The 288358-nt window shown below is 41.7% G+C and overlaps 4 protein-coding genes and 2 long non-coding RNA genes across 7 annotated transcripts; 3 read left to right on the top strand and 3 right to left on the bottom strand.

Annotated features, from left to right (window-relative positions):
- Positions 1-4347: 4347 nt before the first annotated feature.
- On the bottom strand, positions 4348-8722 carry LOC146990385 (uncharacterized). Its single transcript, XR_015035665.1, has 5 exons — positions 8520-8722; positions 7209-7263; positions 6719-6803; positions 6361-6453; positions 4348-4482 (listed from the first exon to the last, which is right to left on the bottom strand). It is a non-coding gene; the product is annotated as an uncharacterized LOC146990385 (long non-coding RNA).
- Positions 8723-47118: 38396 nt separating this feature from the next.
- mthfs (5,10-methenyltetrahydrofolate synthetase (5-formyltetrahydrofolate cyclo-ligase)) lies at positions 47119-53796 on the bottom strand. Its single transcript, XM_085772554.1, has 3 exons — positions 53492-53796; positions 51026-51290; positions 47119-47572 (listed from the first exon to the last, which is right to left on the bottom strand). Exons 1-3 carry the CDS (start codon positions 53600-53602, stop codon positions 47346-47348), a joined length of 603 nt encoding a protein of 200 aa, XP_085628680.1. The 5' UTR covers positions 53603-53796; the 3' UTR covers positions 47119-47345.
- A 1036-nt stretch (positions 53797-54832) lies between these two features.
- On the top strand, positions 54833-77750 carry fah (fumarylacetoacetate hydrolase (fumarylacetoacetase)). The gene is made up of 14 exons (XM_085772548.1): positions 54833-54925; positions 55409-55519; positions 56139-56260; positions 56614-56663; positions 58414-58504; positions 60898-60995; positions 61375-61427; positions 61588-61687; positions 68610-68740; positions 70364-70439; positions 73026-73072; positions 74106-74207; positions 76429-76546; positions 77497-77750. Exons 1-14 carry the CDS (start codon positions 54845-54847, stop codon positions 77565-77567), a joined length of 1251 nt encoding a protein of 416 aa, XP_085628674.1. The 5' UTR covers positions 54833-54844; the 3' UTR covers positions 77568-77750.
- Positions 77751-110018: 32268 nt separating this feature from the next.
- On the bottom strand, positions 110019-144690 carry ctxnd1 (cortexin domain containing 1). Its single transcript, XM_085773167.1, has 2 exons — positions 144481-144690; positions 110019-110533 (listed from the first exon to the last, which is right to left on the bottom strand). The coding sequence occupies exon 2, from the start codon at positions 110465-110467 to the stop codon at positions 110285-110287; it is 183 nt and encodes a 60-aa protein (XP_085629293.1). The 5' UTR covers positions 110468-110533; positions 144481-144690; the 3' UTR covers positions 110019-110284.
- A 9458-nt stretch (positions 144691-154148) lies between these two features.
- arnt2 (aryl-hydrocarbon receptor nuclear translocator 2) lies at positions 154149-252641 on the top strand. Of its 2 annotated transcripts, XM_085772534.1 has the most exons (20): positions 154149-154504; positions 164395-164506; positions 173449-173496; positions 174898-174945; positions 176949-177162; positions 178094-178307; positions 186470-186572; positions 203892-203957; positions 204612-204697; positions 217535-217611; positions 219003-219137; positions 221082-221156; positions 223344-223495; positions 233000-233075; positions 233418-233544; positions 233673-233775; positions 233910-234048; positions 236406-236556; positions 252131-252276; positions 252399-252641. In XM_085772534.1, the coding sequence occupies exons 1-20, from the start codon at positions 154474-154476 to the stop codon at positions 252495-252497; spliced, it is 2202 nt and encodes a 733-aa protein (XP_085628660.1). In that variant the 5' UTR covers positions 154149-154473; the 3' UTR covers positions 252498-252641. The 2 variants fall into 2 exon arrangements, with proteins under 2 accessions (XP_085628660.1, XP_085628666.1); XM_085772540.1 differs by lacking the exon at positions 174898-174945.
- A 770-nt stretch (positions 252642-253411) lies between these two features.
- LOC146990380 (uncharacterized) lies at positions 253412-257247 on the top strand. The gene is made up of 2 exons (XR_015035495.1): positions 253412-256106; positions 256144-257247. It is a non-coding gene; the product is annotated as an uncharacterized LOC146990380 (long non-coding RNA).
- The last annotated feature ends 31111 nt before the right edge of the window (positions 257248-288358 follow it).

Here is a 288358-nt window from a genome sequence, read left to right as displayed (position 1 = left end):
TATAGTTTTTCGATGAGAAAAATATAACGAAACGGTCGTCAGGGCGATCCTCTTGTCAGCTCCAAACTCACCCTCAATCACAGACCACAGCTGGTTTTCCACACAGCATCATTTACAGTAACAAGTGACGCTACAGATCAGCGGGGGCCGCTGCCGGTGTGTTTTTAAAATTACAGAACTACTACAGTAGCGCCGCAGTTTCTTATTCCCCACCTTGTTTGATTGAGAGTTTTTCGGGATGATTTTCATGAATGAACAGACAATAGCCTATGTCACTGTCAGACCGGGTACGACGGGAGGGGGGGTGGGGGGGGGTCGCATCATGCAGTGATAAAAAGAGCCTATGCGGAGATGAGGAACGAGGAGACGTCCGCGGTCGATATAAAGTGGATATGTTTCATTCATCCATGTTTTGACAGACAACACAACAGCCAGTGATAATGAGTTGCGTCGCACCGACAGCTCAGCCAGCCAGGTGATGCACACAGCACAACAACACAGCGCAGCAACATGTGCAGGCTGCTGCAGCAGCACGCCGCCGAAAATAAAATAAATAGGCTACACGTAGTTTTGAAATTGTTTTTGCGCATGTTTCATCCATAAAATGACCAAAAATGAACACTATAAGCGGATTTCTTGATGACGAATTATTTAAACAGCATTTGTATAGAAATGATTCCGTCCCAAGCCTTTTGATCCATAAGCGGTTTCCACTGTATTTTGATTGGTTAAAACAGCCTTCCACACGTGCATTGCGTCACTTGGTAGCGGATTTCACGGTTGCGTGTGTACGGAGTGTTTTTATTACACCACTCGTGTGGACACGGAGCAAAACTCCGGTTTCAAAAATACCCGGGCTCGTGTGGACTAGGCCATAGAATCTAACAGAGGTCGGTCCTAAACTGTTAAAAACATAACTCACTCTGAAACTATAGCCCCGTATTAGCCAGGTTCAAGTTTTATGAGAAAATGCAGTGGTGAGATCATGTCAGTGTTTAGTCACAGAGCTCAATCAACTTCTTATGCAAATAGTCATGAAATGTGAGGGACCATGTTGTATTAACCAGCAACTCTCCTAAAGTCGGAGAAAAGCTGCTTAGCCATGGACCAGAGCTAATGCTGGAAAAGGAGGTTGATACAGCCAGGTCTGATTTCTTCCTGCACACACAGACTCTCATTTTCTGATTACTTATAATCACCATTTGTCCTATGTAATACAATATTTAGCCTATCATAAATATCAGTGGCATGGAGTCGCTTACTGTACACAAGGGCTCATTTTTTTGGTGCCACATGCTTCTAACATTCTAAACTAACCTCAAACATAATCTTTGACATTTACAGGACTGAAAACACTGACTTTCAACACCATAGTTGGCAAATAATTTGTATATTTTCTAAGGCTTTTGGCATCAAGACGCATCATGGACACATCATAATTGTCAAATTTGGCCATATGTGTAACTGAAATGAGCTTTTCAGACATAAGCTCACAGCCAATCGACTGAAATCAGACCTCCTCTGTGACATGCAGCCGTTTTATAACAAGACAGAGGTGGGGATGATTCTCTGCATGATGAATTACCTTGCTAGATTTGCCCCATATCTGGCAGACACCTTCTACAACGAGTCAGAGTTCAAACATGGGACAAAACACGGAAGGAGGAATTACAGCAGGTAAAGAGACTAACACAACTAAACCAGGTAGTGCTTATCTACTTTGACCCTAAAACACAGAAGTGACACTACAAGTGGAGGCATTGAAAAATGTCTTGGGGACAATGATCACATAGGAAGGCAGCCTGCTTTATGCAGCTCATATGAACACAACTGCTGTGTTTAGAAAAGAGACCAGAAGAGCCAAGTTCACTTTCATTTTGTCATTTTATCACTTTAACATTTTCATCCTATGGCAGCCTCTCAAAGCCAAAACACCCATGCCATATTAAATGTGCACAAACTGTGAAGTATAAGCTAACTAACTTAAAGGGATAGTTCAACATTTTGACAAATTGGCCCATTGCCATAATCCCTATAGTTTTAGGAGTAGGTTTGTTACCTTTAATTGTCGGTGCAAGCTATTTTTAGAACGGCCGAGCAGCGAGCTGCTTAGAGCTATGCTACAGAGGCTAATGGGATTTCTTGGTTTCCCTCATCAAACTCATCAAATACACAATCCAACAACTCCAAAACGCTCTGGTGGACAAGTTGTGACCTGCACATTCACCACGCTATGAGATAATAACAGAACGTTACGAGACAGAGTTGTTTTCGAGGCAAATGCAGAGACTGCTTGCCGAAAAACTGCCCCTGACAGGAACGCACATCAGCGGTTTTGCATGAATTTACCTCTAAAACAACTCTGTCTCGTAACGTTCTGTTATTATCTCATAGCGTGGTGAATGTGCAGGTCACAACTTGTCCACCAGAGCGTTTTGGAGTTGTTGGATTGTGTACTTGATGAGTTTGATGAGGGAAACCAAGAAATCCCATTAGCCTCCATAGCCTAGCTCTGAGCAGCTCGCAGCTCTGCTCCGCCATTCTAAAAATAGCTTGCACCGACAATTAAAGGTAACAAAACTACTGTTATGACTATAGCGATTATGGCAATGGCCCAATTTTCCAAAATGTTGAACTATCCCTTCAAGGCTTAAACACAAACACAACAAGCTCCTCAACAACGCAGAGAAGAGCTCTTGCCGAGTCAAGAAAGACTTGTATGCTGTCCTTTACAGGTTTAAGAGATTTCATAATACATACAGTATATGGGCAACACATCGATGTGGAACCGCACCACATGCCACGATAGACTTCACTCCTCAAGCCACCAGCCCCCACACCACCACAACGTCAGTGTGTGCTGCTCAGGCTCCAGAGATACGGCATAACTCTCAAGGAGACACAGAGATCCCAGTGGCTGACACATTGTCAAGAAAATCCATGGATGACGAGAATAGCTCACTAGCTGAGGCCATGGAGACCCAAGTACACAATATCACCAGGACAGCACTGGTGAGTGCAGACAGGCCAGATGACATCAAGACACACAGCTCAGCCTCATTCAAGAGACAAGCTTGACTGAATGACATACTTCATTTATATTATGTTTATATAAATCACACAAGAGAAAACATCACAAGAGTTTATTATTATGTGTGATCCCATACCATGTCCAAGCTGTCCAATCTGTTACAGTCCCAGGGCACCACAGGTAATATCACATAATTCATTTTCAACTCTTAATTAGAAATCCTCAAGCAAGTGAAAACAAAAAGTAAGCAAACTGGAGCAAGCTCCACCCACCACACATTGACTCTTCGTGTCCTGCGCAGGAGGCCGGTGGTTGGAGTGGCTCATCCACCCGCCTCCAAACCAGTGATGACAGCTAAAATGAACAGAGCAGCTCTGCCCTGTTATTATGTTGACAACCTCTGGAACCTTGGCTTAATGAGAAATTCAAAACCTGTGTTTATGATGCAGTAATCATATAACAGGCTAATGCTGAATAATGGGCCGTGTTTTACAAGGCAGACAGGGTTATTAAAGAATGACTGGATAACACAGTGTGTGTATGTATCATGTCAGAGGGAAATCCCACAAACTACATTTATTTTAGTATCATTACATAAAAATATGAACTGTTGATTTTTTTGATATTTGATGATGAGAACAGCAGAGACTGCAGGTGCCCACATAGCAAAAGGAGTCCGCCGCGGACCCGCCGCGGATGTAGCGCGGCTTCCGGAACGGACCCGCGAAACGGACCCGTATCGGAGTCCACTTGCACTCCGTGACGGATCCGCTACGAAGGCGGATCGCGGACCCGTCCTGGATCCGCGCTGCATCCGGTCCGCATCCGCGATTTAAATCATACCTCCGTGGCGGGTCCGTGCGGGGCCCGCAAATCCGCCGCGGATCCGCAACGGACTCATAATAACCCTCTGGCCCGGATCCGTTTGGGACCCGCAACGGATTTATAAAATACCTCTGGCCCGGGTCCGTTCGGGACCCGCAAATCCGCCGCGGATCCGCAACGGACGCAAAAAAAACCTCTGGCCCGGGTCCGTTTTGGACCCGTTCATCATTTTCAAAATCTCCATAAAATAGCTTAAACTAAAACTATAACTATGCCTAGCCTAGACTTCTACACCAAGCTTAAATCTGCATTGCCTTGCATTTTTAACCCAACACTATTGTCAATATACAGAAAAGGTTCAAGTCAAGACATCAATTTACTGTACAAAATGAGGCTACAACTTCAATGAAATGTGAAGCTAAAATATCAGAAAATGAATAACTGGTGAACGACAAGAAGTTCAATACAAATATTGTTTATTCTTTTGAAGTACATGCTACTGGGGTTCTCGCGTGGATGGAGGCGGGACACGTCTCCTCGCTGCACAATCTGCCGCAAGGTGGATGGCGTGTTTGGTCACCTCGTCATCTGTGGCTGACCTGTCACTATATTTTTTCTTACAGCACCTGTAATCAAACAGACAGATATATAGGGAGTCAAGGTCATACCATGTTTAATTTCGAGCAAAAAGAAAAAAAGACATCAAACGTTAAAAAAAAAACAAAAAAAAACAGCTGATCGCTTATGTGACAGGGTGAGGGTAAATAAACACAGCTGATGTGAGCACAGACCTGTCAAAATGCCCTGTCCTGCGTCAGGTGTGCTGCACAGCGTCAGGTGTAGCATATGAACGCAGCTAAAAGCGACCGGTGCCTCTCACGGTGACCAAGCTCAGATAAATACATTGGATCAGATGTAGTTTATCACGTGTCCTCCCGCATAAAGCCGCAATATACCGGAGCTCCTAAAAAAAACAAAAAAAAAAACCGCTACGTGCGGCGGAGCTGAAAACAGCTGAGTTCTCCTCTACTACAGCTGAACAACTGACATGTGGTCAAGACGTACAGAGACCCGTCACAGTGTCACCTAAACTTCAACCTCAGACTGTCTGCTTCTCAGATGATCACACAGGGAGAGCATGAATGTGTGATGAGTTGTGTTACAGAGTCCTGTATCAATGTTTAGGCTTATTCGTCAGTGCTTTATGTTGTCATGATAATTAATAGGCCTATATGCTGAGAAATAAGATTGTAAATAAAACAAATCCTACAGGGAAGACCAATTTATGTTTAACGAATCAAATATTGTTTTGGTCATAGTAACTGATAATAAATAGGCTATGTTTAATTCTCTCTCTCACACTTTGAGAGTTTGCGGTGCTGACGAATGTAGTCCGGTTAGTTGGCTGGGGTCACAAAAATAAAGCGTTTTACTTCTCAAAACAATATGCGTTCAAAAGAGTGATACATTTGCATCACAAAACCGTTGTCCACAAAAAAGTCTGACCTCACAATCGCTTGCTGCTATTTTCTCTCCCTCCGTATCACTGCGCGCTGCCGCCTGTAGACGGCTGTGCGCATTTCCATCAGCTGTTTCATGGAGTTTATTGCTCAGATAGTTCACGTAAACATATCTGATTATGACACAAGTGATGAAGCCATCCCTTGTTTTAGCACAGAGCCAAGGGGAGACCTTTATGAACCTAATGTGATGCTGAACCTCATCAGATGGAGTTAGAACGGGCAGACACAGAGAGGAGGGACAGGGAAGCAACAAGCTGAAGTTAGACCACAGCTGCAGCTGTGACAGACAGGGTGACCGGGTGATGATCAGTAATGCAGCGCAGTCTGTGATGGAAGATCAGCCCGACAAATGTACACACACTATCAGGACGATTATTTTTTCTTGCCGTTATCAAATAGCGAGCCTACACACCAGCCACGTCCACTCTGTTAGCTGGCTCAGCTGACCGGTGGTCAGATGGTGGTTAGATCTTCACATGTTGAACAAAGTGCATCCAAACGCCAGGTTAAAGAAAGAGCGAGGATCCTCTGACAGCTGCAGGTGAGCTACACGTCAGCTGGCTGCAGAGGAGTGCTGTTCTTTTTTTTTTTTTCCAGCAGCACCATCCTTGGAGGTGATGCACGCTGTCTGTCTGTATATTTGTTGGTCTGATCTTCCACCATGGACTGCGCTGCAACGATCACTCTTCTCTGCTCTAACCTCTTTCCTACAGTCTATGGAACTCCATCTGATGAGGTTCAGCATCACATCAGGTTCATAAAGCTCTCCCTTTAGCTCTGTGCTAAAACAAGTAGATAGATATCAAAAGACCCGAACTATCCCTTTAATGAAAAATAAACACACACTTTGATATTAAGATCACTACCATATTATCCTACAACTTAGCTGACTGTAAAGTAATTACAATGAGTAGATGTTTTAAAGTTTATATAAAATACGAAAGATAACATCTCAACATACTAAACCTAAGTAATACTTACCACATACTCTCTCAATAGATTCTCCGGGTCCTCATTCAGGTAAACGCAGAGGGTCTTTAGGACGCATTCTCTTCCCAGATCCACGTCGTCATCCTACGGCAGAAAAGCAGAGGCACAAGTTATGTTGTTTGAGTTCATGTCTGTGAAAATTCTCATTTGTCCTGGTAAAAGGCATTTTTGTCTTGAAGACAATCAGTTGTTACACCCCCAACCCAGAGAATATATTTACTTCATCCATTGGTGCAATGATGCCCCCTATTTCTTTTTCATTACTGAGTAATTGTTTAAAAATAATGTACATAAATGAAAAAAAACAATAAACTCAGAAAACAACAAATGATTTAGTACTAATACTCACCACTACTGCAGAGCCTTTGACACAGCACCCTGAGACATGTCAAATATTGCACAGCAACTGAACACCCTTTACACTGCCACATTCACTAGAGAAAGAAAGACAAATGGAAATTGGTTTAGTTTGTGGTGCCATATTATTTTGTGTTGTAATGAAGACTGATTATTAGACATATCTCTCCAAAATAGTTTCAACAAAAAAAATGAACATTAGAATCTTAAAGGCAATAGGACTTGCAGTAATAATCTTTACTCACAATATTAAAAAAGGAATAATATCATAAAAGAAGGTCAGACAACAAATGTAGCCTACAGGGACATCGATCTGCATCACCTGTTACAACAGAGCTGCGCAAAAGAGAAAAAGTGATCGCCCCCGAGAGCATTGTAATCATATCGGTTAACAAGCGTTGGTTATCATCAGTCAGGAAAAAAATTCAAAATGTGCATCCCTAAAACCAACAAAAGCAATTGAATAGTAGGCTAATACTCACCACTACACAGCAGCACCCAGAGACATGTCAAATATTGGCCTAGCTGGAGGATTATCTACACAGTAAAAATAGAAAAAATGTTGAAAAAAAGTCAAGTATGTGGGTGTGTAGACAACATAAACTCAAGGCAGGACATTAGAAGACACAAAATAGCTAACTTTAGTTGACTTAAGCTTAGCAAAAATGACAGCCCTCATTATTTAAAAAAAAAAGTAAAAAAAAAAAAAAAAAAAGAAAAGCTGTGTGCCCGCCCCTCCTCCCCAGCGAATTAAACATAGCCTATTTATGACCAAAACAATATCTGATTATATTTGATTCATTAAACACAAATTATTGGTCTTTCCTGCTTGATTTACAATCTTGTTTCTCAGCATATATTAATCATCATAAAGCACTGACAAGCTTAAACATTAATATTGCCAGTGTGCATGGCATGTGTGAGTGTGTTTGTACTACTGCTGTAACTTGTGAATTTCCCCGTCGTGGGATAAAGGCAGAGGGAGTGCTGTTGTAGCCTACTGTATATCAGCACGGGTGTGCGGCCTCGTACCTATGACCTTCTCACACCCGTGCTGATATACAGTACAACAGCGCCGTTAGCCGCTCGGCTAGCGAAAAGTCACGGAGAATTAAGACATGAGGAGCAAAGAGAGGCTTAAAAAAGTCATTCTAAACTCCGTACCGTTGGAGTTGGTTGCCTTCTTCATAAACATTACGGTGTTTTTTATTTTTTAAATAAAAGCCGAGCGGCTAACTAGCCGTTAGCGGCTAACTAGCCGGCTAACTAGCCGCTAACGGCTAGTTAGTTTTAAAGAAAAGAAAATAATTATTTAAAAAAAAAAAAAAAAACACCGTAATGTGTATGAAGAGGGCGACTCGTAATTATTGGGAGTCGGAACACCGGGCATAGCCTACTTAAATCGAGGAAATGGGAGGTCGAGGTCGGAGAAATAGCAGCTAAGTTACATAAGTTACCGCTAGCATAGGCTAACGTTACACAGCATAACAGCTGCGATACATTAAAACAGATAACCATAACGTTACCAAATAACAATGTGTGTTTTTTTAGTCACACAACCACAACATATTCTCCCGAAATTGCTATCCCATTTTAAAACAAAATAGCTACAGACGTGCATCATCACATCTCAGCTAGAAGCTAACCTAGCCTGTTGCACAAAACTACAAAAGTTCTAACAGTGCTAATATCAAACAACGTCATTACAAGCATTAATATACATGACGATTAAAAACACAAAGGCCAGTGTTTACTGTGAATGTCGCAATACATCAATAAATCAATAAACTTACTAGAGGCTTCAGCACAACCGTGTCCCAGCAAAGAAAGATGACTCCTCTAGTCTCGGCTCGGTGTGGACTACTGTGTTCGACCGTTACAGTAAAGGCGCGTCCGTGTCCACACGTCCGACACGGGTCCGTTCGGGATCCGCTGTTTGACGGTAGAATAACGGCTCTGCCTGGAGGCGGGGCTGATCCTCTAGGCGGCGGCCAAACGAGTGTGACAGTCACGCGGGTTTGGTGACTTGAATGCGGATCCGCGTCGGAGTCTCCTGCTGTGTGGGTGACGTCACCACATCTGAGCCACTGAGGTTCCTGATCCTATAACTGGTCCACTGCTCCAGTGAGGTTCTGACATATGTATCCCTTATCTGGCACTCATCTGTGTGCACTTTGTCTTGATTGACACTTATAGTGCTGTGATGTGGGGTCCCACAGGGATCCATTCTGGGACCCCCGGCAAAAGCATTCAAAAGCAACCTTGGCTGGATTCAGATTTAAATTTATGCAGACATATCAAACCAGTGACTTCTTCTGCCTCCTGTCATTAAAAAACACTGCAGTCAGAGGAATAATGTCAAAATAAGACCCTGAAAGTCTCACCCAGGGCTTTATATCCAGTAGATTATATTACTATGATGTCTGTATGAAGGCCTTTCAGAACACGCTGTTTCATAACTTCAACTGCTGATAAAAACTGTAACCATGTTACTCCACTGCACCATCTGACCTGGTTTGTCTCAGATGAAAGTTGTCAATTGTGAAATCAAAAGAATGGATTCAGCACATCAGTTTAATGCAGCCTGCGTCAGAGTTATGACAGGAATGCAATGAAGTGATGGCAAAAAACAAGAGAAAAGTCAACTTTGACTGAGAAAGTTAAAAGGTTACTTATTAAATGTGAACGCCTCAGATGGCCTGTATAATCACCTGAATAGAGATTGGCTCCACGAGTCAAAATGTGGGAAAGTGACCTCCTTGTCTGGTTCTAATCCTTGAAATCATGAATTACTTACAGCACAGCACAGAGCTGCTGTCACATAATGAACTGAAGCTCTGCTTTATCAGAGGAGCAGAAATATAGTGAAATCCTCAACAGCAGAGGAGATTATTTCCTCTCTTCTCCTCTGGTTCAAGGCGTCTAGTCCTCTTACAGTCTCTCCCTCGCTCTCTCTTTCCTCTTTTACCTTCACTTTACCCCCACCCTCTAGCCCCCGATGTCTCGATGCACGTCTATTCTTGACATGGTGGCATTAGATGAATATCTGGTCTTTCTTTGCTCCTGAACTTCATGGCTTTGCCTTCAACTCAGAAAAAAATGTAGCTTGTAACTTCAGATTTTAGTTTGAAGGTGAACAAAGGTCACAGAGAAGTTTTTGGAGAAAGCAGTGGATGTATTTCAGATTTCTGGACATTTCTCATGGGGAGGCAGTAGCTGTGTTGAGGCCAACTCTGCAGGAGGATGTGGCAGAACGTTTGAGGAGCAACAGAGATATGATGGCTGTTCACTACTGTTCTGGTTGTTCCTTCGGCCCCATGTCTTCTCACTCCTCTGTGATGTCACAGGGGCTATTATAACTGCCCCATGTCTCCTGCCTCTGTGAGTGATTCGAGATTTGTGGAACTTAAAGGAATAGTTCACCAAAAAATGAAATTCAGTCATGGGCAATTTTGTTTTCGAAGACAATGAGAAGGGAGCAGTAGCTCAAAAGCTCCCAGGTGTGTAGAACAGCAAAAAGGAATTATTAATAACACTATAGCAAGAGGCACACAGGAATAACTTTTCTACTTATTTATGCATAGGCTACCATTAGTGCAGTCTTTTAAATCCATCTGCATAATGTTTAGCATCTGTACTGAGAGACTGTGTGAGTCACACACACACACACACACACACACAGCAAGAGAGAGAGGGAGCGTCAGCTGTCACTTTGTCACTCTCAGTGTAAGCATGGCCCAGTAAAATAAAACAACTTCATCAGTCCAGTCAGTTTGCCACCTTTTGGTGCGGGTCATGTTATTAATTATCTGACTTATATTATCCTTTTTTTTTCTTTCTCCATCGCGCGGTACGTCTTCACGTTTACCTCCACAACCATAGACTTAGCCTACAGTGTGGGGTGAGATCGACGTAACGTAACATGTGGGCACCTTATCTCTCATGTTACTCACTTAGTTTCATATTAAGACAGGTGCCTCAGATCAGAGCCAATACCGCCGCGGTCTCGCGGGTCAGACAGTTGCCGCCTATGGCTGGTTTAACGTGTGTCTTTTACAATAAAAGCTCAATAAAAAACAAACAAAAAACATATTAAGTTTGCCGTGCTTAATTCCAATGTGCAATTTCCTAGTATCGATTTAATCGATTTTTTCCCATTTTAAAGGTGTACAGAAATGGCTGTTTGTCCTGTTTGTCGCGCCGAGTTGTCACGAACTGCAACACGAGTTTACCCAAGTAAGGAAAACGAATTTGATTGGTCGTTATCGAGCGGGCGGGATATTCAAAGTTTGGGGCGAGACCGAGCTCCGTGTGTGTGTGCGTGTCTCAGACGTTTGAATGACGGATTACGGATCCAATATCAGTGGCTGGTGAATCGTGTACAGGCTGACGTATAATCCATGCGCCTGCATTATCCAATGCGGAAAAAAAAATACACACTTTCATCCTGGATTTACTCAAAAATAGAATTTTGCACAAAGTTTGGCGTACATCGTCTGATAGATGAGTTATTACACTAATTTTATGACCCAGAGTGGGTTTAAATTCAATTTTCTTTTCTGTACACCTTTAAACGATTTTAGATCGATCCATGTCGCCAGGGTGGCCAACTTGCCGAGCACAGATCGATCCAGTTGGATCGTAGGAATATAAATCGATTCATCGATTTGTAGATGAATCGTTACACCCCTACTAAACAGTCCTGTATTGAATTTGCTTGGGCCACGCGTGTGAACGTCAGAGTGCAATACAGGACTGTTTAGGTTGTAAAAATGTCCTAAATGACGTTGTTTTGAGTAAACTCTGGACTTTATCCCTTCAGGACACTTGGATTGCAGCAGATGAGCAGTATGGATGAATATTACAAGGTTTTTGTGTAGTTTTATGGACTTTTTGTGTCAGGCGCTGTTGACTCTCACAGTATAAGGATTTTGTTGGACTACGAACTGGCCTGGTCTCCAGATGCACTTTGAGGAAGAAAAAACTACTCTTATGCCCTATTCGCACGGGATTAGTATTACCTGGGGACCTTTGGTAATTTTTAATAATTGTGGAGGACGTCTGTGATCTTAATCCCGTGCGAATGCGCCATGTCAGTAAAAAAGTAAGTAAAAATTCCCCCGCAAATTACCTACTATATTTCACCAAAGACCGACGTCCTGTGGTAAAACTAGTCCCGTGCGAATCTGCATCTCAGTAATTGAGGGGCATTTTTTGTTCTTCCCTGGTTGAAACCATACTGTACGGGTTGAAACATGGAGGCTGCGGTGGAAATTATGAGCGGCATTTTCAAAGGCGTTTTAGGTGCAAACACGGGCCATTTGAATAACAGCTCAGATCCATAAAAAGAGCAAAATTTAGGAGGATATTGAGATGGATGACGGCGGCTTTCAACAGGTTTAATACAAATGCCGTGATGGCCCATTATTGTCACGTTGCTGCTTTGACATTTTATTTACATTTGCTTCGCACATGGGTGTGACAGCAGCGGATGTTACGACATGCACAGCTTTGACGTCATATCGGAGCCTTAATGTCAGTAAATTCGAGTAAAAATACAGACTTCACTTATCCCGTGTGAATGCACTGCAAGAAACACAGACGTGGGGGGGTAATTTACAAATCACCAGACGTCCCCAGGTAATACTAATCCCGTGCGAATAGGGCTTTAGTATTCATCAGCTTGAGGGTGAATCACTAATGACTGAATTTCATTTTTTGGTGAACTATTCCTTTAATCTTGGCTCTGTTTTTTTTTTTTTTTTTCAAAACAGTTTTAGGGATGTTAGGATTACCTTATTCAGACAATTTAATTTAGTAGTCTCCAATGTGCAGACATTTGATAGAAAAGGTTTCCTGCTTACCCTTCGTTTAGCCGGCTTTGAATTGTCTGAAAAAAGTTTTCCTTCGATCCACTCTGGTGGTCCTCAGTCAGACACAGTCTCAGAGTCAACCAATCCGGGTCACGGCACCATTTGTTAGTCCCGATTCTTTGTATTGGAAGCCCAAGAACAAACCAGAGAAGTCTTTCGTACAAAAGTAGTAGAGTTTACTCAGGTCACAGATAAAGTACATCAGCACTGGACTCAGAGTGACAGAGCTCTCGCAGGATCTCGGTCAGGAGTGAGTCCAGATTTCAGGAAATGGGTCACATTTATCTTCTTGGGCTGGGCCTGCCCCGTACAGAGGTTGGATGTTCTCAGCATGTTCTCAGAATATGATAAGCAACATGATGTGTGTGTTGTTGTTCAGGCGTGTATCTAATGCAACAGACCTAACTGACAGACTAAGAGAGCTCAGCAGTTACATTATGTCCTTGTTTATCAGGCTAGAGTCACACTATCTGGCTTCATGTTCACACACATCAGGTTATGTGCGTTCAAGTACTAGAATAGAATACATGATATCTCAAAACATACATCACGTCATTGAAGTATAAAAACAAAGTACATAACGCCCCAGAACATATCCAATGGTAACAATTCTCAACAGTCCTTGATGGTATATTTCCCATCCAGACTTTGGGACTTTTTCTCCACACTCTGTCTGACTCTGCCTGTTGGGGTGTTTTGACACAGCGTTCACCTCTCCTTCTGTGGATGTACTGTGGTTGAACCCTGTATCTTTGGAGGTAGAGCGTCGGGCCTGTTCTTGTGTCTGCATGATGATCACTAGTGTTGCTATAATATGACACAGAGCTTCAAACAGGTGTGTTCATGTTTATTTTCTCCCTCCTTTGTGTCAGCACGTTACAACATGTGAATTGTTTCATTGAAGCCCACCATAAGTTCAGCTCAGGTTCAACCAAACTGTGCTTCAAGCTTACAATGTTGCTGATGAATGAATTCCTTTTTTTCTTAGAATAATGTGAATAACACTGTACATCATCAAAGTTTCCAACTTTCTTCCACTGACTAAATGCACTGTTTCAAAAGTTCAGGATATAAGCACTCCCACATGCTCTGCCATGGAGCCATTTATACAACTTGTTATGGTGCATCAATCATGACTTTGCATCAGAATCTTTACGTATTTAAATCCAGTCATCCAGCCTGTCATCTTAAACTGTGTATTTAAAGGACAATTCCAGGCGAATTCAACTCGGGGGTGTATTTTCCTATCATTTTAGATCTAAAAGAATGAATCTGAAGATTTTCAGTTTAATCGCTCCTGTTTTGCGGTAGCTGCGTCTGTCCCCGCATCGCCATGGCAGCAATGAATGGGAGTGGATGTAAGTTCCGCTGTTTAGGCTGTTTACAGCCCTCAAAGCCGCAATTTTTTTCCACAGACAGCATCAGATGGCTACTCAAACATGCACCGAGAAGTTTATTTACTTCAAGCAAGCCGACATGTTTGTAAACTAGATCTAATTCAAAGTCTCCCAGAGTCTCGCGCGAGCCCAAAGTTGCAGTGCTGGTGTATTCAGGCGCAGCGGGAGCTACCGCTTGTGTCATAAACACAGGAATATCAACTCTTTACTTACTTCAAGTGTACATTTTTTTCCACAGACAGCATCAGGTGGCTACTCAAACATGCGCCGAGAAGTTTTTTTTACTTGAAGCAAGTAAAGAGTTGATATTCCTGTGTTTATGACACAAACGGTAGCTTTTCCCATTGCATGTGAACACACCGCGCACGGCAACTGGGTCTCGCGCGAGACTCCGGGAGACTTTGAATTAGATCTAGTTTTACAAACATGTCGGCTTGTTGAAGTAAATAAACTTCTCGGTGCATGTTTGAGGAGCCATCTGACGCTGTCTGGAAAAAAAATGTGGCTTTGAGGGATGTAAACAGCCTAAACAGCGGAACTTACATCCACTCCCATTCATTGCTGCCGTGGCGATGCGGGGATAGACGCAACTACCGCAAAACAGGAGCGATTAAACTGAAAATCTTCAGATTCATTCTTTTAGACCTAAAATGATATGAAAATACACCCCCGAGTTGAATTCGCCTGGAATTGTCCTTTTAACAAGACCCACACTTGTTGCTCCAATGTAGCTATGTCTGGAGATGACACAGTTTCTGGTTTCATGCTACATCCTGCTAGAAATGCCAGTCAGTTAGTATCACTGTTCAAGGAAACACTGCAGGGAGGCCCAGATATTTTAAAGGGATATTTCAACATTTTGGCAATTTCGCCTATCCCTATATGTTTTTGGCTTTTCATACCTTTATTGATAGTACAGTTGAGAGAGACAGGAAATGGGGAGGCAGAGAGAGGGGGAATGACATGCAGGAAAGGGCCGTCCGATGCAAGATTTGAACTGGGGCCGCCTGCAGTGAGGACTGTAACCTCTAAACATGGGGCTGCTCAACCTACTGCAACCTACTCGGCGCCCCAATCCCTACAGTCTTAGGAGTAGGTTCGTTACCTTTAAATGTCGGTGCAAGCTGTTTTTAGATCAGCGGGGCAGAGACGCGAGCTGCTCAGCTAACACAACGGAGGCTCATGGTATTTCTATGTTTCCCTCATCAAACTAAATACACAATCCAACAACTCCAAAATGCTCTTGTGGACAAGTTGTGACCTGCACATTCGCCACACTATGAAATAATAACGTATATACATTACGACACATGAAGCAAATACTCAGAACTACTTGCATTTGAAATCACTTCGCCCAGCAGCCATGTCTGAAATGTAGTTCCGGTTACACATTTGCCTCGAAACAGGTCTGTCTTGTAATTCCATTCTTATTTTATAACGTGGTGAATGTGCAGGTTACAACTTGTCTACCAGAGTGTTTTGGAGTTGTTGGATTGTGTATTTAGTTTGATGAGGGAAACATGGAAATACCGTGCACCTCCGTCTCGGCCCCATCAATCTCAAATCAACATGCAATGACAATTATGGGTAATGAGCCTACTGCTATGATTATGGGGATTATGGCAATAGTCGAATTTGCCAAAATGTTGAAATATCACTTAAAACTTGGTGTAGTACGTAAACATCTAGTTATATGATTTACCAGGGACTATGTTGACTCATACATTATGCACACAGTTATGTTTTATTTACAGTGGTTAAGTAAAATAAAACAACACAATGTATCACACACAGAGATATGTCATAACAAAAGCAAAACATAATCTCCATACAACTAAAATTAGCCTGTGAAATTATTCCCAGGTGGCCACTTCCAGATCTTCTTCTGAGAGTTCTTTCTGACAGGAGATCATCACACTGCCTGGTCTGTTTCGGTCAGTGAATCTGGGAAGCACTGATTCACACTCTTACATGTCTCCCATCCCCACCACCAACCCCCCATTAAGAACACTGAGGAGGGAACACCCCTGAGAGCTGCTCCAGATGTACTCCTTTAATTGAAACCAGTACAGCTGACTGTGTCACATGTTGTCTTGGAGACACTTGTGTGGAATTTCATGAATTTCTTAACTCCAGGGAAATCAGTGATGTTCTAAAACTCCTCATCTTAAAAATAAAATAAGATAAAGAAAAGTCCCAGCTTTGCCCGGCGGACGCAGCTCCTCCACCGGCAGCACCACCTGCAGACATGATGAGGAGTCTTGTGCTTCTTTTCTCCCCTTAAGTTCATCCAGTGTTCAATTTAAATGCAACACACTGTGTAATATCTCTGCTCTGCTGGCATTTCTATTCGGCTCAATGCTACACCAGCCAGTGGATGGTGGTGCTCCATCTTTATTCATGCGTCTTGCCACCAATTTGGCTCTCCCACTGTGCCAACCCCCACCCACCCTCCTCTCCTCTCACTCCTCCTGCTACCGCCTGTTATGTGTCTGAATCAAAAGGTTGTGACCTTTTCCAAATGATTACGACTTCCTGCAAGCCCTTTTTATGGCTCATCAGACTGTGCAATACAGAGATCACTCTCTCCCACCGTACTTGATAGAATGGTTAAGTTCTCTTCTGTAATCAGCTCCAATGAGTAAATGCCAAGATACATTTTTTCCAGAAAGGCAGAGTTAATAAATGGAGTATGTGTGTGATAGGAGTGTCTAAGTTGTTTCATTAACCCTGAACACTGCACCACAGAGGAGAGCAGGCGACCTGCTGAAGGCTGGAGAGCTGAGCCAGAGGAGGAGACAGATGAGCTGAGTGACATGGCAACGAGGAGAAACTCCAACTCCACTCCTTTCATGTGAACCGCCAAAAGATTGTAGATGTAAGTCAGCTCTTAACTGACTCTGGTACAATGGTAACATGTATGTTTAATGTTGTACATGGCCCTCTTATAAAAAAAGATAAATAAATCAAGTAACCTCCAACACACAATGAGAAAGGAGAAAAAGACAAGACAGACACAAACTGAACTAAAGAGAGGTAAAGAGCAGGGGACAACACTGGGATCCTGATAACTATATACTTTTAAATACTACAGTAATATGCACTGAAAGTACGTGGGCCAATTATTATGGCATTATCATTTGTGGATAATGTGTAAACCCCAATTTTGTATAATTTTCCTTAAACGCCTCTTGAGAGCATTCTGTACAAAACAACAGACAGAAGTCTGGAGGAGAATCACATTCAATTTACTTAAAAACAACAAATAAAATAGTTTTAAGAGTCAGTCTCCTCCAGACTCTTTAAAATCATGAAAACCTGCAGGAAGTCCAAATAGCTGGGGAGGCAATCTTCTTTTTGATACACTTCAGACTGGACCCAGGAGAGGAGAGGAGCAAAGCCTCTGTGTAGAGACTCCACATTAAGAACAGGAACATGAGTCATTAATTAGAGTGTCCCATCATGTATGTTTAATACACAGAAAGTCTGCAGCCTGCATTAATCTGAGTTGTTAAATAATAACATCTAAACTAGACTGCTTTTCTCTTTCAGGGTCTTTCTCCTCTTTGAGGTCCAACAGAGGAACTTTTGGAATCTTGTGAATATTCCTATAGAACACCATTTTGTCCAAATTGTCTATTTTGACATCTGTATGTACAGTATGTGTCAATTTAGAACGTCTAAGCTTCCAGTCTATTGGTTGTTGTAATCATACCAATCCCAAAGTCATGCAGAGAAAGAGTTGTGACTCTGTAGGGTTTCCCCCCAGAAACTGATTTAGTCGTATCACTATGCCTGTAGATGTTCAAAAGTAATGTGTACTCAAAGCAAACATCTTCATCAAATCAAAATAGATATTTAAAGCAGAAGTAAGCGATCCGGTCGTTTTGGCTAATGCTGCGTTCAGGCCTGGAATTTCGTCATTTTAGGGGCAGGGCCACTATTCCCTTATTGCCACAAGTGATATTTGAAGTTATCAGGGGGTTATTTTGTGATTTTTTTTTTTCCTGTCAAAAACTGAACATGACAGATGTAATGATGAACATTATACAACAGTATCATATAAATAAAACTAAGATGTTAGTATAGTAGCTTGCCTGGATCTGGGCAGTGTTCAGGTCGGCACAGTTTAACTTTACGCCGGAGTGCGGTGCGTTTGTGTCGGTGTGAACAGTCGCTCTGGGCTGAGCAGCAGCAGCAGCAGAGCGGCCGCACCGTGACCGCGTCCGTTTGTTGTGTGAACGCGGCCGGACGTCGGTCCGCTCCAGCTGTCTGTCTGGCGTCTCCATTGTGAAAGTTTAGCGTTAGCCTACTTCAGAGTTTCAATCAGTTTCAATTGGATCATGTAAACATGACACACCACGCATCTTTTCACGGCCATCCGAGTTCTTTTTTTTTTTTTTTTTTTTACCGGCGGTGTCCCTTTGCTGACGTGCACAGCTGTAGCAACCCAAACACTAGCACGTGTTGACATGTTGTGGCTTGGCTCTTTTCCAGCCACATGATTGGTTCGGCGGGTGGGGTGTGTTTGATGAAGTCACCTGGTTGGCCGGTGATAGATTGGTCATCAAACTGTTGTTATAGCCCGCCCGAGCGGTTTATGCCAGGCTCGAATCAAAGCCACCCCTGGCGATGCTGCTGCCAGAATGTTATCAAAATACGCATTGTTTTTCTTCAAAGACGCAGGTGTCAAAGCCGTGTTGACAGGAAAGAGGCAAAGGAGACAACCGCAAAATCAACCGGGGCAGTGCGGGTGGGGCATCAAGGCCACTGTGGCCTTAGGGCAGATATTTTTTTCAAGGGCACAAGGCCAAATCGGACGGGCACGAGGGCCATGGCCCTCGTGAAATTCCTGCGCTGGCTGCGTTCCAGGCCGGCTTTTGAAACCGTAAATTACAGCTTCAAGTCACGACTTGCGACTTTGTAGCATTCCAGGCAACCCACTCGTGTTTTTCCGACCTGTTTTACCTGTGAAAGTGCACTATAACGGCCACTCGTAACTTCCGACCCGTGAACTCGTACCAGATCGAACTGGTACGACTTCACAGGTCGGAAATACAGCCGATGGAGTTAGCAGCCCCCGCCCTCGTCATGGATCTATTGGTCCTCGTCCCTACGTCGCCACATTCACGCGCATCCCTTGGCTGCACACACAGCCCTTCATGCCGTTCTCTCTCCTCATTGGATAAAACTTGTAGGATACGAGAAAAGTTTTCTCCTCGGCTCAGAGCAGAGCAGAGTGACTGAGAGACCCGTGTTTCAGTCCAAACACTCTATGTAAGTGATTTCTGTCGGAAGATATACCTATTTAAGACTTATATTAACACACAAATATCGCTTACTTCTGCTTTAAATAATGATTGTTATTTTGAGACTAACATCATCATTCCACTGGATTCACTCAAGTACCTAACCTGCTCTGGTTTCTCAGGGAAGAGGAGGAGTGCTTCCAGTACACTAAGCTTCACTTCCATTATAGCAAATAAACTCCTACTACCTTATAATTTGGCTTTGTGGCACAGATGGGTCTCAGCAGGGGTAGAAAGCCATGTAACCCCCCGACGTGTGACTTATACAATATTCTAGTGAGTTGACTGTTAGTGTTGGAAAATATAAGAAGCCAAATCTGTCTGTGTGGAACCTATGTTACATCCACACTACAGTTTAGTTTAGTTCAGTTCAGTGGACGCCAGATGTAATGGCATCTGTTGGGTTTTGTGCATGTATATTAAAGGGATATTTCAACATTTTGGCAAACTGGCCCATTGCCATGATCCCTATAGTCTCAGGAGTAGGTTTGTTACCTTTAATTGTCGGTGCAAGCTATTTTTAGAACGGCGGAGCAGAGCTGCGAGCTGCTCAGAGCCACGAGCTGCTCAGAGCTACGCTACGGAGGCTAATGGAATTTCTTGGTTTCCATAACCCTGTTTTCGAGGCAAATGCAGAGACTGCTTGCCGAAAAACTGTCCCCAAGGGTAACGCACATCAGTGGTTTTGTATGAATTTACCTCAAAAACAACTCTGTCTCATAACGTTCCATTATTATCTCATAGCGTGGTGAATGTGCAGGTCACAACTTGTCCACCAGAGCCTTTTGGAGTTGTTGGCTTGTGTATTTGATGAGTTTGATGAGGGAAACCAAGAAATCCCATGAGCTCTGAGCAGCGGCTCTGCTCTGCCGTTCTAAAAATAGCTTGCACCGAACTTACTCCTAAAACTATAGGGATTATGGCAATGGGCCAATTTGCCAAAATGTTGAACTATCATTTTAACATGTTAAATGTGAGTGTGATGGTGGTGGTGTTGGTGGGGATGGGGGGCACTTTGTAATGGCATCTCAATTCACTTTTTTTGGGAAGACATGGATCAAGCCAGGTGAGTGAAGTAACCACTACAACTTGAAAGACAAGGGTCACATAAAAGACAAGTGAATGCAATTTAGGCTATGGAAGCTTAGCTCATATGATAAAATCATAAGTGGGAGCAGTCATTAATTAGACTGTTGAGAGCCTCCTGAAACGATACTGTCTTTGTTTTTCTCTAAGCTCTTTGACGGGCGGCTTGAGACCACAGGGGAGGCTCAATGACATGACCTTTTAACTTGTTAGGATTTTAGAGTGTGAGGTGACCCCTATTCCCCCCACTCCCACTCCTACTCCCACTCCCATCCCACTTGACGTCATAGTCAGCAACAAAGTTTTCTTACATAAAACACCTGACACTATATGTGCCATGTGTGGGTTGTATCTGATACAGACACGAAAAACTAGAAATTTTGTTTGTAGACAGTGACACATCACTGATGAATTTATAACGAAGAGGAATCAACTGAGAAGCACCAGCATCCTGTATTTACCTCTTTCTACCACAGAGAGCACTGTTTCTGTCCAGAAAAAGTCTCAAAGCCTGTAGAGTTGAGGCAGAATTAAATGTGGGGATCTTGAGAGGAATCTTTCCTGTATCCACTCTTAATGAAGCAGCATGTTCTGTTATCAACTTATCCGGCCCCTCCCTTCTAACAAACAGTCATTAAACAGCTCTTGGTGCCTTCTCCAGAGACACCACATGCATCCCAACTAAATTATTCACAGTGCTGGATGTACAGCATATGGCCAGAGCAGGCAGAGTTTTTTTTTTCCCTTCGACCCTCTGTCCTATTTTTCCACTGCTGCTGTTCACATTTTTGTAAGTGTTGGAGCTGAGTCTGCAGCTAAACCAAATTCATCTACAGTTTTGAGGCTACAGGGTGGCTACACATATGGCAATCAAGGTGTGTGTGTGTGTGTTTGTGTTTGTGTGGATAAACGGGTCTGTAGTTGTTCAGCACCAAGACTGGAAAATCACACAGACATAAATCAACAACCTTTTCCCTGTGGTGATGTGACAGACACAGGTCTGTCAGCCAGACACTCTCACTCACTCACGACCTCACACTCAAGTTGTTGTTGTTGCAAACTCATTTAAAGAGAATAAAGGAGGTTTGAAGACACTGCAAAACCAGTGGCTTTGACCTCTGGCCTGAAGTATGTTACTGAAATGAGTTGGCCAACAAATCAGTTTCTCTATTCTCTCTTCTATCTATCCTCTATTATTATTCCCAGCAGATCCAACAACCCAATATGCCTGCTCAATACACAATATCACAATTATTTTTTTTATTATTTTGTTTGTGTGTTTGCCCTGTAATTGCCCCTTGTCCCATACTGTTCTGTACTTGTCCAACTGTCCTGTTATTTGTGCATACATGTTAAATAAAAAACAACAACAGTTTCTCTACTTTTGATTACATTTTGAAAAACAAACAAAGAAAGGAAAGTTGGAAAAGCTTAGGAGAAATCCATCCATCCATCCATCCATCCATCCATCCATCCATCCATCCATCTATCTATCTATCTATCTACCATACCTACCTAGTGAGGTGTACGTGTAATTAGTTCTTTTTTTATAACCCTTGTCTTGACAAGAATAAAACCTATCAAGATGTGACTGGAAGCCGCTCCACCCTGTGTCTGCCTGCCTGCCCACCTACCTGCTCCAGTAATTACACAGAGCCGGAGCAAACTCACAGGGAATCTTGGCTGAAAAAAGAAGCCGTTTGAGTTTTCCGTTTCAAGGTCAGCCAGGGAGGTTTGATTGAAAACCGAGGCAGCCTTGCAGAGACGGGGGCCGTGGAGGAAAAGGCAGCAGACAACCTTCTGAGTGCTGGGAGTACTCCATAATGAAACACTGTGCGCCTCTGAGGCCTATTTCAGCTGGGAGTCAGCCAAGCTTAGCAGCAGAGGTGTTACGTTGAAAGATTTTCTGCATAACTGTCTGTATTCTCATATGAAACAGAACTGCTGAAGGTGTGGGTTTAAATCTGCGCTGCGTTGTTCTCTGCCTCTCGGAGTGTGAGCGATGGGCGTATGACCACTGAGACACCCAGACTACCTCATACAGCAGATGCTTTATGGACCACTGTGTGTGTGTGTGTGTGTGTGTGTGTGTGTGTGTGTGTGTGTGTGTGTGTGTGTGTGTGTGTGTGTGTGTGTGTGTGTGTGTGTGTGTGTGTGTGTGTGTGTGTGTGTGTGTGTGAATGTCCTCAGCCATGCATGAAATGGAGACACCACTGACAGCTGCTGACAAAGCAAGAAGAGTGAAAGATGGCGGCTTTTGATATTTTCTGACTGAGAGAATGTTTTGAGGAGAGAGTGTGAGTTTGTTTGCTTGGAGAGAGGAGGATGCATCAGAGTGTTCAGCCGTGCACCAGCACAGAAGCCAGTCAGTCTGAACATTGTGTCTCAGGCTTTGTGCTGAGCAGCATTTCACTACTTAGTAGGCAGGAGCTCTTTTTGTCACCATATCCCACTATTGATTCCATGCTCACTGCTCTCTGTAGAATGTGCTGCTCTGTGCTTCAGATATGGAAATGTGTACAGCGTAAATGACTGAATTTCAAGTAGATGGGGGGGAAAAATGAGAAAGTCTGATATCTGAGAAAGTCTTTTACCTGCTTCAGATTACATGATGATTTGTTCTAAATCATTGCTGTCATAATTTAAATTGGCCATAAAAAGTCAATCACGTGAGAATACTATTAGATCACAGCATATTCAAGGTGTCCCGCACAGAATGTAATACGTATGTCCCTACATCAAGAGTGGTGTTGCCATACTGTTTATGTCACCTATAAGGAAGTATGTCACATTAGTAAGGTCATAATATACCCATTGTAAAATGTATTAAAAATATTCACAAGATGAGTTTTTCCATGGTTCAACAAGTTGCATCCTCGTTTTAATGTTTTCATATATTCAAATATGTTCATATATGTATATCTATCCATCAAATCATCAGACATATTAAAATTGGGTATGTTTATATGTTTTTCCTCTTATTTTCTTCTTCAAATTGTGTTTATTCCAGGTGGGAAAAGGTGGGAAAAGACACCTGACACCTTTAAAATAAAACAGGAATAGACACACAACACTGCAAAAAAACACAACACCAAGAAAGACACTTGACTAACCCTCTTATGTTCTATGTTTTGACCTGTTTTGGTATTAATAGGGTATTTAACTTTTCTTTACAAAACAGTGAAATAGATTAATTAGAAATTAGAAATACTTTATTTAATCCCAGAGGGGAAATTTAAAATGGCACAGAGCAGCAGCAAGACAATACAGACAGCAACACAGATCACAAATACTGAGTAAAAATACATGAAGACATAAAAACACATAGTGTATTAAAACACAGAATAAAAAAGAAATAAATATATGAATAAGAGATGCGTGTAGAAGGTTAAAGTTAAGAAGTTAAAGAAGTGCTGGGTCCAGGATGCTTATGGTGACTGCATTAATTAATCAGATTGAGGAGACTAAATACATATGTTTTTTAACATTTAATTTAAATGTTTTTTAACATTTAACTTATTGTTTCACCAATTATCTAAACTCTAGCTCCATAATGAAGAATTCTTTATTCCTAAATATGGATGGTTTAAAGAGACCCCGAGGAGTTTGCTTTTGGTTATAAAAGAGTCTCATATTGATGTGGATGAATCTACATTACCCACTTGTTAATGGGTCCATTTTCGATAAATATCTTGTTTTGTCTTTATAGGTATTTTGATATTATTATTTAGTGGTCGACTCATCCAGCATTTCCTAGTTTTGGTTTCCAGGACGCTGCCCGGCGGGCCATGGGAATAACGCTTTCCTCCTTCTTGTGTCGGTCCAAGAATTTCACAGTGCGCGTGGACGCTCATGGGAAATGTAGTATGAAAACACTTTGCTTTCCGAAACTCCCCGTAGTCCCTTTATGTTTTTATAATGATGTTTTTTTTTTTTTTGACATCTTATACTTGTGAGTAAGGGGGCAGATCTGTTCTGATGGTGCAGATGCAGTAGAAGACACAGTCACAGATGACCAGTGTCCATACTCCATGATGGGAGGAGGAAGCTCTACATGTACATGCACAGTGGCTTCTCTGTAATTCACATCTTGATTCTTTGTTCACAACCCTTGTTTTCCTGCAAAAGATGTAATGATACAAATCAAAAGGATATCTCATCAGCGACAGGGACAATGTGATGGGAGATGCATGCAAAACTTTATGTTTTATGGTTTGGGGTTTGTAGTTCTGATCCTGATAGTATAATCTGACCCTGTCTGTTTAAGGACATGTCAATGTTATGCATTACTTTAAAATGCACATCATTTCTCTGGTGGGCAGAACTCATGACAAGAGAGAGAGACGACCGTTTCAGAGAGATGAAATGCAGCAGAGAGCCGTCGACCTGAGGACAGGAACCATGACGAAACACCACTCTTTTTTTTTATTTTTCAGTGTACCCCTGAACAGGATATTAGTTGATTACATTAGAATTAATAGAGCTATGGTTTTCTTGCGGGCTCAGGTTAGGTTCTGCTTGGTTCCAATTGTGTGTTTTCTGTATTGGACCCTGGGGAAATGTTCCCTGTTGCTGATTTTGCAGATATTTTATCACATTCACTCAATAATTATTCTGTCCTCATCCTTGAATTGATGATCTCTGCTAGCACTTACAGTACTATTCGTTACTATAATAGCTTTCAGTGAGTTCGTGTTAGGAAATTACCATTCAAGAACACACATTTACATGCATGTAATCATCTGATGATTGCCAAGGGAAATTGAGAAACTACAGCAGCACACGGTCATCATTAGACACAGTAAAGATGAATGTAGCCAGAGTTTGAAGAGGGTTGGAACAACCAAGAACAGTGTTCAGCACCTTGGAAGGAAATCAATCTGTGTCTAAACAAATGACACACTTACATTTACATGTAAAGTGCAGGAGAGCACCCACCCCCCACCCCAACCCCCTCCAGGCTGATCATCACTACTTGGATACTCTGATAAATTGGTATAATAGTTTCTGGTTATACATTCAGACAGGAATCCAATGGCAAACTAACTTTATAGTGGACGAATGTGGGATTTGGGACAAAGTCATTCCGGTTGCCATTCAGATACTTCTTTTTATTTCACTCAGTTTGAACCTTCCCAAAAATGAAGGTCAGACAAATGACTAGTAGTTATAATAACTGTGGTGATGAGGAATGAGAGGTGGGGAGAGATCAGGTGGCTGCAGGGCTGAAGGGGGAGTGAGATCAGGTGTGTGTGGAAGGACGGAGACAACAGAGGAGGGTCTGGAGAGATGAGGGAGGGAAAAATAAGGACATGACAAATCCAAGCTTCATTGGTATGATTGTCAGGTGAACCATTATGGGGATTATAGAGAATATTTAAATTTTTTTAAAAAGGCTAAATGCAATAAATACATGTTTTGCCTCTGTGTGTGTGTGTGTGTGTGTGTGTGTGTGTGTTGCATATGCATGTAAGGCCATGTCAGGATAATCATTATTCACATTCAATGATGTTTTAATTATGTATCCCTCGGTTTTGTGACGAGTCCGCTGCATGTCCCTCTCCCAACAGAATCTGTTGTTGCTCACTGTCGCAGCTCTCTCAGCCGGATGAGGCAGATGGCCGCCCACCCACAGTCTGGTTCTGTTCAAGACTTCTTCCTGTTAAAAGGGAGTTTTCTGCCAGTGTTGCAAAGTGTTTGCACCCAAGAGGATGAAGGGTCTCAGTAAATAATCTTGTAAAAAGAGAGTGTGTATAGAAAATATGCTGAGATACTTTACTACTCAGTGTTGACCTGTAGGTCATCCATAGTGGCATCACTCAATAATTAATTTACAAACTGCAATTATATAGGTGGGTCATTGAGTGTTTATGTATATTTGGTCCTTCCCCTGCAGAACTGTATGTATCAATAGTGATGTTGCCATATCTGTTTCCTGTAAAGACTGGAGATACTATATAAATATATGTGTATATATGTGTATAACACAATACTCATAGAAAAATGTATATTGAGTTTTTTTTTAGTCTAACATATTAACAAATACTATATTCAATTATATATACTATATTAAAACAACAAACATAAAAGTTGTCCATGTTTATCAGGAAAAGTGGGCTCAGACAGACTTTTGGACTCTATAGTAACAGCTTATATTTTCAGGGTTCAGGATAGAACTACAATCATGTGACATATACTGTACTGTATGTACATAATTAACATACATACATAAAAATATACACATATGGGTTTGATGACATGGAATTATTCCAATTTCTAATACGTTTCTCATGCTTGACATAATACATTATAGTTTGTCACATACATACACATTACACGTTTTTTTTTTCGTATAAAAATGTTGACCTCAAAATTGTGCAGCAATTCCATGTTTTGATTCCACCAGTGCTAAAGCTGAGCATCATCTGGAGCCAGAAGTAGATCTTGAGGCCCACACAGGGCATTTGCTTCATTTGACAGAAAATTACACCTTATTTGCAGCTGCTTACTCAATTTTCTTGCTGTCTGCACAAATTTAATCGTTCAGACACAGCTTATTAACAAGCTATTTTTGTTTCAGCCTCCTCTTCTCTGCCACTTGAAATATATACTGATGTTTCTTCACAGTGGGTGGCACGGTGATATAGTGATTAGCACTCTCGCCTCTCAGAAAGAAGGTTCTGGACTTGATTCTTAGGCCTCAGGCCTTTCTGGGTGGAGTCTGCATGTGGATTATGTCCTCTCTGGGTTCTCTAGCTTCCTCACAGTCCAAACACATAAATTGACATAAGTGTAAATGTAAGTGTGTGCATTGTTTGTTTCTAGTATCTGGCCTATGATAGACTGGTGAGGGTGGGGGCAGGTCAGCAGACCTTGCAGAGACATGTAGAGATCCACATTTACACTTAGACATTCAATAATTACCCGTTAACCTATATTGTAATGAGAAAAATGCAAACTCCAGTTGCCCAGGGATCAGGGATCATAGCTAGGACCTTGTTTGTGTGGGTTGACACTGCTTACCACTGAACCACTGTGGCGCCACACAACTGTTTTACTGTAATAAGGTATAGCAGTACAAAATTAGTGAGGTTCTACTCACATCCTGGTAAATGGGTTCCAGCAGATGACTAAACCAATTCTGTCATCTGCTGGGCCATTAGTGGATGGTGTCAAACCTTCACGAAAAACCTTGGCATCTGGTTTGATAGCAATCTGAGCTTTGAACAGCACACAACAAAATGTGTACAGTCTTGCTTTTTATCATCTTAGAAACATTTCAAAGATTCAATCTTTTTTTTTTTTTTTTTTAAAGACAATGAAACGATTTCACATGCTTTTTTTTCATAATTTTTTACTTGCTGCTGCCAGGCTTTTAACTAGAACTAAGAAACGTGAGCATGTTATGTCCGTCTTAGCATCCCTACACTGGCTACCAGTGCATTTTAGGATTGATTTTAAGACCTTATTGATTACTTTTAAAGCCCTCGGCGGACTTGGTTCTGTATATATCACAGACCTTTTATCATCTTAAACTTCTGCTCACAGTCTGCGATCTGCAGGTAAAAGGTCTTTTAGCTGTCCCTGGGGCCTGACTGATGACAAAGGGGGACAAAGCATTCTCAGTTCGGGCCCCAAGGCTCTGGAATGACCTGCCGGAGGATGTTAGGTCAGCTACATCAGTGTCTTGTTTTAAATCTCTCCTTAAAACTCTTTTGTTGGAGAGGTCTTCCTGATTTCATTTGATTTGTATTGGTTGTCCCTTTTTTGTACAGCATTTTGTAACATTTGTTTTTAAAGGTGCTATATCAATACATTTTATCATTATTATTATTATTATTATTATTATTATTATTATTATTATTATTATTATTATTATTATTATTATTATTATCCTGCTGTGAACCTCAAACCAGACACACCTGGAAACAGTTTCCTGTTCTACCTCAGATGGCTGTTTACCTACAGTACGCGGGCATAGCTCCATGCTAACTTCTATTGTTGCAGGGGAAATAGACCTCCGGGCTTTGAAGCAGAGTGGGGACACATGAAAGCCTGCTGTGTCAGCAAAGTCCTCTGTGTGTAGAGGAGGAAGCAGAGGCAGGAGGACCAGTGAAACATAGAGCTGCAGTATCAAAGCACTGACTGATGTGCCGATAACATTATTAAACGTAGGGCAAACAGAGTCTGACACTCTGTGGTTGGTGTGTGAATGGTTGTGGTTCGATCCCCAGCTCCCTCAATGTTAGTGTGTCCTTGAGCAAGACACCGGAGCCAAACTCACAAAATACAGTATGAAGGTGGAAAAAATAATCAACTCGGACGAAAGTGTTCACAGCATTTAATCAGCAGCTGGCCTTTCCTGGTCCTTTTCATCCCCGGGGATGGATTAGAGCGTGGACGGTGAGTCAGGCCTCACCACCACCGATGTCCTCGTGTGGAATGACATGTTCAATTTACAGTCACACAGCAGTGTCCTCATATAGAACATTCCACCAGATCTGATACGTACAAGAGCTTATCATAGGCCTGACCCTGTAACACACAGCAGGATATTTGTCCTGTTAAACAGTTAAACAGAGTGTATGGGCATTCCTACAATGAGAAACAATGAAACACTGTTGGTAGAAATAGTAGAGATTTTCTCATTGTTGTTGTAGTTGGTAAATGGCCTATGATATGTGCAATGGCGTTGGTGCCATTACACTAGTGCCCCGGCACATCCAGGGGCCTGTGGAAACCCTCAAAGAAAAAAATACTGTCGCAGGGCTGTATTTTCCTAACATTTTAGGTCTAAAAGAAGGAATCTGAAGATTTTTAGTTTAACTGCTCCTGTTTTGCGGTAGTTGTGTCTGTCCCCGCATCGCCACGGCAGCGATGAATGGAGCGGATGGAAGCGGCGATTTTTTTCCACAGACAGCGTCAGATGGCTACTCAAACATGCACCGAGAAGTTTATTTACTTCAAGCAAGCCGACATGTTTGTAAAACTAGATCTAATTCAAAGTCTCCCGGAGTCTCGCGCGAGACCCAAGTTGGCGCGCTCTGTGTGTTCACGTGCAGTCGGAAGCTCCCGTTTGTGTCCTAAACACAGGAATATCAACTCTTCACTTGCTTGAAGTAAATAAACTTCTGGGTGCATGTTTGAGTAGCCATCTGACGCTGTCTGTGGAAAAAAAAAATTGCGGTTTTGATGGATGTAAACAGCCTAAGTAGCGGAACTTCCATCCGCTCCATTCATCGCTGCTGTGGTGATGCGGGGACAGACACAACTAGCGCAAAACAGGAGCAATTAAACTGAAACTCTTCAGATCCTTCTTTTAGACCTAAAACATTAGGAAAATACAGCCTCAAAGTGAATTTGCCTGTAAACAACTGTATTCTATACTTTCACTTTCTCAAATATAAATCGAGTTCAAATAAAGTGCAGCATGTAAAAATATCTGAGCTGGCGCATCTTGATTGACGGCCGCAATCACATGATGATGATGATAATGTGATTGCAGGGTCACCAGCGGACGGTGGTGTTCACACTGACCCAAATGCATCGCACACAGGTCCAACTGGGCTGACCTGAACACTGCCTGTGTGAATGGAAGACACTTTAATGGTAAGGTTTATATGAAGCAGGAATGCACTCATGAGTTTGCAAGAAAAATGATTTGTCTGTCATTTCAGCACCACCATGGACTCAACAGCTCCTACCCTGCTGTCTGATGCAATGTGGATTATTACACACATTAACCTGCAGACTGTTGTTCACATGAGAGTCATAGCTGTGATCTTGACTCTCAGTATTCTTGACTGCTTTACTTTTCCCATAGGGATATTTTAACATTTTTGGCAAATTGGCTCGGTGCGAGCTATTTTTAGAACAGCGGAGCAGAGCTGCGAGCTGCTCAGAGCTACAGTACACTACGGAGGGTAATAGGATTTCTTGGTTTCCCTCATCAAACTCATCAAATACACAATCCAACAACTCCAAAACGCTCTGGTGGACAAGTTGTGACCTGCACATTCACCACACTATAAGATAATAACAGAACGTTACATTATTACTGTGAGACAGAGTTGTTTTCGAAGTAAATTCATGTAAAGCCGCTGATGCGCGTGTTCCCGTTAGGGCAGTTTTTCGGCAAGCAGTCTCTTTACGGCTTTGCGCGCGCTCACGCATCGTAACGTGTGCGTAGGGGCCATCATCTGTCTCGCACTGGGGCCCGTGGTTCGGTTGCTATGTTGTTGTGTTGGTGAATGAATAGATTAGCTGTGAGGCCCACAATCACACTTTTCTGTGGTTTCCCAACTTTCTGCTTTTTTGTATGAAACTTGTAGATTTTCACCAAACCCTGTTTATGTCCATCATCAACACAGAATCAGCTAATAAGATCTCAATCAATAAGGATGAATACTGTACTATTTAGAGTGGCAGGATTAACTGTTATGATTGCTGTATTGAACTGTGGTGTTCAAAAGGGTTGGAAATTTAACATGTTCTTGTATTCGTTGTAGAATATGAATATGAAATTAAATTGTTTTTTGTTTTTTTTAAAGTCAGACAGCAACCTGTTTTGCAATAACATACTTGTCAGATGGAAGCAGGTAACATGTCCTCAGCAGGAGTCCATTTTTGTAGTGATTCCCATGTACACTGCCAGGACTGCTCCTTCTCCTTATCCACATGATCCCACAGTACACTCGCCTTAGCAGTGAGGAGCAGGGATATTTATTCTGGGGGTTGCTCACACATTTCTGACACACACACACACACACACACACACACACACACACACACACACACACACACACACACACACACACACACACACACACACTCATGCACACACATGCATGTCAACAAAGGAACAGACAACTCAGCACTTCGGAGACAGATGCAGAATGTGTGTGTGTGTGTGTGTGTGTGTGTGTGCGTGCGTGCGCATGAATGTGTGTGTGTGTCGGGGCGGAGGGTTAATCTTGTTGGCTGTGAATGCTCTGCAACCTGCTGCCACCCAGGAACAAACCACCAGACTAAGCTCATTTCTCTCTGTCACTCTGTGTCTTTCAGTGTCACATGTGCGTGTGTGTGTGTGGATGAACTCCATCACACTTATCCAATCCTCTTTTTTTTCTAGGAAGTCCTTCACTGAACATTTCACACACCTGTTCACCATGTTCACATCAAGCATAACATGACTCCCATGATGATTACTGGTGTCAGAGCAGCAGCAGCAGCAGCTCTGGTGGAGCAAACACCCTGTTTCAAGAGAGGTCCAGAGGGAGAGAGGACACCAGTCATCTTCTGGTTTGAAGATGACAGAAAGACTAACCACTCTTTAAAAGCTTCAGCATAACAATCTGTCTGAGGAGGATCATGGGCTACAGCAGCAGAGGACCACTCCCTGTCACCGAGAGAACAGAAACCTGAGGCTGCGGACCCACACTCACCAACACTGGTCTGATGGATGTGGATTAGTGCTGAGGCAGGGGGCGATAGGTTAGAGAGTCTGAACCCATGGATAATGATACCCAGTGTTAATCATTCAAATATCACAGTCTGTCACACTGTTGCTGCTGACCATGTTCATCAGAATCAGAATCAAACACATAACCAGTTACCTGGGGGAGATATTTGAGTTACAGTTGCTCCTTCAGCAAATAATAGAAAAAAGCGGTTAAAGATGAAAGATTTATACAAATGCAAATATTATTTACATTATTTTGTAATGCCTGCTTTCAGCAGGATAATCCTCCGAGTCACACAGCTGAAATCTTAGTGAATGTGCAGCTGACGGCGAACCTGCAGAAATGATGTAATGCAGTCAAGCCAACATAACAGTCTGCAAGGGAGAAGTGCAGTTGTCATACGTTCTCATACAGTTCTCATAAAGTGCTAAAGAGACATAATTCAGGCTAGGTTTACACGAAGACGGTGTGAACAGAAGACGCAAAAGTGGCGTCGCGTCTTCACTTTTTATTTCGCGTCTACACGAGCGTTCTCGGGAGGAAATCTGTGTGCATACGGAGACGCAAAAGTGTGTACAAATCCATTGCTAATGCACGCCAGACCACTAGGTGGTGCTGTCACAAACGCCGTGATGCGTACGCGCATGCGTAGAACCTTCCTTCTTTTCGTCACTGTGCCGGGAAATCAGAAAAGGAAAACATGGCTACAGCTACAACAGCACGACCTCGAGTGTGATATTGCTTTTACAACAGTGCTACGAGCGCATTTTAGAACAGTAATAAACTACAAGAGATTATGATTTGTTTGTTTATTTAATCATTTATTTGGCTCCGCCAACAGAAATAGTTCTGCAACTGGAAGGGAGACGAGGCTGTTGCCAGGCAACACATAAACATTTCATACTAGCTTGCTACTAGCTACAAGCTTTTCCACCGAGCTGCTTCCAGTGTTGGTTCTGGTTCTGAGCCCGTGTCTGATCAGCACCGGAGCAACAGGACCAGCGTGAAGACACAGAGACGTTATCGATACCGTATTACATTTGTTTACCCGCTGTGTAATCATTATAAACACAGTTGAAGCTAAGTAGCTGAGCTACGTGGCTAACAACAGCTAAAGCTAATATCAAAACACATCGCCGTCAAAACGTAGTTGCCCCGCGGCGATTTTTTTCCAGCCGGGTTTAGTAGAGATTTATCTCCAATTAGACGGACCAGGTCAGGTCCAAGTTTTAATGTTCAGGTCCGTTTCTAACTGTAGTAGCAGCAGAGAGATGGGGCAGCTCCTGTATGGGGAGCCTGGCTCTGACTTAGCTCCATTATAGCTTAGCTCCTGTCCACTGCTGAACAGCGGAGTGATAACGTCCGTAAACAGTCCCAGTGCTGTTATACTGTATATCAGCACTCATGGAACGTCTCTTGTCCAATCAAATTGCTCGGTTGGGACCTGTCGGAACTAACTGTTGTATAATTGTAGTTATTGCGGCCAAAGTAGCCTGCAGGTCTGAAGGGTGGATGTAATCCGACATGTTTGTTTGTATCGTGACGTCAACACGCCGACTTGACGTCAACACGCCGACTTGACGTGAGCAGAACAGCAGATCTGAGCCAGTTTTGCGTCTTGGCCTGTTTAGGCGGAGACGCTGCGCTGGAGCGTATTCAACTTTTCCACTTTCAGGGGTGGTTTGAGATTTTTGCGTCTTCAAGCCCCAAAAACGCCGTCACCATATAAACGAAAGGCACTTCCGATAAAATATTTTATCGTCTTTACTCGCAAGCGTCTTCGTGTAAACGGCCCCTCAGAGTGAACGTACAGGACTACAGCTAGAAAGTAGCTGCAGTCATAGACCCAGAAACATGTATAATCAAAAGCACAGAGCCTCCCTGTGGGAGTCATTAGTTGGTGTTCACAAACCTTTTTCAACCTATACTGGGACTGTTTGAATGATGGTTTCATTATAGGCAAGAACAATAAGAAAAAAAAAACTTGTGTTATCAGTTCAAATAGACTGTTTGATCAGAAGTGTAACTAAGATGAAGATCAGGTTTATACGATTCATTAACTTTCTCTCATTGCTGCAGACTCAGTGTCTAACATGGTGCAGTTGGAATATGACCAGTCGTGTGATTAATTTGGCATGTATTTATCTATTAATGAAACACTATCTGCACTGCTGTGTTCATTCTGTGACTTCAGCTAACTGACTGCTGCTGAACAACATGGACTCCACACACTGCCAAGACTAGGGAGGAGGACAGAGGAGGAGGTGGGGCAAATCTCAAGCAAAACAAGAGGCCAGAGGGCGGTGTCAGTGTCACTTATAATTAAATGATAAAATCATAATGGGGGATATTCATTCTCTAAGGTGATCATGAATGTATTTACTGAATTCATTTAGTATAGGAATAAAAAAAAGACTTCTACCTGTTGGTGCCGTTAAAGAAAGGGCAAGGCAAATATATAGCACAATTCATACACCAGGAATTCAAAGTACCTTACAGAGGCATAGAAATACATTAAAATCAAAAACAGAAAAATAAAGAGAAAGGAAGAAATAAGACAGAAAAAAAACAATAATAGCAATTGGAATGATAAAAAATATTAAAATATTAAAATCAAAAACTGAAAGATGCATTTAAAAGTAAAAGAAAGAAAGACAACAGTAAAAAGACAATATAATTAGAATGATTAAAATCATTAAAATGATATATTGAATTGACTTCTATGGTCTAACCACTTAAACATTCCATCCAATCAAATCCAGTTGAGAGATAGCTTGTTAGTCTGGCTGACCTCCACCAGCAGGAGGAGAGGAAACAAAACAACCTGGTTTCCTCCAAACACAAACACTGACTAATGGACAGAATATGAGGGAGGGCAAAACTGTGATGAAAAAAGGGGGGAAAAATGTGAGGGAAGAGATATGTGGGCAGAGAAAGGTGTAATAAAAGAGGGGGTGATGGATATGAGGGAGGGAGGGAGGGAAGCAGTAGTTGGCAGGAAGGACTGGTGAGGTGAAATTACCTACCAGCAGGAATTCATCCTTACAAGCCTACAAAACACCCCACACACACACATACAAGGTGTGTGCATGTGTGTGTTACAGTGCCTGCTCACTGTATTGTTCTGAATCAGTTTCATGAATTGGATGGAGTGGATGATGGTTGAGGATGACCTGGTGGGTGAGATGTCACTCCTCAGGGGTGGAGGAGGAGGACCATGGGTGATGGAAGAGCAAGTGTTAATGAAATCCCAGCATCCATCAGAGATGACTCCCCCCCACCCTCCTGCTCTTCTCCCCCCCAGCAGCTCACACTACCAGCAGATCCTGGCTGTGTTTTTATGTCTGCACTGTAAACGTCAAACTGTGGAAATGTATTCAAAGCCGTGTGTCTGTGACAGTGCCGAGTCACACAGAACGTAGCTGGCTTCCAGAGGGTATGTTCTTCATATTTCATCGCTAGGCCTACCTACTTTCCATGAGGAAGAAAATGAATATGAATGTGAGCACACTTTCCTCCCTGGCGCACTGACAGACAAGCTGGAAATTCAAAATTCATACAGTTGAGCTTCAAATCTCTTTTGAAAATCTCGTTTACGTACACAGAGAACTGATCATACATAATAACACAAGTTGCCCTCACACAACTGTTCTTATTGAGTCTTGTGATTGATATTAGTGTCATATATAAACTTTTTATTTGGCGATGACTATTATTTCTAGAAGTTCAGCGATATCCAACTGTGTTTATGATCCAATATTGAACTCATTAAGTGCACTAGTTTTTTTTGCTCTAAATCAGATTTCCTCCCGTATTAGAAGTTTTCCTTATTTTTATTTATATCCCTGAGTTTGAGGCATATTGTTTTAGGGTTGTTGTCATCAAAGGTCGAAGGTCACGGGCTTCATGAAAAAACTTCATTCACTCTGAAACTTGAAGCTCAAGTGAGCAGTACAGCCACTGAGGCAGGTAGCGCCACATTATGTAATAATAATTATAACTAGAAAATTTCCTCTCGGGAAATTTTGAAAGGCCCACGGGGCTACTGCCGGTTTTGCCATCTCTGTCAACATGGGAATCAAACCCACGATCTTAAGGTCAAGACAGAGCTGATCAGACAGACACATGATCATCTTTCTATAAGCACTGATATGGAGGAGCTGTAACCACATTAGGTTAACTGTGTGTGTGTGTGTGTGTGTGTGTGTGTGTGTGTAATCACATGAAGTTACCTGTGTGTGTTAGAGTGTGGGAGAGGAGCATTTGTATGCATTTGTATGTTACCAGTGTGTGTCTGTAACTGTAATCACATGAAGCTGGCTCTAGAGTCTGTGGCTGTGTCCGAAATCACCCCCTACTCACTATATAGTGCACTATATAGTGACCACGCCATTTTGTAGTGGTGTCCGAATGTTTAGTGATTATTAATGTTCACTATATAGTGCACTGAATCTATCCCACAATTCACCGCGAAATGTAGTGAGCATCCGATGGTCACTAACCGGAGCAAGATATCCCATCATGCATTGCGGTCACGGATCGACGCCGTTAACACACCGGCCCAGAACGACCGGTGTAGCTACCAAATAAATGCAGTAGTGCAGCAGCCTCAATAAATGTGTCCAGCTGCCAGAGTTGTCCGGTCACGGCTTCCACAGACTCCCACAACAAACGTCGGAGCAAATTTCCTAACAAGCTTTATAAACTGACCACAGACTCTGGATAGCGATGCTAATTTCTGTTAGCCCGTCTATGGTGTTTTACATTAACGTTAGCATTAAGCTAGCGGACATTATGCTTAGTTGTGACACTGGCTGTGTGTGTTTTGAATGTTGTTTCAAACTATGTGGGTTTGATTGAACATCTTTGATGCTTAAATATATATATATTCGCTTAATATATTGCTTTACTCCTCTACACCGGCCGTTGCCATGGTTGTATCCATGGTACCTGCACCAGCTGTTACAATCGCTGTCGGAACGTTTTAATTACGCGACGTAATACGTCATTAACTGTGCGGCGGAGTAGTGTCCGAAAGTGTTTTTTTATTTGACCAGTGAGTCCACTATATAGTCCACTATATTGAATTCACTATATAGGGAGTAGGGAGGAGGGAATGAGTGAATGATTTCGGACACAACCTGTGTGTGTGTGTGTGACTATGAGCTGCATCCTGTGTCAGTCTGATTTAGCTGTGTCTGTGTTTATAAACATTTAAACGAGCGCCAGGTGGATTGTTTATGCTCTGGCCTGAGAATCACAGAGGTTACCACGGCGATAGGGGCCACCCAGGCTGAGACAGACAGAAACGTGGAGAAAAAGAGCGATTTTCTGCCTCTGCACCGGTCTCACATTTAGGCTTACTGTGACAAAACGGTAACTCCTATCAGAACAAAACACAGATCACATTGCTCTAAGGACTTCCTGAAAAATTTGGTACGATTTGGTGTTTCTACAGTAAATATTTTGGAGAGGCTGGCAGTTTTAAAACATCGGGCCGTTCTGCTTCTCTCAGAAAATATTTGTATTGGAGTCAATGAGGAGCAGAGACAGACGTGGCCGCACTCAGAGGCTTTTTCTGTAAATTCTGTAAGTCTCTCTGATATTTTGAGCACATGATATGAGAGATAACAAGTTTGTCTTACAAATTCTGAAAAAATTATGTGTGTAGAGTGTAAATTGTGGCCGGGCCGAGTGTGGAAAGAGAAAAAATCTGGAGTTTTTCTGGCATCTCTCCCACTCTAACCGATGATGTCACGCGCTCTGACACGAACATTCCGTGCAATACACAACCATCGTCGCTGTCGGGCGCAAACCTCCTATGTCCAAAATTCTAATTTTTCAGGAAATGAAAAAAACCTTGTGGTTTTGTAATAATTGGACATAACATCATCAAACTTGGTATTGTGTCTTTACAAATAGTCAGATATTTGAATGTGTCATTATTTTATTCATATTTTACCCAAATCAGGCTCACGTGGAGTTAGGAGGTTTATGACGAACGAAAGAGTGGAGATAGAAGGTTTGTGCCGTCACTGATTATTGACGGACGCATCGGCTATAGCTTATTGCATTACGTTATCATCAACTTACAGGTTACATAGTTTATTGTATCCTATTTTTCTTGAAATACTATGTTTTTCCTGTTGTTTAATGCATGTGGCCAGATAAGTGCACTATTAACAGGTAAATGACGGACTAAACTGCACTTCAACCTACCGTTTTCCACCAGCACCTCCACTTCCGCATCTCAGGCCTCAAAATAAATAATTTTCCTTTACAGCGTATGTGTAAATTAAACATTGTAGCTATGTATTGAAAAGTTATTTAGTCTAACAATGGATGTATTAGGCTATACTGTAGATCGGGTCACTGACCAAGCTATGGTATAAATAATAATGCAATCACAATGTCAAGCAGTTTCAAGACCTTTATTTCAAGTACAGTTTCAAGCACTTTATTCAAAATCCAAACACCAAGGTTTCCAAGGATTTCCAACACTCTTACTGTTGCACTGCACTGTTGTCCTTATTAGCAGTTAATTGCCGAGTGGTCTATGGCTGTGAGTGGGCTCTGAAAGTAAAAAGAGACGGTGTATGAGTATATCTTTGTCATAGTCAGAAATCCACAATAGTCACAGAAATAGTCATTATGTACACCAAAACATGATATCACCAGCAGCATTACTGACACTTCTGAGTGAACTGTATTGTTCACGTAATTTTACGTTTCCTAATGGTCTGCACACAGCACAGGTAGTCTGCTTTAAAAAGAAAAAAAGTCCGCTGCATAACGTTAATAAACTCTTAACAGGTTGGTGTAAGTGTAAAACAGTTAAGGTATGATGTACGTCAGATTAATTCCCTTGTAAATAAAACCACAAGCCGCAAAATTGATCAACACAGCAGCTACATCGCTAGCCCGCTAGCTGCTTAACACACAAGTCAATGGAGCCGAGTTAGCTCCCGTTAGCATGGCCGTGGATCAATTACGCTCTCATTTCAAGTAGGTGACAAATCAAATAGTTGGCTTGCATGATGTGTTGGTTGGCGTTCGTATGGTCTTAAAACCGCTACACATTAGACAACAGTAAACTTACACTTTTGACGTGAAAGTCGTGCTCCCAGCTGCTCCTTTGGTGAAGTAGTCCGGGTCGATCTGGTGGGGGTGGAGTTAGGAGGTTTGGTCGACAGTTTCAGGATCCAATGGAGTTAGGAGGTTTAGTCACAGGCAGTTTTAAAAACTTTTCATTGGTTAAATATTTGTAAAACCACAGTCAGACGTAAAGGGTGACCAATAGTACTGATTTATGGAAAAAAATAAAAATCATGATTTTTGGACATAGGAGGTTTGTGCCCGACAGCGACGCATTATAATCTCATAATTTCTCCAAAAATGATCATGGTCATTGATCAGGGATTGATCAAAAACTATATGACCTATCAAAACGTGGAGTAATACACCAATACACAAGACTTGTGTCTAGCCTACTGTTTAAAGTTTAAATGAAGTCTCTAGGTGAAAGTATGCCTGAGCAGTAGACGTTTGTTAAACTCCAATGATTGGTCTTTTTTGCTCTTTTTTTTTCGCCCGTCCCATTGACTTCAATGCAAAATTTTGCGCAGTTCGTAAACTGTTGAGCACCCCGATCCCGATCAAGACGCACGTTTTGATATATAGTATATAGCGAATCGAAAATCGTCCGGAAGATGAAGGAGAACTAGAAAAAACATTTCCAAGAATGGAAATGGTGTGAATGCTGAATGCAGCTGAACGCTGTTGCAGAATTAGCAAATAGTGCAAGCAGTGACTGATACTGACACCATACAAATGTTTGACCGAGGTAGGAATCGAACCCACAACCTCATGGTCAGTAGACTTTCACTCTGCGCCACAGTGTACACACAGTTGCAATGACTGTTGTCTGTGCATGAGCTGCACTCTGTCTCACTCTGTTAACTCAAGTTAACGAGCCCAAAGCTGCACCTGTTGGAAACACACTGTGTCAACACCAAGAAAGCTTGAGAGTCAAGCTTGAATGACTTACAATGAAAATTTCTGTGAATTTCAGGCTGAGAGCAGCAGTTTCAACATGAAGCAAGTTATCAGAAGTCAACAGAGGACGACTGGGAAAATGGTGTGACTGCTGATAGCAACTGAACGCTGTTGCAGAATTAGCAAATAGTGCAAGCTGTGATCACCATACAAATGTTTGACCAAGGTCAGAATCGAACCCACATCCTAATGGTCATTAGACTTCCACTCTGCCTCTAGGCCACGGTGCACACACAGTTGCAGAGACTGTTGTCTGTTAATGATCTGCACACTGTCAACATCAAGAAAGCTTGAGAGTCAAGCTTGAATGACTTAGAATGAAAATGTCTGTGAATTTCAGGCTGAGCACTAACCATATGGCCACAGAGAACCTGAGTTACAATGAGCTTTATACTATGAGGAATCAAAGACTGTCCAATGACAGCTGAATAATTGGAATCAAAAGTCAAGCAATGAAGTGAAAAGACTGAGGCAGGAATCGAACCCATGACCATATGATCTCTAAACCTTTACTCTGCCACTCGGCTACAGAGAGCACACTGCTTTCAAAACTGTTGTCATTCATTGTAATGTGATGATGTGCTGCAAACTGGTACGAGTAATCAAGGAGATAACAAACACCTGTAACCAATTGAAGGCGGGGGAGGAGAGCAGAATTCAACATAACATAACAAGAGTTCTTCCCTTGGATTCGAACCAGTGACCTTAGGGTTGGCAGGCATCCACCCTAACCCCTACACTACAGTGGAGTTGTGAAGAAGAGAGGTTGAGACTTTGATGAATGTGAGATTTTTTGTGAAAAAGTTAAATATTTGAAAAAGTATAAATAGTTAAAAAGAGAAAAGTAATGCCGATAAAGTTCAAAAAAAGCTGCACGTTTTGATATATGAATTGTTGAAATAGCACAAAGTATGAAGGACTAGAAGAAGACCGTAAAAAGGCGGAAGAAAATGGCCAAACAGAAGAACAATAGTGTGACTGCTTCAGCAGTCACACTAATAATTCACTATAATTGTTGTTGAGGCAAGATTTGAACCAGCAACCTTCAGGTCTCCAACTCAGCAAGCTAACCACTAGGCTACAGACAGAGACTGTATGTGAGGGGCAAAGAAAACCTTTAATAAGAGGATCACTGGCTTCTGCTTAAAAAAAAAGTAAGTAAAGTGCAGAAATTAGCCACACCAAGTAAGAAGAGGACTTTTTTGTGACCTGTGACTATTTTTTGGTGAATTAAAATGAACTAGAAAAAGCATTTCCAAGAATGGAAATGGTGTGACTGCTGATAGCAACTGAACGCTGTTGCAGAATTAGCAAATAGTGCAAGCAGTGATCACCATACAAATGTTTGACCAAGGTTGGAATCGAACCCACAACCTCATGGTCATTAGACTTCCACTCTGCCTCTAGGCCACAGTGCACACACAGTTGCAGAGACTGTTGTCTGTTAATGATCTGCAAAAAAAATCAGAAAAAGTTAAATATTTTAAAAAGTATAAATAGTTAAAAAGAGAAAAGTAATGCCGATAAAGTTCAAAAAAAGCTGCACGTTTTGATATATGAATTGTTGAAATAGCACAAAGTATGAAGGACTAGAAGAAGACCGTAAAAAGGCGGAAGAAAATGGCCAAACAGAAGAACAATAGTGTGACTGCTTCAGTCTATTACTCATACCAGTTTGCAGCACATCATCACATTACAATGAATGACAACAGTTTTGAAAGCAGTGTGCTCTCTGTAGCCAAGTGGCAGAGTAAAGGTTTAGTGATCATATGGTCATGGGTTCGATTCCTGCCTCAGTCTTTTCACTTCATTGCTTGACTTTTGATTCCAATTATTCAGCTGTCATTGGACAGTCTTTGATTCCTCATAGTATAAAGCTCATTGTAACTCAGGTTCTCTGTGGCCATATGGTTAGTGCTCAGCCTGAAATTCACAGACATTTTCATTCTAAGTCATTCAAGCTTGACTCTCAAGCTTTCTTGATGTTGACAGTGTGCAGATCATTAACAGACAACAGTCTCTGCAACTGTGTGTGCACCGTGGCCTAGAGGCAGAGTGGAAGTCTAATAACCATGAGGATGTGGGTTCGATTCTGACCTTGGTCAAACATTTGTATGGTGATCACAGCTTGCACTATTTGCTAATTCTGCAACAGCGTTCAGTTGCTGTCAGCAGTCACACCATTTCCATTCTTGGAAATGCTTTTTCTAGTTTTAAATATTTTTTAAATGCAGCCAGGGAGCTCTCTGCTCTCATTAACCAGTTAACGCACGCTGTACCGCCCACGGTACGGCTCCAGAAGGTGGCGCTAGCATCAATTACTCCCGAACATTTTTAACAGCAGCCCTTAAGCATATATATTCATGTTATACATTGTTAGAAAGCTTAGATCGCCCCGATCAATTCAAGACCACACATGATTTTTTTGGTTGCTCACAGCCCTAACAGGATTAGCAGTTAGGTCGGCTAGCCGCTAAGCTAACATATGATGCGTACATACCTTAAGTCTTCCCTTTATCCACAGCTGATCTACAGCGACCATCTTATGACACAAGACCGTTTGTACAGCTTGCCAAGTACCCATGCTTGTGAAATATGAAATCCGTTTCCTTCTAACCGAAGTATTTTCCTCAATATGTCCATGTGTTTAGTCCAATGCGTAACGTAATACACGCGGATCAAAACAAAAACCGGCCCCGTTACCGCATTTTACGAGTTGCACGGCGATCTGTGACTACATGTGACTGAATGTTTACATCCGTGAGGTCTTCCTGCTTCAAACGACACCACTCAGTAGCCAATCGGTGGCGAGGATGGGCCGGGACATGTCTCGAAAGCCAATGAGGACACGTGACGATGAGACTGACAACGTGACTTTGATTGACAGCTGCTTGAGCCAATAGAAATTGTCCGTGAAATGAAGCAGATAACCTTTTAGCCAATAGTCTGAGGTTTTCAACGGTGTATGACACTACGCCATCACGTTTGGTTGCTGATAAACAAACCCCCGTGTATCCGACATGCGCGCCACCCGCTCCGCCGCATAGAAATACACAATGCAGATAGGCGTATAGTTCTATAATCCACTGCTTTTAGGGGTGCGCCCTCTACTGCGCGCCAGGAGTTTAGCGGTTGTATTTTTTTTGTTTCTTTTGGTCTTTTGACTTGAAATTTGGACTACAGGAAGCCAAGACCTGTGGCTGTGGCCTAATTGTGTCTATAGCCTGCTGAGAGGTTCCTGAATGTCTGTACCCATGTCATTCTATAGGCAAACCTATGGGCGGGGAAACAATTTAATCATTCTAACCTTTGCCATTTTTGTCAGTAAAGTCACAGAATCAAAAAAACACCTTAACAGTAATCCTGAGAGTGTTACCTTTACAATGATACCAGGCACATCTCTGAATCTTAAACTATGTGGGATCTGTGCTGCTCACAACTTGGGCATGGCGTTATGGCAAAAAACATGAAAAATAGGGGCGTGCATTAAGAGGTTAAGCTCAATGCATTTTTTTCACATCAGCAGGAGAAGGAGCTCAACTTTGTAACTTGCTGTTAAGTGCTTTTTAATTCATTTTAATTCACCAAAAAATAGTCACAGGTCACAAAAAAGTCCTCTTCTTACTTGGTGTGGCTAATTTATATTAATTTATTTTTGTTTTAAGCATCATTGAAAAATCTCACATTCATCAAAGTCTCAACCTCTCTTCTTGACAACTCCTCTGTAGTGTAGGGGTTAGGGTAACTGCCTGCCAACCCTAAGGTCACTGGTTCGAATTCAAGGGAAGAATTCTTGTTATGTTATGTTGAATTCTGCTCTCCTCCCCCGCCTTCAATTGGTTACAGGTGTTTGTTATCTCCTTGATTACTCGTACCAGTTTGCAGCACATCATCACATTACAATGAATGACAACAGTCTTGAAAGCAGTGTGCTCTCTGTAGCCGAGTGGCAGAGTAAAGGTTTAGTGACCATATGGTCACGGGTTTGCTTCCTGCCTCAGTCATTTCACATCATTGCTTGACTTTTGATTCCAATTATTCAGCTGTCATTGGACAGTCTTTGATTCCTCATAGTATAAAGCTCATTGTAACTCAGGTTCTCTGTGGCCATATGGTTAGTGTGTTAGGTGTTGTGCTATTTCAACAATTCATATATCAAAACGTGCAGCTTTTTTTGAACTTTATCGGCGTTACTTTTCTCTTTTTAACTATTTATACTTTTTAAAATATTTAACTTTTTCTGCAAATTAAACTCTAGACAAATTATTTTCTCCAGTTTTGTAGCCACACTTGTCTTCTGGCTAAAATTCTGGTCAAAAATGCAAAGAGACTTAGATAATAATTTTAAATATTTTTTAAATGCAGCCAGGGAGCTCTCTGCTCTCATTCAGCCCAATGCTGAGAATTCTCCACAACTCTGTCTGAAACATGCTTATGTCTGTGCTCTCTGTGGCGAAGTGGCAGAGTAAAGGTTTATTGATCATGAGGTCATGGGTTTGATTCCTTACTTTTTTTTTTAAGCAGAAGCCAGTGATCCTCTTATCAAAGGTTTTCTTTACCCCTCACATACTGTCTCTGTCTGTAGCCTAGTGGTTAGCTTGCTGGTCTGGAGACCTGAAGGTTGCTGGTTCAATTCTTGCCTCAACAACAATTATAGTGAATTATTTTCCCAGTTGTCCTCTGTTGACTTCTGATAACTTGCTTCATGTTGAAACTGCTGCTCTCAGCCTGAAATTCACAGAAATTTTCATTCTAAGTCATTCAAGCTTGACTCTCAAGCTTTCTTGATGTTGACAGTGTGCAGATCATTAACAGACAACAGTCTCTGCAACTGTGTGTGCACCGTGGCCTAGAGGCAGAGTGGAAGTCTAATGACCATGAGGTTGTGGGTTCAATTCCGACCTTGATCAAACATTTGTATGGTGATCACTGCTTGCACTATTTGCTAATTCTGCAACAGCGTTCAGTTGCTATCAGCAGTCACACCATTTCCATTCTTGGAAATGCTTTTTCTAGTTATTATCTAAGTCTCTTTGCATTTTTGACCAGAATTTTAGCCAGAAGACAAGTGTGGCTACAAAACTGGAGAAAATAATTTGTCTAGAGTTTAATTTGTGGCCGTGCTGACAGTTTAGCCAGAAAAACGCTAGAATGTTTTTTTGCCTCTCTCCACTCTGGCACCACTCTAGCTCTGCTCGTTAGACGCAACACACACACATTATAAAGCTGAAAAAAATCAGAAAAAGTTAAATATTTGAAAAAGTATAAAAAGTATGAAAAATTTGAATACATCCGATAAAGTCCAGAAGAAGCTGCACGTTTTGATATATGAATTGTTGAAATAGCACAAAGTATGAAGGACTAGAAGAAGACCGTAAAAAGGCGGAAGAAAATGGCCGAACAGAAGAACAAAAAGAAGAAAAAATCCACACAATAACAGTAGTGCCCGGTGCGATTGCCCGTGGCCCTAATAATAATCTGCCACATTTTGTAATAAAATTCTTGAATATGTAATAAACGTTCCTGCATTTTGCAATACGTTGTTACATTATGCACCAAATTATTACATTTTTTTCATAATAAAAGTGCATCACCTGCATTTTGTATTAATTTGGTGCAATATCTAACAACTTATTACAAAATGCGGCAAAGTTTATTACATATCGTGTCAAGAATTTTATGACAAAATGTGGCGGATTATTACAAAATGCGACATTATGAGGTGAAAATTTATTAGGCTACATTATTAAATAATTTATATCTCTTATAGCAGAGATGAGTAACATGAAATTAAACACATATCCTGTCAGAAAAAAAAACAAACATTCAACAGCATCTCTTGAAAAATAAGTGTGAGGAACCTTCATGAGTTCAAAGATCTGAAGAATTCATAAGGACTTAAAAAGACAGTGGAGGAAGGACCATGGTGTAGATTAGAATCTGACTCTTTTAAACCAACTTTATTTATAACACATGGACAACTCTTCATTCAAAAGAAAGAGGACTGAGATGTGGAAATAAGATGACATGGTAAAAAAGAACTAGACAGAGCCATTAAGATGACAATTAAATTAAGAAATTGAGCAAGTGATTGGAATAAATTAAATTCAGACATAACTTCATCCAGGCTCCTGGCAGAGGAACATCTGACATTTCTATACAATTGTTAAATAAAAGAAAGTTCTTGTTAGTGCATTTCACAGCGGGAGGGGATTTAGCGAAACAACATGGATGTACAGGCTTTGATATTTAGTTATGATGATGATGTTAACCAAAAATGAATCCATCTCCATGACGACTCCTACCTTGTCACATTTAAAGAGAAGAAATCTGTATTCATTGATTTCAGGCTAGGGTTTCCGTTCAGTTCTGGATCAGGTCGAGTGGCTCTGACCAGGTCAAACAATGCTGCATCACCTTTAATGATGCTGCAGCAAGGAATCGTTGGATATCACTTCTCCTTTCCTTTCCTAAAGGAAGGTCCAGTATTGTCTCTGCTAAAGAAGATCAGATAGGAAGCAGTGAAGCTCCTGGACCAGGTCTGATACTTCACCTCACTTTGTTCACTTTGAACCTTCCTCTGATTAACAACACTCTTTGGCTGCAGCCCTGGTCACTGTCTCATTATCGCTACAAGATTGGTAGTGGCAGTTGAGCTTCTCCTCACATACTCAACAGCGTGAATGTAAATTTAGTCACGAGCTGTTACGATGCACATTGAAACACTGTAAAACTTTATTTGCACTTGTTTTAATTGAACTAATATTTATTGTAAATCAATTCTTTGTGTGAAGTGTTGTAATGAACAATATGACTGACTGTTCATCGCTGTTTACTGTCAGCATGATATCAGGAGCAGAATACTGACAGAACACACCAGGTGTCAGGACATTAAACACACTGTAGCGCCACATTATGTAATAATGTAATACATTTTCACCTCTTTATGTAATAACACTGCATTTTATAACAAGCTGCCACATTTGGTAATAAAATTCTTAAACAGAATACGTAATAAACTTTATCGCATTTTGTAATAAACTCCAACATATCGCATCAGTTATTACAAAATGCAGGTGTTGCACTTTTTCTAATGAAGTTATTGTAATAATTTGGTGCATTATGTAACAACTTATTACAAATGTGGCAAAGTTTATTATATATTAATATATGTATTTATTACAAAATCCAGCGTTATTACATCATGAGGTGAAAATGTAGTACATTATTACACAATGTGGCGCTACACACACATATCAATACAGCTAGTGAATCAGTTTGTATCATAACTGTATGATCCCATGAGAGCTGACATTTAGAGCAGCAGCAGGGAGCCACGGGTGGAGGTAATGACCTTAATGATGGCTCCTCACTCTCATCACTTCCACCTGAGCTCTTCCTGCCACAGCAAATCACAACGTCTGAACGTGGAGACCGCTAGTGGTCCTCCTCGTACAGGACTTCGTCGATGAGCACGTCGTTGTCGTCGACGGGGATTTCCCCACACATCTGTTCTTTGAAGGCCAGTCCGATGGTGTAGGGCTTTCCTTTGGGGTGTCTGAGGCAGCGCTCCAAGTAGGTGTCATAGTAGCCCCTCCCTCGACCCAGACGCCTCCCCATCTTGTCAAAACCCAGGCCTGGCATCAAGATCAAATCCAGACCTCCTGGAAAATGAGAGCAGACACAAGGTGGGTTTACATGGACACTCTGAAAGAATCCCGTGACTGATATTAGCCATATGGCTATAATTTAATTAATATTTACATTATACATGTCCATTAATATGTACCTGTATTGTCCCATTTTTTAAAAGAAATAAAGAAAATACAATTCAAACTCAAATTGAATTCATTATGAATGAGTCTTTCGGGTTTACTGTGTTCTGAGTGTTTTTAATGAGTGTGTGTATGACTTGAACAACCCAGCGGGACGGGCTGATTTGTCTGATTGTCTGAACCAGACAATATTCAGTTTCACCATTTACATGACGCAATTTTCATTTCTTTGGGTTTAAGAAAGGTTTATTCCACCTCTTTGGCTTGTTTATTCTGACTGATCTGTTTATATGGAGCATTTTAATTCGGTTTTGATGTCTAAATGGAATATTTGGCTCCATGTAAACCCATCAGTCATCAGGAATGAAGGTGTAAGAAAATGTACACTTTTACTTGTAGATACAGACAGCAAACCACAAACACACAAGGTCTACAGGTACTCTGCAGTGGAGACACGGCGGCCTACAGTGTAGCTTACACTGAAAAGATCTGAACAGAAAACACAAAAGTGGTGTTGCGATCTCACTTTTTATTCTACGTTTAGACAAGCGTTTTTTGGGGGAAATCTGCTTTCAAGTGGTGAATTTGATGTTGTATATACGGCAGGCGGCTAGGTGGCAGTGTGAAACACACCAAAGTCCATGCGGCTGCGCGTAAATGCATACGGGATGTGTGCAGATCAGAGCATGCGTTTTTACTAGTGCTGTCAAACGATTCAAAATCGAAATGTCCCTTGAATTATACTCTTATCAACATGGAAAAGTGGACAGGCTTTCTTTGTGCAATTTTTTTTTATTGAAAACAACAACAACGAGTAGTGTTATATTTCACACTAACATTCTCACTTTGAGCAGTCATTCACATTTGAAGCAAAATCTCACACAACGTAACACTGTCTATCAATAAACGGAGGATGACGGTGCTTCAGAGGCTGAAAGTTTTGACTAATTTGACCTGTCAAACTGTAGGATGTGTTAGAGACTAATTCATCTGTCTAACCATCAGAACTATGACACCTGAAACTGTAAACACAGCTGATCGATCGAAAAAAAATACTGCTCCAGTGAATTTACTTTCTGTCATTGAAAACAGGTTTTTGAATGTAACTCAAGATTTTTGCAGCTCTGTTAGGTCATGCATGATGTATGCTGATACCAGACTTCAGAAGTCTGGCAGATATTCATGACTGGTCTGGCCGCGGTTGAACTACTTCAGCGTGACATCATACCATCCCAAGACTAGCAGTGGCCACAGTTTATGAAAAAACAAAGAATGTTAATCTCGCGATAAAAAGATTGACACTGTTAAAATTGATTTGTGTTAATGCATTAATAACGCAATTTTTTTGACAGCACTAGTTTTTACCCTTTAGATGGGAACGGTGGAGTGTTTTTAAGCCCAAAAACGCTGTCACCGTCTGAAAGAAAGGCACATCCGATGAAATATTTTGTTTCCGCAAGTGTTGTTGTGTAAACAGGCCCTAAAGCCTTCACAGACCCATCAGGAAGGAGTCTCAGTCTGTGAGTCAGTGAGGGTGGACATTAGTATCAGAACACATATTAACAGCTCTGGAGAGCAACATGGATTCCCCCATCTACCCACAACCAGTCAGCTGGGATTGGCTCCAGCCTCCGCTGCACAGATAAGTAATACAGCCCATGGACTGGATGTGCTGCACTAGGTTATGATGATATGAGAGCAGATCAGGGCCCATATTTATCTAGTGTCTTAAATTGGAAATCAGTCCAGGCTGGCTAAAACATCACAGAGTGACACAAATGTTGTCCTACTTTTAAGTTTAGGAATAGAAGCATTTTATCAGTTTTCTTCAGGAAACTTCCTGCCAAATTTGTGAGATTTTTTTCCACTAAACTTGTGCAGAAAGTAGAAAACACTGGTGGATGTTCTAATCTCTCCATATTAAACCTACATCAGGCATGGGAAAGCTATAATTCCACAAAGAGCCGGTGTGGCTGCAGGTTTTCTTTGTGGAATAGCTTGCCCATGCCCGACCTACATGATAGTGAGGAGGAAAATATTTTATTGGAAACAACCAACGGCTTGTGCAGCACCTAAGCCTCACACAGCGATAATGATGTGCAGCTGCAGTCATGCAGATTTCAAATTACCCACACAAAGCATGAGAATACAGTAGGTTTACATTCTAATTATTGTCTTCTAAACAATGTGGGTCAAAGGAGAAATAAATGATTTCCCCACCTGTACGGGCAGTAAATTGTATAATAAATTATATAATAACAAACATTAGATAACAGTTTTGAGGTGTAGCTCATGCACTAAAAGGGGGGAAAAAATCAACCATCCTCTTTTCCAAGTTTTTAAATATAAGAATATGATATATTTGAATTTCTTTCTCTATCTGTTGGTAACACAACAGTTCATTATGTTACTATGAGCTGGGGAAATATTTGGATTCTACTCAAGGAAATGTTAACATGAGGACACAGGTCAGAGAACCTGATGGTGCCTGGCCTGCATGACAGGATGATGCTGAGAAATGTTGACATTCACTCAACTGTAGTGACACAACGGTCAAACCTGATTCTGCAGGGGGCGCTCACACAGGAACACTGACGTCCTGCTAGATGCAGGTCAGATGAGCTGACTGCAGGCCAGTTACTGTACCTGTACAGTCACTTCTCTCATCTTCAGAGGAACAACGGCTCCATCTGCTGGTCATTCTGTGTCATTCCACTCCGGCTCCACAACAACTCCACGCACTGAGCACAGTTTTTTTTACAAGTAGATTAAATTATGGGATAAGCCACTTGCTACCAATTACACACATTTGCGATAAATGCTGCATGGGCAGGACAAACATGGACTTTTCACCCTCCTCTGCTCAGGCAGGGACCCTGCTGAACTCCACACCACCACTTCTTCAGCATCACTGCATTCATTACTGCTCTGTTAACTGCTCTGCTATGGTCATTTTATTTGCACAGGCAGAACCACCTACACCAGGGGTGTCAAACTCATTTTAGTTCAGGGGCCATGTACAGCACAATTTGATCTCAAGTGGGCTGGACCAGTAAAATATCAGCACAATAACTTAGAAATAATGAGAACACAAATTTTTCCTTTTGTTATGGTGCAAAGAGAAAAATTATGTGCAATTTAATTTTATGCCTGATCAATCCTATTATACTTACTTTTAACCTGCACTCATCTGTAAATCCTACCATTGTTGCACTTCTGGTTAGATAGTAACTACATTTCATTGGTGTTGTACTTGTACTCAGGACAATGACAGTAAAGCTGGATCTAATTGAATCTTCAGTGAAGTCTTCAGAATCGTCAGTGCCGTGTACAGTACGTTACCTCCAGCCAGTGCTTCCTCTCTGCTGTGGTCATCCTCAGCAGGCTGCTGGATGTTCCAGGAGGTCAGAGGCAGCATCTCCATGTCCTTCACACTGTGGAGCTGCAGCATGTCCATGTGATTGTTGCTGCTGTTGTATTTGGGGATGAAGCAGCTTTTACCCATTTTAAACACATCCTTGATGATTTCATTGGCGCGTACTTCATCGCTCATGCTGAGAAACACTGCGATCCGGTTACAGGACACGTACTTGGGATGTTTGAATAGCTGCAAGGAAATACAGGAAGGTCAGGGGACAGCGGGGCAGGGGTCAAAATGATGATGTAGGGCAGGCCCACAAGTCTTCAACCAGCCTGATCACAGCACATTCCCTTGATGCCTCTGATTTGTGATGTCGGCACTTTGCCAGATCTCACAAGTTAACTAGATGATTGACTTGATTAACTGAACCCTTGACTCCACCAACTTAATTATTTAGTATGGACTTTTCCTTGTCATCCATCCAAACTTTTTGAGTGATGCTTGGTTGAAGACGAAGATAAAAATTAAAATATGATAATAACCTTTAATCCTGACCATGTTCAGCATGAACATCTTTGAGACATCATTGAGATTCACACGTGACAGTCCACGTATGTCTACTGTAACTTCGACATCATGGTGGTTTACCTGGGTAATAAGAGAACCACTGTTCCAGAATTAAACCTGAATAGTCCAGTAATTTTAGGCCAAAAAAGGGGTCAACGTTAAACAAATTGCAACAGAAGCAAACTCAACTGATTTTGTATCCTCAGCATGTCCTGAGTGAGGGAAAAAAAGCCCCGAAGAATCCCATTAGGGGAAAGTTTAGAACAACACCCAAACATATCCCATTTATACGCATATTTAAAAAAAATTTCACGTGTATAGGGTAAAATTTTCAACCTTTAGATATCTTCATGAAAATTACTGAGTTGATTACTTACATTAAGACAAACAAAAAATGTATTACAAGTTTTTTGAAATTCTTTGTTAACATGAGCACATTTGCATAAATTTGTATAAATTTGCATAAATTCCACCGTTTTGACGGCACATGTGTATATGAAGTTTCTGTGGTGGTACCGGCATAAAAATTGGAATGAGTTGACTCCATCGGTCAACCGACAAGTTGACCACTTTAAATTTCAAGATGACTGTAATTTTTCAAGACAGCCACATCCTTAGTAGAGCAGGTATGACATGAGCCAACAGTGCATAATCCAATTATGTATGGCTAATTTGCATACATACAACACCTGATCTAAACATTGAGTAGAGCAGGTCTTGTTCAATTTTGTTAACATATATGTTAACAAGATTGAACAAGACATTTTTTAACTGTAATATGATATTACAGTTAAAAAAGGAATGGAACCAATTTAGGCCCATGAGCATTAATAGAGACGGAGCATGTCATACCTGCTCTACTAAGGATGTGGCTGTCTTGAAAAATTGCAGTCATCTTGAAATTTAAAGTGGTCAACTTGTCGGTTGACCGATGGAGTCAACTCATTCCAATTTTTATGCCGGTACCACCACAGAAACTTCATATACACACGTGCCGTCAAAACGGTGGAATTTATGCAAATTTATACAGATTTATGCAAATTTGCTCATGTTAACAAAGAATTTCAAAAAACTTGTAATACATTTTTTGTTTGTCTTAATGTAAGTAATCAACTCAGTAATTTTCGTGGAGATATCTAAAGGTTAAAAATTTTACCCTATTCACGTGAAAAAAATTTTTTATATGCGTATAAATGGGATATGTTTGGGTGTTTTTCGAAACTTTCCCCTAATGGGATTCTTCGGGGCTTTTTTTCCCTCACTCAGGACATGCTGAGGATACAAAATCAGATGAGTTTGCTTCTGTTGCAATTTGTTTAACCTTTTCTCATAAAATGACTGGACTAGAAAGCCTGTTGTTTCACGGCAGAGCTAAGATCAGCTGATCACTGAGCGTGTCTGTCTAACGTACAGTAACCAGTCCAGACTACGTTCAAAAACACAACAACATTAACAGTTAGTGAGACGACTAGTAGCAGAGAGGGGTTCTTTCTACCTGACTTTACACTGATGTGAGAGCAGCTCACTGACTGATTAATTCGGCTCTAATAGAAACATCAGTTCACTTTATCTCCGCATTAATCCTCCATTTTCAAGTCTGCCTGCCTGGCACAAATTGTTTACCTACTCATAGTCATTGGGAGAGAAACCAAAAAAGCTTCATTCTCTCTATATAAAAGCTTCATTTTACAGCACGTCCGCCGAAACGACATTTTAAGCCCATAGCAGGGAGTCTATCAGATGTTGCATTCAGGCTCTCCCCGTGAAGTGATGTACGCTACCAGAAGCAGAAGAGAGAAACGACGCTTCTATGGTAATAGTTTGTAATAACAGACGACGCCTCTCTTCTTCTCTTTATCACGACCTGAACTTTGTCTTACCTTTTGTGAAACGACCAGGGACTGTCGTTGTTTCTCCTCGTTACTCAGCGCTAAGACCCGTCGCTTTATTTCTTTCCGCAAAGTTTGTTTTGCAGCTCTCAGTGCAGCCATCTCGGCTCTGCTCACGGTGCAAGCTAAGCTAACCAAAAGAAATACAGTTTAACAGACAGCCACGTGAAGTGCGTTGTGTGTTACTGGTGTGAAAGAAGAGATTTCGACATAGCGCTTCGTGTAACTTTCTACAAGTTACACATTAACTATCACAACAACACATGGCTGTCATGTTTACTGGAGGTTCAGCACTTTACGACAACCGTGGGTATCTACGTGTGCCGTAAATCGTCCTGGCGCATGCGCGACTGTTCATCAATGGACAACCAAAGATAAACCGTCTTTGGGACTGTTCAGAGCGATCGCTCTGGGACTGTTCAGGGCGTTTTTAAAAAAAAAAAAAAACATTACTTTAATTCTCCCAAAAATTCCTCAGTAACAACGGGACAACAGACCGCAGGAATGGTTCAGTGGGTTTAGTTCTAGAAGGAGGTCTAAGTGCATAAGCACTTACAAGACACTTAACAGGAAAATTATAACAACATACAGAATAAGAATAAAGAACAATAAAACAAACAGTAAGAAAATTGCCTAAATATTTATTTTTAAAAAGGGGTAAAGAAAAACTACACTAATGAAAACATCAAAGTCAGGTTTTGTTTTAGCAAATTTACAATTGTGAATGACTGTAAAACTTGAAAATTTCAAATCTGGCTTTCACCTTGATGAGCTTTGTGATGTGATAGTCAATGTAAAGCCACAGCCATGGATTAATCTAAAAATATCATTTTCTTTTGGAAATGGTCTTCTACTATCACAGTGACATCACCAAAACCTAAAAATACTCTGTCTCACTCACTGTTGTCACACCTGGTGATAGCTTCAGTAATTCATATTTAGTCAGTGTCATTCTTACACTGACCATTATTTAAATCCTTAACTTTATGTAATTTTTTTTTTTTGGACTAAAAAAAGGTCCCCTCTAGCGTGTAGCAGTTCTTTTAAACTGTCAATCCTCATACATGTTTTAAAGCCTTTTGTCCTTTTATTTCAGCTAACTAACAACCAAGGAGACTGATCTGTGTCTGCATGGAGAACAATTTTGCTTAGTCATTTGCCAGGCTGGTTTGCATTAACTACCAGAGGGCTGGATTAGGGTGGATCCTACAGGCAACATGTGATTGGCTGTGTGTGGGGAGGCGGGCCTGTCCAAAGTTAAACATCTGGAAGCGCTTACAGCTGTTGTTCACTCATCCTGTAACTCTCAGCGAGGTGTAGTGGAATACCACTGGCAAAGAGAAGATGTCTTTTATAAAAGTAGATGCAACTTCCAACTTCTCCTACCACAACCTTCCTTATGGAATATTCTCCACAGATGATAATGTGAGTGCACTTTGTATTTTTCTCATTGATTCTAGCTCATTGATTCTACCGGACAAATTGAGGACTTGTAGTAATGATTTTCAAAATAAAGCATTATTATTATTATTATTATTATTATTATTATTATTAAAGATACATTTGGGTCAGTATTATTTACATAAAAGGACTTATTTTCATGACTTGGGATATAGCTGATGATTTGAGGGATGTGATAGGTGTGTGTGTGTGTGTGTGTGTGTGTGTGTGTGTGTGTGTGTGTGTGTGTGCGCGCGCGCGCCTTTTGCCTCTCATCATCATCACAACTGTGAAATATTAAAGTCACACAACCAATCATGCAAATGAGGATTATTCAAAGGGAAAATACAAAACTGCATAACTGCAAATACTCAAACTAATATTCTAAACTGTTTGGGGTTGAAGCAGTTGATAGATGCAGGGTAACAGAAATCATGTAGTCATATCAGTGTGTTGTATTTCCCCCAGCCCAAACATCGCATTGGTGTTGCCATTGGAGACCAGATACTGGACCTCAGCGTGATTAAGTCTTTGTTTCAAGGACCTGTGATGTCCAAACATCAGGACGTCTTTGACAAGGTGAGTTTAATGATTAAGACTATTCAGAAAAGTGGCGCCACAACTCACCTAACTTCTTGAGTCTGACATTAATCAGTCGTACTGGGCAGCACTGCAGTGAACTTCCAACTTCATCATACTACCGTACTTTAGAAAGGGCCTGGTGAAACAGCCACAGACGTGCACAGATGTACAATACATGAGTTAATATACTCCACCACCTACAAGATGTACAGTATAGGTCAAAAAATCAAGTCACAGAAAAATTCTCAGAAAGTGAGTAAAGTTTAAATTTATAGTCATGGAACTGAAGGTCACAGGATACAGATTTGACAAACACATTAAGCACAGAAACATCTGCCCACAATAGACTGATTTTCTGTATACAAGTATGTGCTGGATGAGCTTTCATTGGATTATGTGTTCATCTCAATCAGTGCTTGAGACATTCATGCTGAACATGGTCAGGATTACAGGTTATTATCATATTTTATCTTTAATCAGACTGAATGAAAAACAGCTTTCTTTTACGAGAGACAAGTGAGTTTTGTTGTATGTGAGCACATAGTGAAAATAAAGGTATTCATTAATTAATTCATTGTCATCATATTTTCATTTTTACCCTGTGTCTTACTATAAGCCCACACTGAATGCGTTCATGGCTCTGGGGTATGAGGCCTGGAGGGAGGTCAGGAGGACGTTGCAGATGTTGCTGTCCGCCAATGAGAGCACACTGAAAGATGACATCAGCCTCCGGAGCAGGTTGGTCCATCCCACAGAGAAATGAAATATATGATCTGATATGTTCATTTATCAAGAGTGATGCTAGCAATAGGTGTCACCTATAAGGAGATAATATGAAGATATATGTTTATAACATATATTAAAATATCTAGAAGATATGTTGGAACCATATATGTTGACAATATGTATTTCATTTATATACATTTATGTGACTTAGAGGCAGTTCTATTTTGTGCAGTTCCAGAAATTAATTCTTATATAGGGGGAACCCAGCCTTATAAACTGAATCTTAATAGCTGTGCTTATTTGCTGACAATGGGTTTTTTTTTTTTGGACCAATTCATTTCAGTTTTGTCTGTTTGTCTCTGCAGAGCATTTGTCCATCAGAGTGCAGCCACCATGCACCTTCCTGCAGACATCGGTGAGTGAGCCTCTCCTCCTTAGTCTCCTGTTATCATGTTACCTGTTATAGCAGTTTGTTTCATTCAGAGGCCATTTCCCTCAGCACAGCACAGTAATGCGATCTCCACCCCCTTGGCATCGTGTTTTTAAAAACCGACGTGCCATCACACTTGCTGAATAATGCATTTGCTCCAGTCAGTCTTTCATTTCAGGATGTATCTCACCTTCTGACATGGATTACTCAGTGTGGCTGTGTTACATGTTGCTCTATGCTAATGTCAGCAGCTGACAAGAGTGTGATTTCTCCACCCACATTGTTCCCCTCACTTTGATAGTTTTTCATCACAGTTTAACCCTGTAAACTCTATTGAAACAGACCAGAGATAAAGAACAGACATTGACACATCTGAGTGGCCTTGGACGGCTCATACAAGAGTCCCCACTTGAGGGTTTTGTTACTGTGGCTACAGGTTGCCCAAACCCTATGATTGATGGAGCTTTTACAAGTAATGAAATATATCACTTAAATGTCTTATGTCTGTAATGTTGCCATATATGTCACTTACTTTACTTTACTTTATTTGTTTATTTGAATGGGACAGTGCACATTAATTTGCCAGGTTGTATTGCATGATGCCCATTACACCTACACAAGCAGAAGTGTGTAGATATTGCACAAAATGTAATATATAATTGTATTTGTATTATATAAACATTTTGAACAATATATGAAGATATACCCACATGTGCACACAGTATATTTAACATATCTATATGGTGATTTTTCATGTGGTATGATATTTTATATATGATGCAAATTTGTAATATATACTGTATATATATATACATGACAATATATGACAATTCTATTTGCTTATGTGCTTTTTCTTGTCTTATGTCTTGTCTTGTGATGTCTTTTTACACATGATGAGAACATTGTCTCAGACTTTTGGATTTTGTAATATGCAAATATATTGATACACTTATATTGACAGTGTATAACTTGTGTCTAATTTGCTTCTTAAAGCAGATATCAGTGGAATGTTTTTGTTAATATAAGTCCTAAATAGTCCTATTTTCCGTCAGCAATCACTTACATGAAGTATTTCAGCCTAAACACGAGTCTCTCCGTCACTCTGCTCTGCTGTAACCCGAGGAGAAAATTTTCCTTGTGGGATACAAGTGTTATCCAATGAGGGGAGAGAACGGCATGAAGGGCTGTGTGTGCAGCCAAGGGATGCGCGTGAATGTGGTGACGTAGCACGAGGACCAATTGATGCCTGACAAGGGCGGGGGCTGCTAACTCATGGTGCGTTCAAGGAAACTCGTACTTTGTGTTTTTCCTTCCTGTGAAGTCATACCAGTTCGATCTGGTACGAGTTCACGGGTCGGAAGTTACGAGTGGCCGTTATAGGGAACTTTCACAGACAACAGGACGGTAAAAACACGAGCTACGGGTTACCTGGAACGCTACCAAGTCGTAGTTGTGACTTGAAGCTGTAACTTACGGTTTCAAAAGCCTGCCTTGAACACAGCATTAGCCGAAACGGCCGTGCCACTGATATCTGCTTTAACTAAGCAACATAAACAGGACATAGTGCTCATGTAGTGAAGAGGGTTTCCACCTCAAGGGGGCACTGTTAAGCCACATTACATTTCTCTTCCTTTTGACTTGGCACATTGAGCAGGGGTTGTCTTCAGTGACTTGAGTGAGATAGGGTGCAGGCAGTAGACGCTCCTCTTATGAACTCTCCCTTTCCTCTTCACAGGCGATTACACAGACTTCTACTCCTCCAGAGATCACGCCACCAACGTTGGCATTATGTTCCGCGGGAAGGAGAACGCTCTGATGCCAAACTGGTACGCTATCAGTCAAGCAAGCAAGAGTCACTAACAGCTGTTGATAGAGTAAACATAAAGCTTAGTGAGAGGCCTTGGTGCAAGTCCAGCGTTTGGGCCAGATATTGAGAGAAAGCCTGAAACAAATTGTTCAAGGCCCTCTGCAAACAGTGATATGTGGAGGGACATTACAAGGTTTCTCTAATTGATTTGGGCCTCAGCGCGCCAGTGTGCATTTAAACACTGCAGCGGGGCCCAGAGAGCGTCCCACAGCAGCACGCCTAAGTCACACAGCACCAGCAGCCTTCATTTATTCTAGGACCCATGTGGGAGGAATGCTAACAGGGAAGGGGCAGCTCTGTCTGACATGCTTCACTCTGGTTAAGCAGCTGATTGGCAGGCTCTTCTTCCTGGCTGTCAAATTCATGTGAAATTTCAAGGGGCAGGAGAGCAACACAGCATGTGCTTCTGAATCTGTGCATTACAGATAATGAAGTTCCAGACCCAAAATAAGCTTTTTGAAATTACCACTGGCGATGCAGAAGTCCCAAAGTACCCATGCACAAATGTAACATATATGTGCATGTATTGAATTTCATATATGCACATTTAGAATAAAAGAATGAAAATGAAGTTTTGTTTTAATGGTGTTTTCATAAACCTACACATGAAAATGATAGAAAAACACAGTATTTAGGTATACATTTTACAATGGGGATTTCATATACATATGTATCTTTATTTGTAGGTATGTGATAAATGTGATTACCAGTAATATATCTCCTTATAGGTGACATAGCAACATCATTACGGGGACATATATTCCATATATTTATTTTCTACAAATTTGGAAAGAAACTGATAAGATTGATATGATGTGATAATTTGATTCACATTTAAAACCAGCTATAATATTTATATTTATCAAAAGAATATATCATAATCCTGGGCGTCTGCAGCTCCCCTTGGTTTCTTGTAATGTTCAAAGAGTAGCTAAAAGAAAGATAAATAACAGACTTAGATTAAACTGGTTGCCAGAGACATCATCCCAAATGAATAGCTGGTTGTGTAATTTAGCTCCAGCTTTCAATATGAGCTCTGAGCCTCTCTTATGTTTGGGCTCGGGTTATGTATCCAGCCTGGGTGCATCTCTTTATCTCCATAGTTTAATATCTGATCAACCCAGAACAAAATCATATCAGTCCAATAATGTTTTCTTTCCAAAAACAGCTTAGTAATAATAACCTAACAGTGTTATTAAGCAGAGAAATAGCAGTTTTATTAAAATGTAAATGTTAATTCAATGGTTTCACTCATAAGTCCCTATACAAACATGTATGGAAAGCAGTAAAACCAAACAACAGAAATTAAGGGAGTGTCAAGGGTCCTCTTTTCTCTACCGTCTCTGATTAAGACATAAACAAAAACAATATTGGTCTGCTCCTTTAATTTGTGGCAAATGAAATAACATGCATCTCCTTTGTGGTATCACACTGTGTCACATTAAAGCAGCTGCTTTCACGCTGGGAGTGGGCCAGCTCAGCCAGTTCTCTGCTGGCAGCCACTGAGAAGCTCCTCAGGGTTCACTGCACTGATAGTGGTGTTTGAGGAGGAGAAGCTGTTCGTTGTTCTTTTTACCCATCTGTCGTTTCTCCTGCCAGCCACCAGATGATTCAGTCTTTCATTGTCAGACTTGTATCTGTAGCGGACGACTGCGCTGGAAGTGTTCAACACAACACAACTGTTTTCACAAGCCCCATAACTTGGCTGTGATAATACAGAAATATTATCAAAATGAAAGCCCCATCTCAACACAGGGCTAACACATTTCCATGAGTCGTACTCCTGAAACCAGCTGTGAATCTGCATTTGTTATGATTGCTCGCATTTATTTTCCTTTAATTAGTAATCTGAATTTGGAGATGCAGAATATTATTTGAATGTAACTGATTAAAAAACAAAAATACAGTAATTATTTATTCATGTTTCACGAAAATATTCCATGTTTCACTTAGCTCAGAGTGAAACTTCGTAGAGATGACCTGCCACACTGAGACATCCCATACACAACTGTTATATATCTGTACATACAAGTATTGAATTTGCTATACATATGGCATGTATAGGCTATATATATATATATGTTATATTGATGGGTTGATTTGATATGTGTATATGTCTATACAAATGCAATATGTATGTTTAATGAGTTAAATGTCTTTAAAGATCTCATGGTGTTCAGTTTTTGTCTGTGCTAATGGGCATTACATTTAACAGCATGATTTTAATGAATTACCCTTCAAACGTTCACATCTGTGTGCTTAACATAATTACTACTGCTGTAAAACATCATCACTGCTCTGTGGACTCTGTTGTGGTCACTGTTGTGTTAATCTGGGTGTTGTGCTGGGCAGGCTGAGGCTTCCAGTGGGATACCATGGCAGAGCATCGTCGGTGGTTGTTTCTGGGACCCCCATCCGCCGCCCCTCAGGCCAGATGAGACCTGACCAGAGTAAGATTCTTCTCACTGTTTGGTTTGTTACTTGTAACAGAGTTTCACTTGGGACATAAAACCTTTAACAAAAATCTAGCTTCAGACGACTTCATTGTCTTCATTAGTCCATATTCTATCTATTTAAGCTGCACCTGGAGCAGTGCTGAAGGCAGCAGGTGTATCTGGCCATGGTTTTAATATGTAATTGTTGTGTTTACTGCTTGAATGGAATTAGAGCAGCTGTAGCCCCTAAATTTAATATTTACCTTGTGTGAACCACATTTCTGTCCCTAAATGTGAAGTGGATTCCCCTGATGTGACTCTCTGAACAGATTTTGATTACGACACAGAGCCTGTGGCTGTTGATAACCAGTGTTTGCCTTTCCCTCTCTGTTAGCAAAACCCCCGGTGTTTGGCCCGTCGAAGCAGTTGGACATTGAGCTGGAAATGGTGATTACACTGTTTATTTAATCCAAGCACCTGTGTGTGTATGTAATGTTTGAACAGATACTGAGATAATGCCTGAGAGAAAGGACTGAATTTTGTATGATTCACAATAATGACCAACAACATACACAAGTGTGTCATGTCACTTCTTTTCCCTTCTCAGGCTTTCTTCGTTGGAGGAGGGAATAAGCTGGGAGAGCCTATTCCAATCAACAAAGCCCATGAACACATCTTTGGCGTGGTCGTCATGAATGACTGGAGTGGTAAGAGTCTCTGCACTATGTCACACCCACATCATCCTTTGTTTTGGGTGTTTGTGAACAGTTCGAGGGCTCCCTCTCACTTCATGGTGATCCAGGGATCATGCAATGCATTGCAATACATTATCAGCCACATACAGTTCTTCTAAAATGTCATAAAACTAATCTCCACCCACACACTGTAATGTATGTACTCTATATACTCAGTGTCTATATATGACATAAATCCACATACAGTATGAAATAAAACATATGTGTAAAAAAATATATATAAATCAAAACTATTGGAAATTTTAACATTTTCATATATTGACATATATTTCATGTATGTGTGGCTTTATTTTGGACATACAGCATGTTACATGAACATACATCCTACATACAGTGGGTTCCAACAGCCTCAGACCATGTTCCAGGAATGTGTAAATAGACATGTTTAAAATTAAGAAGAAAATGTATTTGCAGTTTTAATGAGCTTGCATTTATAAATTAAACATGTATCATATATTACAGACTGACATATATGTAGATACTTTTAATGAATGTAATTTTACTATTTTACTACTGTCATGTTGTAAACATATATCCAGAGGATGTGATAGTAATACAGGTGACATATTAGTCTTGATGTAGGGACATGTATTTGATATATTACTATATTTATATGTGGATAATGCCTCGTATGTCTGGTTTTAATGACAGTTTGATGGATTAAAGGTCCAATTGGCAAGGTTTATTGGCAAAATCTGCATATACTACCTATGAATATATTGTGTATAATCGCTATAAAATGAAATTCATTTGGTTTTCGTAGCCTTATAATTATTCTTTTATACATATAGCAAGCAGCCCAAACGGAAAATCACGCCAGCCAGAGAGCATGTTCTGTGAGTTTTGCATGCATAAATAAACCAAAGAAGAAGAAGGTAGAAGGAAAAAAGAAGGAGCAGGAAACAGCATACATATCATAAAATGGTTTAGATCTTCACCTCATTGCTCCATGCTCCTCAGATACTCCCAGTTGTGGTAAACAGGTTTTTTCGTCCTCAGAGGCCACCGCCACTTTACCAACGGGAGGGGTGAGTGCGAGCGATCGAGCACTGCAATCTAGAATCTGAACTCTAGATGTCACGGTTTTCCCCCCATTTTACACACTGGACCTTTAATACTTAACTAAATATTATAATACGGTATGTTCCAGGACTGAGAGTCATAAAAGTAAAGTTTGCGTGACGGGTCTGATGTATGGCCTGGCTCTGGTAATGAACCTGATGGGATGCTGCAGCATCACCAGTCAGCGGTGACGTTTCACTTAGGAGCACACTTGTTCCTTAATTTAGCTTTGCATTATAGATGTTGATGCAGTCACTTCAGATAGAGGCCGATGGAGATGGTTCCTGACTAAATGGCAGAGGCAGTCCTCATCAAAACATGAGTGGGGGATATGTATTATTGATTCAGCTGGGAATCTCTGGAGAGGACCTGCATGGTGTTGTTGCTCTCTGACTGTCATCCTCTCTAATATTACTCCTGGCACAGTTTGACTGCAGCCAGCCAAACAGTTTCCCCAGTCTCTGCCAGCTGAAGGAAATTGAATCCACAACAACACAACACAGCCACATACGTATTAATCATTATTGAAAAATGCTAAATTGGTTGTGACTCCACCATCTAATGTCTGCTGTCGTTTGATAACAAATGTCACGATGTCAAATATTTTCTAAGATTCAGTTAAATCCGAAAGGATGAAAACGCCTTCAACACAAAAGAGCAGATTTAAAACAGGGTTAAAGCTGTAGTCGTTTTAAACTTTGAGAAATAAAGAAAAAAAATAGCATGGCCTATAATAAACACTACCCCTATATCACTCTCCGTAACATAACAGAGTGCAGGGATTAAATCAACAATTAAAATTAAAAAACAATTGTGAATAAAAAACAACAAAATGGACAAATAAGATGCAACAACATTTCAAACATTAACAAAAAAAAAAAAGAGAAAGTAATATCTTTAGAGGACTAAAGATGAAGTCTTTCTCATCTCAGTTTTGGAGCCATAATAACAAACTCCCAGTAGCCTTTTTGTGACCAGCCGAGCCTTTGGAACCAGTAGAGTTGGTTAATGTACGTACTACATTAAGTGCATACATTTGGCAGTGTTAAGTTGAGTTATTCAGGTAGTTTATGTATCAGAGGATGTCGATCTTTGCTGCATATGTCAGAGGTTCTGGTGGGTTTTTAATGTTTCAGCCATTAACCTCACCAATCCTCAGTTAATTAGATCTAGCCCCCTGGACCCATAATGCAGGACATAAGTATTGATTTAGAGCTGTAGAGAAAACTGATGAATCATCACATTACAAAAGGCAGCTTTTACGTTCCCTCACTGGGTAAACAGCCTCTCATCTGGCCTTAGGCCACCACATGCACACAGACACACACTCTGAGCTCACCTGCAACAGTTTGAGAGGAACAGGGAGAGAGCAACACATACTCTATTTGATTTTCATCTGACATATGTTTAGTAGGTTAAATTAAGGTTATAAGGCATTCTGAGCAGTTTTGATAGAGCAAGCCGATAAAGATAAATGAAGTAAAAGTAGTCTTATAGATGTGTAATGAGTATCAGTGCTGTACAGTATACTGGAGTTTTTATAGCTATTGTGAATGTGAAAAATGTTTCAGTATGAGCGTGTGTTTTATGTGAATTATAATGTGTGTTTCCCTTTTTCCCAAAACACAAGTATGATAGGAATAATTTACATTTATACACATTACATCTGAATGTCCTGTGTCAACAGTGTGCAACCTCTTACTATTTGTCTGACAGCAGTGATGGTTTAAGGCCAGTTCACTGAGAGAGAGCAGTCAGATCTGGAACAACTGCAGGAGCTTCACTGAGGTTGAATAAAGATAGAAATAGGACTAGTCCAAAAAAACAACATATACACAGAAAAGGCTAATGATGCACACCTGTCATATCACTGAATAGGTTTAAATCTATAACTATACTGAGGTGAAGGCTGTGAGAGCACCAGAGGTGTCTAAAACATCTTAGATAATGCTGCACAGAATCATGGGAGAACATCGTTTAAGAGAATACATTAGAGAAGAGTAAATGAAGCAGATCACAATTAATTTTTTCAATTCCATTTAGTGAATACATTTACCTCCATCTTCACTGTCACATGTTCAATAATGGACTGTACTGAAGCCTCTGTGCCCACTGACTGCTTAGGATTTAGAAAGTCATTTAACCTAAGTACAGTAGTGAGTGTCATTTCAACACTCGTTATTAGTGACACGGGGCTAACGCACCGAGGCACTGACCTCCTCAGTTTTATAGTTTTTGATCAATCACTGTTCAATCACCATGACCATTTTTGAGATATTTTGAGATTATGATGGGTCATGGGTGTGTACTTTGTGGAATCCTCAGGCTAGAGTGTTGGAAGTGGCCTGCTGACATTTTTACACTCTACACACACGATTCTTTCCATAGATGTAGAAAGACTTGTTTTCTCTCCAACAATGTGCTCAAAAAAGCAGGGCCTCTGGCCCTCTGACTTTCTGAGAGAAGCAGAAGGGAACCCTGTTTTTAACTCGCATGAGTTTCCAAAATATTAACTCAAGAAACACTAACGACATATCAACATGTTCAGGAAGTCCTCTGGACGCTCTTGGTCTGCTTGTTTTTCTGATAGGAGCTATGGTTTTGTCACAATAAGCCCAAACGTGAGACAAGTGCCGAGGCAGAAAATGACACTATTTCTTGGCGTCTCCCTCGGCCCGGGGTGCATCTATCATCGTGACAACCCCCTCAAATTGGCAACATCTGAGCCTCAGGCCAGAACCACAGCTGAGTCCCATTTAACTGATTAGGGACTCCTCTGATAACTCTGCACTTTATCTATGTCTGACCCCTGTAGTGGCACATTATGTAATAATGTAATACATTTTCACCTCATAATGAAATAACGCTGCTTTTTGTAATAATCTGCCACATTTTAAATAAATAATACAATTACACAATACAATATAATATGAAATAAAGTTTGACATATTTTGTAAAAAAAAAAAGTTGTTACAAAATGCACCAAATTTTTACAACTTCTTTATAAAAATGTGCAACACCCACATTTTGTAATAACTGATGCAATATGTAACAACTTATTACAAAATGCTGCAAAGTTTATTACATATTGTGTTTAAGAATTTTATTACAAAATGTGGTGTTATTTCATAATGAGGTGAGAATGTATTACATTATTACATAATGCGGCATTATTATGTGGTGCTACACCCTCTATCTCCCACATGAAGTGTCTGTGAAACACAACCACACACACACATGCACGCACTCCTCTCCCACGCACAGACACACATACACACACACACACACACACACACACACACACACACACACACACACACACAGGTAACTTTATGTAATTATACTGTAGTCACATGTACACCACACAGACAGGTTGACAGCTCCTCAATGTCAGCGCTCTGTCTGATTAGCTTTTTCTTAACCCTAAGGTTGTGGGTTTGATTCCCCTGTTGACAGAGATCACACCCCCGGCAGCGGCCCCTGTGGCACTCTCAAAATCTCTGCAAGGAAATGTTCTACTTTTTCTTTTATTAGTCATTTGGCAGAGACCTCATTAGCCCTGTATGTGTAAAGCACAGCAGCTATTACAGCTTTATAGCCTGTGACAGAATGAAGTGTAAAAAGGAGCAGCAGCTTTTTCATTAAGGACTGAATCTACAGGCTCAGCTCCTTTGGCTAGCACAGTGTATACAGTACATGTACTGTATACAGTACAGACACTTAGAATATGTAGACTGCAGTATTCCCTCACTCAAAGGTGAAGGGGTGATTCTTGAACAATAAAATAGAGGTCTTAATATCAATTAATTCACTTTAGATAAGAGTCACACTGTAGTTGACTCAAGGGAGATTATATTAAAATCCATTATATGCATACATCAGACAGTAGTGCCACAGTTTTGGATGACATGCAACACTTTTCCCAGACTGAATATTTCAGGAACAGCCCGTCACACTGGTGCACAGATATGTCCAGACAGTCGGCTCGGCTTGTGTTTTGTTTTGGACTGTGCAGCAGCTACAGTGTTGGAGATTCAGTCTCAGGCTGTGACATTTCTGCTGAATGTGCAGCAGAAGTTAACTTTCTGTACTTGACTGCTGAAGCCCTCAAGAGATCAGTTTGAGCAGAGTTCACCACAGGCTCTCTGGAATATTTGCCATCCTAAAATTTCAACCATAGAACTCCATGCTATATTAAATGCACCACCACCACCACCCCCAAAAAAACCTCCCAACCTCAACACGCTCACCTTTTTATCCCCTTCCCTACTGTTGTCAGTGGTGCACAGTGGTTTAAGTGAAGAGTCTCTTCTTAAAGGTTCACAGTGGGTGAGGGGCTGACGACACTGAGAGCTGACGAGCAGTAAAGCTCTCACAGCTGAAGATTATCTCTCCGTTGCTTCATTAGCCCCACAGTGCAGGAGACTTATGGGTGCACACGGGTGTGGGACGATAATGGCATCATAGGACTGAGCTCATAAATCTGAGTATAAGCTGGAGTGTAACTAACTACATCTATTCAAGGACTGTACAATTTTTCCATTTCCTGCTGCTGGAGACTTTTTCTTTACAATATTTGAGGGGGAACTACCTTTTACACTACTGTATTTATTTCACTTTATCCAATACGAAACAGATGATTATTCAGACTTCATTTATATAGCATTTTCATACAAACAACGCAACACAAATTGCTTCACATGATAAAAGAAATAAAACATACCAAACTCCTCTCTCACCCACACAAGCACACACACAACAACACAAGTAGCAACAAGTAACAAATAAAAACAATAGAAAAATAAAACTTTTTGTTTTAGTCTATAAGCCCTTATCTTCTGCATATAGAAAAGATAATAATATATATAAATGTATATTTATGTATATTTGTTGTTTGTTTTATTACCATATTGAAGTATGTAAAGGGATATTTCAACATTTTGGAAAATTGGCCCATTGCCATAATCCCACGCTCTGGTGGACAAGTTGTGATCTGCACATTCACCACGCTATGAGATAATAAACTATGGGGATTTTGACAATGGGCCAGTTTGACAAACTGTTGAACTATCCCATTAAAATTAGCTGCCTCTCAAACAATAAGGTCCTATTGCTACACTGGATTGGAAGTTCTTTATCATCATTTTCTAAATCATTATATTATATTAGTATTGTTGCCATAACAGCAATTAGCTATGAGCTGGCTATTTAAGAGAAATGTATTCTTGAAAGATATATTCAAACAGATACATCCAAACCACTTTGAAAAATGTGTGCAAAGTGTGGCTACCAAGGTTTTAGTCTGTTTTATGTAAATAACCGGTTTCTGGTTGAGTCATTATTATGTTGATCATTACTAGGAGCAAATGAAGCACTTGCATATCAACTAAATGTATAAATTAAAGTGTTAATTTTACATGTGAGTGGGTTTACAGTACGCAGCAGCCAGAGTGAGGTAGCACAGATGGTGTTTGCGTGGCTCATAGAGCTGAGAAGACTCTCTGACTGACGAACTTTTCATTGTTTTGAGAGATGAATTTTTCACACAGTTACAACAGTGAGGTTGGGAGGGGGCAGGAGCAGCAGTGACTACAGAGCACAAGCTGTTTAGTCACAGTCCAGCTCCTCATCACACCTTTGGCTGGGGCTCTCTGGGACCCTGAATACCAATCAAATCAGTTTGAATCAAAGCTGGACATAGCAAACTTATCTATCCATGTTCTTCTGTTATTTATAGTTCTTTTTTCTGAGTCATGATCTGCCAACTAATGCTGTAACACTTGTTGTGTGTGTGCGTTGTGTTGCTTCTCAGCCAGGGACATCCAGTCGTGGGAATACGTTCCTCTGGGCCCGTTCCTGGGGAAGAACTTCGGGACAACGATCTCACCCTGGGTGGTCCCTATGGAGGCACTGCTACCATTTGCACAGCCCAACGCCATTCAGGTGAGTTCAAGGGTCACATGATCAGCATGTAGAACAAAATGTTTGTTTTTTTTAAATATATTTTTTAGGGGCTTTTTTGCCTTTTAATGGACAGGATAGTTCAGAGAGTGACAGGAAATGGGAGGCAGAGAGGGGGGAATGACAATGACACGCAGGATAGGGCCGCTCGGCGCGGGATTCGAACTGGGGTCGCCTGCAGTGAGGACTATAGCCTCAACACATGGGGCGGGTGCTCTACCAACTGAGCTAAACAATGCCCCAGAACAAAAATGTTTTTATCAGACCTTCAACTTCACCTCACTGGATCAAACCGAGGCAGGTGAACAGGACCTGTCATGGTCACTTGTGTCAAAACATACGTACAAAGTAAACTGAGGCTGTCCTACGGTAAAAAACAAAACAAAACAAAAAAAACAAGCCGATGTGCGGCAGATACAACAGTAACAGTTAGAATTTGTTGCTACACAATATTTAGCGGTCATGACAGCAGCAAGGCAATAACTGCTGTGATAGGTTAAGAAACTTTGAGGACAACATGTTCACTTGCTGCCTAATATATCCCACAGACTAACAGGTGCCATAATGAAGTGTTATTGACTTCACTTGTCAATCCTCATAACATTAGGCCTGATTGGTATAATTGAAATATTATAGAAATATCACTTTTTTGAAGGCTCTTTAACATATATTTGGGTGTTTGTCTTGCCTTCCAGCCCCCAAAATGTGAGAATTGACAAATAAATCTGTAATGTTTAGGCTCCTGAGGTTGAAATCCATGTGGTTTTACGAGCTGTTCCCTCAGTTGTCATTCCATGATGTCCGGTACCAGTAGAAGGGGCGGGGCAAGCAGTGGTTCATTTGCATTTAAAGGAATAGACACTGAAACCAGCCGTTCTGAACAGGGCTGTTTTGAAAGGATGAAAAGATCTGTGATGTTTGATCCTTGGGGGATTTTGACCAAAGCATGTCACAGACATGTCTTTAAGACACCTGGGGCAGAATATGTCTCCTTTAACCCTTGTGTCACACATTCAAACACATACACTCAATATTAAAAGAATACACAAAGAAAGACAGCTGATGGTGCTGAACCCTCTGAGCCAAACTCTTCCACTGAACTGAGAGTCTCAGACCTCCCTTCATTGTCTTCAAACCAGACTGATTACCAACCGCTGAGCTCCACCTCACAGGCGCAGCATATCTACTTGATGAGCAGAGTGAGCTGTGAAAAAAGACAAAAAATAACTTTTCATGTCAATCCATAACAGTAAGGTATATGGCACGACACAGCATGGTCTGGTTCGGAGCTGGAGTAGAGAGGAGAGAGGGGAGGGAGCTGGCATCAGCAAACGCCATAGGAGAATAACAATATAGCAGTTATTGACACTCAGCCTGAGGAAGGAAGTCTAACAGAGCTGTTTGAGCCTTGTGTGCTCAGTCTAACATGTGCACCTTTCTATAATGGACTAGTTTGATTGAGAAATCAGCATCCAAACCCTCTGGAGCCACCCTCAGGGTAAATGTTAGTAGCGTTGTGTAGTTAGTGGATGACTGACTCGTCTGTGTGGCGAGCAACAGACTCCATGTTCCTGCATCTGATTTCTGTTTCTCCTCCCTTTGCAGGATCCAGAGCCCCTCCCCTACCTGCAACACCACGATCCTTACACGTTCAACATTAACCTGTTTGTGTCAATTAAAGGTACTGTACACACTGTAATGCTTTCACTGTGATGAACACACACACGCACACACACACACACACACACACACACACACACACACACACACACACACACACACACACACACACACACACACACACACACACACACACACACACACACACACACAGCATTAAAGCCCTGAGGCGATCCATGGTAATGAGTACAGCCATTAAATTCCTCATGTCTCTCTCTCTCTTCTCTCTCCATACCTTTCTCATCCATGATGCTTAATATTTTACCACCTGTACTTTCCTCCAGTGTCTCTGAAGGTTTTCATTTCTTCCAAACATAAAAGTTTAATTTTAACGGTGAAAGTATTTTAGGTCGGGCTCCAATCTTAAAAATGAAATATTAAAAATTTATAATTTTCCCAGTATTAAGTCTAACTGTGTGTTACTGTATAATGCCACAGACTGTGTACTGATGCCTCTGAAGACGTGGTCTGGGACGACAAACACATACATTGCAGCACACCTTGCCATCATGTGTTTCATACACGCATGTGGCACAACAGCACAGCCCGCAGCCATGTTTTAGCTTTCCGCTAGTACTGTTTAGAAACTCCAGGAACCTGGCCTTAGCAGGCTGCTACTGTACCTGTCCTGGTGAGGTACAGTAAGTTCTCTCCACCTCTGAATATTGATATCAACATATTGATCTGAGGGGACGTTCAAACACATCTGCATCTGTGCTTTATCGCAAAACATGTGGGACAAAGTACTTCAATGACATCCATGTGTTCAGCAGTTCTAACTGATGCTGAACTAACCTGCTCTGGAGCAGGTTAACTTCAGAAGATCAGATCAGTATTACTGACCAATCAGATCATTGGAAAAATAGAGGCATTATTACTACAGGATCCTGACAAGGACAAAAGAGGTTACAATGAAGTGATCAATAATACTGATCAGCACATTTATAAAGAAGGTGGAGTTTGCATGTTCTCCCTGTGTCTGTGTGGGTTTTGTGCAGGTTCTTCAGCTTCCTCCCACAGTCCAGACACATGCACACTAGGTTGATATGGATGAATGGATGATGGATGATTAACATTTATATAAATCAGTGGAGTTGTTTTTCTGTTCCAGACCTTGCATGTGTAGCTATGTGAAGGCTTTTATCATTATACTACAATCTGTCCAAACCATTATAGCTTCACTTTAACTGAACAAAGATTCTTGAATGCAACAGTAATGATGATTTCAATCTTTTTGATCCACACACGGATCGATATTTTCATGTAGGTCAGACATGACAGTCTGACACTAACCTCAGTTTTTATTTTTTCACTGACATGTTCACAATTTGTTCAACATCAGAAAAATAGAATGAAAATACTCAATATGATTTAGATTTATTGGTAGGTAATAAAGGTAATAAATGTGAACATATTTTTTTGTACTTGTTTAATTAATTAATTATACTCCAGCTTTAACGGGATATTTCAACATTTTGGCAAATTTGGCTATTGCCATAATCTATATAGTCTTAGGGGTAGAATCATTACCTTTAATTGTCGGTGCAAGCTGTTTTTAGATCAGCAGGGCAGATGAGCTCTGCATGGTGTGCGGTATTTCTGGGCTTTCCCTCATCAAACTCATCAAATACACAATCCAACAACTCCAAACACTTTCATGGACAAGTTGTGACATTCACCATGCTACGAGATAATAACGTTACGAGACAGAGTTGTTTTTGAGGTAAATATGTAACAGGAACTACATTCCTGACACGGCTGCTGGGCAGAGTGACTTCAAAAGCAAAAGTAGTTCATTTGCTTAATGTGTCGTAATGTTACATAATTATATGCTATTATTTCATAACATGGTGTCTGTGCAGGTCACAACTTGTCCACGAGAGCGTTTTGGAGTTGTTGGATTGTGTTTTTAGTTTGATGAGGGAAATGTAGAAATACCATTAGCCTCTGTTGCATTAGCTGAGCAGCTCGCGTCTCTTCCCCGCCTATCTAAAAATAGCTTGCACTGACAAGGTAATGAACCTACTGCTATGACTGTAGGGATTATGGCAATGGGCCAATTTGCCAAAATGTTGAACTATCCCTTTAAATGCTATATGTTTGACATCTTGTAAAAAAAAATAAATAAAAAGGTTGTTACAAAATGCACCAAATTATTACATTTTCACACCCGCAACACCCGCATTTTGTAATAACTGATGCAATATGATGATGCAATATCCCTTTAATGGAAGTGAAAACAAATATTATGATGATGAATATGAATGAGTATTCCTTCATGGGTTTGAAGCAAACATCACTTTTTTTTTAACTCTAATTGTCGCCTTTAATGGAGATCACAGTAGAGAGAGGCAGAAAATGAGGAGAGAGAGTTGGGGATGAACATGTAGTAAATGGCCACTCTGGTCAGGTGCCAAGCAGCAGCCTCATGTTCATACAGTACACCCTCTGACCACTCATCCTCACAATGTTGACAGTGCTTCTTTTCACCACGCCAGGATGATTTAAATGTCACAGTTCACAGCTGCATCTTAACAGTAATATGAAATGTTTCACTTGAAGTAACCTTTGCTGTCTGGTCTTTAAGGGCAGGGCATGGCGGAGGCAGCAACCATCTGCAAGTCCAACTTTAAGGTGAGAATCTCGTCTAAGCCACGCCCACTGTGCTGCATGATGTGTTAAAGGAAAACTAATGCTAAAATACTACTAATAGATTACAGAGAGGTTGCAACTAATGATTATAATGTGTTCCTAATCAAATACCTGTTGATGTGTCAGAGTTAGTATCCATCTAATTTGACTGCCATGACCTAAAAGGTCTGAACCCACAGTAGCTGTTTGCAGTGATGAAGTTACTAGGAGGCAGGTTCACACTAACTGATGAGGCAAAATATCAAAAGTTAAAAAATAGCCTTTCTTATTTTATCTTATTTGTATTAGTTTTTCAGATTTTGAATTGCAACACATTGAAGTTGGAATTCATCAGCTTCATTGGCTCCTCTGTTAACAGCACCCATATGAGGAGATTCACTGTCATTTCAAAAGTGGAATACTTCCTATTCTTGCTTGATGTATTACTTCAACTGCTCAATGCTTCAAGGTCTCCTCAATGTCCTGCTTTACATTCCATAATGTGCCAAAACATTTCCAATGGGTCTCATGGGACAAGATGGTGATTGAACCATTAATCTCTCTAATTTTTGCTCAATCTCCAGAGCCACAACTTCCCAAATGTAGAACTGAATAAAACTTTACTTTGTTGCATTCACCCCACAAAACAAGTGACCCATGTAAGAAAAATGCCACCCCCTCCTATGTTCATCAAGTGATAATATGTAAATAGATAAATAACATTTTAAAGGCTTACTTTATTTTCATCTGTAAAATTTCTATTCTTTACTTTTCTTCATCTGCCCTGTCATTAACTATATAACCAATAACCTTTTCTACAGTATGAGTGTGCTCTAGTTTAATTTCTGGTTATATTATTGTAATAAGTTACAAGCCCTGTTGCCAGGGGCCATCACTATAAAACATACGCCTTAATGATAATAATGTTAAAGTTGGTACTGCAGACTAACCCAGGAGCACATCTGTCCTTGATCCAAACTGTTTTAACCTCTCTCTATCAACTCCTGATCTTCTGGTCTCCTCTCTGTGTCACTAGTACATGTACTGGACCATGAAGCAGCAGCTCGCCCATCATACAGTCAACGGCTGCAACGTCAGACCAGGAGACCTGCTGGCTTCTGGGACTATCAGTGGACCTGTGAGTGTCTGCATGTAGAGTATACACTTGTTTTTTTTGGGGGGGGGTTGAAGACAGTGTATAGCCTATGCTGTTTGACATGGTATATTACTGCTGTAAGACATCATGGTGAATTCAGGCCTGACATTCAATGGGAGAAACCTGCAGCAGGGTGGGGACCGCCTGTCTTAGAAACAGGGGATGAGAGAGACAGAGACTGTGACCATGACCAGTTGTACTCATAGGTAATGACGATACCATATGAATTGTTATGGTTATAACTCTAATAGACCAATAAAGTGCAAAATAGTAAAGCAATAAATTAACATAGTAATAATTATTATAGTGGCAGTGCTGAGAGGCAGAAAGAGAGAGAGAGCTCAGTGGATAACAGGAATCCCCCAGTCATCTGTGTCTACAGCAGCATAACTAAGCAATGGACTCGCTAGCTCTATCTATAAGTCTGACCAGAGGACAGTTTGAAGCCTGATCTTTAACACTCAGACTAAATAAGCTTTCTGTATAAACGCACAAACTTCACCATCCAACTATTAAATTCAGTTATTGGACGACTCCACAGGTTGGTGTGACAGTGCTGATACTGAAACTTATTTCTCTTCAATTATCTCATCACGTCACTCAAGCTAATATCTTGTCCCCATACCAATCTGGATTTCGACCTAACTTCTCCACATCTACAGCTCTTCTTAAATTCACAAATGATTTATTTTCTGCTTTTGACACTGGCTAACTTACTGGCGCAATATTCATTGATTTAACTAAAGCCTTTGATTTAGTTGATCATTATCTTCTTCTTGATAAACTTAATCATATTGGTCTGAATAAGAATGCTGTCCTCTGGTTCAACTCCTATCTTCATAATAGATATCAATATGTTTCTGTTAATGGTTGTCTATCTAGCCATATGTTAGTTGAAACGGGTGTTCCACAAGGTTCTATTTTGGGTCCACTGCTCTTTTCTATTTTCATTAATGATCTTCCCCAATTGTGTTCAACTTGTCATGCCCATCTTTATGCTGATGACACCGTCATCTATCACTCAAATCATGATATATCACAAATCCAGTACAATTTACAGCATGATTTTAATATGGTTCAACACTGGTTTAACAACAATAGACTTGTTCTTAATCTGAAAAAGACCTGTTTAATGGTGTTTGGCACAAAACATAGCTTATCACACTCACCTGAACTATCCATTAATTTCTGTGATGGAGCTTCAGTTGATAGATGTGATGAATTTAAATACCTCGGACTCTGGCTGGACCCCGAGCTCACCTTTAAACCACATATTGATTATGTTTGCAAAAGAATTTATGGTCACTTGGGTTCTCTTTATCGTAGCATTAACTGTTTTTCATTTCAAGTCAGGAAAAGGGTAGTTACACAACTGATACTTCCTATACTTGATTATGCAGATATTGTGTATCAAAACACCACTGACTCCATCCTCAAACCTCTCAATATTTTAACTAACTCTTTATGCAGATTTGTCTTGAGATGCCCATTTAAAACCCACCACTGCCTTATGTATGATGCCCTCACCTGGCTCCATCCTAAACCCAGGCGTCAGTTTCATTGGTTTTTGTTTCTTCATAAATGTATCTACTCAGAAGTCCCACCGTACTTAAAACAGTTGTTGGTCCCTTATACATCTCCCTACCCCCTTAGACACACAGCAAATTTATTTTTCACGGTGCCTATGATTCATAAAGAAATTGGCCGCCGATCTTTCAAATACAAAGCTCCATCTGATTGGAACAATCTTCCCCCTGTGTTAAAGTCCATCACCTCCTTCTATATCTTTCGAACAGATCTATTTTCCCAATTAAGAACAGGTTGCTCATGTTTTTGATGCAGTGGTTTACTGTTGCCTCCGATGTGTGTTGCTCTTGTTATTGGGGCAGACCCATTTGTGTATTTGTGTACTTGCTCATGTGTATACTTGCTCACATCTACATTTACACAGTATGTAGGTTTATGTGCATTTTCAGTGTAAGTCTATGATAAGTTGGGTGGGGTTTGGGGGTTGGTGAAGTGGGTGAGCAGTGTGCTGTGCTTTGTGTCTCTGTGTGTTTTGTATCATTGTAATAGTATGTCTTGTTTGTGTATTGTTTGCATTGTTTCTGTATAGGGACCCCCTCGAAAACGAGATGCTGCATCTCAAGGGGCTATCCTAAATAAACTTAAACCAGAATGCTTTATTGTGTCCTTCTAACAGGATCCAGAGAGTTTCGGCTCCATGCTGGAGCTGTCATGGAGAGGATCTAAGAGCATCGATTTGGGAGGAGGAGAAACCAGAACCTTCCTGAAGGATGGAGATGAAGTCACTCTCACAGGTTAGCAGCTGGACCATTCATCACTCAACTTACAGAGTGATGCTTCAATCATTATTATCAAGTCAAGTGGATGGGTGCACTCAAATGTTGGTCAGGAGAATTCTTGATGATATATGAATGAATGAATGTTTTATTTTCGTGTCATGCCACCACTGTGGCCCATCCCATATGAGATTACAAGACACAATAACAAATACAAAAAAACAAAAACTAGACAGTCCTTCCTGTTGGTGCTACCTGCCACACAGGTGTGACATAAATAAACAATTTAAGATTACTTTCAGTACTCAACTATATATCGCTCTTCATCTCATTGCCCAAGCCTTTTCAAGAAATAAAGAAAATGCAAAAATATTCAAATGAAAAAGAAGTTTTAGCTTCTCAGCATCGTCTAACCACACAAATTCGTTATTTGGATCTACTTTACTAAACAATTTTTGTCTTATATAGAGTCATAGAAAGGACAGTAGAACACAATGAATTTCATTCTCCACCTCTTGGATGTCACATAAATTACAAATTCTATCATCTTCTGCTGTGCCAATATCTGCCTGTCTCGATATGAAGACCAAGAATACCAGCTCTCAATTGAGCACACAGGGATCTTTTCTTTTTAGAAAAATTATACAAAACATAATTTTCTGGGCCAAATACCTGTTTTATTTCACAGTAAGTACGCAGTTTTGGTTTACCCCACGTATCTAATGCCCATCTATCTTTACTTTGTTGAAAAATAATTTATTTTAATACATTAATCTCAACTTTCTCTTTGTTTTAATAATGGTCTTCATATCCAGCTCTCAGCAAGATGTCATATATGTCCCTATCCCATGCCCCATTGGTCAGAGTGTCCCACTCAAAGATTTTTCTTGCAATCCACGATTTAATCCTAGTATCCTGTACTATACTGTACTATGTTATAATGTTGTCCCATCTCTTCTTCTGTCCAGGTTACTGTCAAGGAGATGGCTACAGGGTGGGCTTTGGACCCTGCATGGCCTCCATCCTACCTGCCCTGTAGCACTGAAACACACATACTGTTACTCATGGGCATTCAGCATACATACTGGAGGAAACACCTACAACCTCAACCTGCTTTGATGTTTACTGTCCATTAATGAAAATGACAAAGGGCTGGATAACAAAAAAATATTATCAAATGAATCCTTTTTTTCCATATCAATTGGTTTTTAAAATCCTCAGAATCTGCTCAAATAAGTTTTTAAAACACAATAAACCAGCGAAGAGAAGTGGCTTTATCTACGTACAACCACTAACTTCATTGGATAAGGGGATGAGACAGACTGAAAATGAATGGAGATATTACACGTGTATCTGTGATGGGAAGCTGTGGAGTTTCAACCCTGCAGCAGGCAGCTGACAGGAGAGAAAGTTCACTCATTCATCTGTTTGTGTGGACTTTAGCCTCAGATCAGTTGTCTGTGGTCGCTTTGATCCTGGCAGTGGATGTCTGCAGATAGCTGAAACATCCGTTACTGACGGTGCATGTGCAGTTGTATGCCAAAGCATTTTTGTGTGTTATGTCCTTGTGCTTTGACCATAAAATATGTTTATGTGTCAAGATTTTAGTTATTTTGCATTTGCTGACGTTAAAGGGATAGTTCACCCAAAATTGAAATTTCCATGGCCAGGATAAACTCTGAGATTATTTATCTGAGTCCAACTGGATTCAGTTTAATCAATTGAAATAAATCTACACTGGACTTGATACCCAGCCCCAAAGACATCAACCAACCCCTCTCTCACATCTCATACATATCTCTCTTAAAATGACATCTCTGTTTTGAAATGACATGTTTCCAGCTGTGTGTTAATAATTGAAGAGCTTTTCTCAAATGCAGTCTGTAGAGTTGTAGTGACCTTGTTATTGAAATCCTCTGCAATATTCATCCAGCTGAGGGATTCTCCCACTACATCACATCACAGTGTTACTGCAGAACCAGGATCAGTGTTATTGATGTTTTATGTACTTTGGTTCCTGATTTATAATGAAATCATTCATTGTTAATGTCACTGTGTTGGTGTCTTTTGTTCTTCTCTTCACTCACTGTGCCCATGCTCTTTAATCCCAGCTGCAGTCAGAGTTTGATTTGCTCTTTTAGTAAAACATATTTATTCTATAATGTAGTGCACTTATTCTATATCCATTTAAACTATGGGATATGTTTTTGTCACTGCTGACCTATTTTTATGACCTAGTATTATTACAAGTATCCTCCACAGCCTGATGGATCTTATTCCTTTCTCTTGGGACACACCAGGTGCCGACGTCTGAATGTGTTGAGTATTTTGAGTATTAAGTTTTAACCCATTCTATAATACTGAGTATTCAGCTGCATAAAGGTAATATGAAATCAATTTTACATATTTTGATGACACACAAATGATAATCTGGTAATAAAAGTGGATCAAATGTGTCAATAATGTGACATTTAGAGTCACAGTGGATTTTCAGGCTGATTTTGAAGTTGCTGGCTGATTCTAGGAGTCATTGACACAAGGCCCAGGACTAGAGTCAAATCCAAATGGTGGACACTGCAGTGGTTCTCAATATGGTCAATATTCCTGATATTTTCCGAAAATTCACGCCATTGGCAGAAATTTGAACAAATATTTGTGTATTTTTGGTGGGGGGGGGGTCCTTGGTCTAATTTGTGTCCCTTTAGGGGTCCGTGACGTAAAAAGGTTTGAGAACCACTGCTCTACTATATGTGTGAACTCCTTAAAGATTCATTTATAGAGGTTTGCTAATTGTCGCATACGCAAATATGCAGATATGGTGCATGCTAAATATCTGGCTGAGCTTCTGACTAACAGCCAATGAGAGTGCAGGACATAGGTCCTAGGATGATGAAGGGTGAAAGAATCTGAGGCGTGTGACTGTGCCACTCGGTCCCACACTGTGAAATCTTATTGACTGGAAGGCTCCTCCATCACAAGTCAGCAAGTTGTGTCATGACAACTCTGCCTTTGAAGTCATGTAGTCATATTTAGCTTTTCACACACTGTGTAAGCAAACTGCAGTAATCTTAAAAGGCCACAAACAGCAGGGATGAGAAGGGATACCCCGCAGGCAAACAGGCTCACATGCAATCTGCTTTCACACTGTGGTATATGAACTAATGTTGGTGCTGAGAGGGTCAGGTACATACAGTATGAATGTACAGCTGGGCTGCTGTGGACAACTTCAAGACCTGTGCTAGCAAAAGCAAAAGTATATTCTTCTTTCTTTCCACATGTATTTTCTAATTCTTATTCCACAGTTTTCTTCTTTTTTATGGAACTGTTAGGAAACCTCAGGCTCACCACTCACAATTTTACAGAGTTTACATGATTTTAAAGTCTCCAAGGCAGCATCTCACAGTAAGGCAAATCCTTCATCTATTGATGTGCAAAAAAACATAGTTGCTGAAACTTAAATGAAATTTAAAAATGCAAGGGAATGTTGCAGAGGTGAGGACAGTGTGCGAAATACCCATCAATATTCGGGGGGGTCCCTAACTCGCGATTGTTGCGCAATACCGTTTTTTTTTCTTTTTATAAAGTAGGACTATAACATTACAATAAGACAAGAAAATTAGCCTATAGCCTAAAAAGGAGAGGCAAAGTTGTGCATTACAATGCAGAAAGTAATTGATAATAAATAGACGATAATTCAAAGACAATAATTGGCACCACACTGGCGCACTTGAACAATGAATAAATGCCAGGTATAAGAGACTGGCGCGATCAGGGCAATGCAGAAACGAATAGACAATAAATAAAATACAATAATTAAAATGAATGAAAGACACCAAACTCGTGCACTCGAATAACAACCAACTGTATAAATCTGGAGATCAGAGACTGACGTGCAATTATGTGCACGAGATCCTCAGCCTGCAACTATGACCGATCATGTAACCTTATCTAACCATCCATCTAGCAAATACGTTTAAACACAGCATTGAACACATCCACAAATCACATTTGTGTAACGGGCCATCATGAAAATTGAAAAAGCACAGACAAATAGCTCACAACAGGCGCCTGGCCAAACAACACCACTGGGGGTTCAGGCCATAGTATGCTGAAGCAGGCTAGCCTCTTACCTTAAGTTATTTTCCTGCCTTAATGTCAAGCCAAGGGTTGCGGTATTTCCATTACCCCACCTGCTTAGGTGTAAAAAAAAAAAAAAAAAAAAGGCCAATCACCAGTGCTCGCAGCAGGGGCTGCGGCTACGTCTTCAGAGCACTCGGCCTCAACTTCACTTTCTTCGGCAGAGGGTGGGAGAGGAACGGGATCCTCTGTTCTGATAGCGAGTGGGCTCGACTCCTGCGCTGGGCTGGCGCACATGGCTAATTTGCATAATGCGCAGGTGACATGGTTCAGCTTAATGTTAAACTAATAAATGTTTTGAATTATGAATACTGGACATGGTGATCTTAAACACATTTAATTGACCACAATAAAATTATTATATTATATTATATTATTTATTTTTTGACAAGATTGAGACCCCCCTCAGATTTTGCTTTTGAGTCTTTCAAGGGGTCTCAAGGGGTTAATCGGGGGGGTCCGACCCCCTCAAACCCCCCCGTATTTCGCACTATGGGTGAGGAGCACTGAACACTTCCTCCATGTTCGCCCCCTTGCACAGAGGGTGGTGGCACTGATCCTCCTCAGCTGGCCCCATGGTGCCTGCAGCAGTCACACACGTTATCATGTGTTGCACACACACCGCAGACATTAGGAGTAAAGGTGTAATCCAGGGGTTCTCAACTAGTCTCACTCTGGGACCCACATTTTCCCATGGTCATTAAGTCGCGACCCACTTTTATAGAATTCAAATCAAGAATATTTTTTGAAAGCCTTTAAAAACTAATTTTGCTCTTTATTGAGCAAAGTGCATTTCAGGGCACATGAATTAAACTGAGGAGGACCATGACAACTGTATGTACGGAAGTGAATAAAAAAATATCAAACTGCACAAAATGGAGACCAACAAAATGATATATTTGACTTCTAATGCATCTCTGCATTCAGAGCATATTCACAAAAGTGAATAAATATCAAATTGCACAAAATAAAGACCCACAAAATGAGGTATTTTCACTGCATTAGGCCACATTAATAAGAAACTGATATATTTGCATTCAGAGCAAATGGAGCAAACCTAATAAGAAACTGAGGAGGACCATTACAACTGCATGTGTTCACATGTCTCGTGTGCCTTTCAAAATAAGTTATTTTTCAAAATAAAAGACATGTCCAACATCAGATGTACATTAAATATTATTTACTTTATTGACCAGCTGTCCGCTACCCATCCAGAACGGGTCCACGACCCACTAGTTGAGAACCACTGGTGTAATCCACATCCAGGACTTTAAAGTAGATCCCTAACTGCCATACACTGTACGTTCATTATGCTAAAGAACCTCTCTGGAGGGAGCTCACGGGTTCGGGGTAATGATGTTGACAGCAACAGTCAGACTTATATCCCCTGTTCCCAACAATGAAGTAACCAACCAGTGAGTCAATCAGGAGCCAGCTGAGGTGAATCATCCTGCTAAGGCTGCCTCCTTGGTGCCTGCTGCTGGAGGTCCTCCAGATACTGTATGTCTGGGTTAGACCGAGGCCTTGTGATCCCCCAGGAGGAGCTGGAGAGAGGGATCACCACTGCCGTCTGCCCACTTTTTTTTTCATGTAAAAACAAACAAACAGTAAAACCACTAAAGCTATGGAATCTGACAGAATATGTGACGACTTGGCTGAGATGCTAATTTAAGGTTGCCACCGTTCCCCTAAAATATGGGATTGTCCCATATTTGAGAATAAAGTGTGTCTTGTTTTGAGCCAATTTGGGACAAGCTTCTGTGTTTCTGACTTGTCTTGAATGCAGCAGCATCCTAATCGCGGTCTCTTTTTTGATGACGTCATAAACAGTCCCCCCCCCCCCCAACAAACAAACAAAAAATCCCCACTTCAACACTGTGTAGAGGCTAACTGATATATCAACAGACTAACAGAAATAAAAATGTTGTGGAACAAGCTCTATAAAGGTAGCTACGAGAGAATCAAGTCCTTAATTTCAGCTGATAGATAAACAGTCAGTTGTTATAAAGATCATCGAATCAGAGACAGCAGATCAAACGGTTGTTACCGTGGCAGCTGAAGCTGTTTGCGTCATCATCCCCTCTATGTTAATGACTGGCTGATGTGCAGTTATGTACTGAGAAACTTAGATGAACTCTACATTTGAATATTATTGCTGTGTTAGTGAGATGTCAGCTCATTCTCTCTTGCTTTATGTGCGTGTGTGTGTGTGTGTGTGTGTGTGTGTGTGTGTGTGTGTGTGTGTGTGTGTGAGTGAATGATCATATTGGTTTAATGAGCATCAAAATTACTTGCACAGCTGGGATTCATGGAGACTTCATTAAAATAGAACCAATACGAAGAAAACAGTGTTTCAGATCATTCTGATGGCCACTGTCTTCCGCTGCATCACACACAGGACCGGCTGAGAGAACAAGAGGAGAGACTCAACTAGCAGAGGTGCAGAAGTGATCGAGGCCAGAGCCACAACATATCAATCAATCAATCAATCAATGAATCCATCCATCCATCCATCCATCCATCCATCAATCTCAAAGGACTTTTCATACAAGCAATGCAAGACAGTGTTTTAGAATAGAATAGAAAAGAACTTTATTGTCATTGCACATGCACAATGAGACTTTGTCTGGCAACTCTCCAGAATCTCTCTAAAAAAAGACAAAGCAATAAAAAACAACATCAATAAATAATAACAATACAATATATAGTGAGCAGCAATATGTGTGCAATATACACATATTATTCGAACACACACACACACACACACACACACACACACACATACACACACACAAACACACCCATGCCTACAATGTGGTCGTTTGGAAAAAACGAGTGTGTCCTGAGCAGTGTTTTCAGTTTGTGAGGTACTGACTGGGTAGGTGGAAGGTTAGAATGGTGGGCAGTGGCGTGCACAGACTTTTTGAAGGGCAGGGGTGATTGGGAAAAAAAGGGCACATATAGCGCGTCCTCACCACTGAAGAGGGCACTTTAGCACACGTTTTTGCTCCAAGAGGGCACTTTAGCACGCGTTTTGGCTTTAAAGGGCACTTTAGCACACGTTTTGGCTCCTAGAGGGCACTTTAGCACACGTTTTGGCCCCCATGAGGTCACTTTAGCATGCATTTTGGCTTCCAAGAGGGCACTTTAGCACACGTTTTCGCCCCCATGAGGTCACTTTAGGACACGTTTTGGCTTCCAAGAGGGCACTTTAAGGCGTGTTTTGGCTCCCGGGGGCACTTTAGGGGGGGCCACTGCCCCCCTTGCCCCCCCCCCAGTGCACGCCACTGATGGTGGGCTTGTGGGGGGGTGATGGAGGCCACAGCTCTGGGGAAAAAAGCTGTCCCTTTAACATATTTATTTACATAATTGGAATAATTGGTCTACAGTAAAGCAAACATTAAGACATTATTGTGAAAATATAATAATATGATGGAGGAATGGTTGAAAGTAGGGCTGGGTGATAAAATGATAAAGATGGTGAAATAACTTAAAGGTGTTCAGAACCAGAAAGCGAAATTGATTTGGCGTTATCGAGCAGGTGGGATATTCAATGTTTGGGGCGGGACTAAATGGATGTATTATATTCCATGCGGGACTACTACTCGCTGTGAGGGCTTCCTGTTTTTTCTCAGACGTTTGATTGACGGATGACGGATCCTGATGAATCATGAGCAACGTGACTCATAATTCGCACGCCTGCATTACCCAATGCAGAAAAAAACCCAACCCGGATTTACTCATGAATATAATTTTGCACAAAGTTTGGGCTACATCATCTGATAGAGTGATTACTCACATTTTAAGACCCATAGTGGGATCAAATTAAATTTTCTTTCCTGAACACCTTTAGTGAGCGCAACACGCCGCATTTTATCTGACCGCAACACTGACCTGACCATCTGCCTTAGTTAAAAGTGAGTGAAACCAGAAATAAACAGGAATCAAACAACAAAAAGCATTAACACTTGCTGCTGTTCCACACATGTGGACCACTGTAATGAACACACCTGAAGGCTGGTTCACAAAATAGAAGTTTTTTTTATTTTTAATGCCTTTGAAAACCAATAATAGGGTCTTAAAATTGTTATATTGATCTGACTTCAAGGTTCAGTTTTTAGAGCTGATGTTGTGGAAACTTCAGAGAGGAGACTAAATGGACCTTCTGGGTTGAGCAGAGCTGGTTGGAGCAGCAGTGAGCAGACTGGGATGGGTGGAGTGTGATGGGGGAGGCTGGAGATAAAGCAGCTCATCATGATGATAAGTGCAGGCGCTATGGGCCAGCAATCATTCATACAGCACAACTCTGATTTATTAGGCACTAGAATGGTGGCAGTTGATTTAAAGCGTATGGAGGGGAACCACCAGGGCCAGAGAAATATTTAAGATATCTGTCAGGACGTTTCCCAGCTGTCCAGCAGAACCTGGGAGTCTGTCCTGGTCCTGATGTCTCCTCACACTCTCAGCAGTCTTGCACAGAAATTGGACGTCTGGGCTTCACATTATCGCCTGCACATTATTCAACCTGTCAAACTGTGTATAGAAATTGCTCAGTGGATTTGAAAATGATGTATCACTGTCACAAGTCAGTGGTGGAGCTCTGTAGCCTGTCATGGCCTGGATGCAGAGCAGCAGCTGATCCTTTAATGCCACCTCAAATTTGTTATTGCTGCTTTCAGACTCCACTGTGGAGCTTTTGCATGTGTTGCCTCCCTAGCTGGATAGCCAGGGAGTCGGTAGTCGTAGTCTGTGGTAAGAATAAAGGAGATACACGTTGTGCTGGTGTTAACTTCACGGCAGCAGGATTTATTCTTCCTGTTTACATGAAAATCCTAACTTCAGGTATCAACATCGCTACAGAATCATGAAAGCTTCAGTCCCGTTATTATATCAGATGGCCATTTTTATAGCATTGAATCACACAACAAATTATTCACATATTCATCTGTCTTACAACACTCTATTGTTTAACTCGGACACATTGAGTAAATACATTTTTAACTATTAATCAGAGACATTTTATCATGTTCTCTAATCCATATCTATTATCATCATGAAATAATAAATGAGTTTGTTTTCAACAAGTACTTCTTAACCAACACAGTTTCCTTGATGAATTTAATGAAATTACCTTTTTAACATATAGGCTATATAATCTACTTTTGTCCATGTTGTCCTGAACCAATCATGAATTAATATTACACTATCTTCATAAACATATGTTATCATAACAACTATATTCTTAATACATTCACACGAGCAATGGCGCTGCACTATGACTTCAGAATAGCATTTCCTGGTTTTGGCAATAACCCACACATATTCATTCGGCTACAGATAAAACCAGATAATCCCATATTGCATGAGAACAGATTCATTAATAAAGTGCAGAAGACACATAATGATTTCACAGGTTATTTTCCTGTTGTTCTGAGTCAACTCTCTTCACACACTACTATGCAGGTCCGCTTAGCATTAGCCAGTTAGCATACACAGCCGTCTCTCAATTCACAACAAACTCTCTCTATAACTCGTTACTTTGGCTCGTATGTACACAACTAAACCTCGAGTCGCATGTTTAACTCTTCACACATATCATGTACACCAGATTACATGTATATTTACTGACCTGTGGTAAGAATAAAGGAGATACACGTTGTGCTGGTGTTAACTTCACGGCAGCAGGATTTATTCTTCCTGTTTACATGACAATCCTATCCTACCACAAGCACGATGCGCCACCTACCGGCCTGAGTGTGTCATAGCAGTGTATTAGTGTGAGTGCAAGTGAATGCTGAAATGAATGAAAATAAATGAAAAATGATAATAAAAAATGATAGTAGGGGTGCCTGCTTTTCCTTTCTATTTTCTCCTACTGTTTCTACTTATACCTATTGTTTCTAACTGTTTCCAGCCCTCTACACTCTCCCCCACTTGAAAGAATGTCTCCTGACATTTGACATCTTTCTGTGTCTGTGTCTAGTGTGTTAAAGTACAGTAATTGTAGTAGTGCTGGTATGGCTGGATAGGATAGGGGAAAGGGACCAAGCTTGGGGTCACTGCAAGTGGTGGGTTGGACAAGAGTGTGTTCACATCCGCACTCCAAGACCAATACGATGGATGACCCAGAGTGTCATATGTGAACCGTTCAGTTGGTCTCCCTGTCCGCTGTGATCTTCTCAGTTCTTCTCTTTCTCCCATACTTCCATCATCCGTCTCTTCCACCGGATCAGGCCCTTCCATAGCAACTTCTGGCTCCTCCTGTGCCTCCTCCCTGTCCTGAGCTCTCTCAGCTTCCTGTCTGACAGGAGGACAGAATTCCCCGGCTGTTGCACGAAGCTTAGACTGATTTTGTGGGTCCTGCTGTGGCACTACAAATGCTTGCTGCTGGGGCCTTACAAGTCTATAGCATGGGATTCTGCTTCGGAGATCATGATGGTAAGTGTACTCCTCCTCATCAGAACTATCTGTCACCAGGCTATCACTGTTTTTCCTTGGTTGCGTCTGTTTTTTTTGTTTCTTCTTTTCCTCCACAGGAAGTTCTTCTTCAAGAGGTAGGTCATTTACTGGCAACAGCAGGTTTCTATGAAGTACACGCAGGGACTTGCTACCTCTTTCGGGCTGTACTTTATAGACTGGTCCATCTCCCACTTTTTCCACCACGCGATGTACTACTTTCTCCCAGTAGGCACGCAGTTTCCCTGGACCCCCTCTCTCTGAGAGATTTTTCACTAACACCCTGTCACCAGGCTGAAGTGTAACGCCTCTCACTCCTCTATCATACTGTTTCTTGCCTTTAGCTGAGGACTTCTGACTGTTATCAGCAGCAATTTGATAAGCTGCTCGCATCCGATCCGCCCACTGCTGTGCAAAGGTTTGATGGTTGCGCGCCTCAGTCTCTGTCTTGGACCCAAAAAGCAAATCAATCGGTAACCGCGGAGTCCTGCCATACAAGAGGAAGAACGGAGAGTAACCTGTCGCCTCATGCCTCGTGCAGTTGTAGGCGTGCACAATGTGTGGCAGATGCTCTTTCCACTCACTTTTTTGCTCCTCTTGTAGGGTGCGCAGCATTTGAAGAAGTGTGCGGTTTAGTCGTTCGACTGGGTTGCATTGTGGATGATAAGGCGTGGTTCGAGAATGAGCAATTCCTGACAGCTGTTGTAGCCTTTGAAACAAACTATTCTCGAACTCACGTCCTTGATCATGATGAAGTTTCTCTGGGTACCCGAAACGAGGGATAAAGTCCTGAAATATCTTTTCAGCCGCTGTCTTTCCAGATTTGTTTCTCGTCGGGTACGCCTGCGCAAAACGCGTGAAATGGTCTATGAGGACCAGAATATACTCATATCCTCCCTTGCTTGGCTCCAGATGTAAATAGTCAATTGAGACCAGCTCAAAGGGTGCACTAGTAGTGATGGAGCCCATCGGAGCTTTCTGTGGGACATTGGGCCTCTTTTGTTTGATGCAGACACATTTTTTTGTCACATAGTCCTCAATATCTTGCTGCATGTAGGGCCAGTAAAATCTTTCACGTGCGAGATGTGTCACCTTATCAGCACCTACATGTCCCATCTCGTTATGCAAGCTTCTCAACACCACAGATTTGAGCTTTTCCGGGAGGACCAGTTGTCTGTGTTGCTCAGTTTTCCTGTAGAGTAGTCCATTGTCCACTTCTAGCTTGTTCCACTCAAAAAGAAGCCTTCTTGTCTGTCTTCCCATGGCTCTTTTCTATTTTTCATTAGGAGTCCATGCGTTGAGTTTCAAGGAGACAACCTCTTTGATTGCTGGATCTTCTTGTTGTGCAGCTCTAATGTTTTCAGCTGTGACACTTGAAATGCTATCTGTCAGCACAACACTTTCATCTTCCTGGTTGAGTTGTAACACTGCCATCCAGGGCACATCATTTTCATGGACTGCTTTCGTTCCTTGCCACACTGCCGACACTACCTCCGGTGAAACTGACTCTGTATGCTCACCCATTTGATGTAGAAGGCCCACCGGGAATCTGGACAACATATCGGCATCTGCGTTCATTTTCCCCGGCCGGTACTTTATATCAAAGTGAAAATCTGCTAACTCCCCAACCCACCTATGTCCCACAGCGTTTAATCTTGCGGTGCTCAGAACATAAGTTAATGGGTTATTATCTGTATAAACCATGAAGGTTGGAGCGTAATACAGATAGTCACGGAATTTGTCGCAGATAGCCCATTTGAGTGCCAGGAACTCGAGTTTGCCGGAGTGTAGATGATAGTTTCTCTCAGCAGGTGTTAATGTTCTGGACCCATACCCAATGACACGCAGTTTGTTGTTCTGCTGTTGGTATAATACTGCTCCCAATCCGTCATTTGACGCATCTGTGTGCAATATAAACGGAAGATCGAAGTTTGGGTAGCCTAGTATTGGAGGGTTAGTGAGCATCTCTACAAACTTTGACACAACACTCTGGTGTTCGGTTGTCCAAGTAATGGGTGTGCGGGAGGCGAGCTGTCCCTTATCTCCCTTTTTCACTTGGTTTTTACCCCTGCTGGTCGGGGGTTTTGTGACATCACTCCCTTCAGCTGGGTTCTGAAGGAGTTCGAACAGGGGCCTTGCAAGTCGGGAGAAATCTTGGATAAAGGACCGATAATAACTTAGGAATCCAAGCAGTGTCCGCAGCTCTCCGACTGTGCGAGGTTTCCTCTCCTTCAGAGCAATCACCGCTTCCAAATCTTTTGGATCAATGTGGATCCCTTCCCCTGACACCATACGCCCAATGTAACGGATTTTCCTTTTAAAAAGTTCGCATTTTGTTGGACGGAGCTTTATGCCATGTTGTCTCATCCGGCAGAGCACTTGTTTGAGGTGGTTCACGTGTTCATCAAAGGTTTTAGAGTAGCAGAGGACATCGTCTAAATACGGCACACAACACTCATCTCTAATGCCCTCTAACACTCCCTCCATGCACCGCTGAAATGCAGCGGGTGCATTTGTCAGCCCAAATGGGATGCGGACCCATTCATACAGTCCCCAAGGGGTGCTAAACGCTGTCAAATGCCTCGATTCTTCGGTCACAAAACCCTGATGGTATGCGCTGCCCTGATCTAATATAGAAAACCACGTATTCCCTCCCAGGCTGTCTAACAGATCCTGTATCCGTGGCAACGGATGGCGGTCAGGTATGGTCTTACGGTTCAGTTCACGAAAGTCAACGCATAAGCGGAGGCTGTGGTCTTTCTTGCGCACGCAAACAACGGGAGAAGAGTTAGCAGACACAGATTTCCTAACCCAGCCTCTGTCTAGAAGATTTTGAACGTATTCTTTTACCTCTGTATAAAGGGGTTTTGGAATAGAGTTGTAACATTTCTGGACAGGATTGTCGTCTACTGTGCTGATTTTTAACTGTAAGTCAGGAATACAGCCAATGTCCCCGTCCTCTTTTGTGAACATGTCAGACTCTTCAAAAAGCATTTGGCGAACCACCCCTTGCTCACTCTCAGTAAGATGATCTAAATTTACTGGGGGGTGCCATTTGTTTTGGGGACAAGGTGCTCTGTGGGCTGCTTTGCTCCCATTTTGATGGTCAACATGATCGTGCACTTGGGTCGAGCACAGGAGAGTGTCTTTAGTCTGTTTGGTTGATGTCTGGGGGTTTGGGTCCGTACTCACCGACTGGAGGCCCATAATTTCTTCAGTGAAGCCCAGAACTGTTTTTGGAGGTAGGAATATGTCGTGCTGTGTAGGATTCTGGATGGGGATTCTCACGATTTTTGAAGCACCAGCAGGCACGTCAACCAGAGCGGGAAAAAGCTCCAACCCGTCAGGTAAACTGCTCTCCACAGCCGGCTCAAACATTGCAGCTCCTCCCTCTGGCAATGTTCTCAGGCGACACTTCACCTCACAGATCTGGCCCCTTTTAATGGTGAGTCCTTTCTTCCCAACTTTCACCACAGGTTTTACTGGTTCTTCCTGCAATGACATTTCATTTAGAACAGAGACAAGAGTTTCAACAGTGTGCCTCCGGACACTCATTGCCTCCGACAGTAAATCCAGTAACCCGAGACAATTTGGCTGTTGTTCATTTTCCATGATTATTTCCTCGATCACATTAAAACCCAGCAGTGGGCTAGTCACACAGCTTCTGCTTACTAGCATTGGTACCAGGATTGCTGCTTTCCCATGTTTTTGACTTATCACTTCCAACAGAACTTCAACCCACCCATCAAACGGTACAGCTGTCCCATTTGCGGCTGTTATGTCAAGCGTGGAGTCTGAAAGTAGGCTGTTAAGGGGTTGGATTGTGACATTTGGCAAAGTTTTTTCTAGCCAAGACTTCCCCACCATACTAACTTGGGCCCCGCTATCTAGTAACATCTGGACACTAACCCCATTTAAGTGACAGCTGAGCATACATCTTCCACCGATCAGTTTAGCTACACGCTTCCCCCTTGCTGTATTGGGTGGTTTGTGGGACTGGGTAGTTGGTGATTTTTCATCTGTAGGGAGTGAATTTACAGTCACCGGGGACCCTTCTCTTGCTACAGTCACTGGTGGTCCCTCCCCAGTGACCTCACTCGGTTTCCCAACGAGTTGTTTTTCAGAAGGCAACCGATAGCTCTATGTCCCTCTTTTCCACATCGAAAACAATGGGTGCAGCAGTCATTTCCTTGTGCTACACACTGCTGGCATTTACCTTTGACTTCTGGCTTGGTTGAGTGTTTTGGGTGTGGTGGAGTGGCACGGGTATTTTCTGGTGCCACATTCACTACAGGTGTGAGAACTTTCTCTAGACTCTTGGTTAACGATGAAACCTGTACTGTCAGCTCATGTATGGCAGTGCGATTAGCTTGGACCTCTGCATGCATCTGAACCGTACTCTGTCTGTCCTGCTGTGCTGCATTGACACTGAGTGATTTTTGTTTGTGTGTCTGACCTAAACGGTTCTGTCTCTCTGTGTCCTCGCTAACTGACCGTGTTATCAGCTCTAAATAAAAGTCATCAGTAATACTCATGTTTGAGAGGTGTGGTTTGATATCTCGTCTGATGTATGAGTATTTCTCATGCATTCCCTGGTAAAGTGAGTGTAGGAATACTCCCTGCACCAGTTTACTGTCATACTGGAACCCTGTACTTTGTTTGGAAGCAAAAAGTACACGTTGTTTCAACCCCATTAACCTGTACAAAAACTGTTGTGGGCTTTCTCTGTCATTTTGTTTTGCGTTACTCAGTTCCTGGAATAACTCCGTACTGCTTTTATCCCTAAGGTGAGCCCTGAGAAAACGCTTCAACTCATTTACCGTCAGGCTATCTTTGGTAATGAGCATGTCTTTGAATGTACCAGGTTTAATTACCTTGAGCACTGTCCTGATAACCTCATTCTCTGTAAAACCTTCAGCTAACCCTTCATCAATTTGTTTACACAGGTTACTGAAACTCAAATCAGAGTCAGAATCAGAGATTTGACCCCCATGGATTTTGTACTCTCTACGAGGCAGGAATGCTGCAACATCTGTTAGTTTTACCAACCCAGTTACCTGGTCAGCAACCACGGTTGTGGGTGCTTTCTTACTCATTGTTGCTACTACTACTGGTTCAGTCTCTGCCAGTGGATCAGTGTACTCTTCATCAGATGGAGGGTCATCTTCTGCAGCTGTCAGTGGCAATTGCAGTTCATCAATGAGGTCACGAAGAATGAGTAGGCGAGCCATCCCTTGGTCCTCGAGGTTCCTCAGTTGTTCACTTCTGATAAAGTCAACAATAAAGTCAAAGAGTTCCACGTTAGTTGCCTCCTCGCCTGGCCATTCTTCTGTCGTCTCATCTTTGCATGACGCTGCAAGCTTGCAGAGCAGGTCTGTATTGTCAGCGCTGGTCAGCTGATGAAGCTGTTGCTGAATCTCCCACCGCAGATCTCGTAGCGCAGTCATCTCTGGACACCTGAAGTCTGTTGCTCGATTGGTTCTCTCTCTCTCTCTCGGGAAACAGGAAATCAGGATCCCACAGTTCTTGGTTGATTAGCACCCGTCAGTCAAGAGCGCTAATCCCGGACGAGCCCCCAAATTTGTTGCCTCCCTAGCTGGATAGCCAGGGAGTCGGTAGTCGTAGTCTGTGGTAAGAATAAAGGAGATACACGTTGTGCTGGTGTTAACTTCACGGCAGCAGGATTTATTCTTCCTGTTTACATGAAAATCCTAACTTCAGGTATCAACATCGCTACAGAATCATGAAAGCTAATGGCCTGAGCTTCAGTCCCGTTATTATATCAGATGGCCATTTTTATAGCATTGAATCACACAACAAATTATTCACATATTCATCTGTCTTACAACACTCTATTGTTTAACTCGGACACATTGAGTAAATACATTTTTAACTATTAATCAGAGACATTTTATCATGTTCTCTAATCCATATCTATTATCATCATGAAATAATAAATGAGTTTGTTTTCAACAAGTAGCCTACTTCTTAACTCATTGAGTGCCAACCACGTAATTTCTCGTTTTTCGTTCCCATGCGTTGAGTGCCAAAAACGAAATTTTTCGTTTTTTGCTTTTTTTTTAAATTATGAAAATAGACACTTTAATACACATTATATGTAAATTTGGGGACTCTACGACGAGGAGAACTGAAATAGATGACGATCAAAGTCACATGACAGCTCATGATCTGGAAGTTTTTATCATAACTCAGCTTCTGCAAACGGAGGTCTGCATGTGGATGCAGCAGCTGCTCCGCTGCTGCTCCGCTCTCACCCGCGAGGCTGCAGCAGCTGGGAGCTGAACCAGGAAGCTCTCAGCCCACTGTCCCGCCCGGTCTTCATCTGGAGCAACACCGTGTCCTCCCCAAAGTCCTCCCGCGGTAAAATCTGATGGTCTCTGGACCAAAGCAGACCGGCACCACCGACCCGTACCACAGACGGACCGCGACCACCGGCGGGACCGGTGTTCGCGAGCCGCTGTGGCCGGCAGAGCCTCACGTTCCGCGGCGAGAGGCTGTGACACGGCACGGTGCGTCTGTGTTATTGCTGTTTAGTGGCGCCCCCCCGCCCCCGATGGTGGTTTTGTGAATAGAACAACAATTGTTGTGTATATTTATCTTATACGAGCCCTTTGATCCAGAAATGCGAGTGTCTGAAGAGCGACAGACACAAACAGCGCACCTTTCATAAAAGACGCTCTATCTCCTTTTCTAGAAAAAAAGGAGGGATTTTGGTGAAACCCAGCCATGTTTAGCTTGACTTTTCTCAGGAACGGAGGCACGTAGAAACAAACGGTTTGTGGCCATTTGAAGGATAAAGTTAAACCTTTCAAATGAGCTACAGTATGTGTTGGTGGCAATAATATAGAATACACTATGGCTCTAAAATAAAAAGTCAAATATGGTCTAATTTGCCGGTACACTTGACTAAAACTTTGGAAAGGAGCGCGGCACTCAATGAGTTAACCAACACAGTTTCCTTGATGAATTTAATGAAATTACCTTTTTAACATATAGGCTATATAATCTACTTTTGTCCATGTTGTCCTGAACCAATCATGAATTAATATTACACTATCTTCATAAACATATGTTATCATAACAACTATATTCTTAATACATTCACACGAGCAATGGCGCTGCACTATGACTTCAGAATAGCATTTCCTGGTTTTGGCAATAACCCACACATATTCATTCGGCTACAGATAAAACCAGATAATCCCATATTGCATGAGAACAGATTCATTAATAAAGTGCAGAAGACACATAATGATTTCACAGGTTATTTTCCTGTTGTTCTGAGTCAACTCTCTTCACACACTACTATGCAGGTCCGCTTAGCATTAGCCAGTTAGCATACACAGCCGTCTCTCAATTCACAACAAACTCTCTCTATAACTCGTTACTTTGGCTCGTATGTACACAACTAAACCTCGAGTCGCATGTTTAACTCTTCACACATATCATGTACACCAGATTACATGTATATTTACTGACCTGTGGTAAGAATAAAGTTGTGCTGGTGTTAACTTCACGGCAGCAGGATTTATTCTTCCTGTTTACATGAAAATCCTATCCTACCACAAGCGCGATGCGCCACCTACCGGCCTGAGTGTGTCATAGCAGTGTATTAGTGTGAGTGCAAGTGAATGCTGAAATGAATGAAAATAAATGAAAAATGATAATAAAAAATGATAGTAGGGGTGCCTGCTTTTCCTTTCTATTTTCTCCTACTGTTTCTACTTATACCTATTGTTTCTAACTGTTTCCAGCCCTCTACACATGTTTCCACAGCAGTATGATGTAATTTCATTCTTGGGGAGCAGGTTAACCCTCTACAATGCCAACAGCAGTCAACATCCTTTGCAGATTTTACAGCCAGTACCTCACCATCAAAAACTCCTCCATGCAGCGAAGAGCATTTGAATACAACCATAGGAACGCTAGCGCACATTGCATCGAAATGTTGCATCAGTTCATAGTTGTTCAAGTTCTTGTCCAACTTATTATCATAAATTAGCATAAAAGTATAAATGGGAGTGTTGTGTTAATAAAGTGAGGACACACCATTGAACGTTAGGCAAAAACTGTGCCGTGTTACTTTCACTTTTCAGTCGCTTCTCTACATCCGTATTACGGCAGCCTCTCAGCGCCAAAAGTCAAAACACCAAAACAGGGCGCATATCACAACACTTAAACTACTCAAACACAAACACAACAGGGAGAGCAGATACCTTGATGATGTCTGAGCTGCAGCATCAGGGCAGGACCATTTGGTAGTGTGTGTTCACTTAGTGAATAAAGAGGAGTTTAGCTTCAAAACAGATGCTCTACTCCACTCGCTACTGCTGCGACACCTCACAACGGTGCACTACGGCAGAGGTCAAATGAGAACATGTCCAGAAAGATGTTTAAATGCGTGAAGGAAAACTATTTGAGATATATTTTATCTAATTAACTGTATCCTGCATTTTAATTTGAGTCCTCCCGGTCTCAATTTGTTGTTGGGTTCTCGTCTTGCCTGTGTTGATGCTTGGGCCGTCCATCTCTAATGGTTTAAGGCACTTGTGACTTTTCTCTTATATGTTGTTTTGTCAAGCACTTTGTAAACTTGGGTTTTTAAAGATGCTATAAATAAAGTTATTATTTTTATTATTATTATTATTATTATTATTATTATTATTGTTGTTATTATTATTATTATTATTATTATTATTATTGTTGTTATTATTATTATTGTTGTTGTTGTTGTTGTTGTTGTTGTTGTTGTTGTTGTTGTTGTTGTTGTTGTTGTTGTTGTTGTTGTTGTTGTTGTTGTTGTTGTTGTTGTTATTATTATATTGAGGTCAGTTCAATTAGTCTTAATTTTCCTCTAGGCCAAGGGGGCAAATATCTGTGCAGCAGTGGCCTACACTTACACAACGCACATACAGACTAGACAGCGCAGCACACTATGTTCCAATGTTGCAATTAATAAATTAGTAAATAAATACTCGCAGTACAGTGGATACGTCAGGAAGAATTCAAAACAGCTATCGCCGCAGGGATAAAAGAGTTGTTGTGGCGATTTGTTTTGCACAGAGTCTACGACCTGAAGGAAGTAGTTGGAATTCTTTAAACAAGGGGTGGGACATCCAGACAGCCAGAGCTCTTCCCTTGTACAGGTCTGAGATGTTATCAAGAATGGTACCTGTGATCTTATGCAGACTTTAACAATGCCTTGAATTCTGTTTTTGTTCTGCAGGGAACCTGATAAGAGAAAAGGTTAAAACAGATATTAACAGGTGTTAATGATTCCCTATGAAGGTTGACCTAGCACTGTGATGCCAGCTCCCTGCAGCTTGGGAAGGCCTCCTGAGGTCAACAAAGCCTCCGGTGAAGGTTACAACAAAAATGGACTGCACATAAAGATGGTGAAAAAAATAAGTGGGTTTTATTGATAAATGAATGAAGTACCTGCTGGATAGAGCAGCTGGAAGAGAGAGCAGAAGCAGTGGAGTCCTAAGATCAGCTTAGTCTGATGGTTTTGTGCCTGCATTTAGTTCATCTCATTCAAACAGGGATAGAGGAACATCCATTGCTTACTGTTAGGTATCTTACCTAGTTCTCCAGTCACAGTAAAAGTTTGAGACAGCGGGTTTTCTCACAAAGTGGCCTGTGATCTGAGTTCTGACCCTGTACACAATGGCAGTAATTCCAGCCAAGGGCGTCCTCAAACTTCTACGATTCATCATGTGAAGGGAGGGGTGGATGGTGGAATCAGAGGTTGATGCATCATTGCAGGGAATGCAGTTGTGTTTCACCTTGATCCTCTTCACCACAAAGCCGTGAAACCTGTTTGTACTCATGTTCAGACTGGGGTTATTAGGATAGGATAGGGAAAACAAGGACAATGCACAAAAACATGAATCTTGTGAGACAAGAGAAGATGCCTTCAGCCAAATAAACTAGCAAAAACAGGGAATAAGAGCGTCAAATCATGAAATGCACAATAGAGCTTCGATGAACAGCGCATATTCTCTCTTACTCTCATCACACATTCAAAAACAAGCACAAAGACAACAGTCCAACTATCTCCATCCTCATCCTCACCCTCATCTAATAACCACACTCATACACATATTAATAACCAGACACATATGTAACGGAGGTCTGGGAGGACCGAACGTGGAGGGGGAGGCTATTCCAGAGCCTGGGGGCGGCTGCGGCGAAGGCTCTGTCTCCACGAGACTTAAGTTTAGTTTTTGGCACCACCAGAAGTAGCTGGTCAGACGACCTTAAAGCAGAAGTAAGCGATCCGGTCGTTTTCGCTAATGCTGCGTTCCAGGCAGGCTTTTGAAACCGTAAATTACAGCTTCAAGTCACAACTTACGACAAGGCAACCCACTCGTGTTTTTCCGACCTGTTTTACCGGTGAAAGTCACTATAACGGCCACTCGTAACTTCCGACCTGTGAACTCGTACCAGATCGAACTGGTGCGACTTCACAGATCGGAAAAACACGAGTTACGAGTTGCCTTGAACGCACCATAACAGTCCTCGTATACGAGCCAGAAATGTGGCGACTGGGTCCACACAGAGGTGCTTTATGAAGTTTGATGTCTAGTTGTTTGTTTGAGTAGTGTTTGGGCTGTGTTTGGGTCATATAAACATGGTTTTTTACACGTTGTAACCCAGCTTCTGCTGTTTAATTTGACATATAATATGACCATATTCTTTCATAATCAGTGCACTGGGGGCTCTGTTATTGTTATGCATGTCTTCAAGTCCCCCAAATGGGGGACTCTGGATTTTAACAACAAATATATCACTTACTTCTGCTTTAAGGTTCTGGTTGGGGTGTGGCGCACAAGGAGCTTGGAGAGATACAGTGGGGCCAGACTATTAAGGGCTTTAAAAACAATTAAAAGAAGTTTAAAATCAATGCGGAAACGGACCAGGAGCCAGTGGAGGGATGCTAGGACTGGCGTGATGTGGTCACGTTTTTTTTTTGCCAGTGAGAAAACGGGCGGCGATGTTCTGAACAAGCTGCAGACGGTTAAGGGAGGACTGATCCAGACCAACATACAGTGAATTACAGTAATCTATTCGAGTGGTTATGAAGGCATGGATCACCCTTTCGAAGTCTGCGGCAGAGAAATAAGACTTGGTCTTGGCTAAAAGACGTAGCTGGAAGAAGCTAGTTTTAACAACAGCACTGATCTGTTTAGCTAGTTTAAATTGGCTGTCGAAGACCACCCCAAGGTTCTTTACAGAGAATTGAATTTTAGGGTTCAAGGGACTCTGCAGTATTCTGCAGAGCTGTCCGGGGACGTGTTGCCTCCAAACAAGATAACCTCGGTCATGGTCTCATTGAGATTTTAAAAAATCTGAGCTGGTGAAACGCTTTGCATCGTCGCCCAATGCCTTCAGCTTGTTTACCCGTCTAGGTCCTTCTGCTTCTTGATATTCATTTAGCTCCATAATGTATTGAAATAAGAGAAAGAGATCCTGTCTGCTTGTAACATTGGACTGTAAAGTTCAATATAAAATTGATGTTAAACATAGAGATAATGCTGTCTATAGCTTAAAGGCTAATAATCTTACCAAGGTAAGTCCACATCGTCCAGAACTCCATCAAAACCCTTTCTTCAATATGTTGAGGGTTAAATCTATATATTCATATACGTATATGCTACACTCTAACACTACAGTATAATAATGATAATCATAAACACATCACTGTTCAATATGAATACCAAAGTCCTATGAATCAAATACAAATCAATACAAATCACATGCATAATTCATGTACATTACACCACCTCATCTCAGTTCCAACCTTCAGCAAAGCTACTTTCTGCATTTTGTTTTTCATGATCCCATGAAAATAGACAATATGAACTTTATCGTACTGAGTCAACCAACACAATTATATTCTGTCCCTGTATTGCACAACAAAAAAGATCAAGGAAAAATATAAGAGAGACTCTGAGAAAACTTTACGTAAATCAATGTCTCCTACAGAGCTAGAGGACAAGTGTTCACAGTGCGGTAAGCACGGTACACTGCTGTAAATGGTTCCTGTGCTGTAGCTGCTGGTCCAAGAGTAATTGATGGTGTGTGTGTGTGTGTGTGTGTGTGTGTGTGTGTGTGTGTGTGTGTGTGTGTGTGTGTGTGTGTGTGTGTGTGTGTGTGTGTGTGTGTGTGTGTGTGTGTGTTTGCTTATTGTGCAGATCTGTTGGTGTAGGAGCAATGTAAAAATGGCAACTAATTAGTAAGTATTGATTTCTATTAATACAACAGCAGAGGCCTGTAGTGGTCAGTGAGCTATGACGTCCTGAATTAGTCTCAGGCTCATCATACAGCACCGGGGTAGATGGATGGTAGCTTCACTGAACCAGAGGAGACTGAGATCACTGGTTTGTTTTTGCTTCATATTTGGTGGACTGAGAAAAACATGCCGCAGACTGAAAGCTGGCATTAGCTCAAAGCTGACCTTTATTTTGGGAATGAAATATGAGTGTAGTATTAATGAGTGCATTCACTACAGGGCAGAGTGTGTGTGAGTGTGTCTGTGTGAAAGTGTATTTTGTCAAGAGTGCCTCGTGTTTTCATTGAGAGAGAGAAAAAACAAGCATTCTAACATCATTCCTGGATGTAATTTACATTTTGACTAGACATTTTTAACTTGAGAGCCTGTTACCATGAATATGAGCCGCAGCTTGTAGATTAATCATCTCTGATTTTTTGACGAGGCTGGCAGTCTGTGGAAATTGCTTACACACACTGCACCAAGGCTGTTTCTACATCTAAGTGGTAACTTTCTGTTGTGTCATGTCTGATAGATCAGCCAGTGTTTGTCTGTCGCCACTGTGGTTGTTGTTCACACCAGACTGATGATATAATGCAGCACATTCACATGATTCTCTCTCATTGAGAAATGGGACACATGTGGACAAGGCTCATTTCCACTCCCATGGATTATCACAAATGGATGAAGAGACATTAATCAGAATGTTACATAAAACAAACTACAGTGAACAGACGCAGACGAAAGATGAGAAAGAATGAGAATTTAACTGTGGAAGAGACAAAAATGCTCATCAGTTTCCTTTAGTACAACCACTACACATGTTAAGTCCTGTTCTACTCTGACTTCATTCAGTGGGACTAGAGATGTGATAGATGGGCGTGGTTTCACGGTAGGGGTTTGCGCCAGATCTAAGAGTATACTTGACCCCATAGTCCAGTTAATTTGGTAAGTGTGAAAACGAATGTACTGTGCTCTGGCATGTTTCACAAAAGGTGGTCTCGTGCACAGATCACATGTACTCAGGCACGGTACGGGGAGATGTGAAGGCAATCGTGCCCAAACAAGGAAGGGGACTGCTATGATGTCATACTGTAATAGTTTGATTCTTTAAAGCCCATGCAAGGAACTTTCATTTTGTGTTGATTTTGACGGCCCCTGTGGACAAAAGCAGGGGTGTTTTGCCGGAATGAAGACTGTAATAATAACATAACATTACGAGACAGAGTTGTTTTCGAGGCAAATGCGTAGCCAGAACTACATTGCAAACATGGCTGCTGGGTGGAGTGATTTCAAATGTGCATGTAGTTCCGAGTATTTGCTTCATGTGTCGTAATGTTACATAGTTATACATGATTATTTCATAGCGTGGTGAATGTGCAGGTGTGTCCAGGAGAGCATTTTGGAGTCTCGCGCAATTTGCGCCGGCGTCAGTGCAAATCGCGCAAGATTTCGACTGGGAAGAGCAGTGCTGGGAGCTTCCCCTACAAACAAGCTTAAAATACAGATTTATTTAAGTTTTCGGGACAATTTCTCATGAAGGGGCTTCAATACAAGAGGGATATTACAGACGAGCACTATGGAGGTATTTGGATGTTTTTTGGTGTGTCTTTTTGGATGAAGAAAAGTGAGCTCCGTTCGCAACCGTCATATGGACATGCAGTGCTGCACGAAGCCCCGCTGTAACTCAGAGAAGGCATGGAGGACTCTGAAACTTCTCCCAGCCCTTAGTCGACATGAGGGTGAGTAGATAATGAGTGAAATTTGAATTTTGGGTGAACTATCACTTTAAAGGTAATTAACCTACCCTTATGACTATAGGGAGTTGTTGGATTGTGTATTTGATGAGTTTCATGAGGGAAACCAACAAGTCCCATGAGCCTCCGTAGCTCTGAGCAGCTCGCGGCTCTGCTCTGCCGTTCTAAAAATAGCTTGCACCGACAATTAAAGGTAACAAACCTATTCCTAAGACTATAGGAATTATGACAATGGGCCAATTTGCCAAAATGTTGAACTATCCCTTTAAACGTCAAAACAAAGTGACAAAGTAGGAACCTTTAGTTCTTACCTGCACACATTGATTTCTCTCAGTAGCCTATTCCTCAGAGTGTTCTGAAAAATGTCATTGTTCTTCAGAACAAATCTCTGGATCTCCAGGTGTGTTAGTCTGGATGGTTGTTTGTTTTAAAATGAACACAGTAGAGTAGATGTGGCCACAGTCTACCTGCCCAGACAGAAACAATATTATCATTATGCTGTTTGTTGTGTAGCTTAGAATCACTTTTTTTTTTACTGCCAAGCCTTTCACTGAATCACATTTCATAATTAGGTTTTTTTTCTCTCTCTCCCAAACAAACAGAATGTTACATAAAACAAACTAAAGTGAACAGACGCAGACGAAAGATGAGAAAGAATGAGAATTTAACTGTGGAAGAGACAAAAATGCTCATCAGTTTCCTTTAGTACAACCACAACACATGTTAAGTCCTGTTCTACTCTGACTTCATTCAGTGGGACTAGAGATGTGATAGATGGGCGTGGTTTCACGGTAGGGGTTTGCGCCAGATCTAAGAGTATACTTGACCCCATAGTCCAGTTAATTTGGTAAGTGTGAAAACGAATGTACTGTGCTCTGGCATGTTTCACAAAAGGTGGTCTCGTGCACAGATCACATGTACTCAGGCACGGTACGGGGAGATGTGAAGGCAATCGTGCCCAAACAAGGAAGGGGACTGCTATGATGTCATACTGTAATAGTTTGATTCTTTAAAGCCCATGCAAGGAACTTTCATTTTGTGTTGATTTTGACGGCCCCTGTGGACAAAAGCAGGGGTGTTTTGCCGGAATGAAGACTGTAATAATAACATAACATTACGAGACAGAGTTGTTTTCGAGGCAAATGCGTAGCCAGAACTACATTGCAAACATGGCTGCTGGGTGGAGTGATTTCAAATGTGCATGTAGTTCCGAGTATTTGCTTCATGTGTCGTAATGTTACATAGTTATACATGATTATTTCATAGCGTGGTGAATGTGCAGGTGTGTCCAGGAGAGCATTTTGGAGTCTCGCGCAATTTGCGCCGGCGTCAGTGCAAATCGCGCAAGATTTCGACTGGGAAGAGCAGTGCTGGGAGCTTCCCCTACAAACAAGCTTAAAATACAGATTTATTTAAGTTTTCGGGACAATTTCTCATGAAGGGGCTTTAATACAAGAGGGATATTACAGACGAGCACTATGGAGGTATTTGGATGTTTTTTGGTGTGTCTTTTTGGATGAAGAAAAGTGAGCTCCGTTCGCAACCGTCATATGGACATGCAGTGCTGCACGAAGCCCCGCTGTAACTCAGAGAAGGCATGGAGGACTCTGAAACTTCTCCCAGCCCTTAGTCGACATGAGGGTGAGTAGATAATGAGTGAAATTTGAATTTTGGGTGAACTATCACTTTAAAGGTAATTAACCTACCCTTATGACTATAGGGAGTTGTTGGATTGTGTATTTGATGAGTTTCATGAGGGAAACCAACAAGTCCCATGAGCCTCCGTAGCTCTGAGCAGCTCGCGGCTCTGCTCTGCCGTTCTAAAAATAGCTTGCACCGACAATTAAAGGTAACAAACCTATTCCTAAGACTATAGGAATTATGACAATGGGCCAATTTGCCAAAATGTTGAACTATCCCTTTAAACGTCAAAACAAAGTGACAAAGTAGGAACCTTTAGTTCTTACCTGCACACATTGATTTCTCTCAGTAGCCTATTCCTCAGAGTGTTCTGAAAAATGTCATTGTTCTTCAGAACAAATCTCTGGATCTCCATGAGTTCTCAGGTGTGTTAGTCTGGATGGTTGTTTGTTTTAAAATGAACACAGTAGAGTAGATGTGGCCACAGTCTACCTGCCCAGACAGAAACAATATTATCATTATGCTGTTTGTTGTGTAGCTTAGAATCACTTTTTTTTTTACTGCCAAGCCTTTCACTGAATCACATTTCATAATTAGGTTTTTTTTCTCTCTCTCCCAAACAAACTACCAATACACAGGAGAGGAACACTGCTAATGTGGTTGATCAGGTACTACAGCTTGTAATTGATCCACTCTTCAGATACAAATTAAGAATAGATTTTGATGTTCTGCAGTTTAAATGATGTGTTACAATCCCAAAATCAGACACTCATAAACAACAAGGTGAGGGTGAGGTGAAAGTCATCAAACATTTTTGTTTTTAGACTTTCTAACGTGTTGACACAGTAGTCTTTCTCCATGAACATGATTCTTTAATTTCTAAAATTTGCACTCAGGCAAAATGTAAATGTCAGAGCGACATTAGCAGGAAACACAGGAACAGCTCTGTGCATACTGAACTCAGTAAACGCGCCCTGCGCCCCCGTTAAGCGTGCTCAACATGAGAGGAAGGCCGACCTTTTCACAGAGTCTGGGCCAAAGCGAGAGGAGCACAGAGCCAAGGTTAACGGCAGCAGACACGGGACACAGTTTAACAGCCAAAGCAAATTAAATCACTGTTTTACATTCGCACAATATAATACTGGCCTCATTATAATAACTCACTGTATGTACCTTCACCTTGACCTTCAAAGCCCTGTGGATGGTTGAGTGTGCGGGATATACCCTCGACTCTGAGCTCGACGGGAGAGTTTCATCTCTGTGCTGTTTAGCCTATTATGTGAGACAGACGTTGATGAAATTGGCCTTGGGGCTGGCAGATGGTTCCCCTTGGATTAGCACTGAATGAAATTTCATCAGGCTTTCACTGTGACCCAATTACATGTCCAAACTACCGCGAGATTAGTTTCGTCTGTGTTCAATTAGAAAGCATACAAAAGACAAGCTACTTCCGCAGGTAGTTGAGTAATTCGCATTCGTCTTTATTGTGCTGCCAGTCCAGTCGATTTAAAATGTGAAGGAAAAACATGTGAATAAGTTGTGTGCTGCGTATGTAGACCTGATAGTTGACAGGAGGCCGGGGAAGGTCTGTGAATAGGCCGACCGTACTCACGTCACTGGGCCCAGCTGTGTCATGGTGACACTGCAGTTGCAGCTCAGTCACTGCTTCATTCTGCTTCAACAGAGTACTGTTTGTTCATGTAGATGTGCTGTGATAACATCTTTACTAAATTTGCTTTAATAACAGTTTTTTTCTTTCACTGTCAGTTTTTCACATCCACAGAGAGCTCCTGGAACATGTTTTTGCTTCATTGTTTACATTTGATCTGGTTGGTTCAGGTTGCACATCAAAGAACTGTTTATGACCAGTGTTGGGCAAGTTACTTCTAAAAAGTAATTAATTATAGTTACTAGTTACGTTCCCCAAAAAGTAACTGAGATACTAACAGAGTTACTAAATGGTAGTCGGTGTCCCAGCTCTCGTCGCTGCGGCATCGCGACACAAATGCGCTCCCTAACCGGCAATCTTTTTTTTATGACGGTTACGTCATCCACCGCTCCATAGATTGATGGTGGCCTTTTAGGTTCTATGGTTCTATACGTGACAGTGATTTGTGGATGTGGAAGGATGGTAGGGATTTTTTTTTTTTAAACAGATACAATAATTATTATTATTTATTTTGGGGGGGGGCTTTGAACTTCCAATTAACTCAGATTCAGAAATGTGAACTTTCATAGCACTGATGCAGGTGTTGTGTATCTTTATGGTCTAATAAACATGTCAGACCTTATTTTTGAAATGGAAAATATCCCGCGGTGCTAACATCCATTTCCTAGTCTTGGTCTCCACTTCCTGTGTTTACTGCATCTGACTGCAGTTGAGTGGGAATGCATGAGACCTCTGGCAGAGCAGAGTCACCTTGTCTGAGTGTTGACCTCTGTGGGGGGGGGGCTCCCTGCTCCCTGCTCCCTGTTGATGCACAGGAGATCCAAACACAACAGGGGCCCGCTCATAAAAACATTGCTCCATAGGGCGACTAGTCATCAAAAACTCTACAGGAGACCTTCAAAAACATTCTGTTACATGTTTTTCTCACCTGAGACTGTCCGTCATGGAGCTACATTTCCTGATATTTTGTCACACAATGTCAATAATCAGCAAATAATTGTGACGTTATGACATGACATCATACAAAAATGCTGAAAAGATCCTGAAAACATTTTGTTTTTAAATCCAAGTTTTTAGATGTTTTCTCATAGATTATCAAAGAAAAACAGAATTTGCAGCATTAAACATGTTTTGTGTTGAATAAATGACATATAGAAATATCTCCAGGTTGTACTGTTTTCATTGATTTTACATTGCAGTGAAAAAAAGAGCAGAAAGTAGGTGAAAAACATGGCAAGTAATAAAAATGCCCAGAAACTCCCTGTAAAGAACTATAAAACATCAGAAACAGAAAGATGTGTGGAAATAAAACAACTAAACAGTGAGTTGACCTGTGTATAAATTCAGTCAATGACACACAGTGAGCAGGAAGTGACTGAATACAGGTTTAATCAGCTGATACTCATCAGACAAGGACATCTCTCTCATTCTCCCTGTTTCTAAACATAAAAGTTGTCGTAGCAGTAGTAGTAGTAGCAGTAGTAGTAGTAGTACGCAGTTTTGGCTATACATCAACACAAAGTCAGCAAAAGGAACGCATCGTTAAATATTAATTGTAAGTCAAGCGCAGGCATTCATCTACTTTCACACTGAGTTCCAGGCCACAGAGATTCATGCTGCTCCAGCAAAAATAAATACAGCAGCATAACAACAGTGGGTGGACGACAGACCGTGCTCCTCAGTCTTATTCTGCTGAACAACTTTGTCTCATTGCTCCACAGCATATTAAACAGGAGTCAGTAAAATGCTGACTTCCACACTGACCCCCCCTGCCACCACCTATCTGAGGTCAGTGGATCACAGCTGCTCATCCCTGATGCCTTAAAAAGAAGCATTATATGACTTTTCCAGCCATTCAAGAAAAAAAAGAAGAAAGAAAGAAAGAAAGTCTCAGATAAAGGGAGCAGGGAGCTGATGTAGAACTTAGCATTGTGCTAGATGGCTCTTGTGTTCATGGAGTAGTTTTATTGTAAGCATAGGCACTTCATATCATGCAGCTAGACAGTCATTTCATAGATGATTAATGCTTTCTGTACAGATTCATAAGTCAAAGACAGATTCAATTAAAACACCTCAGTTTGTTCTGGACTAATGGCTGAGACAGGCCGAGCAAACAAGGTAGATTTATGAACACTATAGTGATGCTGTCTGGTTGCAATAGTTCATACTGCCCTAAGATGCCTGTGTATGTGTGTTTGTGTTTGTGTGTATGTGTGTGTGTGGCAACAGGAGAGGACGTGCAGCGATGACACATCAAGCATTGACTGCTACTGCTAAAGGCTGAATGGCTGTAGTTAGTCTGAGCCTTAATGCTCAGTAGATGTACTCATACATTTGAATCGCAAACAAATACAAGTCGATCAGTCCTGTAAGAAAGTAACAATTCTTTATAAAACATACAAAATCTGCTTGTGTGACTTACAGTAAAATCAATGGACAAAGGCCTCCCTACAGTTTATTGACATCTTGTGTGATTTTAAAGGGACATTCCAGTGATTTGATGCATGTGCAGAATATACGCAGATGCTTGTGTTGTGGCTTTCACACCCTTAAATATGGAAAGCTCCAAGATATTATTGAGGGCTGAAAATGCAACATTATCTGACTCAACATTATTAGGTGCAGTCCTTAAATTTTTCTACATAGGGAATGTTACATTGTTTAGGCTATGTCATGTTTTAGTATTCCACTGATAGGTACAATATGTAAACCCTGCTAAAGCTTAAAGCTAAAGGAGCTGTTATGCAATTTGTATTGAGCATTATAGCCTTCATGGATTATCATGGTGGACTTTAGCTAGATGGTCCTAATAAACTGAGTTGAATGTGAAAGTTTGGCCACCCCTGAGCATACCATTTTGTATTATACAGTAAAGTAAAGAATAAATCCAACCTCTTAGCATTTCTTCAAATGTTAATGCTTTGATTTTTTTTAATTTTATTTGATGAGTTAAATAAATTAAAAATTATATAGTAAGTGATTGTTGCATGTGCAAAAATGTTTGTCCCCTATGTAGTCAGTGTTTTATTGGCATAAAAACTGAAGCCAACAGCTACAGTATGAAGACAATTGAAAAATCCATGCACATGTACACAAAATCAAGTTCTGCAAACCTGGACTCACAATCTGTTTGAAGCGTCTGAGCTTTTCTTTATTTTGTTTTTTCACCCATAATGCTTTTTCTGTCTGAACTGTTGTGTTGTGTGTGAAGTGAGTCAGCAACAGTACAGCAGCAGCTGCCTCAAACACAGGGCTTTGAGTTTGAATGACCTTTGCATGGGCTCCCCGGGGGCCCGATGGTCATCTGTACCCCCCCACCCCCCCCTACTGACAGCAGACCTGGGTGGGAATGTGTTGATGAGGCTGGAGTGGAGTTTTATCCCAGAGCAAGCTAACGTCTAAATTCTCTGCTCCTGTTCACAGGAGCTTTTATTGTGTAAGATCACGTGTTCAACATGTTGATGATCTCAGGCTTTTCAGCTTTATACATCAACACAGTGATGGGAAGAATGGCGTTATACATAAACAATCTTACAACAGGCGCTACTTTTTTCACTAACGATTAATCAAAAAAAGTTACTGTTTCCCCCATTATAAAGCCGTTACTGTCAACTTACTTACTGACAATAAAATGTGCCGTTACTTGACTCAAGAAGTCCCGTTACAAAATAATTCACCCATTAAAGTGCACGTTATTGGTTTCCCACAGACAGGCTCCACAACGCCCAGATAAACAGGGGGTTAGGGTTATGGTTAGGGGGTTAGGAGGGCGAGCCCAAGTAATTTGACATATTTGAGCATTTTATAAAAAGTAACGCAATAGTTACTTTCCTTTGAATAAGTTACTTTTATAATGTAGTAACTCAGCTGCTAACTCAGGTACTTTTTGGAGAGACTAATGAGTAACTATAACTAATTACTTTTTAAAACAAACGCCACCAACACTGCTTGTACAACACTATATCTTTGGCCATGTGAAACTCCAACACATCTTTCTGTTGCACACTGTTGGAAAATGACTGTGCTAATGTTAGCTGCTTGTTAGCAGTGGTTTGAGGACTCCTCCTCCCACTCAGCTGCTGCATTGTCCTGAACCATTAGTCCAAAATAATCAATACAATTGTCTGTACTTATAGGAACAACTTTCGATTTTTCAGAAAAAAATAATTATAATCTAATCTAATCTTCAGATAGAGATTATTTGTAACAGAAAGTCATGGAATAGTATTGAACCAATTCATGCCCCCTATGACCAGTAAACTGACTTTGACATGAGAAACCAGTGGAGTGTCCCTTTAATTTTGTCACATCTCATGGAAATTATCAAGTTGTGTTAAATTACTTTTTCTCAATTTAACCATGATGTGATGATGATGATGATTGATGAATACCAAGAGGCTCAGGCTGACTCTTCATCAAACAATCAAACTGTACACTAGAGAACGAAACCCATGCAGTCAACCCCCAACAGGTTTCCTACTGTATAAATTACTGATGTACTCAGCATATTGTCATCACACTGCTTCATCAAACAGAAGCTTGTGTGTTGGTCCATCACAGGATGATTCTCTGCTTTATCAGGACTTGGGTCTTACTTTCAGTGTTTTGGCCACATTTTTGACTGGTGATGAAAACAGTAGTTCAGATCTGAGAACACAACACAACAGAGTCTAAATAGTAGTACAGTAATATGATGATAAATATCAGCCAGGGTTTAAATAAAATAAACACTTGTAGATGTTTAGCCAGATTATCTCAACCTGAAAGGTGAGCGAGTGGATAATGAGTTAATTATTCTTTGTTATGATTTTCTATGTTCTCATATCTCAGCAATTAATCTGGCATTTCCTTTAAGAACACCAAGTAGACTGACAAACTACAGAGATATCAACGGAATGAACTGGAATTATGCAACAATCTGAGACTATGGATAAAATACTTTTTTTTAATGTTCCTATTTTTCTCATGAAACGTCTCTTTGTGGGACATTGGTGCTTTTTGCTCAATTTTTTCAGTCTTGTGCAAAGTTACAAAGCAAATCCTGATTCTGCTGCCTCAGAGCTTCTCCATCACGTTCCTCATCTGCTAATTTGTATCTGCAGCTGTCTGCAGATGTAAAGGGAAAGTGCGGTCAGTCAAAGGCTGGCGTCCACTTGCCATGACTTGATTGTGTTTGTCAGTCCAACAGGAATGTAAGGCAGCCCCCTCCACCCTGGGCTCCTGAAGACATCTCTAGGTAGATACAAAAAAAAAAAGCAGAGTTTGTGTGCTTTACTCTTTAGCTGTGATAGTGTCACTCCATCGATGGCTTAGTCAGCAGAAAGCGTCCCAGCAGCTCCGTGCTCGGGCCTGAATTGTAATGTATTTCTCTAAAAATGAACCGGAGAAGGCTTTTCTACCTCCTCTGCCACAGAATGCTCTTCATTACAGATCAATACAGTGAAACACTGAAAATCAATTTCTGAGAGTTTCAGGAATGGTTCTTCAGACTTGTGCCGTAGCAGAGCCAGTTTATAATGTGAAAGAGTGCAGTAAGAGAAGACGTGCACTCTTCACTGCTTCTTTATCACTGTAAAATGAAAATTAAAGATAAATATTTCATTTCATTCTGATTTACCAGGTTATTCTCTTGCTTGTCTTTTTTCATTTTGGAAATGAAATGGCTTGTGGAGTCATTAAGGTTTCATACATCATCAGCGCCACACTACAGAACCCTTGAAGAACCATTCTCTGTCCGTGCGTATGGTTTGCCTGGTGGAACACATATTTGCGTGGTATGCATATGCATGCTTTTGGGTATGTCAGTCATCCAGGTGCTGCTCCTCCCATGTGGAGGTGGGGATGGCGCTGTAGGGGTCCATAATCACCTTGGCGCAGCGTATGATCATGGCCACCAGCAGCAGGCAGAGGAAGGCGATGCAGGCCAGAGTCAGGCCCTGGTCCACGTCCACGAAGGCCGGCTCCGCTGTGCCCTCCACCTCCATGACTGGTGTTGTCCGCTGCCGATGTCCTCAGACACGCCCACACGCGCTTTCATCCTGAAGATCCTGCTGGATGCGCAGGCAGAGGGAGAAGAATGTGTCAAGTCACATAGAGCTTTCTATCTTTTTCTGTCCCTCAAAAACAGTTGGTTTCCCATCAGAGCGGAACAGCAGCCTTCTGTAATCACTGCTTCCATCACTCTGCTCCCCACACCCCAAACAGCATAGAATAGAATAGAAGAAACTTTATACATCCCACCGGGGAAATGAGGCAAGTTTTGTGGTTATGTTGCAATATATTTCAGCTAGAAGCCTTATGAATAGCTCTGTAACTCCAGACTGGCTGATCAACACCCAAATGCCACAAGATGAGAGATCTGTCTGCACTGGGTGGCTCTAGCACAGCGGTTTGGCCCCAATGATTCAACACCATTCACCCCGTTTACACCTGGCATTAACATGCGTTTTCATTGATCTGATCGCAATCAGATAGTGCTTGACCACATGAAAGTATAGGTGTAAATGCACCCAAGACACATTGAGTGTGTCGAACCACCTCTGAAGGTGGTCAGGGATGCATTGTGACAACATTGAACACAAGTGTAAATGCATCCTGCATCTGCATACAACTGCACCTGCGGAAATACGTCATACAGCAATGCGAAATACGGTTTCCAAAACCAACTAACCTGGTGGATAGCTACGGTCAACGTTAGAAGCTATGGAAAACATTAGTCAGGTTTCCATCCAAATGTATCGAAATTTTCGAGTGAATTTTGTGAAAATGTGCAAAAAGGAAATGCGAATTTATGCCCGTTTCCATTCGTTATTATTTTGTGATTATTGGGAGAAGACCTGTGGGTAAGTTCATTAGCAATCGTTTTCTCCCCCCGGGATGACGACGCAGGTTGACCGGCTGAGCAGCAGGGCTGCTGCCTCTGATGACCAGTCGCTGCTCCACAGGTGGAGCTTCACTTCTCCAAAACACATTGTAGCAATCTTCTAAACAGCCGTCATTTGGATAAACTAACCACACATGGGGGATCTAAATAGTTACTTTCTTGCATGAAAAAATACGGAAGCTTAATAAAGTGACGGAATAACAGCGCTGCAGCGGGAAATAAAACAGCTTTTTGCCTGTTTTACAGCAAAATATGCCACTGCATTCTGGGAAACTGTGGTGTGAACGGCGTCGGCCATTGTTTATCCTCAAAACCTGTTTCCATTGAAAAAAGTTGCAATAAACAATACGCTGACAAATCCACCCCCTCCAAGCATAAAAACTTTTTTTGCAAAATTTCTGCCTTTTTTGAATTTGGGATTTGGGATTTGGGAACCAAGTGTTTTTTTGGGGGTTTTTTCTCGCAAATTTTGAAAATGCAAATAAGAATTATAGGTGGATGGAAACCCCACTATTGTGGATACTTGTGGATGGAGTGAGGAAGACCAAGTGTCTCCTTTTAATCTGGTGCGATGAGAGTGTTCGAGCAATTTTGTCTTCTTCTTTTACTATTTATTTTCTGTTTTCTTTTTTTAATTTACCCACGCAAATATGTAATCTGATCTCAACACTGGAGACACATATCAATGCCAGGTGTAAATGCTATCCAGTCAGATTGTATCCAGATACAATCTGGATACGAGATGCAGTGTTAATGCAAGGTGTAAACGTGGTGTTGGCTCTAGAACTGACTTCTCAGACTTAACAGATGTAACTACTTTTTGGAATAAATGTTATTATTTTCCATAGAAAGAAACTAGTACAGCTCTGTAACTGCAGGGTGTTGACAGCTTGTCTAACACTAATTACTACAGTATTTCATACTTCCTTTGTCTACATCCTCAGTTTTCCAGACATTTTTTCTTATCCAACTAATGCCACTTATCCAGCCTGCAGACATCAGCAACACACACAACACTTTTGCTGGGAATTTTGGCTGCATTGAAATAGTGTATATGCATGAGTAAAGAGAGGAGGAGAGAAGTAGTCAAAGGGCTGGGACTAGCTGATCCAGGCAGAATGCTGATAGCTCTATGAAGCAGTCCACCATAGACGTGATTGTCTTGCTGAACCAAGATCATGCATGTGCAGGTTGGTCAGTAAATCCTCATAGAGACCAGGTTGGCTGCTGTTTGTTTCACTAATCATTTCACTACTTTATCATTCACTTGTGTCACTGTCCCTAGACTCTGTACAACATCTCTCAAGCACCAGCTTCTCTGCTAATGGTGCCATCAGTGAAGCTATAAAATGTTACTTCCGGAATAAGGTGTGTGGAGGGTTTAATAATTACCAATTTAAGCAAGGCCAATGCGATAAGGCGATAATTAAGGCGAACAATTAATCATTATTTTGTCAGCAAAAGTGAGAATGTTTTGCTTTTTTTGATGAGATGCACTTAAAACATATATAAACAATATAATCTGTTTCTGCTGTAAAGGCAGAGAGAAGATGGGTGAGAGGAGTATAATGAAATGTTGCATTCATAATCCTGGGACACTTTTTAACAGTGTGCAGAGTATTTGTCAAATAAAAAAATGATGGCGGTTTTACTTCTTATTTCTCCTGTTATTCTGAGCCACAGTGACAGAAGATAAGTAGCAAAGCAAGGCAAGGATTAATCTCTGAATTCCAGTAAACTTCCACTTCAATCCATTACAAAATACATCTTCTGGACTGTAACTTCTCTGATTCCATTCGGTTGCTCCCCCTCAAGTCCATTTGAAATTACTGACAGAAATAAATAAAGCATGTACACTTCTATTTCATTAAGTGAGGACAGAGCTGATTAAATGTGCTTCACTTAAAGAGGAGAAACTGAAAGCCAGAGGGTGCATGTGCCTCAGTCTTCTTCACCAGGTTTCCCTCCCCTCATCTGTCTCCTCTGTTAACAGTGGTGGCCACAGAGGAGAAGTGTGGTTGGTTATGGTGGGTGGTACTGTAGGGGCCTCATTTATCAAAGCATACACAGAGAAAATTTGAAAATGTGTGTAGGAACAAGTGGATTGCTACTTCATTCAATGATTTATATACAGAGCTGCATCCATAATGTAAAAATATGGATGACTTTACACCTCTGAAAGTCTGAGGAGCCTTTCATGTGCAGTTACTTATGATGTTCAACGGCAGCAAACAGGTAAAAATTATGTTAAAGAAAACACCAAGAGGCTGTTAATAAGATACTGCAGTGTCCTCAGTTTGGGAGAGATTTCCCATCATGCACCATAGTTATAGGCTAAAGTGTACTTTGTCAGGTTTTCCTGCATTGTTACTGACAGCATTGTGTTTCATATTGTGTTCTACAGTGTTTCCACACTTCACTGGTCGCCACACAAGTGGTTACTGTGAGGTAATGTAGTGTGACAGCGAGGGATGTAGAGTGTGTAAATCCTGATGAGCTCCTGCTGTGATGATGTGACACTTCTCTGTGTTAATGAATACTTCTTCAGTACAGGAATAAATTGGAGCAATCTAAGTATTCCACCTTTTTTTTTTTTAACTTTTAAAGGGGACATATTATGAAAATATCACGTTTGAAGGCTCTTTATTTGGGTGTTTGTCTTGCCTTCTGGCCCCCAAATGTGAGAATTGACAATAAAATCTGTAATGTTCAGGCTCCCTAGGTAGAAATCCATGTGGTTCTATATGAGCTGTTCCCTCAGTTGTCTTCCAGTGATGTAACTAGCTTTTGGATTTGCATAATCCCACCCCTACCTGGTACCAGTAGAAGGGGTGGGGCGGGGCAAGCAGTGGCTCATTTGCATTTAAAGGGACAGGCACTGAAACCAGCCGTTCTGAACAGGGCTGTTTTGAGTGGATGAAAACAGAGTTGTGATGTTTGATCCTTGAGGTATTTTGACCAAAGCATGTCACAGACATGTCTTTAAGATACCTGGGAACTATTTCAATTTGTGGAAAAGGGGCACAATATGTCTCCTTTAAAGACACAGAGACCATTGTACACACTTAGATCTAATCACATCTGGACCACAGCAACAGTCTTTCTACTTGTCTCACTCTGCTTCGAGGATTAAAAGCAAGAGACGTGTTCACATCACTGCTGTTCAGCCTCTGGCTCCCAGTACGTTGTAGAATAGATTCCATTACATCTCTCAGACTCACCAGGATCTAACCTGAGATCCTGGAGCAAAGGCCCTCTGTCTGCCCCAGGGGCCCAGCTGAACACAGAAGAGGGATAGAGTTTGTAGTCAGGGTCCCTAAACTCAGCTGGAACAACCTGCCTGAGGAAATCTGTGATCTCCTTTACAGTCTTTCTGGTTTGCTTTGGTTTGATTCTCAAATTAAAAATAAAAAAAGAGCTCAAACCCCTGAACAAGTAGTTTATTATTCACAACAGATTTCTCATTTCTCATTTGTTTCAGCACTTGTGTGCAAAAGAGTAAGTACAATTCTCCACATTCACCCCCTTCCTGATTTCCCAAAGATTTAGAAACAGCCCATAGGTGAGGATGAAGCATTTCTTTTGTATAAGTCTTTGTTTTATTTTTTAGGAAAATCACATATACACTACCTTTAACTTTTTACTTAAATATGTTTCTATTGTTATGGGTTTTTTGCTTTTCTTCTTCACAAAGATTTAGTCATTTGTTGGCAGTCATAATCATAATGTATTTTATGGCTATCAAGATGAAAGTCTCTTTACATTTCCCCCAGCTTGGCTCAGATTATAACAGAATACAGTTTAGAGAATGTAAAGTTTTGAAAAATGAGTCAGAACGATTGAGGAAAAACTTAAGTCCCTGTGTAAAACACACTCTGAGCAGAGTGTGTCCTCACCCTGACCCTGATCACTTCCCCTGAAGTTTTCTTTCTCTGAAAATGACTCAGTGATATGTTCTGGTTGTTTTGATTATTCTGTTCATACTATTTGCTTTGAAATGGATTGGCTTCAAACTGTTTGTAAAAATGAGCTATACAAATAAAATTGCCTTGCCTTGCCTTGCCTTGCCTTGCCTTGTCTTCACTGATCTCATATTGCTGCAGTTGTAACATTACATCTAAATAGCAGTGATGGCAATTAAGGGTGAGTGAGTCATCTAGGAAGTTGCAGCCTGACTCTGGGTAAGATCTGAACATCTCTAGTTCAAGTTTAACAAATTCCATGTCATTAAAGCCCCAGTGTGTAACTTATTTGGCTTTTTATTAGCAAAAATCAAATATGTCTTTCATAAATACGTATTTCACTGAAGTCGAATCACACCCGCATACAAATGAAAGGTTTCTCATACCTTAGTATGAGTTGTTACAAGTCGTTACAAATACATACTGTTAAGTGGGCAACGCACCGAACCGAGGCTTCCATGTTGCATCGGCATTTTTTACATTCAGTGGCAGCGTGACCGTCCGTAGGTAACCATAGAAACTCACCGAAGCTGTTGGCTCGGGGAGAACGTTTTCCAGGTAGCGCCTGTTAAAACTGTCACCACTGTGTAGTGTGAGGAAGGACGGAGGCACTGATGTTGCATTCAGGTGCAGTCAGGCAGACGGCCGTCGGCAAACCAACCGGATGTCATTTTACTCGACGAGAGAAACGTGGGTCAGGTAAACAATACGACATCACCATGACAACATATTGTCATGCCTGTATTGTTCTGCCTCGTGCTGGCCAACCACTTGTTTACATAGACGCTTGTTTATCCTGTTACATGCAGCGTCTGTTGTCTGTCTGATGTCTGCCCGATTTCACATGAATGCAACATCAAGAATACGTTCCGATATGCAACCGAGATATGGAATGGGGAATTCCTACACATTATACCTTTAAGTTTCATACCTGCTTTTGCTTCTTCCTGTGTAATGTTTTTAGTGTTTGGATATACATTATAACTCAGAGTTAGATGCAGTGTAGAGCACCACTCGCTTCCAGGCTCAATTTGATTTTTGAAATTATAGTGGCTGCTGTTCTGAGACTACAACAGCAGAATGTAATTCAGGGCAAGCTTTAGATTGACAGACTTGTAAATTTGCTGATGCATGAATCCAAACGGAGCTGAGAAGTCAATTTGCTGGTTAAGGCAGGAGAAGAGAGAGAACTGGTGAAGCTGTGTGTGTGTGTGTTATCGCTTAAGCTGCAATACAGTAGGCTATATGATGACACCCAACCAGCAGCCATCCTATAATTGACTGGAGTGATTAACAAGCTGCAATCACAGTGAGAGACCTGCTGGCACACACACACACACACACACACACACACACACACACACACACACACACACACACACACACACACACACACACACACATGTTGAGTGATAAAGTCTCTTCCATGGGGAGGATGTGGAGTGTGTCAGTTAGACAGCGGGACACAGCTTGACATAAGTGTGACTTAGAGGACGTTCAGCTAGGAACTGTTCTGTCAGAGCAGGAGAACTGAAGAAACCCCCAAACCCAAGTCTGATTTAAGAATATGGATTGAATTTTCATACGAACTGTTGCCCATAAAATTAGAAATATTTTGTTTTCAGAAACATTCCTCTTATTACTTTTTATAAAGGTTAACCTCAGTTTAATTTTCACAGTGAAGTGTTTGGAAGACACTGATCGATAAAGTTTTGAGAAGATATACACTTTATCTATCAAGAATAAATCACATTGTCACAATCATTTCATGAGAAGAGGTAATATATATATATGTATATATATATATATATATATATATATATATATATATATACATATATTCCAACTACATGGGCAACAGTGTACATTATATGTCATATGCTTATCAAACATTTCATATTTTCACCAATATGTATAATATACCCACATGTTCTATCTATACAGTGCATGCTAATATTGATACAAGTCATGTAATATTATTATGAAATGAATATGTTCATGTACATAAGATGTACAGTAAGTCATGCTTAAAGAAATAAATGAGAACATGAACATGTGTAAATCTATATTGCTATCATAAACATACATATAAATATGACTTCACCTTTTATCACACTGACATTTGAATTTCTGTCATCACTCCATGAAAATCCATGTAGTGTTTATCTATGCAGATGTGATAAGCCAACAGACCGACTGTGCCGTCCCTGTAGCTGCATTCAGTTCTCATCTGATGTGACTCATCCAGACATCTTTGCTCATGACTGCCTCGGCAGCAAACCATCAGTTTCAAGACTCATTCTCTATGATCAGCTGCTCATTTAAATGTATTTTGAGCAACTAGAGCTGGGTGATAAATCAGTATTATGGACAAATTCACCAAAGATGTGGAGCCGTACAGTGGAAAAAGTCTGGCATCATCAACATGTCGAAGACGATCGAGCTATGAGCTACTGAGCCATAAACTTATTTGAATAATTCCTTTGTTTTTTTGTCATTTGTGTTGAGGGAAAATCAGATTAAATCATAAATCAGGTGTGGTATGGTGTGGTGTGATGTAATAATACCATTCATTCTATTTCTAAGTCATAAAGCCCAGAGAGAGACCAGATCAATGGTTAGAACAAAGATAAACTTAGAGGAGAATTCAACTAGTCACTCATTCACAACATCACCAGAAAGAAGTTTCAGTCACACTTTACAATAAGGGTCCCCTAATTAACGTTAGTAAGTACATTATTAAGCATTAATTAACTGTTTACAGATATTCTAACAATCATTATTATGTATTACTTATTAGGAAACACATTAATTAATGTAGCCTAGTAAGCAGTTAATTAATGTTTACTACTCAATGTTAGTTAATAAATTATTAAGTAATAATAAAAGTTAAATAATGCAATCAGTTATCATTATATACGCATTACTCAGCATTAATTAACACATTAGTTTATATATTAATGCTTAGTAATGTACTAACTAACGTTAATTAAGGAACCCTTATTGTAAAGTGTTACCGAAGTTTCTAGTTCAGTCAGTCAGTGTTTACTTGGACAGAAAAACACACACACAAAGACAAAGGTGTGTGTTATCGTACAGCACCTGAAGAAAAACTCATCGCTGCTTTCATTTGTGTGATCTATTACACATTCATCTCATCTCATTTAAATGTAATACAGATCATGAGCCAGCTGAGGCTACTGTATGGGACTGTTTTCAGGATGTAGTTTGATACATGTTTCTATTTTGTTCAATGCAAAACTAAAAACTGAGATTAGAACAAAGAAAAAGCTGGTCCTGCAACAACTGAGGGTTCGAGGAGGAATCATGCATGACGTGAATTTTTTGGGGGGGGAAATGCAAAGTGGGACTGAAGTCCACCACAGTCAGACTCCGGTGGGTGCTGCAGTAATCCCCCCTTCACCACCCCCCCCCCTCCCTGGTTCTCTCCAGATCCACGGGGGGTGAAAATTTGTGGTGAGCGCTCCCATTCATCACAGCCCATCTGCCAGACCAGGGGAGCGGTGGAGGAAATAAAGGGGAGGAAAAGAAATGAGGGAGGAAAGGGAGAGGCAGCGTTCAGGAAGGCTGAGAGGAGAGGAGATTAAAAAATAAAAGTGAAAGGCAACAAAACAAAAGGCCAATGTGGAAATATCTGCTGCAGGAGACTGACAGGAGCTGACCTCTGACTCTGCTGGGCTCACACTGAATCCAAGTAGAAAAATAAAACATAGATCTAAGGAAATGAAATGTTTTATTCATGTTCCTGTGTTTTCTCTATTTCTGAATCCAAGCAGCGGTTTATGAAAAACATAATCTTTATGCCTCATTCATTCTAAGTTCTCTTGCTCCCTCCCTGTAATAAAAGTGTCCCTGAGACTGTTAGAGTAAAGAGCCAGTAGACTGATGACCTAGGACTTTAACTCTCCACAATTTATTTACTTATTTGACTCTCTCTCTATATATAGGGAGAAGTTATTATTTTTTATATATTGTATGTTTGTATAAGGATATATTTATCTTCATATCCATTTATCTGAGTCACCAAGGTGCCCCTATTTCTTACTTTTATATTCATCTTTATCTAGTCTCTATCTTTTGCAGAGGGAGCGACTGTAACTCAAACTAATTTCCCCTCAGGATCAATAAAGTATCTGATTCTAAATCCATGCAGGTGTTCACCAGAACCAATCAGATTTCACCTCTATCTCTTGCTCTCTTGTTCTGCACATAGTAATAAAGGTTTATTGGTGAAGTCAAAGTGAAGTCCCTTCTGTTAAACTCTGTACTTGAACTCTGCAGCCCTCAGTGCTCAAAATCTGGATATGGGCATCAGTTCTTTCGTCATCACAGTATTCAAATTTAAAAGAAATTTGAAATCGTTTTTTAAATCTTGATGATTTTTGGAGTTTGTCAGCATTCACAGTCAGAGAAGGAATGTACTTGTCCATACAGAAATGTAACTATGACCTATACAGTATATCATTATTACGAAGGAGTATTAGGGCCACATTGAGAAAAAAAAAACAGACTTTGAGAATAAAGTCGTAAATTTACGAGAATAAAGTCGTACATTTCCTACGAGAAAAAAGTCATAACATTACAAGAATAAAGTCGTAAATGTACGACTTAATTCTTGAAGTTTGTGATTTTTTTATTTGTTAATGTGGCCCTAATACTCCGTTGTATATATGAGGGGCTACAATATATTTATACATTGAGGGAGCTCACAGCTGTAACTGAACATCCCCCTCCCCTCACAACAAAAGAACATGTTACATTACATTACATTAATCTAACACATTTCCCAGTCTAATCTCCATCCATCCATTGGCTATATGTGCAGGCTGGCAGGAGGAAGCCAGACAACCCAGAGAGAGCCCACGCAGGCACAGTCAGTACGTTTACATGCAGAGCTTAATCGAGCTATGCTCAAAATTTGATTTTGGCGTCAAGTCGGACTTCTGTCCTTGTCTCAATTTACATGCAACTGAGAAAACCGAATAACTTAATAATAAATTCTCAACTGCAGTTCCCGACCAGACGCGCCAGTCTGGGCCGGATTCGCGCTAAGAATAGGATTTTCTCTCTCTCTCTCTTTTTTAAAAATAAAATACTCTTGCTGGTCGCGCTGTGTGAAATGCATTGAATCGGCGCTGATGTTGGGTTTTTTTCTTTACTTTGCCGGGTTCAGGCGGCTTCTCTGCTCCACTTGGTGCCGTCTCTACTGTTGTGGAGCATGCGCACATGCATTGTCCAGTTATACTCCGACTAAGGCGTATACATAACGATGAGAAAATCGAATTCCAATCGCATTATCTGGGTGTCTTAATCGGAGTTGGAGAACTCCGATTTCAGTCGGACTAAGGTGTTTACATGCACTTCAGTTGTCCAGTTATAGTCGGATTAAGGCAAAAATTCGTTTTTTTCAAGTGTCATGTAAACGTACTGAGTGAGAACATGCAAACTCAAACAGCAGGATTGAACCCAGAAGCTTCTTGGTGTGAGGCGACAGTGCTAACTACTGCACCACAGTTTAATCCATCTGGCAAATGTCTGGAAGCATGTTGGACTTAAGTAGTAAGAAGAAGTAAGATGGGCCGTGAAGTATTTCCAGCCTGCAGCAGAAAGAATGATGTCTCCTCCTCTATCACTTGTTTTGTTAAAAAAAAAGAAAAGAAAAAGAAAAAAAAGATTTTACTCTGCCGCCTCTTGTCATGTAATGCTCTCATCTAAAAGCCTAAAACCACTTTTCAGTGGGAACGTCGTTATTGCATCAGTTAATTAGAGCATTTCTGTGACTGTGTATTTAAAGCAACAGTACTTTACTTTCTATTCTGAAATCAGTGTGTGTATATTCTAAATATAGCGGGACACGTGTGAATGAGAATAACAAAGTACAAGGCTACGGTGAGAGCACACATCTGCTGTATTTGCCACATTCATTGATTCCTCATTGTGCTCAGTGGAGGCAGATGGGAGGAGGGGAGAGGGGGGAGCTGGTGTCAGTCTCCTCAATGTGCCCCCCCCCCCCTTCTGCTAATGCTGTGTTTGCTCTGCACTCCGGGGATGGTCAGAGTCGCCCTTTAGCCCTCTCACTATTCTCCTCCTCGGGCTGCGCTCGGCTGAAGTGGGAGCTGGGGAAGAGAATGACAAAGCTGCCCCGATAATTCTCGCAAATGAGCCTTCATTGGAAAAGCTACAGTTCTTGAGTCCAGCGGCCAGAGGACGGAGCGGATAACAGACCTGCAGGAAGCTCTGCAGCACTGCAGCTTCCCAGTGCCTCAACATCCCATAACTATGAAGTCACAGGTACCAACCAGCCCCTACCTCTGCTGCCCCTCGCTATGAGGTGATCGGCTCATAGTTGACAGCATTTACTTGCAGTTCTGGCCATAAATATAGTTCATACACAGGTTACATTGAGTTACAGGCTTTGACTCAGCCTTAGATGTAGCAAATGATTACAACCAGTCAGATCAGACTGAGTCTAAGTTCATCCGGTGCACAAAGCAGTACAGCAGTACAGCTTTGTTCATCTCTTACGTAATGTATGTGTTACTGTGGTGGCTCTTCCCCTGTGACTGCATTCGGCTTTCTTGGATGTTTTTGTTCCGGGGTCTATATGCCAGCATGGAGGGTGTGGAGCATGCGCACATGCATTGTCTAGTTTAACTCTGATTGAAGGTCCCATATTAAGCTGTTTTTCAACCATTTCACATGGGTCTAAGTTGTGAAACCCTATTGTATTCGTAGTGTATTGTCCCCAAATCAATCTGCAGCTCTACATCTCAGCAATCTAAAAGTGTCTCTCCAGAGCTCTCCTGCGAATGGGCCATTTCTGTGTCTGCAGCTTGAAATGCAAATAAGATGTGTAGACCATGTCCACTCCACAGCCGTCACGGGGAGAGGGTGTGGTTTTCGCTACAGGTAGATGTGCCAATGTTGACGTTGGGAATAGGGATGAGGTCGGGCATTGATTTCCGAATGATCAAATAGGAGCCATCAGAAAGCTACTGGAGAATATTGACGTGGTTGCTGACAGTGCTGTTCCAGAAAAGTGTCAGTAGGCAGAGCTCACGTTTTTCTAGACTGGCCCAGGCAGAGTATAAGGAAGTACTGGGAGGTGGAGTCACTCCGACTTAGGTGCCTTGTGACATCAAGTAGGACAGACTTCCTATTTGCCCGTTTGGAGACACGATCTCAAAAAAGTGTAGCAATCAATTAAGGGAGTGAACAGACTTTTTTCACCTCCAGGTGTCATAGAAAGGCCACAGGAAAACAAAAGCAGTATAAAGTGAATTTTTCATAATATGGGCACTTTAAGGCTGGAGAAAATCAAAGTCTAATGGCATTATCTGGGTGTCTTAATCAGAGTTGGAGAACTCTGATATTAGTCGGACTAACGCATTTGCATGCACTTCAGTTTTCCAGTTATAGTCAGATTAAGGCAATAAAAAGTGTCATGTAAACGTTGACTGTGATGCAGTTAACTGTGGGTAAATTAAAGGAGACATATTCTGACCCTTTTACCACAAATTGAAATAGCTCTCAGGTGTCTTAAAGACATGTCTGTGACATGCTTTGGTCAAAATCCCCCAAGGATCAAACATCACAGCTCTTTTCTTCCTCTCAAAACAGCCCTGTTCAGAACGGCTGGTTTCAGTGCCTGTCCCTTTAAATGCAAATGAACCACTGCTTGCCCCATCCCCACAGGTACACAGATGTAGGGGTGGTATTGCAAATTTGAAAACTAATGACATCGTGGGACACAGCTCGCACAACCACATGGATTTCAACCTAGGGAGCCTGAAAATCACAGATGTTTTTGTCAATTCTCACATTTTGGGGCCAGAAGGCAAGACAAACACCCAGATATATGTTAAAGAGCCTTCAGAAAGTGATATTTCCATAATATGTCCCCTTTAAGGCTTGCTGTGATCTGAAAGAAATTACCAACTGAGGACCTACATTCAACTACTCAGCTGTTTACTGCATCAGAAAATGTGTGTGGTAGAAGTGACACTGATAAGAGTGTTAAAATGCATGTTTATTTGAGAAAAAAATAGGTTTGTGTTCCCTTCAGGTGACTGACTCTTTAAACACTAGCTGCATTAAATTGATTTTTCTTGGTATCTGAGGGAAGGTGTGACTGAACTGCTCTTACAGTAATCAAAGCAGAACAACATCTTTGCCTGGTAACAGGTTCATCTTGTCAGGGGCATGTTTACAAAGGCTGGTGTAAAAATAGTTTATGTTGTCTAGAGCTGAAAACAAATGACTAATGACTCCTAGGTTTAAATGTCTAACAAAACAGCAGAAATAAACATGTTTACAGTCTGATACAGTTTAGGTCTCTAGGGCTTATTTCCCTTTTCATGTGGACTGCACCGGGGGTGAACTGTCATTAAAGGCTTCAATCAGCCCCAAGGTTTATGTTAGAGTGTAACTGTGTCTGATATTATAGCCTGAGCTGAGCCACATGATCATTAGATTGGGAGTGACATCTCATGTAGAGTTGAAACCATATCCTATATCAAATGATTCAAATGGTGTCTCAACATCTGTGATGTGGTAAAGCAAAAAAGAATATGCTAACTTTTTGACCTGATGTAAGAAGTCTTTAGCCTCGTAAACCAGCCTCTCGCGGAAGTGCATTTCATTTCATTCCGAGGGAGAGTCTGGCCTCATCCCCATTCTAAGCGTTTGGACTGAAACCCTCAGAAGGCCGAGCCAATCAGCGTCGCCCGCTGTGATTGACACAGCACGTTGGCCAATCAGGGACCAACTGGTGCAACGCCCCGTCACTACACTAACTTGCTGATTGGCTGAATGGGGTTGTCTGTCAACGCTACTACCAAAGATATTAAACCGTCTTTGCTACTACTCCCGCCCAGCTCCCGCCCACCCCAAACGCTTAGAGGGGGGATGAGGCCAGACTCTCCCGAGAAATGAAATGAAATGCATTTCCGCGAGAGGCTGGTTTACGAGGCTAAGAAGTCTTATTTTGAAATTACTAGTAACTAACCTGGGTTTGTTTTAACCAAGAGAGAGGTACGTATGTTACAGTAATGTATACCCAGATTGAATCCACTGCTGTTACTGCACTACAAGTAAGTCTCAGCTCCATAAATAACCTCCCATAACCTCGGCTCCCGCTGAGCTTCAGAAATCTGTAAATCATTGATTTGTCATTGATTTCTTTACTCATCTTTATATTACTGTATGAATTTCAGTCTATCACATAGTTACTGTGGAGACCTGAAGCTAAATAACTGGACATAAACACTGAGGCCGAATGGATCTGAGTCCTGGTCTCGTCCTGGCTCAGTGACACCGATCCAAACAGAACATGAAGTTACAAGTTACAGATAAAAACATTTCGTCTCCAAAACTAATTTCACACCTGTTTGGTTTTGGCAAGAATCTGGGTCAAACAGCATCATTGGGAGGTAGTCGTGTGTGTGTGTGTGTGTGTGTGTGTGTGTGTGTGTGTGTGTGTGCGCGCGCATGTGCGTGTGTGAAAAAGTTCTACAGCATAGTTTAATCCTGATGTTGTGGTCTGTTGAGTTTGATCTGGGGGTTGTTCATCTGTAAAAGTCGTGTGTGTGTGTGTGTGTGTGTGTGTGTGTGTGTGTGTGTGTGTGTGTGTGTCTGTGTGTGTAGTGCAGCTCACTTTCTCTTTTTTTCAACTATGGTAACACATCACATTGATATTAAATTAAACTTCATATAAACCCTGCAAAATAAAACATTTTTAAAAATTAAGGAAGAGTCGGATCATGTAATGATAATATCAACATGGATAAAGTTCCCTACATGTCAAGTGCTCTGGTGCTCAGCAGACAGGCAGGGTGTTCCAGCACTGACCCCCTGTGCACATCAGAGTGGTCAACCTTGACAGCATTGGGTTAAAGGCCCCTCCCAACAGAAATCTCGCTGTTATCACCTTCAACATGACATGATTACCCCCTCTAACCTACCAGAGAGGGGCTTTAATAGTGTTAAAATAGGATGGCTGTTTATCATCTACAGCGGTTACATGCTGTCATTCCGACATCCCACCATAGACATACCGCTATTCCGACATGCGAACGTCCCACCATTCCGACAAGCCTTTCAATATAAGGAAATGTACGTTACTCAACAGGTGACTCCCTTCTTTAAGACATGCTGAAAGAGGAACACACACATGGTTGCAGAGCGGAGCGCAGACAGGGACTAGTCTGCCTGTCTAGCCTTACCTGGTCTTTTTACTCAACTTAACCAACTCCTTTCTTCATTGCCTAAACCCAACCAGTGCAAAATCTTTTGGGGAAGAAATACGCTATTAAAGGAATTGTTGGAAAGGCAGGATGTTTAAAAAAAGAAAGAAATACCATCATTCTGACCATAGGTGGCAAAAATTGTTGATGTTTGATAGAAAATTAAGTGTTGCCATTTAGACAATTGGCCTATGTCGGACTGGTGGGATGTCGGAATGGTGGTTGCCCTCCATCATCTACAGCATAGAGCAGGAAAAGTGATGCAGGGATATCGAACACATTACTGACAGAGGTGCTTTTATATTTAAAGCTCCATCTGATTGGAATATCATTCCCAGCTCAGTCAGAACCATTACCTCTCCCCACGTCTTCAAAGCATCCATTTTTACTTACCTGCAAACATCCTGCTCCTGCTTCTAGTTGCTCTTGTTATTTGTCTGGAATTAATCACTGTACCTCCTAACTGGAAACTAGTTCCAACTGGTTTATGCATGTTTGCCCCCCAATGCTCCTGTATTATATTATGATATTTCCTAGTATGGATTCTTCCTTTGTTCCTGTTCTTTTTAAGCTTGGACATTTCATTGCATGCCACTACATGGTATGTTGATATGTTTCATGCATACCTGCTTATATCTTGGCTGTTAGTGCACACTGACCCTTCTGCATGTATGCTTGCTTATGTTTACAATCTAATGCATGGTTAAACCACTGCTTATGCTAGTTATTTTACTGTACCTCACAATGGTTGGGTGGGGTGGCTGGTAGGGGGAGCTTCTTTTTGTGTCTGGGTTACATGCTGCCATTCCGACATGCTGCCACTCCGACATACTGCCATTCCGACATTCTACTATTTAGACATGTCACCATTCAGACATACCACCATTCCGACATGCAAACGTCCTGCCATTCCGACAGTTTCGTCCCGCCATTCCGACAAGGCTTTAATTTCCATAAGAAAATGTGCGTTACTCCGAGCGGTGGTTAGGGTGTGTGTATGTGTGTGTTTGTTTCCGTTTTTGTTTTGTTTTTTGTTTTTCATGTTTTAAGATGTGATACAGTCAGTGGAAGCTTAATAAATAAACAAACACAAAGTCTCGCCATTTACAATCACACACTCCGATGTCAGTTTGTAACAATTTCCCTTACAATAAGGATATAAGGGGAACTGGCACAACGCAGTCCTGCTGCAGGCGGACCTAGGCTCGCGCCACTGGTGCGTCCAGGGAAGCAATAAACAAAGTCGCTACTTAGTCTTAGTCTCTGTATTTCACTGAACTCAAAACGCGCCCATCACAGGCGGCATATAATAAACAATTACACACAGATCAACAGAACCCGAAAGCCCTCCCCCCTCCCGCGTGTATGTGTGTGTGCGGGGGTGCGCGAGCGCACAGTCAGTGTGGTCCCCAGAAGTGATGATTACAAACTTAGTCCCCATGAACCATGGAAACCAGTATGTGTGCAAGTGTGTGTGTGTGTGTGTGTGTGTGTGTGTGTGTGTGTGTGTGTGTGTGTGTGTGTGTGTGTGTGTGTGTGTGTGTGTGTGTGTGTGTGTGTGTGTGTGTGTGTGTGTGTGAAAACGGGCCGTGAGGTGTCCAAACGGGCCTTTATGATCCACAGGGTAATCCACCAGGAAAAATAATCCACTATGCCGCTTTGGAATTGCCGCCACGCCAGCCGTCCAAACGCCGACTGTGTCTCTCACTCTCTTCCCCTCTCACCACGTCACTTCCCCATTTAAACCCTCGGTCCCACTAATGCACTTTTACGCATTACGCACACAACTTACAGCAAAAAAGAAACATTAATTTATTCATTACAGGTCCGCACGTCCCCGTGCGCAAACCACAAGGATAATTGATCATTTCCCTGGCCTAATACACAATGAAAAAAACCTGGGGAGCAAACCTGCAAATCAACTACCCCAGCTCCAATAGATATGGCCAGGCAAAACCCAGTGTATCACTACAAGTTGTTGCAACTTTGGGGAATTTACTCCTGGTAAAAAGGCTTACAAACATGGACCAGGACAGCTTCATAATACGCACAAAAATCCAAAGGAAACGAAAGGTAACTTTAAAAAAAAAATAGCAACAGCATGAAGTAGTCAAAATATGTGTTTTACGCATCTGCCTGTTCAGCTCCGCTTGCATGACATTTCGGTCAGCGTACAGTAATCAACAGACAAGACGTCCGTTGTCCATGCTCACAATCATTACAACAAACGAAATTATTCACAGCAAATCATTTGGTGATTTGAAAGCCTATCAAATTGACATATTTTTGAATCGAAAATGGCAGTAAAAAATGATTGATTGTCTTTTGAGTTTTTTAGGCTTTAGAATAATGACTAATTGCCTAGTTTATGGGTCAGCTTGGAAAGGTTCGGCGAAGGAGACTCACGGCTTATGTGTTTGCCTCTTTCTTTCTTTTTTGCCTCCTGTTTGTGTCATTTTGTGGAGCAGTTAGGCTAAATATCCGCTGCTGTGCTCTGCTCTCTCCCTCTGCACCGAGCAAAACTTCACTTCCCTGCCTGACACTTCTTTCTGTAATTTTCATGCATGTTTGTTATTACCAGTTTCCATCGTATTTGTATAATTATTACAGCAGCAAAAGGAAATGCGCAATAGTAAATCATATGCATTAGGTTCTCAAATCAGCTGCCAATCTGCAGGGACTGCGCGTGTCATAAGATGAAAGACAAATGTGTACACAAGCAGGAAAGCTGGTCCATGGAAAAAAGAAAAGAAAGAGTCAGAGCCGTCGCGCATCTCTCTCTCTCTCCCTCTCTCTCTCTCTCTCTCTCTCTGGCGGTGACACGCTGTCATTCATTTCAGCACTGAGACAGCGGACAGCGGCTTGGTCATATTTCAGCACTACAAAATATAGGCTTTTAAAAGATTTGTCGGAAAGGCAACACGTTTAAAAAAGAAAAAAATACCGCCATTCCGACCTTAGGGGACGAAAATTGTCGGAATGGTGGGACGTTTATTAAAGAGTAAAGTGTTGCCATTCCGACAATTAGGGCCTAATGTCGGAATGGCGGCATGTCGGAATGGCGGTTGCCCCCCAACTGGGTTGGTTATTCTTCCCTCTAATAATAAAATACCAATAGGCCTACATGATATTACAGTTATTGTGTGTTATGACTGTTTGAGTCAGATACAAGTTACAGTATTAGACTTAAATGGTTTGATTTGGGCTGCAGCAGACTAAAATCAGTCTATCAGACTATCACTTTTTGGTATGAGTCAGCATCAGCACCTGCAGCTTCAAAATCTTTAGCTGGACTGGAAGATTGACAGGTTAGCATCTGTGGACTCCAGCAACAGTTAGCAGTTTGTCCTCTCACCTGTAGATGTTTCTCATAACTCAAATCCAGGCAGGTTTCGCATTTGTTGTGGTGTTGTGATGTGTTTCATTGTAAAGTGTAATAAAAGTGTCCCTCAGACTGTTAGACTAGAGAACCAATGGACCCATGACCTTGGACTTCAACTCACCAGACATTAGCTCAACAATTTATTTACTTATTTGACGGAGTATAAAAGCTCATATCCTTGCATATCTCTAATCTTAGAGTATTTTAATTCATATTTTTATCTATATTGTATGTTTGTATAAGGATATATTTATCTTTATATCCATTTATCTATGAGGTGAGTCACCAAGGTGCCCCAATTTCTAACTTTTATATTTATCTTTTGCAGAGGGAGCGACTGTAACTCAAACTAATTTCCCCTCAGGATCAATATAGTATCTGATTCTAACTGCAGGTGTTCACCAGAACCAATAAGATTTCACCTCTATCTCTTGTTCTCTTGTTCTGCACATAAATAAAGGTTTATTTGTTGAACTCACAGTGAAGTCTCTTCTGTTAAACTCTGAACTCTGCAGCCCTCAGTTCTTTTGTCATCACAGTATTCAAATTTTAAAAGACATTTAAAATTGTTTTTGTAATCTTGGTGATTTTTGGAGTTTATCAGCATGAGAGATGGAAAATACATGTCCATACAGAAATGAAAAATACAATATGTAATTCTGCTAAATTATCCCTGATAATTTTTTTCAGTACTGTAATATAGTTACTTTTATTTTTAATCCTAATTACGTGTGACAAGTGTTTTTACTGGAAGCACACAATCATTCGGTTGAGGATGCCTTTAAAAAAATGTAAATGAGTGAAAAGGCGGCCATCACACAGAGGGAGGAGGTAAAATTCTCAAATCCTGGGACAATAATACACATTTTCAGTCGGTGTCCCCAGGGAAACCCTCTCTGTTGCTCTCAGTGACAAGAGGCACAAACACAAGCGCTGTGTAACACGTGTAAAAAGGGGAGAAAAGATGTTTGGATCCAGCTCCTCTCTCACCTCCACACGGCTGCTCACACGTGAGATGGGTGTGAATGCTGAAGCTGTTAAGGAGGAAGTTGAACAGAAAGGCGTGGAGGGAGGATCTTCAAGACACTGATATCCAGCAGCAGCTCCCTCTGGGCAGGTAAAAAATAAACTGCTGCCACCGTGTGCTCCAGGAAATGTCCCAGTTTGAACAAAGATCTATGTGCTGCAACGGCACAACGGAGCTCCGCTGAGCTACTTATACTGGACCAGTGAGAAGCGCACCATAGACTACGGCCACTGAGTCCGAGTCCAGCAGCATCAAAATCATTTTTAAAGAAACATAAATGTAAATTAATTGTTTTTTTATTTATTTTCTTGAAGACAATTTTGATTATTATTATGTATACTATACATACTGATGCTGAACCATCTGCCAATCCCTGCCAACACTGGGTGTAGACTTATGAAGGCAAACAACAAAACACACTTACGTTGCACCTACAGGCAATTGTGAGTTGCCAGTTACACTGTGTGTGTGTGTGTGTGTGTGTGTGTGTGTGTGTGTGTGTGTGTGTGTGTGTGTGTGTGTGAGTGTTTGTGTGTGTGAGTGTTTGTGTGTGTGTGTGTGTGTGTGTGTGTGTGTGTGTGTGTGTGTGTGTGTGTGTGTGTGTGTGTGTGTGTGTGTGTGTGTGTGCGCTTGGACTGTGGGAGGAAGCAGAGTTTTAAAATGACATAGTGTGGACTAAGCTTCATCCCAGTGATCAGTCTACTGCATGGGTTTAGAACTGCACTTCCTTTAACACTTGAGATGTTTCAAATGGATTATTATATAGGTCATTACAGTCAGTTTACTTTAATTCAATTATCTTGTACACCCATATGGCAATGTAATATTATGACACATGTGTCCCTACTTTAAGGGTGATGATGCCATATAGTACACTATGTCAGTTATATTACTATCACATATAATGTGTTATATTATATATATATATTTGTGCATATGTCATATATAGAAATGTGATATATGTACGTGTATCACATTTATGTGTAGGCAGTGAAAATAACATTGCAAAGCAACATGTCTTCTGAAATGTCATTGCAGATCCTTCAGGGAATAACGCAGGGCCCCGTCTACAGTGGATTCCTACTGGGGTGTCATTACAAATCATCCATTAGTTGTTTAAGGAGAACAGCCCCTGCCCACGCCACCCCCTTAGGAGGCCCTCTAACAGCCTGGGGCCCCTGGCAGTTGCCTTACTGACCACTGAAGCACAACCCCCTAAAAAACACCAGGACAGTAGTGTTCCCTGGTGCCGTGATGAGTGTGTTCGATTTGTTGTTTTGGATGGTGCAGCACTTTAATAACTTTGTCCTGCCTTTTTACACATAAAACAAAATGTTGACAGTGGAGCAGACCAGAGCCATAACAGGTCCATCACCTGCCTGCACCACTACCAGTGCCACACTCACAGGAAGGAGGGTGTTGTGTGATACTGTCAAAGCCTCAATGACAATGATATTTATCAATCCATGTAACTTTATCGCAAACACAGAATGTTGCTATGTTCCTTTAAGGTCCACTGTATCAGCAACAGGTGTTCACCTAGAGGTCAAACTACAGTATGACTTGACTGTCTTTCAAAAAGCACACACTCACAAAATATACACACTCATACGCATAGAGGCGCATCGCGACGTGCAGTGAGAACAGTGGGTAGTGTCACTAAACTTTGATCTTGATGTGGGTCAGCATGACTCATCCAGTGACACACACACACACACACACACATTATTGCACTTCTGTTTTTGTGAGGGACACTCATTGTTCATTGACATAATGCATTTCACAACCACATGCACTGAAACAGCAGGGTGGAACGGTGAGTGGTGAGAGTGACACTGCAGCTTTTTAACCATTTACAGTCCAAACCTGATGATGTTTCTTTTGTGAATCAGTTTAAACAACATTTATCTGATGTTTCTGAGTTTTGGATGTTTGATGACCTGTCATATGATCTTGCACATCTGATTTCTATGTTTGATCGATTTGAGTGTTTTGATAGGATGTGTGAGTAAATATTAGCAGCTGTCAAAAAAAACAAATGGTTGTTTTAGACATAGCTACAGTGGATTCTGTCTGTTTAAAGAGATAGTTCAGTTCAGTTGAAGTGGGGTTGTATTAGCTACAAATGCCCATTAAAGGTACATTGTATAACTTCTCCTGTTATCTATTCACGAAAATCGATTATTTGGTTCAAAAGTATGTTTTTCATTAATCAGTAATCCCCCCCATCAACAAACTGAAGTGTTCCGGTAAGCTCTGAATTTGCCGTTCATATCATTCATATCTACATGGAGCGGGTAAGCTCGGTGCTGGCTGCCATGTGGTGTCGCCATGTTTTTACATTCAGTGTCAGCGTGACGGAAACCACGGAAACTCAGCGGAGACACCGGAGCTGTCGGCTCAGGTCGAGGTGGCGTCTGTGAAAAGTCACCGCGGTAACGCAGTGAGGAGGAATGGAGTGTTACACTGATGCTGCATTCACCTGCAGTCAGGCAGACGGCCGTCGGTAACAAACCAGATGTCATTTTAGTCACAGAAGTCGAGAGAAAGAAAACGTGGGTCAGGTAAACAATACGACATCGCCATGACAACATATTGTCACGTGTATTGTTTTGCCTTGTGCTGACGGACAACTTTACACTGAGGCTTGTTTATACCGTTAGCATAATGCAGCGGCTGTCGTCCGTCTGCCATATGCCCAATTTCACGTGAATGCAGCATAAAAAATATGATTGAGTTGCTTGCGATATACAACCGCAATGCTAGATGGGAGTAATTCCTACACAATGTACCTTTAAGTACACTAGATGCAGTAGAAAGGTCTCTGCCCCCTCTGTGCTCTGCTCTGCAGTACACTGTTGTCAATGAGGGACAATTAATCAGCGTATTTTCTCCGCCTACGAGAAGTCCTGTCTCAAAATAATACACCAGTTCAAGTATGATATACAGTAAAAATTTACAATGCATCTGCCGGTTGGAAAAAGGTTTTTTTTTTATCTGGAACTACTAACTCACTCAGTACTCCTCGGTACTCCTCCACACAGGCAGGCTCGCGGGCATTTGTAACTCATACAATCCCACTTCAAAAAAGCTGAACTATCCCTTTCATGTAACATTGCTGGTATTTTTGGTATTTTTTATGTGCCTCCCATGTGAAAAATGACTGCAGGTCTCCAGGTCACGTGTCGCAGCCCAGAGGCACAAGACGGGCGTGCACACTGACCCGTTACATTAACACAGGAGCAGAAATGAAATCCAAGACACAATGCAGTTAACCAAAGTCAGACCCCTGTGCAGGGAAGCGTGCTACACTTTGACAGACAAATGAAACCGTATGACTGAAATTCAGTAATAAATTTGGGGGTATGGCAATATTGTAGACATATTACACATGAATATATTTCCATACCAAACCCTGGGAGCTGATATTATAAAAAAGCACTTTCCCAGAATGAGTAGATGGCATTTAAAGTTAATGAAAAATGATTAGGCAGAACATTTAGAGAACTTTTATATCAACATATACACTACTCAGAAAAAGTTAGGGATATTTGGCTTCGGGGTTAAATTTCAGAATGCACCTAAAATGCACTATAAGCTTTACTTTACTTCTCTAAACTTTTGAATGCACATGTCCAACTGTTCAGTGTTTCAGTACTCTCTGTTCTCTAACAAGGTGATGAACCACAAAATCACAAAAACAGTCCACCACTGAATGTTCTGGTTCAATGACAGTTTGTGTTCATACAGTCCTCTTCAACCTGCTGTTCACATTCTGACATCATGAGACCAAGACCACACCTAACAATCCATCAACAGCACCTGGACATGTGGAGGCTTCAGACAGGATGTTGTCAGAGGGAAGTGTCCACTGAGCTCAGAGTGTCACAGAGTGTCATCAGCAGGTTGAACAGAGACACAGACAGACTAGAAGAGTGACAGGGCTCTAATGTCGTACCAGGCGCAGGGCAGCACAGGGGCTTTTTATGGTATCTGTTCATGTTGTGATCTGTGCACACTACACATCTTTGTTACACATGGTTTAAATATAAGTTACTAAATGTGAGTGTCACTATTTGTGGAAAAAGATGTTCTGCCTTACCTGTAACTGTGCGTTCACACCAAAAGCTTCCAAAGCGTCAAAACGCCGGAAGTCAGTTCATTTTCAATGAGAGCCCGGCGACCTGAGCGACCAAAGCGTCGCCAGACGAGAAATTGAGCCATGATTAACATTAGGGTAATTAGCTATGACGCGTTTCGGCGGCAACCTGTCAGAATAGAGACGTCCTTCAGCTCCCTTTTTTTTCTTTTTTTTGTCCTTCGGCTCCCCAATGACCAGCGTCATCGAACTTTGATGTCAGTCACGTGACGAGCAACCAAAGCAACTAAAAATATTTGCCGTTTTGGAAGCTTTTGGTATTGAACACACAATAAGCCCAACCTCAATCCCACCAAAGCCCTCCATGCTAACCTGATTAATGATATTAGTAACCTCCTTCTAGACTACTTCTGCTTCATCAGTCTGTGGAGGTCTGTTTGTGTCTCCATATATTTGGCCACTGCGAGCTTGGACCTCCTGGACCAAAACATTAGTTTCCTCCTGAGGGGAAGTTTGGCCGTCTGGTGTTGTTGTATCCTTATTCCATGTCGAAATGACAAAACTGCAGCGTGCCTCGCCCGCAGCGCATTTTAAGGTGAGGAGAGGAGCTAATTTGATTGGTGAAGATCTGACTTGTCTGTGTTAAAGCCACTCATGCCTTCTCCCTTCCCTTTTTCCCACTTGCGCCAGGAAGTGGGAAAAAGGTGGGAAAGAGGGGTACACAAAACTTTCAAAGTGCGTGTCTCGCTTGCACCTGGTCTGCAACATTAGAGGCCACAGAAAGGCAGAGAAGTGGACATCTTTTGGTCACATGACATCTTATTGACACACTGACATTTTTTGTTGTGGTATACCCAACTTGTTAGTTTTTGTTTAAATACATTGTTTGATAGATTGTTTACCATTCCATACTTATACTTATATGCCCTACTTTCATGATATAGATTAGATTAGATTAAATAAACTTTATTGTCCCCAAAAGGGGAAATTCGTCTTGGGCAAAAGTGCACCGTGTAGCAACAATTCAATAAGACATATAAGCAGCAATAAGCAGTGACAGACATACATGCAATGGACATAAGTACAACGACAGACATGCAGGCAATAGACATAAGTACCGAGACAGACTTACAAACAATAGACATGTGTACAGTGACAGACATACAGGCATAGACGTACAGACGAAGCAGCATTGCACAGCATCAAAACCATAGCAGTCGGCATTATCAGTTCTAAAAGAGAGGTGTAAAGTAAAAAGGACAGAAGCTTGGCTTAGTAAAAAAAATAAATAAGGAATTTAAAAGATCCTAAGATCAAAGAAATTTGCAAGAGTAAAAACTCGAGCTACGCTACGCTTCCTCCAATTAGGAGGCCACCAGCCTAGGGTTGATGCTGGCGTGAGCTGGCTGTTTGTTCAACAGAGCTATAGAATTAGGGAGGAAAGAGTTTTTAGAACGGTTGCTTTTGGGGCGACAAGCTCTTAAGCGTCTGCCCGACGGTAACATCTCATACTCTGAGAACAGAATGTGTGATGGATCTGACATCACTCCCTGAGCCATTCGTAGTACTTTCTTTTCAAAGATATTCTGCAGTGTTTGAGGGTCACTTTTACCAATTACTTTCATCGCAGTATTCACAATTTTTGCTATCCTAGTTTTGAGATGGACAGAGAGAGACCCAAACCCTGCTGCCATACAGTATCTGATCAGGCTTTCTAGCACTGCGTCGTAGAATGTTGACATGATTTTCCTGCTCACCCCAAAAAGTCTTAGTCTTCGGATAAAGTGCAAGTGTTGTGCCAATTTTGCACACAGATAGTCCACATGGACATTCCATTTTAACATGTTGTCCATTTGTATCCTCAGATACTTATGAGCACACCTGCTCAATTTGCATGTCCCCTATATTTACATGGTTATGGACTCTTACAGCCTTTGGGTCAAAGACCATTTCTTTAGTTTTTGTGGCATTTAGTAAGAGGTGATTGTTCTCACACCATGCTTTCTCTGAAATAGCCAGAGGGGCAGTCTGCGCCCCACAGCAGGCTTAGAATTACTGTGTCGTCAGAGAATTTTATTATGAAATTATTAGGTTGACTGTTCCTGCAGTCATTAGTATAGGCCGTGAAGAGAAAAGGCGAGTGGGGGTCCCCCGTGCAAATTGTAAAGGGTCTAGGAGGGGTGCCACCTCAGACTTGAGGAAATTCACAATGACTCTCTCAAAACATTTCATCACCCCACAAGTTAAAGCAACAGGTCTAAAATCTTTATTTCCAGAAGGACAAGATACTTTCGGTACAGGGATGCTATAGTATCACTGTAGAATGAATTTTTTTACATTTTCCATAAATTTCATCTGAAAGACGAATTTCCCTAACTTTGTGAGTAGTGTATTGTTGACATATTAATGGTTGCAACATATTACACTATAGGAATAACTGATCTTATATATACATTGGATACTTCATGTACTGTGTTAGAAACTTTTATATTTCTTTTTGAATAAATGTCACATATGGCATCTCTGTGGAACTCACGGGATTGGCTGAAAGATATCAAAGGTGATGAATTGTTCATACAATACTAATACAAAAATATAAGTTTAACTGCAGAGTGACCTGACCTGCATAAACTGCCAATGGCTCATAAATTCCGGAAGCTGATAAAAAAGTGTGATTTCATACTTCATTTGTTCCAAAGGGCACCTGTGACAGCCAAATCAATCAAAGTATAGTCTACTACATGAAACTCTGAAACCTGTAATATCACTGCACATCTGTACAGCAATTCCAAACCTCAGTGGTGTTTGTACGAACAACAGTCTGATCCCATTGTCAGCTCTGGGTCTTCTTCTCCTTTGCCCTCTGTGATAAAATATGTGCGTCGAGATGACTTTGCAGTTTGGAGTCAGTGTGCAGCCATTACTCTTATCATCAATGCTTTTTTTCCAATATAATAACCTTGTGATTGCTGGCCCAGCAGCCACACAGTGAGGCCAGTACCTCTTCTCATGAGTTCTATTTACTTTAGGATTCTGTATTTCTTAGCGGGACACTCAAAAGCACATGAATAATCATACAAAGTATTTTTTGTCTGATATAACCTACAGCTTAATTCTCAGTATTTGTGATCCCTTAAAGAAAACATGAACTTCACATGTGATTTTTCACATGTGAAAAATTTTGCACATGAAAATCATGTTACTGTATTTGCAGATGGGAAACATGTGGTTTTGACCCAATTTTATGTGAAACCCATTTTCCACATGTGGTAAGATGTTTTACACATGTGCTCTACATGGTATATGACTGTAATTTGGGCCAAAACCGCATCTTTCCCATGTGCAAATAACATGATTAACATCTGCAAAATTTGTCACATGTGAAAAATCAAATGTGAATCACATGTGAAGTTCGTGTGGTTTTTCTGTAAGGTCTGTTTGAGGTGAGCACATTTAGTTTACTTTCTCTGTCAGTTTTTTTTTATATTAGTCTGTCTCTTCCTAAAGATTGCTTAGTGCTGGAGTTGTCATGTCAACCCATCAAAAGGACCCCGAGCTCCATCAGGACTGAAAATGATGCTGATTATGGACTGGATGTCATCATGCTCTGTGCTAACTTGTAATATCTAAAAGTGTTGTGCAGATGAATGTTGCCAACAGTTTAGCTTTCTGCTAACTGTATGAAGTGCTCTGACCCAGTCGTCCTTGTCAAACTGGCTCAGATCCTTACATGCCCATTATTCCTGCTTCTAACACACCAACTTTGAGGACAATGTTCACCCACTAACAGGTGCCATAATGAAGTGTTATTTGGTGTTGTTCACTTCACCTGTCAGTGCTCATAATGTTAGGCTTGATCGGTGTATGTCTACAAGGGAGGAGCTGCAACTGTGTTTTATAATCTGCTCCTTTTTCTCTAGACATCTTCCTGCCCTGGCATCAAACATCATCTCCAGTTCTGAGGCCAGCGTTGATGGTAGTAATCATTTCTAAATAGGCCACTGATCCCAATGGAGTGACAGTGAGTGTCTGCCAGGAGTCTTCAACTATCATTCTCATCACCGCTGACCCTGGCCATCCCTCCTCTTCACAGGCAAAGAAATCACCCAGACAAAGAGCAGAGCAGCCACACAGGGAGCTCTGAAACTCAGACCACATCTAATATAAAATATATAAAAACTATATCTGAAATCTATCTATCTATCTATCTATCTATACAGTATGTGTATATATATATATATATATATATATATATATATATATATATATATATATATATATATATATATATATATATATTGTTTATAATATCTGCTTATCTTAACTTTATCTCTTCAAACCATATGACTCTGGAACCTTTGCGAGTGGGTATTGAACAATAGGATTGAGGGCTTTGTTTAAATTTTTCAACCTACCAGAAACACATATTCAAAGGGAGTTCATGCATAAGAATGTCCAATATTACTCTTTCAAATGTCACTCAGTCACTAATATTGAGTATGGCCACCCCGACACGGATCAATGTGTTGTGACATTTTGCCATATGGCCACAAGCATGAATTGTTTTCACCTATAGGTAACTGGGACTCAGTATGTAATCACTGCATCTGGTCAAAGGTGATTACTGATGTGTACCAACAGGAATAAAAAGATGAATGTTTCTGAAAACAAAATGATTCCAAATCTATGGGTAACAACAGTGTAATACAAACAAAGATGATTGCAGCATCACTAAATGAAAGTTCATCATTAACATGTTCTTAATGTGGAGATTCTACTGTGGGAATTTCTGAGGTTATCTCTCCCCTCTCATAGGGTCTGAGAGAAGGTGTCATCATGCCGTGTTGATTCTGAAGCCCCTGGATACCATGTAGTCTTTTGTCATGTTTTGTTATATTTGTATGAAAACTGATTTGATTTGACTTTTATTTTTCAAAAGTGTTTCACAGTTTTGTAAAATTAAGACATATATCTCAGAGGGAAAACACCTCCATGTGTCTGTCAGACAGTTAGAGGGTAGATTAGGACGACATGCTGCTACTGAAACATGGCCTGCAACACCAGTGCTGCTCTTTCTAATTATATACACACTTAAGTGGGACGTACAAGAGACAGCACTCAATCATTAGATTTCAAATTAATCAATTCACATTCATTTCTATGCTAATGTAGGCTAATCTTTAAGTCAGTGCACGCCGGGTCAGCTTCACTTGGGTTTAGATTAATGGAACCCTTTTTTACCAAATTACACACACTTCTCTTCAGGAAACTGTCAAGGAATTATGTGGAAATAACAGAGCCATAAAACCAGAGGGACCTCAGAGAGAGCAGACCTGCACCGGGGCCGATGTCTAACGACACGGGCCTCCGGGGAAGAAAATTCAGAAATTCAGAAAGCTCATATTAAACAATCTGGATCCAGGTCAATATCAATCGGTTTCTGGCCTGGCCCACATAGCCCCATTCTTCCACCGAGTTTAGTTCAGATTGGTCCAGAACTTCTTTCATGATTCTGCTGACAAATAATCAGACGAGTGAAAAGATAACCTCCTTAGCTGAACACCCTCTGTCCACCTACTGGCTCCAACAGAAAACTCTTAGCTTTAACTTCCTTATAGTTTCTACTTCAACCAAACCACACTATGGGCTCGATAAAGTAAATTTATATATCTGTGAAGCTATGAAGTCAAATGCCATCGATGACACCCAAGAACTAAACCACTGCATTAAACATTAAAGAAGCCTTAGGTCAGTGACCACACTGTGTGCAGTGCTTATTGTGAAACCTGCAGGAGTGGGTAAGACAATCTACTTCCTGGGCCACAGCCACCCACACTTCAATCTTCGTCTTTCTTAAAGCAGAAGTAAGCAGAATGATTGTGTTAATATAAGTCTTAAATAGTTATATCTTTCGACGGCAATCACTTAGTGTTTGGTCTGAAACACGGGTCTGTCAGTCACTCTGCTCTGCTGTAAGCCGAGGAGAAAACTTTCCTTGTATCCTACAATCTTTATCCAATGAGGAGAGAGAACGGCATAAAGGGGCGGTCCTCTCTGTGTGTGCAGCCAAGGGATGCGCGTGAATGTGGTGACGTAGGGACGAGGGCGGGGACTGCTAACTCCATCGGCTGACAAGAAGTTAGCCAAAACGACCGGATCGCTTACTTCTGCTTTAACAGGTTAATTGGTTGTTGGGATATTGGGTTAATATATATTTTAATATACTTATGTTTTGTGTTTATTAAGATATTTTTGGCAACATGTTTTGGTATCATTAGAAATTATAAATAGCTTTAAAGGGTAAATTAATGGGAAGGATTAAGGGTAGGCATAAGCTTGTTAGCTTCAACTGTTTTTTTTTTTTTTTATCAACACAATAATATGAAATCCTATGTTATGTCTGATTGTATTATATATGATCAAACTAAACTAAACTAAACTTCAATCCACACCTATTTTTTGTCTGGCACTTAGCAGCAAGCCAATGAAACCTCCACCATTGTCTTCTTGGCGGCACCTGACAGGCCTCGACAAATCAGTGAGAAAGTTCCACTCCAACACTTCCACCCATTCTCATCCCCCTATGGGATGTATTGTGGGTGTAGGGTCATGGTTTAAACGTGTCTTCATAGACCAAAAGGTATTTCATTCTTTTCTCTTCTCCATTCTTTATAAATAATAATAACATAATGTCGAATCTAAACGTTTACATTTCAATATTAAATACAAATATAAATGGAGTTCTTGAACCATTAAACTTGAACTTGAACCAACATTCAATCTAAATCTGAATGTTTGAAGTATGTACATCATCATCATTGTTCCCATTAAGAATATAATATATGAAATTTCCTGATCAAAAAATAATTTCACTGTAGATTTAAGTTTAACACAAAACACAGGAAGAGTGCAAAGTAACTCCATGTGGTCAGCTTTAACGGGTTTCTATAATCACTTCATTATCTCACTCCATTTGTGTCTTCATTAGACACCAGAGCCCATCAACTAGTGATGAAAACTCTACAGCTGCTACAGGCGGTGCAGTCGCTTCAATTTACTGACCAATCCATCCACAGCCAGCCTGGTGTTTCAGATAAGTCACCACCGCGCTGTGGGAAAGTCAGCGCAGACAGAGCGCAAAAGACAAGGATCTACAGAAAATCACAAAGTACATTTGTCGGGCTGGTTCTTGGACTTCGAAACAACTTTAAAGAGGGTTCTGGATTACAACAGCACAGGTCTGTTTCCTTCTCATCACCTGGACAATTTCTGGAGATCTGATGGAATAATCACACTGCAGTCAGACAATCACTCAGGTTGTAAACAGACTCCCAGATCAGTCTAACTCAGACTGAGTAAAACAGAACTGACTCATTTCCTGCTGATTTTGTTTTCTTCCTCACCTCAGCACCTGACATCTGCATTTCTTTAACAACATTTATGCTCATCTTAAGATTTTCCACTTTGAGATCATCAAGTTTTCCTGCAGCACCACGGGCAAATCAAAATATCAACGTGGCTCATAGGACAATTAATTATTCAAGAGGAGGTATATGCAAGAATGAAATCATACAGCCACACTCCTGCAGCTCTCCGCTCATACGCACACGCAACACAAGCAACACAAGCAACTGCAGTTCATGAGTGTTTGGCTACAACAGAGGGGTAAACTGTTAGCAACATTCAGCACAGCCTTTGCAACACGATTAGATGACGCAGGAAAGTGAGCAGCCTGGTACCTCTAGAGAAGAACAGCAAGTTCTCTCCATCCTGGAGATTGGCCTGTATCTTTCCAAATAACTTTAAAGGTCCAGTGTGTAAAATGGGGGGAAAACCATGATATCAAGCGGTCAGATTCTAGTTTGCAGCTCTCGCTCGCTCGCTCCCACTCACTCATCGGATAAGTGACGGTGGCCTCTGAGGACAAAGAAACTTGTTTACCACGACTGGGACAACTGGGAGTATTTCAGGAGCATGGAGCGATGAGGTGAAGATCTAAACCATTTTACAATATGTCTTCTGTTTCCTCCTCCTTCTTCTTTCCTTCCGCCTTCTTCTTCTTCGTTGGTTTATTTATGAACGCAAAACTCTTGAAACGTGCTCTCTGGTTGGCTGGATTTTCTGTTTGGGCTGCTGTACAGGCGGCGCAAGATGGCGACGCTCTCCAAAGCAAGACCCTTGCTATATAAAAGAAGAATTATAAGGCTACGAAAACCAACCAAATTTTATTTTATAGCCATTATACACTTATACAAATAGTATATTCAGACTTTGAAACTTTTAGAATTATTACACACTGGACCTTTAAAATAAATTTTAAAAAAAGAATAAAAAGAAGCAAAGGCAGTGCTTGATGGCAGTGGTGATGCTAGTGTTCCCCTTGAAACCAGTCAGAAGTGGAGCTGGAGCGAGACAGAGGAGGATGACTGATTCCAGGAGTCCAGCCTGATGATAGCATCAATGACTCTCCCTACGTCAGTAAAGAGGAATGTTTTTATTAAGTGAGTGTTTGAGGCTGTAAGAGGCTGTTTTAAAATGTTATGTTTTACTCTTTACTGGCTCGTGTGGGGGACATTGGTTTTATATATTAATCTGAGTAGGAGCTCCTCTGATACTTCACATTGACTCTGTGATTCCAAGTTGTTGTTTTTTTTATGGATTTTACTTTGTTTGTACATTAGACAAGGAGGACTTATAAAACTTAAATAATACCTTTTCATGGTGATGGAGGAGGCTCTGATGATGGCATTGTTTAGTGCTGCCGCAGTCTGTACATCGATGTATGTCCCATTGAAGTGAAACAGAAAGAAACCAACATATTGATCTTAATTTTAACTATATTGTTAGTGATAATGAGTTGACATTCAATTCCCATTGTGTTCAATTTTGAGTCTGGGGCCCTTTTTCTAGAGGGAGATGCATGTTCTTCCTGCCTGCGTGGCTTCTCTGCAGGTTCTCCAACTTCCTCCACACAGTCCAAACACAAGCAGCTTGGGCTAACTGGTGTGTGAAAGTGAGTGTGTGAGGTTGTTTGTCTCTGTGTGTCGGCCCTACGATAGACTGATGACTTGGGATTGACTCCAGCCCCCCTTGCAACCCTAACAGGATACAGCAATATGGCTAATGAATGAATGTATGAATGAATGAATGAATGGCACTAAGCCTCTAGGAAAGCATGACATAACAGAAAACTATCAGTCCTGATTCCCAGCCTCCTTCCACCTATCTAACTGTCCTGCTTGATGATTTTGGAATTGCAAAATATATATATATATATATATTTAATGATGCTGCACAGAGAGGGGAAATTAAAGTGCAGACACTGCACTGATAAAACTGCTGGATTCTAACTCTCTTATTCAGACTGGGCTGTGCTTGTTGTTCCTTTCGCCACAGTCATCTTTTTCTCACGGCTGTCCCATGGAAGGTAAGTCAAGCAGCTCTGCTCAGCATCGCATGAGAGATCTGCTCTCTGTCCTCTGGATGTCTCAACTGCTTCCTTACCTGTGCACCAGGTGATGATATATCAATTCTGGGCGAATAAACAGATAATAAAGATTATTACTTATATAATCCATTTATAAGTTAGGGGGTGTCGGATTAGAAAACTATGAGTTGCTTTGGAAGACACTGAAAAATGTCTTCTCATTTGAATGTGCAGCTGGAATAAGTTTACAACAATAGATGAATAAAGTTGTCATACCAGAGAGATACCTAAACGTCAGTCAATTGATAACTAATGAACTGATAAATTCACTAGTTATTGAGTTTCTCTGACTGTGAATATTTTCTTCTTCGTCCTTTATCTCCTTGAAGCATGACAACTGAATTCATTGGAATGTGAAAATCTTATTATTTCTGACGCTAGACTCAATTATGAATCAAATAATCATTGGCTGCAGCTCTATAAGAATGAATAGCACCACTTTCCATTACTATATGAACTAATAACTCTAATCTGATATTTTTGTGACGTCCAGGTGAAGGTGTACAGCCAGTGGGAAGTTGCCACCTGTCACTGCTCTCCAGTCTTGGGGTGTTTGACAGATCCAGTCTAGGATGTTATGCCATGTCTCTGACACAACTAAACAACAGCCCAAGAAAAATTTACAGGACAATTACAACCACAGTCTGTATCTGTTTGCTGATGATTCCTCACTCCAGTGCAGAAAAACACATCTGAACATTACACACACTTGTCAAAGCTCTTAAATGCCTCCCTGAACATCCTCGCTCAGACACTTAAGAACATCTGAGCCTGTCATCACGACATTCACTAACACATGGAGAACTGTTGCCTGTGTAGTGCAGAGAAAGAGAAAAGAAAGAAAGAAAGAAAGAGAGGCAGCCGGAAAGAGGAAAATCAGAGGGCTTCTTACCTGCTTGCCTTACATCCTGCACGGCTGCTGAAGGTAGGACAGCTCCCGGTCTGCACTGAGGAACCGCTACGAAAGAGAGGGAGGAGAGGGAGAGGGAGAGGGAGGGAGGTGAGGAGTCGTGGGAGCGTGGCAAGTTAATGGAAAGCCCGGTGGAGGGGAGGCAGATGGGAGGAAGGGGGCAGATGGATGGAGAGCGGAGGGGAAAGAGTCAGTGCTGGCTGCTGCATCCCCTCTCTGCATACTGAGCCCCACAAACTAAGCAGAGCAGAGTGCTGCACTCATCCCTGCTGCTGCTCCACGTTCACTCACCGCCTGTGTGCTCCACGAGAAAGATGCAGCAAGTGTGTGTGTGTGGCATCATATCTGCTAAACTCTTTGATACCCCCTGATAAAGATGTGTTTGTGTGTGTGTGCACAGGGAGATAACCAAACCTGTTGTGCACCTTTCTAGCTTGACATATACTGTGTTTGTCATTAGATCTTCAGTTTAGGATTTAAACACCTTAAGATATTCAAAACTATTTTTAAAGGTTATAGCTACAACTTTTTCATCAAAACGATTAATTAAAAAAAAAAAACAGTTTTAAATCACAGAACATCTAGAGGAGTGCAGAATAAAAGTATTCATTTTACAGATTTTTTATAGTATAGAAATTATTGTTTTATGAATTTTGATGGGTCCAAAATATATAAATATTTACATCCGGTTACGTTGGCAACGTCGGCATGAAATAATCTCTGCGTCAACAGCATTGGTACGTTGGAGCTCAGGGGGAGATGGTTACATGCTGTCATTCAGACATCCCTCCATTCCGACAAGGCTTTCCATATAAGGAAATGTGCGTTACTCAACAGGTAGTCATCTGTTGAGTAACGCACTACGCCCTTTTTTAAGACATGCTGATAGAGGAATACCCACATGGTTGTGCGCAGACAGCCTCTACCTGGTCTTTTTACTAAACTTCACCAACTTTCTTCATTGCCTAAGCCCAACCAGTGCAAAATCTTTTGAAGAAAAAAATACAGTCATTCCGACCATAGGAGGCCAAAATTGTCGGAATGATGGGACATTTGATAGAAAATTAAGTGTTGCCATTTAGACAATTGGAGGCCAATGTCGGACTGGTGGGATGTCTGAATGGCGGTCTCCACCCGGGGGGGATCGTGATAGCTCTGTGGAGAAAATGCTAACTAACGGTACTGTAACGTTTGCAGGTGAGTTAGTGTGAAATGATTCAGATGTGTTTCCAGTCTGCTGTCAATACCAGATCTGCTGCTCGTTAAATATGGTTAGCGTTAGCTTAGCTTTAGCCAATCCCTATAGGCGTACCTGGCAACCAGTACAATTAAAGGTTGGAGCAAGAGCGGGCAAGTGTGAGTGCGACACCTACTAAATCATAACTATTAAATCATCACATCAGTCATCCAGGCTGATATTGCAGAGAGTCTTCTGTTTTGTCCTCTCCCTCTTCCTGTAGCTGAGCCCACGTCCGCACTGAACAAGATCCACCTGGCCTGGGAAGTACAGGTTAAAAAACGTCAGTTCCTTTGAGAGTACTGATTCACTAGAATCAGTTCATTAATAAGATTTGTTCAAAAAATACATTCACCGAATCGTTCAGTGCTTGGTGGGAGCCTTGACTGACTCCCTGCCGATTCAGTTCATGGCTCAGCCCTGAGGCTCACATTCACTAGTAGTACTGTACGTTCACTGAACGTACCAATACGTTCGCGGGAAAAAGATGTTCACAAATGACAAAACGACACGTTCGCGAATGTCACAACACTACTTTAAGTACTACGTCCAGTAAATAACACGTTTGCAAACGTATCGTGTCATTCGCAAATGTACCATAGTGTCGCTTGTGGTGCGTTCACTGATAAACAGCACGTTCACTGAATGTATTACACAAACGTTTGCGAGCGACACATCACTACATTGAGTGGTACGTTCAGTGAACATGAGCACTCAGTACGGTGGCCCCTGAAGGCCAAATCACAACGGCAAATCAGAAAACAAAACGGCATTTCACGAAACACAAGAAGATTTCACAAAACACAAAAACATTTCAGAAAAACACAAAAACATTTCATAAAACACAACAACAATTCACAAAACACAACGACATTTCACCAAAAAACAAATGCACATGCACTAAAGAACTATTCATAACTCTGTGAAATTGTGTCCGTATATAGCTATTACTTTAACTACTATTTGCATTTTGTTACTTTTGTGTTATTTTCATAGAAAAGTAGGTTACGGGATTAAAATTATTTGTGATTTCAATTACGTAGTATCATAATTGCATTTCTGACATTCATAACAAACCAAACAATTTGAAAATCGGTCAAAAGCTGAGCAAGTTCTGGTTATTTTAATTGAACATGCACCAGAGGCATAATGCTCGGAGGGAGCCAGCAGACCGATGCAAGGTGGCGGCTGTGTGGCGACGCCATGTCATTGGGCAGCATCGCCAGGTGAGTCATTCTAGTCTTCTTATCTATGGTCTCCGCCACCAGATTCGTGAGTGATTCAGTGATTCACAGACCACACAGCAGTTCCACTGACGACCTGCATGCTGCTGCTGAGCTCAACTGAACTGAGAAAAGAACGAATCAGGTCAGGAAGCGACTCAAAGGAAAAAGGTGTTAACATGGCTTGTTGCCTCTGAGCCTGGGGCTTTGATGTTTTCTGATTATTGTGTCTTCAATCTTTATTTAGTGTCCTTTGCATATTTATATTCACGGAGTGTTGTGTTCCCCTTACAGCCAACCAAACACACACAGTGGGTTCCTTCAGTATGTGCCTCTATCTGATGTGAGCAACTCTCTCCAACTGGGTAGACGTTTGGACTCATTTAGTGGACTTTACATGATGTTTAAGTTAAAGGGATAGTTCAACATTTGGGCAAATTGGCCCATTGCCACATTCGCTATAGTCATAGCAGTAGGTTCGTTACCTTTATTTGTTGGTGTAAGATATTTTTGGTACGACTGAGCGCAGCCGCGAGCTTCTCAGAGCTACACTACAGAGGCTCATGGGATTTCTTGGTTTCCCTCATCAAACTCATCAAATACACAATCCAAAAACTCCAAAACGCTCTCGTGGACAAGTTGTGACCTGCACATCTACCACGCTATGAGATAATAACGGAATACGAGACACAAGTTGTTGTTTAAACACAAGAAATTGTTCAAGAGGACAATTAGCAACTCACCCTGCAGAGTGTGTACTACTACTATGTACTGTATAGGCTGGGTTCATGGGTTCATGGGTTCCATGGCCCATGGATTCAAGTCAGACCTGTGGCCCTTTCCAAATCACCACGGATGTTAAATGTCAATAAAATCAATCAATGTCAGAAATATTAAAGGCCACCCACCTCCACATGGACTTTATCACATGCTACATCACCACACCTCTCCTTCTGTTCCTGTCATGACCACTGTGGCCGCCAGATGTAGCCTTCAAACAAAACGTAACTATTCGTGAAAATCAGCTGCTGAAGGACTGGAGGACGGTCTGCTATTAGCAGCAACTGTTTCCTTCAAATATCACTACAAGCTACTTATTTCTAACTTCTGCAGTCACTATTCAACTTTGTTCTCATCTACATTTTGGCCTTGGTTGACATTAGAGGTCTTCCTTTGCTGTGCAATGAGAACGCCTACCCATGTGAGCAGCTGCTGCTGCAGTGCTGCATGAAAATCCCTGCTAGGGGCAAGTTTTCAAAAGTAATTTCTTAACTTGTACTTGTTGTGCTGACTATCATGAAAAAAATAGGAAACTCTCATTTATGTGTACGTATCTGTGAGACTGGGTTGTTTAGTCCCACGATGTTAGGATTAGACCTCTCTCCCCTTTTGTCTTCCATTGTTTCCTTTTTTCACCTCACTTGTTCTGTTCGTCCCGTGTGTGTGTGTGTGTGTGTGTGTGTGTGTGTGTGTGTGGGGCCTCCTGGTTCCAGCTCACCCGTTCTTCCTCTGCCAACCAGCTCTTCATCCTGCACCAGGATTAAAGCAAAGCTCATCTCTTCGTTCTCTGGCAGGTGGTTTAGTCATGTTGTCTGGTGTAGGTGCGGTGGCCAACCACAGCTCTAAACCTGCTGCCTGCCACAGTAGTGCTGGATTTTCATCTGTCTGCCCTGCTCTGCCAGTCAGCTAGCAGCCCATCTCTCCTCTGACTGAGAAACAAACAGTCAGACTTTGGCAGACTGAGTTTAAATGTATCCATGTGGGCCTATGAAGCAGTTTTGCTCTTGACTATCTTAAAGGTGCCATATGTAAGAATGTGGCCAAAAACGGTTACCGCAGTCAAATTCAAAACACAGCGATCTCGTTTTTTCTCCCAGCCGTAGCGGCAGCTCAGTGGAAGCAGACCGGAGGCTGAAATGCCACTGACGCCGCCGTGACTGGGAGAGAGGGCCAGGTGGCGCAACATGCCAACACCTAAATTCAAAACATTTTTGCAGACTACAAAAAAAGAGATTTTTAATGCAAATACTCTGGCTGTACTATTGTTGTTGGTGAGTTCATCATGTTATATGAACATTATTCCTGAGTCTCTGTGACATATTAGGAGGATTTTACAGCCAGTTGCTTTAGATTTCTTACATATTGTACCTTTAAGCCTGGCTGTGGCACAAAGAATTCTGAGAAAATTAAGAAATATTTCAAAATGAAAAAAAAGGCCAACGGAAGAGTTGAAGCCGACCTCTCAGTTCTGTTTACTCTCAGCAGAAAATGTTTTGTGACTGGAAGCATTCAACAGTTACTGGATGTTTTACTTGGGAAGTAGAGCGATGAGTGAAACAATAACACAAAACTCATTCTCTTCTCTCAGCAAACCACAAAACAACCATGTTTCACTTTTTTTTGACTGGTTAACATAGTAATAATGGTCATAACATTATTTTCCCTGTACCTAATTGTGCTCTACTTTGTGGGTCCAGATCATACACAATTGCAATATGTACATGTAGGCCTGCTACTGAATTATATGTATGCTGCATTAACAACTTAGACATAAAAGTTATACATGAAACCAACGAGAAATTGGACAATTTCACTTGTAATCTCTACAATTATGTTAATATATTTACTATTAGTAATGTGTCGCATAAATATACAGTATGTCCACCCCAAACCCTGTTTATATGTGCTGATATTACAAAAGTCTGAGCCAGTCTGATCTAACTTTTACAAATTAGAAAACATGTTTACCACACAACCACTATTGTGTTTTGTTTATTTACTGATCTGTTTAACTTAGGTTTTCATTTCTTTTTTCTGATGTTTCTGATCACCATCGACATGCAGTGTTTTTGCCTTCTATGTGTGTTTGTTTGTATATTTATTTAGTATATTTGTTCCCCTTAGTTGTAACTTATTTTACTTTGTTTGTGTGTGTATATGTGTGTATATATTAGGGGTGTCAACAATAATCGATTCGGCGATGCATTGCAATGCGGGACATGCACGATTCAGCATCGATGCGGCAACGTGCCATAATCGATTATGTCACTGTTTATTTTCTGGCCTCAAATAAAGTTGTGAAGTTTCAATTACCTCCGGGGGCGTTTCCGGAGCAACGACATGCGCAGCCTGTAGCTACATGCAGCGGCAGCACCACGGGCAGCACCAGCAGTAGCAGTGTTGCAGCTGACTTTCTTTTTCCTTTTTTTTTTTTTCACCCGCGGTCGGGTTGAAAATTAATTAATTAACGCTCGTGAGTCCGGCCGTGTCGGGTCCGAGATTCAACAAGCCGGTCGGGTTTTACCGTTACTACAGGCAGTAGCTATGGCCGTTTATCACCAATAAACACAGTAGAGGAGGGGGAGTGACTGAGCTCAGGCTGTGTAAGACGGGGGTCTCTGATGCAGAGAGAGAGAGACCTCCGTGCAACAAAAAGTGTCACGACTTCCTGTATCTGGCCCTTCAAAATAAAAGCCCCGTAGTCTTTCATATAGTTCAGTCATATTGATTTTGAGTTAATGTTGACAAGACATGGCTCCAAAGGTTTGTTTGTTTTTTCCTGCGACCAATGAAATTTTGGTCGGCTAATTTTTGGGGGCAGCCCTTTTAAGTGATTTATGTTTTCTTTTTCAGGTTTGAAAATCCCATATCCAATACCTGTACCATTCAATTGTATTTTATTTAATGACATTTATGTCAAAGATACAGGAGAGTGATAATACATAGCAGCCGATAAAATCTGTTGTTCAATATCTCATGACTGATGAAAAATTTGCCGTGTTGTGTGCAGTAGAATTTTGATGCATCGCAATGCATCGGAGAATCGAATCGAATTGAATCGTTACCTGCTGAATCGTAATCGAATCGAATCGTGAGGGCAGTGCCAATGCACACCCCTAGTATATATATTTTTTATTTTCTTTTTGTGTGTTGTTTTAAAGGTCCAGTGTGTAAAATGGGGTGAAAACTGTGATATCCAGGGTTCAGATTCTAGATCGCAGTGCTCACTCGTTCACACTCACCCCTCCTGTCGGCAAAGTGACGGTGGCCTCATTAACTCTCAGTTATTTTCATTTCATTTATTAAATGACATTTGTTTTCTTAAACAAATAGTTTACAATTGGCTCTGAATTTGTAATCAATCAAAAATGTTCATCATATTGGGCAAGTCTGGAGTCCAAAAGTCTGAGGCAACTTCTCCAAATTAGAAAACATGTTTACAATTAATTAGAAATTTATTTAACAAACAACAACAACAACAACAACAACAACAACAACTTTTTGTATGTTGCTTTAAAGGGCCAGTGTGTAAAATAGGGTGAAAACCGTGATATCCAGGCCAGGGTTCAGATTCTAGATTGCAGCGCTCACTCGTTCACACCCCTCCCATCGACAAAAAAAGTTACCACGACTGGAACGACTGGGAGTATTTCAGTTTGTTTATTCATGAACGCGAAACTCTTGAAACGTGCTCTCTGGCTGGCCGGATTTTCCATTCATACAACAACATGGTGGCTCAAGATGGCGACACTCTCTAAAGCAAGCAGGACCCTTGCTATATAAGCCATGTTTCCACTGCAGGAGTTCCTGGTAAAGGGAGGGGGTAGGAACTTCTACAGGAACCGTCCTCTCACTCGGCCCTCTCAGTGGCCGTGTTTCCACTGCAGAGTCGGACCCCGCGGCGACGTCATGAGTTTCGATCGCCGCTTAATCGCTGTGCGACAGTTTCGACCGTGACGTCACCCAAGCAGGTCACAAGCACATGCACAAAAATCATAACAACAACAGAGAAGGATGGAAAGAGCTGAGGCGGTAGCCGCGTTTCTGGTTTGTGTGTTTGTGCACATGGCGGTTGATTGTAATCCTGCTTGAGTTTTTTCTTTTTTTTAAACTTTTGACGGCATTGTTTTGCGGCGTGATGGATCCCCAGTGTGTCGAGGTGCGCTGATATTTTAATTTCGCCGCGATGACTCAAACCCCCCCTGAATCTCCTCGGTGCCGTAGACTGCAATCAATGTCTGCACCTCACCGTCGGTCCATTTGTGTACATCTTCCTGCTGTTTTCTTGTTGTTTACAGCGGTGTCTGCTAGGCTAATGCTCCCCTTCTGCTCCCCCTTTTAAAAATGCCGGTTGTTTTGGTGCTTTCTGGTAGCGTCAGAGCCTGCTCTAGCTTTAGCCAATCAGTGCCGGGTTAACCTCGAGCCCCACCCAGGAGCTTTTCAGGGCCGAACGCCGGAGTACCTACCCTGGAGTAGGGACTCCGTTGGCCCCTGTAAAAGTTCCTGTAAATGGCCCTGTGGGGGAGGTTCCTGCAGTGGAAACACGCACCAACGGGGCTGGCCCCGTAAAATTACCCCGAAGTTCCTGCAGTGGAAACACGGCTATAAAGAAGAATTATGAGGCTACGAAAACCAAACAAATCTTATGTTATAGCTACACTCTTACAAATATATTCATGGGTAGCATATTCAGATTTTGCCAATAAACCTCGCCAATTTTTACACACTGGACCTTTAATAAACATATGTGATTGCATCTCCTTATAGGTGACATAGTATATGGCACTATCACTCTTGATATAGGGACATAGGGAGTATTTCTGTTTGAAAAAATCCTTCCACATGCCACCAATAGACATCTGTCATTTGGCAGCCAGTGGCGATGACGCTGTGCTCGAAGTTGGCTCCACAGGTAACAGCAAAATGACCTGAGTCTTGTCCTTGCATCAGGTGACAGCTGTGAAATATATCTGACATTTTCCTGAATCAGGAGCACTGGTGCACTCACTCTGCTTTATTACATTTGTAACATTAGCCTGTATGAAAATCCTGTTCTTTCCACAGAGTATACCAGACACTGGATCAGATGTACACATGAATACAGCAGGGAGAGCTTTACCCTAAAACCTCTGACAATAAAGTATTGTTGAACAGCCACACAGGATCATGTTTCTGCAAAATCATGATCATAACAATGTAACACATTGACCAATCAAAGCAGTCAGACCTGTTCCTCTATGTCTATACTCCTTAACTGAAACGCTAAAGGTCATACTGAGGCTCAGCAGTATTCATGGAGCAGCCTTAAACACACAGTGATGGTGTGAATTACCTGACCTTAAAACTGCTGTTTGTTTCAAGCATCCACTGTCTTCATGAAACGTCTCCCATACCTTTGAACACATCACTGAAACTAACAGCTAATTTGGCACTGAGCTGACAGGTGAAATAGAAAGTGTCCATTCATTACTTCAGTCAAACCACTTTTCCTGTTGTTTGTCTCCACATTAACTCTCAGTTATTTTCATTTCATTTATTAAATTACATTTGTTTTCTTAAAACAAATTTACAAAACAAATAGTTCACAATTGCCTCTGAATTTGTAATCAATCAAAAAAATGTTCATCATATTGGGCAATCAACAATTATGAATGTTTTTCCATATGAGATATGAAAAAGTCAAAATGTCTTCCTTGATTCAATTTATTCCATAATTAGTTGTTAAGTAGTTGTTGGTAATAACTGGGTGTTTGTTTTTGGCCATTTGCCAGTTTATTGGTGGCGATAAAATTGGATATGCTTTCATTCAACACAGTTTATTCAGCTGGTATTTCGTGTATTGTATTCAATGAGTTTAGGAGAATAGTCTCATGTTTAACTTAATCAGCTGATCTATCTATCTATCTATCTATCTATCTATCTATCTATCTATCTATCTATCTATCTATCTATCTATCTATCTATCTATCTATCTATCTATCTATCTATCTATCTATCTATCTATCTATCTATCTATCCATCCATCCATCCATCCATCCATCCATCCATCCATCTCAATAATTTGTAAGCTGATATCCCAGAAAACAGCGACATAAGAACATTAGGTCATGTGAGATGAACTGAGGACTGCTGCTGATGTTCTCCTGGGCAGAGAGAGTATCACTGCCCCAGAGTGGTCCTGGGCGGTTTGGAGGCACTGAGGGGTGTCTGTCTGTGTGCATGTGGTGAATTATATTGTAGCAGAGTAGCTATTTAAAAGTAGGCTACTTTAATCATAAAAATAGCAAAACACGCAAAGTCAACTTGATACAAACTCTTATGTTGCATCACATTCAAAACGCCACTTTGCATCCCTCACTCCACCATCTGGACTGTATAACATTAATTTATTCAAGCAACCCTAAAATCTCGCGGTGCTACCATTCAGACATCTTGCATTTTTATTAAGTCTGGTCTTGGGAGAAAATTTTCCTTTTACATACATTATATACATGTGTGTGCATACAGCACATCTCCATCCCGCCGCAGAGACCAGAGGCTTTTTACTGGGGCTGTTTGAATCCAGATTATTTTTAACTCCGTGTTAACGGACGTGAGGCGGTCGGACCGAGCCTTGCGTGCCAATCCCGCGGAGTTTAGACGCTCTCTCACGGGGGCTCTGTAGCCGTATTGTGCGTCATCTCCATCGCTGCCCCGCTCTGTTATTTTTTTTCCTCCTCCTCCGGTTGAGGCAACATGGCAACTCCCGCCGCGGTCAACCCGTCCGGTAAGTCAGTACCCGCTCTGCTGGTATGGGGGGGAGGGAAACCGAGCCGGTTAAGGAGACGCTGGCTCGGTTAACGGAGAACAGAACCAAAATAGGAGCAGGGTTTTGTTCAGACCGCCGACAGGCCGCCGGAGCCTGGCTCAAGCATCCATCCCCCTTCCCCCCACCGACAACACAGCCATTCTTCCCGGCTTATACCGCAGCACTTAGACGGCTGAATGTCATAAAACACCTCGGTTGTTGTTATCGTTTGATGCGTTTACGTTCCTTTGTGGTCGTGGGTTATTATTGTTCCTCAGTTGAGCTGCTAGGCTAACGTGTTGGGGTTTTTCTTTTTTAGCCGACCCCTTCGCTTTTTTCTCCCTCACTGTGATACAAAAGGTTATTTTGCATATCGTTGCTCCACCGCACTGCCCTTCGTGTGTTGCGTGTGTTGTGTTGCATCGCAGACATTTCACCGTTTGTTGTCATTTGAGGGGAAACAGCCTGACAGCCGTGGGTTTTATTTGTATTTGTCGGTCCATCGCCTGTTGATTCCTTACTGCATAGTAAAGGCTTTATAACGGTGTTCGCCCTGGGATGGAGCTGCACATAGGAGTCTATGGAGCTGCCGCTTTCACACCAAACCTCATTTAAAAATCCTGCTGTTTCTTAATGCCTCCTCATGTTGACTTCATGAACTTACCGCAGATCAGAAAAGTAAAATGTCACTATTCTAAGTCGAAGTCTGGCATGTACCCTCTGTGATATTTGAATAGGCTATTATCTAAACTTTAAGAATGTATAATATTGCTGTGAACTGCATGATCCCTTTTGCTCGGAGTTGAATGAGGGGATTATTAGGGAGTCAGCTTTAGAAGTTCAGGCTGAATTGAACTGCATGGTCCTTGGTGGTTCAAATTGCATAAGATGGATTTATCAGAGATCGATGTCAGTAGTTTAAAAAGTCATAGGCTATCTGATATGCATGTGTCAGAGTAGGAACAGAGCAAGTTGAATGGAGTGTATTGACAGTGGTCCTGATCAAGACTCAAGACACTTTATTGTCATTTCTCACAAATGTATGTATGTATGTATGTATGTATGTGCATAGCCTGCATAGGCTGAAACCAATGTAGGCCTACTGGTTCTTACCAGCTTCTTGCAGTGCAATAGGAATAATAATAAATAGATGAAATCAAGTTAAAAACATAGCTATCGGGTTTTGGGTTTATGCTCAGTTATCATTTATAGCTTGGTTGAGTCACATTTTTGCCTTGGAATTAGACAGTTCACCTAGGCTAAATTGTGTTTTGTGAACTGATTAGATTCAACTTCAAATAATAAAACAATGAAATGTAGGTAACCAGAACTGCTATGTAAACGCTGGTTAAAAACAAACAAACAAAAAAACTGAAAGTAAAGTAATGTTGACAAGATGGTTACAAACAAACAGAAACAGAAATTAAAACAAACAAACAGATAAATTAAGGCTTGTACAAAATGTACTCCACTTGCCTCTCTGTCAACATGCCTCAAAGTTACCATTAATCTGCATTGACATTATAAGCCGTCATGATCATGGCATGATAAGTATTCAGCTGAGAGAAAACAACACCCAAAGGAACGGTCCACGTTGGCAGAGAGTGGCAGAGTAATTATTCTGGTGTGGAGGACGGAGCCTGTGAGTTTGAGAGACCTCCATATGAAAACAGGTCAGCCGTACTCTACCTCACGCTCCGTGTCACTTCATTGGCAATGTAAATGAAAAGGGGAATATAAATAAAGAATCGGCTGGTTATTAGCGCCTCGGCTGCATACAGAGTGTCGGAGGGAGGTGTCGTCGGAATGAACAATGAACAGATGAGAAAATAACCCTGTCAGATAACACAAGAGGCACCTAATCCTGCTTCTTCCTCTTGTTTAAAGATAAAACCGGCTGTCAATCATTGCAAACCAGGGTTTTCATGGAAACAGCCCCAAACCCCTCCAGGCCGGGGGCAGATCTACTGCTTTAGTTATTACCCCCCTGTATGCTGTGGGCCTGTTGTACTGTGGTGACCCGCTCAGATGTTTGGGGCGGAAGCGTGCGGCGAGAGCTACGTGCAGCTCCTCCATCCAGCGATGACACCCACCCAGTTAGAATTAACTCATGCCTAATGCTGCTGCTGCTGGAGAGGAGGAGGAGGAGGAGGACAAAGTTAGCCTGATCTGTGATCAGCCTCGCCGCTCCCTCCGGAACGGTAATGCCGTCAGGTGCGTTGACCTCAGACCAGATAGCTGCAGGGTTTGTGGGAATGCTGTGTCATTGAAGGATTAAGTCAAGCTGGTCGTCACCCAGATCCAATTGGTGTAAGAGCATGTGAAACATGACAAGGGAAATGATCTAATGAGGGTTGCGTGTTTAGAGAGGAAAAAGATGATTTCTGGATCATGAAATATAGAAATCAAACCACAGCAAGTAGAGGAGACTGAAAACACTCAGCCACAGTCTCTGTCTGCTTCTCTTCAACACAATGATCCTCTAATGGAACTTAATACACGGTTATGTTAATCGTTTTAATTGGCTGTTTGTTTTCTGAATGCAGTTAAATGTTACACAGGCCCTGGGAAATGATCTTTGGTCATTTCCCATTCTTTGCAGACAGACTGATCATTGCATTAATGAGAGAAATAATCAACAGATGAGCTGACAAGAGAGATTACATCACGACTTGCATCTCTTTAAAAAAAACCAAAACAAAATAATGAATGTTAAGTGTTTTATTAAGGGCAAATTCAGGTATGTGCATTTTCACTTATCAAAGGTTCAAATAGGAAAAACAACAGGAAAAAAAGTTTGTGAAATGACTCTTTCATATGACAAACTAAAATTGGCAGATAGGATATATCTAGCCGTTAGGCCTGTTACAAATATTACATAATCGGCTGATCGCGATCATTTGAGCTGACCGCAGTCATTTTGCATAATCGTTAAAACTGTCTCCACTCATCTGTATAAAAACAGCTGGATGAAACCAACAGAAATGTCATATTTCTGTTAGCTTCATCCTCTGCTCTGACTGGTCCTCTTTTAATGACATCATCATGTTGTGCCGCCTTCTTCTATGGTTTAATGGCGCCTGAGTGGAGAATAATCTCCAGGGCTTAATTTCTAATATTTGATGACCGCATTTCAATGAGCATGTGTTGACATTAGCATCATGGATATAGCTGCAAAGCCAATAAATGGCTTTTCTTCTTCATAAGGTGTACAGTAGGTGTATGATACAACTATGTTTAGGCTTAAACTATAATAGTGGCATAAAATGATCAGAAAAAACAATTCCATTGTCAATTGTAATTATTTGTATGGCAAATAAAATGCCCTGATGTGACAGCTCTACCAGCAATGAAGAATTACCGACAATTTATATAAGATGGTCTGTATAATTAACAATGTGTATCATGATAATGTGAGCTCAGTTTTATGTAAATATGAAGAGATGATCTCTGAGCTCTGCTCCATTGTGATGCATCACATTACACAAAACTGTTGACATGTTAGAGAGATTATATTCTTGAGATTATTATATAATAATATAGTTACAACAATCCCACAGAAGTATTTTTTTAAAGATTAAAACAAAGAAAAAAAGGAAAAAAAACAACAACATTAATAACAAAAGTCTAAGTAGACTGCTTAGTAAGTGGAAAAATGTAAAAATGCAGTGACATTTTCTTTTTATAGTGTTTCCCTTTTGGAGTATCAATTGTCCTTTTTGAAAGATAAATGTCCTGAGGCTGTTTGATAGACCTGGTGTTTAGGGAAAACACATCTGGATGGAAGAGAGGAAAGAAAGAGAGGAGGAATGACAGGGAAGAGAGAGAAAAGAAATAACCTTGTGTGAGGGGGAGCAGTGATTGAAAAGGAGAAAGTAGTAAAGCAGTTCCCTCCTGGTCTCCTAACAGGCTTATTAATGCATTTGACCTCAGGGCTTTTTAGCTTTTGGCTGTCTGAATAATGTATGTGACTAAGTTAAAACCAGGCTTGTGATCAACTGGAGCAGTGTGTCTTTAAGACGCTGCCTGGAACACTTGCCATGCATTTTAAGAAATACAGGGACGGTGGACTTATGTAGATAGGTGAGTGGAAGGCTGTCGGCTCGGCTGCTTCATGCTAACGCCTCAGCGTTGCTGTGCTGAGTGACAGTGACACAAGGCAGCTTTGTTTGTACCCACAGCTGGCAATGTATGAGGATGGGGAAGTGTCAAGAGGTGTATAGCCTTCACACTGCACAGGAAACATTCTTCACTTATATTCATAATAAAACAGAGCTGGGAAATATGGCTTACACCTGCTTTAGATTTTCACTGATTGTTTTCCCCTTAAAACCAAACTACAGAAGACAAAGAGATTATTCACATGAGGTTCGTTTTTGTTGAAACAATGAAAATGATCAACATCTGGGGTCGACTGTCTTCTACATGTAGATGATCTCAGACCTTACAGCTGTACAGCTCCATATCTTTGTCTGTGTGAACATCAATTCAGTCCAGTTCAATTCAATTCAATTCAAATGACTTTATTGTCCTCAAGGCACAATTTAAAATGACATGAAAGTAGCTAAAAAAACACACACACAGTCAATTGACACAAAATCAACACACACAGTACAACAGATTAGTCCACTCCAGCATCATCTGTACTGTCGCTCCACCAGGACCCTTCTTCTTCTTCTCATACAGGACACTGTGGGATAGGGCTGTTTTAGAAAATTTAGGTTCGAACGAATATAAAATGACCCGTATTTCGTAATTCCAACCCCCCGCTGCACACACGTATCATATTTGTCAACTGCAGTGTTTTATTTTTAAAATTGTCTTAATTTTGAAAATTGACCAGATTGTCTCATTTCATGTTTGACTTCCTGCCCGGCGTGACGCGATCGCTTGCGGCTCACACACAATATAGACCAGACGCCGAAACGATCGCTGCAGGGCACGACCCAGCCATGGAGGTGTGCGCCACAGCGGCTCTGGTGTGAACGACACAATCAGTTTACATTTGGAGCAGGTCATTACTGCTCCAATATGAACTTTTTCTACCCCACATTCAAACAAATATTCGTATATCGAATAAAAAGTGCCAGCCCGTAACTGTGGGACAATGACTGTGCTAAGTAACAGAGGCAGAGGCTCAAATACACGTTGGTCTCCTGTACTGGACCGGGTCTGGCAACAGGTTTAAGCAGAAAAAAGCCAGTCTCAATTAGAAGCCGGGTCTGTTTATATTTTCTGCGAGTTCTTGTGATTGTGTTGCTGCATGTAACAGGATAAACGAGCGTCTATGTAAACTGAAGGTCCGCCAGCACGAGGCAAAACAATACAGGAGTCACAATATGTTGTCATGGTGATGTCGTATTGTTTACCTGACCCACGTGTAAACGAGTAAAATGACATCCGGTTGGTTTGCCGACGGCCGTCTGCCTGACTGCACCTGAATGCAACATCAGTGCCTCCGTCCTTCCTCACACTACACAGTGGTGACAGTTTTAACAGGCGCTACCTGGAAAACTTTCTCCCCGAGCCGACAGCAATGATTGATTTTTGCCAATAAAAAGCCAAATAAGTTACATACTATGGGGCTTTAACACAACATACCCCAATAATGTTAAAATTGTGGACTTTTTCTATCTGAAACCCTGGAACAGGCTCTTTGTGATGATAGCACGTTATTGGTTGCCTCGCTGAATGTCAGACTGAATTGCTTGATTTACTGTTTTTGTAATCGAACCTTAGCTGCTCTTTGTCAAACACAGTGGTTTTGTCCTACAACAACGAGGTGGACTTCCCCTCCAAGAACTTTTCTCTGCCTTTCATTTGATTGACTCATTATTTAGACTGTGTGTGTGTGTGTCCTGTTTCCGCCAGGCTGAATAGCCACATTTATTGTCTCCATCAAGTGATGCTAGTTTAGAGCCATGTGTTACTCATACCCACTTCATGAATGAATGATGGAACAGTGCTTCTTAGAAAGAAGGCTGTGCACTGCAGGGCGAGTGTGTGTTCCTCTGGAAGCAAGGGCGAAGGGGGGAATGCATACTGTATCAAATATTAACTAAGTTACGCGGTGCACTGGGGCATACTGTAGGGTTTGTTTGGCCTATCTATTGCATCTGGGTGAATGAGTGAGTGAGTGAGTGAATGGAGTGGGGAGATGGAGGGGAAACAGCAAGGCAAATAGAATGGATTTGTGGACGAGCGAGGACAGATATAATGCAGTGGCAGCTAGAGAGAGAGAGAGAGAAAGGGGAATATGAGGAGAAGATGGAGGCTGTGTAATTCCTTCTGGCTGTAATGACACTCAGCATAGTGGCTGCAGATTGAATGGAACACTGAGCACATATTTTACCACTATCATTACTGAGTAAAAGCAAATAAAAGGCCATGTGCAAGATACTGTGTGTGTGTGTGTGTGTGTGTGTGTGTGTCCTGATAGCATTGGCATTTGAACATAGAGCTGTTCATCACAGCAGCTGGAGGTGGCTGGTTTCCTGCTGCTCTAATGATTTAACTTGCTTCAAACTGCCAACTGTTATTGTCTGTCACGTTAACACCTCAACACCATAGGCCCAAGACAAGCTTAGGACTTCAAAATAAAAGCACCAGAGGTTCTGCTTGTTTCATTCAATCCTTGCAGTGTCTTATTTTACTGGAGCAGTGTTTTATTTATTTATTTGTTTGTGTATTACTTTCTAATCTGCTAATCTTAGACTGACTCATTGTTTGTGAGCATTACTGTAAAGGGAAAGTTCAACATTTTGGCAAATTTGCCTATTGCCATAATCCCTATAGTCATAGCAGTTGGTTCATTACCTTTAATTATCGGTACATGTTGTTTTGAGATCAGCGGGGCAGAGACGTGAGCTGCTCAGTGAACACAATAGAGGTGAACGGTCCTCTGTCCTTCATCAAACTCATTAAATACACAATCCAACAACAAAGTTGTGACCTGCACATTCACCACGCTATGAAATAATCATGTATAATTATGTAACATTACAACACATGAAGCAAATACTCAGAACTACTTGTGCTTTTGAAATCACTCCTCCAAAGGTGGTTCCGGCTACACATTTGCCTCGAAAAAAAACTCAGTCTCGTAATGTTACATGATTATCTCATAGTGTGGTAAATGTGCAGGACACAACTGGTCCATAAGTGTATTTTGGAGTTGTTGGATTGTGTATCTGATGAGTTTGATTAGGCATTGTACCATTCACCTCCATTGTGTTCACTGAGCAGCTCCTGTCTCTGCCCCGCTGATCTCAGAATAACATGCACCGATAATTAAAGGTAATGAACCTATTGCTATAACTATAGGGATTATGGTGATAGGCAAATTTGCCAGAATGTTGAACTGTGCCTTTAAGACAAAAAGTTTACAGTAATATTGATGCTGAGACAACATCCAGTCCACTGATCAATGTGGTCTACAGTGTTGAAATACGATTAATCCTTCATCCATTAACAGTGATGATGCTGGCTACACATCCTGAGTCTCTGAAGCATTCAAAGATGAACGGACACAAAACCTATACTGATGATTAGGAGTGCATATTGTCAAGAATGCTATATTGTGATACTAAGCAAGATGATATATAGCAATTTTTACAATTTCTTTACTGTGCTAAGTTAGCACGCAATGAGCCACAGACCTGTACTCTCTGAGATCTCATTGTTTCATTGGAGCAGAGGAGTCAGTGGCTGAATGCCTACTGCCAACCAGTCAGAGTTTTAAAAGAACCACCACCGTAAATGTTTGCATGTAAATTGTTCATAAAATATAGATTCAGTGCTTTTGAATATCGATACAGTATTGCGAAACGAAAAATCACGATATTTCATGTATTGATATTTCCTTACACCCGTGCTGCAGATCGGTGTGGGGCCTGGAGAACAGGGCTGATGGACAACATGCAAACTCCACACAGAAAGGTCCCAGGCCTCCTGGCTGTGAGACCCTCCATACAGAGTGTGCACTACTTTAGCGCTGCTCTACTGGTCACACAGTAGAGTCAAAATCCATACCATAGTGCTAACTCACACTGACCTACTGTCTATACGGTTTATACTGTCCAGCCTTTCCCACCCCTAGGAGTGTGTCATCTTGAGCAGCAGAGAGAGACCATGTCCTGTTTGGCTACTCAGAAAAAACTAAATAGACACAATCCTAGTTGTTTTGAAATCTATTTATATATGTCTTCTATTAAACTTTTCAGGTTTTGAATGGTTTGATGTCTGCATTTTGATCACACATAAATATATCTATTAATGAAAAACAGAAGTTTAACACTACAGTTATGCAAGTAAAACCCATTGAATTTCCCAGGGAACCTCTCAAGTCCCCACCAGTGGTCAGTGGGACTCACTGAAATAAAGCAATGCATTAAATCAAATTGACTTGGTACACAGGTATCGTATAGGAGAGAAGAGAGTTGGGAGACAAACATTCACTACATTTACATGCAGAGCTTAATCAAGCTATGCTCAAAATTCGATTTTGGCGTCAAGTTGGACTTCTGTCCTTGTCTCAATATACATGCAACTGAGAAAATCGAATAACTGACGGGATCCGCCCCCTCATGCGCCGTCACCCGTTGTTTCAGCGGGTTAATACGCCGCCTGTCCTGTTGACTTTTCTGTCATCTCGTAAAAAACTGAATAAACAACTTATAAGCTTACTAATAATAAATTCTCAACTGCAGTTCCCAACCAGACGCGTCAGTCTGGGCCGGATTCGCGCTGAGAATAGGATACGGGCTTCCTTTCTCTCTCTCTGTCTCTCTCTCTCTTTCTCTCTCTCTCTCTTTATTTTATTTTTTTAATAAAACACTCTCGCTGGTTGCGCTGTTTGAAATGCATTGAATCGGCGCTGACGTTGGGTTTTTTTTTCTTTACTTTGCCGGGTTTGGCCGGCTTCTCTGCTCCACTTGGTGCCGTCTCTACTGTTGTGGAGCATGCGCACATGCGTTGTCCAGTTATACTCCGACTAAGGTGTATACATGACGGAGAAAATCGAATTCCAATCGCATTATCTGGGTGTCTTAATCGGAGTTCTCAACTCCGATTTCAGTCGGACTAAGGTGTTTACATGCACTTCAGTTGTCCAGTTATAGTCGGATTAAGGCAATAATTCGTTTTTTTCAAGTGTCATGTAAACGTACTGATTGTCTTAATTCTCTAGATGGCTGTGTCACACTTCAGCAGATTGAGCTGCCTGTCTGATTTGTTGTTATAATCACAGAGCCACTGTGTTGAGTACAGTGATGACAACAGCATTCACTCCACCCACACTGGTGATCACACCAGGAAGTGGGTCCTCTTGGTGTTGTACAGTGTCTCTGAAGCTCATTATCATGCAGCTTCCTCATGAGTAATATAACCCAATGGAGGGAATATACAAGGTCATTCAATGGTATGTGACCACATGGATTTTACCATGTGTCAGTTTGTCTGTCTTGCTGTACTCCTTGATCCTTTGACTTTGTTTCTGTGTTGCACTGATTCAGTTTACCAGTTTTGTATTGCTTTGGTTTTTGATTTTATCTTATTTTTTTCACCAATTTCAATCCACAACCTTCCAGTCAGTTGTTCATGTGATTTGTTTGAACAAATCCTTGCAGCTGCTGATCAGTCTCTGACATCCCTCATTAATAAAGTACCACTTCATAATCGGATTACCCTTAGAAAGGATTTATAAACAGTTGATTCATTTTATTTTATAAATCATATAGAGGAAAATTCTTTAATAAAAAGCCCCTGAATACAAAATAGAAAAACAATGAAAAATGTAATACTGACATTTAGTCACACAGTCAAATGGAAGCTAACCCTCTGCTTTCCTGTGTTGCTGTGTCCTCCTCCAGAGATGGGCAGTGAGTTGCCAGGGACAGTGGGGATGCCGGGAGCAGTCGGTGCTGGCCAGGTGAGGATGGGCGGAGCTGTGCCGGGCCGCGGGGGCAAGAGGAGATCAGGAGGGTGAGTACTGTCTCTGCTGAGCTGCTGTGGAAACTAACTAACCCTCCACTAATGACTTTTTTTACAGCATGGTCTTAAACCAACACCATAGGCTGATGCAGGTTGGTGAGGGGTCACCAGTCACACATTCTTACAGTTTGTAATAACATGAATGACTGAACAAAAAGTCAGTCATTCATGTCTTGTGCAAAAAGCAACAATCTTTTATTGAGATGATTTAACAGATGCTTAATTTGTTAATGGAGATTGGAGAACAACAACCTGGCTGTTATGGCACCCAATTACTGGGCTCTTATACAGACACATGGGGGTCTAATACATTGGATTCATTTGCTTCAACCTGTCTTCTGACTCATCCTCACTGTGCTCGGTCTGTTCCAAAATCATCAGCCTCCAAATAACTTGTGCTTTTTGGAAATGACCTTGTAGGAGTTGTGTCGACACTAATGTTAGATCACATCGCGGTGCAGGTCAGGTATTCTGACAACATCATTTTTTTCTCTTTGTGCACTCTAATATGTCTTGTGCTGTCTCTTTCTACTGTTGTGTGTCTTTTCTCCATCACTCAACCTGCTGATGAATGAGTGTTTGGATTTACTGGAAACTTGCATTAGTTTGCAGAATGAAGACGTTTGACAAGTGCATGTTTGTGATTGTGATTAACAATGAACAGTCTTTCTTTGTAGTTTAACATCTTCCGGAGCTGAGCAGACAACAAAGACTGATAGAAGACACTTCAGACAGGGCTACAAAAAAAAAGTCATGATGGACATAAGAAAACAAAACACTACCAGTTTTCATAACTTTGCGGGGTTTTTTTTTTCTTGTTTAGAATTTCACCAAGTCCTCCACACATTCAGTATCAGCACAACCTAAGCTAATTATATGTCAATCAATAAAGACATCTAGTATAATATAGGTTACAGCCCATGAAAAGAACACACCTTGATTAGTTTCCCTTATTTTTATAGGTAAAGGCTCCAAAGAAGGAGCAGGAAACTGCTTTGATCTGTTTGGCTTGTTGTGGGAGTGATTAGAGCTTTCTGTGGTTGTGAGTTGCGGTCGTTCTCTGGGGAAGGATTTCTAAGCGATTTGTGTTTGTGTCTGCTCCTGGAGAAATCAGCCTGTCGCTTTCTGCTGCTGCCTTGTTTCTCACTGTCCTGGCTACTAAAGTAGCTGCTGCTTTTAATTTAGAAGAGGAGGGAGTTTGGGCCCTCATAACAGTTCTAAGATAACGTCGTCAGTAGCCTGGGAATATTAATGAGTGTGTGAAACCTTTTCAGTAGCCCCACTGCTGAATGAACGTAGGGGAAACACTGGGCCCGGCCCATCATTACATTACAGTGCAGAATATAGCAAATATTGCAAGTGGCTGTTGAACTGTTTTTAATTCCTAATTCAAAATTAGCAAATCAAATTATCTGTGTCTGCAACTGCAATTATAGATTTTTCTTGTACAATTATTGTCAGAGAAATAATCACAGTATAATCACGATTATTATGCATTAATTTCACAACACTATAAATGTGTAAAATCAAGTATCGTCAAAATATAATTACATTAGTAATTATTTACACAAAATAATTTAGTATCTATTAATATAGGACCAATTATTAATTCCCGAGGGCAAATGTTTGAAATATTCAAGTCATTATTGTCATCAAATGTTTTAGTTTATTTTAATAGTTTTTCATTACAAATGACACGCTAACATTTAAATTCCTACCAATTCAGTGTTACATGAGGTAAATTCACATTAACGTAATTTAACGCAGTATCTATTTACCTTTATTTTGGAACTTAGATGTATCTATATGGTTCCGGCATAATCTTTTTTGGAAAGTGACTGCATTTAGGAATCATGACATGATTAATTGTGAAAACAAGTAATGTTGACATCCCTAGCTGTGTCTGAATTCAGGGGCTGCATCCTTCTGAGGCGGCGTTTGAAGGCCGACTGCAAAGGCCGCGTCCTCCAAAGGGTCCAGCCTACTAACATTTTGGCCAGGGAGTTGCTAATGCTAAGTTACTTACTTACTTTTTGCCTCAAATTATGATCAGTTAATGGCTGGTGAGGCACGGTATAAATCTGTAGTCTCATTTCAGTCTGGCCTTCATGGTCATGGACCTCACCTCAGCTCAGAGGATGCAGCCTCTGAATCAGGACACAGGTTATAAATCAGTTCTGCATTTATGCTGTGTGGGTACACAGCCAGTACAGACTAAAGCCTCATAATCAGACCCTCTGATTGGTTCTGACAGCACCCACTAGAGACAACAGAAGACATGACTGCAGATGGTCGAGAATTGATCAGAAACGCACAATGTATTAATGCGTGGAGATGGAGGTGATGGAAAAAAAACTTTAATCAAACCAAATATAATTTTCTATCTACATGTTCTTTGTGTTTTTTATTCATGTTGTAATTTAAAGTTGTTTGTGAATACGACCGTCTAAAATTCCCTGTGAGTAATCAGCCGAACGAGCTGCAGCTGTTTAGGTTGCTGGGCAACAAAGGCCGCGCTTTGGGTAGGGCCTCAGGAAACGAACTGAACACTAGACCATCTCATTTACCAAAAGCTCTGTTCCCACATAGTGGACACAGGACAAAGACTTTGTAGACCACGTGGACTAGACAGTGTCCTCCACAGGAACTGGCACAGCTGAGACAGACACTGGTAAAAAATGTCTCCAAATTTCCTCCTAGAAGAAGTTAAGCTCTAGTGGTCACGGAGCAATTTATCTCCTTCATTTGGACACAGATGAGCTCCAACAGGCCTAAGAGGGCTGATTTAACGTTAATTTATCATTGCTAATTATAAATTTATTTTGTCAGTGCTTTTGTCTGCTACCGAGCAACCGGGGGAGGAGATCCTAACAATCTCTCTTCTGAATGATGAAATCAGTGGGGATGGTTTCAACTCCTTCATCTTATAAGAAGTGGGTAGATGAACTTTATCTCTGCTTGCCAGTGGAGAAAAGAAAGTAGAAAAGTAGAAGTGTTGCAGCTGCAGAGCTCAAAGAATCAAATCAGTGTCAATTCTGCACTCGTGTGGAAACGGCATTAAAGGAACGAGACAGAAAAGAGCTTGTTATGTGTATTTGTGTGTGTGAGGGGGGGTGGGGGGGTTGTTGAACATGAGCCTAAGTACCTTGTAAATCAGGGGCCAATGCAATGCACTTAACCCATGCACAGGCAATAGGCCTACATACATACACATAAATAAATAATCCAGGCGTGGATGTAGGCAGCATGGTAAATAAAGCTCAGGGAGACAACAGGGACCTCATGTACACATCTACACTGTTGTTGATTTATTCATTCAGCTGGCCCTGTGTATGTGTACAGTACATGTGAGTGTGCGGTTGTGAGGACAGAGCTGATGCTGACAGTCTGCTCTGCCTCAGCTCTCTGCACAAGACCTAGTGAAGTTAAAGGAATACTTCACCCAAAATCGATAATTCACCTTTTTTTTTACTCACCGCCATGTCAACGAAGGGATGAGAGAACTTTCAGAGTTATCAAAACGCTTTTGGAGTTCCAGGGGGGTCCGACTGGTTACGGATTTTCATATAATGGTGGCGGGTAGTGCTCATTTTTGAATCGTCCAAAACGCACACTATGGAACATCCAGATACCTCCATACTGCTCGTCTGTACTGACTCAAGTGTCCTGAAGCCACCACATGAAAAAGTTGTTCGTAAAAAATAATTTGACCTCTGTTTTTAGCCTTGTTGTAGCAGTAGCTGCCAGTGGCTCTGTTGATGTTTGTGCGCATGCACGAGATTTGCTGTGACATGTTCTTCCGTGTTCACATCCATGGTTTACCAAGATGAACAAACAGAAGAACTCCCGAGTAGCCTGCCCTACACCTTGCCATTTATAGAAGCAGAGACGGAAAGAAGAACTTTGTAGTTCCTCCAAGTGGATGGCACATCTCCGACAAATCTCGCGCATGCGCACAAACATCAACAGATCCACTGGGAGCTACTACTATAACAATGCTAAAAATGTAATGTAATTTTTTCTGAAACAACTTTTTCATGTGGCGGCTTCAGGACACTTGGGTCAGTACAGATGAGCAGTATGGAGGTATCTGGATGTTTCACAGTGTGTGTTTTGGAGAATTCCAAGTGAACTCCACCGCCACCATTATATGAAAATCTGTTTCCAGCCGGACCCCCCCTGGAACTCTAAATGAGTTTTGATAACTCTGAAAGTTCTCCAAACCCTTCCTTGGCATGATGGTGAGTAGAAAATTGGTGAATTATCGATTTTGGTTTCTTGGATTTTAGGGGTGTCAACAATAATCGATTCGGCGATGCATTGCAATGTGGGACATGCACGATTCAGCATCGATGCGGCAACGTGCCATAATCGATTATGTCACTGTTTATTTTCTGGCCTCAAATAAAGTTGTGAAGTTTCAATTACCTCCGGGGGCGTTTCCGGAGCAACGACATGCGCAGCCTGTAGCTACATGCAGCGGCAGCACCACGGGCAGCACCAGCAGTAGCAGTGTTGCAGCTGACTTTCTTTTTCCTTTTTTTTTTTTTCACCCGCGGTCGGGTTGAAAATTAATTAATTAACGCTCGTGAGTCCGGCCGTGTCGGGTCCGAGATTCAACAAGCCGGTCGGGTTTTACCGTTACTACAGGCAGTAGCTATGGCCGTTTATCACCAATAAACACAGTAGAGGAGGGGGAGTGACTGAGCTCAGGCTGTGTAAGACGGGGGTCTCTGATGCAGAGAGAGAGAGATCTCCGTGCAACAAAAAGTGTCACGACTTCCTGTATCTGGCCCTTCAAAATAAAAGCCCCGTAGTCTTTCATATAGTTCAGTCATATTGATTTTGAGTTAATGTTGACAAGACATGGCTCCAAAGGTTTGTTTGTTTTTTCCTGCGACCAATGAAATTTTGGTCGGCTAATTTTTGGGGGCAGCCCTAGAAGTGATTTATGTTTTCTTTTTCAGGTTTGAAAATCCCATATCCAATACCTGTACCATTCAATTGTATTTTATTTAATGACATTTATGTCAAAGATACAGGAGAGTGATAATACATAGCAGCCGATAAAATCTGTTGTTCAATATCTCATGACTGATGAAAAATTTGCCGTGTTGTGTGCAGTAGAATTTTGATGCATCGCAATGCATCGGAGAATCGAATCGAATCGAATCGTTACCTGCTGAATCGTAATCGAATCGAATCGTGAGGGCAGTGCCAATGCACACCCCTATTGGATTTGTTCATGTTGTGAAATCATGTGGGTGCAGTGATGAGCGTAACCGTCACAGGCTTTTTTTCTTTTTTTTCTCCAGTATATTTTTTGGGGCTTTTTTTTGCCTTTTATGACAGGAGAGTTGAGAGAGACAGGAAATGGGAGGCGGGGGGGATGACAGGCAGGATAGGACCGCTCAGCGTGGGATTCGAACCGGGGTCGCCTGCAGTGAGGACTAAAGCCTCAACACATGGGGAGGGTGCTCTACCAACTGAGCTAAACACCACCCCACCCTCTCAGGTTTACAGTTAACACCATGCAGTGTGTTTACATGCACTTGCTGTTGATGAACGTGTACAGTCTGTGTTCCTCAGGCAGCTGGATGTTAATTGACTGTTTTTCTTTTTGTGTACTTGTGTGTGCATGAAGAGCAGCGTATACGTGCTCTGAGTGACCTCGATATTATGGAAGATGAATTTCACTTTCTGTTTCAGTGCCCTCTGTGTAATGAACTGAGGAAATACATGTTTGAAAAAGTTCAGGTGCAGAACCCTGACTTCTCTTGGATGTCTAAGTGTGATATGTTGAGCTGGTTTTTCAAGGAGGAGAACCAGGTCCAAGCCAGATTTATCAAAAAAGCATAGACTCTGAGACAGAAAACATTCTATCCTACATAAGAGATTGCTTTGGAAAAACTACCTGTTAACGTGAAAATTGTTGTTGAATGAGTCTATAGTGAGTAGACTTGTTAGCCATCCTTGTATGCATTTATATAGTCTAGTGTCACTGTCTTGTAGACCCATGTGGGCTGGGCACAGTGCATGACACTTAAATCAATAAACCAATCAATCAAAAGCCTGAAAGAAGGCTGAGGATGGACACAGTAACAGCTGAGCTCAGGATAAAATCATCTAGAATGATGAGTGTTTAATAATAACTCTGTCTGAGGTGAAACCAGACGTGAAACTAACATCAAGTCCCCTGTAACGGTCTAAATAAGAGCTGAACATTGGACTGTTATTCAGACACAGTGGTGGTGAGTGAGGCCCTGTCTGTGCATGTGGTGCAGTCATTGCTCATGTGTAGCTGGAGCTGTGATGATGTTACTGTTGTGAGTCAAGGCAGAACTGCGTCTTCCTCTTTTTATGCAAAAGAGAAAAAAAAACTTCATATAAGTTATATTTAATCAACACTAAAACCTTAGACTGAGGGGAACAAAGCCCCTAACCACGACCCAAATCAAAACCACAGCCATAGCAACAGCAGTGAGAACATATAAGTAGAGCAAAACAAACTGTTGGCCATCTCTGTTTCCCCTTGTTCCCCTTCTTCTTTACATTGACAGTGTTCTGTGCAGCTCTTAAAGGGATAGTTAAACATTTTGGCGAATTCTCCTATCACCATAATCCCTATAGTCTTAGCAGTAGGTTCATTACCTTTAATTGTCGGTGCAAGCTGTTTTTAGATCGGTGGGGCAGAGACGCGAGCTGCTCAGGTAACGCAACGGAGACGCACGGTATTTTCGCCTTTCCCTTATCAAACTAAATACACAATTCAACAACTCCAAAACACTTTCACAGAGAAGTTGTGATCTGCACATTAGCCACGCCATGAAATAACAACGTATAATTTTGTAACATTACGAGACAGGCAGCAAATACTCAGAACTACTTGCGTTTTTTAAATCACTCCGCCCAGCAGCCGTGTCTGGAATGTAGTTCCGGCTACGCATTTGCCTCGAAAAACAACTCAGTCTCGTAATGTTCCGTTATTATCTCATAGCGTGGTGAATGTGCAGGTCACAACTTGTCCATGAGAGCGTTTTGGAGTTGTTGGATTGTGTATTTGATGAGTTTAATGAGGGTAAGGGAAAGAGCTTGTGTCTCTGCTCCGCCGTTCTAAAAATAGCTTGCATCTGCAATTAAAGGTAACAAACCTACTCCTAAAACTATAGGGATTATGGCAATAGGCGAATTTGCCAAAATGTTGAACTATCCCTTTAAGAGTCCTACAATGCTACTCATCTGATTTTGGTCATTACTGAATACTTTTGATTTTGTCTTTATATACCACATAAAAAAATTTTAGTTTACCATTTTAATTTACCATACCGTTCTCCTTTCAGCACAACTTTACCTCTAGGATCTGACGATTATTTTTTTCACTTTAACCTACTTTATGATTTGACCACTTTTTTTCCATTTTGTAAAAATGGTGAATATATCAAAAGCAATGCAACGCCCATCCTGTCCCACTTTTATGCTCAGATAAATATTCTTGTACTATCAAATTATCATATCATATCATATCATATCTCTGGTTTTACTGGTCTATCAAAAACATGGAGAGAGTTTCAAATCTTCACTCTGGAATGAAGTTGACAGCAGCTCTCCAGGTCACCCAGTTCTTTTTTTGTGACTGTGCTTTGAAAATGTCACGTTAGCTGATCACGACCCTGGAGGGTTAAGAATATTTGAAACGAGGAGGGGTTATGGAAACATGAATTAACATGAACAACATCTCAACAAATAGCTTTATGATGACTTCTCTGGAGAAAACACAACTACAACAAAACTGGTTTTAGAGGAAACAACAGAGGCAAAGACACTGAAACCTCCCTGCTCATTGCTATCATTCTCCTACAAACGGGTTCAGGAGCCTTTAAAGTCTTTTTTCCTGGAGCTGTAGGAACACCTTCATGTTATCTGCCCCTCTCCATCTCCATCACTCCTCTCTGTTATCATGACTATCAGGTTTGCACAGGTTTGGTTCCTGTACAAGCCAACAGTCCATTTAGACAGTACTGCAGCCCACTGACTCTGCTCTACCTACAGCGGTTACACTGTTCTGCTAAGCAACGACTGATTATTTCAAAATGCTATAAAGCCACATAATACCACCATGCTGTTCACTTTCATGCACGCCTGCTCCTGAATTGCTGCTCTCTGTTTTCATCTGTTTTCCTGTCACACACACAGACTCTTTTCATACTTTTTCTTTATTCCACTTTGGTTCACAAAATTTACTTATGTCAGTAGTGCACAGGTGTTTTTTTTCCCTTTTTCTCCCCACCCAATGTTACCCTTACAAACAAATTAATTGCTAACAAATTCATATGAAATGAAATGATTAACTAATATATGGATGGATATGGATATATGGATATATATGTATATGTGTATATACTGTATATAAATATTAAATAATACAATTAAAAAATAAAAAATAAAATAGACAACACACGGTAGGATTCAAACTTGGTTTTACAGTGATGTGATTTCAGTTGTGTGGCGGTGACATGGCCTATCACCTGTGTCTGTGGTCTATTGTTTAGTCTGTTTTGGTTATTTGTCAGCAGACACATGAACTAAATTACAATCTGGGTGAATATACATGCAGTAACATATATATATATATATATATATATATATATATATATATATATATATGTATAGTTTTTATGGTTAGTTTATTCTAACAGAGATAGACAGAATATCAACAAAACATCCGGAAACAATATAATCATAAAGGTTCTAAATTAATTTACATTTGATCAAGTGAAATAAGAGCAAAAATCAGCAGGGGATCAAATACTTATTTTCCTCACTGTATATGTACATGTTTCACTAGGAAACCCAGGGGCTGTGATCATGAGAGAGCACTGTCTGCTCTCAGTGTAAGAGAGGTAGTAACTGTGTTTCCTGTGCTTGTTCCTCAGAATGGACTTTGACGATGAAGACGGAGAGGGACCTAGCAAATTTTCAAGGTGAGAACAATGACAGCAGGTAGGAGTGACTGACCCTGTCTGAAATGTGTTAGAGGATCACACAGTTCCTGTCTCTGGGTATCAGCGGGTATGATCGATTAACAGAAATGTAAAAACTGAATTAATACTGTGCATGGCCCTGTCAAACAGAAACATGTTTATGTTACATTAAAAGGGTAAATTTAAAAAATTGAACCCTGCAGATGTCCTATGTTTGTAACATTGACCTCATGACTTTTGATTTGCCTCCATCAAAATTCAGCTCTGTTGTGTTTACTTCTTTCAAAAAGAGACTCAAGTCTGTCACTTCATCACAACTGTCCTCTCACCTTTAATTTATCTCAACTTGTTTTTTGCTTTTCTTCTCACATTGTGGAGTGTGTGCGCGTATGTAGGATGTACAGTAAGTGCTTTGTGTCTGAGGCTGGCGACATGGCAGTGGATTTTGTTTCTGCTAATTTGAAGTGGTGACTGGTTTGGAGGAGGAGGTGCCCTCTGCTGAACACAGGAGGAACTGCAAGCCTTAATAATGGACAGCAGCAGTACATGTACAGTACAGGACCGCTGGGTGTTTGCACTGGGGAAAGGGTTTAAGAAGGGTTACCTTGGTACACACACTCTGGAGATAAGGCATCCCTATGAATAGATTAGATGAGTCATTGCTGTTTCCCAGAATCATTTATTTGTTGTAAAGCACATTTCTTATAGAGAAGTAAAAACTATAATATAAACAACACACATTATTTGTGTTATTGTCTGTATTTATTTATACCCAGTCCATAATATTTTAGGGGTGTTTAGGGGAAGGACGACATGTAAATTGCTCAAATTCTTGTCTGATTCTGATTAAATCCAGACACCAAGATACACATAATCCCATTACAGACAACTGCACTACCAAGAAAAAGAAATCATGATTCTGTCTTATCACAGTTTTGGTGTCTGAACTGAAGCAACAACAATTAAAATATAGTTTTATGTTCATTTCACCTTTGAATTCACTGGTTGAAATGTCAAAGAACATGAACAAAATTTAAAATGTAAAATATTTTAAATATATGTTCAATCAAGGTTAGGTTTTATTCATTTGCTCCTAATATTTAAATACATACTGTATTTCTCCCCAGTTTGACAATGTGATGAAATTATCTGAGAAGAGCAATTCTGAAAAATAAAATGTGAGGAAAGTATAGTTAAATCATGTTCTCACTCTCTATCACTGACACTGACCACCTACCTGTTCAGTTTTTTTTCCTCATTTTGTTGTCATCAAACTTTAAACCATTGACCGTCATGCATTAATCAACACATGAAAACCACTGGATGTGCTGAGTGTGGAGGGTGAAGCTGCTCTGTAGGGATCTTCATGGCTTTACATGCTGTGTCCTCTCTTCTCCGCAGGTATGATGATGATCAGATTCCTGGTGGAGATAAGGAGAGATACGCCAGGTAGGCCTAGCCAGCTGGGGCCGCAGAGGATGTTCCATTGACTCAGGGACCAACAGGCTGTACAACCCGCACACCTCAAACCTGTTCAGAGACATAATAATAAAAATACAAACCCTAACAAGGCAGCAGTTTGGGCATCTTTAAAGGGATAGTTCAACATTTTGGCAAATTGGCCCCTTGCCATAATCCCTATAGGTGCAAGATATTTTTAGAACAGTGGAGCAGAGCCGCGAGCAGCTCAGAGCTACGCTATTGAAGCTAATGGGATTTCTTGGTTTCCCTCATCATAACTTATCAAATACACAATCCGACAACTCCAAAACGCTCTGGTCGACAAGTTGTGACCTGCGCATTCACCACGCTATGAGATAATAACCGAACGTTACGAGAGTTGTTTTCGAGGTAAATTCATGAAAACTGCTGATTTTCTGGCAAGCAGTCTCTGCATTTGTCTCGAAAACAACTCTGTCTCGTAACGTTCTGTTATTATCTCGTAGTGTGGTGAATGTGCAGGTCACAACTTGTCCACCAGAGCGTTTTGGAGTTGTTGGATTCTTTATTTGATGAGTTTGATGAGGGAAACCAAGAAATCCCATGAGCCTCCATAGCGTAGCTCTGAGCAACTCGTGGCTCTGCTCCGCCGATCTAAAAATAGCTTGCACCGACAATTAAAGGTAACGAACCTACTGCTAAAACTATCGGAATTATGGCAATGGGCCAGTTTGCCAAAATGTTGAACTATCCCTTTAAAAAAAACAATCAATATAAGTGTGAGCCTTTATTCAGAAAAGAGAATAATCCAGCCTCTTACAAGTTTGCTGCTGGTTTTAGCATGAACATGCAGGTAGTTCTACGTCCTAGGAGGCAAAGACAAAATAACTGTCCTGTTACAATAACACGACAAGTTACAAATACAATCAAAAAAAAGGTTTATATATATTGGTTAATTAGAACTGATTTATTTGCTAGTTAGCGCTTATGATTAATATGAACATTTCTATCAAACCAGCCTGTGATGAGGGAGTTTAGTCAACAGGTTAGTTGGTTATTAGTTGCAGTTTCCTTCAGGAGAAGTTTGTTTTGGGCACAAGAGAATATCACATATTCACATATAGCACACCACAAAACACAAAAATACAAAACACACACAAAGGAGAGAAGAAAAAAAAATATAATATATATATATAAATATAGCAAAATTTCCATCAACCATCGACCACCAAACTAGAAATGCAGCTATTCCCTCCCTCAGGAACAGCGGGGTTGTTTGAGTCTAAACACACCCAGTGATGCTGTCGTGATGTCACATGAGCGCAGGCCAGATCTGTGTCGACAGCCGTGAAACCTGCAGCTGAACCTGCTGCGTCCTGCCTGATGGAGCTGGGGACACGGCTAGAATATAGAGCGCTGTTTGATTCTTCCTCCTTGATAAAAAAAAATAACATTGGAGGAGAAACTCTCTACTCTTCTGGACTTCAAATTAATTTTTTTTTGGCACGAGAAAAGAGCATCACCCTAAAAGCTGCAGTATTGAGATAATTTAATAATTTGCAGCTTTAGACATCAGTGGAAATAGTCTGTTTTGATTATCAGCAGGTGCAGTAGAGAAGGCATCTCTAAAAGCCTTCTTCTCTTGCCATATGAGTGAACGTGCCTTCAGTCAGTAAGGTCAGATTTGACACGGCTGGCTGCCGTGTGTTGTAAACATGTAATTTTCCCTCAGAGAGAAAAAAACAACAACTACATGTCAGCGTGAAAGCGAGCAGTCAACGTGCAATTCCATTCACTTGTTTCTCCAGCGTTGATGACAGTTTATTACAGATGTTGTCAGACGTTGTGGTAAAACCCCTCCTGTTAGCATTTCACTGCAAGACTAAAACAAATCACACTCACACTCCAGGAACACTGACATAGCCTGCTATGACTTGTGGGGTGGTGATGGAGAGAAATGATGATCCGATGCATCGTAGCTGGATGCATCTAACTGCTCCTCTCTGTTTCAGAGAGAACCACAGTGAGATCGAGCGGCGCCGACGCAACAAAATGACACAGTACATCACCGAGCTTTCAGACATGGTCCCCACCTGCAGCGCCCTTGCCAGGAAACCCGACAAACTGACCATCCTGCGCATGGCCGTGTCCCATATGAAATCCATGAGAGGCACCGGCAACACGTCCACCGATGGAGCCTATAAGCCCTCCTTCCTCACGGAGCAGGTAGCGTTGCGTTTTGACACCAAGCACACACATGCACTACTGATATACAGGATACAGGATTGGAAAGGCAGGTGTAGAAAGAAATAAGTGTCTGTCTTGTTGTGGCAAACTAAGACCATGTCCACACGTAAACGCAAACGGCCGGAACCCAATACTTTCCTATGTGTTTGGGCCTGTCATCCACACCTAAACGCCGTTTTTGGTCCTTAAAAACAAATATTTTCTAAAAAAGGCCTTTTGGGCAGTAGACTTTTCAAAAGGCCGTTTTCGCGTTTACGTGTGGAGAAGGAAAACTGAGTTTTTGGTTGCACAGGGGGCTGGACCGGGGGAGTGGGCTGATGTTTGCCGAGACACCGGCAAGCTCTGGGCGCCGGGTAGCATGTTGCTGCTGGAGAAGCAGGTCAGCAGAGCTGATTGGTTAATTCTTATCACATGACATGCGGTGTGCTTGCTGCATGCGTGTCACACCAAACGTGCGCCGCCACGGCGTCACTTTGGGTTGTGACACTGTGAAAGTAATGGACATTGTGCGCGCAAAAGACGCTCCATTTGAACAGAAAAGTATGACGGTAGTCATGGAAACAGTAAACAGAGATCAGACCGGAAGTACGTTTTAGTACTCCGGGTTCACTGTGATTGGTCAATGCATTTTTTTAAAAGTCGAAATTCTACCGCCGCCTGCTGGTGTGGCATGCAATGCACAGCGTTTAATTGCGTTTTTTGTGTTTACATGTGGACAGATTTTTTTTCACAAGTGCTGGTGTGGATGTGAATTGTTTTGGAAACAGAGGAGGGACATACTCCGTTTTCATTAGAACCATAAAACAGTGAATGCCTTCATTGATGAATGTAGAACCACATACAGCTGATCATAAGCACAGTCCACCTACAGGTCCTGATGCACCTAATGTACCTTTTGTACTCCCCATAGGAACTCAAGCATCTGATTCTGGAGGCGGCCGACGGCTTCCTGTTTGTGGTTGCCGCGGAGACGGGCCGGGTGATCTACGTGTCGGACTCGGTGACGCCGGTGCTGAACCACCCCCAGTCAGAATGGTTTGGCAGCACTCTGTACGAACAGGTCCACCCCGACGACGTGGACAAGCTAAGGGAGCAACTCAGCACCTCAGAAAACTCCATGACAGGTAGAGAGAGAACTGGTACTGATACTTCTCCTCCAGCTCAGTGTTGGACTTTTTTTCTGCTGCTGCTGAAATCACCAAGGGGCTTGGTTTTAAAACAAATATACCTGTTAATGTAATACCTCCAGAGAGACAAAGGTCAGGTGCCATCAAGCGCAGCCTCGTCCTGTTTTATACTCAAACTCAGGCTGTTGTAGAAGAGCTCTGAGTGAAATCAATCTGCTTTAGTTATAGTTTAGTGGTGATGCCACTGAAGTTATGTGACTTCGGTGTAGTGAGCTTTTTATTTCTGCGTTTAGTATTTAGGATTGAAACATCATGATGTGCTTCATTAGTGCTCATTTTAGAGTTCAGTAGGGTTCATTCATTTTCTGTAATCCAAGACAAAGTAAAAATACGGTGGCCCCGTCCTGAGGGAACCAGAGAGATGCTAACCTCCTTTTCAGGTCAGACATTTTTAGTCATCACATCAGGTTCAATTCCATCAGACGTCCATGTAAAGTATGTTAATGTGCCAGGACCCTGGGAGTGGCTCAGTGGTAAGGAATGCACCCAGATTTAATGAAAAGTTTTCAACTGTGCTTTTTCCTGAAAAAGTCTAGAACTATGATCACAGAAAGAAAACTTATTCAGCTTCAAATATTGTATCATAAATCAATTCTCACTTTTCCAGTGATCTGAATAACTTCCTGCTGCTGCAGCTGTACTGTCTGGTCCTCTCATGCACTCTAGTGACCGTTCTTGTTATCAGTTCTGTGTATTTCTTATGTCTGCACAGTAAAGCAATGCGCAGCAATGTACATTTTGCATGATGATGAAAAGCAAAGTCATGTCATATCGAAAGAGACGGAGCGCAGGTCCAGTTTAACCCCTGAGGGTGCATCAAGACTCCTACACTGAAATGCAATATAAATTAAAACAATATATAACAATAACTTTATTTATATAGGACCTTTAAAAACACAAGTTTACAAAGTGCTTCACAAAACAACATATATGAGGCAAGTCACAAATGCCATTAAACCATAAGAGATACAGCAACACAGGCAATACTGTACAAGAACCCAACCACAAATTGAGACCTCTGTTGTTTCCTCAAATTAAAATACATGATGCAGTTTAAATAAAGGGGGGTATACATGATAAAAAAAAGATACAATGATATAAGAAAAGATGGGAGAAAAGAGTTAAAGGTGTGAAATCAAAGAACATCTGAGTAAAACTGTGAGAAAAAAATGGATGATGATGACATCATATAAAAACAAGTCTGTAAAAGTGGGTTTTAAGAAGAGATTTAAAAGTCGACACTGAGTCCGCACACCTTATCTCCTTCATAGCGGAAAGCCGGAAATACTGCATGCTGTGCAGAGCTTACGTCTCTGCCCCGCTGATCTTAAAAAAGCTTGCACCGGCAATTAAACCTACTCCAACTATAGGGATTATGGCAATGGGCGAATTTGCAAAAATGTTGAAATATCCCTTTAACCATTTGAAAGGCTGTATGAGATGTTTACAGTGAGGTGAGGCTGTTCTGAGAACAAATGTTGATGAGATGCATGGAAGTGGAGGATCCAGTGAGGTCTCAGCCTCTACTAGTTTTATATATAATTATACACTAAGGCCATTCCAGGTTTAGACGTGCTCTTTTATGTTTTTATGTTACATGATAATTGTAGCTTCACCACTGTGTTCAAAGGCTGAACTTATGAATATAAGATTGTGAGACATGCCCATTGTGCTCACTAGAGGGCAACCCTGCCTTGTTAATCCCTTCCTGCTCCACGCTGCTCCGGAGGCTCCGCAGCATCTCAGCGGAGCCTCTGCGTCTCTTATCTGTCTGTCCGTCCGTCCGTCTGACCCCGGAGGCCCCCTCTGAACCTCCCTGAATACCCAGCAGGCCAGTGAAATCCACATAACACAGTAATCTCCATGTAGAGCTGTGACAGATGAAAATACACTCATGAGCACGAACCCATACACAAGCCCCCCCTGATGAAGCCTTTGAAGTCCCGGCACTTCTCAGAGTTAAGTTTCATTCAGTGGAACCAAAGCAGTATGTTCTGGAGGCTCTGCTCTGCTCTGCTCTCCTCTGCTGCTCGCTACTCACTGTTTGAACTTTGTTGTGCGCCTGCTCAGGGACTGTGTGTTTTTCCAGCGACTCGGTGTGGAAGGACTGAACAACATAAACGAGCAAGAAGTGGAACAAGTGATTGTTTCCTTCGAACCAGTTGTTGCTGTCTGTAATTCGCTCTGGGAATAATAAGTGAGTTACAGTTTTGGAATCTTTTGAGGGCAGAGAGTTTGCGGTGGTCTGTGATTTTCCCAGTGTTTGATATTTGCTTCATTTTTCTGGAGCTCAAATAGGCCCTGTTCTCACTTCAGTGGCCTGCATTTACAGCTTTCATGACAATTATTTTTGTGGCTTGGCAGCTCTCTCTGTGAGGTTAGCTGAGATTAACTAAAAGAGAGTGTGAGAATGGACCTACCGACACCTCCACAGCCAGGAAAGTGAGCACCACTCTCAGTTGAAAGGCTGTTCATTCCCTGGTGTGAAGAAAAAAAACACACCACTGTCAGTAACGATTATAAAAACTTTATTACCCCTGGTTTCCAGCAGGGGCAGCGACACCGAGTCTTTTTTTGACGGAAGGCACGTCAAGCCGCACAGACGTGATCTAGCCAGACGGGAAGTCAGACGCAGGAACGGCATGGAGCTTTCAAAGTAAAGCATGCTGTGCAGTCTCCCGATCGTATGTCACATCACTACATCAATGCCACAGCGGATGACAGGTGATCAAATAACAAAACACAAAATATGATCGGCATGACGCTGCTGCTGCTGAAACACCGATGCTGGGGTGTGTGAAGCCGTGCAGAAGAGAGGGTTATGCAGCCGTGTTGTGTCATATGGAGTCGTGATTCAGTCATAAGTTATAGTGACACACTGACTGCAGAACTGTTGGCAATAGAGGAGATCAGTTTCCATGTTCCCAATCCCAAGAGAGCTGGAAAAAGGAAAACTGAAGTACTTTATTTGGTTCCTGTTTCATTGGGTTTATGTTAATTGCCCTGTAAATATACTGGTATTCAAAGGAGAGCAGAACAGTCAGCTCTTACAAGTACACATAATTTAGTGGTAGATCTCTAAGTCTCTTTGTCCATGCCACCAGGAAGCACCATCACTGTCCAAAAACTATGAAAGCATCAGTGAGCCACGGCGCTGCACTGATGCACAGACAGAGAGGTTGATGGGGTAACACCAGTGCCAGCTGTTACTCTCTTCCTCTCCTCTTCCTGTTGTATATTCACAAACACGTCACTCACTTTTTGGTGCATCAGATGTGCATTCATCATCATATTGATCAGACTCAGTATCGTAACGTTGCAGACTTCTCAAAAGAGCATCCGTCCAGTTTGAAGTTTGATATGCATGGGATAAATTGAGCTTTTTGACCGACCTGCCAGTGGCAGATAAGGTGTGGAATATTTACCGGCCTTAATATGTTTTTACCAGCCACTGAACTCACAACACGAGGTCATTAAAAACAGCAGTGTTTCCTCCAGTGCTTTATACTGTAGTTAAGTGGCCACTTTAACATCACACTAAACAAAAACCATAAAAATGCGGGGTAACACTTTATAATAAGTACACACTATTAAGCATTAGTTAAGCATTAAATACTGAATTCATCATTTATAACACATACATACTCACTACTATGTAGTTTATAAACACCATATGATAAGCACTAACTGTATTTATAAACTACATACTAATGAGTATCCATGCGTTATAATTGAAGAATTCAGTATTTATTAATGCTTAAGTAATGCTTAATAGTGTGTACTTATTATAAAGTGTTACCAAATGTGGTTTAGGCTTAAAATGAGGTTATGAAATGATAGGAATATGTATGACAATAGACACTTTATCAATAGTATTGCATTCAAAACAGCAGAAAGCTTAAACTAAACATTATACAAAAAACTGATCATTTTTTCAGCCGTAGCCCTCACCTTCCTGGACAATAACCATGGTAACTATTATTTACTCCTGCAATGTGTCACCACATACAACCAACCATGTTACTACAAATTAACGTTGTTAGCTTCTGACCACTTCTTCAGACTGACTGACTGAGTGAACACTAACGTTGTTGCAAATAACTTGATACATTTTTCATTTCCAATGACAGTGGACAGGAAGGGACAACTCAAAATGTGATCTAGATCTGCTGTAGCTTTAAACTATGTCCGTTTTTCTTGTTTGGCATTTGTAATGAAAGTTATATAGCCTAGTGAAGGAGGCATGTTCCAGCAGCCTGCCAATGGCAAGTGACCTAATTATTTTCCTCGCCAAAACACATTTTTACACGCATTTGGCGTGCAGCGGGTGCTAATTTTAAACCGTGGTGATATGAGTCCAACAGGCCAGCCAAGTAGTGCTGCCTGGGCCTCTGTCTGCTCAGAAGATGTGGAAGTCATGAGTCTCTGGAGCTGTTTCTATATTAACCACAGCACCCGTATCCCTCATAATGAGAAAATGTGTCACCCAGTGCAAAACTTTAATCTGCATTAGAATGCATTTACATGGCTGTTTTTGCTTTTACTACAGAGCTAGCAATGTTAGCATCAGCTGTTGTTTCATTGGCATAATTAAAGGGATAGTTCAACATTTTGGCAAATTGGTCTATTGCCATAATCGCTATAGTTTTAGGAGTAGGTTTGTTACCTTTAATTGTTGGTGCAAGCTGTTTTTAGAACGCTACGCTACAGAGGCTCATGGAATGTCTTGGTTTCCCTCATCAAACTCATCGAATACACAATCCAACAACTCAGCCGCTCAGTAGCAGCTCGCGGCTCTGGCCCACTGTTCTAAAAATAGCTTGCACCGACAATTAAAGGTACCGAACCTACTCCTAAAACTATAGGGATTATGGCTATGGGCCAATTTGACAATTTGCCAAAATGTTGAACTATCCCTTTAAGTTAAAATACATCCTGTGAGCAGCACAGCCTTTTCAGACTAGCCTGGATGCTACAGTGACTCAGTAACAAGATGCTCCTTTCAGACTGGAGCTAGCGTAGCATGCTAATGTCAGTAGGAATGATGGAGACACAAGCACTGAACTGCTGTTACATGTAATACTGAACACATGGTAAGTAAACAGCTATTAGTGCTAACATTAGCTACGCAATAGCAAAACCTATACATAATTTTTTGTGGTAATTTTTTTGTAAATAATATAGATTTGCAACCCAGAAAATGTACAGTAACATGAATTTCACAAGAAGAGAAAAGAAAATAGAGATAAAATGAAATTGTGACATCTCCAAACACACCCGACGCATCCAGTGTCTTATAGGTTACCATTGATAAATATAGTTAACCTACCAAATCAAAAACGACCACTAATAACAGTGACACTGGACTAAGAAGCTGTTTTCAGGTCAGCTAGTGGAGGTCGAAAATACACAATAGAGGTGACTCAGCTGTTTTGAACTCTTCTGTTTTATTAGAGCTAATGTTTTCTCACATCTGAATACTGAGCCAAATAAACTGAGCATCACTTCGGAATTTGTGAAATCTGGACTTTTCCAAAGTGCGTGCTGCGTGGGAGTAGCTGACAGAGACCGGAGAGCATCATCACATTAATCCTGCTTTACAAGACTTCTGCATAAACACGGACATTGCTGATGTTACTGAAGTGAGGCTGTGCCACCTGCTGCACCACTGTTGGTTGACCGACTTGCGTAGCGCTGGAGTTTCCCCACGGTGTTTACAGGCAGCGTTGCCAACTTAACACCCTGGTTGTTGGATTTACTGCATCTTCTCCTTGTTAAAAACACCTGCGGACTGTTTGGACAAACATGTGAATAATATAAACCTTCTAAGACCTTCTAATGCAGAGTCATGCTCCAGTGAGAAGACTTTGTTTCCTGCGTTCTTTTGACAAACTGCTGATGATGTCATCCTGTCTGTTACATGTTACCGTGGTCATTAGCCCCGTTTCCTCAATCTGCGTCCGCTTGATCACAGTTGTGTGTTTGCATGTGAAGTTCTCCTCAACTTCATATTTTCGAGATGCTGAGAATTCCTTTTCCATCTGGAACGGATCAGTCCGCTTTTACTGATGATGATGGAGACCGTGCAGTTTAGAGCACCGAGGCCGAGCCGCTCACCTTTTTTATTCTCCATCTTCCACAAACTCAACATAGGAGCTCTAAGCAATCTTCTGTTGGGAAATTACTACTAATTACTAATTTGTAATGCATTACTATTCCTCTGTTTAAGTATTTTGAATTGGGTTGAGTCTGGATGGGGCTGTGCAAATTTGTTTTGGAGTTAAGCTCTGATTGAATCCACGACAAGCGTGGTTAAGAAATGATTAAGGGTTATTATTAATTACGTTACACTGTCACCAACCCCATACAAAATATTGACAGTTTTAAAATGTGAGCACCAAATTCAGAGTCTGAACGGCCCGTCGCTATGACCTCAGTAGCTTTTCTCTGGCAGCTCCAGAATCAGCTGTTTCTCTGGGCCTTCACAGGAATTTCTCTTTTCATCTCGCTTTTCAATGCCAGCAAATATGAGGAAATTACTGTGCACTTAGATCACACAAAAGGCACACTGCTGTTAGTCACAGTCTGGTAAATGGTGCCCAGGGGCCTTTTATTGCAGTTCATCAAAACACCATATTATGCCTTTTGATAAAATATCATAGAATAACACTGATGTATGTGAATTCATGCTCAGAGGAGACACTGAGCAATAGTTTCTTTTTGTTTTTTCCAAGCACTGGACTCTGTTGCACAAACACACTAATACTGTGATATTGTGAAATAAGATTTTTGTGTGAATTGTTGTGCTTCCACTTTGGCTCGTCTTGCTGTTGAGCTATGCCATGACGTTGAGAAAATTATCTTTAGCCCTCTTAATCCTCATATGGTCGGCACTTCGAGAATGTGCTTAACCCTTAGGGTCCGTTCTAATATTAGTCACACTCACACTGCTAAGCACAAAAAAATGTGTTTTTTAAAAAGCAAGCTATAAAAACATTAAACATTATATTCTATTTTCATTGAGCTCATTTTTTTCACCTTCATTTGACCTAATTTGTTGATACTGAAATACTGATACATTTTTAAAGACTTTAACCCTTTGAATATCAGGTTTTTGCCATGAAGGTGCCATGTTTTCAGACGAAAAAAACAGACAAAATGAAACTGAAAATTAGATTTTTTTTTTTGTTTTGGATTATTACAGCCTAGGATACATCAATGATTAGTAGCAACACTGATTTTTTTTGCGCAGTGTCTAATACTCACATTCATAACGCAAAGCACAACGAATGCGCTTTTCATAAGGTAGCTTTGAAAAATATCACACATATTATTTCCAACGTTTTTAAGCTGGATCTTTAAACCAACATCAGTCCTAATCACACACATCAAATGTTACAGTAATCAGTTTGTTAAAGATTTTAACCCTTTGAATGCCAGGTTTTTCAGATGACCAAAACTTCTCAGCACCATCTATGGGAAATTGCATGTTATTTCCTCCAAATGCCGACCATGATGCCGTCTGGTGGAGAGTGGTAAAATAACAAGATCAAATGAAAATACAAAGAAAGCATGTAAAATGTGCACAAGTGCTTATGAGTTTCTCATATGAGGAATGAAGAGCGACTGTAAAATCTCAACAGTCTGAATAACTGATCATTTCCAGAAATATTTCAAGCAGCCAATCAAAGAGGTGAAAGCACAGCCAGTGCTGTTTGACATTAGAATCAGCACAGTGTCTTCACTTCATGATGATGATGATGATGATGATGTGATGCAGATGAGTGAGAAGATAACACTCCACGTTCCTGGTTTGAAAGTTTTCTCCTCTTTCCTCCCTCCTTTGTTCCTGACTCCGTGGCAAAAAAATAATTGTTGAGCTTTGATCACAGACCGGATGAATGAGTCTGTTTATCCTCCCGGCTTATTGAGCACACGCAGCACCATTTTCTTCCATCTTCACTTTTTTAGTTTGAGAAGACAGATTTTTAAAACCAACAGGCTGTTTGATGTGAATGAGTCTTCTCTGACTGACATCATGATTCTGTCTGCTGCAGTTTGCCTAGTGTTGACCTGAGCTGCTGTTTGTGTGTCGACAGGACGGATCCTGGACCTGAAGACGGGAACAGTGAAGAAGGAAGGACAGCAGTCCTCCATGAGGATGTGCATGGGCTCCCGGCGCTCCTTCATCTGTCGCATGAGGTGTGTGTGACCTTTTAAAACCAGTGTGTGTTTGTTTGTTGTTATCGCATGTGACCTGAGCTGAGCTGTTGAGCTGTCTGTCCTTTACTGAACTTGTCTCCAGTCATATGACATGTCATGTTTCTGAGCCCTTGAAAACGTCAACATTTAATATTTTATATTAGCGTATTCCAGTAATTAAATCTCAAAGTATTCTCCTCACATTCGACAGTTCACATTAGGCCCCTGTATTGCTGCAGTCACACATTAAATTGTAATAGTGTTTTTAATTTCAGACAGATGTTGTTTGTAAAACCACTTTAAATTCATCTTTGTGAGCATCACAATTCTTCAAATCCTCGTGTCTTTGTAAATCTTGCAGAAATTACACGAATACTCCAGAGATGTAATATTTCAGTGTAATTATGAATCATTGTGTCAGTAATCGATTTAGATAATGACTCAGTAAAATTAATTAGGTCGGGGTAAACCGAAGCTTGTCGAAAACAAATGGAGCCTCTCACATAAGGTCACCTCTGCTCCGCAACCGCACATGGTAATTAATTGGCATGCGAGCGAGTGGATGGAGTACACAATGGTAAACAGCGGGGGCTCATGTAATGTGACAGGCAGTCAGCAGTATGCAGCTCACTAAGTGACGGCCATTAGACTCCGACAAAGACGGCGGCGACACTTTCCCTTTCTTTCGGCCGCTGCCTACACAGAACAGTGAGGAGCTCCCGCCGAGCAGCTCCTCATTAGCCTCACAGACGCTTTTACAACAGCGTTTCACATGTGATTGATTGTGGTGTTCAGGCTATTAGTCCCACAATTAATCATAATATGCAGGGTGAGTCACAGGCAGAGGAGGAAGCTAGATGGAAGTCACCAACAGTGGGAAGATAGGATTGAAGTCAAAATGACAAAATGAACAAGGATTTTTTTTTTCTTTTAAAGATGGGCGACGTGCAGATCGAGTTCTTTTGGTTCCATTTCTTTTCTTTTTTTTTTTAACTTTATTTTGCAGGTTTTCATTAAAGGTCCAGTGTGTAAAATGGCGGTAAAACCGTGATATCCAGCGTTCAGATTCTAGTTTGCAGCGCTCACTCGCTCACACTCACCCCTCCCGCTGGCAAAGTGACGGTGGCCTCCGAGGATAAAAAAAACTGTACTGTAATACAGTAAAAAATACTGTACCACAACTGGGAGTATTTCAGGAGCATGGAGCGATGAGGTGAAGATCTAAAACATTTTACCATATGTCTGCTGTTTCCTCCTCCTTTCTTCTTTCCTTCCATCTTCTTCTTCATTGGTTTATTTATGAACAAGAAAAATGATTTTCCATTCAGGCTACCGTACAAATATGGCGGCGCAATATGGCGACACTCTCTAAGCAAGACTCTTGTTATATGTAGACATAAAAGAATAATTATAAGGCTACGAAAACCAAACAAATTTTATTTTATAACAAATATATTCATGGGTAGTATCTTCAGATTTTGCCAATAAACCTCGCCAATTATTACACACTGGACCTTTAACAAACATACAACTTACAAACATAGACACGGAAGGAAATGTACCCCACTCCACCCCACCCCAAGGTTCTTAAACAAAAATAAAATTAAATAGACTGAAAAATACAAGCACAAAAATGTTTTGAGCATGTTGTAAAGTAGTTGTAACTAGAATACAACTAGTGTTGAAGTGTGTCATTGAAAAGGAAAACCTTCTACAAATTCTAAAGGGACTCCAGGTCAGGGTGAAGTTTTTGCAGGCTCAGTTTCTCTAAAGATAGAAAACGTAGTACATCCCTCAACCTCTGCAGAAATGATGGGGTTGAATTTGATTTCCAGTTAAAAAGTATGAGTCTGCGTGCAAGCAGGGACGCAAATGTAAGAACATTTGTTTGTAAATTTGAGACTTTCAAATATCTGTCTCCAATAGTTGTTTAGGGAGGTGCATGACCAGAACATATGTAGCTGCACCTTGGACAACCAGGATCTGCAGTGGAGAAGAGTTTGAATTGGTTCCATTTCTGATTAAATCCCTTTAATACTGGATATCTGCTAATACTTAAGCTCATTTCAATTTTGATTAAAACATTTAAAAAATACCAGATGTAGCAACCAAATCTGACACAAGAGTGCCAAATGCAGAAAAGATGGTGCACAGGTGGAGGGAGAGGTAGAAACAGGTGGTGAGCTCCATGTAAATGAGGCAGCACAAACTGGACTGTTGGAACCTGCCTGGATCTCCCATCATGTCACGAGCGCCGTGTCAGAACTGAACCACCGACTCCTGTGTCCCGTTCGTAGTTGGATATTCAAAACAGAATAACATGCATTTGAAGGGTAATACATCAGATAGATGGATGGGTGTGAGATGAAAATGTCTGGAAACACATCTGAAACTCTCTCTGTGAAGACGTGCCAGAGGACTTTATGCCGAGAGCACAAAGTCCTCCTGCTCCCGCTCCTGGTTCCGTTCCATTCCGCTGCCAGTCCGGCCATTTTTTTTTTATCAACAAGAGCAAAGTAACTCAGCACTTGAAGATGCACGGCGACAAAGGAGCGACGCTCAAGGTGTAAACAGACCACTTTAATTAATCACTCTCCAACCGGTCGTGTGAATGTTTAACGTGGTTGAAAGAGGAATGCTGGGGAAAAAAAGTAATCTACATTTATCAATAAATTAATACGGGCCGATCGCGATGGTGTGTGTTGACCTCAGCTGCCGTGCAGTGTATAGAAATTCATTAAATCCCTGAAGGCGTCAGAAGGCAGCGGCACAGATGTGTTGATAAATGCGCAGCCTCTCATCTGAAGCATCTTTTCATTTATTGAGCTGCTGTTCTGTTTCCCTCTTTCTGCTCTAGGTTTTTATGAGCTACAGTATAAAAACCAGCGGCTCGCCCAGTGTCTCCGTTTATTACCACAGTGTCCGATCTATATTCGCCTCAAACCAAAACAACAGGTGCACAAAGGCACTTTCACATGTAACACTTTACATTTCTTGTCGTGTCGTAAGGTGTAATTAAAATCTGTCCCTCCGTTCTCTCGGAGCCGTACATCCGGCTCCTCTCTCTCCTCGATGATGTCTGGCTGAGCACAGACAACAGATGTTTTATTTTGGCTCGTCATCAACATATTCATTGAATTCATGTTAATTAGCGACAGCTGATCAGACCGTCCACTGGTGACATTTGTAATTAAGCCTCTGCGCCGGCAACGGCCAGAGCCATTTTCACACTGTCTGTCCCCCCCTCGAGTTCTCATGGACACAGTATCTCAGTGGGAACTGGGAGCGCCGCCGTCACGGTAGATGCCCAGCGGGGGAAAGGAAAAAATGAAGTGATGAGGTTTCACATCAAAAAAGGCCAAAGGTCATTGTAAAATTCTACAAAAACATTTCAGTGGCTGCATTTCCTGCAACTTCACTGGTTGATGGAGCCAAGCAATCACAGTTGGTTTCAGAGAAAGCAGTGGTCAGAGATCTCATCCACTAGACTGTTAATCCTCACAAAAGATTGGTTTATAATTAATTGTACTGAAGAGCATGGATCATAATTAATTATGTATTTGAAACAGTTCGGTTTTAAAAACATGTGTATATACATACAGTTGTGCTCAAAAGTTGACATACTCTGGCAGAAGTTGTGAAGTACTGGCTACATTTCAGAAAATATAATTGATAATGCAACAAAACTTTTTTTTATTCAGAGTTAGTGGCTGGGTGAAGCCATTTATTATCACACAACTGTGTTTGATCTTTTTAAATCCTAATGATAAGTGCAAACACCAAAATGTCCCTGATCAAAAGTTTGACTGACACAGACTGGTTTAAATGGCTACTCAGGGAAGCTGTCCACACCTGGAACTTGATGCTTGTAATTAGTGAGATTCTGGCCTCTTGACAAACACCTGCACATTTCATCCATTGCTACACTGACTTTGCTGGATTCTGAGCCAAAGAACTGTGAAAAGCCCTGAGGGAGGAGGTTGTTCAACTTTATAAAACAGAAAAAGGATTAAAAAGATTTCCAAAGACTTGAGAATGCCAATCAGCAGTGTTCAATCTCTCATAAAAGTGAAAATTGAGGGTTCTGTTGATACCAAGCCACGGTCTGGTACCATCAAAAATTTGTTGGTAATGATCTTTTTTTTTTAATGATTGTGTTATTTCTGGATGTCTCAACAGTTTAATTTGAATCCCATTAAAAATAAGATAAATCTGTTTTGCCTGATCACTCATATTTTTCTTAAAGAATGGTACACAGTTACAAAATCTTCCAGGGTATGTAAACCTATGAGCACAACTGTATATATTGCAGTCAGACAACTGATGGTTCAAATATTTATTTTTTATTTATTTATTATTATTCAGTATACATTCAGAGTACAGCTTCAGGATGCATTTGGAATTGGCTTCTAGGCTCAGAGCTCATCAGTCCCTGAATAGGATTTCATTAAATATTCACAGGAGAGATGAGGACATAACATAAACCCCTTACCTGCAGGTGGATGCTGGGGTGGAGGTGGGGTTGAAACAACAGGCATAAGGCAATGGTAAGCAAGGCAGCAGAGAGGAAGATGGGAAAAGTTTGCAGCTTTAATTTAGAGGGTCGAGTTTTCTGCTTGAACAAGCTCTGTACATATCTTTATCTATCTGCAGATAGATAGATAGATAGATAGATAGATAGATAGATAGATAGATAGATAGATAGATAGATAGATAGATAGATAGATAGATAGATAGATAGATAGATAGATAGATAGATAGATAGATCAAGGGGAATTAATTCATGGATTTAAACCGTAGAGAGAGAACCTGAGAGCAGTGAAGTGATGAATGGAGACAGTCTGACTCTTAGAATGCACCGTGTTAAACAGTGGAAAACTTTTGAAAACTTGTGAGACTCCGCATAGACATTGAATTAGATCTAGTTTTACAAACATGTCGGCTTGCTTGAAGTAAACAAACTTCTCGGTGCATATTTGTGTAGCCACCTGACGCTGTCTGTGGAAAAAAGTTGCGGCTTTGAGGGATGTAAACAGCCTAAAGCAGTGGAACTTCCATCCGCTCCCATTCATCGCTGCCGTGGCGATGCGGGGACAGACACAACTACCGCAAAACAGGAGCAATTAAACTGAAAATCTTCAGATTCCTTCTTTTAGACCTAAATGTTAGGAAAATACAGCCCGAGTTCAAATTGCCCGGATTTGTCCTTTAACACTAGAACCGCCAACATTCTAATCCCCCTTAAAACGCCACAGCGGTCTCCCAGACCGTCACGTGTAATTACATTGTTTCCAGTCGCAAACAGTTCTGTAAGTGGAAAAAATAAGATTTAATTTTTAGTAGTGTTAGTCCTTCTTCATATTATGTTGTGTTGGGGTCTTGATTGGATGTGGTTGGGGGGTTAGACTGAGTGATGTTACAGCACCGCTTGTTGCACCTACAGCACACACTTCTGCCTACAGCTGAAAGTGACGCATCTGGACACGTGTGCTGCTCTCATGTCAAGAGTCGATGTCGCTGTTCACTGGATTTTTATTTTTTCTAGGCCTGTTTGTTATCAACTCCAGTGTTTTACAGTTGTTCTACCTGGATATTACGTAGTTTAGACTCCACGCCCACAGAAACCCGTTATTACCTGACTGGACAGCAGCCGAGAGAATTATTATTACCTACGTTATATTGAATAATCATTATAAACAAGAGTGAGTAGGCTATATATATGGCGCTTTATATCTAACACAGACTAATCATGATCTAGTCCAGGGGTATTCAATTAAAATTCATTGAGGTCCAGTTACTAAACTTTCATCCAAGTGAAAGGTCCGAACCTTATAAAGTCCAAATGGTGACTTATAGCCTACCCCTATGTCAAATAAATAAAATCAATGAAGTGCATTTTCATATCTATTGTCAATGTTCAACACAGGAAACATTTAACATGTAGGCTATAGTAAACAAATAGCTTTACTTTTTTTTTTTTTTTTTTACCATGAATAAAAGTATCCCCCAGGCAAATTAATTTAAGGCCTGTATTTCAATTAAAGAGCACAAGACAGAATAAATAAGGGGGTTTCCCTGTTTGTTTGTTGTTTTTTTTGTTTGGTGCTTTTTTTTCTTTCTTTTTTTGAGGCCAAGGTGTCAAAAGCATCTTGATAGCTGCACTGTCATTGCATTGTCCCCCTCCATTAAATATGGAGGGAGGCTGAAAATCACAGGATGTGTCTGTTCTGTTCTGGTGATACAAGTCAGTAGTCCTGAAATAGGTGTTTCTCTTCTATAACACACATTCTACATCTCTGAAGCGACTCTTCCCGCATACGGCTTCCGTAAACGGGGCAGAGCTCCGCGTGAAAACGTTTACAGACCGAGGGAGAACCGGGGTCTGACACAACACCGGCGGAGAAGCAGGAAACAAGCACGTAGCACCGCTACGGCGTCGCTCTCGGTTGTGAGCGCACATAAAAGTAATGGGCTTGTGCGCGCAACAATAGACCCATCTGAACGGCCCCCAAGCACGCACGCGCACACACGCACACACACACACACACACGCACACACACACCAAGGCGGCGGCGGCGGCGGCCACAAACGCCCGGCGGCTCGCCTTTGACTTCAGCATCAACTTTTTTTTATTTTGGAGCAAGACATGCTGTCATCACTCCGTCTCCTTTCTCTTTCCCTCTCGGACGCACTGGCCGCGCAGGGTAAACAAACGATCTGATTGGCTCAATTGAGTGAAGCTGCCGCATTGACCTATAGCTGAGCCCACTGTACCGTCGGAAAAAAATGCTCCAGGAAAATGTTAACTTATTAGAGATTGGTCTCGGGTCCGGATCGAACCATCACTCGGTCCGGGTCCGGACCGAGGTCCGCCATTTGGTGATGCCTGATCTAGTCTGTCCTAAGCCCACAAAATAAAGTTTGTGAAGTGTCTGTGTAACGGAGCTCCGCGCACCCCCGTTACACAGACAGTCCGCGCACCTCCGTTACATCTGCACGGAGCACATGTCAGCTGACAGCTGACAGATGCATATATCTGACAGATGCAGTTTACAATTTCCTCATCACTACCTGAGCCACCAACCGATCCCCCCTCCCTCACGTCCCGATGAGTCTCCTGGACATATCCTGTATTCTCAGATTTTCCTTTTTCTTTTCTAACCGGCCTGTTTCAGTTATTGCCCGTATACACCTGAGGGGTATTGCACAAAACCTAGATAAGGGATTAAGCTGGGATATGTTGGTTATCCTGGCTTAATTTGGCCTCAAGTCGGTTGCATGAAAGCAGCTAGCCTGCTCCAGACCAGGCTAACAGCCAGGCTTAGTTGATTCTGTTGTCTTTATCTGTGAAGTCAGCAGTCACTCTGATCAGAAATCAATGTGTTTCAGACAGTTATTCCATGTTCTTATGTTCATATTGGCCTGATTTCTAAACAAACTAAATACATTTACAAATCTGTGTCCATCTATGATATTTTATGACCACTAGTAGCTATATATCACTGGCTTCTCATAAAAAGCAATGTAGCAAAAATGGCATATAGATTTATTTTTCTATTTTTTTTTTTTATAAAATGTTAATATATTGGCCTAAATGTTGGTTGAGGTAAGAAAATGAGAATACAATTGAGTGAATGTGAGCAACCACCTTCCAAATAATTTATAAACCTCAAGTGAACATTGTTATCAGCAATTTATTGAAGCAGCAGACTGCATAATGTTTTTATATTTACCGGTAATTCATTTTCACCTGTTGAACTTTTGGCCACTTTTGCTGTATGAACTTGTATTACTTGTTATGTACTTAAGATTATAAGGAATTTGGGCAATGAATCAACTTCCACTGCTCATCATTTAGGCAAAGTGCACAACTGTTGGTTTGTGAAAGGAACTTGAGCTGTGATTATAGTTTTGGATTATTCAATCAGTCCGCAGTTGTCCGCTGCGCTCTCTCTGAGCTTTAAAGCAGAAGTAAGTGGTCCGGTCGTTTTCGCTAATGCTGCGTTCCAGGCAGGCTTTTGAAATCGTAAATTTACAGCTTCAAGTCACAACTTACGACTTTGTAGCGTTTCAGGCAACCCACTCGTGTTTTTCCGACCTGTTTTACCGGTGAAAGTCACTATAACGGCCACTCGTAACTTCCGACCGGTGAACTCGTACCAGATCGAACTGGTACCACTTCACGGTCGGAAAAATACGAGTTTCCTTGAACGCACCATCCCTTGGCTGCACACACAGCCCTGCATGCCGTTCTCTCTCCTCATTGGATAAAAACTGTAGGATACGATAAATGTTTTCTCTTCGGCTCAGAGCAGAGCAGAGGGACTGAGAGACCCGTGTTTCAGTCCAAACACTCTATGTAAGTGATTGCTGTCGGAAGATATAACTATTTAAGACTTATATTAACACAAATATATCACTTACTTCTGCTTTAAGACAGTGGTGCTTTTTTTTTTTTTTTTAAGAGGTGAGTCACCTGACGTCAGCATTAAGTTCCTGTTGATTGGAGGAAAGTAGCCACACCTGTCCTCTCATCAGTGAATCTGTGATCAATGTCTGTGGTCTACTGACGAGAGAATAAGTTCCACCTGGCTTAACCAAGCCTCTGCTCCTCAGCCTGGCTCGGCGTTAGTGCAACCAACTAAGCCAAGATGCTCCGACCAGACTAGGTCAAGCTTGCGCTTGCTCAGTTATCCTGGATTTCTTTATTCTACTTTTGTGCAATAGCCCCCTGGTGTCTCGTTCGTGCTCTCTCTCTCTCTCTCTCTCTCTCTCTCTCTCTCTCCTCATATAAAAACAAATATAGCCACACAGGAAAACAATAAGTGAAAAAAAGAAGCGCGATAACTGCAAAATGGAAACATTGTCATAATTGCTGTGTGATCACAACTGGACATAGCGATCTATAACTGCCGTTTATATGCAGCGGTCTGTGGGACCGCTGCTGGCGGTCCGAGGTATAATTGCTCAGAAATCGAGTGTGTTTCATTTTAATAAGTTGTAAGCTTCAGAAACCATTAAACACATATATTTAGGAAAAGTCACGGACTGGAAGACCTGTAGGTTTAATGTAAACAAACCTAATTTACATAAGAAAAACACAAACGGTCTGTGAGACCGTCTTGGCGGTTCTAGTGTTAAAGTGCCTAAACCTTTGCACACTACTGTAAAAGTACACAACACAACACAACACAACACAACACAACACAACACAACACAACACAACACAACACAACACAACACAACACAACACAACACAACACAACACAACACAACACAACACAACACAACACAACACAACACAACACAACACAACACAACACAACACAACACAACACAACACAACACAACACAACACAACACAACACAACACAACACAACACAACACAACACAGACAGACAAACAAAAAAAGGAATTCTAAACTTCACATTGCAAATAATGATGTGCTCGTGTGGCTGCAAGATCTACAGATCCGAGCCAATGGGAATGCTCCAGAGGCGTCACCTGACTAAGCCTGCTCATATCTGAGTGGTGTGGTGTGTTTTGCATTAATGTCCAACAACAAACCCAATGTGCATGAGCCCTGCTGATGGGGCCAGATGAATAGATGTCACCGTGGCGCCCATCACCTCACCCAGCTGGGCGGCTGGAGCTGAGCGGTTGCTCATGTGTAATACAATACAATTTCACGACCTCTACCTCCACACTGTCTGACTGCTGCACACCGAGAGTGTTCACCTGTCACCTGTCACAGCTGGAGGGGCCAGAGAGAAGTTGACTTTTAATAGATGACATCTGTGACCTTTCCTGTTGTCTGCTCTGTGAGGCTCTCGAAATGGAAAAACCATGAAGTCCTTGCAAAACAATTAGCGTCTATCCTTTCATTACCTGCAGATGAAAATGATTGGAATGCACACGCTGTGCTGGAAGCTCCATCCTGCGGGTTTCTTGCCAGATTTTCACCACTCTGTCCTTCCAAACCTGACACTGTTAACTTCCTGTTGGGCAGTTTCAGCTATTCCTCAGTGAGACACCTTCTCTGCTATTGGTGGTTGTCATTTTGTCTGGAATCTCGCCCGTTGGCACAGAATAATAGCACAAGAAGTGACAAACAAACCTAATACAAAACAAACAGAAAGCAAGTATAACTGTTATAAATCAGAGGCACTGTGATGATTTTCCAGATCCTGTCTGTGAGGATTACAAACTGCTGTGCAGTGTTTTTAAATGTCTTTGTCTCTCAGCCCAGCTGGACGTCCTGGACAGTGTTTCAGTTTGCACCTCCCACCACTGCAGTCATCTGCATCTTCTTATTGGACGCTGGGTTGTTTTTGGCTTTTTTACACATTAAGCAGACCCACACCAACCTGATGATACATTAGGAGTCAAGAGGAGGGTGAATGTAGGATTCCCTCTCTTAGAGCTTCGTCTTTGGTCTCTACCAACTCCTGAGGGAAACATCTGGCTGGCAGATGTTGTGATTTGGAATGATTGTTCTTGTATTTAATTTTCATTGAAAACAAAATGTAAAAAAGGATCATGTATTATTTGTTAGGTGTAGCTTATAGGTCCCATCTAGTCCAGTATGATGTGTAGAGCATTCCTGTAGCACGAGGGGTGGGGGGGAAATCGATACAACATGCATGGCAACATTGTATCGATATACGGAGTATCGATATGAACTAAAGCTGCAACGACACAAAATTTTACCATTGCGTCGTATTTATAAAACCCTATATGATCACATAGCCTACTGTTAAATAAACGCCTTTCAAAGCAACAATATGTCGTTTTTCGGCCTTAAAATAATGTTTCCTAACTCATTTAAGTAAGGTACCGACGATTGCAACGGCCTCTACGCTACTAGCATGTGCACCACAGTGTGGCGTTGAAGCAGAAGCAGCCACCACAGAAGAAGAAAATAATACAATATATTTGTACATTATGTTTTTGTTAAATCAAAACTTGCACTTCAATATTGTATTATTTCATTGATTCATGTTTCATAACAATAACAATTTAAGAATTCTTATTACAAATACATGTTTCATTTTTAATTTGCTCAAAGAATATGAGGTAAAACCAAAGTCGAAACAGATTCTGCCAAAATAATCGTGACTAATCAACTAATTGAAACAATAAGAGATAGATTGGTCGACAACCAAAATAATCGTTTGTTGCAGCCCTAATCTGAACGGCTGAAATACACTGGGAACGGCCGCGACGCGAAATGTATGTCGCGCGACAGCCGCAGCAGCTCGCGGCCATTCAGTCAATGGAAGCTCCTCCACCGGCCATGTGAGCGACGCGCACTCCAGCGACCGTCGCGCTGCGTTTCTCTTCTTTTTCGCGCCGAGTCTATTTTATTTCCTCGTCGCGTACTACGCGGCCCTCAAACAGGTAGAAAACTGTAGAAAACTACAGAGAACTGTGTATAAAACGAACATATTATGTTTAAAAGTGATTAAAATAAATGTCTCATGGGGCGGTGCGTGGCGCAGTGGGTAGAGCGGCCGCCCCATGTAGAGGCTACAGTCCTCGCCGCAGGCGTCCCCGGTTCGAATCCCGCGTCGGGCAGACCTTTCCTGCGTGTCATTCCCCCTCTCTCTGCCTCCCCATTTCCTGTCTATCTCTACTGTCATCACTATCAAATAAAGGCAAAAACCCGAAAAATATACTTTAAAAAAATAAATAAATAAAAAATAAATAAATAAATGTCTCATGTACCAGAGGCAAAGCCAGTAGCAGTGCAACATTATGGGGTTTGTTTTTTTTACATTGTGGATCCATGATCGTGTAGTTAAACAGTTAATTGATACCATTTAATATAGTCTGCACTTGCAAACCCTGCATAGTCAGCAAATTACCTGTGAAAAAGGTACTGTCAATCCATTTTAACAGGAGGGATGTAAAAATGTTTTGAGATGCATAAAGTGCACTCATTTACTGCAGCTTGACAAGGTGAAGCTGACAGCTGCAACAACAAACAGTGAAGCCGTTTTGCATCGCGTCCGTGCCTGGTGTAGCAGTTAAAAAACTCCGCTCCGCCCCGCTTACATATCGCGTCGCGGCCGTTCCCAGTGTATTCCTGGCGTAAGAAGTTTATCTCATTAGAAAAAACAAAGTTTTCATTTGGAGACATCATTTGCAGTTGAAAAAAAGCTAATTAATGACAGCATACTGCAATATTATAGCAATAATATATCGTATCACAAGGCCTCTGGTGATTCCCCACCCCTGTGTAGCACCACAGTGCACTTCAACACTGTGATACCTATTTACCTTTATTTGAAAAAAATAAATGCAATTTGGATCTTGCACAAGCATGTATTGTGATTTTGATTATTTTGATTAAGAGTGCAGCCTGAGTGTGACAAGTATTAGAATTGATAGTTCAAATGTGCAAGCACACGATATAGTATGACTCGTACCTACTGTTTAAATCGAGGCCACAACCCATGTCACACCACATGACCCTCCAGCCACGTGTTGTTGTTAAACAACCGATGCCTCCACTCACTCATTAATTAAACTCAGCCGTCTATGTTCTCATAATTGTTGCCATCTGTTGGAAATGACTCCATCTCCATCCCACAGCGCCTCACCGTCCAGAAACCCAGTCTCTTGTTGAACTCTTTCTTTCTCTTTGTCATGATATCATCCAGTTGGTCCGACAGACTTCTTCACTTACTCGCTTACAAACTACATAAAAGCAGCTCTGACTGTTTCAGAGTGACACACCTTCCCCGTTCTCTGCCAGGCTCGGGGTGGTTGCACTAATGCCCGGCTGCTGCCGTAGCCTTGTTTTGTCTGGATTCGTCACAAAGGGCCTACAAGTCACGCGAGAGAGAGCCACTCTGTGTAACCTTGTTAAGAGCCTCTTGGACTGGCATGTCCTTTTTTGTTCTGTTGCTATTCCAGGCGCTGAATAATTCAAACAACATGCTGCTGGCTCCGTCTGAAAGAGACTGAAGGCGAGTGGTGAAAAACAACCACTTCTGTGACACGTACATAAACACTAGGCTGAGAGGAATGCAGCATGATCGGCGGACTAACGTTTCAGGGAAGCCATTATTAGATCCAGGCATCCAGGCTTATGTAATGTTCAGACACAGGACTGGCCTCAGCATAGAGCAACACCCGCTGGCTGCGTTAGCGCTGGCCTCAGAGAAACTCAACGGCCTCCTGTGTCATTATATGTCTATTTAGTTGTTGTAACAATCATTACTACTCGACAAACCCACGTCCAGGAGGCACACTACTTGGAACACCGCACTTGTTATACTGGGTAGTTCCTCCATTTGATCTCAGCTCTTAACCCTCAGAGGTCGCTGCCATTGTATACAATGTGGGTATTGCTTTACTCTTTCACGTCGAATGATAGCGACATAATTCTATTTTTTATTAAAAAATGCATTGATAGTTCACCTACAGTAGAAGCTCAAACATCCGTGTCCAATAGGAGACTCCTGCCCTATCACAGGATGGGTTAAAGTCCTATAGGAGGAGAGTGTTCATTTACATCAAGATGGTTACTCTGTTGCCTTATATGATTGCGATTATTGGAAAATCAGCCGTAAATGCAATAGATAATGTGTAGATTACCATTTATGCATTTTATTAAGCTAACACCAACCAATGGGCCTCATATGGAAGGAGGAAGTTTGTTCACTGCAGGAAACAAGACAAAAAAGTCAATACACCCAATGGAAATGTCAGGCCTGTGATGTGGTTCTCTGCCTCACTGCAGACGCACATTGTTTTCATGCCAGGCCAGTGGGGTTTTTTGTATCATAGTTAGAGCCCTTATTCTTTTCTCCCTTAATCCAGGACCTCAAAGAATAGTTATTTAGGGCCGGATCTACTAAGATCCCAGATAGCGGGCGCTAAATTGTTTGCGCCCGTTAAAATATTGCGTGTTTGGTTAGTGCACGCAAAACAGGTGATCTACTAAGAGTAACCCGCTAAATGAAAACACGTGCAAACCGCAGTATATAAATGAGGGTTTTGTGCGTGGTAATCGTTTCCGCCATGGAGAGAGTGGACAGAGAGCTGGACGGACGAAGGGACAGAATGACATTTGATCCGATGCATACAATGACAGCATGTGTGTTCATCTCTCACGCGCTCTGTTTAGATTAATAAACACAAATCGCTACAGGGCCCAACTCGTCATATAGTGACGAACAGGCAGCAGCTGCAGCGACAATCACACACCTGTAACATGTGTGTGTGTGCTGCCCATGATCCAGTGGATTAATAGAGAGCTCAGGTGGGACACACGGATCTAAACGCTCTGACCACTGACCAGAGGGATCAAAGACGGGTGAAGGCAGCGGTGACGTCTCTCAGTCCGGGACCGGGACTGAGGGACAGAGCTGAGCAGCCAGGTACTGGAGAGGAGAGGAGAGGAGAGGAGAGGAGCGCACTGCAGGACAGGCATGCGCCATGCGTAACAGTGCGTAAAAGACTTTTAACACGGCTGAAAAACTGTTACAGAATTACCCAGATGTGAGGAAATGCAGAGATGTAAGATCATGGGGCTCTAGTAGGCATCAAATCAATAAACGCATACGTTTTCACAAAGTTGTATCAGTTAGTACATGGTTTTCAGACGTGGTAAATAAAGACGCAAAAACAGCCACCGCAATCTCTTCCTGGTTTGGTAAATCACATTGTGTGTGCTAAATAAATCAATTTGCATCTACTCCTCCCAGTATTTTGCGCGTTCTGGCAGAAACGCCCATATTTACATATTCATCAAGGCAAACACGCTAAATGGATCGCAAGTGCTATTTTGCCCGTTTGAGAGACGCAATCCTCGATGCGCCCGGTTAGTAAATCAGGTTCCACATGTGTTTGCGCGTGCAATCACGTTTGCACACGTTTTAATACACGCAAACCTTTAGTAAATCTGGCCCCAAGTGTCTAAAAAGAAGTTAATAATATTTTTTGTGTGTTTCCAAAAGATATGTGACATTTATTTTCCTTTTTTCCCCCCTTCTTTTTCTGATCACATATCTTTTTCTGCATTCATGTGACACCACTACAGAATGAATATTCTGAAAGCCAAGGTTGTCATGAAAAAAAGTTACTTGGTTATGCATCACAGGGCCAAGGTTTTCCAGGCCTTAACACACAAGGAGACCAGGTGAGAGAAATACAGAAGAAAAAATGATAGACTGAAGGGTTAATTCCTTATGTCATGGCTTCCACAGGCTGAGGGAAAAAACTCCTCTGCTGATTTCTTTAGATTTGTCAGCTGCATCTTCATGCTGCCACATCCCAAAGGTGTCCTACTGCAGGGGTCTTCAACAGGTGGCTCCCAGAAGCTCACTTGTTATAGAGTAGGTCAGACAATACAGTCTGGACCAACCATAGATGTATATTTTAGACTTACAGCAGTAAATGTGCTCCAGCTGAACTAAATCAAATCCACAGACAGACCTCTTTAACACCAGATCATTAACTGTCAGCTGTCCATCAAGTTTTACATCTGATGGGCTGCAGGCGATATGCAGTGATTGCAGCTTGTCAACTGAACTGATGTTCACTTCATTTTGCTCTGATCCAGCTGGATGTAGCAATCAGACATGAAAGCAATAGGGTGAAGGGTGGCGTCAGCAGCAATGTGGACGTTGTACTGGACTGTCATGGTGGAGATTTACCAGTCGATCTTCATTCCAGTCCCCTCTGGGTCATTACTGAAAGAATGTGATCATGGATGGAAGCAGCTGAGTTAGATTTCCTCTGAAGGAGGTCTGGGCTCAGACTTATACCCCTTTCCCACTGGCCAAAAAACCCGTTTAAACCCGCTAACAATCGGCTTTTGGTGGCAGTGGGAAAGGCGCACCGAGCCGCGTCGACGCGGGTCAAACGACTCGGCAAGCGACGCGGGTTAAAATCGCCTTTAATCGGCTCGGCTCCGAACGGCTTGCAGTGGGAACGCCAGACCCGCGTCAACCCGCTAATTTACGTGATGACACTGAACGTTACGTGGCGCTACGTCATCGTGCCGGTCGCGTCTCATATCACGTACCAAAACAAAGCTCTGCTCCGCTCTGCTCTCATCCGAGACTGGGATCAAAAGATCAGAGAACACTGACCAAAAACGATAGAAAAAAAGAAAAGAAAAGAAGCGACAGTCTGTTTAACTGACGTGTTGTGCCGCGGACGTCCGTCATCCGGCCGCAGCAGACTCTCTGTCCTCCGCGGTCCTGGTGCTCCAGGTCAGCCAGCCAGAGAGTCTGCCTCGGCGGACGGACACTCCGCGGCGGGCGGCTGTGGCATGACTGTGTGTGTCTCTTGCACCGCGGATGAGAGCGGGGCGACTGGTTTATGCTCTGTCTGATCCCTCAGCGGGGGGTCAGACTCGGCTCATTTTGGTCAATGGGAAAGGGGCCAAATGCCGATTGTTAGCGGGTCGACCCGCGTTTAAAAAACCCGCGTCGACCCGCTAATTTTAGTGGGAAAACTTTTTACTTTTAAAACTCTTTAGAGACAGAGGAGCTCAGATATCTGAAGAGCTGCTGCACCTTCATGATGGATCATGGAACATCTTGGACCTCCCATTTGACGTGCTGCTACAACAGCCCAGAAGATTATGGATGGATGGGTGGATGGAAATAGAAAAAAAACAAAACTTTATTTTCCAGCCAAGGGAGGAAATTTTCCTTTGGTCTCACCCAATTACATACAAACACAGTCTTGTAAACAGGGTTTACATGAGAGATCAACATCAAACAAACATAGAAGCACGATCACATACACAGAGCATCTGCATGGGATACAACAGATACCTATCACGCCATGGTTCCTCATTATCTTGATGGCATTGGGGATGATGGAGCCCTTATAGATCATTTTCTTTGCCAAAGGTACTCTATAGCGCCACCCTGAGGGGAGCATCTCAAACTCACTATGGAGGATGTGTGTCTCATCATAGACTGGATGGATGGATGGATGGATGGATCAGTAGTTTTGCATCAGAAGCATCAGGGAACATTGGCCGAAGAGACGATGGTGTGCTCCTCTTGTGTTGGGTGGAAAAGTGTGTAAAGGGTATTGACAGTAAACACAGTTACACCACAATGAAAAAGGAACTGGGCTGGAAAATAAAGGAACCAAACAGACATAAGAACTGTCTTCAAGTTACAATGTTTTGAAAAACACTCAGTAAAGTGAGACATTAGAAGTGACAGTGTGCGGTGGATATTGTTGTTGAAGCAGTTGTACAAGATGTGAGCCGACGCTGAAGGAGATTATTTACCACTGAGTGTAATTCATGCTGTCTGCCCTTGTGTTGTGTTTGTGTGCAGGTGTGGCAGCGCTCCTCTGGATCACATCTCCCTAAACCGTCTGTCCAACATGAGGAAGAGATACAGGTACAGCAGCAAAACACCATGCACTTTCACTGAAAGCCCAGTTTAACATGGATGTATTGTACATGTATTGGAAGGCCTGTGTTATATTTGAAGCCCTTCCACTGTGCTGAATCTATATAGCTTTTTTTTTTCCTTTTCTTTATCAGGATCCCCATTAGCACCCGCGGTAGCATCGGCTAACATGCTGCTGTGTGTGTGTTAGATTTTTTTTAATTTATTAATTTTGTTTTTATTGTGCAATGTAAGTGAAAAACATAAAGCAAACATAAAGACATGACGCTGCACAAGGCAAGAAAGTAAATTAATTGAAAATTGTGAGAAGAGAGACAAAACAAAACAAGAGAAGAAGGGAAAAAATAGATAAATGAAAAATGTAAACATCAGCAGCCAATCGATCAATCAATCAATTTTTCCTGTTCCCTTCATTTCCCTTCAATATGAATAGCTGATAACAATGTATTATTTATTTATTTACTTTTATTTTATTTTATTAATTATAATAGATCATATTATATTATTCAGCATCATTTGGTAGCAGATTGCACTATAACTACATGGTTTTATGTATGCAGGCACACACTCTCTTCTCTCTCTCACACACGCACGCACGCACACATAGACACACAAAATGAAGTGTGCGTGTTTGATTGACAGGAACGGCCTGGGACCCTCAAAAGAAGGAGAAGCTCAGTACTCCGTGGTGCATTGCACTGGCTACATCAAAGCCTGGCCCCCCGCAGGTTGGTACACATCTTCAACTCCATGCTCTTGTCTCTATCCCCACTTAACCCAAACTTCACCTCTCCGCAAGAGTCCCACAGCGAGCGGCCCGCTCTAACCCGGAGCAGCTGTGTGTGGTGCTCTGCGCGGCTCTGGATCAGAACCACACAAGCTGTTCCATCACAAAATGCTCCGCTATCCGGTTCCTGAGTGGCTGTGGAAGTCTCTGTAAATGTATGTGGTTTTTCCTCCGTACACAAGCAACTGTGGTCAGACAGCAGAGACTTGCCGCAGTGCGTTCCGGTACTGACACGTGGGAGGTAGAGGCTTTGGAAGTGTGTGACAAGTGTATTGATGTGTGTGTGTCATTTTAGATGTATGATAAAGCTGATGACATGTGAAGCGTCACTTCTCATCTGTGTCATGTGACTGCTTTTGGTGGTGGCAGGCGTAATAGAAGACCCCGGGGTAGGTACTCCGAGCGGCCCTGGAGAACTCCCAGGTGGGGCTTGAGGTTTACTCCGTGCTGATGGGGATTTGCAAAGCGGGATGGGACGCCTCGAGAAATCCACAAAATAAGCAGTGTTTTAAAAAACCCAGCATTAGAAAGTGTGAACACTACCAGAAAAAAAACACAAACAACAAGAGCTGTACAAGAAAAAACACGCACAATGATTGCACAACGATTGAAACTGTTGCACAATGTTTACATAATGATCAAAACTTTTTTTTTTCTTTTAAATTAAAAAACACACATCACTAAATACAAAACGATTAAAGGGATACTTCACCCAAAATCGACAATTCAACAGTTTTCTACTCACCATCATGCCAAGGAAGGGTTTGGAGAACTTTTGGAGTCATTGAAATGCTTTAGGAGTTCCAGGGGGGGTCCAGCTGGCAACAGATTTTCATATAATGGCGGCGGATAGAGTTCACTTTTGAATCGTCCAAAACACACACGATGAAACATCCAGATACCTCCATGTACAGTTCCTGCCTCCTACATTTTCCCAGGAACTTATTTTAACTAGAAAGGAGCATGCCACAACAATGTGTGATTTAATATTCTAGAGGATAGAAGTGTTGAGGATGGATAGATGGAAGTGGAAGGTTGATGACTGCTCTGCTGGTCTGGGAGGACGTAGTGGAGGCCACTGGAGGGAGACTCAGAGTGGGGGTTCCTACCCGAGCTGGTTACATGCCCCCAGACAGTACCTGGAATGAGACGTGGAAGGGTATGCACTGGTTGAATGGAGAGGGATGAGGGAAGGGCCAGTGTGTTTATTGCGTTTGCACTAACTAACCCTAACCCACCACAAAAGCTATGCTTAAAAGAAGAATACGTTCACTGTTTCCATGGTCATACTGATATTTTGCAATATGCAAACTTTAGGATTTGCCTGTTTTAAGAACTCATCTAAAGTTTTTTGCAATATGCAAACTTTAGGATTTGCCTGTTTTAAGAACTAATTTAAACAAAATGATGTTTATTTTGTCACAGTTAGGGGGTTTAATTCATCTAAGTCAACAAATTCAGGTGATGTAGTTTGTGTGGAACCTGAAGATTTAAAGCAAAACTGTGAGTCTAACAGGAACAAAAGGAAACTTTTGAAAAGCTGCAGAGAAGTCAAACACACTCAGGAGGAAGGCAGCAGGGGTGATCGAACATAACAAATCCACTGAGAGGGACAAACACAACAGTGACAAAAAGCAAAAACACAGTGGACATACAAGGATAGAATATAAGAATAAAGCACAAGTCCAAACAAAGTGAAAAGTGTTGATATTATATCTTTATATTATTATATCCCATAAAAAGATTGAAACTGATCCCACTAGTAAAAGCTCCACTGTGTTCATTCACCCCTATGGATGCATACACATATACACACTATAGTTTATTCTCACTCAGTTTGATTGAGTTTACACACCCAGAATAAATGTGTAATCTGAATTCACTGAAATGAATCCCAGACAAACAATAGTAAAATCAATAACCTCTCTAAAACCATACATCTGAGTGTGGTTTAAAGTCTGTACGTACGTAGCTGCACTGGAAACCCCCGTCCACCACACCTTTCTGTTGTGTTGTGACACGTGTTGTCCATTTTCTGTAACTTCCCAGAACTAACATTCACATCCGCGTCATGCTGTGATTGGCCAGCTGTGTCGAGGTCCTACTTGTGTCTCCAACTCGCTTTTCGTTTGTTACTCATTTGTGAGTTCATGTGAACAACCCAGTGCTGCACCAAGAACGTCCTCCTGGACAAAGTGGTAACCTGCACCATTCACCCTGTTCCTCAACCTCACTGTTACAACTGGGGTTTCACTCCACCCTACGTTATCCATATGTGCAGGGACTGACAGCCATGAGGGCAGCTAGTGTGAATACTATTTAACTAACTTTTTGAGGTCAGTGCCATCGTACACGATGGCCAGGTGTTGTTTTATTCTTTCGCATCTATCCCCAGATCCCCAATGATAGCGATTTAATCCTTTTTTTTATTGAAAGCGGGACACTTTGGCTTTTACAAAGAGTCTACTGGTGTGTCTGTAGCTCAACTAGAAGCGGAGTAGTCCTGCCTCAAACATCTGACTCCTCTGTTGCCTCGTATGATCGTGATTATCGTACAATCAGTTGTAAATGCAATAAATAATGTGTAGATCTTCTGATCATATAGCTTTTTCTACATTCATGTGACACCACTACAGAACCTTCTGTAGGGGTGTACAAGCATTAAAACACAAGGAGACCAGGCGAGAGAAACACCGAAGAAAATGCGGTAAACCCTTTATAATAAGTACACACTATTAACTAATGCTTAATACTGTGTACTTATTATAAAGGATTACCGAAAACACCAAAGACTCTTAAGGGTTAAACATGCCTCCCAGGCAGTGTTGTGGGTAACGCGTTACAAAGTAACGCGTTAGAGTACTTTAATTACTTTTTTCGTGTAACGTGTAACGTAACGCGTTAGTTTCGTGAGTTGAGCAATCAGTAACTTAGTTATTTATAAAAAAAAAAGTAATCCGTTACTTTTCGCCGGATAAGGAAAGGAAAATCCCGACTGCAGCCTGCTTTTTGTCAGACAGTAGACTACTGTGCAACCTGCGGATGTGTCAGCCGAGGCGCAGCGCTGTGATGCGTCTGTGCCCTGCTGACCTACGTTACCTATGTGTGTGTGTGCGCGTGCGTTTCAATTCGCCGGCGAAAAGGACAAGAACATAACGGTAAAATGCACACTCTGCGTTGGTGATAAGCTTCTATCGACCGCAAAAAAATCCACATCCAATTTAAGGGCCCATTTACATGGATCAGCTCCACGTACGGACCTGCTTCTCCAGCAGCAACAGCTCAGCCCGGCTCTCAGTGCTCGCCCGCTTTCAGCAGCTCCCTCTCGGCAGCGGCAGCTCAGTTCTCCCCCGGTCCAGCCCCGATCTCTACTCCATAGCTGCCGTAGCAGCAGTGTCATACTGTACCAGTACATTCAACTGCATTTTTTAAAAACTTTTATTACACAACAATGCAGGGCGTTCACGTCTCGCCAGCCTCCCTCCTCTCCACACGTCGAGACGAGTCCTCCGTTCAAACCGACAGACAGATCGAGCAGTGAAGCCGCTGAGAGGGATTCACGGCAATTCCTGAATTTTGATCAGTTCTGCGATCAAAAAAAAACAAAACAAAAAACCGCTTTGTGGCATATTTCTGACTGTCTTTCCTGTTATTATTATCCTGTAGAGTTAATTTGGTTGGATGACTGATGTTATTCGTCAGGACTCAGTGCATTTAAAAGAGGCTGTGTGTCTGTCTGTTAAGTTGCAGCATGTGCGAGGCGCGCTGCAAAAGGCTTTTAATGTTTGGTAACGCATGAGTACTCTAACGCGTTACTTTTATTCATAGGTAACGCAGTAACGTAACTGATTACTTTTAATTGATGGTAACGTTGTAACTTAATTAACTACTTTCAAAAGTAACTATACCCAACACTGCTCCCAGGTGATCCAATCACAAGTGGTCAACTTAAAGTTAGCGTGTGAAGTGGAGGAGAGAAAACAGATTTCTGACAGAGCATCTGTAAAACTGTGTGTGTGTGTGTGTGTGTGTGTGTGTGTGTGAGTAAGAGAGAGAGAGACCATAAAGCAGAGCCTGAGCCCGATAACCTGATCTGTCTGAGGACACACTAATCCACAGATGCACTCTCTGACTCCATGACACACTCTCACACACACAGCATGTTTACAAAGACAGTGATTGGAATGCACCCCCCCCACACACCCCCACCCTGGTGTCAGACCAGGTGTGTACGTGGCCGATGTGGTGAGGCCTGTTGGTGGAAATGAACCACATGAAGTAAAACACAACTAAATCCCCTCTTAGAACTTTGAGGTCACGCTGGAATAGTTCCAGGAATAACACAAACACACACACACACACACACACACACACACACACCACATGTAGTTAGAAATCAATGACACATGGTTCACTTCCTCACACTAAAAATACTCCTGTGGAATATTTTGGACACAAAGCTGCTGGCAAACAATCACCAGACACACATGCACATGCGCTCATAAATTGCAGATGGAACAGCAGAGAGATGCGCTGCAGACACAAAATAATACGTCGCACGTTCGGGGGCCAGCACAATGGCCGCCAACTGAACTGTGTTACAGAGGAGGAATGTTGCCACAAGTGAGGATGGAGTCATGGTTTTGTTTTTATGCTAAGAGGAGCAGAGGGAATCTCATCTCTTTCAACTGCGTGATGAATAGCCATCACAGGCTGCAAAGGAATTTAAGAAAAAAAAAACTGTGATTACTTCACATTAAAAAAAGAACCAGGTCACAAAGGATGTGATCACATAACCTCAGTATCCTTTTATAGACTCGTCCCTGAGGACCGTGGATGCTCCTCAGTATCACTGAGATGATCCAGACCGGGATGTATTATAATCTGGGTGAATAAAAATCATCTGACAGGCTATCATTAGTAATTCCTCCACGAATCTACATGAATGGTTGAGGTGATGGGTGGTGTTAATTAGGTCCTCCGGTCGCAAATCAAAAATTCCACTCCGGCCTGTCTCTGGTGTCGGATACGGATTTAATTTTTATGTTCTTGGACCTTAATGGAAAACCACACTTATGTGGAGCTGCTCCTACTCTCTTGCTGCAGAGGATTCATATAATTACATAAGAAAGAAGCAGTATTCCAAAAAGGTTTGTTTTCTATATCCAGGTTGGTCCTTCCACCCGAGTGGTGGAAGAGCAGTATGTAAAAGAAAAGTGTTTGGAACAATTAACATGGAAAAGGACACGGCTTCAAAACCACCGGAGATTCAAACTACCCTGCTCTGACGAAGGAGTAACACTGATAATTTTTAACCCAATGTAGTCCGTTAGCCAAGACCCCAAAATTGGCCTACAGGTGGGACGGGTGGGCAATTTCTAGTTAGTTTTTTTGACTTGCTAGACTTCTCTAGTTCACAGTTTGGCATGATAACCATTGCAGACTGGTTGCTTTGTGGTAGTTTTCATGAGTTGAATATATGGACTCCTAGTAGTCCATGAGCCAGGCCACTGATCGCAATCAAAAGGGTGAGCAATTTCTTGTTGTTATTTTCTTCTTCCTATATTGGTCCACATTATTTATTGGTACGATAACATTTCCAGAGGATCAGCTTAAAGAGATAGTTCAGCATTTTGGCAAATTGGCCCTACAGTCTTATTAGTAGGTTCGTTACCTTTAATTGTCGGTGCAGGCTATTTTTAGAACGGCGGAGCAGAGCCGCAAGCTGCTCAGAGCTACGCTACGGAGGCTAATGGGATTTCTTGGTTTCCCTCATCAAACTCATCAAATACACAATCCAACAACTCCAAAAACTCTCTGGTGGACAAGTTGTGACCTGCACATTCACCACGATATAATAACGGAATGTTACGAGGTAAATTCATGAGTTACACAAATCTGCTTTAATACTGCTGTTAGCAGGAAGCAGCAGAGGATTTTTGTGAATCCATTCCTTTTCTTAAAGCCATACCAAAGTGTCATTCAACATATTGTTTAGGGAACTATGCTCTACCTCTTCATAATCTAATTATGGCATAATATCAAAAATCTAATTTTATGAACGATAAATTATGAATTATGATAAATAAGATCAACAATGTCAAGAGAGTTTTCAGATAAAACCTCCCGGGGGGGGGGGGGAGTTGTCTTTCGAACCTCGACATACACAACACTGTGTATATAATGTGACACAATGTGACACTTCTGAAGAAGACTGCAGACACTGCATTTGAAACTGTCAGATAGGAACACAACACTAGCTGTAAAAAGAAATACTGCATAAAGAAGTAGTGTTAATTATCATATTCTAATCATTGTCCTTTTTATAAAAACATATTACCAATACCGTCAAAAACAGTAGCAACGTATTCAAGGCGCTTGAATTATATCACATCCAGTCATTTGGTATTACATTCCAAAAGTGATGAGCATTTCTGTATTGTAAATGTTAGTAATACAAAGATTCTTGGACATTCTGATGTTGAGAGGTCGAGTATTTTTGAATTTCATGAGCTGTAATCTGTAAATTGTCCGAATGAGAATGTGTCACCAGAGTCTTGTACGGTGGCTGAAAACATTCTTACACTGTGGAGGCCTAGTGATGAAAACATGACATATAACAGGGGTGCAAACTTGTCACCTTTCGGCGAAATTCGCCGTTTTGGATCCCGAATTGGTCATTTGTGTGATTCGTGTAAATCCGCAATAAAAAAAATTTGAGGGGGGGGGCAGCGGTCCTCTTCTGTCCAGCAATACACACCTGAAGCTTCACTTTTAATACTAACTAACTAACGCGACTTTTTGAGCATGGCGAGTGAAAGAGTCGGAGCAAGAAGATGCGCCAGCAGCGTTGTATAGGTGCTGTATGGGACCGCGTGTGTGTGATGATCGCGATCGCGGCCAATTAGCGATTAGAGCGTTTAGCATAATTAGCTCCAGTGTCTCCTTCTCTGGAGGAGGGTCTGGCGAGCGAGACTAGCTCCAGTGCGACCTGTGCAGCAGCAGCAGCAGGAGGAGGTTGACTGACTGTGACAGGACACCTCTGCCTCTGTTTCACTTTATGTTGCTGGTAAATAATGTGGTTGTAAAAGTAGTAGGCTAAAGTTAAATTATTTTGTATGCACTAATTAAAGGGGCAGAGCTTTAAGAGACATTTTAGCTTTTATATTTTATAAGATAGGTTTTGTAAGAACCACAATTAATACCTATAGGTTATATATTTCAGCGAATATCTAATTGTTCTTAGCATTTGTTAGATAACTTTCTTTGCCCAATAAATTAAAACATGTTGGAACTATCAATGTCTCCTCCCTTGCAGCCAGAATCTCACCTACTTTTAACCTCAGACTGTCACAATGATGTATCAGATGTCAGACTGCCTCATTCTTTCAGTTTTAACCTGAATATACAAGACATGATTGATTTTCCCAACGATCAAAGTATACGGAACCCGAACCGAAAACCATGACCACAAAACCGTGAACCGAACCGTTGCTTGAACATCTTTTAAATACATATTGCCGCTTAATATGTTTTATGTAACCTATGGCATTTTTAAGCTTCATGTGTGTTATTGGACAGAAAGAGCAGCGCTGCCTCGGAGCATAGCCTACATACAGAAAACACATTTACATCAATAAATAAATGTTTCACAATGAACCAATCAGTCTGTATTAAATTTTATTTAGTTTGAAGGCAAGGTTTGCAAGGTTCATCTGATGGACATCAAGGGACAGATTCTCCAAGTTTTGCACAGCTTTTGCTCATGCTAAACCTGCATAGGCTGAAGACCCCCTTCACATATTTCAAAACCAAACACAGAGAGACAGATTGTGCAGGTTTAACAGGAGCAAAAGCTGTGCAAACCTGAGTAAATCTGGACCCTAGTCTCGTGCTAAAATTGACTGTAAATTCACCTTTAAAGTTTTTTTTTTTTTTTAATTCCCCGGGGGAGCATGCCCCCGGACCCCCCTAGGGGGTCGGTATCTTGTCACCTTTTTTACCCCTGATGAGTTTGCACCCCTGATATAAACATGATAAAGGAGCAGTGGCCGTGGCAGCCACTACATTACCACTCTCATGCTGCAAAGTTCAAGTAAAGCAAATGGAAAAACAAGTGTTCACTCTTAATGAGAAATGTCTATTAGATGGCACTTGTGGCCTCTCTTTGGTTCACACTTCGCTCTCTCTCAATTCAATTCAATAAGCTTTACTGGCATGAAGGTCAGGCCAAGTGTGTGCATATGTGTGTGTGTGTGTGTAGATGTGTACTAGGCTATGCAGGATGATTATTTGTCACATTCAGTGATGTTTTAATTATTTGTCGCTCTCATACAGAGCAGCTGAGTGTGTTACGTGTCTGTTTCCTAATAGACCTGTTGCTTTTCCTTGTCCTCCACTCTGATGTTATTATAGTTGTCACATTTGAAGAGGACCCTGTCTCCACCTCAGCTGTTGTGCAGTGACAGCAGCGTCTTTTCCTCTGTTTGCAGCCAGGCCCCGTGCTGTCCTTTCTCTAGAATTAGAGCAGTCTGTATTTGGTCAGGATGTGTCTCTGCTTTCTATCTCCCGAATACAATCTGCCAGTTTAGATTCATTCCATGGGTCAGGGCCAGATAGCAATAAAGTTTGTTTTCAGTTTTGGTCCGATTCATCCATTGTTCCGGATAGGCATGTTTTGTTAATCTAATAACTTGGTTTATTCTGATTACTGGCTGGAACACAGACCTGGACCGAGGTTGGCTGTTATCAGATCGCTGAGGGTCATGACCTGCTGACAGCTGAGACAATTACCATGAAGGGCAATTGGTTGCATCACATCGTCACATATTTTAGTCCAAATTGTGACTATGTTATGTCTATTAGCCAGACTCGAGGGGCTATTGGAAGAACTGCAGTTTTAGCTTCTACGTTGATGTTTGGTCATCAGGAGAGAGCAGGACTTTAACTCCCTTACTTTTAAACATCCAGTGTGTAATAATTGTCAAGGTTTATTGGCAAAATCTGGATATACTACCCATGAATATATTGTGTAGTGTGTATAATCGTTTGGTTTGCGTAGCCTTATAATTCTTCTTTTATAGCGAGGATCTTGCTTTAAAGAGTGTCGCCATTTTACGCCGCCATGTTTGTACGGCAGCCCGAATGGAAAATCCAGCCAGCATGTTTCAAGAGTTTCGTGTCCAGTTTCGTGTCCATCGCTCCATACTCCTGAAATACTCCCAGTCAACCCAGTCGTGGTAAACAAGTTTTTTGTCCTCTGAGGCCACCGTCACTTTGCCGACGGGAGGGGTGAGTCCCCACAGAACTGTGGCTGACTGGCCAATCGGCACGGCCCATTGGTTAATTGTCCTTCAGTTAGGGGCTTTCAATCACCCAGTTAGTGGATGGGCTGGGCTCATGACAGTGTCATGGCGATGCTAATTAGCAAGCTAGGTCTCAAGTGATGACATGGATATTCAACTGCCAAAACAACACCCTGGTGGCACCAAAAACCGATAGCATCGTGGGTCGGTCTGGGCCGGTCTGGGCCAAAAATGCCAGAGCTGATTTTTCTTCCCCCAGTCCACCCCTGGTTATACCATGGAAGAGTCTGGAGCCAATACCAGCTGACCCAGGGTGAGGCTGGGGTACACCCTGGACAGGACACCAGTCTGTCAAAGTCTGAGACAAACAATCACATTCACACCTAGTGGCAATTTAGAGTCACCATTAAACATAACATGCCTGGAGAACCTGCAGAACCCACACAGAAAGACCCCAAGCTTGGGATTCAAACCCATAACCCCTCTTGCTAGGTGATAGGAATGACCTCATTACAAAAAAAGGTTAGACTGGTTAGACTCTCAACTGGTTCCTCAGCCTCGTCTGAAGGCCACCAGGAGAACTGGATGGATGTTCTGTGCACTATGACAGTGTTTATCCAAATGAGCTTTTCTGATGGCAGGTTTATGAGGTCGTTCCTCGCTCCAGCCCGTGTGAAAACAAGTGGTGCACTGTGAATGCTGCGTTGCAGTAAATAAACGTCAGAACCAGTAACAGTTTTAGTTAGTGAAAATCCTTTACTCGTAAGCCTCAGACGAGGGTTACTGGAATCGGGAGCAGAACACAGTCCCGGTTCCAGGACCCTGATCCTCAATACGCTGTTGGTCTGGGGGAGAAAAAAAAATTCATTATCTTTGAAGAATGAAGCCAGGAAGAGGCAGAGAGTCTGTGGGCTGTCTCATGCTCAACAGGAATCTACATCCAGCATCACTTAAAAACAGGCTGCAGGAATCCTTATCCTGGATTTATGCGGGCCGGTTCTGGGCCTGAGGTTTAATATGAAAGTCTACAGTATATTGAGAGAATGTAAAAGGTGTTTGTCCCAGGATGTGCACACCATCAGAAGTCATGTTCATGTTTGCTAATTCCCTGCCCCCCCACCTCCTCCCTGCCTGTGGCCAACATGACTGTGTCCTCTGTGTGTTGTTTCACGGATTACAGCATTAGAGTCCATGATAATATTCTGTACTGCCCAATTTCCGAAGAGCTTCTTCTCCTTGTTTGTCTTCGTCCATTACCACCACTGCTCCTCCTTAGCTCAGTGGGTTTATTGCACCACAGTCATGACAGTGCTTTAGGGAATTTGACCATATAATCCCCTGTGACTAATGCAATTAAAGCCTTGTTTGTGCAAAGTGTGAACATGACCAGTTGTGGGCTGATTTGCTAAAAAGCCATTCTCTAGATATTATGTTCTCTGAGGAATTCTCCTGATTACTGCTCACACATTGGCTTAGTCATTAGCTGTGTTGTCAATGGAACTGTCGGAAGATTGCTAAAAATATTAAAGGGATACTTCACCCAAAACCCATAATTCACCAATATTCTACTCACCGTCATGCCTTGGAGAACTTTCAGTGTTATCAAAACATTTTAGGAGTTCCAGGGGGGGTCCGGCTGGCAACGGATTTTCATATAATGGCGGCGGATAGAGTTCACTTTTGAATCGTCCAAAAACACACACTATGAAACATCCAGATACCTCCATACTGCTCGTCTGTACTGACCCAAGTGTCCTGAAGCCCCTACATGAAAAATTACTTTGATCTCTGTTTTTAGCCTTGTTATAGCAGTAGCTCCCAGTGGCTCTGTTGATGTTTGTGCGCATATACAAGATTTGCTGTGAGATGTTCATTCGTCATTGTAAACCATTGGATGCATGATGCAAACACGGAAGAAAATCTTGCAGCAAATCTTGCAGAAAAGCTTGCGCATCTCACGCAGCCACTGGGAGCTACTACTACAACAAGGCTTCAGGACACTTGGGTCAGTACAGACGAGCAGTATGGAGGTATTTGGATGTTTCATAGTGTGTGTTTTGGGTGATTCAAAAGTGAACTCTATCCGCCGACCTTATGAAAATCCATTGCCAGCCGGACCCCCCCTGGAACTCCTAAAGTGTTTTGATGACTCTGAAAGTTCTCCAAACCCTTCCTTGGCATGACGGTGAGTAGAAAATTAGTGAATTATCCATTTTGGGTGAAGTATCCCTTTTAATATGAATAAAGCCAGTGAAAGTCTGTTACTATCTAAGAGCTTTAAGAAGGATATAAAAGAAAGCCTGTGCACTATGACGTCACATGCTGTTTTGCGATCAAATTGGTGTATCGAACACCTCATGTAAGGTGTTTCAATTCATTTTTACACTGAATCGCAAAACCAAATGCACACAAGCCATGTGTGACGAGCTGCTGGAGTTGTTGCCTGGAAACCACTGAGCGATACGAACAACAGCCATGGATCACATCTACCAACAAATATTGCACTAGTTATAATAGTGCTTATGCGCCAACTAATGGCATGTCAACAACGTTCTGATGAAGATGCAGATGCACCCAGTGTTAGCTTTTTTTTTTTCTTTTTTTCTTCTCTTTTTTCTTTCAAGGGCTGACTTTCAATAAATCAGCGAGGGAGCTGCTCTGCTACGTACGAAACACTGACCCAGAATCATAGTAGTAATAGTAGTTAATAGTGTTAGCTATTTGATACACGACAGTGGAGGCGACCTGTGGTTTGGGAACGGCAGCACTCCAAACTGCTCTGGAAGATTGTGGTTAAAAGGGCACTTCACACAAAGCCTGTCTGTCCGTCTTTGAAAATTTGGAAAAACATGGCGGAATAGATGTAAAACTTGATCGCAACTCACATTCATACAGCAAAGAACTGTATCCATAAGCTTTTTATCTCTCTTTTTGTGGATATTCATGACATTTAATCAAATTTTACTGTTTCCATAAGGCATTTTTAATTCGATAAAACTTAATGCGCATTAAAACATGAGGATGGAAATATAGCCATTGTTGGGGTCAGTTTTCTCTACACATACAGTATGTGTCAGGAAAATAAGTCTCTAGATCTCCATATAGCAGCCTGACTGCAGAATGACTGAACAGCTGAGGCAGGCCAGGGCTGTGTCTAAGCATCTCTGTCCACTTCCATCAGGTCCACATGCAAGTCTTTTATTTCTGACTGTTGGTTCTCAGATTTTCCGTTCTCTTTCCTCCTGATGACTGTCTCCTTCTTGCCCACTGGTGTTTGTTTGCTGGTATTTGTTCCTTTAGTTTTCAGAATCATATTTCTAAGTGTTTCTGCTTATTGTTCCATTTCTCCCAGAAGCTTCTCACTTTCTCTCAGTGCCTCACTGTGATGATGTTTTTCTTATGCTGTTTGTTTTCCCTGTTTCAATATGATTGTGTCACAGCAGGTGTATCATGCGTGTGTCTCTTGTCCCCAGGTATGACTATACCAGAGGAAGACACAGAGGCAGGTCAGACTGGAAAATACTGCCTAGTGGCCATCGGCAGACTGCAGGTGTGTATGTTGTTGTGTGTGTAGGTCGGTGTGTGTACAGGTGCATCTCAATAAATTCTCATATTCTGACAAACTGAATTTTGGGTTTTCATTAAATATAATCCATAAGACAATACAGGTGAATGGGGTAAAAATCTTAACTAACAGATATGACCATGAACCTTCCCAAGTTTTATCACTTACATTAAGACAATTTTTTTTTTGTATTACAAGTTTTGTGAAATTGTATATTTAAATATGTAAATGAGGCAATATCTAATTAAATATGCACACATTTGTATACATTTCCAGAACAAAAATGAATGAGAATGGATGAAGCCACTTTCAAAATTCTTGTTTTATTTTGTTGAATTTGGATATCTCTTTTTATCACTCTGTAAATGAGAAAATCTGATTCTGCCATGTTTTTAGGAATTAAATGTTGTATAAATCAGGCTTCAGAAATAAAACTGGAAGGTTTGGTGTCTGTAAGTGCTGCTGAAGTGGAGATTTCAGGCTCAGAGTCTGAGGAAAAACTCATTTTGAGAAAACAGCCTTTAAAGACTTGTACTGTAAAATTCCATAGATTGTTAATGTAAATTGTACTTTTACGATGTGCTGCTGATAAAAAGGAAATGACAATTTTTGGAGCCTACATTATTGTTCAGGAGAGACAGAACTTCAACAATACCTGACATGACATGAATCAGACAACTTTTGGTGAATTTAGGAGAAATCTACCGAAGAAAGAAGATTGAATGAAGTAAAATAACCACCTTAATGTTTCTTCCCACTTTTCTGAAAGAAGACATGATAAGGAGGTAAACTAGCCCAAAATCAAAATTGATCAGTGCATGAAAAGGGATGTTTTAGCCTTTAGTGTCTCACCCTAAAAGAAATACAGACATGAAATATTTCAGTCTGTGTGAAATGAATTTAACATATAATACATGAGTTTCACTATTTAATTGAACCACTGAAATAATTGAACTTTTCCATGATATTCTCATGTCAATCAGTGGTGGAGCTAATGTGAGGCCTTCAGATGGTTTCTCTGTATTCCCCCTCTTCATGTCTGATGGGTAAACATTATATATGAACGGAGTTAAAGTAATGGTCCATGGTTGTTGTGTTTTCCGCTGTTAATGAAACGTACATGCTTTGTCGTTGGTGTCGGTCTGACACGGTCTCTGTGAGCTGGCACTGTGCCATTGTTGACAGTCACTGCTCAAATACAGGGAACAGTTTCAGCCTTGTCTGTCACACAGTCTGGGGCTGAGTGCGATGCCAGCAGTAAACAGTGTGAACAGTAACTCAGTGTTCAAAACACTCATGTATTTATTCTCCGACTCTCATTTCCCTTCTTAAACATTTCCCCCTATGGCTGAATGATGCATCTGTGCCTCCCTCAGGTGACCAGCTCTCCCGTCTCCATGGATATGAACGGCCTGTCGGTGCCGACGGAGTTCCTGTCGCGTCACAACTCAGACGGTGTCATCACTTTTGTGGACCCGCGCTGCATCAACGTCATTGGTTATCAGCCTCAGGTTTGTTACTGTAAAGGGGATTTAAAGGGGTTTTGTGTTGCATTGCAAATTCTCAATGCAGGTAGGAATGATGCTTACGTTTCATGCAGATGAAATTGATTTTGTTCCTGCACCATATTCCTCACACATCCTGATTTTCCTTCATAGTATAATACATTATTTTGCATAACCAGGGTTTTTATAAATATGTTCGATCCTATATTAGTAATAATCCTCTGTTTACATCATTGTGCATCCTCATCAGGCTGCTGTGCTCCTTTCCTCATTCATCTCCTTATTTACAGTAAACAGAAACTTTTATTCACATTTCTCTGGACTGCTGCAGTAGCCAGATTCTACTGTGTTGCAATAAGCAACACAGTAGAATCAAGGGGAATTCATTCATGGATTGGAACCTGAGAGCAGTGAAGTGATGAATGGAGGCAGTCTAACTCTTAGAATGCACCGTGTTACTGTAAACAGTGGAAAACTTAACCAAAGTATAGTTTGAGGTACTAGTTTTTTTTTCTTCTAGTCTATACTTCTACTCCTACATTTCACTACATTTATCTGACAGCTCTGCTCATTAGATCTGTAAAACAAGCTGTGAAAACACAGTGGTGAAGATGGTGCTAACAGCAGTGTGTACTATTGGATTTTTATTACAACAGCTCCACCACAGTTTTTTTTTTATAATTCAGAATTTCTCATGTGGTTTCATTTCAATAAATGTTCCGATGTGCCACCAAAAATCAAAGACCAGAGAAAAACTGAAAACTACTTACACACTGATGATCCAGTGATAGGCAGATAGATAGATAGACAGACAGACAGACAGACAGACAGACAGACAGACAGACAGACAGACAGACAGACAGACAGACAGACAGACAGACAGATAGACAGATAGACAGACAGACAGACAGACAGACAGATAGATAGATAGATAGATAGATAGATAGATAGATAGATAGATAGATAGATAGATAGATACTGTAGATAGATAGATAGATAGATAGATAGATAGATAGATAGATAGATAGATAGATAGATAGATAGATAGATAGATAGATAGATAGATAGATAGATAGATAGTCCAGCTTTAGAATTAATTAACAATCTTTATAAAGAAATATGCAAGAGAAGAGCCACATGCACTTTTCTAAGTCTTCCTGTGTAAATCACAAACACTTGTTTTCAGTCAGTTTGACCTCTGATCTTAAAAGAACTCACTGCCTGTTCCATGATGGAGTCGTCATGGCGAGGCCGTGTTACACAGCTCTAGTCACGCTATGCTCTCAGATGAACTCCAGCCTGACAAACAGTCTCCATGACTTAGCACAACTCTGCGTTATCAGCCGTGCACAAGGTTTTTTTTTTTTTTTTTGTGCTGACAGTAGAAATAAGCAGACCAAGATGAAAACCACTTGTTTCCTACGCTGGTATGTTAAACACATTCCTGTGGCCAGTCAGCACGCGCCCGGGCTCGCAGCCTCCGCCACTACTCGACAACAAAACAAAGAGTTCCACATCTGTTGTCCTAGTATCATTCATAACTCATACATGTGCATCCTGTTTGGAGCTAAAAATATTCTGTTTCAGTTCCTGCAGACCTTGTTTTTCTTCTTCCCTGCAACACATTTATCTCTCTTCTCATATTAAATATCACTTACCTTTCACCTTTCCATAAAACATTTGCAGTCTGTGATTTGTCATTTTCTTACCTCGGCTAACTAACATTTAAACACTTGATGAATTATTCATTTCATTTCGAAATCAGAGGAAAATATAGAACTACTGAGTGTGAAGTCATGCTGGTTAATTTACCACAAAATGACATTCAGATCTAGAAAGTCAACAAAACACTCCAACTCATCCGTTAGCTTGCTGCTCCAGTCGCGTCTTCCTTTTTGTTTATGTATTGATTTGATTAAACAAACCCTTGACTGATTGTCTGTCCTTCAGGACCTGCTGGGAAAAGACATTCTGGAGTTCTGCCATCCTGAGGACCAGAGTCACCTCAGAGAAGGTTTCCAACAGGTAGGACCGGACTGTAGAGGAGTTTGTTGTTTCTTTAGCACATGTTAAAAAAAATTACCATATAAAAAAGACATAGTAAACATGCAAGGAAGTCCAAAAAAACCCCTCAAGGGGCTTGACAAGAGGACTTTTCTAAATAAGCATAAAGATGAACAAATGCAAGATGTTACACACAACACACACCCTCATGAATAACACACAAAGACACACACACATATCAAGCAGTCACAAACTTAAAACATATTTTTAAGATATTGATAGAGCAAAATATATTTCATATATTTCATTTTTTTAAGTGACACATGGGAAAGTTTAATCAAGTGGGGAGGAAGTGAATTCCATGTCTCGGAACCTCTGTAGGAGATCTGGAATTGAGATGAAACGGTTCAAGATTGGTCAGGGGGTGGGGGGCTGGGAAGCTGAAATGCTTTACGGGTTGGATAATAATGAAACTGAATGTTTGCAGAAAAGAAATTGTGGGTAAAAAAAGGTGGGAGGTGTTCCCATTTCCAAATTGAGCATTTTTGAGGTTATTCATCTGATAGATATCAGGATGCCAAGTTTAGGAAACAAAGGTAATGAGTGACTTCTTGGAGGAGAAGAGGCAACGATTCTAACTTCTCGTTTAACATCAAAGTGTCTTTAAATCCTGTAATTAAACAAGATAAGATACGACTAATCAGCATAAAAGCATCATTCCAAACATATGCTCACTGCCTCTCTCCTTCCCTGTGCGGACTGAAGTCCTTCATATTTGTGACGAGCTGCTCGAGCCTCCCTCAGCAGTTCATTTCAGAGTCATTTTAGATCCATTTCACACTTGGAAGAAGTGCAGCTCTTACATTACTCAGACTGACAGTGAGAGGAGAGATTGGCTCAGAGGGGGAGGATCGGGAGGATGGTAGTGACCAGCAGCCTGCTACAGAGAGAGCACATCAAACAGTAGAGACCAGGGCTGAAACAGCTCCATTCAGAACTCACAGGCTAGACATTTTCAAATAGTCTCTTCAAACAGCAAATCACTTGATGACCCCATTCAGGTTTATGTTGCAGTGTGGAGCGATGGGAGCTGGTAAATTAGTTCCAACAGGTGTCCATCAGGGCTAAGTCCATGGACCTCTTCTCTTCACTCTTTACATGAACAGCATTGGATGTGATATATACAGTATATACACACACTGTTGCCCATCAAGTTTTTTTCAGGATCATTCCTCTTTTTATTCCAATTCTAAAAGGTTTTTGTGGTTTAATTTCCACTGTGATATGTTTGTAAGAGATCATAAGAGTTTTAAGAAGTTATAGACTCTATCAAGAATAAATCACATTGTCACAATGATTTCATGGGAAGAGGTAAAAAAAAATTGCAGTGATATAACAGTGATATCAACTCCTGAAAAGAAGTTTGAAAATGTTATTTCAGTCAATCATTTCTCCCCTTTAATAATACCAATTGATGTTGTATAATATATCGTTGGAACACCTTGGAACATACTTGTGCTGTGCTATGTGGATACTGTATAGTGTACTACACTGATCTGCTTTACTGATGTAGAATTTGCTCTTAAACACATAGTAATTCCAGACAAATGTTTTGCTCCATCATAATAATCTAATCAGCTCTAAAAGTGGCAGAAATAATAAAAGGGTTGTGCTCTAACTGGATTGATGGAGGGTTATCCTTCAGAAATCATGTCTCAATTCTGAGAAATAATTAGAACAGACCAATAAAGATTTTAATTTAGGAATAAATTAAGAGTAAATCCAGTTTTCTTTTCCATTGTTCTGACCTTTTAACTTCAGTTTATAATTGATTCCTATTTGTTTTAATTGGATGTCCTCTGTTTACCAGGTATATTTATCTGTCTACTTGACGCCATTGTAAACAGCGGCTTCACTCTCAAGAATCTCCCAGAGTAAATAAATAAATATACAGTTGTTTTATTGACAAGCTGTGAAATGAGTTTCCTCCCCTGTGCTGCTGTGCTGAAACGGTTTAATGTGGACTTGATAACCTCACAGCTAATCAAATGTTTCACTCTCAGATGAACACGCTGGAAAGTCTCAACTACAAACCTGGAGGAAATGTTATTTTGATGAAGCACGGAGCTGTTGTTTCAATCTCACCTTCGTAATTAAGACCTGATGGTTAATCCTGCTAATGGGTGACCCCCCCCCCCCTCTGTGCAGGTGGTGAAGTTGAAGGGTCAGGTTCTGTCTGTGATGTACCGCTTCCGGATGAAGAACAGGGAGTGGATGTTGATCCGAACGAGCAGCTTCACCTTCCAAAACCCGTACTCTGATGAGATCGAGTACATCATCTGCACCAACACCAACGTCAAGTAGGTGCCGCACACACAGACACACACACACACACAATCAACCCTGCGCCAAACGGCGGCCACAGCAGCATTACTGAGGTCTGTCCCTCGGGGTGATGGGCTCTCGCTCACAGTCAGTAGCACTAAAGTTTCCCTTCATTGAAAACATAAAACTATAAAAGATTTCACTCCACCGTTCCACTGATTCTATTTGAAAGCTGTTTTTATTTTTCAATTCAATTCAATACAACTTTATTTATCCCGGAGGGCACCTCAGTTTGCACCAGTCCATTAACACATTCATTCACTCAGTCCACAACACACTCACTCCAGCATGCACACCTCAGCTCCACAACTCCCAGACATGCTCTAGCCATGCATCAAGTTATAGTTAAATGTCAAGCTGCAGAACAGTATACATGATCATAAAAGAAGCAGCACTAGAATTAATAATAAAGAAATGTTTTCGTAAATTGATCGAACAATATATATATATACTGTATATATAGAAAATCAGACAACTCATTAAAAAAATGATTAAGGTGACTACTGTCCAGGTTTTACAACAAGGGATAGAAGACTTGACATGAGGTTTCTCCTTTGGCCTTGTTTCTTTGGACAGAAGATTGATCTATATGAGCTTTCATGTCAACTGTTGTCACTTCACCCATCTCCAACAAGCTCGCTGATGTGCAGTAGAAACTGTAAAATAATTAATCATAACAACATAATGGACATTTCAGCGATACTTTGCAACAGACTAATGTCATAGTTTTATATTAGTTACACTGATTTTTGCTTATGCTTATAAAAAGATTGTTTCTATGCTCATACTGATGCTTTGCAATATGCAGACATTTATAGACCTTTTTTTACATTGTGACCTGTTGATGTCGCGCTGTTTAAATGAAGCATCGAGAAACAAATCTTCCATTCAGGGGTGGTCACAAAATGTATGGCTGATTAAATAATTTTAAAATATTTTTTCATTCATATATAAAATAGAAACAATCCGTCAATCAAATTAATTTGAACAGTCTGCATGATTATCATGCAATTGAAAGACATTGTTTAAATTGGCATTGGTATCAGTTTCCAAAGTCTGTTTATAAATGGCATATGGAATATATGAACCTATTTGAAAAGCTTACTATTGAATGCACAATAACACGGTACATTTATACAAGGCACTGGGACCAGTTTAATATAAAAATAATATTTTTAAAAAAAACTATTTTATAATATATATATATATACTAGGGGGTCCTGATCTCATTATTCTTGCCATGATATTCTGTAGGTCTATATGTATGATTTTAGTCACCGAGTCACCAAGTTACCAAACTGGCGTGGTCAAGGAAACAGGCTCAGTGCCTCACGGGAAAATACCAGTCAATCATGCACTGGTGCTTTTTGCACCGTGAGTCGGTGTGAAGAACACATCCCTTCATGTGAATGTGCACTCAGCTGTCATCATCAGTTGAGGACGGCTGCGAGCCCAACCAATTACTAATGTAAACACACGGCTAATAGCTCTCAGTCACGTGGGGTGCGTGTGTGGATGTGTGTGTTACCAGCATGAATCACTGCCAGCAGCTCCCTCAGGCGCAGTATTAACAGAATATGTGTTAGATTTATGAGCTCGCTATAAAAAAAAAATGAATCTCGTTTATCAGAAAACTACAAAGTTCAGGAGCAGATGGCTTTTTCTGCAGGTTCTGCTCCACATCGGCAGTGTCTGAGCGCCGCCTCTTTGTACGGGTCTGCATGCGTGCACATGTTAAGTCGTGTATGTTTTGTCCAATGTGAAAGCACTGCAGGCCTTATCCTGTTGAAAGTGCACATTAATCTGTTGAATTGGTGCAGCAGCAGCAGCAGCTCAGTGTGCACAGTGAACATCTGTGTGTGCTCAGGTGCTGCATGTTTGGACGCCGCTTGTGTCACATTTGTGAGCATCCTCTGGTTATATGCAGTCTGCTCACTACAGAGGAAGCAGGTTGATGTATTGGCCCTGGAAGTATTCATGTGCTTCACAGGACATGCATTATAGGGTTGAGCGACTGGGTGATATATCAACTGTAAGCGATTGGCTGAGTCCATCACGGATGGTTGATTTTGGGTCCTTCAGAATTCAACTTGGTAAATAATTAACCTTTAAAGAGCAATTTAAACAGGGACAAACAGTTAGAGTTGGGTTGTAATTTCACTGTCTGTCCATACCCTCATCTTCTATCTGAACACACACTGCAGTACCAACTGACACAACAGTCTTTTATTGTACTTTATCTTCAGTTCAGTTTTACAATTTTTTTGTAGGCTAATTGATTAAGCTATTTCAGCACTGCTTAAACGATCTCTTCAGCTAATTCAGGGGAATTTTGAAACTTCTTCAACAATGTGTTTTTATTACATTTGAGTTTGTTCACATCATGAAGGCTTTTCCAACTTTTCTATTATTCAACAGTTTAGCTTTTGAACAGTTTTTGTTTCAACTGTTCAGCTCTTTTCTCAACTATTTCAGGAAATGCAGTCTTCACCTTACACATCATAAATGTAATTTAACCTCCTGCTTACAAGTTCTATTTAAAATCTCCTGCTATGTTCATCAACTGTTCAGCTTGGATTGCAGGATTTTTAACATTATTTTCTCCCATGTTAACATTTCTGCTACTTTTAGCTCTTCTAAAGCCATTCATCTCGCAGGTTGCAAGTTATACTTTTCAGCCATAGCATCAGCCTTTTCAACATTGCTTTAGCAATTTCCTCAGCTTTTTCAGCATTGTTTCAGCAATGGCATTCAACTGTCTTCAGCATTCACACGCATTTTCCTTTTGGAAATGCCTAAGTTTAAGTTTAAATTAATATTGTCTGTCCATAACTTCATCTTCCATCTGAACACACACTGCGGTGGCAACAACTTTGTCAATCAATCAAATTTGATATAAAAGTAGGCTACTTTATAGTTTGATTGAAAAGTAAAAACAGCATAAGAATTAAATCAAAAAGGACATGGAGACCAATCCATTCTGCACTGCAATTTTTAGCCAAGAAGGCTTTTTCTGGGGAATTTTTCTGTATACAGAAAAAACTGAAATAGCAGCACTCACAAAGTAAACTTGAAATATTTATTTAACGCACAGCAGTGCCTGACGGACGCGTTTCAGCCCTTGGCTTTCTTCAGCGTATGATTGCTGAATGGGTGTGACCCATATATATAACCTCTCGGACTTCCCTCGAAAACACCAGCTGATAATCAATCAATCAAAACACTTAGTCAACAAATAATCATCATCACATGACACAGAAGATTATGCTACAAGTGGCCAATAGGTATTTGAAAACCTACACCATACTTAATAAGATGGCCACACTACATAAAGTCACATATTGGATCAATATCACGTGGTGAACAATACAAGATCAAATATGTCAGATCTAATGCATCGCATAGTAAACACTAAGTGTCAAACACCTTGGAATAATACTTAGATAAGAATAATAGGTTAAAAACGGTATACAAATATTAAAAAGAAACGAAAAAAATCGAAAAAAACGGGAAATACATGTAAATCCACCAGAGTCCTCTAAACAGGGATCCTTAGTGGTGACCCATGAAAAACTATCTAACACTCAAAATCAGGCAGATGAAGCTGCATACTCACATTGTTCAACACCTGCATGCAGACAAACAAAACCACATACAAACAATGCTCAATGCGTGTACGCAGACCTGTTCGCTGGTCATAGAACATCCACATAATTAGTTACAATATTCACAAAATTCATAAATACCTAGAAAAATTTACACAACATTCATAAGAAACAGGACAAAGACAGCTCTTCATTTAAGCCTCTGGGAAATTCGGTCTGTAAGTGATGTATCCAGTAAGCTTCTCTCTGTAGAAGTTTCTTCTCTCTGTCCCCTCCTCTCGGGGATGGTCTAACTGTCTCTATCCCCATAAACCGTAGGCTGCAAACACCGTGGCCGGCCTGATTAAAATGTCTGGCAACCGGAGATTTTTCATCCCCATTTCTTATGTTGCTTTTATGTTCTGATATTCTAATCCTCAGTTCTCTTTTTGTTTTACCAACATAATATAGACCACAAGGGCATTTTAATAGGTAAACCACATGTGTGGACCGACATGTGACTCTGTCCCTGATTTTTAATTTTTTTTCCCGTGTGGGGATGCAAGAAATGGTCCCCTTTTATGATCGCATTGCAGCTTATACAATTCAAACAGGGAAAATTGCCCGGGGTGGGGGAACTCAAGAAATGACTAGGTTTAACATAAAGATCTGTTTTAACGAGTTTGTCACTTAAGTTGTGTGATCGTTTTGTGGCAAAAACCGGATGGTTAGTAAACTCTTGACGCACCACAGGATCACTGGATAAAATGTGCCAGTGTTTTTTAACTATCTGTTTTACTGGCAGAGAAATGGGAGAAAACGTAGTGGATAGAATCAGGGGCCGTTTTTTAGGAGGAGGGGGGTTGGACATCAGCAGACTGTCCCTATCTTTTGATCGGACCCTGGACAGACTTGCATTCAACAGGCTCCGATCATATCCCTTCTCTTGGAACCGGATGCACATCACTTCTGCCTGTTTTTCAAATTCTTCATCGGAGCTGCAAATCCTCTTTACTCTTAGCAGCTGACTATAAGGTAAACTCTTTTTCAGACTATGTGGATGGTAGCTCGAAAAGTGCAAGTAATTGTTCAGTCTTCTTTCTAAAAACAGAGGTCTGTAACATATCAAATTTGTTAACATTCACATCCAAAAACGATACAGTTTCTCTGTCAGCCTCCAGAGTGAAAGAGATGGTAGGAACACGAGAGTCAAGATATGTTTTGAACAGTTCAAGTTCTTCTCTTGTGCCAGTAAACACAAAAAAGATATCATCGATATATCTAAACCAGCATTTCACAAGATCAACAAATGGATTGTTATGATATACATGGTCTTCTTCAAACTTCCCCATAAATAAGTTTGCGTAATTAGGGCTGAACGGGCTGCCCATAGAGACCCCCTGCTGTTGTAAATAGAAAGTGTTGTCAAACCTGAAGTAATTCTTAGTGAGGACCACTCCAGACAATTCTAACAACAGCTCAGTGGCTGGTACTTGTCGTTCCCTTGAATTTAAATAATAGTGAAGAGCTTCCAGTCCCTCTTTGTGGGGCACATTCGTGTATAAGCTCGCAATGTCCATAGTACACAGCCAATCGGAGTCAATGATGCCACTCACAGATTTCAACTTCCTTAGAAAATCTGAGGTATCACGTACATAAGAAAGTAAATTCGTTACCAGAGGTTTAATATGAAAATCTACAAATTGGGAGATGGGAGATAGGCTCCGTTAAAGACCCAATCCCCGATACGATGGGGCGCCCCGGAACAGGTTCCTGGCAGCTTTTGTGTATTTTAGGTAACATATAAAAAATAGGACGTATGGGATGGTCCTGCATCATGAATTTGTGTTCATCTTGTGATATAAGTTGATTAGTGACTGACATGTCAAGAATATTTCTAATTTCACCAGAGAATTTCAATGTGGGATCATAGCTCAAGGGTGTGTAAAAGTCAGCATTACTTAATTGATTCATAATTTCAGTGCTATAGGAGTCTTTGTTTTGTAACACAATTGCGCCTCCTTTATCTGCCTTACGTATCACAATAGATTCATCCTTAGAAAGGACCTGAAGAGCCCGTCTCTCTTGTGGTGCTAAGTTAGAATGACATTTATTCACATCAGGCAATGAAAATAATACAGAGACATCATTTTCCACCAGCCGGCAAAATGTCTGTAAAGAAACATTCGTTGCTGGGGGAACGAATGAACTCTTAGGTTTAAATTTTCTGTCCATGCGTACCTCAGTCTCACTCACCCCGTCTGGCCGTGACACGTTCCTGGGGAGCACGCTGCGCTCCGGGCCATAATTGGGGGAATTGTGTGTAGAGTCTTTACAGAAAAAAGATTTCAATTTGAGTGTACGAAAAAACTTGAACAGTTCAATCTTTGTAGTGAAAGAGTCAGCCTCTTTCGAGGGCACAAAAGACAGTCCTCTAGACAACACAGAAGTTTCATATTTGTCAAGTTGCCTCTTTGACAAATTAATTATGTTGGAGGCCGTTGGTTTCGAGTATGCAGCTTCATCTGCCTGATTTTGAGTGTTAGATAGTTTTTCATGGGTCACCACTAAGGATCCCTGTTTAGAGGACTCTGGTGGATTTACATGTATTTCCCGTTTTTTTCGATTTTTTTCGTTTCTTTTTAATATTTGTATACCGTTTTTAACCTATTATTCTTATCTAAGTATTATTCCAAGATGTTTGACACTTAGTGTTTACTATGCGATGCATTAGATCTGACATATTTGATCTTGTATTGTTCACCACGTGATATTGATCCAATATGTGACTTTATGTAGTGTGGCCATCTTATTAAGTATGGTGTAGGTTTTCAAATACCTATTGGCCACTTGTAGCATAATCTTCTGTGTCATGTGATGATGATTATTTGTTGACTAAGTGTTTTGATTGATTGATTATCAGCTGGTGTTTTCGAGGGAGGTCCGAGAGGTTATATATATGGGTCACACCCATTCAGCAATCATACGCTGAAGAAAGCCAAGGGCTGAAACGAGTCCGTCAGGCACTGCTGTGCGTTAAATAAATATTTCAAGTTTACTTTGTGAGTGCTGCTATTTCAGTTTTTTCTGTATTTTGATTTTTGAGCCGGCACCCAGTTTTATTTTTACATTAGAGTCGAGCACGCCATTCCCTTTGTTCTCGGAATTTTTCTGTATGCCTTTTGTAGGTTGGTAGAGGTCCACAGATGGCAATCAGATTTTTGTTGCTTTAAGGGAGTTGAGAAGGGCTTTAAAATGTTCTTTTAAAGCTTCAGACTTAAGTTTTGTTGTGTCATTGCTGCCAACCACAGTACTTTAAAAACATCTCACAGAGTTTGCATTTTCGGGCCCTCTTACTCTTACTTTATCCTCCCCTCTTGTATGCAGAGGAGCAGCGACAGGTTGTCTTTTTGCCTGGTAGTCGGAGTCATGTCCGAAAGAAGCTCAATTTTGCTGTTTTGCTTGACTTTGAGCGGATATTAAAATGTCTTTAAAACAAGGGAAAATCACCAAACACTCATCAGTTTAGGAGTCAGACTTTTGGTCTCCTGGCTCCCGGTTTATTCAACTTCAAAACCAAAACAATTCCAGTGATTCCAAGTGAATCTGTATTTTGTCACAACCAGCTCTTCCATGATTGCACTCGTTGAAAACAGCATGTGGAAGAATTGGTCAGTCTGGATTTAATTTTAGTTCAGAGCGTCTGCTTGTGTGTTAAGTGAAAACAGAGGCAAGAAAAACGATTAGCCGGGAGTTTGGAGGAGTCAGCCGCTGCCAGGACGGTGACAGCAGAGCAGCCCACTCTGAGCCTCAGTGTCACTCTGCAGGAACCTGTGGGCAACATCACAGAAGCCGTGCCCAGATTTATGTTCAGAATGTGGCTAAGACCAGAACCAAAACTAGAGGAAGAGAACATATTGCACCCCCATCTGTCAGATACAAGGAAACAAGACTCCACATCAGAGTGCATCACTGTCACTGAATGGTACTTGTCATGTTCAGAGCTGATGTCTTTATCCATTGTATCCATGTTGTAACATGGGCCAGAGGAGCTGCTTTGCAATGATCACGATAACTGAGACAGTACAAACTAAATAGTGATAGAAATGTATTTGGTAAAGTCATGATAAGGGATGCTTGGCCCTGAAATTGTCATGATTGAATTATAACCAAAGACAATGCATAATATTTAGTGATTACTACTATATAATTTGATTCATAGGAGTTATATGTTGTCTGTAATTATAGTTGACATGATGAACTTATGGCATTGTGATCACTTATTTTAAATAAGCTGTGTCTCAGCTGTGTAACTGGCAATATGTGTCATATTTAGTTTCATTCCATTCTCTGTAGAAAATACAATTATAAAATCTTGTTGTGCAATATCATAAATTCCCCAAATCTTTCAGACCTCCCATCTGCTCTTCTCAGTTAAAATGTTGTCATTTATTAACAATGTTCTGCTTATTTTGATTGTTAAATTAATTTTACAATTCAAATGAATTCACTCCAGGCCCAGGGAGTACGTGTTGTAGTGCACGGCTGTTTGGCCCCTGCTGCTCTGATAAGGTCTCTGTTTGAGCCTGCTTATCTTCAAATGGAAAAGGTTTCCCCTTTCCCATCGCCCAAGTCAGAACTGATACGGTTTGGTCACCAAATGTAACACTTTCCACCTTCTACAGTCCGCTCAGTGACATGACAAGTTGTTAGGTGCTGAATTTGAAAGCTTTGAAAGTTTGAATTGTGGGTAACTGTTTTGCTGATGTGTCCGGTGGTTGCTCCAGTCCAGTCTATATCCGTGCCTGACAGACTTGTTGTGCCTAAACTTGTTGAGACTAAATAAAAAGAATGTCTTTCTCAGGCTCTGGTGATTTACCTGGTGGAGCTTGAGCCATTTGGAAACACAGCCAGGAACTAAACATCCACACACTCCATAAAACTGTTCAGGCTCAAGTAAAACCTACAGAAATATTGTTTTCCCCCTTATCTTTCAGGGCTTCTCTAAAAACCTGTTTCATATCTACTATAATATTTTTTGTCTCTGAGAAATAATTTGCATAACAATGTAAATGTAGCTGCTGCGAATATAAACGTGATGCAGGTGTTGTGGAATTAGAATTAGAAACTTGTGCTCACAAATTAATGTCTCACTCCACCAACATCTGCCCAGGTCTGTAAACGTTTTATCAAGGCCAGAGATTTACAAGCAGCACCAACAGCTGTTCACTACTGCACCGTCTCCTTCATCACGCTTGTCATCTCAGAGATGGACTCACAGTCGTTTGATACACTCCTTCATCCATGGAGTCCTGACTCTCTCTTCACTTTACTTGACATCTGATGAGATGTAGTTTTATTTCAGTCAGGATTCAGGAAGCTCTTTGGCTGCCATCACCAGAATCTGCGTCATCTCTGTTGTGTTCCTCATGTGGAGGCTCATATTTTATAAAAGCATCAGCCAAAGTCAGCTCTCCAAAAATTATCCCAAATTGATACTGAAATATCAGCGTCATGCTGAGTTGATGCATCAGTAACCTCTCGCACTGTGTGCACTCTCCATTCCCAGGGACCATGATTCAAACCAGGGCTTATTTTTCTGATGGAGACTATAATGGAAAACATTCACAGATGATGTTTTTTTCAAAAACAAAATTTAGACTATAGCAATCTTAGAAAAATGTGAAAAATGGGTGAATGTTGTTTTAATGCATTTCTTTTCCCTGAGTTCATTGGTTGATGTCAGTGTGTATTCCACTGTTTCTCAGAATTACTCATCATCTACTGGAGGGTTATTGTACAGTCATCAGATGACATTATATTTAAAATGAATGCAGATGGGAGTCAGTGATGTGGAGATGCTGACAGTAAACGTGGCGTGTTGTGTCGTTGCAGGCAGCTCCAGCAGCAGCAGCAGGCAGAGTTGGAGGTTCACCAGAGAGATGGACTGACTGCCTACGACCTCTCCCAGGTAACCCACTGCCTCCTTACAGCCTCCTCACAGCCTCCTCACAGCCTCCTCACAGCCTCCTTACAGCCCTCCTGAGCTGGAAGTTGCCTTCAGATTTCTATGATGTCTAGTTGAAATAAGTGGATGTAATGACTACATCATCTAATCTGAAAGCCGGAAAGCTTCAGAGAAAGCTGTGTGTGAAATGACCTTGTATTAACATCCTGCAAAACATGAAAAATGTTAAGTTTTTTTGCAGTCGGATGTGATTTTGTGCAATTTATTTGAAGCTCCACGAGCTGCGTGAATGACTGTAAGAGATTTATTGTGCTTGTGTGGATTCAATCCCCCACCCTCCTTTAGGTACCTGTGGCCAGTGTCAGCAGTGGAGGAGTCCATGAGGCAGGGAAGAACATCGACAAGACAGAAGCCCTGTTCTCCCAGGAGAGAGACCCACGCTTCGCTGAGATGTACACTGGCATCTCTGGCTGTACGACACACTCACTCACACACACACACACACACACACACAGAGTGAAAGTAAAGCTTCATATTTCTTTTTATTACCTGTCTCCGCTGTTATTTCTATTACGCTGACCCCATTGTGTTTATGTGCAGCGGGAGATAAGAAGATGATGGTTCCCTCCTCTACAGCTGGAGGCCAGCAGCTCTACTCCCAGAGCTCTCCCTTCCAGCAGGGACACTCCGGAAAAAGCTTCAGGTGCGTGACAGTGATGTGGACTCACCTGCTCTGATGTTTGTCATGATAGCAGTGTGTGTCTTTGGGGAGTAGTGTATCCTGACAAAGTATGCATGTGTGTGTCTGTGTGTTTGTGTGTTTGTTTGTGTACACAGTTCCTCTGTGATCCATGTTCCTGGTGTGAACGACATTCAGCCATCAGGCTCATCCAATCAGAATCTAGCTCAGATTTCCAGACAGCTCAACCCAGGCCAGGTGGCATGGTCAGGAAACCGACCCCCTTTCTCTGGACAGGTAACACACACACACATACACATACACACTTGCACAAATAGTGTTTATTACACAAGTGAAACCTTGTCTCAATGATAAAGTCACCAATCTCCACAGTTGCCATGTTTGCCAAACTCATTTCCTCTGCTCCTCCTGCGTCCTCCACTCCCGTCCCCGGTGTCTGTTAACAGATGGACTTGTCTTTTCGCCATATTTTGTGTGTGTCTGTATGTGTGTGCGTTTCACAATCTAGCTAAGGGAATGTGCTGAGGATAGGTCTCTTAACAGCCTCATCTGTCTTCCACACACACACACACACACACTAGTCAGGTCACTCCAGTCGACTGGCTCTAACTGCATCACAATCACTGGAGCCAGATGATATGAGAGAAAACTTCTACATGGTTTCCATGTGACCTGGAAACCTGGAAGTTCTCCAGTGCAGTTGCCTAATATTGGAAAAGCCCATTTGCTCCGAATGTTCTCAAAAACAATGAGTGGACCTGGAAGACTTCTTACTGTGCCACAAAAGCATCCGGTTGTTATGGCACCAGGACGGGTTTGTTTTGGTCGGACATGATGTTTGAAGTAAAAGACGCATCAGTCTGGAAAATGACGTCTTGAATACCAAAACACTCTGCACGCACATTAACCACTGAGCTGAGTTAATAGCCACAGGCCTGCAGCTCCTGCTGTGTGCTGCTCCTCCTCCACTGCAAGACCACACATGATTGTTTAACCAGTTTTTGCCACAAGTCAATGAAGTGTCATCCAGCAAGACAGCGTGTTGGCAAATCGAAAACAGGCAACCATTCACTCCAGGTAGATTATTCTGAAGTCTGGAAGACCACTGTAATGTTGTGGCCTTAAAACAAAACAAACATTTGGAGCCGTGCCTTGTCAAAATTAAGTCAAAATCAATATGACTGAACTGTATGAAAGGCTATAGGGCTTTTAATTTGAAGCGCCAGATACAGGAAGTCGTGACACTCACTCACTGTCAGTTTTGTTTTGTTTTTTACACGGCACGGTAGGTCGCTTTTTATCAAGCAACTTTTTCCGATGTTGTTCCAGACGTTTCTGGTTTGGAGACTCCGACATGAAAGCACGCATCGCTGCTGTTTTCAACGATTGGCGGGTGCTGCTGTGAGCCCCGTCCCCGTCCAAAGAGCTCACCGGCCGTCAGTCTCACAGTGGTGTCACGGAGCTGTGCCATAGATCCATGAACAGTCCCCGCTGCAGTCAGATTGTTGAATCTCGACTTTAGATTAGTCGACTAATTGCCATAAATGACGACTATTGGTCGACCAAGAGAATCTTTTGTCGGGGGCAGCCCTAGTACACACACATTAGAGTTCTTAGTTTCAGCCTGAGCCTGAACCCAGCCAGAAAAAGCTGGGTTCATATCAGGCTTTCGAGGAAAGAAAGTCTGTGTCACAGCGGTGTGTGGGCAGACAGTGATCGCCTGCACTCAGCCTCTTCAAGACTTTCTCCACTGTTAAAATGTATATTTGTGACCAATGGGAGATAGAGAGGTCTCCGCTCCATGCCAGAACCATGGATAGAGCTGCAGTGTTTTTACCTGGCAGTCACTGTGACTCCCCTCTCTCTGGCATGTTTATCTTGACCTCTTTTTTGTTTTGATTATCTATCTGGTACACAATACCACCCTTGTGGCGCTGGCGGCTCAGGTTCAATATTGTATCTGATGATCTTGGGCGAGTCAGGCTCAGCTTCAACTCACATGTACAACACGTGTATACACATTTAGTGCGTTTAGGGATGCAGTAACCACACTTAAACACATCAAGCAGAGGAGCTGGGATCAAAACACTGACCTTCTGACAACCTGAACATAGACAGATGCTTTATATTTCTGCAAACTGCAAACTGCTTCTAGAAACTGCTGATTAGAAACTGATACATAAACGCTGTACAACAGCTGGATCAGGCTCAAAAGCAACTCTCTTTCACTGTGTGAAAAAATGGATTTTAAAGGTCCAGTGTGTAATTTTTGTCAAGGTTAATTGGCAAAATCTGATATACTACCCATGAATATACTGTATTTGTATAAGTGTATAATTGCTATAGAATAAAATCTGTTTGGTTTTTGTAGCCTTATAAGAGAGAGAGCAGGTTTAAGAGTTTCACGTTCATAAATAAACAATAAAATGATTTAATAGATAAATACCATAATAAATCGGAATGCTAGATGTCACTGTTTTGCCTTTATTTTACACACTGGACCTTTAACTGTTAATTACAACGAATGTTCAAATTTCAAACTTGAGTTTTTCTTGTTTCAAAAAGAATACAATATAATCAACTTTGTTGTTCATATAGTAGAGTGATATTCAACCAGTATCTTTGCTCTCCAGTCCAGTAAAGCCCAGTCCAGTCCGTTCGGCATCGGTTCTGGCCACAGCTACCAGACGGACCCAGCCTCCTACAGTCCCCTGTCATCACCCGCCACGTCCTCTCCCAGCGGCAACGCCTACTCAGGACTGACCAACCGCAGCACAGCTTTTGGTAAGTCTCACTCTTTTATCCTGGTTTATTTCATATGGTGCTCTGTTACCGTCCCACCTGTGTGCAAACAGAACATATTAAGAATAGAATCATAAAACGCCTCTAGTAAAGTTTCCATTCTTAGAAGCTCTTAGGAGTTTGGGCCAAAACTTCCAAAAAATCAATAGCACTATTAATATTGCGTGTGGTCACCATGGCAACAGGAGCATCAAAGGAAGCTGAGGCAGCAAAAAAAAAGAGATCAACTTTTTTCCAGACTGAATGAAGACGACATGTTGCAGGGGCTAAGCAGCTCAGCCAACATGTCTGCTCCTGCAGGTGAGCACAGCGGCTGATCCTGAACCAGATCTGCTTTCAAAGTGTTGGTTTAGCCGTGTTCTCTGTGTCTCAGGTCTACAGGATGTCACGCTCATATTTCTTTGGCAAACGATGAAAGTCAGCTTTGTTGCACAGATTTACATGTGCAATGTCACAATGGTAACAGCGGCTTATCTGTTCCACCTACCATGTGGATTAGTCTATAGAAGTTGTGCCAGAAAATATATTTTACACCATGTGTGTGTTTTTTACACCTGGTTTCACATCATGGCAGCACCCTGAGTAGGTTTCTGTGTATTTAAACAGTCACAGAGATGCAGGAATAAGAGGAGACACCAAAGTGAGTCACTCATCACATCTAAAACCTCCTTTCCCCACACTCTCACCAAACGCCTTGTTGGGGTCTGGTCTTACTTCCTGGAAATATCGACATCAATAAGTTCTTTAATCCCGCCCACCTGCAATTTGGACCATGACCTCACCGCCCCCTGTGAGCTTGACACGCCCCCACAACACACGAAGAAATAAACATTGTAATACTGCGTTCAACTCAGAACTCAGGTTTTTCTGACTTTCTACTTGAAAAAGTGCAATCGAACGCCACCTCATGTTGGGGTTCCCCCTCGGACTCGGAGAAATAAATCTACCCCAACTTCTCTGAAGTTTTTACAAAGCATTACAAAGCATTTTATAATATAACACATGTACATGGGCTGTTTTCTATTATAATATTACAAAGAAATGAATAATTAACCAAGTTCATCTTAATGTATAAAAAAAAAAAACATAAACATAAACAAAAGAAGGTCGTTTCCAGTGCTTCCAGATGTCTTTGAATTTAGCCTGCTGAAGCCTCTTTGAAGAAGTGATTCTTTCCATCACAAATATATGGTAAATGATAATCATACCATTCATCAACAGATGGGATGTCTGGCTTAAGCCATTTCTTTATGATTGCTTTTCAAGCAGCTAAACTCAGTATTCCAAATTAATATTCAGTTTATAGTAACTGAGCGTACAAGCCCAAAAAGAAGTTTGTCCCAGTTAAATGTAATGTCAGTTCCAAATATAGTCACTAGTTCTGAATAAACCTTGCTCCAGAGAATGTTTATTTTTGGACAAGTGGTAGTGATTGGCTTCCTGAGAAAGACACATCCTTCAGCAGCTGGAAGAATGAAATGCATTTTTAATGCCAAAATTCATTAAAATGTTATGAAAATTACAATTACTTACGGTTACAGATGGTGTGGAACACAGTAAATTCATGTTGTTATTTCTCTCTGATTTTCATTATCTTAAAATGCTTCTTTTTTAAATAGTTTGTGTGCCCTCTGTAATGGTTTAGTGCCTTAGCTGAAGCACTTTGAATGCAAAGTTCGTCCTGGTCTGCCATGTTTTTGGTCATACTGGTATGGTGCGTCTCGAACGCTTTGAAGTTGAAACTGTTTTCAACTGGGAAATTCCAATCTGCAAGTTGTCTCGAACACAGCAACAGCAGATCAGCTGGCTCACTATCCTGCTCGCTCTCTCTTAGTTACTCACTCAACCTCACACGATTGGCTGATAACACCACACACACCTGTGTATTTACATTGTAGTATGAGATCTGATACCACACAGGTGAATACCAGGTGTCAACAACGAGCATTTGTTTACATCTGCACATGCAGTCCACTGGGTCAGTGTATATTGAAGCCCATAAATCTATTTTAGCAGACACCGAGAATAAAATGATGATGATGAACAGTGAAAATGGCAGCTCCTCATTAAAATATCAGTTCATATTCACAAGTTGTCAGAGAGCCCTCCACATGTCCACACCAAGGCACCGTAACACTCCTGCAGTACGTTCCATATGAGCCCGTGCTCAGGTGGGTTCTCCTGAAATGAATGTTGGCAGCTACGTCGGCTCCTGTTTCAGATGCCAAAGATTTTGCAGGAGTCATTAAACCGCCACATAACGCCTTAACATGCTGCTGATCCTTTAGCGTCAGGTGCGCTAATATAAATCATTCTGTGGAGCTGTGACGGAGCGCCGTCACGGTCCGTGCCCAGCGCACGGGGAGCAGCGCACGGGGAGCAGCGCGTGGCGCTGAGAGACGCTGATGCTCGCACACACACACACACACACTCGTTTCTTCCCTCTGTTCATCTCAGTTCAGTAAATGATCATGTTAACGATCCTTTTTCCTCCCAGCTCTGTAAGGAGACCATGGGTGCACACTTGGTCTCTGTTGTAACTATTATGCATACACTTACCTGCATCGTAACTCACCGGGGTGGGTGTGTCCTCAGTCAAACCGGGACAAAGGATTTCCCGGTGTTATATACGTCACTGGGCGGGGTTTGCGGTCATGTGACTGGCGGTGATTGTGCCGTTATTGTTTTGTTTCATTTTTCATGTTTATATAAGGCATGTGGAGTTGACATTGCATCTGGTAAATCATGGAAATATGTTTGGTAAAATAATGAATACCTGAATGGTGAAATGGTTTCTCTGATATGAGTATGTGTGTTGATAATTGTTTTCATAGGAATATCCGGCTCAGTGGGAGGAGCCTTACCTTTAAAAGAGGGCTGCTTTGGCCCGGCCCAGTCAGTTAGAGTTGGGCTGCTGCTTTGAGCTGTTGCAGAGCTCCCTGTATGTCCTGTATGGTTTATGTTTTGCACTGGGTGAAGCAAATAAATCCACCAAAGGAAATACTTGTCGACTACGCCATCATTTAAATCTGTCATTTGAACCTGGTTTAAGGACCCCGTGACATATGGTGTCAGAAGTGGGATGGCTAGTCGAAAGAAGATGTTTCCAAAGCGCACGGGTCTGCGCACCGGACTGCGGTCCCAGCGGCAGCGGGCAGAGGCAGTGATGGCAGCTGCAGAAGTGGATGCAGTGTGGGAGTCGCTCGGTTCAGCCTCAGAGGAGGAGGAGAGGGAGGACGACCCCGGGCCGGACCACCCAGGAGCCATGGTGGGCGCAGCAGCCACAGGTGAATCAGGGGGAGAGCTGGTGACCATTATGAGAGACTTTTTGGCAGCACAGCAGCGAAGAGAGGAAAATCTGTTGGCGGAGATCCAGGGTTTGAGAGCCTCTCTTCCACGGGCTGACCCAGTGCTCCAACCAGTCATCCCTCACCCTCCTGTCGCCCAAGCTCCAACTCGGCGTGGGTCTGGGCTGCTAAGCACGCTGGCAACCCCTACAACGCTGACAGCAAGCAGTCCCCGGCTCGGACTGCCAACGCCAGCAGCTCAGCGTGTGCGCCGTGACGCGCCGTCAGAGGCCGCTTCTCTCCAGCTGCAGGACTCTGGGGCCCGGTTTGGCCAGTCCAGCTCAGAAGGGAGGCATATGAGTGAGCCAAAAATCCCGCTATACCAAGCGGAGGAGGACATTGAGAACTATCTGCTGCGGTTTGAGCGCATCGCCAAGACGTGGCGGTGGCCTGAGCCTGAGTGGGCGTGTCGTCTGGTTCCACTGCTGTCGGGGAAGGCGTTGGAGGCCTACACAGCCATGGATGAGGAGAGCGCACACTGTTATGCTGACCTGAAAGCTGCGTTGCTGACGAAGTTTGACATCTCACCAGAAACCTACCGGCAGCAGTTCAGATCCACAACAGTTCCATCTGGTGAGAATCCGACGGAGACCTATCACCGACTCAGGGGCCTCTACCGACGCTGGATCCGACCGGAGCAGCACACCAAGGACGACATCGGGGAGGCCATCATCTTGGAGCAGCTACTGCGTGTGCTTCCGCCGGAGGTGAGAACATGGGTGAGGGAGCGCGAGCCAGCGGGAGGGCTCGCAGCGTCCAAGCTGGCGTTGCAGTACCTTAATGCCCGGAGAGGAGGTCCTGCTGCACGGCCCTCCAGTGCACCGCACCGACCGGCACCTTCACCATTCCAGCCCAGACCTGCCAGGCGAGAGAGTAGCCAGGAGCTTCCAGGTAGCAACATGGTCCCAATCCATCGGGCATCGGGTAAGGACTTTGTTTGTTTCTACTGTCAGCAGCCGGGCCATAAAGCTTCTGTGTGTCCCATACGCAAAGCTAAGGTCATTGGGGCCTGCTATGCACCCCGGCCAGAGGGGGCTGCCACTGGAGGCGCCAGATTGCAGCGCTACAAGACTGTGACCATAAATGGCCAGCAGGTTACTGCTCTGTTGGACAGTGGTAGCTTCATGTCCCTGGTTAAGGGCAACCTGGCACCAGTGAGCACAGTGGATTATAACAGACAAGAGAACATTCTATGTGTGCATGGGGATGAACGGCCCTATCCAAAAACTGATTTGACTGTCGTTATCAATGAACAACCTTACCTGTTAACTGTGGGGGTGGTAGAGGGCTTACCAGTGGATGCTGTGCTTGGTTGGGACTTACCTATCCTCCTGGATCTGCTCCTCGAAGCTGAACGGACTGAGGGGATGGACTCTGGGGAGCATGGGAAGGTCAATGTAAATGTTGCTTGTCCTGTGATTACCCGAGCCCAGGTGAAAGCCGGTGTCCAACCCCTCCCAGATCTTGACAGTAGTCTGTGTGAGGGTGGCACAAAGGGGCCAAGAAAATCCAGACGCCAGCGGCGTTTTGAGAAGCAGCTTAGGCTACCAGAACCTGAACATGAAAATGTGTTATCCAACCACATGTGGAAAATTCCTGAAAATGTTTCTGTGTTGCAAAGGGGGGATGAAACTTTGAAACCATTGTTTGCCAAGGTGTTAGAGGGACCAGAGGGGGAATGTCTGGGGAAGGAAAGGTTTGTGGTAGATAACAGTGTGTTGTATGCTTTTGATGAGGAAAACAGACGTCTTGTGGTACCTGCTAGCTGTAGGCCTCTTGTAATGCATTTAGCACACACACTTCCCTGGGCTGGGCACCTCGGCCGTCACAAAACATATCTGCGGGTCAGTGCAAGGTTTTATTGGCCCTCAATGTACACAGACATTCAGAAATATTGCAGTACATGTCCAACCTGTCAGAAAACCGGCACTGCTCCGAAGTCTGACAGAGCTTTCCTGCAACCACTGCCTATTATTTCTATCCCTTTCCGCAGGATTGCCATGGACATTGTGGGCCCTCTGGTGAAAAGCAGTGGTGGTCACCAGTATATTCTGGTTGTGTGTGACTATGCAACCCGTTTCCCAGAAGCGTTCCCCCTCCGGACCATTACCGCTCCTGCTGTTCTGCGGGCCCTGGTGCAGCTGTTTTCCCGAGTTGGCATACCTGATGAAATCCTCACGGACCAGGGAACCAACTTCACATCTCGGCTGATGCAGCTCTTCCAGAAACAAATGGGCATCTCGGCAATCAAGACCACGCCGTACCATCCACAGACTGATGGTCTTGTGGAAAGGTTCAACCAGACCTTGAAGAGGATGCTGCAAAAGTTTGTGGATGACACTGGAAAGGACTGGGACCGTTGGCTGCCATTTCTGCTCTTCGCCTACCGGGAGGTTCCACAGGCCTCCACCGGTTTCTCTCCCTTCGAGCTACTCTATGGGTGGGATGTCCAGGGCCCATTGGATTTGCTGAGGAAGGGCTGGGAGGTTCCTTCCACCTCTCAGAGTGACAGAAGTGTGGTACAATATGTGGTGGAGATGAGGAACCGGCTGGCGGGGTACCAGGAAGAAGCAGAAGTCAACCTGCGGGAGGCACAGAGGAAACAGAAGACCTGGTATGACCACCAGGCACGGCACCGTGAGTTTCTGCCCGGACAGAAAGTGCTGCTGTTACTTCCTTCCTCCAGCAGCAAACTCCTAGCGAAATGGCAAGGACCCTACCTTGTTCTTCGCAAAATGGGGCCCGTCACCTATGAGATCCATCACCCTGAAAAGAAGAAACCAAAACAGACTTACCATGTGAACTTGCTGAAGGCATGGAAGGAGCGTCCACCTGAAGTTCCTGGAAGCAGTGCACCAAAGGTCCTGTTGGTGAGGCAGGTGGACCTGGAAGAGGAAATGGAGGCCGGGCCAGAGATGCTAACCGAAGCTGCTACTCCTGTGCTGACACATCTAGCACCAGAACAAGCCAGGAAGCTCCTTAAAGTCTTCCAGGGGGTTCCTTCTTTATTCGGTGCATCTCCAGGGAGAACCGACTTCATTGAGCATGTCATCCGCCTCAAAGATAGACAACCCATCCGTCAACGGCCCTATCGTATCCCACAACAGTTGGTGGGGAGGTTGCAGCAGGAGGTGGAGGAGATGTTGAGACTTGGGGTGATTGAGCCTTCCAACTCTGAATGGTGCAGTCCAGTGGTGATCGTCTTCAAGAAGGATGGCTCGTTGCGGATATGTATTGATTTCAGGAAGCTCAATTCTGTCTCAGAGTTTGACGCTTATCCCATGCCGAGGATTGACGATTTGCTGGAGAAGATTGGAGCTGCCAAGTACATCAGTACTCTGGATCTGTGTAAGGGGTACTGGCAGGTACCACTGGAGAAGTCTTCTCGCCCCTACACAGCGTTCCGGACACCGGCTGGACTTTTCCAGTTTACTGTGATGCCCTTTGGCTTGCATGGTGCCCCCGCTACCTTCCAGAGGCTAATGGACAAAGTCCTCCTGGGTGGTGAAAGCTACAGTGCAGCCTACCTGGACGACGTGGTGATATACAGCAAAACCTGGGAGGAGCACGTTCACCAGCTGTCCATGGTTCTCGGAAGGATCCAGGAGGCGGGGTTGACCCTAAACCCTGGCAAGTGTGAGTGGGCACGGCAGGAGACACGGTACCTGGGATACCAGCTGGGAAGAGGAATGGTCCGTCCACAAGTGGATAAAGTGGAAGCCATCAGGAACTGCGCTCGACCCAGTACCAAGAAGGAGGTACGGTCTTTCCTGGGATTAGTTGGCTGGTATCGACGGTTTGTTCCCCAGTTTGCCACCATTGCCGCCCCTCTCACAGCTTTGACCTGCAAGGACCAGAGGAACCCGGTCATCTGGACAGATGAATGTGAGGAGGCTTTTAACACCCTGAAAGCTCGCCTGTGCTCTTCCCCTGTCCTTAGGAGCCCAGACTTCACCCAAAGGTTTCTGGTCCAGGTGGATGCCTCTGGAGTGGGCCTTGGAGCAGTTCTGGCACAAGGAAATCCTGGAGAAGAACAACCAATTCTGTACCTGAGCCGAAAACTGCAGCCCCGTGAAACCAGGTATTCGACGGTGGAGAAAGAGGGGTTAGCCATTAAGTGGGCTCTGGAGAGCCTGCGGTATTACTTGCTGGGGCGGGAGTTCGACCTCGAGACCGATCATCGAGCTCTTACATGGATCAACTCCATGAGGGATCACAACAGTCGCCTGACCAGGTGGTACCTCTCGCTCCAACCATTTAGGTTCATGATCCGACATCGGTCGGGCAAGACCAACGTGGTTGCCGATTACCTTTCCAGGCTGACACATTCTCAGCCTCTGGGAGGAGAGGGATGATGTGACGGAGCGCCGTCACGGTCCGTGCCCAGCGCACGGGGAGCAGCGCACGGGGAGCAGCGCGTGGCGCTGAGAGACGCTGATGCTCGCACACACACACACACACACTCGTTTCTTCCCTCTGTTCATCTCAGTTCAGTAAATGATCATGTTAACGATCCTTTTTCCTCCCAGCTCTGTAAGGAGACCATGGGTGCACACTTGGTCTCTGTTGTAACTATTATGCATACACTTACCTGCATCGTAACTCACCGGGGTGGGTGTGTCCTCAGTCAAACCGGGACAAAGGATTTCCCGGTGTTATATACGTCACTGGGCGGGGTTTGCGGTCATGTGACTGGCGGTGATTGTGCCGTTATTGTTTTGTTTCATTTTTCATGTTTATATAAGGCATGTGGAGTTGACATTGCATCTGGTAAATCATGGAAATATGTTTGGTAAAATAATGAATACCTGAATGGTGAAATGGTTTCTCTGATATGAGTATGTGTGTTGATAATTGTTTTCATAGGAATATCCGGCTCAGTGGGAGGAGCCTTACCTTTAAAAGAGGGCTGCTTTGGCCCGGCCCAGTCAGTTAGAGTTGGGCTGCTGCTTTGAGCTGTTGCAGAGCTCCCTGTATGTCCTGTATGGTTTATGTTTTGCACTGGGTGAAGCAAATAAATCCACCAAAGGAAATACTTGTCGACTACGCCATCATTTAAATCTGTCATTTGAACCTGGTTTAAGGACCCCGTGACAGGAGCAAATGAACAACCAGCACATCTCATCTCAGAGGCAGAAGAAAGACGAGATCGTCGTTATCTTCAGACTTAAACAGTCACCATGTATTCAGCTCAATCAAGAGAGCCATTTCCTTTTCTTTCAAGTCTCACTGGATTATTTGTGTCCTGGTGCAGAGGTAATTACATGGGAGGGGAAGAAAAGCATCCGAGCAGCTATTGCTCATTAACTGTTCCATCCATCGCCATTAGTATAAATAATTCAGCACGGCCTTCAAAGCTTTCTGCTCACCTCACACTGTGTTAACAGCACACACAGCAGCCTCTTTATGATGGCCGTGAATAACACAGCAAGGTTGCATCTGATAAGTGCTCCGACTGTCACACATGAAGTTGCGTCCGATTGTCTGCCTGCTTAGAAATTCAACGGCAGACAAGCTCCGAGCTGGATACATGTCAGCGGGGGGTGTCCGTGTGTCAACATCCCATAAACTGACTCCGGATCAGGGGATTTATTTTTCCCGTCTTCACAGCTGAATCATGGCTCAGCCTCCGTGGCTGAAGCACAGAGCGAGCTGCTACACCCTTGCCGCCTTGGCAGCGCCTGACTCCGCCCATGATTTTCAGCTAAACAGGCAAAAATATCATTATGAGATTTGTGTAACAAACATAAGGGTGTGAAGGTGGAATGACATAGTGAGTGTAATTATAAACTCATTTCTTATTTAGTTTTGACAGCTAAAGTGTCTGCGTCTCCACATGCTGTTGATAAAGTTGTCAAGTAAAGGTTTATATTTAGAAATGTACCAAATGCAAAGACACAGCCAGTGCAAAAACACACAAGTGTGCTACTTCCCAGCACACACACACAGACACACACACACCATGGATAGTGTGTCCCCGCTGTTAGTCTGATGAGGCTGATTTGTGCCACAACAAACATGAGTCATATGTCTGAGCTGCTGCAGCTGAAATGAGATGAGGCCGGTGTGGCTCAGTCAGCTGTGCCGGTTTGGTCCTGGTCCTGGTCCTTGTCCTGGTCCTGGTCCTGGTCCTGGTCCTGGTCCTGGTCCTGGTCCTGGTCCTGGTCCTGGTCCTGGTCCTGGTCCTGGTCCTGGTACACCGGTAAGATAGTCAAAAATGTAATAGAAAACCAATAGCATAAAGAAATGATTGTTTCTTCAGTGTCTTGATTGTTTTCAAGGAGAGAGTGGGAGGCAGCTGGACAGCAGGAAGCATGGAGGTCAGACTGATGCTGCGTTCAAGACAACTCGGAAGTCGGAAAAAAACGAGCTCTGAGTTGTCAAAAACGAATTGAACGGCGTCAAACTCGGAAATTACAGGTCGGAAACTCGGGTATCATTTCAGAGCTCCGACTTTCTGACTTGACGTCACAACAACATCAAAACATGGCAGCCCTCGACTTAAACAGTTAGAATTTGGACATTTTAAATTATTTGTTGAGGTTTTAATGCATATTTTTTGTGTATTATTGCAGTATATGAAATACGTTTATACGTGATTGTTGTATTGTGTGAAATTGTAGTCCTAGTGTATGTGACGGAAATAACGTTCAATAACCTTCATTTGCCTCCAAAATAAACATAATTTACTGCTGCATATATTTTTTGTATTCAGCTATGAGCCACAATACGCCAAACTTCCTTCGGGTATCCATGTTTTTTCTCTTCCGAGTTCCTGCAGCGTGAACGCAATGATGTCGGAAGTCGGAAATTTCCGAGTGGGGAATTCCGACCTCCGAGTTGTTTTGAACACAGCATGAGACCTGTTGTCCTGCACTGTTTTGATTTGAAATGATTAACTGCTCCATGTTTTCCTGTGGAGAAAAATACGATGGTCAGTCTAACAGCTGTGCAGACGAGAGCTTCAACAATGACTCTGGTCCCAGTGTCTTTGTCTCCCAGTTAATAGCTCTGGTCTCTGTAATGTTGGCCAGCTTTTTACACCAATCAGTTGAGTAATTATGGGGGAAAAAATCACTTTATCAATTAAAAATGACAAAGGCCTCTCACTCTAAATGGAAGTGGTGGAAGCACATCACCGATGTGGGCTGTGTTGAGTCGGTGATGGTTCAACAAAGCAGCTGCTCAGGACTCTGCTTGTTTGTTGTCCACTTCATAAATAAAGCAGCTCCATTGTGCAACTAGTTGATGGCATTTTAATGGAAACACACATTAGACAGATGGATCATCTCTCTCTACTGGCTTATTTATTTGCTTTTTTATTGCTGTTCCCTTTTTTTATTGCCATGTGTTTTGTTCTCTCACACCATCAGACCATTAGAAGTCACTTAGAGCCAGTGTCATTCATTTGCAGTATTCATTCATACAAAGCTGCTTTAGCTCTTATCCTCTCTCACGAAGCAGCTTTCTTCTTCACTATCTTAAATTGGACTGTGTGGTACTGTGAATTCTGGGTAATTTAAGACTTCTCAAAATCAAAAGGAAATGGAAGACAGAGGAACCACATTCAGCTGCTCAGCTCTGTTTATACTAGGCAGACAATTGTAGAAGAATTCAACACTTACACGTTTTACTTTGAGCAAAGAGTGAAAAAGAAAAACGCACTTTCTTTGCTGGTCTCACTTTGCAACAACATGAGCATCACAAACTATGAGCCATGTCCCCCTACCTGTTGTTGTCTGGTTAACATGGTAGAACTAGTCTTAGACCTGAGTCAGTCTGGGATGTTGGTCTGATGTAGACCATTAGACATGCCTGTGATCCAATACAAATAGAAGATTTCAGAATAAAAGACTTAGAGAAACCAAATCCTGCATGTGTTGAATAGTGGGTCCAGGTGGGTGGGGCCTGGTGACTGCTTTGTTGTGACATCACAAAGTCACAGGAAGTCCTGATTGGTCTCAGAGGACTGAGATCAATCAACAACAACAGTTTTTTGAGCTCCATCAGCGTCACTATAATTCCAGATTACAATGGCAAGAAAAAGTATGTCTCTTAGTTTCCTGCATTAATTGGTCATTTAATGTGATCTGATCTACATCTAAGTCACAAGTAAACAAACACAATGTGCTTAACCTAATACCACACAAACAATTATAATATTCCATGTCTTTATTGAACATATCCATTAAACATTCACAGTGCAGGTGGAAAAAGTAAGTGAACCCTTGGATTTAATACTGTAACTGGTTGAAGCTCAACCAAAAGTTTCCTGGAGCTGCAGATCACAACTGAACAACACTCAGGATGAATTCTGGACCATTGGTCCTGACAGAACTGCTTCAGTTCAGCCATGTTATTATAGGATGTCTGGTGTGAATGGCTCTCTGGAGCTCATTCCCTAGCATCTCTACTGGATTCAGGTCTGGGCTCTGACTGGGCCGTTCCCAAAGGTGGATTTTCTGTTTGTTTGTTTTTTTGAAGCTACTCTAGATGATCTAGATTTACTTCAATGTTTAGGCTCATTGTCTACTGAGTTTCAGCTGGTGGACAGCCACCCCTGACATTATCCTGTAGGATAATGATGATGTCAAACTGTCCAGACCCTGAGGCAGCAGAGCATCCCATAACCATGATGCTCCTCCCCCGTACTTCACCTCTGAAATGATGTTTACACGCCATTTTTACACCATACGGACAAAAAATACAAAAAAATAAATTTAAAAAAGTTTCATCCGTCCACAAAACATTTTCCTATTAATGTTGTGGAGTGGCAACCTTCAGGCCTGCAATGGAAAGCAAATTAATGCAGAAGACAAGGAAATTCCAAAGGTTTCACACTTTTTCTTGCAACTGTATGCTTTGTTGCAGTTGTTTATTGTTGTAAACCTCAACAGCTGAGTGTTCTATACATTCTAATCCAGGATAATGAGCTCTAAAACATTTACCACTACAAATAGTTAACAATTACTCCCAATATTGATTGATTTGTCAAACTCAGTGAGTAGTGAGTGAGTAGAAAGACAGAAAGAAGTGAAGAATGGAGAGACATCCCAAAATAATTAGTTTAGTCTGAACAGGCTATATCGCCATCAACTGAATGTTTGGCACTGATGCTTTATGAATTAGAATTGTTCAATGTTAATTATTGTAAAAATCATTTCATTTTAGATTAATTAATTTTGGGTTGAATCAACAAATCGTTTTTGTTGAAACAATGGTAAATACGGTGAACACCCCCCCCCCCGCTGTAGAAAGCATCAATCAGCTGACAGGGGCTGCACACTGAAGACAGGAGGATAAAGCAGCACAGAGACATTACCAACCAACAGAGGAGATGAATTACATGTCATTAATTAAACAGTGTGGCCATTGCTTTTTGAAAAGTGTGTGTAGTGAGCTGCTCTTCTATCTGTGCTCAGAGAATAATGTTCATGACAGTAATGGTTTCATGAAAGGGACGATAAGGATGAGATGAGGATGGTAGACCTACCACCCCCCACCCCCACCTCATATAAAAACACAGCAGTGATGATTCTCACTCCCTGTAACACGTGTTTCCACTCAAACCTTCATGTTTACTGTTTATTTGTTCATTTGCCAAAACGGGGAAACTGACTCTCACTCTTCACCTCAGTCATCAGGGCCGCGTGCAGACCCGCTATCAGCCTGTGTCAGGCCTGATCTGATCACAGTCATCAGCTCCATGTTGATGTGTGAATGCACCCAGGATGCGTTCAGGATCCATTTCTGTGAACACAAATGTTCTCTGACAACCACCTATCTACAAGGGTGAATTCCAGTTCCTATCTTAACCTTAAGCTCAACCCTTAAAGCAGAAGTAAACAGAATGTTTCTGTTAATATAAGGCTTAAATAGTTCTATCTTCCAACAGCAATCACTTATATAGAGTGTTTGGTCCGAAACACGGGTCTGTCAGTCACTCTGCTCTGCTGTAAGCCGAGGAGAAAACTTTCCTTGTATCCTACAACCTTTATCCAATGAGGAGAGAGAACAGCATAAAGGTGCGGTCCTCTCTGTGTGTGCAGCCAAGGGATGCGCGTGAATGTGGTGACGTAGGGATGAGGGCGGGGACTGCTAACTCCCTCGGCTGACAGAAAGTTGGCCAAAACGACCGGATTGCTTACTTCTGCTTTAATCTGCGCAAACATTTTACATAGGCTGTATCTTGATAAAACAACTGAACAACTACATTACCACAGAGAAAAATGACCGTCTAACTAAACCATAGCAACATGGCTTGTTCGCACCAGCCGGCTATTGACAAAAGATCGTAAAATAAAAAATAAATGTTATGCAACAATGAGGTAAACAATCCATGAAGTGGGCCTAAACTAAGATAATACAATGGTTTTCGTAATATTTATATCTCTATTAACAAAGAGAATACTGCATTCTGGGTAGCCCTGCTTGCTTCCAAGGGTGGTGTTGGAGGGACAGCACTAGCACTTTGCGGGAATTCATAACAATATGCCTGAAGCGCTGACTGACGGTTCGAATCCAGACCGCGACAATCCTTTTGTGCATGTCATTCCCCCAGTTTCTCTCCCTACGAAGTCCTATCAAATAAAGGCCATAATAAAATTAAATAAAATTTGTGTTTCACATGGATAAACGTTTTTTCATCAGAAGAGTTAAAGCAGAAGTAAGTGATATATTTGTGTTAATATAAGTCTTAAATAGTTATATCTTCCGACAGCAATCACTTACATAGAGTGTTTGAACTGAAACACGGGTCTCTCAGTCCCTCTGCTCTGCTCTGAGCCGAAGAGAAAACATTTATCGTATCCTACAGTTTTTATCCAATGAGGAGAGAGAACGGCATGCAGGGCTGTGTGTGCAGCCAAGGAACGCCGTGAATGTGGCGACGTAGGGACGAGGACTGTTATGGTGCGTTCAAGGAAACGACCGTGAAGTGGTACCAGTTCGATCTGGTACGAGTTTACCGGTCAGAAGTTACGAGTGGCCGTTATAGTGACTTTCACCGGTAAAACAGGTCAGAAAAACACGAGTGGGTTGCCTGAAACGCTACAAAGTCGTAAGTTGTGACTTGAAGCTGTAATTTACGATTTCAAAAGCCTGCCTGGAGCGCAGCATTAGCGAAAACGACCGGACCACTTACTTCTGCTTTAAGTCTCAATCCCCCCTCCTCTGTCTCTCTGTCGCTCTCTCTCTTACATAAGCACAACAACACACCACACACACCTTACCACACCGTTAATTTGCTTGAAGTGAGGTCATTGAAGAATGAGCAGGTGTGAACAGACACTTAGAGCTGATCACTCTGATCGATCATTTAAGATTCAGGTTAATACCAGGTGTGATGGGGCCAGACATGCACCCAGGAGTTTTCTAATGTGTTGAGGTTATGATGCTATGCCTTACCTTGCCTTGCGTTATGTTTACACCTTGTATGCACATTGTATTGATGAATTGTTTGTAATCAGGGCATCATTGGAAAAGAGAGCTTTGCCAGCAGCCCATGCATACATACATTCTAAACGGCATAACAATAGATAGATAGAATAGCAATAAATACACAGAATAAATCAGTGTTTTTCAACCTTGGGGTCGGGACCCCACGTGGGGTCGTCTGGAATTCAAATGGGGTCGTCTGAAATGTCTAGTAATTGATAAAAAAATAAAATTACTGATAAAAAAATAAAATTATTATGATTAAAAACACCACACAATCTTAAACAGCTGTATTCTATACTTTCACTTTCTCGATTATAAATTGAGTTCAAATAAAATGCAGCATATAGAAATATCTGAGCTGGCGCATCTTGATTGACGGCCGTGGTTGCGGGGTCGCCAGAAATTTGTGATGTCAAAATGGGGTCATAAGCCAATAAAGGTTGGGAACCACTGGAATAAATAGATAAACCTTTGAAGTACATCTAAAAACAAATGCTAAGGCTGATACCGGTGGTTAAAATGGTGCTACAGAGGGACTAAAAACAAAGTGCATAGAAATAAAGTGCATAAAGTACATACAGCTGCTCATACCAGTAAATTGTGTAGCTGTAATGATCTATTGAGTCATTCATTACTCTCAATTGGTCCTCCGTGAATAAATAAAGGTAAAAGAAAGAAAGAAAAGTATGTAACTGTGTGTGTGTGTGTGTGTGTGTGTGTGTGTGTGTGTGTGTGTGTGTGTGTGTGTGTGTGTGTGTGTGTGTCTCCAGATGTGTCAGGGGAGAGCAGTCAGAGCGGAGCCCAGTTCCAGGGTCGCCCCAGCGAGGTCTGGTCCCAGTGGCAGAACCAGCATCACTCCCAGCAGGCCGGAGAACAGCACACACACCCCAACCCCAGCCAGACAGAAGTCTTCCAGGTAATACACACACACACCCACACACACACTGGCTGCTCACCAGTGTACACAGATATGTGATATGTCCGATAAGAGCTGAGTGTCCTCAGCCCACCCCTCCCTCCCCTCCTGTGTCTCTGCAGGACATGTTACCCATGGCTGGAGATCCCACACAGGGAACGGCCAACTACAACATCGAGGACTTCGCCGACCTCGGCATGTTCCCACCCTTCTCCGAGTAATACCCCCACCCCCACCTGACCCCCAGCCCCCCCGTCCCAGTCCATCACTCCCTCCCTCTCAGAACTGGACTGATGTTTGGATCCGTCTCTCATGCTCTGTCTCGCTTTTCTACACTACTGCTCAAAAGTTTTACAACACCGCCACTCCAACTGTTTCTGTGGAAACTCAAGTGAGTAAGTTTAAATGGGCCAAAGGTCAGCTGAAAGCTGCCCAGCTCCTACCTGTGCTACTCCCCCCTCTGCATCATCAGGACAGTGCTGTCCTGCAGGAAGTAGGACTAATATGTTACTGTCAGTGAGGACCAGACCAGAGACGGGGATAGTGACCCCCCCAACACGAGCACAGCTTTTGCTGTTGCTACATAACAAACTAGCTGAGAGCTTCCATCACTGTGTTTGGAATATAACACATTTAAAGGGATATTTCAACATTTTGGCAAATTCGCCTATTGCCATAATCGCCATAGTCTTAGGAGTAGGTTCATTACCTTTACTTGTTGGTGCAAGCTATTTTTAGAACGGCAGAGCAGAGACGCAAGCTGCTCAGCTACGCAACGGAGGCGCATGGTATTTATACGTTTCCCTCATCAAACTAAATACACAAACCAACATTTCCAAAACACTCTCATGGACAAGTTGTCACCTGCACATTCACATATATACAAATATAATTATGTAATATTGCGAAACATGAAGCAAATATTCAGAACTACTCACACATTTGAAGTCACTCTGCCCAGCAGCCGTGTCTGGAATGTAGTTCCGGTTATGCATTTACCTCGAAAATAACTCTGTCTCATAACATTCCTTTATTATTTCATAGTGTGGTGAATGTGCAGTTCACACATTGTCCACCAGAGCGTTTTGGAGTTGTTGGATTGTGTATTTGATGACTTTGATGAGGGAAAGCCGGACGGGCAGAGGCGTGAGCTCTGCACAGTGCGCGGCCAATCTCAAAACAGCTTGCACCAACAATTAAAGGTCATGAACCTACTCCTAAAACTATATGGATTATGGCAATAGGCCAATTTGCCAAAATGTTGAACTATCTCTTCAATACATTTGCAGAGCAGCACTGCTTCTTCAGGGTGGCCCCAGAAGCTACAGGGAGTCGTTATCAGAAAGGCGAGATGAGACACGCTAATAGAGACACATGCAGATCGGATCAGATCACTTGCAACATGTAATGCAGACCGTCAGTCAGTGAGATCGGATCCTGATCAGATTTGTGCTGCAGTGTGAACGGGGCCAAAGTGACAGGCCGATGGGCTGGGGGGTTCGGGGGCTCGGGGGCTAGCCGTTGTCAGTGTTTGTTCCCACAGCTGGAGACAGCTGTCGGCTGATGCTGAGCCTGCAGTGTTTCTTCTACACTGGTAAATAAAGAGCTTTTGACTGTAGCTAATGTTAGTTTATGGAGCAGGAGCAGATCTCACAACCAGCTGCTTCCACATAAACCAGACAGAAGGTGAAAGCAAAAACCACAAGTGCAACATATTTGTGGGAAATGTCAGCAGCCATGTTTTTTTTTTTTGTTTCTTTGTTTTTTTCCATTATGGAAAGAGCTGCTCAGAAATTCAATTGAGGATTTAAGATTCAGTCATTCTTTCTTCACTTTTAAAACCATCATTATTTATTCATTTGATGCTTTAATTCTAGAGACACAGAGCTGTGTATGAACGGAGGTGTTGTAAAGCTGCTGAGTGGTAGTGTAACCCGCTGCATCACCATCACACGGCTGACCTGCAGCACGGTGAATGTCTGGGTGCACTTGTCGGTCGCACACACAAACACAAAACAGTCCACAAGTGTTTGGGCTGCAAAAGGCCCGAAGTCTGTATCTGTGAAAATACACATACCTCATCGCGGCGAGGAGGAGGAGCGCCGCCGTCAGAGGGAGGGGACGTCCGTCCGCACGCGTCGGCTCACTCACTGTGTGTCAGGCTCTCTGCTGTCAGTGATAGGAGCAGGTGAGAGGTGTGTGTGTGTAAGTGTGTGTGAGGTTTCACTTCCTCTCTGCTCTTCAGCTTTGATCGGCGGAGTCCCTCTATGTGCACATGAGATTATTTTTGTCAGTTGTTCATGTCTGTGTAACCGCACAGGTGAACGCAAATGCTGACTGTGACCACTACACATACACTGCACCTTAAGTTGTGTGTCCACTGCTGTTTGCATCAATATGTTTATTAGGGCTGACTTCCAACATCTGAGAAAATAAACATTAGAGATTCCAGTGCAGGTGAACGTTATTCAGTAGTAGAGTAATTATATTTACAGTAGTACTGACACATATAGGCAAACAATGATTTATGAAACCTAATGAATGACCTCGTTAAGAATAAAAAGGTAACATCAGAACAGACATGTTCATAAAAACTCAACTGAATCGACAAAAGTAGCTGTAGTCGTTCCCATATTTAACTTTTTCCAACATTGATGAAGTCCATTCACATAAAACAACCCAAGAAATATTTCTCAATTTCTAAAATGTCAAACATCACTCGACCGGCCACTGTTATGTTTGAAGTTCAGCGCAGTCGACTGTGATTGTTTTTTCTTCTCCTCCTCCTTCTTTGTCACCTTTTCAAAAGAAGATAAAAGCTGCTTCTAAGAGTCATTAAATCTGTTTGTCCTTCAGATTTAATGAAGCAAAAGGTTTTTCTAAAAAAAAAAAAAAAAAGGCAGTCAAGTAAAGTGCAGTTCCTCAGAAAATAGAAAGCATTCAAGTAAATGAACCCGGTTCCTGCTCAGTCCTGTAGTGATACACAGGTGGATTGTATCAAAATCACAACATGTTAAGTAACGCTGCGCTGAATCAGTCATTTATTGACACACACACACACACACACACACACACACACCGCTGGATCAGTTCACTTCTCAGTCCTGTTGATGCAGCACTGACAGTTTTACTGCAGTTCTAAATAGCACTGTAATGAATCATTACTTATCTCTGGAGGAATGTACTGTAGGTCTGTAGCTCCTCCACAAACATTTATTAGAGTTCCTGATGTGACCATGGGGGGAGTAAATAGCACAGCCATGATGGATATTATTGTTCTGTTTGCTTCTTTTTACAGTTCCTGTAAAGACGTGCGCTGGGGTCAACAGGCCATTGTGAGCACACGGCGTTCATTCACTGATTCAGAGATGTGTAAAAAACAACAACAAAAAAAAAAAAACAGAAGTAGAAGCACAGTAAGAATAAAACAATATAAAAACTCACAGTATAAATAAATAATATCTCCTCAGAGTGCAGGATTACAGCTGAACACAGCCGTGTGGAGCTTCTGTTACAACAGAGCAGCGTCTGCACATCAGGCTCCTATGGAACAGACTGTTTAGAGACTTATAGACAATAAATACAGCTTCAAGTTAACTTTGCATCCTGAGAACTGGAGTCACCTGCTGTCTGTTGTTGATTTTAGTCAGAAGCAGCAGCAGCATCTGGATGAGCTGCTGTCAGATGGTCGGATTTGTAAACCTGTGAGGAGAGAGATGCAGTAAAGAACCAGGATTAGGATTCAAAGGCCTGAACGTGCCTCTGTTGGTCCTGCTTAGACACTGTCTCTGATCCTAGGTCTGTTTCCCAGATGCCAAAATGCAGATTGTGTTTGTAATGCACAGTGCAAACAGCAGCGGTGGTCAGCTGGTCAGTTTGTGTCACAGATCATTAGTTATCAGTGCCAAAGTTAACTCGGTTGGACTCTATGGGGTCTATTAGGAGTCCAGATTCATTAACAAAAGTCATTTATTAGAAGAAATAATTTGCATGTGCACATGACAGGAAGTCCCTCCCCCTTACAGTCCAGTTTGACCAATCCACTGCCACCTCCTCTGTTCACATAGCGGATTGCAGAGAGTTGATGAAGCCACCGATGATGTGACTGTTCTCCCACACACACACACACAGTGAGGTTTCCACCGACTCTGCTCCCCCCACCCCCCCACCCTCAACGTGGCGCCGCTCTCTTCGCCGCCTCTGCCAAACGGCGGCAGGAGAGGAGGAGGCGGCTCCTCCGCCCGCCGCCGCCCTCACTCTCTCCATCAACCTTATCGTGTAAACTATGTGTAGTGATGTCCAGAACTGTAGAGAAAAACCTGATGCCAGTACAGAAGGATTCTATGTATAAATCAAACTAAATTTAAACAAAAGAAAAGAAGAAAACAAAAAAAAAAGATCAATCAACTCATCGCAGACAGTTGCTGAACTAAGGCTTAAAGTGCACTTCATGAAGCTAACTGCTAATCTCACCAGCCTGCTTTAAAAAGGGAAAAACCGCCATACCGTCGAAGCAAAGCGCAGTATTTACTAGTGTATTTGGTGTTTCTTCAGCTCTCGCTACTTGACTTAATTACTTTATAATCTTTTCAACTATTAAGAGATTGAATACTACTTTCTAGTAGGGGAGCTTTTACATGATAGATTGTATAATGTCTCTGACAGACGGTTGGGAGAACCTCGAACAGACATCGAGTCCTTTTGCTAAAGATCTCAAATTGATGTTTTTTTGTAAATAATGTGATTTTTATGTCGACTCGTGTTACTTTCACACAGTACATGTTTCTTTTTGTGTAGGTTTTAATGATATTGTGTGCAATGTGAGTACATATTTAACTATTGGTATTTAGTTTAGTCTGTTAATTGTACATTGAGTTCTAGACCTGTACAAATTGTGTAAATGTGACCCATTATTTTTGTGTAACAAATTGTGCTTGTGACAATAAATTCTTATTGGTTACGTGGCTTCCATTCCAAGTTTTAGTCTCCAGTTCTTCTATCTATCTATCTATCTATCTATCTATCTGTCTGTCTGTCTGTCTGTCTGTCTGTCTTCTACTTTTCTGTCTATATCTGTCTGTCTATGTATATACTGTGTGTGTACAGGCTTGGGGAGTAACGGACTACATGTAACGGCGTTACGTAATCAGGATACAAAAAAAGGGTAACTGTAGTCCGTTACAAGTAGCCTACAGAAAAAAAACCCGTAATCAGATTACCGGTACATTTGATAAAAACGGAGATTACTTGGCTGATTACTTCACATTTTAAAAATCAACCACAGGCTATAGAGCGGCCCTAGAAACCACTCGCTGTCTCGTTGTATTTCAGAGGAGAGGCACAGAGCTGCTCTGCCTCTTCTGCCCGTACGGCTACGCTGCTTCATTGCGTAACTCTACTAGTGTGAGCGGCACGTAAGTTCACGTCGCTTTCGTGAATTGTAAACACAGACGGCCCCTCGGTTTTAGCGTCCAGCAGTTTAGTGGCTAATTCAACTGCAGTCAGAGAATAGTGATGGATAACTCTACCGGAGAGGATCAACAACGCAATGAGCTTCATTTGAGGAATAAACGGCAGCTTTTACCTGACGGGAGACCGACGCCTGAGCTACGGTAGCTAACAGCTAGCTAACAGTTAGCAGGTTACAGACATTATCTCTCTTTCCCTCTCTTCTTTATACACACACACACACACACACACACACACACACACAGCCCAGGTTGTCTGTCATATCTGTTGTAAACCTTGTAATACTAGCTTGTTGAGTACAGTTAACATTATTGTTGCTTCGGTTTGAGTGTGATGATTGAAGTGATGATTTACAATCGAGAGTTTATCCATTGTGTTTTATTTTGAAATTTTAGCGGATGCTCGGTGCGTTTCATTTCCTGTTTCCTCTGCGTGGATTGATGCGTGATGGCTGCGTGACTGAATTTGCATGTTTGGTATTAAAGTAATCCAAAAGTAACTAAATGTAATCCGTTACATTACTTTAATTTTGTGGTACTTAGAGTAAGTTACTAATTACATTTTCTAACAGGTAACTTGTAATTGTACTGGAATACATTTTTAAAGTAACCCTCCCAACCCTGTATATATATATATATATATATGTCTGTCTATCTGTGTATCTATTATATCTATCTATCCATATCTACTGTAAATGAAGATCTGTATATCCATCTAGTTACATTTGCACAACAGTGCATTTCTCAAAACAATTCATAGTATTCATGAAACTGTCAGTGTCATCAAAATGAGAAGTCCTGACACCATCGTTTATGAACAAGATACTGCATCAACCCATATTACTGTAGTGTACAATATTGTACTGCTTCCCACTTGTAAAATGCTGTAGTACAGTACCATACTGTAAATATGGCAAATCTTTACTGTTAAGTAGGTTGCTGTAATACAATACAGTATCCGTACTGTAGTAAAGCTGTAAGCCTAAATGTAAAATGTAAAAAGTTCTTGTCCCACTGTAGCTTACAGTAATGCCTGACACAGTGACAGCAGTGCAGTGCAGATTGTTTAGTGCTGAATTACTGTCCAATACTATACATACTGCACCTGTTCTCCCTGAAATGTTTGAATAATTGAATTTACAGTGGTTCTCCCAACATTTAAAATTTGTTTGACAGATTTTGACAACTAGTTCAACAATTTTGTATGTAATGACTCAAGCAATGAAATGTGGACTATTAGTTTTATAGGGAACGACTATTCAGCATTCATAAGTAGTTCATTTTGACTGACATGACATAAGCAAATGATGATGTTATAAAACACCAGATAATTGTATGAAAGCAACTGGTATGTCTGATACAAATTATTATGTGATGCGCATGACTAAATGTTGTGGAGGTTGAACTTTAGTTATGAGAATTTTCATTCTGATCTGAGAAAAGCAAAGCGCCTGAGAAAAACTGTAATCTGTTTTGTGGAATACATTTACCCTTGTCAGACGAACATTAACTTTATTAACCAACACACAGTAAATGATTATTACAGGTCTAAGTGGTGCAGCAGCAGCAGCACTGACAGACAGAGCAGCTGCTGGGGGTTTGTTCTCAGCTTTGGTTTTTTATCTGGTTCTACCTGTACCACCATGTGATCTCCACACTCAGCCTCCAGCAGCTCCGCATCCGCCACGAAAAAACTTTTTCTGAAGCCCCCGTCAAGTTTTTCGTGCGATGCCAGAACTCAGATCAGTTTTCCTCGTAAACGCTAAGTGGCAGCTCCTGGCATCTCTTGTTGCCCTGGCACTTTAACACCTCTCCTCCGTCTCCAACAAACTGCTAGGTGATTTGAAAATAAATAGTTTCCCACATTCCTTCCTGACATGACATGCACTCCGATTAGCCTCTTAAATTCCCCTCTGACATTTGCTAAGCTCTGCAGCATTTGTGATGAGCTGGGATGGGGAGGGAGGGGTGCACATTTTGTTCTCAGGATGTCTTCATTCTGCATCTACATGCTGCTGTGCTCTGGCTCCACTCCACATCTCCTGGCTGACTGTCATTAGATGATAACTGCAGAGATGGTGCTTATAAAAAGCCCCGACTCAAGTGTTGTAAATAGCATTCGAATGGCATCTGGTCTCTTTACAGAGCTTCGCCTCAGGCCCTGAAACCATCACCAAGACACTCTGCTGCGTGTGTGTCTTCAATCTGCATAAGCCACTGAGATGTTCTGTAGTGTGTGTGTGTGTGTGTGTGTGTGTGTGTGTGTGTGTGTGTGTGCGTGTGCGTGAGAGTTGCGGTTGGCGGAGCAGAGTTTCATGCTTGTCTGCAGTCAGTGTGTCTCCGTGCTGACAGGTCTATCTTAAATCACGCTGCTGAGAGTCTTCCTCCGACAGCGTTCAAACCACACGGAGGAAAAAAAAAACGAGCTGCGTGGCCATCAACACACCGCCTGTTCACCTGCAGTTACACACTAAACGCTACTTTTATTATTTTCCAACCACATTCCCATCATGTTTGCACAGCGCTCTGTTTGCAGCGCATGGGAGTCCGGATCAGAGAGGTGACCGTGATGTTTCCTGATCACTGGGCTTTTTGAGGGAATCAAACACTAAAGTCCCCTACAACTGAAAACTAACGATTATTAAAGCAGCGGTCGGGGCAATTTTGGACAAATTTCGGCAATTCTGAGTAACAAGACACAACAAGAACATCAGCAGTACAATGTCTGTTCTGTCCCAGCTGAGGTTTGTAGGCTACTCACAACCTCAGACACCAAGAACCAGCTACTAACGCATTGAGCTACCTGGCTGGAAGGGAGACCTGGGGCCTCATTTATCATTGTGGATACACCTTTTTTTACACCCTTTTTCCCCCGTTTTGTGCGTACGCACTTTTCTCCGCCAAATTTGGGATTTATCAAACCAAAACCTGACGGGGAAAAGTGCGGATATTTACACCCATTTTGACTCTGGCGTACCGTGATTTACACCTTTTTTGAGGAACAGGAGGAATTGGCGACACCGTTGCTGAGTCAGAGAACTGCAGTATGGGAGGGAGAGAGGAGCGCGGAGTACATTTAGAAGAGCATAGTAGGATATTTTGAAGTAATTGTGGTAGTGGTGGACCGTTGATGCTGGCAATCCAACCCGCTCTATAATAACACTAGGCTTTATGTTAATTGATAAACAGAGCGGATTGAGGATTTTGTTTTTTTGATTAGGCTATGTGTGACGTCCGACAAGGATCCAAGTTTAAAAACACATCGGCAGCAGCGCACACTGATCTGCAGCTACTGAGACTGTTATTATTCTGTCACCTGAGTTAACGAGGTGCACGTGTGTTTGGAGCTGACGAGAGGATAAAGAGTGAGACAACGCGGCCCTGAGGAGGAACTGTGAAGGACTCTGTAATGGAAAATGACCTAAACCAAGTCCAGTAGAGCTGTAACTGTGTAGTGAGAAGGCCTGCAAAGTAATGGTAACTATCGTTGATTTAGCCTACATTGTTTTAACATCTAGGTGTAAAAAAAAAAAAAGATTTTCTGGGATAAAGGGGCAGATTAGGAAGATTTTTCTTCTTTCTGCTCCCTTTTGTTGAGATTTGGGAGGTTTTGGTTTTTATTGTAGCTTATTAAAATGCAAGATCATTTTTCTGACTGATTTTTCTGACATTTTGTAGCCCGATATCGCCGTGTATCTGCTTTCGGAGAATTTCCGCTTCTTTCCCCCACCCTCCACCTGTTGTCTCCGTTGTCACTTTGTTGTCACTTTGTAGCGCTCCACAGAGCACATGGCTAATTAAATATGCACGTGCTGACCATATATGGCGTTCTGGGGGTGGAGTAAGAGGTGTGTTCACGTGTGCACCATTCTTGGGTCCGGTGTGATTTACCAAAGGCAAATTGCGGAGAGTTGTGCGTACGCACAGTTTGATTGATCTGAAAAAGGTGTAAATATTTTGAGTGTACGCAATTTCCGTCTTTTCGCCGTACGCAAAAATGTAGTAGCAGTTTTACACCCTCTTTGATAAATGTTGTGGATACACCTTTTTTTACACCCTTTTTCCCCCGTTTTGTGCGTACGCACTTCTCTCCGCCAAATTTGGGATCTATCAAACCAAAACCTGACGGGGAAAAGTGCGGATATTTACACCCATTTTGACCCTGGCGTACCGTGATTTACACCTTTTTTGAGGAACAGGAGGAATTGGCGACACCGTTGCTGAGTCAGAGAATTGCAGTGTGCGAGGGAGAGAGGAGCGCAGACACTGTTTTAAGTAGCAAGTGGTGGTGATGATGACCCCCCCACCGCACACGTGCTGACGTCGGCACTTTACATGAAAAGCACAGCCACTCTGATTTTTCCCCTGTGCATTTACACTAGTTTGCTGCTAAATACAGGCTTTATAAAACGAATTTCGTTTTCTTTTGATATCATATTGATATTTTCCCCCTGCATGTAGGCTACACCTCTTCCACAACCAGTCTGTCCAGTCTTGGAAAATAATTTCTGCGACGTGCGTGTGCCAGACTGGACACACACAAGCAAGCAGCAAGCCCAATAATGTCGGCGCAAATCAAAGCAAATGAGAAAACATGATCGATATTTTTTGTGTGAATAATATTTATTGTATTTAACTAAAGGGGGTGCTGCCCAACATCATTTTAGGAAAAGTCACAGACTGGTGGACTTCAATGTTTTTTTTTTATTTTTATATAGGCTATAGCTATGCACAAATGAAAATCAAAGTTGTCCAGTGAATGGCAGTTGGCGGTTAGTGGAAAGGGGTGCAAAGACTGTTATTATTCTGTCACCTGAGTTAACGAGGTGCACGTGTGTTTGGAGCTGACGAGAGAATAAAGAGTGAGACAACGAGGCCCTGAGGAGGAACTGTGAAGGACTCAGCTGTAATGGAAAATGACCTAAACCGAGTCCAGTATAGAGCTGTAACTGTGTAGAAAGGCGTGCAAAGTAATGGTAACTATTGTCCTGCTTCCTACATTGTTTTAACATCTAGGTAAAAAAAAAAAGATTTTCTGGGATAAAGGGGCAGATTACATAAGATTCTTCTTCTTTCTGCTCCCTTTTGTTGAGATTTGGGAGGTTTTTGTTTTTATTGTAACTTATTAAAATGCAAGATCATTTTTCTGACTGAGTTATTGCCCGATATCGCTGTGTATCTGCTTTCGGAGAAGTTCCGCTTCTTTCCCCGTCCTCCGCCTGCCTCGTTGTCACTTTGTTGTCACTTTGTAGCCGCTCCACAGAGCGCACATGACTAATTAAATATGTAATAGTAAGAGGTGTGTTCACGTGTGCACCATTCTTGGGTCCGGTGTGATTTATTGCGGAGAGTTGTGCGTACGCACAGTTTGATAGATCTGAAAATGGTGTAAATATTTTGGGTGTACGCCATTTTCGTCTTTTCGCCGTACTCAAAAATGTAGTAGCAGTTTTACACCCTCTTTGATAAATGAGGCCCCTGGTGTGTGGCTTCAGAAATAGACTCAGGGAGTCACCAGCCAGGCAGCAGCTGTCAAGGCAGATTTCAAAATTTGTCAAAAATTCTGGCAGAAATCTGATAATAGATATATTGCATCTTGACGGAAATGTTGGTCATTTGTTTTTAACGGGAAAAATGTCACTCTTACATTGACTGCAGTTGTTCCCATGAGAGCAGAATTCAAAATGTTCTCAAAAATTCAGTTTTTGAGAAAAACTCTGATATTTGCCAAACTTCATCAACCACGACTCTAAAATATTGCCTTTTTTTCAGGAAGTTTGAAAATGTATCTAGCAAGAATTATATGTATATTATATGTATGTTGTGTGTGTGTGTGTGTGTGTGTGTGTGTGTGTGTGTGTGTGTGTGTGTGTGTACAGCAGTGATCATACTGTAATGATGATGAGAAAAGAAAATGATTTCCAAAATTGCACACGATTAGCAGGAATCGAACCCAGACTTAAATAAAGCATTGATCAATGGGGGAACTACTCAACCAGGTGAGCTAGACAGTAGTTTTGCAAAACTGTAGCACCCTATCTCCAATTTACAATGCTGCCCTTTCATCCCTTCCCAGGAAATTCAACAATCTAGCCTCTAAGAAAAACAACTGTTCACAAATGGCCTCATGTCACTCTAACAACTGTCGTTGGCACATGGAGCACAAAGGGATCCAGTGACATCATCCGTCTTGTGAAGGCCCCCACAAGAGGTTACTGGCTACATTACAATACTGTGTCTCCACACCAGATACTTGGACCAGTCCCAGCCTGGTCAGATGCATATATGAACTGATGAAGCCTCTTGGATGAGAGGTGAAATGTCTTCCTACACAAATAACCAAGTCCAGTTGCGTTCGATTTAAATTTCCTTGAGATAACTATGACCTGGACAAATGAGGAACACTGACATGTCCTTGGAGTTGAGTAAATCTGGCATGGGACTAGAGCTTTAGAGCTTTGTGCAAAGTTTGGTGATTTTTCATGTATGGGAAGTTGGATTTCCTAGGAGGAGGAAGAAGAAGAAGAAGGATACTACCAATAACAATAACAAACAGCAGCTTACGCTGCCTGGCCCCTAGAGTCCATAGTGCTTCTCTTCTTGTAGTTCTTTGTGTCACCACCAAACTGACCTTGATACATTCATAATGCACAGATCTATATCCATGACGCATGACTGCCAGCTGCTCTGCAGGAACAGAGAGGCTTCAGTGGGTCAGACTGAGCTTTTCTGTCTGAATGCTCCCAACCACCTGAGGCGCCTGTGCAGTGTTGACACACCAATATTAATGCCATCCACATTTAGTAACATTAATATATCCCAGTGTCTCAGACGGAGAAGGAAGTAGAAGCAGACCAAATAATCACCATCACTGCAGCCTGGGTTAGAGACCATTACACCTCACTGTAGGACATTTTACATCTGCATCTTGAAATTATAAGAAAAGAAAAGGCATTTTTTTATGTATGCAGTGCATTTCAGGACACACAGTTGTATTTTATGGTAATTTCTGTCATGACCCAGGTTTTGAACCCAAGTATCTAGCTAGGTGACAGCTGAGTGAAAAACCCTAGAGCTATCAGGGACTGAGGATGACTCAAGAGAAGAACAAACAAAAGTTGGTGTTTTCAAAAGATTTATTCCAGATAAGGCACAGTGGAGCACATTAGAAAAACTGGCAAAGGCTCATAATGAATAATTCCAAAAGGTTAAAAAAAAGAAAAATTAATAATTAACTTGGGAAATTCCACAACAGTCAGTCCAAAAGATACAACTAAAAAAACAGGTCTGAAAACAAAAGAGTAATCCACAACCAGCATCAAACCCTTGGGGAAGTTCTAAACAGTCCAAGATCAAGATCAGTCAAGTCAAGTTAAACAGAGGTAATACTCAGAGGGCTCAACCAAGACAAAACCAAGACACAGGGTCCAAATACTGTGAGACAAATGGACAATTGGATAAGACACATGATGAACCTAACAAGACGCAGGTGAACAAAAACAAGACACAAAACTCTCCATCTGGTGGCCAACTAAAGTTCAGACGGTTTCACCATATCCATGAGCTGCACTGCTTGTTTTCTTTTGGGGGGACATTTAGAACATGAAAATATTAAGTGTAAGTTGATGTTGAGAGGGTTTCATTACGCACACTTTCCCTATGGTCAAAGGTGAATGTCAATTTACAGACACACACTGATTTTTCTTCCAGTTGCCCAGCAGGAGTTCACCCACCTCCTGAAACCTTTAAATCCTTTCAATTCTTGAATGTCCTGTCTCATCTGTCTTGCTTTCAGACATGTGAGCCAGGTTCCCTGCAGGACAGACTCTTTATGAGGTACAGTACTAACACTGGTCAGCGGTCTATTTTGACATGATAGCTTTACACAGTTCCTGCAGATTTGTTAGCTGCACGTTCATGATGCAGCTCTTCTGTTCAACCCCATCCCAAAGCTGCTCTGTTCAGATCTGGTGACTGTGGAGGCCATTTGAGCTGCATGTTACATTTTACAGTTAGTTAAAGGTCAGTGTTTGACAGACGTATGAAGGACAGAGATGTCATGGAGGTGAGAGCTGCTGCTGACCTTTGTTTGAATAGTTTCTCTGTAACTGGTGAAGCAGACGTTGAGCAGGTTTTAAAGAGGAACTACACAGGATTTTTACCTTAATTAAACAGCTTCAGGGTAATTGTGATAGTTTAATAAATGACTTGTAACTAGTTCCAGGGAGAATGGAGGCTCTCTGCCTTCCACCTAGCGTATCTTGGCTGAAAACCAACCATGTAAGATCAGAGCCGACCCAATGTCCCAGCTCTCGTCTCTGTGGCACCGCCACACAAACGTGCCCTGTAACCTGTAAATGTGATGTATGTATATGGTGTGTGTGTGTGTGTGTGCGCGTGCATGCATGTCTGTGTATGTACTTACATATAAATGCAGAGACATTTACTGCTACATATTGATTTATAGAGTATTTTTGTGTGCCATTCAAACATTGTCCTTTTTATGTTTTCTCATCTGAAGTATCATGGCCTCTGTAGGAGGCCAGCTAGGATTAGCTACTGAGGACCTTGCTGCCCGACAAATGATCCTGCTGCACACTGAGAAGAGAGAAGATGTTTGTGTGTTTACATATGTGTGGACAGTGTCATGGTCCCCAGATCTACTGAATGTTCTCTGTTCGTCTCCATAGTCAAAGAGACAGACAGACACACAAACAATGGATTTTGACATTTTTTGATACCTGATTGATTGTTTTGTGATCAATGTGAATAAAAAGTGATAAATGAACATGTCAAAAATGAAATCACTCTTTTGTTGACCAAAATATAATTAAAATCATCATCTTTAACCAAAATTAAAGACATTTATTACAAAAACGCATTGATTCTAATTTGGGTCATTTTTGACCCCACTCATGGAAGAGTGTAGGTATTGGTTGCTCATGCATCCAAGGGTTAAAGCAGAAGTAAGCGATCCGGTCGTTTTCGCTAATGCTGCGTTCGAGGCAGGCTTTTGAAATCGTAAATTACAGCTTCAAGTCACAACTTACGACTTTGTAGCGTTCCAGGCAACCCACTCGTGATTTTCCGACCTGTTTTACCTGTGAAAGTCACTATAACGGCCACTCGTAACTTCCGACCCGTGGACTCCTACCAGATCAAACTGATACAACTTAACAGGACGGAAAAACACGAGTCTACGAGTTTCCTTGAACGCACCATAACAGTCCTCGTCCCTACGTCGCCACATTCACGGCATCCCTTGGCTGCACACACAGCCCTGCATGCCGTTCTCTCTCCTCATTGGATAAAAACTGTAGGATACGATAAATGTTTTCTCCTCGGCTCAGAGCAGAGCAGAGTGACTGACAGACCCGTGTTTCGGTCCAAACACTCTATGTAAGTGATTGCTGTCGGAAGATATAACTATTTAAGACTTATATTAACACAAATATATCACTTACTTCTGCTTTAAGCAGCAGCCGAGTTCTCCACAGAGGTGTCCTCCTCTCCACAACAAACACACCAGGAGATTCAAATCACAAGAGTTTGATCAGAGCTGGTTTCTCTGAGAACTTCACATCCAGCCTTCCTTCACCTTTACTGTACAGCACTTTTGGAAACCTTTGTGTTTATTTAAATGTGCTTTATAATTAAAATGGATTGGATTGGATAAAACCGAAAACCATAAATAATTAAAACAGAAAAGAAAAGAATGAAAAAAGTGTCTGTGGTATAAAACTAGATCAGAGTCAATGCTGAGCTCCTACATGATCATGGAGGATCTAACATCATTGACAGGTGACTAATGACACCATGATTCAAACCATAAACCATGTTGGAAACATTTGGGGAACTGAAGGAACACAACTCTATATAGCAGGTATACAGTAGGTCCTACTGTCTATATACACTGTTGCCCATAAAGCTGGAATTAAATATCTTTTTATCTCCTCTCATGAACGGTGTGATTTATTATTGATAAAGTGCATCTTCTCAAAACTGGTAACTATGATTCACTGTGTGATCAGTGCACCTGGTCAAAAGTCATTACTGATGTGTATAAATAGGAATGTGTCTGAAAACAAAATTATTCCAACTGTATTTTAATGACCTTTGGATTTGTGTGCTAAATTCTTTGCTTTTTATATCATTTTTCTTACACTTCACTTCGACTTGTACGGAAGCCGAGAACGGCCACGTCCATAATATTTTTTTTATTATCGTTTTCTCGTGATAACGACTTATTATTTCGTTATCTCGAGATAACAAAGTCCGTTTTCTCGTGATAACGAATTAATTTATTTCGTTATCTCGAGATAACAAAGACCGTTTTCTCGTGATAACGAAATAATCATAGAATGTGTCGTTGACATGGTTGCCTAGCAACATGTTTCCCCGGTGCAATCGCTTCTGTTTACGGGGTTAATATAATCAAAGATATAAACCGTCTTTGATATAATCAAAGACGGTTTATAATACATCCATGGTAGCAGCTGGTTAGCCGCTGTATGTTCATAGCAGGAGGCTACTAAAGCGACCCAGATAGCAAAATGACATTGAATCAACGTTGAAGTATGGTCAGGCAGCTACGTTGAATCAACATTGATTCCCGACATTTAATCAACATTGAAAGCGCTCGTTATGATAGATGTTGAATCAACGTCATATTTTCAACCATTAAGCGATACTGAATCAACACTGATTCAACGTTCATCTAAAAGCAATCTGCTGCTATATTTTTAGTTGATTTTACATTGAAAACATGTTACTGAATCGACTGTTATCTAAATGGAAGTATCTGTGTTAATTGTAGGCAGATATAAATGTTATTTTAGTCCAAAAATATGGAATCATACTAAACATATTCGAATAACTGAAAAAAGTGACAGAACACAGGCTTTTAATATTCAAGGTTTATTCTGAAAAGGCACGTTTATGTGAAAACATATGACTTAGTTCTCCTAGTTTTATCAGTCTCCCGATCGGAGCCGTGGCACCGCACATGAAATAACAAAGCTACGAGCAAAACAAAAACATAGAGCTTGACTCGGGGAACTACACATAGGAGCCATTACATTGTACAGCCAGCATTTTATTAATTATTAATGACAATAATAATCGATTCAACTTATAATGCACTTTTCATTCAAAGAAAGGCTCGCTCACCAGAGGGCATAACGTTACCTAATCCATACAGCTGTTAGTTAAAGGTGTTCAGGCCTGTTTGTAAAGAGTCCAGTCTTTGTGCTGCTGTCCTCAGCTGGATGAGGAGGCAGCTCCAGAGGTGTGTCCCCCTCCGGTGGGTCCGGAGGAGCAGCTGTCTGCGGGTGGACTGTGTGTGGAGTGATGAGTTGTTGTAGAAGGAGACGTGTGTCTGTTGATGCACTTGTGGCTGAGCAGCTGAGCAGCAGGACTTTGTAGTGGAACCGGGATGGGACCGGGAGCCGGGATAGGGGGGACCGGGAGCCGGGATAGGGAGGTCCGGGGTTATGTGCTCAATCATCTTCACGGACTCTTCCCGGCAGCAGCGCTGTGTCCTAGACGGGGGCATGGCTCAGCCTCTCACACCTTTTAACCTACATGTAAAACAAACAAAATGTCAGGCAATTGTCATTGATTATTTTGTCACGTAAATAAGCGTTTCGGCGACACAGGACGTCCGAGCTGCTGCTGAGACGCTCCGGTCGCCGGTAATTCACAAAGCTCAGGTGGAGCTGCGCTAACGGCAGCTGCTCCAGCCACAACACAGACAGCAGCTTTACAGTTACCGGTAGCTATGCCACTAGGTCTCACGCCGAAAACTAGTCTAAAAGCCTTTGGTGGATGTCGAATGCTATTTTAGACCGTGTATTGTATAATATTTACTCTCAAATTAACAGTTTTTATCACTCACCTGGACAGCTAAACCGAAGCTGTATGCTTGAAAACGTGCCAGTTAAAATACATCATGAACAAAATTTAATAAACTCCATTAAGCAAAAAACACAGCTAATATCTTTATAATCAGTAAAATAAAAATATTTTTAACTTACTTTAACAGGAGCAGGGTCCAGCACTGTCAAAGAGGGGAGAGAAAAAAAAAGCCGACTGCTGCCGCCTGGCAGTTGGGATGTACCACCACTAGGTGTAAAGTGGAGCTTTGGACTGCTCCACTCCTTGCTCTCACTGTCTGAGAACAAATTGTAGACGTTTTTGTCATGAACTAGACACAAGCCTTCAGAGGATTTTAACAGTAAAAAAAAAAAATCACGTCTACAGCATAAGGTGCTTAATTGAATATGTTTGACACCCCCTTCCTCTCATTATGTGGTCTCACCCAGTTCAATGCATTGAAACAGCATCAGTGAAACAATGTTGATTCAATGTTGGCATTTCAATGTACAATTTCAACCATCCTTCAATGTTGATTCAATGTCATATTTTCAACATTAAATTTTTAGAACGTTGATCTAGCATTGATTTTTCAACCATAACCAACAATCAACCTTTCTGACCATAATTCAACGTTGATTCAATGTCATTTTGCTATCTGGGGAGTCTGTTGGAAACACTACACATACAGATCTAACGTAACAGAAGAGATGTTTTCGTGGGATAATTGCCCAAAACCATGTGTAGAACTCAAATCAGTGAGCTGATCCTGATTTCAGCCTTCAAGAGCTGCCACTAACGTTAGTCTGCTCTGAGGAGCTGTCAACAATGAAGTACCGGTAAGTTACACTTAACGTTAGTTTGTTTACTGAGCTGGGTTTATTTAAGGGGCTACAGGTTAGCATAAACACGTGAGTAGACTACGTTATGGCAGCTTCAGCTAAGGTAATGTTAGCTAGTTGCTGCTCAGATAAAGCTCATGAACACTGCTGTCTTGCCAAATTAACATTAGCCTACATGTCAGTGGTCGCAGGCAACAGGTGTCTGATGGTTCGAGATAAGGTTGTGATTTCTGACAGCAGCAGCAGCCAGTAGCTAACGTTAGCTTAGCTGAAACAGGATAGATGGGACCACCGGCCGGTAGCCCCTTAAATAAACCCAGCACAGTGACGTTATACAAACTAACGTTAAGTGTAACTTACTGGTAAGTTATTGTTGACAGCTGGTGTGGACAACAATCACACCAGTGAGTAGGCTAGAGTAGAAAAGTTAACTGCCCCATGCTCGAGCTGAACAGTAGCCTCCTGTTGCTGGCAACCATGGCAACCATGTCAACGACACATTCTATGATTATTTCGTTATCACGAGAAAACGGTCTTTGTTATCTCGAGATAACGAAATAAATTAATTTGTTATCACGAGAAAACGGACTTTGTTATCTCGAGATAACGAAATATTAAGTCGTTATCACGAGAAAACGGTAATAAAAAAAATTTACGGACCTGGCCGTTCTCGGCTTCCGTAGACTTGGAAAATGTTCAAACAATTAAACCTTAATATTAAGTGAAAACAAATGTCAAAAATGAACATGTGCAAGCTAAATAGTCGATAAGGGAGAAAAGATTTATCAGAATCAAAGAGTCAGGGCTCAGCTGAAATGAGCTAGTCCAGGATTAGGAGCTTTCTGCCTAGATCAAAGCCTTCAGCCTCTTCTGTTTCCCTGCAGTCCAGTTGTTTCAATGTGGAAAAGACACCGATTATATCAATAAGGGATTAAGGGATTTTATGGAGCCACAGTGAAAATAAAAAAAAATAGACTAAAAATGTAACACAAATCAAGTTCTTTGCAGCAAAATAAGGTTATTTTGAATAAGAAGGCTGGTGTTTCTCTCAGTCTCAACATGCCATTGTTGTCTACCTGCAGAAGTAATGACTTTAAAGTTAAAACAGCTGTTAAAAGTGAAAAGCCCTGAAGCCCTCATGTGTCTGACAGGCCTCAACCCACTGATAACAATTATGCTTTTACAAAGTTGAGGTGATGCAGTGCAGCGGCCTGTGAACTGAAGACAGCGTCAGTCGTTGGTTTCCCTCTCGGCAGCTAATCGACTGTGATTAACGGGCTTCCAGACGGAGCGCTGGTGCTCTGTCAGAAGAACGGCAGCAAAGCCTCAAAGCTCCAACACCTGCTTTAAAGCTCTAAGACTCTTTAGTTCAGCTGAGTGCTCCTCAGGCCTCCACTCATACCCTGTTACTGACGCCCATCATCATCATGAGCTGATGGCTTCTTGAACTGGGAAATATGAAACTGTCATGTTTGGTAACCCTTTAATTTACAGGCCACTAATGACGTGGTAATGTCAAGAAATGGCCAAGAAATAATGGTCAATTTCATAGTAATGTCATGTTTTTCAAAAAGGCAAAAGATTACACACGCTTTTCATGCTTTGAATTTTTTGGAAGAGGCCAGAATTTTTCTCCAGCAAGTCTTTGCAATTGACCGTTATTTCTGGGCTATTTCTACACAATCAATCATTATTTCTTGGCTATATTTCTAGACATTACTATGAAATTGACTGTTATTTCTAGGCTATTTCTAGACATTATGACAGTTAATTGTAATTTCTTGGCTATTTTTTGACACCATCATGTAATAAGCGGCCTGTAAATTAAAGGGTTACAGAATATCTCTCTCGTTAGCTTTGGACACCTGATACAACTGAGCACTGTTACATGTGGCATCAAACGCTCACCACTGATGATGAACCACCTAAGACACCAGCCGCAAGCACAGCAGACCAACCATACCCTTTCTGTGTGTGTGTGTGTGTGTGTGTGTGTGTGTGTCTTACCCTGCCTGGGAACAGATGTTCAAGCTGGCAGGACCAAAGGGAACCCAGTCGCCCTCTGTCCACCCACACTGCAGATGGTTATAGAGCTTGAACATGTTGTTCCACTTGTCAGACATGAAAGCTAAATAACATCCCATACTCACTAAAATGGTATTTGCTGAGTTGTGTTGTTATTGAAGTTTTGTGTCTGATGCTGTGGTCTGTGGAGTTTTACTGTGCATCAAAAGAAGAAGCTTCGCCATGTGTTTATGGGCCAATTAACCTTTAATAACACACTCACTTAGGGTGAAGCTGCATTTAGAGATCTGCTTTAAGAGGTGATGCTGCATTTATGACCCTGTTCAGACCTGCTATCTGTCTCAGCTCAGCCAATCACAGTGTTCAGCTCCATGTTCAGGTGTGAATGCACCCAAGATGCATTCAGGGCCACCTCTGAGATCTGATCACTGCCAAGTTCAGAGGAGGTCGGGACCACGTGTCCAAATTCCTTCTGTACAATGAATGCAAATATGACATTGAAGGACCTCCCACTCTACAGACGTCCTCTGAAGGTCCCCCTACTGTTTTTGTTCGTTAGTTTTCCATTGTTGTCCTCCAACTCTATTGATGTCCTCTGAGGGACCTCCTGCAAGTCCTCTGCCACAGATTCATTATAAACCAAACAAATACAATGGCAAAAGTCCAGTTTGAAACTAGCCTGAGAAGTGTAGTCCAGGGTGTGACGCTCTGCAGTGGCTCACTTCATGCACACACACAGACTGTTTGTGTCAGGTCCTGTGTTAGTCATGGCTCATTAGTCACATCCCATTATGTTTATGCTTTGTGCCCACACACTGGAAAGTTTAGACTCTGAAGAATTAAAGTTCACAGCAGCTCCTGCTTAGTGTGAAGCTTTCAGTCATCATCATCATCATCATCATCATCATCATCAGCACACTCTGCTCTGACCACAACTGTACAGTACACGCTGTGTGATGGAGGTGATGGTCTCTCAGTGTAATTATAATTCAGTTAGCTCCTACAGCAGCTGAACCATTTGATGGTATGAACTGATCTTGGTGTCCTGTAGCTTGGTTTAAAGCAATAATTATTTAATGAATAAGTTAGTTAGTGTTAAATAAAAAAGAGCTTTCATTTGTTTGTTAGCTCTGATGGCTGGTTTTAGCTGCTGACACAGGAACAGTGAGTCAGGAACCTATCCATTCTTAAATTATCTTCTTATAAGGTGTAGGGGAGACCGGGAATGGTTGTAACATGGGTCAGTTGTAACACTTCCAATGTATCCAATCAGGAACAAGGTATGAATCACCTGATTGACTATGTATATGCACAGTTTAGTCCTTCTAATTATGAAGAAGTAGCAGCCTGTGGCAGACACAGACACTTTTAGAAGGAAAAAAATAATTTTCAGGCATGAAAGTATTTATTTTTGTGATAGCATTGCCTGGTTTGTAGTTAAACTCAATAATTTTTATTGTGTGTCTATGTAGATATCTTCCATGCAAGTTGTAATGTAAGTGCAATGTAAGTGTAAGTGCGTAAGGTAAGCTAGTTAATGGCTACAAGAGTCTGGGTTAGTTGTAACAACAATTTAGTAGCCTACGTTAACCTACTCCAACCCAAATTTTAAATTATGTTTTCTTTGAGTTGCAGTTAAGACAAAATCAATGGATGGATCACAGTGCAGACTCAGACTGATGGCAGGAGAAAAAAGGCTTATTGTAAAGAAAACTAAAAGCCAAGCAGGGGAAAAAACTCAATCATGGAAATAGGGAGGTGATGACAAGGAGGCAGGTGCGTGGGAGTCTGGACTGGGGACAGTTCTGGGTGGAGACGAGGCTGGAGGCGGCTGGGATGGCTCTGGGTGCAGGTGATCCTCGGCCAGGAGAACATAGTGAGCTTATGGGTTTGAGACGATTAAAAAAAAAGTGAACAACGATAGCAAGCATGAGTGGTCGGAAGGTAAAGAACTGGTGAGGAGTGGAAGTGAAGAGCGGGATTAACAGCAGCAGGAGATGGGAGTGGTGATGAAGTGATGAGATGACGAGTGGCAGGTGAGGAGTAGGAGATGGCAGGAAAGTGAAAAGCAGGTCAACCACACCCAGCCTGCATGGAGAGACAAATACAAGACAAAACACATAACAAGAAGGAAAAGGGAATAGAGAAAACCCAGGGAAAGAACATGGATCTGTGGATCCCAACAGTTATAATAGAAGAATCATTTCAATTCATGTTTGAATTAAATTCATTTACAAATGAAGAAGCGTTCATGGAAATTCACGTTTTCACAATTCAGAACCTTTCCTTTCAACTCACGGGCTGTCTTTATCTGACCGACAGCAGCAGTTGACCTGGAGGAGATTTGGAAAGAACCAGAGAGGATCGATGTAGTGCACCACCACTGCAGTTAAAGGGTTAAAACATTCAATGCAATTTGTTTTCCTTTCATTTCATTGGAATGTATTTATGATCCAACACCTGTGATCCAAGACTGGAAACAGAGCCCACAAATAAAATTATGACAAATAACACCCATGAATCAGTGGGTCACCCTTTGGGTAAATGACCAGTGCAGGACTCCCTACAATTGAATGCCGTACTGTCTCACACTTGATTCAAAACAAATGAAAAGGCCACTTCATTTCCACTATATTTTCATTTCTTAGAACAGGTGGGTTTAGATCATTTTCACCAAATTCAGACTTTTACAATTATTTAGTTTTTAAAATCTGAACTTAAATGTCATAATAATTGAAGATATATTCTTGTGACTAAAGGTGGACAGATTTTGAAATTCAATGTTCACATTTTGGAATTAAACTTTGTCATCTTCATGTCAGAAATCACTTTACACTGGAGCTGGTATTAATAAGGAATCTACTCACGGTGACCGATAAGCAACAGCAATACTATCAGTGGACATGGCAGGACTGCGTTAAAGCAGAAGTAAGCGATCCGGTCGTTTGGGCTAATGCTGCGTTCCAGGCAGGCTTTTGAAACCGTAAGTTACAGCTTCAAGTCACGACTTACGACTTTGTAGCGTTCCAGGCAACCCGCAACTCGCGTTTCTCCGACCTGTTGCCTGTGAAATTGCACTATAACGGCCACTCGTAACTTCCGACCCGTGAACTCGCACCACATCGAACTGGTACGACTTCACAGGTCGGAAAAACACAGGCTGCCCTGAACGCACCATAACATCTTGTCAGCCGACGGAGTTAGCAGCCCCCGCCCTCGTCATGGATCTATTGGTCCTCGTCCCTACGTCACCACATTCACGCGCATCCCTTGGCTGCACACACAGCCCTTCATGCTGTTCTCTCTCCTCATTGGATAAAAATTGTAGGATACAAGAAAAGTTTTCTCCTCGGCTCAGAGCAGAGCAGAGTGACTGACAGACCCGTGTTTCGGTCCAAACACTCTATGTAAGTGATTGCTGTCGGAAGATACAACTATTTAAGACTTATATTAACACAAAAATATCGCTTACTTCTGCTTTAAGACTGACCAGAGAAAAACAGAACCTGTCCTGTCCCTGTAGCATCAGACAGCAGCAGACCAGTGCCTGCTCTTATCTGTGTCCTCCAGCTCATTCTGAGGGACCCTGAGGTGTGTTCAGGGGCATCCAGGCATCTTGACCTCATCAGATATGCCAGGAATTCTTCCAGCAGGAGGCTTCCTGAAGTCACCACACCTGGCTCCTTTTACTGTACAGGGGGTCGTTCTTCAAAGACAGTGGCTGATGAATGGAATAAACATCCACTCTGAGATTGAAAGTGTTATCATTGGGTTCTGCTGCCTCAGCCTTCCTAATCTCACTCACCTTAACTTCACCTCACCTCACCTCACCTTAACCCAACCTCACCAAACTTTACCTCACCCCAGCTTCCCTTAATCTAACTTTACCTTGCCTGATCTCACCTTACTTTACCTCACCCACATACTCCATGTGTGTATTTATGTCTTATTTCACAGCTCTATCAAATGCTGCATTCTGAATGGCCAATCACTGTATTCTGTGGTCTGTTATTTCTGTAAAACAGACTGTTGTTAAGTATAACACTGTTGCTCAGGAAGCCTCTCTTATTTGCCCTGACAACATATTAGGCTACGCTTAAGAGTAATCATTTTAAAAATATGGATTAATTTCATGACATTTATTTCAATATATTCTGTAAGAATGAAAATCATGGTTATTGGCTGACAATTTCACCGAGACCGCGAAGGCTGGAGAGGAATAGAAACTTTACTTACCGATCCTTGCCGCTGCTGAATCACTGTGGTTGGAGTCGGAGATTTACCCAATGTATTAATTTATAAACCAATAAAAGTCGTAGGCTATTTGATGCAATTTATAAACCAATTAAATTTGTATTTTGATCAACATTGTGTTTCAAATTATTTATTTCACTTGTAAGCCGTGTAATAAGCGGGATAATGTAGAAGTCAGCCGGTCGTTATGGAGGAAATAAACCTCTTCAGGAAGAATGGAATGGTTCCATTCATCCCTTACATAACACACCACAGTTTGTTGACAAGTGATGGAATTAGAATCGGTTTATTATCCAAAACAGGTCAGTAGGGTAAGACAGGTGAACCAGTGACAGGTGGAATGAGCCAGGGAGAGCAGGGAAGAATGGAACACTGGAGGACTGGGCGGAGCTGGGTCTTCAATCCAAGGAGCTGAGGACAGAACAGGTGTGTGAGTGGGAGCAGGAGACAATGATTACTGTTGCTATGTGGACGATCTGGAGACTGGTGGGTGGATGAACCAGGATTTCATGGACCAGGTGAGGAGGTGGCTGATGGATTGCAGGTGTGCAGGTTAACTAGAGCTCTGAACAGCTCCATACCAACCTCCAACAGAGGGGAGAGACGAACACAGAACACACACACACACACACACACACACACACACACACAGGAAAGGAGGGGAAACTGAGAAAAACACTTGGAATCCTGACAATTTAAGTTTCAGTTTGTCTGCTCCTGTTTGCTGGACTTAGAACCTAGAACTTTTTCAGCTGTCGTAATCCCTTTTCTTTTGGTTTTGTTTGATTAGTGGTGTGGTTTGGTTTGGTTTGGTTTGGTTTAGTTTAGTTTAGTTTAGTTTAGTTTAGTGGTTTGGTTTCAGTTGAGTTTAGTTTTGTTAAGAAGAACTTTTTCAGCTGTCGTAATTCCCTTTCTTTTGTTTTGTTTTTTTGATTAGTGGTTTAGTTTGGTTTGGTTTGGTTAAGTTGAGTTGAGTTGAGTTAAATCGATGAAGAACTTTTTCAGCTTTCATAATCCCTTTTCTTTTGGTTTTGTTTGATTTAGTTTAGTTTAGTGGTTTGGTTTGATTTGGTTAAATTGAGTTTAGTTTAGCTAAATAGATGAAGAACTTTTTCAGCTGTTGTATTCCCTTTTCTTTTGGTTTGGTTTGGTTCTGAACCCCATTTTACCAGCACTGTGCCTGCTAGGTTGTTCTTAACTTTCCAGCCTGTCTTACCTCAGGCCCAATAACCATGCCGGTCTATGAACCTGCAACATTTAATCCTACTATGAGTTGACCATACAGGTAGATGTATCTGTATCAGCACATCACAGATGCTACTTGTCAGTGATCATGGGTTAAAAAAGAAATATTGACTGAGAGCATCTAAGATATGACTTTACAGATGACCAGTTGATAATGGTTTAGTCCAGAGCAAAAACTTTGTGTATATGTGGATGTTATAATCATAACCTTCGGATAGACATGCTAATTACCTTCAAATGGGACTCTTCAGATATTAAATACCTGGGATTCAAATTTCTAATGACATTTAGAAAAATATATGACAGTAATTATGGTCCCAGAAATGAGAACATAAAGTCAGATATTGACAAGTGGTCCAACTGTCCTTGGATAGGTATAATAAGATAGAAGCAATTAAAAATCAAATGGATTTACCAAATCCTAGAGATGGGTAGGAAAAAAGAAACAAGTAGAATCTATTTCAATCTATTGATTTTTTCATTGGTATTTGCACATTTCTTGTTTTTTCCATCAGGTTCATGTCTTTGAAGAGAACTCATTTCGAGGAGGAGATTGATGCGAGATGGAAAAGGTGGGTGAATTTGGAAGGGCCCCTGTGTTGGAGGAAACTGACAGAAGCTTTTCATAGATTTGGATTTTCCCAGCCACTCAGTCACAATAGCAGGAGGTAATGTGTGAAGCAATACATTTCCCGCTGATGGAATTGACTTGCTCTCACTCTGCCTACAGTCTCTATGGGGTGATATACAGCAGCTCATTTGTCAAGGATACTTTTGGCAGCCAGCAGGAAAGCTGTACCACTGCCATGGTTCCAGACTGAATCCTCAGTAAAGCCCTGACAAAGGTTCAGTCTGGACGGGATCATTTTATGTGGTATTTGTATGTTTCTTTAGAGATAATAACAAACAAGCTGAAAACATGTTTTCAATATTCTGTCCAATGTTTTTTGTCTGGTTTCAGAATAAATTAGAAACACCGTTCAGTGTAATGCAGAACATGGAGCGAAGTCCTCTTCATGTGGGCTCTCAGGAATTCAGAGCAGTCAGGCCGACGGTACCACAGGGCCGTGCAGCGGCCGGGTAAACATCTTTTTGTGTTGTCCATGAGCTGTTACTAATGACAACAGCTCTCATCCGCATGATTTAGGTGCGTGACACAGGTCACGTCATCATAACAAGTGCTTATATATGTGGGGAAGTGATGACCTCTGACCTCCACGACCCTGAGAGGTCAACACAGCTCAAAGGAACACATGCAACAACACAAAACACAAAACAACTTCAGAAAACATCTTCATCAAATTGACAACATGTTTTCTCCAAAACTCCAAACTACCATGAAGCCCTCTCACACTGGGTTGTATATTCACTGATCGACCACAGTGATCAGCTCTGAGTGGGTCTGTTCACACCTGATTTAAAATGTGTCTCCACTGACAATCTGTGATCTGATCTCACTTCATGCAGATAAACAGGTGTGTATTGTTTTTAGACAGTGTGTAAGTTACACAGACAGACAGACAGACAGACAGACAGACAGACAGACAGACAGACAGACAGACAGACAGACAGACAGACAGACAGACAGACAGACACAGACATTACAATAAAAAACCAACAACAATTGGTTTAAAACATACTGTAAAGGCGATTATTCCAGTATTTATTATTCCAGAAGCATGAAAAATGTTTTGTGTCTCTATGCGCAGGCACAGCTAGGACCATAATGATCCCATTCTTTGACTGGCGACATATGAATCTGTACCTAAAGTCTTTTAGTATGGCATGAGAAGTGGGCACATTAAAGGCCATAATCCCTATAGTCTTAGGGGTAGGTTCATTACCTTTATTTGTGAATGTGCAGGACACAACTTGTCCACCAGAGCATTTTGGAGTTGTTGGATTGTGAATTTGATGAGTTTGATGAGGGAAACCAAGAAATCCCATTAGCCTCTGAGCAGCTCACGGCTCTGCTTTGCCATTCTAAAAATAGCTTGCACTGACAATTAAAGGTGACAAACCCACTGCTATGACTATAGGGATTATGGCAATGGGCCAATTTGCCAAAATGTTGAACTATCCCTTTAATGGCTATAAACATAGGACATGGCAGAAGAGGACTACCAAAAAATCTGTCCACAGGCTTGACACTCATTGGTGCTTGTCAGCGTCTAATCAGAATCAGAATCAGAAACCCCCCCAGAGGGAAATACAGAGGAGAGATCAACCTGGCAACAGTCAGTACGTTTACATGACGCTTGAAAAAACCGAATTATTGCCTTAATCCGACTATAACTGGACAACTGAAGTGCATGTAAACACCTTAGTCCGACTGAAATCGGAATTGAGAACTCCGATTAAGACACCCAGATAATGCGATTGGAATTCGATTTTCTCCGTCATGTATACACCTTAGTCGGAATATAACTGGACAACGCATGTGCGCATGCTCCACAACCGTAGAGACGGCACCAAGTGGAGCAGAGAAGCCGCCCGAACCCCGCAAAGTAAAGAAAAGAAAACCAACGTCAGCGCAGATTCAATGCATTTCACACATACACAGTGCAACCAGCCAGATTGTTTTATTAGAGAGAGAGAGAGAGAGAGAGAGAGAGAGAGAGAGGAAAAAAGGAAGCCCGTATCCTATTCTCAGCGCGCATCCGGCCCAGACTGGTGCGTCTGGTCGGGAACTGCAGTTGAGAATTTATTAATAAGCTTACTAAGTTGTTTATATTCAGTTTTTTACGAGGTGACAGAAAAGTCAACAGGACAGGGGGCGTATTAACCTGCTGAAACAACAGGTGACGCCGCATGAGGGGGCGGACCCCGTCAGTTATTCGATTTTCTCAGTTGCATGTATATTGAGACAAGGACAGAAGTCCGACTTGACGCCAAAATCGAATTTTGAGCATAGCTCGATTAAGCTCTGCATGTAAACGTACTGAATGAGTCAGGTACCATACAGTTTATCTGACACCTCCCCCTCCCCCCACCCTGTGTGTGTGTGTGTGATCCTCGAACACAAACAGCTCCTTGCTCCATTGTGAACATAAACCGCCGAGTGCCGAGCTGCCATTTACGTAAAGCTGCTTTTATTGCGGCGTCTGGCTAACTTGGCTTTTATCTCATTATGCAAATACCGGAGGCCGAGGTTATGGCAATGAAAGCAGATTTACTCTCACGCTGTCGTGGACTGAATGACGAGGAAACAGGCGACAGGTTGGAGAGAGGATTGTGTCGACTGTGGAGCCGGAGACAGCAGCTTCTCCTGTCTCACAGCTGCTGTCATGACGATAGTCATGTAAAGTGAATACTATGCTGCAGTGGCTTCAACACATTTTAATGCTCATTTTATAATGTGAAGCACTTTGAGCTTTACAAATAAAGTTTATTATCAAAGGCTCTGTGTGTAACATAGCGTATGTTTTATAATGATGCTGGTGGCCTTCAGGTGAACCTCAGTCAGCACTTTCTGCAGTGTGTGTTCATTCAGCAGATTATCGGCTGCTGCTGAAATTTCACAAGCTCATTAATATCAATGGGCTACTCATGCACGACAACACCTGACGTTACTATCTTGAAGTTGCTGAGTCATGGAATAGCTCATCAAATCCTCCTGAACCCTTCTCTCAGTCTTTAAAGGTGCTAACCGCATTCTCTGTTATAAACTGTTTTCTTGTCTGGAACAACATCTATGTCACGTCTGTCCGTCCTGGGTGAGGGATCCCTCCTGTTGCTCACCCTGAGGTTTCTCCAATTTTTTCCTGTTAAAAGGGTTTTCTATGGAGTTTTTCCTCATTTGATGTGAGGGTCTAAGGGCAGAGGATGTTGTTATGATGCTACAGTATGTGAAGCCCTTTGAGACAAACTGTTTGTAAAAACGGGCTATACAAATAAAATTGCCTTGCCTTGCCTCGCCTCGCCTCGCCTCGCCTCGCCTCTGTGTAAAAGGTTATGATGGAGCAGTGAGGCTCCTTCAGGGAGCAGAGCAGATTAACACATTAAGTAAGTTGTCATTATGGCAGTAAACATACAGGGCTCAAGTTCCGTCAGGCGCAGGCGACGGGGCATGTCCAGGCGCAGTTTGACTCGTTCATTCACCAATATTTTGTTATGATACACTAGTGCTAGTCCCCTCTGAGTCCGGGGTTAGCAGTAATCAACATCCGGGGTCTGTAGGCTGACCTACTAACCTCTGACCTCTGATATCATCTCCAACCGCTGCCCGGCTCATTCTGATAATAATGACTCCGCTTCGGCATTCGGGTCCATTTTTAGTGCAACTAGCCAGAGCTTTAGTGAGCAGGCTACGGAGAGGAAGACTGTGGAAGCTGAACTTCATCCAGCTGCTCATTTTTTTCTGACAAGTCAGAAACACTCAGAAACTAACCATAGCATTAGCGGTAGCAACAAGCCGCGCCGCAACGGGGTCGGAGAAGACATCATCCAGGTCAGAGGTTAGTAGGTAAACCTACAGACGCCGGATGTTGATAACAGGTCACCCCAGACTCAGAGGGGAATAGCACAAGCGTATCATAACAAAATATTGGTGAAATGAACAAGTTTCGCGGCGGATAATGTGTTATTTAGAGGCTGAATTGCGCTGCCCCATGTTCTCGCATTATACGGATATACGCGGCTCTCGTCGGAACGACTCGTAATGACACCAAAGTTATCTGGGTGAGTAAATGATCGTATTTTATGCTAGAAATAAGGTCCAGATTGTAAAAAACGGTAATTATCCTTTAACCAGATAGAAGACCCATTGAGATCAAGACTTCTTTCACAAGGGTGACCTGGCCAAGGAGGCAGCAGCACACATCATAGTGAACAAGACAGGTAGACAGCAATAACAAAACAACATTGAAATATAAAGTGCGAGCAAATTTGACAAATAAAGTGCAGTCGTTATTTTTACAGTGACAATTTATGAACGTAGGCACTGTTCTAAGGATTTCCGATGTCGGTTTCTTAACTCTTTGAGTGCCAGACCTTTTATAAAATGGTCAGTGCCATGTGCCAGCGTTTCGGGGCATTTTGAGTAATATTTTAAGACCCACAGAATATTTTGTATTATGACTCTGAAAACACAAAATAGCTCAAAGGAAAGAGGAGACTCTCTATTTAACTAGGGAAAAAAACATTTGTTTGTACCTTGTTCCACTCTTAATTTATCTTAAGTTGAATAGAGCCTGGTTGCACCAAAAAGACCACTTTTTTTCTAGAAAGCTGAGAAAAATGCATTTTTGTGAAAGAGAGTCTCTCAAGAAAAACAGTGATTTATCCGTTTTAATTTTGGCTTCAAAAACATGTAAGACATCTGAAAATTTCATTTCACATGTTTTTTCATTGTACAAAAAAAAAAAAAACTAAAATACAACAAGTAGGAGTCTTACTCTGCAGAGTGATGCCTGCTCTCCTACTCCTCCTGCTGCTTCCCCTCCTCTCTGAAGTAGGGAGGGAGACGTCGTGGCGTCTTCAGCCTCTCTGCTGGACGCGGCCGTGCTGATCTCTCGGTTCGTCGTCACGACGTCGGTTAGACAGCAACTGGTGAAACTGACTCCGCGATCCGCTTTCGCTTCGGCATTTCGGTGCTGATCATCTAGATCAGTTTACCTTTCCTGCCTCCTCCGGTCACTTCATGCTGGAGCTATGCTAATAGTATCCGTGGCTAAGCTTTCCTCCAGCTCCACGTTACACTTGTTCCAGGCTCTGCCCGTCGTTTTCCTCTAGAAATAGAAACGTCCCCATTTACCAGCCGCAGAAAACTGCATTTGACGTATATATATGTCAATGGCACTCAAGCGTTGGATTTTGATTGACGTATATATACGTCAAAGGCACTCAATGAGTTAAGACAGAGCGGAAAACTTCCAATGAAACAAGTTCTGTTCGTTTCAGCTCAGACTGGAGGGCATCCCAAGAGGGAGCAGAGAAACGGAATGCTTTTTTTCCTGTTTCAGTTTGAACACGAGGACCAGAGAGATACAAAATGTAATTCGAACGTAAGGCATGACGGCTTCCAGTTTTCAGAAGAAAAGTACATAAATAAGTAGGAACCATGCCAAGAAGAGCCTATTAGAACAGAGTCATCCAGTGTGTGAACCACCTTACGTTCAGGGAAGACATGCTAGCTCTAGCATAGAGTTTGTAGTGGTGGGTGAAGCAGCTGCAACCAGTGATGAACCTCAGTGGTAGACTGGAGTCAGGGGTTGGGGACAGCTGGGTGAAGCACACATACTGTATACACAGCATAACCATAACCAAAGGCAAAAAGTAACTGAGATTAGAAGTTTCCAAGCTTTGAGGGAGAAACATGACTTGATCCTGTAATAGAAACCGAGCTTCACCCTTAATTTGGAGAATCAAATTTTCAACATGCCCTTTGAAAGAAAGCTCCCCATCAATAATTAATCCCAGGTATTTGTAACTGGTGACCAGCTCTAGAGTTTTACTTTGGGCAGTTCTAATTGAGGGGACATTCTCAGAGGAAACTGATGAATTAGAAAAAAGCAAATTACTTTGGATTTTTCAGCATTTAAAACGAGTTGTTCTGGTCAGGGAGGTCCAAGCTCACAGTGGCAGGATAAAGTGTCCTCAAGACAGAGAACATAACTTACAATTCTTCAGCGAATCTCTCTCTTTTTCTCTTCTTGATGAGAGAAGCCGAATGTAAACTCACTATCTGATGCCAAGGCTGTCTGTGGTAGGTTGAGAGAGATGTGAACTCATTAGTTTGCATCACAGTTTCATCTGTGTTCATTCAGTCAGGTTGAGTTTCCATTACGTGTGACAAACGCCTTTAATCTGACATCAGATTTAACGGGACTCGATATAGATATGAGCTGATTGAGATAGTTGCATTGAATAGTGGTTGTTGTGATTATTTATTGTATTGAAATATGCCTGACATTCTGGAAGCCTGCGCATCTTGGTCTGTGAAATTGCCAAGATGACTGCGCGGTGTTGCGCCAGACAAAATTAGCACTGGGTGGGGGTTTGCCCCCCTGCGCCTGGTACGAAAGTAGAGCCCACAGTGTGTACTGTGGACTAAAAAAAGTCATATGATTTTATTTACCAGTCTAGTGAGTAAAGTCAATTCTTCAAGTTCAGTTATATTCAAATTATCAGTTGAGTCCATTAAACTGGTTAATGAGGGACAGATAACACTTGGAGCTGAGGTTAGTAGTATAGAACTAATTTGGGATGCTTAAGAATTTTCCATTGTATTTTTAAAGCAGGTAGGGCGGCACAGTGGTGTGATGGTTATCATTCTTACCAGGAGGTTCTGGGTTTGGATTGGATTGGATTGTACTTTATTGTCCCGACGGGAAATTTGTTTTGGGCTCTGAGCCACTGCATACACAAAACAATACGTACGAGACATTCTTACAAAGTACTTTCACACATTTAACACACATTTAAAACAGTGAAGGGTGCTTCCACTCTATACAAATAAATCAATAAAATCAATAAATCCGTAGAACTGATCAAACCAGCAGCTCTTAAGTTAAAGTGCTATGTGCGCAGTGGTTCGATACGGAGAAAAACTAAACTAGTAGAATAAAACCAACGTTTCATAAATACACTGAAGTGCTACATTCACAGTGTTTGATTCCTGGGCCTGGATGGAGTTTGCATGTTCTCCCTGTGTCTGTGTGAGGTTGTCTTCACTCCAGCTTCCTTACACAATCCTAACACACACACACTTTTGGTGACTCTAAATTGCCAGTAGTGCATGAAAATGTGTGTGCGTTTTTTATCTCTATATTTGGCTCTGTGACCAACAGCTGACTTGTCCAGGGTGTAACCTTGGCCTTGCCCTATGTGAGCTGGGGCTGGGATTGTCCTGCATGGATAAATGGTATAGAAAATGGATGGATTGATACAGATTCAAGTCCATAAAAATGTGTGTACGTGAGACAGTCAAATGAACTATACAGTATGTGACAAAATGTCAAATATTCAGATGGCAAATGAAGAGAATCTTGTGTATTTCAAGGCTGAACTAAAAGAGAAAATAACTGCATGTCACAGGCAGTATACAGGGTGGGCAAAGACCTCAAAAGTCAACAAAACAAAGAATGATGTTGACAGTCATTTGTGTTATAAGATGAGTCTGCTGTGAAGAGGTCAGACTGTAAACCTGACATGTGTTTTCAAAGCAGGGACTGGGAAGAGGGAACGGGGTGGGTGGTGCTGCCTTTATCCTCACAGAGTTTAAAAACCTCCTCCTTGCACACTTTTATGCACAGACAATTCTTTGCTGAAATTATGAAAAAAAAAATGTCATAAAAATATTCAGTCTTGCTAGCTCAGGTAAGATGGGACACTTCTTAGTCTGCACACCCAACATTGTGTTTCTACTTTGTAAGCCCCTGGTTCAGACTAATGTTCTTCTGGATAATTGTATTTTTAACAGGTTTAAACACCTGTGGTTGGAGATTTGGAAAAGTATAAATTAGTTTCTTGGGAATGACTAAATCTTCACAGAAATGTATGCATGCAGACTGGGTTCATCCACAGGCCAAGATAACTTGCTTAAAAGTTCTACTGTCACTGTGAGTCTTATCTCCCATGCATCAACCTTAGACCAACCTTAGCCCTGTTATTTATCTACACACATAAAAAAGCTGATCACCTGACTTTTGAAGACAAACACAAGCCAAACACAATTACAGTATTTATTTATCATCCCAGACAGTGTTACTGTATACACAGTTATACACTGGAATGATAAATGAGTTCGCTCTGAGGAAATGAAAAGACTGAAATGTTGAAATAAGACAACATGAAAATAACAAAACAAATCAAGACATTATGCCATTTAAATGATAATGATGAATATAGTGATATAATGATGTTTCTGGTAAAGATTTGTTTGGTCTATATGTCACAACTGGGTTTCATACATGTTTGTACTTTTATTTATTTTTTGTGCATTTTTGCCTTTAATTGACAGGATAGTGGAGAGAAAGACTGGGGAATAAGATCGGCACAGTCGGGAATCGAATCGGCGATCACTGCATTGGAAGTTTGGATGTGCTATTGACCATGCAACCACCAAGCACCCCCATATTTGCACTTTTAAAATGAACATGATCATGGTTGATGGCGGTTGCACTTTGGTAGAGATATTTATACTTTATTACTGTAGATTCTCACAGAACATTCTGCACATTGCATATTTGAACATTTCATGCTGATCATTCATAGATTATTTATTGTGATATCTTGTGGCAGCTGCTGTGGTGGCCATTCAGCTCCACTGAAAGAGAGAGATTAGACACAATATGTGCATCCATTTGTTAGTAACTGATGGAACATTGGCAAGAGAAACTGTGAATACTAAATAACATGTGAAGACTATTGTGCCATACGTGTGTGCTGATGCTTTCAGTTGAGTTAACATTGTTTCAAGTGTTTGGTGTATTTTCTTTTATCGGTAATACTTAAGTACACACTATTAAGCATGAATAAATACTGAATTCTTCATTTATAGCGCATGAATACTCATTAGTATGTAGTTTATAAATACAGTTAGTGCTTATCAATGATGAGCAAAACATGTTTAACTGTGTTTATAAACTACATACTAATAGTATTTAATGCTTAACTAATGCTTAATAGTGTGTAGTTATTATAAAGTGTTAACTTTTTTATCTTCATTTGGAATGTGGTTTAGGTTTATTCATTTATTATATGGTGGTGAGGAAATGGCAGTGCTTTCAATTTTGTAAATATATTATTAGGTAATATTCAAAAATAGTGTGTTTGTGAGATAGCAGACACCTGTGCATGGAAGTTTCCACAGTGATTATCCAGGACACAGGATAAAAGGAGCCATTTGTCCGTGTACTGTGTTGCTGGTCTGATCCCAGGGTGGCTGCTACTGCTGCTGCCGGTTTTGCCTGAAAAAGGGAATAAATGTGAATAAATCACCTCAGTCTGCGACACAAAGCCCTGCTGCCTTTGTGTCATTTTTACACTGAACCACCCAGCTGCTTTTCATGGGCATTCAACAAGGAAGAAAATTCATGCACTCCACAATGGGAGGGGATTTAGTGAAACAACGTGGATGTACTGTACAGGCTTTAGTGTTTAGTTATGATGTTGTTCACTAGAATTTCACTCTGCTTGGTCTCCATAACGACTCTTACTTGGACACATCATCTGTATTCACGGATTTGGGCTTCAGTGGATCAGAAGATTATTTCCATCAGTTCTGGATCAGGTTTTGACCAGGTCAAAGTACAGTGAATCACTTCATATAATGCTGCAGCGAGGGGATTGTGGGATATCATTCATCCTCTCCTTTCATAAAGGAGGTCCAGTGTTTCCTCTGAAGCAGTGAAGCTCCAGGACCAGCTCTGA

This window comes from Trachurus japonicus, chromosome 3 (genome assembly GCF_045865225.1).
Source record: "Trachurus japonicus isolate A0001 chromosome 3, Traja_1.0".
Lineage (NCBI taxonomy): Eukaryota > Metazoa > Chordata > Actinopteri > Carangiformes > Carangidae > Trachurus > Trachurus japonicus.
This window is presented reverse-complemented; position numbering and strand designations above follow the sequence as displayed.

Bases quoted from the DNA above. Each gene is read 5' to 3' on its own strand.
- mthfs (XM_085772554.1), bottom strand. From the start codon at position 53,602: ATGGCTGCACTGAGAGCTGCAAAACAAACTTTGCGGAAAGAAATAAAG. The intron at 51,291-53,491 runs GTAAGACAAAGT...ATTTCCTTGCAG, and splicing joins CCCTGGTCGTTTCACAAAAG to CTATTCAAACATCCCAAGTA. The intron at 47,573-51,025 runs GTAACGTACTGT...CTCATTTTCCAG, and splicing joins AGAGGAAGCACTGGCTGGAG to GAGGTCTGGATTTGATCTTG.
- fah (XM_085772548.1), top strand. From the start codon at position 54,845: ATGTCTTTTATAAAAGTAGATGCAACTTCCAACTTCTCCTACCACAAC. The intron at 54,926-55,408 runs GTGAGTGCACTT...TATTTCCCCCAG, and splicing joins TATTCTCCACAGATGATAAT to CCCAAACATCGCATTGGTGT. The intron at 56,664-58,413 runs GTGAGTGAGCCT...TCCTCTTCACAG, and splicing joins GCACCTTCCTGCAGACATCG to GCGATTACACAGACTTCTAC.
- ctxnd1 (XM_085773167.1), bottom strand. From the start codon at position 110,467: ATGGAGGTGGAGGGCACAGCGGAGCCGGCCTTCGTGGACGTGGACCAG.
- arnt2 (XM_085772534.1), top strand. From the start codon at position 154,474: ATGGCAACTCCCGCCGCGGTCAACCCGTCCG. The intron at 174,946-176,948 runs GTAGGCCTAGCC...TCTCTGTTTCAG, and splicing joins GATAAGGAGAGATACGCCAG to AGAGAACCACAGTGAGATCG. The intron at 203,958-204,611 runs GTACAGCAGCAA...TTTGATTGACAG, and splicing joins AACATGAGGAAGAGATACAG to GAACGGCCTGGGACCCTCAA.